At 51.1% G+C, this 264,580-nt stretch overlaps 2 protein-coding genes across 12 annotated transcripts; one reads left to right on the top strand and one right to left on the bottom strand.

The window, feature by feature from the left end:
- The first annotated feature begins 10,574 nt into the window (after positions 1-10,574).
- Positions 10,575-35,606, top strand: SREBF1 (sterol regulatory element binding transcription factor 1). Of its 4 annotated transcripts, none has more exons than XM_074965090.1 (19): positions 10,575-10,879; positions 23,971-24,402; positions 25,125-25,294; positions 25,401-25,541; positions 26,326-26,544; positions 26,954-27,068; positions 27,524-27,720; positions 28,130-28,328; positions 28,978-29,147; positions 29,777-30,038; positions 30,384-30,550; positions 30,982-31,150; positions 31,648-31,756; positions 32,108-32,217; positions 32,544-32,676; positions 32,993-33,155; positions 33,893-34,078; positions 34,283-34,394; positions 35,032-35,606. In XM_074965090.1, exons 1-19 carry the CDS (start codon positions 10,774-10,776, stop codon positions 35,253-35,255), a joined length of 3,384 nt encoding a protein of 1,127 aa, XP_074821191.1. In that variant the 5' UTR covers positions 10,575-10,773; the 3' UTR covers positions 35,256-35,606. The 4 variants fall into 4 exon arrangements, with proteins under 4 accessions (XP_074821191.1, XP_074821190.1, XP_074821193.1 ...); XM_074965089.1 differs by having other exon boundaries at positions 10,577-10,879; positions 25,122-25,294; positions 35,032-35,600; XM_074965092.1 differs by lacking the exon at positions 10,575-10,879 and adding an exon at positions 15,367-15,537 and having other exon boundaries at positions 25,122-25,294; positions 35,032-35,599.
- An 8,014-nt stretch (positions 35,607-43,620) lies between these two features.
- On the bottom strand, positions 43,621-177,079 carry RAI1 (retinoic acid induced 1). Of its 8 annotated transcripts, none has more exons than XM_074965093.1 (6): positions 176,889-177,079; positions 126,516-126,617; positions 51,891-57,474; positions 47,579-47,672; positions 45,443-45,492; positions 43,621-43,769 (listed from the first exon to the last, which is right to left on the bottom strand). In XM_074965093.1, the coding sequence occupies exons 3-6, from the start codon at positions 57,456-57,458 to the stop codon at positions 43,755-43,757; spliced, it is 5,727 nt and encodes a 1,908-aa protein (XP_074821194.1). In that variant the 5' UTR covers positions 57,459-57,474; positions 126,516-126,617; positions 176,889-177,079; the 3' UTR covers positions 43,621-43,754. The 8 variants fall into 8 exon arrangements, with proteins under 8 accessions (XP_074821194.1, XP_074821195.1, XP_074821197.1 ...); XM_074965094.1 differs by lacking the exon at positions 176,889-177,079 and adding an exon at positions 136,160-137,638; XM_074965096.1 differs by lacking the exon at positions 176,889-177,079 and adding an exon at positions 129,782-129,948.
- Positions 177,080-264,580: the final 87,501 nt, after the last annotated feature.

A 264,580-nucleotide genomic window follows, 5' to 3' on the forward strand; every position in this document is an offset into this window, starting at 1 on the left:
CACTCCCCCTTTTTCTCTCTGCCCCTCTCCTTCCATTGCTTCACTCACCCTTGGTTCATTCCTCTTCATTTAGGGGCTGAGATTGTCCTTCCAAACCCCTGCACTGGTCTAATGTTCCTTCCCTGCTTGGATGTGCCTGTTCTCAGCCAGCCCTGTGCTGTGGAGAATGTATGCCTGCCTGCGAGTGGATTCAGAACTGGTGCCAGGACATGGAGATGGCTTGATTGAAGCAGGGGAAATGAAACCACCCTTTGCCTCTTCTCTGCCACCCCCACCCCCAGCTTAAATTCTGTGGCCTGGGGGCAGCTGTGAGGGCTAGATGTGCTGTGCTCAGCTAGAAATCTGGGTCTTGTACAGAACTTGAGTTACCTGAGGAGGGGAGGGCCAGTGGGATGGGATCACTGTGAGGCTTGGAGACAAGCTTGGCATCACGTGGTATTGCCATTGGAGATCTCCTGTGGAGTCCTCTTCCCCTAGAGAAAGACAGGTAATCTGCCTGTAGTTGTCCCTGACCTGCAGGGAAAGAAGGGGTTAAACCCCCTCTCCTCTCTACCATGCATAAACTAGAGTTGCTTCCTTGGAAAGAGACTGGTCCCTTGGGCAAGATCTTGGAGAGCTGCTACTTGGTTGATTGCAGTCTCTGATAGGGGAAAAATAAAATGGAACGAAACCAGTAAGGCTGAGTGGAAATATGCTGCTGGTTGCTGAGAGTCAAAGGGTCTCTGAGCTGTGCTTCTAACCTTACGAACCTCAGTCTCTGTGCGTTCCCCTTTACCAGCTGGTATGATCAGGGAGGCAGACATGACATTGGTTTCAAAGGGTAGCAGGTGTTGTAAGCGAACATCCGTTAGCTAATGGAGTGGGCTAGACATTAGCTAGGAAAACACCCCACCTTGGGAGAAATGAGCGCACGTGCTAGAGGAGATTGTGGCTAGTGAGTTCCGTTAACTTGTCCTCGTGCTCAGTCTTGCTTCTGGTCGGACCTTTGATAGATTATTTATTTAAGAACCACCAGTTCTCTTGTGCACATTCACCCCCCCACCCCCACCCCCTAAGGAGCCCTGCTATCCAGGCAGGTCAGATCTGGAGCCTAAAACGCTGGGGCCCGGCTCAGCATGCTGAGCACTCGTGAGGGCTGTAGAAGTCAAAAGGAGCTGCGAGAGCCCAGAACGTTAGCCCATGGCCTCTGTTGTAAACATCAGAGCTACTGCTGGAGCTTTCCAATGTCCTGCAACAGGATCTCCCATCTTCTCCGCTCTGTTCCTTGTGATTTGCAAGAATGGGAGCAGTTGAATCCCTTTTGAGGAAAGGAATGGCTTGTTCCATTTGTCCTTGGAAGATGGTTACCTCAATTACTCTTCCACCCCTTTATTGTAAATGCTTCCTCTACACGAGTGAGGAGAGAACTGAGACAGCTCTGGTATTCGTGGGTGAAGGGCAAGGATGTGTCAGAGGAGAGCAACATGGCTCAGCAGAAAGCCTTTCTCATCGTGCTTAGATATCACAGCTACGTACTCAGTGACACTAAATTAACATTGGGATCCGTTGCAAGTTCTAATGACACTTTATTCTAGGTTCTAGTATTTATTTTGTCAAGATATGCTTTCCAATGTGTTTAACATCTTCTGTCAACTCCTTGTGTGCTGGGATGTAAAAAATGAATTTTCTATTGAAATATACCTCTTTTGGGTTTTGGTTTTAAATGTTGCGTGTAGATTTCAGGTGCATCTTTGGCGAGTGTAATAGATAACAATGTGCTGTACAGACTTTTGGGATATTTAACATGTATGCAAGGTTCAAGGGAGAAAAAGAGATCATAAAAACTTAGTGTGGTCTCTCTTAAAGGGCAGAGTATATGTATGCTAAGTGGTCCGAGTTGGACCATCATGTAGCCTCCAATGTCCCTTTCTCCTGCCAACTTTACTAACCCTGTCCCCCAAATTACATTGACCAAATCAGCTCGGGTACCAGCATTTCAGGTTTGTTTTTACGCTTCCAGGCAGAGGGAGTTTTTAAGGAATGAAACTAGCTGCTTCCACCTTAAATGGAGGCCTTTACCCAGCCAGACCCAGCGAAGAGACTGGTTTCCTCCAGTGGTGTAGCCGTAGATCTAGACTGGGGCTTCCAAATGCCCAGAGGGAGTTAATTGCCCAACTTCTCTTGGATTTTAATGGGAGTTGTGCACCTCCTCGACTCCTTTGAAAGCCCCAGACAATGTGACCTGTATCTGCTGCCTCCCATTCGCTACTCTTCTGTTTCCACCAGTGAGGATGGTACATATGGTGGTGGAAGATGGGAGCAGATTTGCTCTTGTACCATTTTCTGTCTTTTTTTTTTTTTTTTTTTTTTTTTTGGCCTTGTAAATTCTAGGGCCTCCTGTGTTGCTGGGATGTGCTGTGGGGCAGGCTGACGCTGGTTGGCTCCATCCCTGGGCTGAGCTGATCGAGCTTGGTCTGTATTTGTGTACCTCCTCAATACCAACCCCAAGGCTTGAGGAGGCTGCCCTGGGGGGAAAAACAAAACTCAGGACAGTTTTTTTCAAGGAAATAATGAAGTAGCAATTGGTGGGTAAATCATATTCTTCTTGCAGGTAACCCTTCGACTGCCATAGGCATCCTGTTGGCATCTTCCCACTGCCTTTGTCTGACTGGCCCAGTAGAAGAATGCTGGCAGAAAACCCCTTCCTGCATGCATTTATGAGCACTCCGGTGCTGCTACCATCCACTTAATAACCCTCTCCTGCCCCTTTCTAACTGACCCCTGTAGAATCAGTTTGCCCCCGTGCTCACCATCCACAACTTCCCACACATAGCGGGTTGTCCAGATCACAACATGCCCTTTGACATGGGACTTAAAAACCTCTCCACTCTCATCCCTGCCTCACACAAGCAGCTGCAGCAATTGCCCTATCCATCTGGGCTAAGTGCAAGGCTCTGTTTGACTGCGAGCTGGCTTTGGTCCCAACTGGTGATTTACCCACCCATTGCTCCCTCCTTCTGTCTCCACCTAGTCAGTGGCAAGCATATGCCAAACGCACCCCTCCTCCCCCGCTCTGTGTTTTTATAAGTGTGAGTTCTTCCTCATTCTGTAATGTTGTTATGAGCTACCATTAACACTACAAATGTAACCTGTGTAATAGCATCTCTCTGTATATTAAAGCTGTAGGCTTTCCAGATAAAAGTGGATAATATTTATTTACTGAAGATATTGGGTATTTTTTTGTTTGGGGGAGGGGGTAGGGAAAGGGGACTTAACTGTTTAAAAATATTGACTATGTAAAAACAGAAGAAACACACACTAAATGTGTTGCTGTCTTTATGTAGAAAGCCAGTGCGTTTACGTAAGGATGATCCAAGTGTATTAATCTACCATCAATTAACTTACAGAAATCATCTCTCTAGTTTGGCTCTTGCATGTGCAATACTCCAATAAAAGCACTACTAGTGTGAACTGCACAGTGATGGCTTTGAATCTGTGTCTTAAATACACCTGGTGTCTTGCTTTCCTTGCCTCCTGCTCTTCCTAACCAGAACACTGATACGTTTATTTTTGTCCATAGCTACCTTGAGTTGCTCATCAGCCCACCAAGACTCAACATATTTCCAGTGTTCCTTTCACATGATGCTCGTTATACGAAGCCGTCTTTCAGGTATCTTGAGCACTAAGTCTCAGACTTTACCCACTTTTAAAATTGTCCTCTGGTGGGAGATGTTCTCTGCATTTGTGTTGAGGTGGACCTAGTTCCTGTGGGGTGGTGTTGGATTGACAACCTGGAAACCAAAGGTCCCTGTCCACAGAACTGGTAAAATATGGACGACAGCAATGCAGGCTTCTCCTTGCTGCCCAGCCCCAACCCTGACCTATAGGAGAGCATGAGTAGAATGGAGATTGAAATCCACACATCCTTGGCATCTGAAACTGACTGCAAATTGGTGCCGGTTGTGTTGGTGATGCCTGTCCACCTAGTTCCAAACAACACACTCATTTCATAGGGACCACTGAATGGTCCTCAGATGATCACTCATTGACAATCTGATTTGGTGACCTAGTAGCAAGAGGGCATTATTAATCCCTCATCCATCTGGTTCCTTTTGGGTGCCGTGGATTCTAGGTAGACCCCTTCTTATAATGAGTCTTCTACCTTGGCACCCCAGAACTCACAATGCAAATGCTATCAGACACCTATTCTGGGCACTTCCCCTGCTGGCTGTGCAGGATCAGTAAACTGCTGAAAAAGCTGGCTCCCTAGAGCTGCATCCACTTGTCCCCTCCTGTGGTGGCTGACAGCATACTCGGCACAGGAGTAAATGGAAGAGTAATTACTTTGCTAGTGTAGCACTAGAAATGCCATGAAATACGTCTTCCAAATGCAAACAGGGAAAGAAAGTGTGCTGTCTAGTTCCCAAGAGGAAAGTAAAAACAGGAGTGAGCAGTTTAAAAACCACCTGTTTAAAATTGTTTTTAAAAAAAGTATGGCGGTTGCTAACTTAACCTGTTCTGAGAATTAAAGATTTCCCCTCATAATAGCTGCAGGTTGGCTTTCAAAACAGCTGAATTAAAGTGAAACAGGCAAACTTTGAGATATCACAAATAAAGGTGAAGTGAAGGTCAGGGCTGATTTTTAACCCACATCCTCCACTAGTTAGATCAAGAGTAGGTGAGTGGTGCTAATAACTGACGCCTTTGACAGTAAGCTTGTCCCTACTAAAGAACTGAAATTTCAATGGTTGTTTGACTCATCCATTCTACTGCCAGAAAGGTGTTTAGAGATGATGTGCCCCACACAGCCAATCCACAGTTGGTCCCATCGCCTTTCCAAACGTTGCACTGGTTTGTTTACTGTTAGTCAGATCATGTGCCTGACTCTTTGTGTGTCAAACGCTCTGGCAGGACGTGTAGTGTCCAGTTCTATTCAGGACAAAGGTGCATAGCTACCGTTGGCCTGACAGAGCAGAAATGGCATGAAAGGCACGAAGTTGTAAATTCCCCAAACAACAAATGTTGGACTTGCAGTAGCACGTTTTAGAATGCAAAACAAACATCAGCAGGGCGCTATGCCTGGGTGGAGAATACAGCCCTGTAGGAAGTACAGGGGTGTAACAGACCTTCGTTCTGAAGACCTGGGTTCGAATCCCTATGTGTATTACAGATGGCCATGAGGGGTGCCATCCTATCCCCATCTGACTGCATGGCTAAGTCAAGCATGCTTGATAGTCACTGCTCAGGAGAGGCCCACAGTGGGATGCATGGTGGGAGGGAGGAGGGAGTTGGGAGTACCCATGGTGACTGAGTCAGTTTGCACTACATATTTTGATTGTGTACATTCTCCTGTAAAAGAAAAGGCACCAAGGCTGTTCTAGCAAGGGATACTGTAGATCAGGACTGATGTGCATTAGTAAAGCCCTCTAGGGAGTTCAGGCCTGCAGCATAGGGATGCTGTATATTGAGGAGCTGTATGGGGGCCCATAACGGGAATAGCAGGGTGTGCTCCAGGCCAGAAGCCAGAAGAGTACCCAGAAGTTACCTACTACAGGACAGGCCCAACAAAGAAAACAACAGAACGCCACTAGCCATCACCTTCAGCCCCCAACTAAAACCCCTCCAACGCATCATCAAGGATCTACAACCTATCCTGAAGGATGACCCATCAGTCTCACAGATCTTGGGAGACAGGCCAGTCCTTGCTTACAGACAGCCCCCCAACCTGAAGCAAATACTCACCAGCAACCACGCAACAAAAACACTAACCCAGGAACCTATCCTTGCAACAAATCCCGTTGCCAACTGTGTCCACATATCTATTCAGGGGACACCATCACAGGGCCTAATCGCATCAGCCACACTATCAGAGGCTCGTTCACCTGCACATCCACCAATGTGATATATGCCATCATGTGCCAGCAGTGCTCTTCTGCCATGTACGTTGGTCAAACTGGACAGTGTCTATGTAAAAGAATAAATGGACACAAATCAGACATCAAGAATTATAACATTCAAAAACCAGTCTGAGAACACGTCAATCTCTCTGGTCACTCAATTACAGACCTAAAAGTGGCAATTCTTCAACAAAAAAACTTCAAAAAACAGACTCCAACGAGAGACTGCTGAATTGGAATTAATTTGCAAACTGGACACCATTAACTTAGGCTTGAATAAAGACTGGGAGTGGATGTGTCATTACACAAAGTAAAACTATTTCCCCATGTTTATTCCCCCCCACAACTGTTCCTCGGACGTTCTTGTCAACTGCTGGAAATGGCCCACCTTGATTATCACTACAAAAGGTTGGTGTTGTTTTTTCTCTCCTGCTGGTAATAGCTCACCTTACCTGATCGCTCTGGTTACAGTGTGTATGGTGACACCCTTTGTTTCATGTTCTCTGTGTATATAAAATCTCCCCACTGTATTTTCCACAGCATGCATCCCATGAAGTGAGCTGTAGCTCACGAAAGCTTATGCTCAAATAAATTGGTTAGTCCCTAAGGTGCCACAAGTCCTCCTGTTCTACATAGCGTCTCATACCGCGCTCAGCCCTGGAGCATCTGAGCGCCTTTGGGTTCTGCATTAAGCCACGGGACTGACATCTGGCCCCTGGTGTTTGCTCTCACATCCTGCCTCCCCAGTGCCTGGCTTGGGGGGGGGGGGGTGTCAGTCCTTGATGCCCCTCAAAGTGGCTTCTCTAACCCTGTCAAAGCAAGCGCAGGCCTGACCAGCTGGGCCCTGGGCTGGCTTGTTTCCCCTGCCAGCCCCCTCAGGAACAGGGAGGGTGACTCTGAGCCACGTGCTGCACCGGCTGCTCCAGCCCCCGGGGGATTTGCATGATGTAATCGCAGCCCGACCGGAGCTGTGACGCAAAATCACTCCACTTGGGCCGGGCTCGCCCATTGGCTGCTTCCCACTGGTTCTACAGGCGGGGTTTCCCTGCTTCTCAACCAAACTATAGCTCGGGAGTCCCACCCCTGCTTGTAGCCCATTGGGCGCCTGAAACCTGTCCCCTCCTCTGGAGACTTGTCCTGGTTTAACCCCTTCTTCTCCGCCTGAGTTGGTAATGTTTTACCCTGGACCCTCACAAAGCTTGTGTGGGTCTAAATAATCATGCAATAGGCCGCATCCGCATTAGAAGGGGCTGAGCCCTGCAAGACTCTGCTTCTGCAGAGCAGGGAGCTTTCTGAGGGGCAGGAAAAATAAATACTTTTCGTTGCAATTCCTCATGGTGGAGAACCACTGTATATTTTGTGTGTGGACCAGTAAATGTTCATGACCATCTTTTTTTAAGGCAGAGAACTCCTGGATCTTATTAACAGAACCAGATCTTTCCCCTGTGCTGTGTAAGTCAGAGATCAGCCTGAAAAGCTCTTACTATCCCCGGGCATACATTTCAGGAACAGTAAGAGATTCTCTGAAAGAGAGCATAAGAAGAGCCATACTGGGTCAGCCCAATGGTCCATCTGGCCCAGTGTTCTGTATCCAACAGTGGCCAGCGCCAGAGCTTCAGGTGGAGTGTACAGAACAGAGCGTTTGGAGTACTCCATCCCTGTCTTCCCCTCCTGTAGTCAGGCTTAGGGTCACTCCAATCATGGGGTTGCATTGCTGACTATCTTGGCAAGTACCCATTGATGGACCTTTGCCATAAACTCATCTAGTTTTGGCCTTCCCAACATCCCATGGCAATGAGTTCCACAGGTTGTGAAGTATGTGGAAAAGTACTTACTTTTGTTTGTATTAAACCTGCTGCTTATTAATTTCCTTGGGTGACAATTGGTTTTTGTATTGTGGGAAAGGATACATAACTTTTTTCCCCACACCATTCATGATTTTACAGACCTCCATCATGTCTCCCACCCTTCACTGTCTCATCTAAGCTTACAACCCTCTTTTCTTAGCCTCTCCTCATATGGAAGCGGTTCCATACCCTTGATCATCAGAGAAGCGAAAAGCTATTACGTGATGCTCACTACTGTGCTTTTTGCCCAAGGGGCTGAAGCAGAGGAATTAGTGTGGTCTAGACTTTAGAGCAGAGAGGTGAATTGGAACTCCTGGGTTCTATTCTCATCTCTGCCACGGACCTTTGGCAAATCCCCTAACCGCTCTGTGCTTCAGAGTCAAGCCTCTGCTGAAAGGTGCTGTAGAAATAAAGGGTATTCTGCTAGGTGGAGGCCTCCACTTTCAGTGAGCTACATCCATTCTTTGGCAGGAGTACATCATGTATTGCTTGTGTTTAAAACATGGAACTAACTGAAAGATACTGTCTGGATTGGAGACAGGCCCACACCTGCAAGTTTCTATCTCTGTGCATTAATATCATTAGTTTACCGCTAGCTTTAGACAGTATTCGAGGGCTAGGAGCACCAGCCTAGCTGCTCATTACCAACAGGGAGTGAGGGTGCATGGAGGGATGCGAGCTAGTTACCCGTCTTTCAGAGGCAGGTGGCTGTTCTTGGATACTTTTCACTGAATGACTGATGGTTTGTTTCATAACTGGGAGCAATGGCCCTGCCTGAAAGATACTTCTGAATTCCTTTGCCATGGTTTTGGGTGAAAGCACCTGTTATGTACAGGAAGGTCAGCCTGATTACATGAGCCATATCCAATAGCAGCAATGAGGTAAGTCGCAGAATAGTAAACGCTACCTGATTTCATTCCAGTCATTGAAATAGGCAGAGACTTGTGACACGTGCCTATGAAAAACCTTTCCAGTTCTGCCACCCCCAGACCTTCCTTCAAGGCATGGTGTGAACGCCTAGAGCCCTGCACAGATACAAAATGTGTATCCGCATCCAATCTGCAACCAAGATGTGCGGGTATCTGTGAATTTGCAGGGCTCTAGATATAAAATTTGGATCTTGATCGAACTGCAAACATAGTCCACAGGCATCTGCAGATATAAAGCGGACATCAGTAGATTGGCAAGGTTCTCTGTCACCGGCCTGATATAATCTTATTAGATGATTACACCAGGATAACCACACCTCAGAAACACAGCCCTGGGCCTGTTCAGGAGAGTTCTGCTTTCCCTGTTCACTACCACCTCTTGCTTCAGAACAACTCTCCTTCCCAAGGGTTCTCGCTCGTAGGTGTATCTGAGCGTTAACTTCTGCAGAGTCTCTCAGACAAGCTTTGCGCAGGCTAATTGTGCTGTCTTCCTGGGCTGTTGCCTCCATGAATTCAGACTTCCCTTCGTGATAACACCAGGTATTTCTTTGAGATTGGGGGCCAGCTAGGTGGCACTGTCCCTAATCCTCCTCTTCCAGGCATTTGGAGTCCTGCAGCTCCTCTTTATCCTCCTTGTTAAGCCTGCTAGCTGTCTATGAGCCGGGAGTTGTACCAGCAAATCATGCTGCAGAGCTGTGCAAAAACCCTAGAGTTAGGTTGCCACCCTGCAATCGATCTCTCTTAGGAGAGGGCTGCACATGGCAAAAATAAATAGTCCCTAGAAGGCAGGCATGGCTGGGGAAGGCTTTACTTTCTTCTGGGTCTCTTTCCTCGCAGCAGTTCTATCGAAACCAGACATAAACTTCCTCGAGGGTGAGACGGAAAAGGACAAGCCCTTGCTACAGACTCAACAGTGGGATCATTTCTTCTCCCCAAACGCCAGGCCTCCTGAATGCTTCCCCCCTCCCTGCCTAGCGGTGTGTGTTCTCCCTGCTCTGTGGCAGACAGAAGGGGGTAGCAATTCCAGCGTGGTTTTTTTTTCTAGTAAAAGGCTCCTGCAGCGTACGCGAGGCAGCCTGTGGCTGCCCCCAGCTCACCCCCCGGGGCCGTTTGCTGTGGAAAACGGTGGGTGGGACGGACAGAATAGACCGGGATAGGGAAGCTGCCTGCAGAAGCAGAAGGGCTGCCTGGAATCGTATATTCCCGACGTAGCCTTGCACCTCGGCTCGCTACCACTGGCAGGGGACCGCTGCTTGCATCTTTCCCCCTTTCGGAGCCTCTGCGCTGCAGTCACAGAGATTAGACAAGAATCAGCCACGCGGCGCGGTTTTTTACTGGGAATGCAGCCACACTGCAATGTATATCGGGGGAAGAGTAATTTTACCCCGGTTAAAAGAAAGAAACGCAGCGCCACCCCCCCATGCCATGACATTCCAGGCGTGCTGGGTCCTGCGCCCCGCTCCCACTGCCGCTCCCCGGGACGGGGCGCCCCCGCTGGTCGCCCCGCGGACGCTGCTCGGTGCATGGAGAAGAGGAGGCTCGGGAAGCGCTGCTCCGGCGGGACACGCGGCCGCTCTCCATTGCACGCGGCCGCCAGAAACCCCGCAGCAGCCCTGCCCCTTGCATCCAAAATCCAAACCCCATTCCTCGGCTGCAATGGGCCTCTTCCTCCCGGGGCACCCCCGCGCCTGCTCCCCTCCTGCAACTGCGCCTCGCGGCTGCGGGCTCCCTCTCTGGTCGGCAGCCCGGGGGAGGGGGAAGGGTGCGCCCGCCCCAAAAGGCTGTGGCTGTCAATCAGGCAGCGGAGGCGGAGCCAGAAGCTGCGGCTCCGCCCCCCTGCCCTCCCCAGTAGCAGGTTTGAGCACAGTTCAATTGAGCAACTTTTTCCCCCCCCCCCGTCCCCAGCCCCAGCCATGGAGGTGGGGGCTGCGGGCAGGCTGCGGACGCTGCCCATAAGTTGGGCTGCTCGTGTTTGCTGCTGAGTGGCTTGTTTCCATGGGCTTCTCCGGGGGAAGGATTTGTTAGCAGGAAAGGAAAGGGGGGGAAGCCCCCAGAGCCCAGCAGCACCCGCCAAAGTGACCCCCCCCAGCCAGGGGGGGACACTGCCCTGCAGAGCCGACAATGACCAGCCTCGGCTTTGATGACACTTCTCTGGACAGCCTGGACCCTTCCTTGACTCTCCAGGAATCCAGCGAGATCGCCACCGCCCTGCTGAGCGACATCGACGGTGGGTAGCGGCCGGGCAGAGCTGGGGCCCAGGAGCGGGCATGGCTGGGGGGGCAGCGCCTGGGGCAATGGACAGCTGGGTCCTGACCCAAGTCCCTGCTGAATGGCGGCTCAGCCCAGGTCTGGGGGCAGGGAGGAGCCGGGGGGGGGTGTATGGGGGCTGAAGGCTCCTGTGAACCCCGGGCGCCTGGCTTAGGCAGGGGGCTGGGTTTTCACTTCAGTGCTTTTAACACTTCTGCGTGGTGGGGGTGGGAGGGTTTCTTTGCTCCCCTCCCCCAGTCCCGCATCTTGGCCCCTTCTAGCCCCGTGGCTCTGCGTTTCTAAGCTCCGGGATGAAGCAGCTCACGTCGCACACGTGTGTGTATGCGAGAGGGGCAGCGATCCGCAGGCGGGCACCGCATTTCGGGGGTTCTCTTCTCCCTCGCTTGGGTGGGGGGCTTGGTGCATGGGTGGGGGCGGGGAGTTTCTGTGATTTCCGATCACGCTGGGGGCTCCCCATGTAATTACTCCCTGATAGATTTTGATTTTAGGAGCCTGCTGCTGTCCCCTGCCCATCTGCCCCGGCTGCAATTGGGGTGCACCCTCGGGGGGCTGCGCAGCCGGCTGCAATTGGGGTACACGCTCGGAGAGGGGTGCAGCCGCCTGCAATTGGGGTGCACGCTCGGGGGGCTGCGCAGCCGGCTGCAATTGGGGTGCGTGCTCGGGGAGGGGTGCAGCCGGCTGCAATTGGGGTGCACGCTCGGGGGGCTCTAGCCGGCTGCAATTGGGGTGCACACTCCGGGGGGGGAGGCTGCAGCCGGCTGCGCTGGGCCCGGCTCGGAAGCCAGGCCCGCTAATAATAAACCCAGCGCGGTCCCCAGGGGCGGGGACGCTCCTCGGGTGGCTCCGGGCTCTGGCTCCGCGCCCGCCGCTGTGCGAAGTGGTTGCTCCCCAAGCCCCGCCCCCTTTGCTCCCCGGGGGCGCTGACGTCAGCGGGAGGGTTACTCTCGGTCATTTCCCTCTTGCCGAGGAGAGTTCAGGCGCGAGCGCGCGGCCGGCCTGCAGGCGGCGACGGGGGCGTGGTCCGAGGACTGGGGGGGGCGTGGTCCGAGGGGTGGCCCGTGCCCCCAGGCCGGGCATCCATCGCTGTCTCCTGCCAGGGAGCAGCCCTGCCCCTGAGCCCCTCTCTCTGCCCGCTCTGCACAGTGCCTGCTGGCTTCCCAGAGAGCCCCCCCACCCCGCTGGAGACCGGGGGCACAGTGCAATGGGCAGCCCCCCAGCAGGGCCATGGGGAACCCTGGTGGGTGGTGGGGACCTCGAGCGGGACGTTCGGTCACTGGCCCCTTGGTCCGGGATGCTTTGGGCAGCCTAAAGGCGCCTGGCGGAGCTCAGCGCGGCGGGTTCGAAATGCAGCGTCACCGGTTCGCCCCGCACCCTGCTCCTTTGCGAGCCCAGGTGGGTCCCGCGAAAGGCAGCTTGCAGCCTCCCCGGCCGTCGTGACACCTCAGGAGGCTCTGCTGTGGTTCGGGCTGCCCCAGGGTCTCCGTCAGAGCCTGCGGTTCGTATGGGTCTTGTTTATTTCGGGAGAGCCCAAGAATGTGTCCCATCGTGCTAGGCACTCTTGGGAGCGTTCGCCTCGGGAGCTGCAGCTCTCCAGGCCTGGACTGTGCCTGGATTAGATTTGATGTCATGCCATTTTTTGTGTTCAGGGACAGTGGGGATGAGGGGGCACATTTGGGCGGGGAGAACCCCCAAAGTAATCATGGGTGGGTGGAAGGGCCGGACCCAAAGCCCAGTCTGGTCAATGGGAGGCGTTCCGGTGACTTTGGATCAGGCCCTAAGTGAGCTTGGTTTAACAGAGATGACATTCGTGTGCTTCTGCACGCTCAACCCGTCCTTTCCGACGTTCGTCAGTCCAGGAGTGTTGTCACATTCTGGTTTTGTGAGTGATCTGAAGCACCTGGTTCAGTTCCAGCGGGCACTGCATGTCTAGCTAGTCAGAAGGTGCATTTTGTGGCTCAGAGGGGCACCTGTGGCAAGCTGCTGGAGCTTGTGAGGTGCTTAGGGCAGCTAGCTGTGGAGAAAGGCAGGCATGCGGGTGTTGGACTTGTCAGCTGAGTTTGTCAGTGGTGGAAGGCAATTTCTTTTTCTGCCTCCCCAAATTAAAAGCAAACAAACTGGAAGATAACCTGCCAAGAGGGCGCTTTAATCAAGCAGTCAAAGGCAGGAGGAGATCAATGGCTGGAAGACACTGGACTAATCCAAAGTGCAGATAAGGGGCACCTTTTTAACAGTGAGGGTAAACAGCTGGCCAAGGGAAGTGGTTGCCTCTCTGTCACTTGGCATCTGTGGGTGAAATTCTGCCTCTGTTGGAGTTTTGCCATCGATTTCATGGGGCCTGGGGCTTCACTTTTTAACTCCAGAGTGGATATCTTTCCAGAAGACTCGCTTTTATTCAACCACAAGTTTAACAGGCTTGATGCAGGAATCTCTGCTTGGAATTGTCCGCCCTGCGTTTTGCCAGAGGTCAGGCTAGATGATCACAACGATCCCTCTGGGATTTAAAATTGGTGGAAAAGTGACAGTTAAATGCAATCTGAAGTCTGTGCGATCTGTCACTCAAGTGGAGGATTGCTCACAGCTAAACCTTCTGCCGTGTTGCCTGGCTGGTAGTTTATATTCTCTGAACGAATAACAAAGAGCAATACATTAAGGGTTACATTTAACATTGGAAAGAACGTGGTGAGTGTGTGGCTAATGTGGCAAAGTTTTAAGGTTGCTCTGGCAATATTAAGTCCTACCATCATCGGCCTTCTGGGGGGTTAATTTCACAGCTTAATGATGCAATCATGCTGGCTTTTTACTTTGACTATCCTTGAGAAGAACATTTAGTAAAAGGCAGTTATGTTATATGGTCTATGTACTGCACATCCATGGGGTCCAAGCTGTGGAGCAGAGAGCCAGAGCAGAGGGAGCTTTGGATCTGGCATTTGTGGTCCAAACCCACCTCCAGTTAATTGCATTCTATTAGACAGTAAAACCTGCCTTCATTAACCACGCAAAGGACCTCCTGCCCCCCCATTCCCTGCCGTATAGTCAGAGGTTTGGGGCATGTGCCCTTTTGCAAAAGGTGGAGCAGGTGTACGCTCACTGTGGCCCTGATCCTGCAAGCTGCTGCACCTGGGCAGACCCTGACCTGCTTGCTGAGTCAACGGGGGCTCTGGCTGAGGGTGCACTGCGCTGACCTTTTTTGGAAGGGGTGCTTGCGTGGGTTCCCTGAGCACTGTGAATAGGTCACCCCTGGGACCCCGCTCCTACGGCAAAGCTCCCGCTCCGTGGCGTAGGCTCAGGCAGGTGACCTCCAGCATTCCAAACATCAGACGATTCTCCCCCCCCACCTCCTCCAATCAGTGTGAGAGCTGGGGAAAGGCAGGGGCTGCTCAGTGGGTTCCTTCCCGCCCCCCGGCCCTGTGCACGCCCTGTCACGTATGAAACGGACACTTCTGTATTCGCTCATATGTGAGTCATGTATGCCCAGCACCAGCCTCACCCCATTGATTGAGTGCATTCAAGGGGCCCTGTTGTTCTGGGCACTGCAGTGAAAGGCAGCCCCCGCCCACGGAGCTAGCAGGCTGACTAGGGCCGAGCCATGTTGCTTGGGTGGCATTCATAAATACAACGAACCCTGCCGAGAGGCCACCCGTCCTGCCTGGGCAGCTCCCATGAGGATCCCTTCTCCCCATGATCCGCTCCGGCATCTTCCTTAGGAGAGCCCCCTGCTGTGCACACCCCCTGCCTCAGCCCCTTAAGACTGTCGTTTCTTTCGGCCCCTCCCTGCCCCATGGAAGCTGCTGGCAGGACATCTGACGCAACCATCCTGCAGCGTTGTGCGCTGCTGTGCCAGTCACCTCCGTGCGTCTCCTCACTAGCCAGCCTGTCTTGGGGGTTCTCCCCAAGCTCCAGCAGAGCTGCTCAGAGATGGGGACAGGTTGTTTCTGCCAGTGCCGATAGGAGCTGTGCTCCCCTGCAAGCTTGGCTTGCTCTGAGGTAGCCTGGCGTGGTTCCTCCAAGCAATGAGTAATCCCGATGGGTTGGCTGCTGTGGCTGTGGGCGGGGTAGGCTCCACTGGAATTAGGGGGAGCCCTGCTGAGGGTGTGGAGAGCCCTTGATGTGAAGCTGGAGCAGGCAAGGGCTCTTGCCAGCAACGCAACGGCAGGACTTGGGGACAGAACGGTAGAGGAGCGGGCTGACCTTTGCAAGGACTTGGGCAGCATTGCATTGTGGGGTCAGGAGCCCGGGTTGACTGCCACCGCCTTGCAGTGTGACCGTGGGCTAGTCACTCCTGCTCACCTTTGCAAATCCCCTTGAGACCTGCACGTGGAAAAGCACTCAGGGCCTGGTTTTCAAAGGTGCTGAGCCCCGTAGGAGACCCGGACACTCAGCATCTGTGGAAATCACTGAGTGCCAGGCGGTTACCTCACTTCCAGGGGAAGGATGGGTGCATCAGCAGCCTCTTCCGACGCCGTGAAGAATTGGGAGCTGGCCCAGAGACAGTGAACCCCAGCCTGGCACCCGTGGACCTTGCAGGGGGCTGCATTTGCTCTTTCCCCTGGGGGTGTGATTGGTGGAGCAGAACTCACTCTCCCCTCGTGTCAAGCTGACATTCCGGCATTCACCAAGGTGGGTACGATGCCCAGATCTGTTTTAGATAAGAGATTGACAACAATCTCTGAAAAGAAAACGTGCCCTCCTGCTGCCCGGGGAAGTCAGAAGGTAACTTCCGATCAACTGCAATTCAACCGTGGACTTTGTCCCAGGGTAAAGGGCTTGTCCTGTTTCAGAAATGCTGCACAGCTGGTGCTGTTATCTCCAGGAGCAAAGTGTGACTAAATTCCTGGCAGGGCTTCAGTTTTGATGCAGATGTCGGCGGTGTGCTTTTAGTCCCATGCCATGGGCCAGATCCCCATTAGGTCAGTTGCATTCTGTCTGTTAAATTCCTCCCCTCTTCTGTTTTTAGTGCGCTGCAGTGTCCTTTACTCCCTGTTCTAAACTGTTGCTGTGCGCGGTTAGTAGCTGCCATGTTTTGCTCCAGAGGTGGCTGCATTTTGGCGATGCTAGGGAGAATGCCATTCCTGGTTATAAATAGCTTGTTGGATGCAAGGTGCTTTGGCAGTGTAAGACTATCCCATTTCACATGCTCCCATTCCATGGCTGGCTCGGATGACACACGTTCCCAAGGGGGGACGAAAGACAAGGGGGAATGAGGATAAAAGGGTGGGGAAGAGCTAATGTGTCTGAACTAGGCTATTTTGCCATCCATGCCCTTTACCCCTCATCCTCACAGCACAGCAATGTGGGGGCTGGGGCTCCACCTGGGATCCTGGACAGAGCGGTGTGGTATTTGGTGGGCAGAAATGAGGCATGGTGGGTATCTTCGGAGGAGTCCGGCTGCATTTCTCCTGGATCCTGGTCACCTGTTGAAAGAGGAGTGGGGCATGAGCACACAGGCGGTCGAGATGGGTGGCTCAGGCCAGGGAGCTGAGCAGAGAAGGGCCAGAGCTACCTGAGTACGAGGGAACCCTGCTGAACAAACAGGTTTTATCTGACCCTCGAATGGCGCGAGGACTTGCCCCTTTGGTCCAGTGTCATTCCCTATGGCCTTTGGTTCCACGCAGTCGGTATCGGCATCCTCTGGATTGTGTTTTCCTTGCTGTGATGCAACAATAAAGAATTCCTCTGTTGTGGAGTCAGCCATTCCCCCCGCCTGCTCCCCCCCAGCTGGGGTGACCTAGGCTGTCCTGCCCAGTCAGACGTGCCATGCAGTGCCCTCGCTGGATGTGGAGTGCCCGCCGACAGCACGGAAAGCTTAGGGTGACCATATTTCCCAAAGGGAAAACGGGACACTGCGCGGGGCTGGCCCAAGGCCCCTCCACCCACGGGGCTGGCCCAAGCTGCTCCCCCAAGTAGCCCCCACCAGACTCTCACTGGTCACGCGAACCCTGCCGGCCCCCAACTTGAGGCTGTCGCTGGAACCAGGCCGGCTCCCCATGCACTGGAGAGCAAGAGCAAACGAACAGGACAAATGCCCTCTTTTGCCAAAAAGTCGGGACGGCCGGGACAGGGCTTAAAAAAGGGACTGTCCCGTCCAAAATGGGAGGTATGGTCACCCTAGGACAGCTCCCCCTCACATCTGGAGCAGAGGGCTGTGTGTAACCCTCATGAAGCCACTTAAATCAAGAGGCTGCAGCTTTCTTGCAGATCTGGGAGTTTGCAGTTTGATTTTTCCGTAGCGCGGATCACACCTTAATGGAAGGACCCTCCTTTCCCATGCGCCATCTCCTGGCCGCACCTCGCACACCCCATTCATAACCCCCATGACATCCCTATGGCTACAGCAGTGATTGCTGACTTGGAAAAGCACATCAGGAAAGCATAGGATACAGTTGCACCTGCTTCTAACGCTGTTCAGCATGCGCAGAAGGGGCCGGCCCCATGTGACAGCCTAGCCCAGCAGGCTGCAGATCCCTAGCAAGAGCTCCGCGGGCCCTGGCCTGGGACTCTCCGAGCTAGCACACCCCTTCCGTCTCTGCTGAGTGCTTCTCCTGCACTCCCAGGTCTCTAGATGCTGCTAGACTTCAGAGGGGGGCTCTGTCTCAAAGCACCATGGCAGCGCCAGTTCCAGGGGAGGGGGCAGCTCGAGTTTGCTTTCGCTCCTGTGGGTTTATTGTTGCAAGGGGGGGGGCCTGGAATTGGTGGGTGCTTGCAGTGTCCCTGATGCGCGGCCCTGGCATGAAGGGTGCTGATGGGAGAAGTGGAAGGGGTGGATGGGGACAGAGAGGTTACATGGCCACGTTTTTGTTGTTTATTATCTGTGTTATTGCAGTGTCCAGGACCCCATGCACTAGGCGCTGTACAAACATGTGCATGGTACCCTTTCCTGGAGCAGGCTGCTAGGGTGTCTGGGGGCCAGGGGCTAGCTCCAGAATAGATCCTCAACTTGTTTTTCAGGCCAGATGGGACCATTTTGGTCACAGATAACTGAGGGCCTTGGCTCTGTAGGGCCCAGCAATCTGCCCTGCTGCCTTGGAGCTCAGGGCTTAGAGCCGTAGCATTGCCAATGGTGCCAGCAGCCCAGAGCGCGGTGCACGCTGGCACCAGGGTGAGCAGGGCTGAGAGGCAGGCCCTGGATTCTGCAGCTTGGCAGGGTGGGGATGGAGGAGCTGGTTCATCTGCCCTGTTTTCGACTGGATTTATTTGTGCTATTTCCCCCCCCTCCCCCCCGCCCTGTTGTAACCAAACACAGACTCAGCCCAGCCAGTGCCAGGGACCTGGCCGCAGGCTTTTAGACTCTTACTGCGTGACTTGTCTCCGCTGTTTTTATGCCAGTCCCCCGGCCGCACCGCTGGGCTCCAGCTGTGCTGCGTTTCCCGGGTTCGGTCGGGTTCCACAAACCTCCCTGCTTAGCCAGTGCGGCAATGGGAGAAGGGCCCGTTTGGGAAACGGATGTGGCCACGCGCCCAGGCTATGTCCCCTTGCCCCGCACGGAGATGGGGCACCCAGCTTCTAGCCCTGATGGTTGGCGTTGGCTTGAAAGGCACAGGGCCAAATGCCTTTGTCCCGAGCGGGCAGGGCCTGCCCTCCGCTCTACCCACTGCCTGATCCCCGAGCCATGAGACTGGAGGCAAGATCCTGGGATCCGCCCTCGCTAAGGGGGCTGGGGGGGTGGGGGGTGCCACTGTGTCAGATGGAAGGAGAGAAACAAGGCACTGCAAGGCAGCATGCTTCAAAAGCGCCTGGCTCCCAAGGGGTTAACTGTGAATGACCGAGAGTAACCCCGGCTGGCAGCGCCGGGGTTAAGGCAAACGGCCTGGAGTAACCCAGCGCCATTCACCTTGGAGGCTGCGCGGGGAGGCCCAGGCTGTCTGGGGGCGGTTGGCAGGGCCGGATAGCGAGGCTGGGCAGGCAGGCGCCGATTGGCGGAGAGGGATCACCTCATGCAAGGGCCGTGATTCACAATTCCACCCGCACTCCTTCCCCGACGGCTGGGGAGGCGGGACAGAGCGGGCGGGAGGCTCACAGGTTTGAAATAACCACACACCGCCCCGCTGCCCAGACTCTGCCACCCTTCTCCCTCCGGCCGGCCGGGCTGATCTGGGCTTGTGGGCCACGCGGGCGCCTGGCCTGTCCCTGGGCCACGGCTGGGATGGAGTGCACTTTCGAAGGTATCTTCCCCCCCCCCACGCGCACACACTGCTTATTCAGTGCATATGGATTTCCAGATGTGCAGTCTGCTTCCCCCCCCACCCCTCCCACCAGATGTGCACCCGCCTTGTGGGGAGACTGAGGCAGGGCATGTGGGCAAGTGTCCCCCCCCCCAACCCCCGCAGCGGGCGAGGGTCTCCTCTGTTTGGGGCGGAGGCTGAAATCTCTCCTGCTTGGTTCCCTTGAATGCTGCCCTGTCAGGACAGGAGCCTGGGCCGACCGGAGAGCTGGGGACCCCCTTCTGTGGGGTGCAGCCCATCGTTGGTCTGCAGTGCTTGCTGAGCCCAGCCATCCCGGCAGAACTCCAGAGCTGCTGGCGTGGAGTCACAGCAACGCCTGGCCCTGTCCTTTTGGAAGTTGCATTGAGGAGGGGGAGGGAGGATCGCGCAATTCTACAGGCGGCTGAGTCTGGGGAGTGTGGGGTGAGCGAGTGGTGGGAGAGGTGGGGAACTACTCACCTGTAATGAGAGACAGCCTTCTCATGCAGCATCCACTCACTCAGGGACTTTACTGGGCTGCAGGCTTTTGTATTTTGCCTGAGTCTGTCACTTTCCTTCCAGCAGCCCCCAATCTATGTCCCCTCTGCCCTCACACCTGCTTCCTGAGCTCTCCTGTCTCGCTCTGTTTGGAAAAAGACATTTACAGCGTCCCTATAAAGCGGAATAAACGTGTTTGTAGAAGGGTGGAGTGGGGGGCCGTTACCCGGCAATTCTTCGGTGACCACCTGGAAATGCTCCGTGCAAGACCTCTGAATTATGCCACGAAACCCTGGTGAAGGCCACATTGAAAATAGACAGACTGCATGCTCCATGGTGTGTGTGTGTGTGAGAGAGAGAGAGAGAGAGAGATTGCATTATACGTATCTAATCACACTATGTGATCTCAAATAGACCATAACCCCTACTGTGTGCTTCCTAGCCGTGCATGCTGTGTATTGTGTTATAATTGTATAATGCTGCTCTGTGCAGATATACAGACTCAGAGTGCAGCTGTTTACTATCCGCACTGAGGTTCTGCCCAGCACTATACAGGTATGATCACAGCAGGGACAGAAGTTACCCAGGCAGTGCTAGGCTCTGGCATAGCGTTACAAATCTGGCCTGATTGCACCTGTGGCCTTTTTGTGTAGCAGGGAGATGTGAGCAGCGATCTCATGCAGCGGGGGGGAGCTAACGTAGAGGTCGGAGCAGGGGCCTGGGACCCAGGACATCTGGCTTTTGCTGACATGGATCATAAACTGAGGCAAGTCACCTCAGCCAACATTTCCAGCCTGGTTCTGGGTGTCTCCAATTTTGGGAGCCTCAGACAACAACCACTCCGTGCCTCAGTTTCCCCATGCACATGGTGAGGACAGCGATACCGACCTATCTGGTGGCTGAGCTGGAAGGATCAGTTGGGTAAGAGCCGGCAGAGAGGGCGCCAGGGCAGTGCACGATGTTATTAATGGCTGGTGCTAATTGGAGCAAAGCCTTAGGTGTCGGAAAGCTGGGTTCCGATCGAGATAGGCCACTGGCTCAGCGTGTGACCGGGGACCATCTCCCCGTGCCGCACTCGTAAAACGTGGTGAAACAAACCAGCAGCTACTGTTCCAAGGTGAACAGATGCCACAAGAGAGCCCACGTGGCCTTGCTGGCTGCAGCTTTCTCCTTTCCCTGCTGGCGGCTATGATGCCTGCGCGTCTGGTTTCAAGGAACAGCTTAGACCAGGGGTGGCCAGCCTGAGCGTGAGAAGGAGCCAGAATTTACCAGTGGACATTGTCAAAGAGCCACTGTAATATGTCAGCCGCCCACCGGCAGCCCCACCGAGCAGCCCCTCCCGCTCCCTCCCCGCACCTCCCGATCAGCTGTTTCCTGGGGTGCAGGAGGCTCGGGGTGCAGAGTGAGGGCACTGCAGGCTCAGGGGAGGGGGAGGGAAGGGGTGGAGTGGGGACAGGGCCTGTGGCAGAGCCAGGGGTTGAGCAGCGAGCACCCCCCAGCACACTGGGAAGTTAGCGCCTGTTGCTCCAGCCCCAGAGTCGGTGCTTGTACAAGGAGCCGCATAGTAACTTCTGAAGAGCCGCATGTGGCCCTGGAGCCCCAGGTTGGCCACCCCTGGCTTAGACTCTGCCTCCTGCAGCCAGCAGAGTAGGTTCCAGCCCCCGGCCCCTGTGGCAGCCTTGTCTAGGTGGGGAGGGAGGGGCGGCTCCCAGGGTCTGGGGGAAGAACGTAGCTCTCGAACTCAGGTTTGCTCTGGACATCCAGAGCGTGCGTTTCTCGCACACCTGCCAGAGGCTAGAATAGCATCGTCGTGGATTCTGCCCCTTTTTCACCTGATGGCTGGGCGTGGTGATGGAGTAGCCCCCCCCCGCTCCCCCGAAATGTTGGCCCGGAAACTCAGCCCCAGCAAATGAACGTGAGCACCGAGGGCTGCGTTTACCTGATGGGGAGCCCTGTCCCCTGCTTAGTTGGAGCAGCCTTAGGGCGGTCTAGAAAGGAGGGTTGCTGGCCCTCTCACACTGCAGGTCACGAGCTCATGCTGTGGGCACCAATCCTGGTCCCTGCCCCACACTCCCCCTGCAGAAACCAGGACGCCAGGCTCCATGGATCAGGGAGAACAAGGCAGCCTGCAGGAGACAGCAATACATAATGGGATGGGCCCAGCTGACTGGAGACATCTCCTCTGCTCCGTGCCTGGGCTGTTAGTTTCCTTTCTGGGGGTACAGGATTGACATGGCTCAGATCCAGATTCTCCCCGCCACCTCCTAACCGCCTGCAGCTCCCCAGCTCTGTCTGCAGGTTGGGCCTGGCCCCCAGGTGCTTTGCTCCAGTGTCGGTGTCATCGGGACATTGGATCACAGCTGAATTTACACCAGAGAAATCTGCGACAGGGGCACTGAGCAGCAGTTGTGGGGCTGGGGAAAGGAGTGGGGCGGGGGTTGGGTTTTTTAGTACAGTCGGTCAAAAAAGCCTCTGGAAACCTGAAGCAAAGCCCAGAAGGGGCTGTAAGTAGCAGGAAGCATCGACTCAGCCTTCCATATCCACAGGAGAGGTGGGGTGATGGCTGCTGGGCTGGGACACGTGCGACCTGGGTTCAGTTCCCTGCTTTGCCGTAGACTCCTTGGGCGAGTCACTGAATTGCTCCGTGCCTTGGTTTCCCCTCTGTACACCGGGGCCAGGACGATAATCTTGCTTTTCCCCTTCCCGTTGTTGGTTTGTAAGCTCTGTGGGGCTGGAGAGCAGAGCTGTGTTTCTCGGCGTGTGTACGTAGAGCCCCTCAGCCAATGGGCTGTGTTGACTGTATGTGCTACTGTAATACGGAAAACAATAATAACCCTGCCCCATCTGCAGCCAGCACAGGACTGGGCCCTGCAGCCCCTGCTCCAGCCCACGCAGGGGGGCTGCCCCTCCCTTGGGGGCTTGTCAACAGCCCAGGTCGTCTCACTCCTGTTCATTGTTTTCTTGCCATTCAGCCTGAGGGTCCCCTGTTAGTTCCCCTGCAGGTTGCGATGGGGTAGAAGCCAGGCCCAGCTCCCTTGCTCGTCTGTGTAGCCCCCTTTGAAGCCAGGGCAGCAGCCCACATGAGGAAGGGCTGCAGGAGCGGGCCCTCTGGGATCCGGCTGGTCATGGAGCAGCCGTAAGAGGAGGGGTGAGATTTTAGATCTTCCCCATTGCAGCTCCCTGTGTCTCCCACTTCTTGGCTGTATCCCGAAGGGTCTCCCCGTGGCGGCTGGTCTTCAGGCTCCCCCTACTGGCAGATGCAGTTATCACACCCACAGCTGAGATGCCAAGGACGGTACCTGACTCCCCTGGGCTGGTGCGCTGTGCGTGGGTGGTGTGTACAGGGCTCAGGTGGGCTGGGCTGGGCCCAGCAGGGCTGGAGGCTTTCAGTCCAGCCTGCCATGCTGGGCTGTCGTTTTACCCCCTCGAATTCCACACACACACACACCCACACACACACACACCTCTCCCCCCGCCGCGTTCCTGTGCATGGCACTGATGCTGCAGCTGGGGGCAGTTGATGATGGGGACTTTGGCAGCCGGCCCTGCAGCCACCCATGAGGAGGCACTTGAGGAGCCCGGCCTTCACCCCCACACGCCGTCTCTGAGCGCGGGCGGCTGGGACCCCGTGGGGCAGGCCGGGATGGAGGGAGCTTTAAAGCAAAGATGCCGGAGGCCAAAGGCAGCCTGAAGCCATTGAATACAGAGGGATGACCCACCGGGGCTGTGTGTCCCAGCACGCCCTGCTCTGCCCATCCCAGAGCAGCCTGCTTGCCCTGCTGGGCGTGAGTGTGGGCAACCCCTGGGCGGGAGGGTGGGCATGCCCCTGCTGTCACATTCAATAGCCAGCGGAGGGTGCGAATGGGAACGCTGAGCACGCACTGTAAGACACAGCCTTAGGCCCCAGTTGCTGGTTCGGTCCAGCCCAGCGGGCTGTGACTGGGTCCTTGGGTGGTGGTGCCCCTCCCCCCCACTGAGATGAGTTTGCAGGGGTTCAGCCCAGTTCCTAAATGACAAAACCTACGGCTGGCACAAGCACCAGGTTCAGCGGCGAGGCCCAGGGTCCAGCAGGTCTTGGAGTTAGGTCATCTGTGCCAGCCCTGAGGCTCAGCTGGTGGGGCAGCATGGGGGAGCTGGCCTGGCTGGGGATACAAGGACGCCAGGTTCCCAAGGCCATTTAATCCAGCACCAGCGTCTACCCTGCTGGCAGTCTAATAACCGAGCTGGGTCTGGTTGCAATGTGGGCAGCCCTCACCCCGCAGGGTGTGTGGATCCCCATCCCTGCCAGACAGCAAGTCCTGTAGTCAGGGGGACGTAGATCTCTGTGGTACGTGGGATCCCTCTCACTGCTGGGCTGGCTTGGGGTGTTTTCCAGACATGCTCCAGCTGATCAACACCCAGGACAATGAGTTCCCGGGCCTGTTTGACTCTCCATTCGACGCACCTGCCGCCCCGATGCCAGAGGCCAGCACGCCTGTGGGGTTGCCGTCCACAGCCGGCTCTCTCGACGGCTACCTGGGGCCCAGCCAGGCGCCCCCCTCCGCTCCCATGAGCATGTACCAGGTGCCCCCGCCACTGCAGAGCATTTCACCGCAGCCCCAGCTGAGGGCCAGGCCAGGCCTGACGCTGGCTCCTTCGCCGGCATCGGACATCAAGGAGGAGCCCATGGCGCTGTCTGCCAGCCAGCCCCAGCCTCCGCCCCAGCCGCAGCAGGGGGTGATGACAGCCCAGAGCTTCGTCCCGGCTTCCCAAGGCCAGTTCACTGCACAGCCCTTGCTGGGCTACCAGAATCAGCACGGCTTCACCGGTGAGGCTCAGGATGGGGGGAGGGCCCCTTGAGGTGGGGCTGGGTCCCACTGAGCTCCCCCCGTCTCCAGTGGGACCCCGAACTGGCCCTGAAAGGGCTGTAGTCTAGGGGGCAGCACTGGAGTGGAATCAGCTCCTGTAGATGCTGCACTGTCCCCCCGCGCAGGCCCATAGCTAATGCTGTAAGGGGTTAATTTAAAGGGCCACTGTCAAGTAATTTAGACCTAATCTTTTGGCCTCAATTTTTTTCTACCCTGGGTGGGAATGTCCTTTTGGGTCTTTAAAAACATGAATTTATAAACCAAATTTTTCGTTTTTGTTTTGAAAAAAAGAAGTGGGAGCCAGTGTTTATATAGGACCTATAATATTGTCACCTCTGCTACTGCCAGGGGAGCCAGCACGCAGAGTGCAAGCTGAGCACCGGTAATGGGGCCCTGAGGGGGATATCCCTGTGTGGGGGTCTGTTCAATGGGGAAAGGGCAAAATAGGTGAGAAGTGTGGGCTGTTTTCAAGGGTGTGATCAGCTCTGGCTGGACCCCTGGCAGAGTGTGGGGCGTGATGGGTGATTAAAACGTTCTCTGGAGCATCCCGAGTGAGGAAAGCAGAGGAGCTGGGCCCTTGGTCTGCCTGGCTGATGCAGGATCGCGGGCAGGCTGGGCCCCTGGAGTGTGGGGAGCAAGCTGCACACTGCGTCTAACTCGCTCTCCTTTCTGCTCTCAGCAGTGCAGCCTGGAGGGGCTCCCCAGTCCCCGGCCAGCCTCCCTCACTCCTCTCCGCAGATCCAGCCCGTCACCCTTCAGGCTCACGTCCAGAACATCTCGCCCCAGCAGCTGCTGGCCGCGGCCACCACCGGCACCTCCCAAGCTGTCTCCTCCCAGATCCAGCAAGTCCCGGTAAGCTGGGGCCAGGAGCGTGGACAGGCAGCAGGAGATCCAGGCACTCCTGCTCCCCGAACTGGGGATGTGGGGCTACAGCACTAACCCTCTACCCACCCTACAGGTCCTGCTGCAGCCCCACTTCTTCAAGGCCGAGTCCCTGTTCCTGACAGCTGTGAAGACGGACGTCTCTGGGGCAAAGACTTCCAGCCATGCTTCGGTGGCCACCACGGCGGCCGTCCAGTCTGCCCCGCTGCAGGTCCCGGTAAGTGAAACCCTCAGGGGTCCCTGTGTGTGAGTCTCCCCCACAAACCCACGTCTCCAAGCTGGATCTGCTGCTTGGCCTCAGGCCTGGGGTGAGAGCCAGTCAGCGGGGAGCTGGGAACAGACCCAGGGCTCCTGACTCCTGGACCCTTCCTCCATATCCTCCCTTGGTGCGCAGCCACGGCCTGGGACTGCCAGCCCCTCTGAGACAGAGCCGCTGGGCATGGCTCATGGCACGTCCCCCACCCCGCCATCTGCAGACCCCCGCTAAATGTGGGAACCTTCCCTGGAGACCAGTAGGGGCTCGGCCATTTAAAGCCATAGATAATATCTGGGATGGGGGTCAAGGCATCGGCCAATCGCAAAAGCAAAGCTCAGGTCCCAGCCCAAAGGGGACGAGCTCGGTGGGTCTCAGCAAGCTCCACATCTCAAAACTAAAATGGAGCTGGACACGATCAAATGTCAGCCCCAGAGCGGTTCATGGGTGGGAATGTCAGGAGGGGGCTGCGGGTTGGGATTGGGGGCAGCAGCAGAGCAGGGGGGCAGTGCTGGATTGGCAGGGGCTGCGGGTTGGATTGGGGGCAGCAGCAGAGCTGGTGGGGGTGCAGTGGAGCCCAGGGCTGGAACAGCAGGGCGGGGGCTGCTGTGGGTCAGGAGCGAGGCGTCCTGGCAGAGCTGTGGGGGGAGCTGCCTGGGGTAGGCAGAGGGGCTCTTTCCTCCCCCCACCCTGGCAGGGTGGGCATACTCCTGGCTCCGGCCGTTCCCAACGCCCTGCTCTCTCGCAGACCCTGGTGAGCGGAGGCACCATCCTGGCCACGGTGCCACTGATGGTGGATGCCGACAAGCTGCCCATTAACCGGCTGGTGGCCAGCGGGAAGCCAGCCTTTGTGCAGAACAAAGGCGAGAAGCGCACCGCACACAACGCCATCGAGAAGCGCTACCGCTCTTCCATCAACGACAGGATCATGGAGCTCAAGGACCTGGTGGTGGGCTCGGAGGCCAAGGTACCTGGGCAGCGGTGGGGCCTGTTGCGGCAGGGGGGTGTCTGTCCCAAGACAGAAGCGCTCTGGTTCTCCCCTCCTTCCAGCTGCTGGGTTCTAGGAGGTGCTGCAGGCCGGGAGTGAGGGGCATCAGCAGAGCGGGCTGGAGGTACAGTGGGGCGGGGGCTGAAGGGACTGCTGCCTGTCCCTGCTCTGTCTGGGTCTGGCGGCCATGTCCCCTGGTGCTACCATGACCCAGGCATGGCCGGTGGGTTGAGCTCCTCTGCAGGGACAGCACCTGACAGCGGTCGGCACGGGGGCGGGGGGGAAGGCAGCATTGCCAGGGGCCACTCTAGACCTTCTCCCCGGGGTTGGCTGCGTCTGGCGGCGGGGGGAAGCTGTACCTGAGCGGCCATGTCCCTCTCTCGGGCAGATGAACAAGTCGGCCATTCTGAGGAAGGCGATCGACTACATCCGCTTCCTGCGGCAGAGCAACCAGAAGCTGAAGCAGGAGAACGTGGCCCTCAGGATGGCCGCCCAGAAGAACAGTGAGTGCGGGGTGGCTCTCCCAGCTGGAGGGCTGGGAGGAGGGTTTGGGAGTTGAGGGACTTGGGAGTTGAATCCAGGTTATGCCACAAGTGAAGCAAGTTTGGTGGGTCTGAGCCTGGCCCCAGCAGAGGCCCAGGACTGCAGTAGCAGGTGTGAGGTGTCACGGGAGAGGCCGCTGGGCGGGGGGACTGCGTGAGGGCTGGGCAGCGGGGAGATGAGGTATGGTGGCACTGTAGGGGAGAGGGGCAGTGGAGGGGTGCTGTGGGGCAGGCCAGGCAGAGGGGCAGTGGTGGGGGAGGATGCTGTGGGGAACTGCCCAGCCCGGGGTGATGAATGCCCCAGGAGCCCAAGCCCATTGGAGGGTGGTGCAAGCTCTCCAAAGCCACGGGGCTGGGTCAGCCGCTTGGGAGGAGCTGTAAGCGGCAGCCTCTCCTCATGGCCCCTCTGCTTTCAGAGTCCCTGAAGGACCTGGTGGCTACGTGTCGCGGGAAGCCGGACGTGCCCATGGAGGAGATCAAGCCAGAGATGATGGACGTGCCGACGCCCCCGCCCTCGGATGTGGACTCCCCCTCCCACAGCAGCCCCCTCTCGCTGAGCAGCGGGAGCAGCAGCGACTCGGAGCCCGACAGCCCGCTGTTCGAGGAGACCAAGGTCCCGTGGTGGGGGGCGCTGGGCTGGGCAGGAGGCGGCTCTAGCGGGACCCCTGCCTGGAGCCAGGGGCTGGCGGGTGCCCATGCGGAGCTAGGGATAGTGGGGTCCAACACCTGACCCAGGGGCGAGCCCTAGCCAGGCTGCTTGCAGACAGTTCTTTGGCCTGGTCCATTACCCAGCCGGCAGACGGGGAGGCTCCTGTCGGGTGCCAGGGCGTTTGGGGCAGGCCCAGCTTGGTTTGCCCTGGGTGAGGGGGTGACAGATCTGTGCAGCGCAGCCTGGCTCCCAGCCCCCCAGGCATAGCTGGGTGCCTTTCACCTTCACGCCCTGGCGCGCTCCGTGGGTGCCACCGGAGCAGACCCACCACTGTAGCAAGGACTCACGCCCACCTCTGCACTTGGGCTTTCAGGGGAAGGAGCAGCAGCTGTCCACCGGCAGCCTGGGGATGCTGGATCGCTCGCGCATGGCTCTCTGCGCCTTCGTCTTCCTCTGCCTCTCCTTCAACCCCCTGGCCTCCCTGCTGCGGGGCACCAGCCCCGAGGGCGCCCCAGAGAGCGGGGCCTTCCCAGGCCCTGGCAGGAGCATAATGGGCAAGCCGGATTCCATAGGTAAGTGCTGGGAGCAGCACACGGCCAGCCGCTTGGCCAGGGGATTTAGTGCTAGAGAGTGGCAGTCAGGGCCAGAACCCCCAGGCCAGGTGGCTGGGGCCATCGGGGCCAGGCCGGAGGGCAGCAGGGGGCTGGGGCGATTGGGGCCAGGCTAGAGGGGAGCAGGGGGCTGGGTGGCTGGGGCCATCGGGGCCAGGCTGGAGGGGAGCAGGGGGCTGGGTGGCTGGGGTGATTGGGGCCAGGCCTGGGGATAGAGGGGGCTGAGTGGCTGGGGCCATCGGGGCCAGGCTGGAGGGTAGCAGGTGGCTGGGGCGATTGGGGCCAGGCTAGTGGGGAGCAGGGGGCTGGGTGGCTGGGGCCATCGGGGACAGGCTGGAGGGGAGCAAGGGGCTGGGTGGCTGGTGCGATTGGGGCCTGGCCAGAGGGTAGAGGGACCTGAGTGCAGTCGCGTGTCCAGGGCACTGGGAGGAGCAGCCAGTGCTGGCGGGGGGCCCTGTGTGTGGGGTGTGGCCCAATGGGCTGTGACACTCCCTGCTGAGTGATGCGGCCCGTAGCGTGGGGGGCACTCCGGTCCATTGGTGGGGCCAGAGCTAGCTGTGTCGTGTTGCTAACGCCGGCCACGCCGGCTCTCTCTGTGCCCTGTGCCCAGACGAGGCCTCAGGCTGGCCCACGCTGATCTTCTGGCTGCTCAACGTGCTGGTCGTGCTGGGAGCCTTTGTCCGGCTCTTCATCTATGGTGAGCCTGTCACCCGCCCCCACTCGGAGTCGTCCATTCTCTTCTGGAGGCACCGCAAGCAGGCAGACCTGGACCTGGCCCGGGTAAGGAGCAGCACTGGCTGGCTGCGCCCTGGGAAGGGGGCTCCGGGCTGCCATTGCCCCAGGGCAGGTCCCAGCCCGGAGTCTTATGCATCCACCCCAGGTTGGCCCTGGTTTGATTTCTCCTTCCTACTCACTAGGCGATCAGCAGCTCCTAACAGCCAAAGCCCCGCCCCTCCCTGCCCACCTGGCCCAGCCCCGCCCCCAATTCCTGCCAGACAAAGCCCCGCCCCTCCCTGCCCACCTGGCCCAGCCTCGCCCCCAATTCCTGCCAGACAAAGCCCCGCCCCTCCCTGCCCACCTGGCCCAGCCTCGCCCCCAATTCCTGCCAGACAATGCCCCGCCCCTCCCTGCCCACCTGGCCCAGCCCTGCCCCCAATTCCTGCCAGGAAAAGCCCCGTCCTACCCCTCCCTGCCCACCTGGCAAGGCCCTACCCTCAATTGCTGCAAGGCAAAGCGCTGCCCCTCCCTGTCCACCTGGCATGGCCCTTCCCTGGCCTTGCCCACTTGCCAAGCCCTGCTCCCAACTTCCCAGGAAAAGCCATGCCCTGGCAGAGGCCTGATACTCAGTAGGGGGACTCCCCACCCCACAGGCAGTGCGTTAACACCCTGCCTCCTCTCCGTGTTGCCAGGGGGACTTTGCTCAGGCCTCCCAGCACCTGTGGACGGGCCTGAAGGCCCTGGGCCGCCCGCTCCCCACCTCCAACTTCGACCTGGCCTGCAGCCTCATGTGGAACCTCATCCGCCACCTGCTGCAGCGTCTCTGGGTGGGGCGCTGGCTGGCCGGGCGGGCGGGCGGCTTCCGGCGGGACAGCGAGCTGAAGGCTGACGTGCGCAAGAGCGCCCGCGATGCCGCCCTGGTCTACCACAAGTTGCACCAGCTGCACATGACAGGTAGGGGGCACCTGCGGGCCTTGAGGGGGCTGTGATTACTGGGGGTTGGGTCAGAGGGATCCGGTCCCCCTTGGCGGCTGGAGGGGGGATTTGGGATGAATATGTGGTTGCCCCATCCCTGAGCAGGTGCTGTGCCAGCCTTTCACTCAGCTGTGCCTGTGCCCCTCAGCCCCGCCCCACAGCTCCCCGCCCCACCCCCCGCTATTCCAGCCCATGCCGTGCAGGGGGGAGAGGCACAAGCTCTCCAGCTGCTACCCCCCTTCCTCCCGCTCGCTCTGCGGGTGACCTGAGCCCGGTGTGAGCCCCCCAGTGCCAGGCTGATGTCCCACATCCCCTTGCCCGCAGGGAAGCACGTCGGGGGCCATCTCTCCGGCATCAACATGGCGCTGAGCGCCGTCAACCTGGCCGAGTGTGCCGGCGACACCGTCTCTGTGGCGACGCTGGCCGAGATCTATGTGGCCGCGGCGCTTCGCGTGAAGACCAGCCTTCACCGGCGTGTCCACTTCCTGGCGGTAAGTATGGCTCGGGGGTGGGGCTTGGCTCAGGGGAGGCGGGGCTCCTCCATGCCCCGCCCTCCCAGATTGCAAACACCAGCCCAGACCCACCCGCTGGGCTCCTTCTAGAGGGGACGCTACAGGAAGCATTCCCCGCAGTCAGAAACCCTCCTACTGCTTGGGGCTGCCTGGGGCCCATCTAGCCTGGCACCCCAGCACCACCTGCCAGGAACCTATCCAGCCCGATATCCGCACTGGGCCCGTGCAGCTTGGTATCGCCCCTCCCTACCTTCCTGCTGCCTCAGACCTGCCCCTAGAGCTGGCTGCCAGCTCTGGCCATGGTGCTCTGCCCAGACAGCACCATCCTGCCTGGCTGCCCCTGGGGCCATGCAGCCTGGGCTCGGCCCCATCTCTCCCAGAGGGGCTGAGCCGTGTCTCTGCCCTCGCAGCGCCCCTTCCTGTGCAGCGCCCGGCAGGTGTCCCTGTCGCACAGCGGCACCGTGCCCCCGGCCATGCAGTGGCTCTGCCACCCTGTGGGCCATCGCTTCTTCGTCGATGGAGACTGGTCTCTGAAGGGCACCCCGAGGGACAGTATCTACAGCTCCACCAGCAACCTAGGTACCTGTCTTCCCATGTCTCACTGCCCAGCTCCGTCTCTGCATGGCACCAGACAAGGACTGTGCCCGCATTCCCCATACTCAGCTCTGCCGATGCCCCTCAATCCTGACCCACAGCTGCCCCCGGGGTTCACTTGTGGCTCTGCCGATGCCCCTCGTCCCTGAGGCATAGACGCTGTGGCCTCTGTCTCCAGGAAAAGTGGGTCTCTGTCAGTTGACCTAAAGTGGGCCCTTGCCTGCCCTGCCCTTGGCATCAGGGTTGCTGGGCGCCCTGCCAGGCTCCAGCCTGCCCGTGGCCTTTATTAACGTCGTGGTGCCTGGACCCCTGTGCCAGCTCTGTGCCTGGCAAGGGCTCTGGGGTCTGGAGACCCAGCGTTTGGGCTCCAGTGCCCATGGCGGACACAGGGCCCCTCAGCTGGCTCCTCCCCCCAGCCAGGACGCTCATCCTCCCCCCAACACAACTAACAGGCCTCTCTTGGCGCTTCCCATGGGGCCCAGTGGACCCTCTGGCTCAGGTGGCCCAGCTGTTCCGTGAGCACCTGCTGGAGAAGGCCCTGTGCTGTGTAGCCATGCCGGACCCCAACCCGCCAGCGGCCCACAGAGAAGGGTAAGTACTAGCCGTGGGGCCCAGAGCAGGGATGCACCCAGCCTGCCAGCTCCTGGCTTCCTCCCAGCCTGCAGCACCCTGCCGGCGACCACTCAGTCCCCGTCCTGCAGGGATGTGGCCCAAGCACCCACCTGAGGGTCATGCCTGGTGGTCCCTCCCGCCAATGGCACTGCGCCCCCAGCAGGGCCCTGAGCACCTCGTCCCTGCTGGGGTGAGCCAGTGCCAGCCCTCATCACCCAGGGCCCAGCTGCTCCCCGCAGCACCTCTAATTTCTGGGGAGGGGGCTGGGACCCAGGATGGTTCGCTCTCCTGGCAGCCGTCCCTAACTGCTCCTCTCCCCCTCGGTCCCAGGGAGTTCTCCGATGCCCTGGAGTACTTGCAGCTGCTGAATGGCTGCTCGGACACCGCTGGCACCCCCAGCTGCACCCTCTCCATCAGCTCCGGGATGGCAGCCAGCACAGGTGAGGCCATCGCTGACCGGTGCGGATGGGGGCAGGGGAGAGGGACCCGGAGCCTGGCACGTGCCCTAGGGCCTGCCGCTGAGAGGAAGGGCTATAGCTGCAGTTGGGGCTCTGCATGGGCAACTTCCAGGAGCACGCGGCACCCGGGGTGTCCAGGCCAAAGTGGGCGCAGTGACCCGGGGGGGCTGTGAAAGTTACTGTCTGGAGATCCAAGGTGGGGCAAGTGGGTATGGGATTGGGGTGGGGGTCGGCCAGGGCAGGCGAGTGTCTGTTCCTCGCCGTGATAGGCTGGCTGATGCCATCGGTCCCGTGTGCCCCGCTCACAGGCAGTGACCCCGTTGCCAAGTGGTGGGCATCCATCGTCGCTGTGGCGATTCACTGGCTGCAGGGGGACGATGAGGCGGCCGAACGGCTGTACCCGCTGGTGGAGACCATGCCGAGGGCCCTGCAGGTGTCAGAGTGAGTGTCTGCAGGGGTGAGGGGGGCGCATTGCTGGGATGGGAACGGCAACCCCTTGGCACAGCGCTGAGCTCTGCAAGGGAAATGCGCCAGGGATCTCAGGGTTGGCGGGGGTGACAGTGTCATGTGATCAGCTGGGCAGTCACATGATCTCCAAAAGGGGGTGCCCATTGCATCTCAGGGAGCCAGCTTCGGGGGTGAGGCCAAGAGACGGGGCAGCATTGAACAGGGGTCGGTTATCCCAGCCCCACCCCTCAGTGCTGGGAGACCCTAGCTGGGGGTACCATGATGACCGTCTCCCTCTCCGCTCATGTAGGAAGACCCTGCCCAGGGCTGCGCTGCACTCCTTTAAGGCCGTGCGGGCCCTGCTGGGGAAGCAGGACAGCAGCCAGGCCAGCCTGGGCCAGTGCGAGAAAGCCAGCGGCTACCTGCGGGACAGCCTGGGTCTCAGCTCACCAGCCACTGGCACCCTTGACAAGGTGAGTCCCTGGGCTGTTCCCTGTGGCCTCGGTAGGGGGTGGGTGTGATCACGGACTGTTCTCAGCCGTGTAACCGGACTCTCCCCTAGCATGCACTGCATCCACTAAAAGGCAGCCACCTCTGGGGCGAAGCACACAGCGCTCCAGGAAGCAGGTGTCGTATGCAGCGGAGCCATCTGGCTCCCTCAAGCCATGCATCCAGACGTCCCTGGGGCCCGGCACACCGGACACATACCTCTGCAGGAAGGGACCATCCAGAGGGGCGCAGCGCAATGGCCGCAGCTGTGGTGCATTGTAGTTGCATTGCATGTGTGAGAACAGGTGTGCAATGCCCCTGCAGTGCAGCCCAGATGGGGCTTCTTCTAGCACCGAGCGCCAGCCGGCAGCAAGGGGCCAGGGCAGCGGTGCCCCTGCCGGGCACTGGAGAGGGCTGCTGTCCAGCACCAAGCACCAGCCCTGGCAGACCCCAGGGAGACGCCCCCAAACTGTAATTCCCTCGCACCAGCCATGGCCTCTCAATGGGGCATCACCGTAGCCACCAAGGAATTTGGAAAGGTGGGACCCAGATGGGCCAACCTGCTCCATGGCACCGTGGTGGGAGGGCAGGGGAGGGTCAGGCCCAATCTCCCTGGGCCACGCCTGCTCCCGGCAGTGTCTCTGTGGGCGCAGCCCTGGGTGGCATCTGTGTCACACACAGTCTGTCCCTCCCCCTCACTGGCGCCCCTCTCTCCCCCCAGGCGGTTCAGCTCCTCCTGTGCGATCTGCTCCTGGTGACCCGCACCAACGTGTGGCAGCAGCAGATGAACGTGAGCCAGCACCTGAGCTGTGTCTACCAGGCCTCGGCCCTCGAGCTGCGGGGCTTCCAGCAGGACCTGAGCAGCCTGCGGCGCCTGGCCCAGGCCTTCCGGCCAGCCATGCGCCGGGTGAGCCCTGGGGTGAGGGGGTGGGGGGGGTCTGCTTCCCCACTCTGCTGAGCACATGCTTCCCACCGTGATCTGAGGTCCCGTGGCTGGCACTGTGCCAGAGCATGGGGATAGGGTCAAAGTCCTGGGGTGCAGACTCTCCCTGGGGGCTGGGCGGGTGCTGGGCTGCCCAGAGGCTGACTGTCTATGTGGGCTGCTCCCCAGGTGTTCCTGCATGAAGCCACTGCCAGGCTGATGGCCAGAGCCAGCCCCACCAGGACCCACCAGCTGCTGGACCGCAGCCTGCGCAGGAGAGGGGCTCAGAGCAGCAAAGAAGGTGAAGGGGGAGCCTGTGGCCGAGGTGGCCTGGAGGCAGCAGGGGGAAGGGTGCCCAGATTGCCTTCTGCCCCCCAATCTGGGGGGCTCTGCTGGGCTAGCAGGGACCGGGGCATGTGCCCGGCCCTGCCCTGGGGCTCGGAGGAGGATGCAGCCTCCATGGCCCTGTCTGCCCTGGGACTGCCAACCGGTGCCGGCCGGGGGGCTGTATGGCCGCCCCTTATGAGAGGGGTTGAGACCCAGCAGCTCATGACATGGAGAAGTCCCACCAGGTTAGGGCATGGGTGGGACTGGCGGGCTGGGCTGAGGGCTGTGTGCCCCAGTGGCAGCAGATGGACCCAATTCAGCCTACTTTGTACAGGGCTGCGGAGGGCCAGCCCCAGGCCAGTCCAGGGTGTAGGGATCAGCAAGATTCCCCAGTGTGTGGCTGGCATGGCTAGCGCTGGAACAGGTGCTGGCCCCCCGGGGGCGAGGGGCAGGACCAATCCCCCCGTCTGTCTTTGCACATCCCCCTCTGCAACGGGCGCGTGATCGTGGACTGGGCCTTCCCCTGCACGGCCCTGTCCCTCCCCTGGGGCCCCTCTGTCCGTGCTGGCGGCCAGCACTGAACCAGCTGGGCCCTATGTTTGTTCTTGCAGCCGGCGAGCCGGAGAGCCACCCCACACCACGGGAGCACGCCGAGGCCCTGCTGCTGGCTTGCTGCTACCTCCCGCCCAGCTTCCTCTCTGCGCCAGGCCAGCGTGTGGGCATGCTGGCCGAGGCCGCCCGCACCCTGGAGAAGCTGGGCGACAAACGGACACTCCATGACTGCCAGCAGATGATCATCAAACTGGGCAGCGGCACCACGGTCACCACCGGATAGCGCTGTGGCCAGAGAGCCATGGACAGTGGGGGTGGGAAGGCCACTGCTCCGATGGGACTGATCCAGTAATACCTGGCCCAGCTTGAGCTGCTCCATCAGGGCTGCTGTGCTGTGTCGTGGGCAATGTGTCTCTGCTTAATTGGCAGGAGTGTTAGTCATTACTGCTGGGAGGGGCTGGGAGCCAGGACTCCTGGGTTCTATTCCTGACTCTCTTCTCTGACCCTGGGCAAATCACCCACACGTGCCTCAGTTTCCCCACAGGTGTAATACACTTCCCTACCTCAGGGCGGTGCTGGCTGCCAAGGGGTGACACTGTGGACGAGGGGCTGCCTGGGAGCAGAGATGCTATCTTGGCGGGAGGGAGGGGCGGGTGCTCTGAGGGGGCTTCGTTGGTACGGTTTGACAGGCCGTGGGTGCCATGGGCTGGACCCAAAGAGCCTCCAGCCCCTCCCCTGTGCTAGGGCCTGGAGTCCTAGCGGATCTCCTGCCTCACTCTCCAGCATGGCCCCCCACCCTGCCCCCTGCCCTGCCCCCAGTCTCCCTGCAATGCTGGGCACTGGGGTCCTCTAGTGGCACCTTCTCAGTATTGCCGCATTGGTCCATTTCTCCAGCCCTTCTCCCTGGCCCCCCCGGCAAAGCGTTCTAAGCTGCTGCCCCTGCCTCTCCCCCACTGCCCGCCCTAGAGGTCCCCGGGGGAAGGCCTCTGGCCCCCCTCCAGCAGCAGCTGGCAGTGCCTGCCCCGCTCGTGCACAGTGCTGGTGCTGGGCGTCAACTGCGGGGGCTGCAGGGAAAGAGAAGAGGGCAGGGCTGAGGTGGGGGGTGGTCCTGGCAGCGGTGCCTGCCCGGAGCCTGTGGGTGGCCATATCCCAGGGCTCACAGCGTTGCCCCCCTCCCTGCCCTGGCTCCTTCGCCTGCGTTTCCTTTTTAAAGGTCATTTTCATAGTTGGAGAGTTTTGTACAGACGATTAAAGCTGCTTATTTATAGCTGTGCCTGTACTGGATTGGGGGGGGCTGTACCCGACGCCCCAACCTGGGACGGTCACAGAGTGCAGCCTCGGCAGGGGGTGGCCATGGTATCACTGCCTCTCCCCAGCAGCGTCCCGCTGGGGTGTGGTTCATCCAACCCATCGCCTGAGCATGCAATAAACGAGCATCAGGAGGGTCCAGCTGCAGCTGCTGCACCTCAGGGGAGCCAGGTTCTGCCCTCTGTCTCCCCACTTCCCCCCACCACCACCTCTGGTGACCTAGCCTGGGTGCAAGGATTGTCTGGCCTGGGCCTCTCCTGGAGGGGCAAGAGCATGGACCCCACAGGAAGTCCCTGTGCCCATGGCTCAGGGCAGCAGCTCCCAGGGCTCTAGCCAGCCAGGGCCTGCTCCTGCTGGCTCAGGGCCAAGCACTCGGAGCTGCCCCCCCAGCACTGGAGCATTTGGCCTTTTCACGTTGTCGTGGAAATCTCCGGCCAAATCCCACCGGGTGCCTGGCGGGATGCAGTGTGAGTGTCAATTCCCAAGTGCTGGTTGCCAATATGGCCCCTCTTGCTGCAGAAACTGGGGGACCCCATCTCTGCCCCTACATTTCAGCTGAACAGAGGCCGACCCTGCTCCCTTTGCCTGGCTTCGTAGCTTGCTCCGCACAGCAGCCCCCAGAGCACAGCCTGTCCCAGCTGGCTCCCATCACAGCCTAAGTGGTGCCCTGAGAGCCAGCAGCCTGGGAGGGCCTAGAGGACCTGCTCGGCTTTGGGGGGGTCTCCAGACCCCACAGTTGGTTCTAAGTAGAGTCACCATGGTTCTAGTCCACCCTCCTCCAGCTGGGAAAAGGGTCTTGGGCAGGCCAGGACTCCTGGGTTCTATTGCCTGGCTGCATGACCTATGGGGTATCACTCCCCCTTGCTGGGCCTCAGTTTCCCTGGATAGGGCAGGAGAGATGTGCTGTGGCACAGGGGGGTCTACCTGTGATGCACAGGGGGAGGCCAGGGGCATGGATTCCTCCTGGGCCTGGGCTGTGATGGGGAGAGGGGAGGCCAAGGCATCATTACAGGACGGCCAGGGGCTGGCACCAGCCCAGCACTCGCCCCAAGGCTCAGAGTCCTGTAGGGTGGCTCAGAGTTGGACCTTTTGCTGTGTTCTGGCTGGACCCCTGGGCTCCAGGCTGTCAGCACCCAGCAGAGCAGCCTGGGCCAGGACAGGGGGGCGTGTGGTGCTAGGAGGAGGCCGACCCCAGGCATGGGAAGGGGGGGGGGGGGTGTGGTTATGGTCTGTCCCAGAGCAGGAGGGCTGAGAGGAGCCAGGCCCAGTCTAGCGCTACCCCGTCAGTAGGGAGGGAGCACGCTGGCCCCTCATCCACTCCCCATCAGGGACAGGGTCTCTTCCGGGGGGGCAGGTGAGGGGGGCACATCACCCCCGTGTGAGCCTCATCCATATGAGCTAAGCTGGGGCCCACATGGATGTTTGATACTGGACCCCTCCCCGCTTGCCTGGCTCTACTGCCGCCCTACCCTACCGCCCCCCACAGCCTGGAGCTGAGCGCCCCGAACCGTCACGCCTCCCCCCCACCGCCAAGCGTCCCACGGAGCCTCCAACGCTTGGACCCGCCCCTTGGAGCAGAGACTCGGCCAGCCCTGGCCGCTCCACCAGGGCACGGCCAGGGTGGGCAGAGAAGAGCCGTGCGCCCCACTGCAAGGGCTGCAGCGCCAGGTTTCTGCCAGAGGCCCTGGCACAAATTGGCTGAGCGATGTTAGATGGGGGGGGGGGGGGGGGCGGGGCTGGCGAGGTGGTCCCAGGGCAGCAGCCCTGAGCCGGGGGAGCAGGAGCTTCTTAGACTCCGGGTTCGGGTCCCAGGAAGTGATGGCAGCCCCTTTGTGTGAGCTGTTTAGGGGTGGCTGTGGCCAAGGCCAGGTTAGGGGACACTCCCACAGCGGGCAGGGGGCTGGGCATGGCTAAAAGGGCCTAGTCGGCTCACCCATGCCCCACCCACGAGAGGCCGCTGGTTTGTGTAACTGCAGGAGCACCACGGGCACTGAGTGGCCCCCGCACAGGGCAGCACTGGCCAGTGAGCCAATGCTTTGGCTCAGCCCCATGCGTGTGCACACACAAACACACCCCTTCCCCACCCTGCGTGCCAGCCCAGCACCACAGGGCTGGGGGGGGCTGCCTCTCAGCCTGCAGGCCCCAGGGACTGGGCATGGGGGTGGGCTCCCTGCCTCTATCCAGACAGGAAAGTGGAGCCACGGGCATGGGCCCTGCAGGTGCAGCCAAACATCGTGAGCCTGGCCACCTGCCTGTGGTGTGGGATTACCCCCCCCCGCCCCCAAGCCTATGGCGTGGGGGCTTATGTGACCCTCAGGCCACTGTAGGCAGGCGCCTGCCCCCATATGCCCAGCACAAGGACGGGGGCACCAATGCAGGGCCTATCCTCAGGCTTCAGCTGGGCTGATGCTTTGCGGGAGGGCAGGGGGCAGGACTCTGGCTGGCGCCGTGGTGGAGTGAGCCGGCAGGGCCTGTGTCTGTGCAGCACCTGGTGCAATGGGGCCTCCCTGCTGCTCCCCTAATTCTGTCAGTGCCAAGTGCTCTGGTGTGGCACATAGCTCCCCCCAGCAGGGGGCATCACGCTCCACACTGGCTCTCCAGCCCGTTACTTCCCGCCTGCCCCCAATCCACTTGGCGCCTTGCACCGGCCCGCCTGCCGCATGACCCTGCCCAGTCAGGGCAACCAGGCCCGATCTGGCAGCGCTGGGACCTCAGGGGAGCTGTTTCCAACACCGTGTTAGGCACAGCGGTGGTGCCCACGAGCAGCGGGATACCCCCTGCCAACCCAGCAGCCGGGAGGGGGCAGCGCGGGGAGGAGGCGACCCGGCAGCCCAGGCTCTGACAGTGCCTGGTACGTGGCCAGCTCTGTCGGGCAGCGATGCAGCCGCAAGCAAAGCCGGCAGAGGATGTGGCTCAGCATCTCTGGCCAGTGAGGCTCCGCAGCTGTGAGCAAGGCTGGAGATGGTACGAAAGGCCAGCTTCCCCCAGCCATTAGGCCACGCGAGTTCATGGCAGCAGGTGGCAGAGGGGGTCTGGAGGCCGCCTGCAGGGTGGCTTTGGGGCCCCCCCCGGCACGGAGGGACTACCATGGCAGAGGGCAGGGCAGTGTCTGCTAATGATACCTGGCCAGACGCGGCTGGCAGTGTTGGTGGGAGGAGACCTGAGGGGACACAGGGCCGGGGCAGATGCAAGAAGGGGCTCCAAGCCCAGAAGCTGGACCATGCCAGGCTGAAACAAGGGGAGCCAGTGGAGCGGGGGAGATGACATGGTCAGGCCAGGAGCAAGGCTGGGTTTTGTGGAGGATGGCGAGGCCCCAGGAGGAGGATGCGGCAGTCAAGCGTGGGACGTGGACAGGGAGCTTTGGCTTGCTGGGCCGAAAGAGACAGGCAGCCTTGCAGAAAGCAGAACTGCAACCAGGGCACCAGCCAGCCGCTGGGGTGAGCAAGACCCATCCCCTGCTGGCTGGCCATGCAGCATGAAGACAGGCTACCGGCCTCGCTAGCCAATGGGGCTGAGCCATTCTGGCAGGGCCCCTGAAGGAGGGCCAAGGGGGAGGAAAGGAACTAGTAAGGGCAGGCCAGAACTCGATTTGCTCATGTTATCCTGGGGATGTGTGTGCACAGAGGGGGGGCCTTCCTAAGAATAAACGCTCCCCGCTGGGGATGGGAGGTCAGTGAGAACCACTGCTGGCGCCAAAAGGCCCAGCGGGAAATCACTGTTGCAACCTGCATTCTCTTCCTCAGCTGCTGCCAGGGGAGGAGGGTCGGCAGGAGAAACACAGGCTACGACTGGACGTCCACATACTTCCAAAACAATTGTTGTATCTTTATTGACGTTCTGAATGCAATGACCTGTTTTTTACTCTTAAGGAAAATAAACATCTTTTAGAAACAGCTTGTTACACACAATCTTCAGTGTGAAGCAATATACTAATAAGTACACTAGTCTGAACATTTACAGTCTTCATATATATTATATATATGTATATGTATACATATATATACACTATATAATGAGGCAATATATAATACACACGATTTACCATTTTACAGTCATATGTACAAGATGCCACTAAAAATAGCCAGGATTTCAGGCAATGGTGCCAGGGACACAGTTTTTTTCCCATGGCCCGTGGCAAGCTTCTGAAACAACAGACATTTCTTGGCCAGCAAACATTGAGGGCGAGGTGAGTGGTGGTGAGATGGCGAGCCAAGCATGGCAGCATGAAACGCGCACAGTACTACCACCAGACAGGTTACAATGGGTGAATTGGCTTTGCTTGGGCATGGCCCTGGTTGAGGAGGGGTCCAGATTCTTGTCTGGCGCAATGCAGCAATTGCTTAGGCTGCAGGAGGGGGGTGGCGTTGCTCACATCCAACCACGTGTGATTCCAAGCCGAGTGTGATGTTAAACATCAATAATTTCTATATATATGTAAGTAGAACCTCAGCGTTACAAACGCAGCAGGAACGGAGGGTGTTCATAACTCTGAAATGTTCGTAACTCGGAACAAAACGTTCTGGTTGTTCCTTCCAGTGTTTACAACTGAACAGTGACTGAATAGAGCTTTGAAACTACTATGCAGAAGAAAAATGGCACTTTCCCTTTCGTTTTTGAGTAGTTTACGTTTAACACAGCACTGCACTGGAGTTGCTTTTTTGTTTTGTTTGGTCTCAGCTGCTGCCTGATTGCGTACTTCCGGTTCCAAACGGGGTGGCTGGTTGCCTGGCCAGTTCATTACTCCGACGTTCGTAACTCTGAGGTTCTACGGCAATTCGTTTTCAGACGGGCTCATTCCTTCTGGCGTACGTCAGCATGGCCAAGATGCCATCCAACACACTCGGACAAATACCAACCCAAACTGCCTTTGACCCCTTTAAACTGTGCGTGCGGCTCTAGTTCGTGTCCCTACGTTTCTGACTATCATGGATTTGATTTTGGAAATCTCCCGGTAAGTCGTCTCGTTGGTGTCAATGGGCCAACACACCCAAGGGCTGGGAAGGTCTAGTTCTGCGCTAGTGGGCTGTTTCTGTCCCGTTCAGCCCACTCCATTTACTATCCCTCCAGCCTCTGTGATGGAGACAGCATTCCCGCAAGAACAAAGAATAGGCTGTGACATCATGGAGTGAATCAGCTAAGTGGCAAAGGGGCCAGGTCACGATTACACAAGTGTCTCTGCAACCAGCAATTCTGGGGAACCAAAGATACGGGGCACCTGTATGCCCATTTAATGGGGCGGGGGAGTGTGTGCGCACAGGGGAAGGGGCTGGTAAATTCTTACAGCTCTAAATGGTTGCTGGCTGCTCACCGAGGGCGATTCTAACGAGGGGCGCTCGAAGGTCGCCTGGTTGGGTGTGTGCGAGTTCAGGACTCACTCGTTTTAAAAAAAAAAGGATGGGAGCAAAGCTAGAACTGCTTCCAGCCCCAGCTGCCTCCAGCTGGAGCCCACTTAGCCAGCCCCGGGGGTCCCCAGCCCAGCAACGAGAGAGGGCACTGCAGACCCCATCACCTCTCCCGCCACATGGGACTGTTTCTAAGAGCATGCCAGCGGCTGTTTGGGCCAGCTCAGGCTAGAGCTGCTCAGCGACTGAACTGTCTGCTCTGCTGACAGCTCATCACAGGGCCCTTCACCCGCCAGAACTCCCGCCAGCGCCGGGCCACAAGGGGCGGCTGTTGTGAAAAATGCTGGGGGGGGTCTGAGTGGCCCGGAAGTCCAGTTTTCAGCACATCGGAGAGATGGGAGCTTGGCCCTGGTGTGACCCACAGGGCAGGGTGCTGGGTGGGTGTAGGTGGCCTCTCAGCCACGTACCAAGCCAGGCCAGCCCTGCGGAGAGGGTGAGATCTGACAAATCCCTGCCCAGCAGGGTGACGAGGACTAGCGCCAAAATCCACATCTGCTCCTTAAAACCCAGCTGCCAGCACCTTGGTCACTCTGTGGTTCCTGGTTATGACAAGGACGCACTCTTATCTAGCCCAAGCAGCGGGGAAAGGGCCGCCCTAAAGCTCCGCAGCACACATGGCGGGGGAGGAGGGAGGGACTGGGACTCTTGCATGGCACACAGCAGCTGCAGGCAGCATTGGGTTCAGAGGGAAGGATGGCGTGCCGGGTTGCTGAAGCCAGCAGCCAGGGCAGGGTCCAGACTGGTCTAATGGAGAAGTATTGCTTGTCACTCCCTGCCCGAGCTGCTGCGGGTGCGTACAGGGCTCCCCCTAGAGCGGCACACCCCAGTACGCAAGTCCCGTCCAGAGGCAGCGGGGGCAGGAGGGAGGCGCTGAAGGCCCAGAGACAACGCAGGAAGGTGGGGTTGAGATCATTCTAATGAGCCCCAACTCCCTTTTCCCATCCAGAAACTCAGCCCAGCCTTCAGTGTGGCTGCAGCGGGGGAACCTCCAAGGGCCGAAACCGCGTTTCCGCCTCCCCATGCACACACCAACTTCCGCCCCCCCAGCGTCTCCCGCAGCAGCCTCTGCCAGTCGGCCCCCGCCTGCCCCCGCGCCCCACCCCCGGGGCTCGCGGCAGGGGACCGGGGCTGCAAATGAAAAACCAAACCAAAAGAGCAAAGTGTTGTTTCAAACATCAGGCCATTTTTTTTCTCATGTCGAGCACATATATACAGACAGACACCATGAGGTTTGCTGAAGGCAACATCTCAGATCAGATCAGAGTGAGATATGGAGGACTGGAAAGCTCTCATAGTCCAGCTGTTCCAGAGTAAGACAACATCGTCAGTAACCCTTTTACACTGTACTCCCACCCCGCCCCAGCCCACCCCCACCCCACCCCACCCCTGTGCAGCTAATGTAGTTCTGAAACATAGTCTGTATTTGCCATGGGTTTTGTTATTTGCATCATCTGGGACCGGGTCAGAGAAGCCACCGTCCACGCGCCGCCTTCGTTCTCTGGTCAAGGGAGTCCCACCGCAGCAGGTATACCCAGAATCCACTTCAAGGGGAGGTGCTGAAAATGCTCCAGGCCGGGATTTACCTGGGGCCTTGTCCCAGGTGAAAGATGTTACTATCAGTGTCAGTTACAGGTCCTAAAGGGGAGAGGAGGAAAAACCTGGAACTGGATTTCTTTGCCCACTGGCTCCGGGGTAGAGTTCAGAGGGGGAAGGAGAAAAACGTGGAAATGCTTTTACGTGCCCACCTGGAATGGCTCTGGATAGAGTTCCAAGAAGACCCTGGAGCTAGATCTCCATGCCCATCCGGAATGGCTCTGGTAGCGTGTTGCGGGGAGCAGAAGGGTAGAAGTAGAGCCTGGAACTGGCTTCCCACCTGGCCTGTATTCTGGGTGCTCCCCCGTCCCAGGGAAACACTATTGCACGGGGGAATGGACGCAGATGGGTACATTCTGCACTTTCGGCCTTGCCTTTCCCTGTGGGGTCTTGTCGTTGGCAGCCACCGGTGAGACAAGCACCAAGGAGCCTCTGTGGTGACCTGGGCCTGGCGGCGGGGCGACTTCCCGGCAGATGGATTATAACGGCTGCCTCTGCAAAAGAAGCCAAACAGGTTAATGGATCGGCAGCCGAAAGGTTAACTTGCTGCTCTGGGGGGCCCAGCCCCACAAAGGAGGAGGGGGAATGGTGTCGCCTTCCGGCTGACCTGGCTGAATCCCAAGCCTGGCTTTGCCAGCACGCGGGGAACAGTGTGGCAGGAGGCAGCCGGAGGTGGCTGCTGACAGCTCGAGGACTCCCTGGGTTCACCCTGCCCCTGGCACTACTCACCTGCGCCGGGCACAGGGCAAAATAACAGCACTCTGCAGCCCGTCAGCTCGACAGACAGAACAGCCACCACCGGGGGGCAGCAAGACCCATCTCTCAGCAACCTGCCCTCCTCTGGCTTGTCCCTTTGGATTCAGTGCCACGCTAGCCATCTGCTGGCTTGCGGGTATCCTGCCCTCCCCAACCTCCCTTTCCCTTCAGAGTCTTCCAGAGAAAGGGACACGTGCATCTCCCCCTGCTGCTGTCCTGTCCTTCCCACACTGGGACAGGTGTCCTCTTCGCCACTGGTCCTGAACCAGAGGAACTGCCTTGCACGGCCTGTCCCTCCAGCCTCAGCTATACGCTCTGCAACTTTAGTTTAACAAATCCGCTAGCGGGAGCCCATTCGTCTACGGGGTGCTGTGCATTCCCCCCAGGGCCACAGCCCCTGGCTTCCCTCCCTGGGCATCAGCAAGGCACGTGGGTGCCCAGAGCAGCTACCAGACCCATCTGTACATTTCTTCCTACTCATCAGACCAGCTGGTGATGACTTGCCCGGTCTTGTCCTGACTGGATTACAAATGAGAGCTGGGCCTGGCCCAACCTGCCGCCCCCCGCCCCCCCCCCGATCCAAACACTCAACCCCCAAGCTGTGGGCATGTTCCCAGTCTGGATCCTGGTTGCGCAGCCCTGACCTCCAGTCTAATTGCCTGTAATAAGGTGCACATGCTGTAGCTGGGGAAAGAGAGAGGCAGGAAGTGCTTTTACCGCTGATTACATTACCGGGCCCCTGGTCAGCATTTGGAAACGAGCTCCTGAGGGAAGACAAAGCCCTTTAGTCCCAGCCCGTCTCCTGTTGCTGTGTGGGGAGGTGGTGGCAGCAGCAGTGACACTCCCCCGCCCCCCGCCCCCGCGCCACTGCCCACCTCTTCCCCTCCAATGCTCCCGATTCAACCTCACTTTGTTCCCTGCCTGCTTACGCCAGGCAGAACGCCAACAGGCGCAAACATCTCAGGCCGCCGGCGGAGCAGGAATCTAGAGGCAGCTTGACGCGGTTTCTCTGGGAGCTGGAAGGGAAATCAGGGGGTGCGTTTCCCCAGGAGGGCAACAGACCTCTGGGACGAGTTGCCAGAGGCTGAAGCCAACAGAGCAGGATAAATAGGCGTCAGAGGGAGCTGAGATTTGGGGGCAGAAGAGGATGGTGACACTACCAGAGTGCAGAGGTGGCTTGGAGGCCAGGCGGGATAGGCAGGCCGTTGGGTTTGATTCCTGCTCCATAGGGCTGGCCACGAGCTCAGCCCCTGGGCTGGGAGGGCGGCCGCAGGGCTACCCTAGCCAGCCCCTGCTCCCCTCAGCCTGCTGGGATGGGAGCTGTGCAGGGGAACATACAGAATTGCAGGGGCTGTGGCCAGGGAAGCCAGGAGGAGAGGACAGATTCCTGGGTGGGGGGCTCTGGGCTCACCTTATGTTTGGGACATTTCAGAGAGAAGTTCTCTTCCGTTAATAAGCAACCTGCGAATGGAAAGGAGAGCCCTACTTTAGAGGGTGCGGGTGAGGCAGCCGTGTCTCCCCCCCCAGCCTCCCACAACCACCCACTTCCACCCGCCATTAGCCCTGGGGCTGAGTTCTCTGAGCGGGAGGCAGTGGTGGAGCTGTGAAGCCTTCTCCCTACCCCTGCTGATTTCCCCTTTCTCACAGGCATTGTCCTGCAGTGGAGAGGACCGAATGGGACTCACTCTAGTGTCCATAACTGCTCCTCCTCCAGCAGCCAGAGGGGCCGCTCCTGGCTGATGGGAAGCCCGGCTTACGTCAGCCAAGCCCGGCAGGGGCTGTGCCAGGCCCCCCATGGCTCACCAGGACTCCTCAGCCTGGACCTGCAGCACCCACAGAGCTGTGCCTCAGCTCCTCAGCTTGGACCTACTCTTGAAGCCCTGGAACCGGGCTCTGCTCTGCTCCCCCAGTCCCACCATTGCCCCTCGGCCCCAAGCTTGGGTCTCTCCTGCCAGCCGCACTTCGCTGCGCTAAATGAGCAATGAGGTTTCATGTGGCCACGTTTCTGCCAAAGGGCTGAGCTGAGACTGGCCAAACTTATTCCCCTGGTGGCTTGAGCGGGATTTGACGCAGGCCGTCCAGAGGGTCGAGTCTGGGGAGATCTTGCTCGGTGGAGATGGTCCCGCCCCATCCCAGCCTGGCACACGTGCCTGGGTGACTGCTGGGGGAGCTGGCGCTAGCTGGGAACAAGGCTGGCAGCTCTTCCAGGCCTCTCCTCTCTGCGGGAAAGCTACCAGTACCAGTGGATGTCTCCGAGGCTGACAGTACCGCAGTGCACGCTGTAAAAGAGGCTGGGGCCGCTCACAGCCTCCTCCAGCTCGACAGCTCCCCGGCGAGGCCGCCGGGAGGACGGGACACAGAGAGACAGGGGATGGGGAATAACACTTGTGGCTGCTTTGATTTGAAAGCGCTTTCCCAACACCAGGCCCCACCCTGGGTCTCCTGCAGAGATCTACAGGGCTGACTCTGGCCCCTTTACCTTAACTGCTTACTGCCCACAACATCTCCGTGCGGCGGGGTCCTGACCCCCATGGATAAACTGAGACACCGCATGTGGCCGGGACTCAACCCAGTCCCCCAGGGAGCGGATGGCAGGGATGGAATCAGAAGCGCCCCCCTCAGCCCAGCACCCCACACTGCTCTTTTCCTTTCACTCTCACCCTTCATTCCTTCTTGCCTTTCTCACCCTGCCTTTCTGAGTGAGGCTCCAAGACTGGCCGTGGCAAAGTGCCCGCAGTGCCACGCTGAAATTACTTTTAAGACTGTGTCAGTGTTTTTTGACTGCCACATAAATACTGTCCCATCTCCCTGGCGCCCGTGCATGGCAAACTGACACTTGGTGGTAACAAAATCAATTGCAGGGGCATGCAGACAATAACACACTTGGTCCTGGCCTATTAAAAAGGCTTTTCCCTTCTCTGGAGCCTTCCCGATACAGATCACCAGTAACTCTGGCACCGAGAATGAATGGGAGGTACCATTACACCCTTTCACAAAGGGGGAAGCTAAAACCCGGTGAGACTGAGTAACTTGCCCAAGGACATACAACATATCTACGGCGGAGGCAGGAGGAGAATGCAGGAGACCTGACTCCCAGCCCCCTTGTTCTAACCACATAGTGCCACCCTGTGAATGATCAAGAACATGATATAATACAAACTAACTAGACCAGCTGTGGTTCCTGTGAAGGGGGGACTAGGCCTGGAATAGGAGGCGCGCTGGTCAGAATTGGTGGTGCATTGGCGACCGGCTGAGGGAACTCAGAGGCAGAGGGCCAGGTCTGAAGTGCATTGGGGAGCACACACAAAGCTGGGTGCAATGCGCTCGTGCCTCTCGTTTATGAACCCCCAAATCACATGGAGCATTAACACTCAGAAAGGGCGTCTCCGAGCCAGCCAAAATGGAGGCTTATTCCCCATCTTGTATGACTCTCCGCATGCATGGGACTCGGGAATCGCGCCAGGAGCAACCAAACGCTGGGGAGCAGGAAGTTGAGGTCCTTCAAGCCCTCTTGACCCAAATCCCTCCTCTCCGAAACAAGCCTTACCTGTGTCGATGGCACATGCGTAATGATAGGTTTGGGCACATCCCTTGTGGCAGCACCCAATGGTTGCTCCTGTTTGTTGGCAACTAGCACATCTCTTTAAATCCACCAGTGGGGCAGGGGGAAAAAGAGAGAGAGAATCCAGTGAGGTCCAGCAAAGTAAATCCCAGATACAGCAACTAGCTAGTCCCCTGGCAGCCACGGAACGGCCAGGAAAAGCTGGCAGTTTCACATCCCCACCAGGTTCAGATTTACCCCATTCGTTCCTCAGCCCCACAAAGCCTGGTTGAGCCCTAATAGCTTTACCAAACTCATTCACTTCCCCATGACGGTGAGGTGTAACCCTTACTTCTACTGGGGATTTGGCAACAGAGCATACTTCCGTTGCTCTCACTGTCCCTGGGATAGCACTGCTGCCTCTTTTCCACCCAATCCAGTTCAAGAATTCTGTCCCAGTTACCACAACCACTAACTGGTGAGCCTGTGGAATGGACACAGCCTTTAACCTGTCCTCTCCAAGGCCTACCACTGGGTTTTGTTAACCACCCCATTTCCGTTGACCGTACCCAGAACTGCAGACCAAAGAACACCGTAACCAGACCCAAATTTGAAAGCTCAAATTTCAACCATTTATGTTCTAAAAGGGCATTAGCCCAGTGGGGTGTTGGGATGGGGTGGGGCTAATGCAACCCAACTGTGTGTCAGGGGAGGCAACTCCTCTTATTGCGGTGGGACAAAACACTCTTCCGATGACTGCCCAATGAACTTGCTTGATGTAGAACAACAGTCAAAATACTCTGCCCTCCTGGTGCGTTCCACCAGAGGATCTCAAAGTGGTTCCCAAATATTCATTAATCCTCACAACCCCCTTGTGGGCTAGGTAAGTGTCGTCCTCTCCATTTTACAGAGGCACCCACAGGTGGAGTGACCTGTCCAAGGCTGCCCAGTGAGTCAGGGGCAGAGCTGGGTCTAGAATCCCAGCTCTTCATGTGCTCCAGTCTCCAGCTCGCCCTGTGCTGCGTGCGAAACGTATATGGATTTTGGGTGTCGTCCTCTTTCTGAACCATTCTGGGAACACGAGCTGTCCCTTACAAGGCCTGGTACAACTCGGAGTCTGTGTATGCTGCACAGCATCAAACGGCAGTGCTGGAGAACACCCAGCCAGGGACCTGCAGGTAGAAGGGTCAGGAGAGAGAGGGCACCTTGCACTGTGCAACCTGCAGAGGCCCAGAGGGAAGGGTGCAAGTGGAGCTGAGCCCAGAAGGGGAAGATTAAAACCCTGGAACTGCGGGGAATTGACTGTTTGGATCCACCCTCCTCATGCTAACTGATACCAGTTCCTAGCCATGACATGGGGTTCACTGCATTAGCATATCCTCGGGCCATATCCGCTCACTCACGCCAGCCTGCTCTACAGCAGAGCTTGAGAGCAGAATTGGCCCTTTGCCTCTCCCCCAACCTGGGACTCAGCAGTTCCAAGGTACATCGCTTACAACAGTACAAGTGCGAGGTGCAGGTGAATGAAGGTCCAAGATGAGGAACGGCTGAGCAATTTCTACAGACCCACCCCTTTAGGGACTTTGCAGCTGGGGATAGAGGGCGAATGGATGTTTAAAATGTTCCAACCCTGATTAGTTCATAAAGCTATTTAAATAACAGTAATGACATGCTGTAAAAACACAGCAGAACGCCATATAACATGCCATTATCTGCACCCAGCGATACCTCTCTACTCTCTGAGGGCCAGATCCTGGGCTGTCATCAATCAGGTTAGCTTCGCTGAAGTCAATGGAGCTATGCCGAGTGACACCAGCTGAGGATCTGGCCCTGATTGGCTCTCCTTTGCCCGGCAGGTTCTGATGATGAATTATTACCAGTTCAGTGTCCCCACTGCTGAGCATGGTGCTTCAGAGACACAGAAGAGGACACGGAAGAGATCCCTGCCCGGAGAAGCTAATAATCACTGTGCTTTCGAGCTTGTCTATTCTGCTTGTGAAACGGTGTGTGTACGAATGAGGAGACGCACTTAGGTACAGGTGTAAATGCGCCAGACAGTGTAAATGGCCCAGGCTAAGGGACATTGTAAGAACAGTCCACTGTGGCATATCCACTGACAGCCTCAAACTACTCGGTGTTTTGGTAAAACCATGGATTTACAGACTTTCAGCTGAACAAGGGCCAGTATGATCCTCTAATCTGACCTCCTGCATAGCCCAGACCAGACAACGTCACCCACTATCCCCTGCATCCAATTTTGGCGGAGCTAGAGGGGCGGTTTTTTTTAAAGAAAAACAAGTACTGATTGACGGGCTTGGAGCAGCCATCACATTGGCAATGGAGAAGCCATCACATTCCCTAGGTAAACTGTCCCAGTGGTTAATTACCCCTGCGTCTTATTTGCACTAGATCCTTTCGGCACAGAAAAGGAAAGGGGTAGAAGTGAAGGAAGAAGGGTCCCTTTGCCCTCTACTCTGCCCGTCACTGTGGAATCTGGCCAAGCAGCTTCTGTTTCTTCATTCCATTTCCCCTTCCCCTTCCGTCCCTGTTCCTAGCTAGCGTTGCACCTCTGAGACGCAAGCCAAGCTGGTTGCAGTAAAGGTGGAAGTTTCCTTCCAGCAGATCTCAGAGTCCCCACGGGTGATGGATCTCCACAATTTTATGGGAACATGGAGGGTCACCTTCCCGCACAAAGAAAGTTTAATTTAAGGCCAAAATAGGCATCTTGGGTGGGATTTTCAAAGGAGCACGTGTCTCACCGAAAGTCAATGGGACTTGTGCAAATACATCACTTGGGTGCTTTGGAGAATCTCGCCCCCTGTTTTCAGCTTCTGCCCGGGCCTGAGGCGTGGTTACAGGATACCTGTCACCACACAAACCCCATCTACGCCAGTGCATTATTTTTAATTTCCTGGGAGCAACATTTCTTAAGACAATTGGCAGGTTTTCATTGTTGCTCCTCAGGCTTTTTATTAACGCACGGTTACGCCTTGTTGTCTAACTGTACCTGGGTGCTGCTGCTTACTGTGGGTGCAACACCACAGGAACCGCATGGGGGGCAAGGGATGGGTGGCATGGGACACTGTTCTGCCGCCCATCGCCCATCCACACCTCGCTATGCCCCTGGGGCACAGCGGGTATGTAACCAGAGCTGTGGAGGCTGGTGAGGTGAAGGTGAACATGCTAAGGTGCCATTTGGAGCCAGCCGACAGCAGCACGTAAGGATCACGTGTCTGACTCAAAACGAGGTAGGTATTGGCTCTTCCTAATAAGACTCAGCTGGTGAATGTCTAAATCCCCTTTTCCCTCCATCTTCCTCTTCTATTTATTAACACTGTGGGAAGTCTGGGGACGCCAAGGAAAGCCCAATACGGGGCCAAACCCTGCAGTTGTTACCCAGGCTGACTTCCCACTGGAGTTGGCAGGATGTGGCCCCAAATGAATACTAAAGAGATACGGCTGCTCATTAATTGGCGTTCCGGTTTCCAATGGCTTCCCACCAGAGGGCATGTGGCATTTCGCTGGTGAAAAGGGCCCTGCGTTTCACTGGTGAAAAGGGCCCTATGGGGGTTTTTAATTGCCCTATTTGAAAGTCGGCTGTGTTCTGTTGGGACGGCTAGAGAAAGGGCTCTATTCGGGACGAGCATCAAATGCCCAGAAGAACAGCAACACGTCATGGGGCTCAGTGCAGGGGTAACCGGGTGAAAACGCTCTGGCCTGCGAGATACAGGTGATCTAATGGTCCCGTCTGGCCTTAACGTTCTATGAGCCCCAACAGGGTCCCGCTAGCCTTCAGTCCAATACCAGAAAGGGCATTACCTGTTTGCTCCTGCATTCAAATGGGGGGCACCCAGAGCAGGGGCATTTAGGAGGACGCCCTGCCTAGGCGGGGCGCTAGCTATCCCGAGGGCCTAATCGTGTCAGGTGCAGTGCACCCTTTGCTCCAGCTGAGGGGGCTCGACACCTTGCAGGATACAACTGCGAGGCACCAGGGGTTGGAAATCTGAGCCTGCCTCTCAGGCAGCCCCATGCGCACTGGAATTCCTTTCCTAGGATGGCCTCCGAAAGGGCTACACCTCGACTCCCCCTGCCAGTGACTGCAAAGAATGTGGTTAGACTTGTTTGGAGGATACGATCCTTATGTCTTATGGCAAAGCTCCCCCCCACCCAGCCCCAAACACAATCACAGCTGTGGGGTTGACATGCCCTCTCTGATCTGGGCGATCCCGGACTTTTGCTAACGGGAGGCGGGTGTGTAGGGCTGGTGGGTGGGTGTGCACGTTCCAAATGGCCCTTTAGCCTAAGGAGAGGCTCTTACCACTTCAGCAGCCACCTTTATCGCCTCCTGTAGCCCATACAGCTTCCCTGCAACCAGGTAAACCCCAGCGGTCCATATAGCACAGGCTTCGTGAACCCAGTGCTCCTGCGTGTCTCCCACCGGCTCCTGAGACAGGGACTCGGCTTTGTTGCACTCGTGCCGTCTGGGCTTCTCTGCCGCCTCCTCTCCCTCTGTCCTCTCATCACAGCAGTAACAGCTTTGTAGTTTCCTAAACATCCCCCTGGAACTCGACCGGAGAGCGCTCTGTTTCGCTGAGTCAGCAGCACTGTCCAGCCTTGGCGGCTTCCCACTGATTGTACTCGTTGTACAATTATTATCTGTCGTTTTGAGCGTTCTCTCTGCCGGCGAAGGCACGGGAGCCTCTTCGCTCGGCCCCTCCACTTTAATCTTGTCTTTCAGCCTCGATTTCTTTTTCGGCAGGCAGTGCTCCGGGTAATACGGCCCGCAGAGATCCCCCAGGTCTTTGTAATTGGCTGGGTTCCGGCAGAGGCAGCAGACCAGACAGGCTGCGTTGAGGGCCTTGGACACCACTGGGCCCAGGTGCATTGTGGAAGATAAAGGCAGCGCCGCTTTGGGCTGCAGGGAGGCCCCGCCGGGAAGCAGGGCCTGGGCCGAGGACGAAGGCTGCTGCTCCTTGTGGAGCCTGGCCTCCTCCCCGGCTGAGTTGATGACGGTGCAGGTGGTGGTGAACTCGTTGCGCTTCTCCACCCGTACGTAGGGGGAGAAGGGCGGCGCTCGGCTGTCCGTCCGCAGCCGCTTGCACGAGATGTACTTGAGCCTGATTTCGGGCTCCGTGGGGTTAAGCAGCGGGGCCTGCTGCTGCCGCTTCGCCCTGCTTTTACACCTGGCGGCCACGTTCTTGGCCTTGCTGCGGGTGTGCCGTTTCCTTTGTCTCTTGGAGTAGCCATTGTAGCTGGAGTGGTTCGCTCGCTGCTTCTGCACCCGGGTTTGGGTCTGGGAGCTTCTCCCCTCGGGGGGTTCATTCTTGGCCAAGTCTTTGTCCTCGGTCTTCGGCTTCTTCCCGTCCCGTTGTCCGTCTTCCCCGTTCCCCAGCGCGTCCCCCGCGCCTGCCCGCTCTCTGGCCGTCAGGAGCAGAGCAGGGGCGAGATGCGCCCGCCTGTCCAAGGGGTTTTTGGCCACGCTGAAGGCTGCTGCTTTCCCTTTTCGGTTCCTCTTCTTGGGCAGCAGGCTGATGCTCTTCGCAGCCATGCTGCTGCTGTTGTGCTGCGCTGTCTCGGGAGATGAATAGGCCTCACCCTTGAAACAGTCAGAGGACAGTTTCTTACTGTTCATTAGTTTTCCTTTTAAGGGTCTGTTGTTCGAATTTCTGCATAATTGCTCTGCTACTGAAGCGGCAGGAGCCTTTTGTGCCATGCCCTGGTTTAATGGCCCCGCTTCTCCCACCGCTGGGGTTACACTTGCATTCTTTAAGGCCCGCTCCTTCTCCGCGCCGGCAGGGCTCAGAGGATTACTGTGTGCAGTAGCGGCGGCCGTTTTGCATGCAAACTTCTTTAAATTCGGCGAGGTGATCTTCTGCACAATGGCCTCCAGCTTCAGGCCCCTGCCTTTCCTCGGGGGCAGCACTTTTGTCTTCATGGCCCCCTGAAATGCCGCCCGAGAGGTGATTTTAATACAGACGTTGGGGGGTTCTTTAGCTGGAGGGGGCGTCAAGGCTGCTTCGCAGGAGCTCTTTGTGGGCAGTTTAGCTCTCGCCTTTTTGGTTGACGGCATCCTTTTAAAGAGATTGGGGGAGGCTTCGGGCTTCTCCTCTTTTGCGCTGCTGCTGCTGCTCCTTAAAACTAAATTTCTCTTTTTGGTAGGGATAGGGGACACGAAGGTGGATTTTCTCTTCAGCGAATGCAGCGGCCGCTCAGACAGTTTGCTGCCCGTTCCAGGCCCGGATTTGGAGAGTTTCATTCTTTTGCCCACCTTCCCTTCTTTGTGTGGCCCCCCTGGGGGTGTGATCTTGAAGGTGGGGGGTAGATGGTTGTTTGAAAGGAGCTTCTTGGGTGTTTTACAGTTTTTGAGCCTGACATCTGCAGTCCTCTTCTCCCTTCTCCTTTTCGCGTAGACCTCCTGTGTCTTGGTCCTAGATCGCAGGATCATGGATCTCTGGTCCTTCACCTCTGCGTCTTGGGGCTCTAGGCCTTTAGCCTTTTGGCCAATAAAGTCCTCGTTCTGCACCAAGTTTGGGACCAGGAGAGAAGTGGGTTCACTGGGATTTTGAACAACTTTTGGGGCCGGTCTTCCGGTGCGTTTCCTGGCTTTGAAAGCAACTCTCTGCTTCATGCCACAAACTGGTTTCTTCCCTAACTTTTCTTGATGGGCCAACACCTTCAGTCCTTCCAGTGGGGCTGGCGTCCTGGGCTCACTCAAGGCAGTGAAAGAGCGGGTACACATCCGAGCTGGCAAGCCTTCAGTTGGAAACCTAGGAGTCTGGCCATGGGCATTTTTGCTTGTTGTTTCCATCTGGCCATCTGGCCCTACACGTGTGTTGGCCACCATGCCAGCTGCCTGGATGTCTTTGAACGGGCTTGGTACTGGTTTGCTGGATTCCTCTCCTTCTGACAACCTGGAATGGACCCTCTTGCTGCGAAGAGTCTTGCCCCTCGAGATCGACTCTGATTTTGCCAGCAAATTTTCTGGTAGTATTTGCTTCTTTACCTTAACGGACAAGGTCGTTTCGGTCTCTGTCTTCTCCTGGAGGACGCTTTCACCTACCGTTGTGTCCTCCTCAGGTTTTATGTGAGGCAGAGAAGATTCAAACCAACTTTTCACCTTGGTTTCACTGCCAACTGCCGGGCCCAAGAGGATAACAGACTGTCCAGACAAACGAGAGGAGGGAGCTGAATCTTCTTTCTCCACTGTGCTTACAGTTTCTTCTGCTGATACCGGCACATCCTTGGAGGAGAGCACTGCAGCATTCTCAGGAGGTTTAGGTGGGGATGTATCATAGATCACAGACTTCTGCTCTGAACTAGCCAGCTCACACAGAGATGAATATTCTTCTGGTTCCAAATCAGACTCCTTCAGATCTGGAGATGATATCATGGGGATTTCGCTGAAGTCCCCACCTGAACAGCAGTGCCTGGTATCCTCCAGCCACCTCTCACTATCTGCTTTGGTGGCCTCATCATACGTCAAAGTGTCTTCCTCCCCCATCTGCTGCTGGCTGAAGTCCTCGGCTTGTTCATTCTTGGCTGATTGCTCACCGTCACATATATCTATGCAGCAGACATTTTTTTTCTCTTTGCAAGACCCAGCCAATTTGCTGTGGAACAAACCCTTGGAAAGATCTGATGATTGTAGACATGGCCCAAGCTCCTTCCACCTCAGGCATGATTCACTGATGCTTTCATCTGGCCAGTCAAAATGCTCCATGGTGTTTTCGGAACCCACTGAGTTGGCCGTGGTGTTTGAATAGCAGCTGTAACTGGCGGCCTCAGAACTGGAAGTAGCAGCTGGGATACTGGGTTTGGAATTATACGCCAGGGAACTGGTGACTTTAAGAGCATTCTTTGTTTCAGTTGTTGTAAACTCCACTTGGGCATTCTCATAAACCTCTTCGCTGAAATCCTTACTGTTGTTTCCCCCAGAGGCTTTGTTTAATTTCAGGGGTTCGGGGTGGGTACCCGAATCACCTTGGTTGGACCATGTGCTCTTAACCATTGAGTCCAGACCCGTTCTGTGATTTTCTACATGGAAGGGGGATTTTGCAGGGTCTTTGTTTAAAGCGGGGGAGTTGGCCCAGGCTTTGTCTGCCTTCTCGTTGATAGCGTCCTGTAGCACAATGATTTCGGAAGCCAGCTCCTCCTGAGACAGCGCACTCAGGAGCAGCCTTGGGCACTCCCTTTCATTGGTCATGTACTTGGTGAATGTTTCCAAGGGCAGGTTAGCATGAATACTCTGGAAAGAATCATCGGACTTCGTGGACATGTCGTCTGGAGAAGTCACCGAGCAGGTAGAGACCGACTCGGGCTTGGCCTTGGAGTTGCTGTTGACCCTTGCTGGACTGCGGCTTTGACTGCAATAAAGGAAATTTCTCTCTAGTTGATCTTCAGACCCGCTCAGATAATCGGCATCCTGAGCTTCAGCATGTACTGACTGAGGGGTGCTAAGGGGGTCCGATAGGGGGGTGCCTACCTGCTCGGCAGAGTACGTGCTGCTCTCTGGACTACAGTGTTGGCCTTTGAGCTGTTCTGGGGTCCTAGGAGGGTTTTTGATGCCTTTTTTCTGGGGCACTGCTGATTTTGAAAGGAGAAGCTGCTGGACAGTGTTGGAAATATTCTCGACTTGCGAGGTGAGCGCAGTTAGACTTTGCAAACTGAGATCGGACAGGAGGTTTTCAGGGATCTTCTCCTTCTGCAAGTTTTTGCAGTTCCCGGACTGAGCATCTGGACTCGTCCCATCTGTTGGAGAAGGATTCAATAAAGGCATGAAATGGCTGTGGTCAGTGATGCCGGCAGCGAAAGACCCTGTGCTGAGAGATTGCTGGCTGTATTGGAAGTTCTCCAGGTTTGGCATCAGAGGAGATGGAGTGGAGCTATAGGATGGAGACCTACCAACAGAACGAGCTGGAGAATGACTTGAGCTAGGACTAAATGTCTGGTAATATTGCTCTGGCGTCCTCACAGGAGCATCAGTCTGGCAATAGGTCTGGCCTGGCTGGTTATAATGTTGGTACTTTGCTAGGTTTTGATAGTGAAGCGTTTCCTGGGCATGATGCCTTCCTTGCAAGGGCGGCTGTTGTTGTTGTTGCTGCTGGTCATAGCTAATTCGGTTTGCCTGATAGCCGTGCAGGTTCTGTACTCGCTGCCCAGATGCCAGGTTCGCAGCACCTCCAAGAGGCCGCTCGTGCTGTTGGCTGGAGGGCGCGATGCAGCTTTTATACGAGTGAGCTGCCTGGCTCCCTCCTGGGACGGAGGAGTACGTCGAAGAGGCTGGGAACTGGGACTGGGAGTGCTGGGTGAAGTGGCCGGTCTGGGAAAAGGACATGGGTGAGGAGACGTCATTTTGGATCTTCTGCCTTTGCAGCTTGGGATATGTCAAGGCAGGCGGCTGCGGCTGCTGCGGCAGGTGCAAGGAATGAGTTCGGAACGGTAGCTGAGCCGTTTGCTCGTGGTACTGCCTGCTGCCGGTGGGAGCCGGGCTCTTTTTCATCAAGTTTTCCTCATACTTCGCCACTCCTCCGGCTAAGGATTGCTGCTGAGCTCCCCAGGTCTGCAGGCTCTCCTCCCCAGAATAGCGGGCCGGGTACGGGCTGTTCTCTTGGACTGCATAATTCGAAAAGGCCGGCCGGCCTTGCAGCTGCTGGCCAGGCAATTGCTTATTTCCCCTGTGATATTTCTCCGCGGCGCTGTTCTCGTACCCTGGGTAAGGCAGCTGCTGCTGACTGTAGTACTCCTTCGCCACCAGCCTCTGACGCTCGCAGTTCGGCCCTGCCTGACTTTGATGCCTGTAATTCTCCAGGCGTGATGTATCTTGTGAAGTCTGCTGGTAGTTCTGCTGGTTGCCATGGAAACCACACCTTTCTCGAAAGGACTGCATGGCTGGGGCTTGTTATCTGTGAAGAGAGAGAGAGCGAGAGAGAGGAGAGGATTCAAATGAAGCATTTTCTTTTACCTTGGGTTGGGGAAGGAGGGGTGGGGGCGTTATTTTGTTGTTTGTTTAAAAGCCGGTGCGAGACTTCGGAGATTTGTGCCTGTATTGCGGCTGTTGTTTTGCAATGCAGGCCTCCCGACTGTGCACTACAGTCAAACCTCCCCCCCCCCCCGCCTTTAAAGGAAAACAAAACAACAACAAAACAAAAATCCCAATGACGATTCCTTTCCCCCCTTCTCTTTCCCTTACCAGCTGCAGTCTATTGACACCCTCTGGTTCAGGAACACTGAGCCCATCCTGCCAGCCCCAGCATCCCTGTGGGCTCAGATCTGCCAAGGACGGCAACCAATGCAGGCGGCGTCTGGATGGGGCTTGAATGGTGTGAGGTTGCTCAGTGTTTCACGCACCTGTTTTCCCATCCCTCTCTGCCCCTCGAGTGCTGGCAATCACTTAGCAAAACGATCCTCCCTCCTTTCCCCCCACACCCTCCCTTGGGATTTCAGGATCCTGTAATCCGGTTACAATGCCTCGTTTTTTTAAAAAAATTATTAATCATTATTGTTGTGTTATTATTTGACCTATCAGCACTGAGGACAGAAACACAGGCTCTGCTATGGAAAGTCATTTCAACTTCCTGGTTCTGCTTCTCTGCCCCCCCCAATCAATAACCTCCTCAACTGGTGTGATACCATCTGGAATCTGTCTGCCCCTTGAAGCAGACGTCTATCAGAAGAGCAGTGAGGCACAGCCATCATAAAACATCCCTGGTTCCTATCCCCAATTCTGTTAGGAAAGGGGCAGTGCCTGCCTCATGTCTTCCATCTTCTAGGTAGATAAACGGATAACGTGTGGTAAACAAGACAATGCATGCTAACGAAAGGGTAAAGGTACATCCGCGTGGACATTAAGGGCCCGATCCTGTGAGGTGCACAGAGGGGATGTAGCAAGGAGCAGGCCCCACCAGCGTCTTTCTAGCTTGCTTTCACTGGAGGGGCCCGGGGTGAGGATTTACTGCTGGCTCATCTGCACCTTGCGCAGCACCAGAGTTTACCGAATAGCGCGAGTGGTGCGTGAAATCCCCTTGGTAAGGGATACCACTGCCTCTCCCACCCCAAACCACCCTCACAGCTTCCTCTATTGCCTGTCGCTGGGGCCAGGTGCAGGTATATTCCCACACTGGAAATCACACGATCTATCCACATTAGAGAAGGGTTCTGGTCATGCAGGTTTCCTTCTGACTCCTTCCAGGGGGAGCTAATAAAGGCAGTGGGATGTGACCAGAGAGGTCCCTCTAAGGGGATGCGGTCACAGCACAGTTAACCCAGGCTCTTACCTGGGGTTTTAGCCCCAACCCCTACCATCCACACACCATCTGACCTGGGTTTGGAGGTGCTTTAAAGCCGGGCTGCCTGACATGGCTGGAGGTACAGGGGAGAGCGCAGGCTCTGGTTTAACTCGGGCTGAAACACACCCACTTTACAGCGAGGATGTATGCGAGAGCTTGATAGTCCTCCAATGCCTTCCCACAATTTCCCTCCAAGGAGGGGACCAGTTCTCCCACAACTGACGGCATGGATTGGGAAAGAATCCTGGAGTGTCTCAGCACAAAGAACCGGGAATACGCCCCAGACACACACACGGGCGAGTGCAGAGAAGGTGCAGGGGATGCTCACACCACCCAGGCTAGACGAACCCGGGGCCAATTACCTGGGCTAACTGCGCTGTAAAGACGTTTCCTACAACAGGTGAGAAAGGCCTGCAGAACGAGCTCTGTCCCCAGAGATGAGAGGAGGAGGAGACGGAAAGAATGAGGAATGCCTCAGCTGTGTGAAAATGGGGAGTTCTCCACGTGAGTTAGAAGGGTTGGTCTGACTCCCCTGGGAAGCACAAAAGGGAGGAGACACCTGGGGGGGACCCACTTGATTGCTCTAACAGTGAGGCAGCATCCCCATTCTTGTTGATTGACTGGCCCTAAACACAAGCACCATGAATGCTTGGGGGGGGCCCATATCCTGGCCAGCCAGCCTGCTTTCCCCACCAGGAGTGGTGACAGAAGGGGCCAGTGCCCCATCCTAGGAGCTGGGGTGGGGCACACCGAAAGGCCAGCCCAGGTTGCTCTTCATACCGCTCCCATTCTCTGAGGAGCACTCTCTCTCTCTCCCTTCTGTCCTCTCTCTGTGTTTATTAAGGAAATGACTTTAACACGGGGAACGGCCTCTCGCCCGAGTTCCCCACTTCGATTCCGGCTCTGGTTGGTGCATCTAACACATTACACCAGACACCTGCTGAGAGAGTCAAACCAGAGCTGTGCTCAGAGGCGGGATTTTTTTCTCTCTCTGTTTTTTGACACGGGTGTCTCTCTCTCGGTGCAGATCTGAGCCGTCATCTGCTCCTTTCTCTAAAGACTTCATGCTGGCTGTTAAAAACAAGCCACCCCCACACCGACCCACACGCACCCCCCCCAACACATGCAAAACACATGCACACGCATTAAAACATGTGCATGCATGCACCCCCCCACATGCAGTCAGACATGCATGCATGCACCCAGGCACACAATTTCATTCCAGTCTCATAACAAGCGCGGATACAAATCCCCATCACAACGGCCCCTGCAGCACGTAGCCCATGAAACAAGGTTACCCCCTCCCCTTTGCACCTTCTCCAGCACGACCATAAAATCCCCACATTCCGTGCGGCCCCATCCAGGGAAGGTTGCGCCCCCCTCGTTCTGTTGCATCGGGCGGCATATTTACGAGGCCAGAATGTGCCAAACTCTGCGTAGCTCTAAATGAAGCTGCCTGCACCTTTGTCTGTTGAGCCTTGTCTATCTGCACAAATTACATTTCTGCTTTTATTAGTCCCAGATTGCTCTCATTTCCTGCTGAGTGTCCTGTGGATATCATTAACATTTCAGCACCTTTTATTTATTTATTTTGAAAACCAAAGCCTCTGAAAGACATGACCAAAAAACGCTATTAAAAGCTACTAAGAAAGGTGGCATTGCTAATTTCCCCTTGCCGTCACCCTTCCCCAGCACCCCGTTATTCCACTCCCCCTCCCACTGAATGGAATGCTGGCTCCGCTTAATTGAGCTCTTCTGTATTACAGCTGGATTTCCCAATGTGCACAAGCAGCTGGATGCGGTTAAAGCATATATCTCGGAGAAAAGACAATTCGATTAAAATACTGTGACCCTTGTGCTAAAGTCACCGGACGCAGAAATCGTGGCTTAACATTCCCCTGTCCCACCAAAGGGGCTGGGGGGAAGGAATCGGGGAACAAAAGAACACAAATGAAAGAGAGGCCCTGGGGACACAAGGGGCAGGGAGAAAACGAAAGGGTGGAAAGGGCCCAAAAGCTACACAAGGAAGTTGGTTTGAAAAATGAAAGCAGCTTGAAAAAACACTGGGCTGTTGCTTTAATGGAAGACTCCTTCCTTTCTCTTTGATTATTAATTATTATTACTTTTCCAAAGAGCCCAGGCAACGCCAGGCTGAGATAATGACACCGTTTGGCTGTGGGGGAAAGAGGGACGTGACATAAGCACAGAGAGAGGGGAACGAACCGGGGGAGATGGTGAGGGAAGGATCCAATTAGAATCAAAGTGGGTTTGGGTCACGGTGACATTTCCACTGAACCGATCCTCCGCTGGAAATGCACCAGGCTGCATGAGGACCCTCGTGTGAGGGATGCTACCTCTCCGAATTTGTCCCTTACCCACCAACCTCCAAAAGCAATAGTCTGTGAAGCCCCTGGAGCCAGCGAGGAAAGAGAAGGCCTGAAGCAGCCTAGCAGTGGGAACTGATTAGCAATGGGGAGAATGTGCGACAGCAGCCACCTCCCGACAATAGCTCCTCCAACAATTGATGGCCCTGACTATCTGTGCTTCCCAGACTATAGGCTCCCCTCTCCCAGCCCCACACATTGGCCAACACTGAGCATTAAGGGCCCAATCTATCTCTGATGTAACTCCTTGGATTTCCAGGGGGACCCCTAATTCCGCTGATACTCACACCGTAGTATTAGGCCCTGTTTGGATTATGCAACGCCTTGGTGGCACAACTGGGTTGAAACCCACTTTGGTTCTGCAGTGTAGACAGGGCCGAGTTTTGATACAGATGCTAAGCTAAAACCTGGCTTTCAAAACCTGGTTATAAACTCACCTGGGCCCATCCACTCCGGCTGTGCAAACCACATGATCATGCAGGTCAGCCACACAGCCAAAGTCAGCGAAGCACGGTTGTTTCGCCTGTTAGCCAGGCCCTTCAAGACAGTGCAGCAGCATGCAGCATTCCAGGTCAGCGTGCCCTGCTGCATAACAGCCGGGGAGAGGGTTGTGTCAGGGTGACACAAATACCCTACGGCTTCATGCCATAAAGCGTCTTCCCTCACTCTCCCCTGGACTGAAAGAATCCGAATGCAGAGATAAGCAACAGCAGGGGGGAGAGGCGGATTCAGAGTTATGGGCAAGGGAGAAAGCTGCTTTCAGAGGAGACCTGAAAAGTGAAAGAGTCAATGAGGCCGAGATGATAAAAGGGGGCTATTGCAGAGACTGTGCGAGGGGACAGGGAGGAGGCTGTGCTGTACACTGGCTACAGCAAAACCACAGAGGGTTTTAAAAACAAGGCCGATGAGCTGGTTCAGGTCAATGGGACTTTCGCCCCCACTTCAGCAGGAGCAGGATTTAGCCCAAGGGAAGCAAGGCAAATAAAATCGACAGAAGCCGTGGGCCAAAGCCGTGGGCGGATTTCCTCCTGAGTACATCTTAGGGGGAGCCCATAAGCACAAGGAAAACACCCACACAACCCAGGCTATTCCCCCTGGATCCTCTGCTAGGCTTGTTACACACAAGGCTGCATTCTGCTCTCTGTTACCTGGGACAAATCCAGAATTCCTCCCCCCAAGCCCAATTCTGCTCCCAGTGAGTCCGGTGTAAATCCAGAGGAGCTCTGTTTGAATGAGTTCAGTGCTCTAGATTTATGCAGTACTGAGCACAGAGTTTGGCCCGTTTCCTTTGCTCCCACGTGCTGGGGATCCTGACCTGGGACACTCCAGATCAGATCCATTCCCACAGTCTGCGCTGGCTCCGGCGCGTCAGACATTCCATCCCCCGGCACCTCAGCCCCCACGGCTCCAGAGCAGCGAGACCTTGGCAGTATGCAGTTGCCATGGGGACAACCTCTTATCTGACCAGTGGTTCGGACAATCACACTGTGCAGTGCAGGAGATGCTATTCAGCTGCCTAGAGCCCCTCCCCCACACCGATCTGACCGTGGGAGTCTCACAGAGGGAGAGCCCCCAGAAAGTATATTTCACAGCCATGGGAAAACCGCGACCACTGTGGAGGGGAACATTATTTGCCCGTGATTTTTACCCGACTCCTCTGAAGTCAGTGGAGATGAAAATGCTGGAAAAACCTTTGCAGAAATCAATGTTGTTAAAAATAATATATAAATGTTGCTTTCCTGGAATGATCAAAGAGACCAAAAGTGCATCAATAACGTACAAAAGCTTTGCCCTTCACAACCCCTCTGAGACAGGGGAATGTTGTTACCTCCCATTTTACAGGTGGGGAAACTGAGGCACATATTAGGCTCTGGAGGGGATGTAGGTAGCTTCCTGCAACACTCACCAGCAGGCCCCTTTGATGAGGCAATCTTTCCTCAGCTGCAAGGAGGGATGGTGTGGCAGGGGAGCTTTTGAGGGCAACGCTCACAGAGTAAGCTGGGAAGGATGTTGCGATGGGCAGATAATGGAGGACATGGCTGGAGAACAGAGCCTGTGAAAGTAGCTCTGCTTCATCTTGGAAGGGGTAAGGGAGAGGGGAGAGAGTCAGCTGCTCTAGCAACAATCCCGCTGAAAAAAGGAGATCCATAAATACAATCCGTTTACTACAGCGGCGGACCCTACAGAAACTGTTAACACCGTGAGTCTTACAGACGTTGAAAATGATTACTTGTGCCTCAGAGCTCCTGTACATCTCCCTGTTCTGCCCCGGTCAGATGGCGTCTGCGCTTGTTGGATTGGTCCCAGTCTCTCTCTTTAGAGAGTTGCGTGCAAGGGCAGCTGAATATTCCTGCTCATGAATATTAAGGAGCAGGCAAGACTGGCATGATAAGCAGTGAGGAGGGGAACTCCTCATGTCCACCTGAAGCACCAGTGCCCTGCGTAAGCTGACCAAGAGTGACCCTCAGTGCCCCAGTTAAGATGTGATTTTATTCTTCATGTTAGCTCAAATCAAGGCCTTGCCCTTCCACAGGCTGGCCATCCTGTTACAAAGAGCTACCTGGAGAGACTACATGACTGACACACGGATACAGGAGCCCTACGGAGTCCCCATTGTCATTCTGGAGAACAAACTCCTGGCAGTGTGTATCTCTTCTCTGCGGCCGCTGGAAAGAGAGACCTGGAGACAAGTTTCGGTCAGATCACATGTGAAATGCGTTTACTGTACTCCCTCACTCCCTTTTACCCCCCAAACTGTGTACACAAATTCAGCACTGCTAATGATCCCTGGTCAGGAGGGCTGGCCCAGCAAGCAGAAGGAGCAGAGCTGCAGGTGCTTTTAGGATGGGTTGTCACAGCTTTGCACGGGCTCAGGACTGGGACAGCTGGCCATGCCTCAGGTCGGGCTTGAAGTGCATGGTGGGCAGGCCTGTGCGGGAGTGTCTGGCTGCATCTGCTGGCCAGGCTTGCGGAGCACTGGCAGAGCTGTTTGGGAGAAGAGGGGAAACATGCACAGGACTTGCTCCCCAGCCAGCCGTCCCTCGAACAAACACTAAACAGGAATTCACTTTCCTCACTCCCACCCCACAGAAGGAGGCAGATGAAGGGTCTGACCCTATGAAGCACTGCCATCAGCAGGACTGGAGGGTGCTCAGCCCCACCCAGGAGAGGCACAGCAGCCTGCAGGATTGGTTCTGAAATGCAGTTCCCAGAATCCCTGTTACCCACGACAGAGCCAGCCCCTCCTTCCCTTCCAAGAGGTCTCCTACGTCCCCTTGCTAGCAGATTCCCAGCCTGTGCTGTAAGGTTGGACTTAGCCAGCCTAGGTCTGTCTCTTCTCAGCAGGTGCAGCTTTGACACAGCTCCCTTCCCTCACCTCTTTCCCTCCGGACGGACGCTCTCTCTCTCCTTGTGGCCTGGCTAGCGTGGCACTTAACAGATGCTCCAGCCTGATGCAGGCTGGCCTCAAGTCAAGCTGTCTACAGCAGCAAGGTTTAACATTCTCTCCCGGGCTGACTCCTAGGGGCCCGTCCACCTTCAGGCTCCCAGGTGCTCCCCCCTGGAGACTGCTCAATGCCCTATTCTCCAGGATCCCAGCTTTCAATTAAGAAGAAGTTTCTAGCCCAGCCCCGTGATCACAATCACAAAGGAAATCAATAGGCGGCTGTCTCATTGAGTCTGCAGCCAGACAGACTGAAACAATAGCACTGAGGCGAGGTGGGAACGGCCTCTCAGCTTAACCTCCACAGCCTAGTTCAGACTGTTGAACCAGCAGGCCCAGCTTGCCAGGGTTGTGACTCTGAGTGTATGTCTACACTGAAAAAATAAACCAAAAAAACCCCACCATGGCACCGAGCCTCAGAGCCTGGGTCAATTGACTCGGGCTCATGGGGCCCGGGCTATGGGGCTAAGAACAGCTGTGTAGACATTCCCACTCAGGTGGAGTCTGGCAAGGGAGGAGGGTCTCAGAGCCGAGTGGGGACGCCTACGAGTGGGAAGGCTATTTTTAGCCCAGCAGCCTCTGCCCCAGTGAGCCCAGCTCTGAGACAGGGTGCCACGGGTTTTTCTTTGCAGTGTAGACATACCCAGAAAGCCCATCCAAACAACAACCCCCACGCACCAGCCGTGCACACCCAGGAGTGGTTCCAGGCCACAGCCCGCTCCTGCAGAAGGGGATATTTTCTGAGGGCACAGGGCGGATCACTGGCAGGGGGCATTCGTTTGTCAGAAAAGCAGTAGGAAAGCAGTTCTGATGAGCGTGAGAAGTAGAGGTGGGACCCAGCATATTAGACCCAGCAGCACTGGCCGGCTCCAAAGGGCAATGAGGAGTACTCTTTGGCAAGAATGGTGCACAGGAAGGGAAAGGAGAAAAGCAGGGGCTCCACGGAGGAGCCCCTTAGGCAGAGGGAAAGCTCCAGGTACTGCCCACTATCACCTTTTCATGCAGGCGACAAACAAATGCCGGCGAATGGCAACTTGGTATTTTGGAGGGGCACTTTCTGGAGGGTCCCCACACATTTTCCTGCTGAGTAGGAGATTCCACTCCAACGCCCCTCCAGAGATCAGAGGCACGCTTACTTGTTTGTCAAATATGACACATGAGTGCCGTTGGCCAGCGGGCTAGACATTCCCCACAAGAGAACAATGAACCCCTCCTCTCTCTCTCTCTCTGAGGATCTCAAAGCACTTTACACCACTCCATGACTTATGTCTCACAGCCCTTCCCCCGGCGAGAATGTCAGGCTTGTCCCCATTTTACAGAGGGGGAAATGGAGGCACAGTGCGGGTCAGGGACACGCCCGAGATCCTACAGTCCTATTTTCTAACTAAAAGACCTATTTATACAGCCTGCTGCCCCCCTGTAACTTCACTTCAGTTTTCACCTCTCCATTTTGGAGGGGGATAAGAACATGAACTAGAATTAAAACACCCACTTGATGCAGGGTTGGAAACGTGAAGGATGAAAGTCAGTCACTGGTCAAATACGCTACAATCCTTCACTTCCTTTCACAGTGACCCACCACTTGTCATCAGCAGCACCCTTGCGAGTGGTCCACAGCTGACCCCTCTCTTGTGCTAGGAAAGAGAGGTGGGTCCAGAACTTGGGCTGGAAGGGGGGGCCAAGTGCTTGGATGGAAAAGATCAGAGAGCCTCAGCCGTTCCCAGCAGGTGACCTGCTTAACTCAACGCCCATCTCAAGAGAAACACTGCAAACTCTGTGCATACCAGGCCCTTCAGGTGCCCCAGACAAGGGGTTTATGCTGTCGGGCCGGCCAAGCGAGCTGGAGCCATGTGGTGACGTTGGGGTGTCACAACACAGCTGTGCAGACGCTCGGGGCAGTGAACGCCAGCTGCTCAGAGGCACTGAGCCTTCGGCCGCCGTTTGTGATGGTTTTCTGATGCCCGCTTGGGGAGAAGACAAAGGCACAGGACTCTGCAGACGAAGGCCCTGATCCAAAGCCCTCTGAAGCCAGGGGAACTCTCTGCATGGACGTCAGCATGCTGAATGAGAGAACGGAGGCTCAGGGACTTCAGACTCCGACGTCACTCACTCTGCTCCGGGGAGGGGCGGCTACCGGGAACGGCACACGTTTCCACTGACAATGCCGCCAGCTCCTTTGGACGTTGTCACTCACCCCTCCAGCCACTGCAGTCCTGGGCTGCTCCAATCCTCTGCCAGCTCCCCGCCCCCCTCCAAGCCTGTCTCCTGCTTCCAATTCTCTAAGGGTCTGGTCCTGAGAGAGGCTGAGCGCCTGCAGCTTCCACTGACGTGGGAGTGCTCAGCTCCCCGCAGGCCCAGGCACTCGCTGCTACCCCGCAGCTGCTCCAGCCTGTTCTCTCAGTCTCTGGTTGCTCGCTCTTCGGGTGATGTGACATCAGCAAGGTCTTGCAAACTAAAAATAACCAGTGCTGTTGCGTGGTAATAATCTCGGGAAAGCACTGTCATCACCTCGCTCCCTGACTGCTCCCAAGCCCCCATCCCCAGAGCTCTCCAGATGGAGCGTTACAAAATGCAGCCCCCTTGCTAAGCAGCCACCCTGGGATGCCAGCTGTCAAGGCACCTAGGCAGCAGGCCGCCGACCATCAAGCCTAGATCCTGGGTCTGCCCACCCTCTGCCAGGGTAGCAGGGTCTGCCCAGCCCCACTGGGGAGAGAGCAGCAGCAGAGGGGGGCAGGTTTCACATTGCAGCCCGATCATCCTTTGCACGGGGAGCTGTGAAAAGGCGGCGAAGGCTGGCACTGCGCAGCCCTGCCCCCTGGGCAAAAAGCGCCTGGCAGCCCAGGAGCTGCAGGCTGGAGATGCCAGCGGCACTCCCCGAATCACACTCTGGCAGGCTGCCACACCGCAAACTGCTGCGTGTAATTTGATTATTAAGGCTGGAGGAGAGAGGGGGGCCGGGAGAGATCAGAAATTGCCCAGCCCCCGCCGGCCATCGGGCTATACTGCGCCGTGCTAAGGCGGGGGCCCTGCTCCAGCTGGCAGAGGACAGAGCTAATTGCGCAGGCTCTCTCCGCTCGTGGGCACTGAAATGAAGCCGGGCCCTGCTCCCAGCAATTAGGCTGCGATGCAGGGATGAAGTCTGTTATCAGCCTCCGAGCGAGGGATGCGCTGTGACACACACCCCCACAGCTGTGTGCACCCCCTGGGTGGGAGATCTGGGCGGACGGGTGCTTCCATCCCCAGGGGGGTGGCTTGTGTGTGTGTGTGGTGGTGGGGGGTGCCTCCTGGCACCCATGGGGTTCAGGCACCCGTGGCTGGAATCTGAGCGTGGGGGAGGTGGCAGCCAGGCGGCTGCTTGCGACAGCTGTTCCCTTGGCGTGCTAGACAGGCAGCATGCCCTGAGCTGCCGGCGGGGAGTGGCAGGAAATCTGCAGGACTCCCCCGGGGCCAGGTAAAACTTCCCGGGGCTCATTTCCGCTCTTCACAGCCCGCCCGCCCTCTCGTCTTGCCTGTGCATCGGCACCCAAAGTCCCTCTCCCTGCCTGGGGTAACCTGGTGCAAGGTCACCTAGCAATCTCACCATTGCAGGAACACAGGGTGGGAGAGGAGCAAGGCAGCCCCAGACTCCTGCCTCCCCCCATCAGTATTAATTAGAGCAGAGGGGGAAGGATTCTTAAGCCACCATCAACAAGCCACAGCAACCTAGCCCCTTGGCTCTGCCTTTCCCGACATGTGGGCATACACAGGGACCCAGGGGAAGGGGGGGGGGGCTGGGCTAAGGGGACCCCCTCCCCCCAATGGGGAGGAGGCAAGAGAAAGCAGCTCTCCTCCCCAGCCTCCATCATTCATCTTCCCCGATTCCCTGCTGTACACTCCCTCGGAAATCAGCCGAGTGAAGCAGCTGTTCCTTGCACACTTCACTTGACCACAGATGATGATAAATGAGGCTGGGGCTGTGCCGAGAATGGGCGCGTGGGGGAGGGGGGACTCGCCGCGGCCACTTGCAGCCCCCCTCGCTCCCTCCCATGCGCGCTCCCCCCAGCTAGCGGGGGATGCCCCTAGGCAGGTTCCTCCTAGTTCAGCAAAGGGCGCGGCGTGAGGGGCTGGAGCCTGCCCCACAAGACACCGATGGCACCGGCTGCAAGCCAGCGGCAACACCGAGCCCCGGCATGCTCCGGGGAACTGTGGTGCGAGGGGATCGCGCGGGGCTTGGCCCTGCAGGGCGCAGCGGTGCTGCCTGCAAGGTGCCCTGTGGGGCGACCATACTGGCTCCAGCCCAGCGGTCCGCCTGGCTCCGACCATGCCAGAGCCCTGTGCCTGGGAGCTCCGCACATGGGGCTCCATTGTGCATCACTGCAGGCAGGCAGAGCTACTGCTCTGTCCCCTCCCTCCAGCTCCTCCTCCTCCTCCAGGCTCCACCTTTGAAGCCCCCCCTTCCCACCCTCTTAAAGGCTCTGGGTCGAGCCTCCCCTCCCTGAAAGCGCTAATGCCTGGGTCCCCGCTGAGCCCCTCCTCCCGCTTGCATGCATGCCCCTACCCTTGTTACCTATTAACAATTGTAAATAATGGATCTCTTTCCTCCAGCCGCCTGCAACAAGGAGAGGTGGTGGAGGGGCGGATGGAGATTGCTGAAGGATGCTAATGATCAGGTGGCACTCGGTGGTGGCATGCAGGGCTCTTGGGGCGCTCAACCTCCTAGTTAGCAGCAGGGCTGGCGCTCTCCCCGGGGGGGCTTTGCTGCTGTCAGGTTTTTTAATGCTGGAAGCAGTGCTCTGAATTCAAGGGGGAGGCCTGGGAATGCTCTAAATGCTCAGTAACTTCCCGGCCAGACAATGCCTCCTCCCTTCCCCACTGGGGCATCTTCCTTCCTTTGATGTAATACATTACGCTGTCCACTGCAGCTTCTGCCCACTTCCTGGGTCTAGCTAGTCTTAGAGGCTTGTTGCTCTTGGCATTTATGTTCACGCTCATCCCTGTACCCATGCTGAAACCTCAGCATAGCTTCCCCTTACTCCCTCCCTTTGGTCCTCAGCCTGGAGACTCCACTCCTCCCAATCTAGGAATTTCAAAAGAAAACACGGGCTGGGAATATGGATAATGACTCAACGTTTCTTCCTACCACCCAGGATCTGATCCTCCTCTTCCATGCACCGCTAATGCACCACTGACTTACACCAGACTCCAGCCCCACGTCCGTTTGAATCAGAGCATTCTCACTCTTTTGCTTTTGGAGAACGGCTCAGCTGCTGGCTGTGGGGGTTTTTTTTCCCCTAAAGCAGCTCTGGTGCATTCAGTCTCACACCAGATGTGGAGGAGAAATGGCCTGGGTGTATTAATCCCTGTAACCTCCCCTCCCTCCTTCTGTTTTTGATTCTTTCTTTCTTAATTTTTGCTTTCAATTCTCTACCCTTCCCGAGCAACTTTTAAAAAACAAAACAAAACAACTGGCAGCCCTTAATTATGTCACAGGTCAAAAGGGCAAAGGTCCGTCCTTTTCACCTCCTCTCCAGGCCAAAATAGCCAATGGAATTACAAACCAGTGCGGGGAGGCATGTTACGCTGAACTCCAGCCATGAGACTATTGGGAAGATCCTGGGTTCTAAAACCCTGAGCAAGTCTCCTGACTCCCCAGTGCTTCAGTGAAATGCCAGCTGGCAAGCTCAGTTCAAAAAAAGCCAGGAACCTCTCTGCAAACCAGATGCTCAACCTGAGCTGAGCATTCCCAGGCAAGAGATTGGTACAGCAGGGAAGGATGCACTGTCGCAGAATGCATAGCCCAGACTTAACACGTAGGGAGGAAGAACTCTTGTTTATTACTTCTCCCACCAATCCCCCTTCCCCTGGATTGACATCAACCTTGAGAGGCTTGCAGGGGAACGGCAAACAAGCCGATCGTTATGCAGAAAATGGGACTAAGGTTAACAAGGGACTTGGCACTTCAGCATCTGCACTTAAATCTTTTCAGCGCTCTGCCTGAAGCTTGTGACGCAGGCAGACAAAAGCAAGGACAGCTGAAATGATATACTGACCCTCTGGCCTTCACGTCTCTCACTGTGCCTAGGTATTGCAGCAGGTTCAGGGAACTGATTTCAGATTAGTAGCCACTGGAGGGACAATGCAATGCCTAATGAAAGATAGTGCCTCATATACTCAGTACTGACATGATGACCTTCTCTTAACCGATCGGATGGATTTCGCAAATACTGTCAATCTCTAGTTTGTAAGTGTTCACACTAACAAGACTGACGCGAAACTGTGGCATGGGAAGACTTAAAGACCCAGTGTCATGAGTTGTCTGTTCTCAGCCTGCCCCAAGTGGAGGAAGAGAGATGGTGTATTGCAATTCATTCACAGGGGTGCCCACAACGCACCAGACAAAAGCATTGGCAGTGACTGAATGCAGCCTCCTGTGTAAGTCATATGCACTGAGGACCTTATCGTGGTCCCAATCAAAGAACAGTTCCATAGGTGGACAGAATGGTACACGTCTCTGTGTAAGCTCCAGAGCTTCTCTCTCTCACCAACAGAAGCTGGTCCAATAAAAGATATGACCTCACCCACCTTGTCTCTCTAATATCCTGGGACCAACATGGCTACAACAACACTGCATATGTCCCTACCGTCACATATCTGCTTGGCCAGTCTTGGCCCCTTCTGCGTACATACTGGCTTATGCAGCCTGCACTGCAGCCCACGACACTGCATCAAGATTGCTACCATGAGCGAGCTACTGAGGTTAAATCTAGCACAGGTACGTCTACATGAGCTGTAAATTATACTTCTGGCTACATATCCTTAGGCCCTGGTGGAGCCCTCCATTGCCTCGAAAGAGCACCCGGCCTCTTCTTTCAACACCACCCCTCATGGCCCCATGCTGCATCAACCATGCTTCACAGGAGGATCGGACGGGGTCCCTTCAAAGCCCAGCAGTGCTGATCCTTAAGAAGTCCCTATGGTATTTTTGTTCATCACCATGAAGGACAAAACCTCCACCAGTTTTGTAAAGGACCCCACTAGATATGTTGCCTTTCGTGTGAATTTCACATGGAGTTCTTGGGCTCCTACCAGGTGACATGGGCGTTGAGCACACACTCAACGGAAACTCCTGGGAGCTGAAACGGGGGTCCGTCTCACCACTCTAGATCTGAAAACAGGGAGTCCTAGTGAAAATGCTGACACAACTTTAACAATATATTGCCTGAAAGTCACCCACAGCCATGATAAGCTTTGGATAACCCTCCACTGTTGCTCGGAGCAAAGCGATGGGCCATCCCGATGGAAAGCATTTACCTTTTCTTCTTTTTTTTTTTTTTAAATATATTTTCTGTCTTATAGACTGTGACTTTCCTTCCTTCAAAAGAACTATGAAATTCCAAAGTAGTTTAAATATAAAAGAAAACATTCCAACAACCTTGTGTCTTAAAAGAACCAACTCATTTTCCATGCTTCTTTATAGTATCATTCTGTTTTAAATTACAGACAGTTCATTTGCTCATTTCTAGTTAACCTATACCTCTCTCTCATCCACCATTTTCAAGCCATTACTGGGCAAGACCTTATAAAATTTTAGGTGCACGCAAAATCCACAACATATTTAATCATGGAATTAACTCCTTTGCTTCTGCAATCACAGTAAATGTCCTGTACGTAAACAACACATAAGAGTTATCTGATCACAGCTTGCCAGCAGAAATATTGGTTCGGGCCTAATAGGAGAGAGGAATGGTCTTGTGAAGCACAGGTGTGTTTGTGTGTGCGTGTCTAGATTCTAGTCCCAGCTTTGTCACGGACCTCCTCAGGCAAGTCACTGCCTCTCTGCCTCACTTTTCCCGTCAGTGAAATGGGGATAGTAATACCTACCAAGGAAGGGTGTTGGGAGACCAAATTCACTGCAACTTGTAACAAGCATTAAGTGCTCTTACTATTATTAAAGCTTTTTTATCCGGCCTCTCACTGTAGCGCATATGGTGTATGGATCACAGAGTCTTCTCTGCCTGCTCTGATAATGGTGAATTGCTCTAGGATATTTAGTGCTCTGCTCTCATGCAACTTGTTGGAGAGGCCTCCTCCACCAGAAACAGTGAAGTAGGGTGTGAAATGCCCTTTTACCAGCACTCTAATCGGATAAGCTGCCTCGCTGAAACTATAGAAACAAAAAAGGCTGTTTCATTATCATGAGGCCAGCTTGGAGGAAAGGAACCACCAGAGCTCATGGGCCAAATTCTGCAGTGATGGAAACTGCGTGGTCAGTGTCAATCAGTGTTAGTCAGAACCTCGACGGATTTGGCTTCGAGTGGGCGTGCAAAAAAAGGACAGCTGACCTGCCAAGGGGGCAGATGAGGGTGTGGGGGGAGAGCAAGGAAAGCAGGAGGACTGTGTAGGAGAAGGTGAGCAGCTCTTCGGTTTACAACCTCCTTTGGCCCCTTGTGGCTGTCATGTGCTCTTAGGAGCCAACGTCCCAGTGACTAAGTGCCCACGGTGCTTCTGAAAATGGGATTTAGCCATCTAAGTCACTTAGGCCGTGCAACTCTGAGCGGAGCAATGCCAAGACACCTATAAAAATCTGGGCCACAGTAACTCCATTGACTGATTAGGCTCGAGATTTACATCTGTGTAACTGAGGACAGAATCTGGCTCCTTACTGTGTATATCACCCTCGTTCTGCACACCCACTGAATGTCAAATGCATTTGGTTTTACCCTGCTTCACCATTTCCATCCACCTTCTGACCCACTTACACCCACTGTGTAAGTTGCACCATTGTTTACATTGCTTCTGAAGTCAGCTCTGAGGCCTCCATGGGATATGCTCTTGCTCCGTGCTGACTCTGGGCTCCAAGGGGACCATGCTTGAAATACTGGTTCTGTCTGTCTGACGGAGGAAATTAACCTTTTAGGAGTAAAGATCAAATCACTCCTTTGCTCTGTTTATGGATCACACTGCTTTGTAAGCAGCTTCCTCCTTTTCCGGGCCTAAGCACCTACCAGGGCCTTTAGTTCTGCCTTCATTTGCATTTGAGCGTGTCTTGCGGTTTGCTGGCTAGAGCTTTCAAGTCCTGTCTGAGGAAGCTCTTATGCTCTGTCTACCAATACCCTGGGCTCCACACTGTTGGAAACTCCATGCTCTGTCTGGATGATGTGTTAAATAAAAACCGGAGACAACTGAAATCCCGGTAAAGACTTAGGCAGAGAGGAGAGGGTTAACCCTTGGGGTGCCAGCCCTCGGGGTTTGCTGATTCGAAGCACTGTTTCCTAACTCCCAGGGGCGGGATTAAAAGCATTCTGTGATCCCACCAGATCATATAAACAAACAGGGTTGCGCCAGGTCATTATTTGCCTTGAGGCCTATGGCAGGAAGCGGCAGTGGTGATTCAGCAAGTGGTGTTCTTTCCACTGAACCAATGCCCAGGCTGTGCAGTTGGAGGTGGTCTCAGATAAGGTTCTGGCCACTTGCGGTGACTGGAGAGCCTAGGGCATTTTTCATAAGTGTGGGTGTCTCGGTGTCTGACCAAACTCCACCTCCAGTCGTTGTGAAATGCCTGTTTCAATTCTACCAGCTGTTAACTGGACACTTCCTCTCCTAAACTGATGTGGAGCGTTGCTGGGAATTGGAGAACAGCTGCTGAGTAACCCCCTTGTGGGTGAAATGTTACCTATGTGCTGGATTCCCTCCCTGTTGCTCCAGGGTGTGGAGTCCAGTCCTAAGCCGTCAATGTCTGTAAAGCACTGCAAGATCCCAGTGCTGTAGAAAGTCTAAGAGTTCACGCTGACCCTAAAGGAACTGCTCCAGTTGCACATCTCCACCAACTTCTCAGCAAGAGAAACACCTTGTAAAAATCTAGAATTAGGGGCTACGATGACGACGCTACCTACACGGGGCACCAGAAGATAAATGGATATGGCGTAAACAACACGAGCTTGTTGGCACTCTTCCAGGGGAGAGAGACCTCCCATTGGTGTCACTGGGAGCAAGACTGGGCACCAAGGGTTCAATTCTGACCCCTCCACCATCTCCAATCCCAAGGTTTGCCAAAGCAACTCCCGCATACAAAACCGAGAAGCCACGGGACTGCCCGTCTTCCCACCCCAATGTGCCCCCTACTTGGAGAAGTGGGGAGACAGAGATGGATTCATGTTTCTGGGAGATTCCCCAACAACAGAAGAATCTCCAGCTGCTGTTTTATACCACCAGAGGAGCACAAAGGGGCCTTACTCTAGGCGGAGGATCAAGTCTCCACATGGGTCCAATGAGGACATAGAGCCAGAGGGGAGATTCTCCCACACTTTGCATGTAACTTAGCTAACATCTGTAGAGGTTGGAGGTATTTTCAGACGGAATGAGGCAAGGAGCCTAAATAAACCTACTCTTCCCTTGTCTGTGTTAGACAAATATTTGTCCAGAAATCAAAGGACGATTCCTTTAAAAAGACAGAGGAGGCTCTGTTCATTGCTGCCCTCCCTGAACCTTGCTTAGGTCAAGTCTGTGCCCAGTTGTTGTTCTGCTCAACACTAGCCCAAACAGACACGCCTTATCTCTCCTCTCTAACCCCTGCAGAAATGTTTACACCTCAACAAGGTCACCCCTTAGCCACTCCTTTTCCAAGAAAGAGAGACCAGCGGCCTGATTCTGCTCTCATGCTGCCATTCCCCGATGGACCTCAGTGGGGTTACATCCTCACTTACACCACCGCAAGATCAGAATATCTTAGCATGCTGGCAGCTCTGTGCCATGTCTCTGGTCCTTCTATTATATCATTTATTTGGATGGTGCAACCCCCATGCAGAGCATCATAGAACAATTGCGACAGGGAGCAAGCCCCCTAATCAGTGACTGGCGAGAGAAGGCTGTTAAACTGCATTTATAGTTTAAGGCTTAATCACCAATTATGGCCCTAGCATTATTTCAATAAGGACCCCAAAAAAAGTCAATAAGGGAAGTCTTAGGGTGAGATTTACCCCTATCAGCGTTAGGCTGATGGGGACAATAGCCTCCCATCCCCACCCCACCCCCGACGCTGAGATCTTGGGATATTCCAGGGCCAATTTCTTTTCTTTCCGGGCTTCTCTGCACTGAAAATGTTACAGCGGCACAGCTGTGCGGCTGTAGCATTTCAATGTAGACACTACCTACACTGACAGGATGGGCTGTCCTGTTGGCGTAGGTAATTCATCTCCCCGAGAGGTGGTAGCTAGGTTGACAGAAGAATTCTTCCATCGACCTAGTGCTGCCTACACGGGGTGGTAGGTTGTATAGCTGTGTCTCATAGGAGTGTGGATTTTTCTCACCCTGAGAGATGTTGCTATTATACCAATGTAAAATTCCAGTGTGGACCAAACCTCTGTTTCTCTAATGTCTGGAGCAGATTCAACAGACATGGCTCCAGTCCCCAGTCTTGTACCTACCTCTGCTGCCTTCACTCCCATCTCTGCTTCCATCCTTGCAAATCCCTGAGCGGGAATCCTGGCCCCACAAAGTCAGTGGCAAAACTCCCACGGACTTTGATGGGGCCAGGACTTCACCCCATGCCATCTCCATTCCCTTCCTCGATCACTGGGTGTATCTACTGCTGCTTTTCCTTCTAGTCCCCTATGTAGCCATTGCAAACCAGGGAAAGATGGCAGCCTCTCCCCGCAAACTGAGATATGAACCAGTCAGGAGTAGGAGGTGACCTAGGAAAGGAGGGTTCTACCGGAGCATGGCTCAGGGGTGGGATTCTTTCAGGGGAGAGGGGCAAAGCACTGGTAATTACGTTAAACTTGGAAAGATCCTGGGAGGGTGCAGTGGTGGATGACGTCGACGATACAGCGGACAAGGAGAGAAAGGTGTGGGGCAGGCAGCTATTGAACTGGAAGGGGGCTGATGGCAGAGGAGATGGTGGGAGGTGGAAATGGGACACGGAGTTACAGGTGAATTAATGGAGAATGAAGAGTCAGAGAGCAAGGCAGAAGTGGGAGTCCTGTATCTGTCTGATCTTTATTCCATTGATAACCCAAAGATCAGAAGGGCACCCAGTGCTCCAAACAGGGCCTCACAGATCCCTTAGTCAGAGCTAGAACGATTTCCTCCAAATAATATTGGATGGGTCTCTCCGTGTATCCCCGTAGTATGCTAGCTTTCTAGTGTTGCTGCTGCTAAGCACTACACAAAGGGCTCAGACTTTTTAGTCAAGGGCAGTGTGATTGAGTGGTTAGAGCAGGGAATTGACATTCAGGACTCCTGGCTTCTAGTCCCAGCTGTGAAACTGACACCATGTGACCTTATGCAAATCAACCTCACTGTGCCTCCATTTCCGCACCTGTAAAATGGGAGTTAATACTACCCATGCCAGAGGGCTACTCTCTGGCTTAATGAACTAAAGTTGTAAAGTGCTTTGAGATCCTGGGATGAAAGTTGCTACGGAAGGGCAAAGAATTACTATGATTCCTCTCTTTGCAGCATACGGCCAGGCTGGATAGAGCCCTCTTCCACATGCACCATCTCCACCCTCCTCACTGCCAACCCGTTTCAGTGGCCTGACTGTGCAAGGTACTGATCCTCATAGAACATTTCTAGTGCGCTCACCTCCCTTCTTAGGAGCTCCTGCTTGCAAAGCGCTCACTGTCTTTCGGAGGCGTGCCAGTTCTGTTTCCACGCAAGCAACTTCCCACTTCTGATGTTCGTCTCCCTGAACTTTTGGAAGAATCTTGCATGGTATCAGAGTACTTGCATGAAAAATAAGCTCTTTGAGGAATAGGCCATGGTCTGTCTGTTCTGTGTTTATATAGTGCCCAGCACAACAGGACCCCAGTCCATGACTGGGCTCTCAGGTGCTGTCACAATACAACTCACCACTAATAGTGGAAAATTATAGAGATGGGCCAGGACCCAACCCCTGGGCCCAGATGGCGCAGTTTGGATCTATCGCCAGTCAATTGTACCCAGAGCTTTCTCCTTATCCATAATTGGATCTTAGATCAATGGGATTCAGGAATGACATTCTCCCAGGGACGTACTGGAAACTGCTCCCACTCTTTGAGACATTCAGAACTAGGTTGAACACAGAGCACTGCCTGAGAGGCCTTTCCCCATCTAACTTCTATGGGTCAAATTCTGCTCTTGTTTTCAGCAGTGGAAATCCAAAGTAACATTACTGAGTTCCAACAGGCATGCTCCAGACTTATGCCGCTGTAGCTGAAGCCAGAATGTAGCCTTTGGACTCCATGAGGAGCATTCCCCAGATCTGCCCCGACACATGCCTGTATCACTTTCCTCATGAAGACCATGCACCTGATTCCTCTCACTGTGGATTTCAGAGTAGCCAGGTCTGCGTTATATTGATGTAAGTGAAATCAGTCCCCAGGCCCAGCTCTGTAGTTTCCTGGTCCTTCTCTCAATCACTCCTTGGTTACAGTCTCTTTACATTAACTTCTCCCATTTCCAAAGAGGTTTTAATCGGATGGAAGTCTGGGACTGCACATGGTATTTTGTCATTCTTCAGGCATCCTCATTTTTGCTCACCTATACAAGCCCTGGCCTGATTTTCTTCAATATTTCTTCTCCTTCCCCAGGGAAATTTCTCTCTCCCATTCCAGGATCCATCCTTTTTCTCTCCTTTGTGAACATGGAGGCGAAGAATTCATTTAATTTTTTTTTTTTAAGCAACGATTACCTCTTTTTGCCAATAAATTACCCTTTCCAACTCGTAGGGGCCCCTGCTGTCTCCTTCTCTGACCTCTTGTTTCTTGTGTACTTGGAAAAGGTCTCATTATTTATCTCAACCTTTTGTGCAATTCTCCCTTCAATCTGCACATTTGCTTTTCTTATCATTATTTCACTCTCTTAATTTCTGTCAGTAACCTCCTCTGTTACCTCATGTCTCACATCACACACGGCCCCCTGTCTGAAACTTGATTGCTTTTTGCTCTCCCTGGCTCAATCCATACTGGATTTTTCAAAACACAACCACACACACACAACCTGTTCTGGGATTTTTTCTCCCTCCCCACTGATGTGCAGCAGGATTTATGTCCACAATTCCCAATAGTATTATTAAGTATTACCCACATAACCTCCTCCACCCTCTCCCACGTATCAATGTGAGACCAGACCACCCCAGAGTGTATTTATTGCTTTATGTTATACCATAACCCTTTGGGCATAAACGGATTTACCTTTGAACACTCTCCATTTCCCCTCTGTGTCCTTTTCGCTTTATTTCAATCAATTTCACCTGAGCGTTCTTTCAAAATGGCTCTGCTGAAATTCAAGGGCTCAAATCCTGCTCTCGGTTACATCACTGTAATTTCAGAGTAACATATGGAAATCAATGGAGTTACTCCTGATTTACACCAGTGGAACTAAGAGCAGGATTTGGTCCAAGGTCTTCATTCCTTCCCTGACCTCCCTTTCTTTTCTGTGCATTAAAATGGACCAGAACCAAAATCCAAGAACTTTGTATCTCCCAGGCCTCCCTCTCTTAAAAGTCTAATGAGTTCATAATCACATCCCCCATCGGTCCCCTCACAGCCCTCTAGTCACATTGCTAGGATACGTAAAATCAAGGAGAGAGTTATTCCCTGCCTCACTTTCCTGTTTAGTTTTGGGTTTTTTAAACATATTGTGCCCAGTTTTCAACAGCCTTCTGAAAATGCCGCCCCCCAGCCTCTGCACGTGCAGGCAGTTAACAGGGCCTCCGTGCGTCGAGATCAGGCAGACACACGTCCAGATTTTCACATGCTGTTCTTTGTGGGCACAGGGGAGCGCTCCTGCACATTTCAGCGGCAATTGCTTTTGGTACCTTTCACAATCAGGCACCCGACTCCCGTTTGGACCATTGAAAAGGTCCCCTTTAGCGAGTGCATTTTCAGAGGGTCTCTTCAAATGTTGTGTAAGGGAGCTGCCTTGCACTGTATCCACAAAATGAATTTGAGGCCAAGTCAAGCAAATCTGGAGCCCCCAGCAAAGCCATTTGATTTATGTTCCTTATATAGTCCCTCCCGAGGCATCAAATGTTTGGATTCCCCTACACCTCCATCTGGCTCACCCTTGACCTGAGCCCCCCGCCACAGTGGGAGGTTTGGCAGCCTGTCTCAGCCAGGTCTGCTGATCAGAGTAAATGCATCCTAAGTGAAGTGTGTTGTAGACCCGGATGCTTTCCCCTGACTACACAGTCCTTCAAAACAGTCTCCTGGCTCCTGCAGAATAGAGATCATCTCTAGAAACAAAAAGAGGCAAATGCCCCTCTGAACAACCCGTGTGACGCATGGTCTTCTGCAAATCATGCTGCGTTCGCTGCATTTCCTTCTCCCAGAGTTTGGAAATTGCGGATACTATCCTTCACCGACTAAGGAAAACCGCCCCCCCCCCCGCCTTTCTTTCTCCTCCTCTCACCCGTTGGAGGCTGAGCTTTGGCGTCTGCTGGCAGACAGGTCTGTACGCCAGAGATGTATTCAGCTGTACTGCTGCCAGGAGAGCCCTCTAAGTCATCTCCCTGAGAGGAGCAGACAGCTCTGTAATGAAGCGTAATGCTCTGACGCTCCCATGAATGACACTGGCCAACACCAGCGGAGTCTCAGCAGCTTATCAAAGCCTCATTTTTCTTTTTCCCTGTTAGGAAAAAAAAAATTAACATAAACCCCCCTTTAGAGCAGTTATCGCGCGTGTAACAAAAGAGGCATTTCTTTAATAGAGCCCCCCGCCCCGCCCGATGCTACACGCAGCCCTTCCTGTGTGCAGCCAGGCCAACGTCTGGCTCACTGACTCCGAGCCTTTGGCCATGGGGAGGGGGAAGCTGGGGCAGAGAAGACAGGAAAACTAAAGGAGGCAGAGAGTGGGGAGGGGTGAAGGTGGGTGATCAGAGGAAGAAGGCAAAGGAGAAGGGAGATAGAGAAGAGGGTCAGAGCTGCCTGCACCGCCGGCCATGGTGGCAATGAAAGGAGGTGGTTCTAGGAAGCAATTTCCTCCCCTTGCCCAGAGAGGGAGGGGATGGAGGACAGCTCTTGGCAGTGCTTGGCAGGCCATTGGAAGGAGTAGGCGGCTGCCTCGCAGGGAAATATTCCCCCCCCCCCCCCCCCCGCATCTCTCTCTCACTGACAGGCTCAGCGGTGGAGTCAGTTACTCTCCAACTCTCCAGTCCTAGCCGGTGCTTCCCCAGCCCCTCTGCAGCCAGACGCAATCCTCACTGTGCATGCTCCCCTTGGGCGTGCTGCTCCCCCAAACCGTTCTGCTCCCCCCTTTCCCTGGAGGCAGTGTAATGAAAAGACCAGGCATGGATGGGCGGGGGGAAGGATTCAGTGGGGGAGCTCAGGGGAAATGTTACCACAGGCTTAACCTATTTCACAGCGCGCCAAGCAGGAATCCCAGGGAAGGAAATTAAGGTCTGATATGTGGTCAATTATTTCGGTATTATACATTCCCTCTCTGAATCCTGAAGACAAATACTCCTGCAGGTTAACTAGGAGAGCAGGTTTCCAAAAGGCCGTCTTCTCTTGCCCTTTTATTGACTCTGTCAATCATCCCAACCAAGGACCCTAACCTCTACCTGCCTGTAAAATCTCGGCTGTTCCTTTTGTTCCAGCTGGGGGAAAAAAGGGGGGAGCGTGAGGGGGAATTTGGGGCAGGGAACTTCCAAAAGGGATGATTAAGGAGTTAATCTGCCTGAGATAGATAACGAGCTTAGAGCCGCTGGTATTTTACTGTCCAAGTTTGGATTCAGTGCGTCTTAAACACTGGCTGGAATGTACTTAGATATGACCAAAGTACATGTCCCCCTGGGGAATTACTAGGCTGCCAATTAGATTTGCTTCCTAGATTCACTCATCCCCTCACAAGCTTCTTCAGAGGAAGAAAATTGCTGCCCGTCCCCAGAGATGAACGGAGGAGGAGGTGGCGAGAAAGAGGAATGGCTTAGCCCGCTGCTATACATACGCACAATCAGCTACGCTGCTTTCCTTATGAATGAATAAATCAAGGCTACTCGGATGCAACTTGCGGGACTGAACAGCTGAGTGGTGCTCTGGATGCCGTGGGCAGGCTGGGAAAGCTAGACCTGGGGCTTTTCGGGGCCTACGTCCCTTTTCCTGTGCTTGAAAGGGAGAGAACAATTATGGAATTGAAGCAGAGCCGGCTGACCTTTTGACTTTGACAGGTATTAGATACGCTGTGGTCAAAGTGTAGTCGCTGCAGGAGGGGGAGGGAGGGAGGTGACGGGGGACGTCTGGTGCCAGGCAGACTTGCTCAAAAGACAAGCCGCTGTGACACGGAAGTGGCTGATTCCCAGGAGTAAAGGAATCCTAACAGTGAGTCACTCTGAGAGGCCTGTTTCTATGTGCTTTGATTTCCTGCCTATTACAGAGAGCTCTAAGTGCACACGAGCTCTGCCGCTCAGCTGTAGGAAAGTCAGCATTAATAATAATTATACATGTGCAGGACAATAGACAGACAGACAAAATAGATCCAAACCTCTGGAGGCTTCACAAGCTAGCCCTGGATCCAAATCAGAATGCGATTGCTGGTTCCTCTGTGATTGCTAGACAGGGCTAGTTTCCTCCCAAAGGAAGGAAGAGAGCCACAGAGTCATAATGGGAATCTGGTCTCGTCTCTAATACAGACTTAACCCAATGTGCTCATGGCTGTGGTTCTTGGCGCCCAGAAAAATCCAAGTGCTTCCAAATACAATGCAAATTAACCAAAAGAGACTCCCCACCTGAACTGGAGCAGTCTACCCCTCTCTATAGGCCCTCACACTGGAGCATAAGGTTGTATAGTACGCAGATGCAGACCCATGGACACTGCTAATTAAAGTCTCCGGTGGAGAGTGCATGGGTAACGCCGACAGACCCCGGTCGTCGGTGGGCAGGATTGAACTGGGGACCTCTAGAACTTAGTGCATGAGCCTCTACCGCATGAGCTAAAAGGCAACTTCCTGTTAGCTAAGGCTGTAGAGCAGACTCATTTAACTCTCTCTAAGTGGTCTCGGTGCCACTAGAGAGGACAGAACCCCACACCCAGAAGGCGAGTGGGTTACACACACGCACCCTGCAGTGAAGCACCCACCGCGACACTAACTCAAAGAAAACCAGAAGATAAAGCCAGCCCCTTCGGGCAAAACCTGACCAAAGAGAGGCGCTATACTCCATGCTCTGAAGGCTGACGAATTCTGGCCAAGTGACGGGGAAAGCGAATGTCAGAGTGAAGGGCCCAATGCTGAAAAAGCCCAGCCATTTAAATGGGGGGAACCTCTACTGAGAATACACCAGCTGACATCAGTTGCCACGGCAGTGCAGAAGGAAGAAGCAAGGACCCAAACCATAATATACCAGAAGATATACATATATGCAGCAGGACCTCAGTAATTGGTACTCATGGCTAGGAGACTTACTGCAAATGACTAGGATTTGCGAGTTGGCAAGTAAGTGGAGAAATACAATCTAAAAAGGAAAATTCAAATAAGCAATAAGAAAAATAAGCAATAAAAAGCAAAGATTTTCCATCACAAAAGATCATTTGTTCATTTATTTTCACTACTATAGTCTAGTTTTCATTATTTATGATACTCCGTGGTGAACTGGCAATGTGCTGGAGTCTATTTAGTAAAAGTAATGAAGTTTGGGGATTATGAGACCTCATTACAGCGCTGGCTTGGCCATTAAATCTTTTCTGAGCAGTGGAGAGACAGATATTTTGGGGTAAAAACAAGAGAGCACGTGCATCAGCCTTACAGAAAGCAATATTCACACACACAGACAGCCAACGCAAAGAGACGCTGAACAACATAATCTGAGCCGTTTATGCAATTGGCCCTATGTGATGTAAGCCAAGCTACTCAAAGTATGGTACGTATGTTATAAAACTCTTCGAGCTAGCGAGATGCTCTCTGTCTCTTGGAACATCTGTCTTCCCTAGTCTAGTTCTCTGCCCTTCTCTTTGCTATCAAGACATGATCTTCCCACTGACTTCAAAGTGGGCAAGATCAGCCCGAATTCAGCACCCCGAAGGCTGGCGCCAGCAGCCGCTGCAACAGCGAGCAGACTTAAGGCTAAGTGACTGGTATTATATGTAGCACCTCGAGGAGCCGATCAGGGATCATGGCCCCTCTGTGCTAGGCACTACACAAATGTACAACAAAAGGACAGACCCTGCGCCCCAGGGCTTTCAGCGTAAGATGAGAGATGACAGGTGGATACAACAAACTGACGAGGGTATACTGACGATGCAGACGAGCCCAAGGTAACAGTGAGCTTATGATGATTAGTGGAACAAGCCGTAGTCTCAGCACATCAGCAATCTCAGACTATGTTCGCTGGAGTCCCGCAGAGCTCAGCATATGGCCGCTCTAGGCAGGTCAGCTCAGCTCTGTCCATTTGGTCACACACTTTCACCACGCTTTTTTGCCCCTCCCTTGTTCCAGTTCTAATTGTTGCTGGGCCCAATCCTGAAAGTCCCGAGTTAAGCTCTGATCCAACAGGGCAACTCACGTGCTTAAAGCGACACACAGGCTTAGGCTCGGTCCACAGTATGAGTTAGGGGCTACTTCCCCTGCTCGTGTCTGTGGTCACCCAGGTAGTGGCAGCAGAGACACGGCTGAGCTGCGCCGAGGACAAACCCACCTGACAACAGCGGGTATGTACTCAGCACAGCTACACTGCTATTTATACTCACTCTCTCTTCCATTCAGCTACCGTGAGCATGTGTGCACGAGCCGGGGACTCGCCCCCCAGGTCGGAGTGCAGGCAGCCAAAGAGAGGCTTTCACAGATAGTTGCATAGATCAAATCTGCAACCACAAAACAGGTGGACTTTTAAGTATGCAGACAGCTCACAGCTATCTACTTATCCTGGCCTCATCGCCATAGCAACTGAGTGCTGCACAGTCATTAATGGATTTTATCCTCCCAGTGCCCCGGTGAGGTAGGGAAGTGCTACCCCTATTGTACAGATGGGAAACTGAGGCACAGGGAGATTAAGCAATTTGCCCTGTCATATAGGGAACCTGTGGGTGAGCCAGGAATTGGTCCCCAGTGCCATTAGACCATCCTTCCTGCCAAAACTTTAGTCATGTAAAAGGGGTCAGGAAAGGAAAGAGCGGTGGTATTGTAGTTTAAGGCACTAGACTGGGACTCAGGAGATCTGGGTTCATTTCTTAGCTCTACTACAGACTTCCTGGGTGACCTTGGGCAAATCACTAAGATTATGTCTACAATACGGAGGTTAGGCCGACACAGTGCAGACACAACGTACACAAACAGGAGTATTTCTGCTGGCACTCTTCTGTTGGCATAACTGTGCCTACCCGAGGGGTTTTGTCAGTGTAGCTATGGCAGCTGGAGGGTGGCTTTCCCACACCTCTGACCGACACAGCCATGGTAATTTAATCATTAATCTCTATGTACCTCTGTTTCCCATCTGTAAAATGGAGATAGTTATCCTACCTTTTGTCAATCTTGTGTATATAGATTACGAACTTTTTGTGACAAGTACTGTCTCTTAGTACAGATAAGTACAGTCCCCGGGAACAACGGCACTTTCATCACAAATGGGGCCTCTAGCTGCCACTGTCATACAAAACGAAAATGATCTAGCCGTCAAAGCAAGGAATCTGAAGACAAGCTTCTAATCCAGACTCCGCCACTGACTTGCTGTGTGGCCTTGAGCATGTCACGTAACCTCTCTGTGCCTAATCTTATCCCTCTGTAAAATGAGTATAACAATACATCCCTCCCTCATGGGTATGTTGTAAAGCTTCTTTCATTACAGCCCCTTGAAGCTCTCAGATTAAAGGAAATACGTAAATGCGAAATATTACCATTGTATTATACACTCACAACGATATCCACAGTAGCGGGTGGCAATAAAATGTCATGTCTCCAGGATCCGTACGATATACTCCCCATGTATATAAATACACGTATATAATTTACTACAGAGAGAGCTTGTATGGGCTGCATTTGCTAACTCTCTGATTAGTTTCTCTGATTGTTTTCCAATCAAGTGAACATGTACCAGGAACACCAGCATGTGTCTTGCTGGGCCTGTCTAGTCGTCGTCATTCACTGCTGGAATACGCTGTTGTGATTTAAAGTTGTTGGAACATCAGCTTAAGATGCAGAGTGTCTTGGTAACAGTTGCTATGTAAAACATTCTGAGGTAGAATTTACTGTCACAGTTAATAATAGATGAAGGTTTTAGAATTTTTGATGCTTTACATTTTAAGCCGTTTGATTTTTAATGTTTCAGAAAAGGGGGGGGGGGAGAAAGGAAAAAAAGGCAGAAGTGGAACCGCAGCATGCGGTAAACACACTGAATCTTAAGACAACAATTGTAGGGGTCCATTTCTCCACAGCTACACACGTCTCACTCACATTAATGCTGGCGAGCATCACCTGTGCTCAGTAGCTGGAGAACAGATTAGCGGGCCAAATCCTGCCTCTGGATGCTCCCACAGAAAAAGCCCCATTCAGGTACTGTAGGGCAGAATTTGGCTCAAAGGGTCAAATTCATCCCTGGTGTAACTGCAGCGAGGTCTTCAGGGCTTGATTCTGATTTCATTTACCCCAGCATGAATCAGTGGAGTTACTAAACCAGTGTAAAACTGGTGAGCGAGGAGAATCAAGCCTGTAAGTGTTTAAATCGCTCACAAGGCAAAACTTTCTTTCCCCTATGACATCTTTTATCTTTGCGCCTCTAATTCTGTAGGCACCCTCGTGGGTGTTTTTCGGTGGGAGGACTGCTTCTGTCATTTATTTACGTGGTGCTTTTAGGTTCTCTCCCCTCTTGCAGGTGTATTTCAAGTAGCCTCCTGAAACAGAACGGGTCTGTGCGCCCGTGGTGGCGTGCTGTTGTGCTCTGTTGATTAGAAACACTGTGCCAAAGAAAAGAAGATAAGGTTTTATTTTGCCTTTCGAGATGCTGCTGTGTGTCTTACAAGATCCACTGACACCTCTTCAAGGGAGAGTGCTGTGCTGGGGGGGCAGGTTCTGATCTCAGCTACCCTGGTGCAAACCGGGTGTAGCTCCACGGAGTCCAGCGAAGTTACTCCAGATTTACACCTGTGAAACTGAGATGCAAAACTAGCCCTGATCAGGAAACAATACAAAGTCCATATTACTGGTCAAAGGCTGAAATCTTTACTCGGTTTTTACTCTCTCCCTTCTCAGGCAAAAGTCTCATTTAGATCAGTGAAAGAAATCCTGAAATCCTTACTTAGTTCTCACTCAGGATAAAACGCCTTTTGGGCTAAATCCTACAGTCTTTATCTGTTTTTTCTTGGTCCTCATTCAGGCTAATTGCCATTGACTTCAATGGCAGTTTGGCCTGAGAAAGCATTCAATAAAACCTGAGTAAAGACCTCAGGATTTGGCATCAAACATATTTCTCAATTTTCTTTCCTTTTTAAAAAAGCAAACAAAACAAACACACCGGTTAATATTCAGGCTGAATCTTGGGGGCAAATTAACTCCTGGAGTCACTTAGTCGATTGACTGAAGTGAAGTTACACCAGGGATACATTTGGCTCTTTGTTTTTAAGAGTCTGTGGCGCTTCTTGCTCACCTGGAGCTATAAATCCTGGTGCATCGCAACTGGCTGCTGCGAAACCCTTTATGTGACCACAAATATTAAATCCTTGAAGGATCAGAATGGCTTCAGGAACGGAATAATTAGTGGGAGCGGAGGAACTCTAATGACATACTCTTGCTGCTTTGGCACAGATCTCATTGGTAATTAGAGCGAGGCAGGAAATTTAGAAAACTTTTGATAAAACCTAGGGAACAAATTATGAAAAACGTTTTCTGTTTTCCAACCAGCCCTACCAGTAATAATGAGCGAAGGTAATACAAGGATTGGCCCAAGTGAAGGCAGGGGCAAAGCTCCCTGGAGTTCAGTGGCACCAGAATTTGCCAATTGTGACATACAAAACAAAGGGAAATGATGATGCGGGCTAAAGCACTAGTTTGGGAATCAAGACAGCTACGTTATATTCGTGGTTCTATTACAGACTTCCCGAGTGACCGTTGGGAAGTCTCTTAACTCGCCTAAGCCTCAATCTCTCCCTCTGTACAATACGTATAATATTTCCACTCCACATTGAGACTTGCATCATTAATGTTTGTGAAGCACATTGAGAGCCTTGGATTTCAGGTGCTACCACGTGCAAAGGCAAAGTAGGATTGTTCTACAAACCACAGTTGTTTGCAGTTTTCCATGAGGCCTCAGCAGTGTAGGAGGACCTGTGCCAATGCATGTTCTGCCATGGCTGAATACTGATGTGGGATGCACTGTTGCAGGCAGCTCTTACAGACACCCTGGTGAGTTCTTTGGCTGCTTCTCCAGAGCTTGTGATCTTACATTATCTACAGGAGATGGATTTTCAACTGAAAGGGCCAAGCTCCACCCTTGACTGAACCAGGTGTATTACTCCCATTGAAGTCAACCTGGAGGACTGGTCAACATCATCATCTGCAGGAGATCATCACCTGGAAAATGAGGCTCTCACAGGTACATTTCCACCTGGATGGTGCACTGCAACCAGCCGTGAGTCAGCTGGAAATGCCTGGTGGCTCATTCGAACACGTATCCGTCTACAGTTAACGGGAGCCTCCTTGAGCATCCAAGGGCACAAAGTTGGCTTTACACGTTTGCATTCAACTTACTGGCAACGCCACGTTACCGGTCATCACTGACAGCAACATTAAAGCCAAGTGAGAACTGACTTGCAGTCTTTGCCACTGCGTGCCACATTTGCAGAGGTCACCACCAGCAAGATGGCGAATGTGCAGCAGGTTCACATAAGCCAGCTTTTGGTCCTAATTTTCTGTCACGGTATCCAATGTTACATGCACAACTGGCTGCCCCTCCAGAAGTACTTATGGATTTGTTTGGGACATTTATAAAGGGAGGTGGAGCATTTGGCCACTAAACAGGTGGGTGCAAATGTAGACTCTGTATGCACAAAACAGGTGCTCACCCAGTTTTCTGGATGCAATCAATTGCCTGAGCAAAATCAGAAGCTGGCTGAAAATTTGGCCCTGTTATTTATTTACAGTTTACGAATTTGGACACAAGTGCAACTTCCAGGACTGTCTGGGAGCAAAACAGGCGCTGCTTTTGCTTTTTGCCCTTTCAGAAAGTGGCCCGACATTTTCAGCTATGAATAATATGTATGTCCTCCACCCTCGGTTACTCTTACCTAATTGCGGTATTTGGAATTCCTGTGAGCACCAAGCTGAATATGTACCCACTGATGTCTCAATTAAGGATGGCATACTGCATACAGCACGATTTGCATATACACAGCCTATACAAGGTATAGTTTCTTTATAAAACTTCTTTGACAGATAAGGTATCTTGCCTTAATGAGGAGAATATTCTACAAAGATCCATTACTAATGGGCTTTAGTACGGTTAGGAACTGGAAGCAAACTCCGACCACAAATGATCAGCCAAAACCAACTTTATAATTTGTCTGGTTCCCACCAATCTCTTGAATTCAATTAAAGATCTTGCCTCCACTCTATTTCCTTTTTGGTCATCCTGTGACTGGTTTTTTTTTTTTTTTTTTTAGGATTTCTTGACATTCAGAGCTCACATATTACATTATCCTCTTCCCTCCATTTCTCAACTGCATATTAATAGCACATCTTCTAGCTTCTCTTTATAACCATCTCAAGTATCATCCCTCCATTGTCTCAGAATCCGGCTTTCCAGCACAGGATCCCTCCCATTAGCTTTGTATCTGTTGTTGCATATTAACCTCTGCTGCATGCAGTTCACTACCGTACCCGCCGCGCCAAAGCTTCCATTCTCTCATGTCCCCCAAAGTCTCAGGTTCCCAGGTTCTCCTCCCTTCTTGTTTTGTTTTCTAGCTGAACAACAGACCCCACACTCAAGGCTTTATTTGGGAACCTTTTCGAGAATACACCGTGGTGTAAGCAGATTGCGGTCTTTGCAGGAAAAGTATTTCCAAGCCCCAAGGAGACTTCGAAACATAACGCTTTGTCAGTAAGGGTATGCAATTCCACCAAGTGCAACTGAAACCTCATGAGTAAACTCGAGAGGGACAATTCCACCAACGCTCCAAACAGGACATCAGGCTACAAACATTACATCATCACAACAAACCCACCATGCGGTCACCCTCGAAAAGCCCAGCTCACATAGCAGCTGGTTCCTTTGAATGTCCTGCTTTCATAGGAGCCCAACACTTCCCAGGACAGGGACTAATTGGCTGACTCTCTCCTCAGTGGGAACAGGAGTCAAGTGTATCTCCCATGGTCTCATGCTGGGGAGACAAACTAAGTAACTATAGCTGATGTCTCTAGCCCAAGAGGAGCGTTCCTCTTGGATGGCTGATATCAGGGTGGTCTGCCAGTCTGAGCTATTTTGTAAGTCCTTCTCTCCATGAGGACTTCAGTGCCTAAAGCTTTCCACATGGAATCACAGGTGTTGAGGTCTTTAGGGGCATAACCCCCAAAGGGTCAATGGATCACTGTTGTAAGCCACTGCTCTCTGACAGAGAACACTGGCTGTAGACGCTACTGTAGCCTTAGGCCTGTGGAAGGGGCCGTTGAGCAGTTCTGCTACCACTCCATAAAATGTGTGTGTGGAAAATCCACAATCCCAACCGCACTGGGCCCTTTGCATCTAGCCAGCCAAGGTGCAGGAGGAGAGGATTTGCTCTTACAGATGTAACACGTGTGAATGTATGTGCATTCGTGTCACATGTAGCATGTCTTTTCCAGCTCACTGCTATTACACAGCAATGCTGGTACAAACGGAAAGGACTGAGCATTGCCCCTGGGTGCCTTCCACTCTGCTCTGCAAGCCAGAAACAGAGCGAGCTTTCCTCTTTTCTAGCCTCCAGCCCTTTCTTGCAGGCACTGTATATGTACAGCTGTCAGGTGGGTATTACAAAGGGAACAGTGCAACGGGCTGGTGACGGATCAGATCATGCCAGACGCAGGTAAAACTGCTGCAGAGGTGAGAGCGTTCCACCTGTTACCAAACACACACACCCCCCCCCCGGGCTTGAAGATATTTGACCCCACATCGGATCCTAAGCATATGGCGCTCCGGTAAACAGTATGTATTTAGGTATCTATATATAGCTCTCTCTAGTCCCTGAGGGTACCTCTGTCTGCAGAGGGTGCCTCATTAGCCTTTCTGATTCAGGAGATTTGGTGATGCTAATTTACAGAGCTCAGTGGCTCTGCCCTAGACAACCTATAATACAAATATAGGTGCACGGAGTCCCAGGGCACTGTCAAAATGTATTAATAGAAAAAAATAAGCAACAAAAATAAACTACACAAACGACTACAGGCCTACTCAAGCAAAACTCCCACCAACTTCAATAGGGGTTTTGCCTGGGCACAGACTGAGTTACGGCTGAAGAATTTTGACCTAGTTCATTGAAATTACACACATTTTCCTTCCCTCCTTCCCCATCTCCACGTGACCTGAAGATGGAAAAGGCTGGTGGTTACAGTCGGTCCGTCCATGAGCAATTAGTTCCAGAAGCATGAGGTACTCTTCTCTCTACGTGCAATTCTACGGTTAGGAATGTGGAGTCAGGTCAAAGTGAATGACTTGGGGGTGAAATCTTGCCCTGCTGATGGCGATGGGAGTCTTGCCCCTGTTTCTTGTTTTCACAGATAAACAGCTGTGTTCTGTATTGCTGCAGGTGACAGTGCTACCAAGAGATTCCAGGGGACATCCTGAATCAAGAGAGGAGCCCGAGCAGCTTCTTAGCCAAGCCCCAACCAGCAGCTGTCCCTAGCATTACGAGATTTGAAATTGCTGAGGCACTGGGGGAATGGTCTAAGCAAAAGAAAGACTACCAGTCAGGAACTGCTCCGCTCTCGTCCCACCTCTGCTGGGCACCCCGTCTGTGGTCTTGAGCAAGTCACTGCCTCAGTTTACCCATCTGTAACAGGAAGATAACAATACTTTGCTCCCTAACAGGTTCGGTGGGCATTTAAGAGCTCTGCACACACTGAAAATGGAGAGCCCATGTAAGAGCTAAAGATGATGTTCCAGGCCAGGTTTAGTTCTGGTTGCCCTCAGAGGAAGGCAGCTTCCTTTCCCCTATTGAACCAGCCTGCTCTCCTTGGCCATACAGATAGGTCAGCCCAAAATACAGGGGTGCCTGAGAGGATACAGAATAAAAGAGAAAGTGTAGCGAATCCCAGAGAAGACACTTCCCCAAAAACCGTCCGGCTGTTTCTATCTGGGAGGTGTGATGTGGGCACAGGGGTGTGAGTCAGGAACTCCGGCACGCTAGTTCCCATCACTCCCTTGCTCTGTGCCTCAGTTTCCCCACCGGCAAAATGGAAAAGATAATACGTCCCTCCTGTGCGGGTTTCATGTCTATAAAGCACACTGAGACTCACTGATGGGAGGTGCTAGAGACATGTAACATCTTATCATGTGTTTTAAAAAAAAAACCCATCAGTTATAGCGTCTGCCTTACCGTGGGTGTAGAGCAAGCATCAGCGTTGAGAAACCGTGGGGAGGGGAGGCTTCTCCCGAACAGAGAAGGAGATTGATACGCCGCCTCCCCCCCCGAGAAATAAAATGATTGCTCCTTCCATGGGAACCTCTCTCTATCCATCCAAATACATGCATTAGCCCTGGCGCTTGCAGGGTGGCTGGAATGAATGCACGTACATACCTCTGCCTCAGCATGCGTGTTTGCTCTTCTCTTCCTCGGCTGTGATTGATTAAAGGATCAGGGACATCTGAGAATGGAGGCAGCCACGGCAGCAGCGGCTCCCTTTAGACTTGAAGAGCTTCCTTGCCTGCTGCTTGCTGCTGCCGTTGGCTGTCAGGCAGCTTTTAATCAAGGTTTGCTTATATCTGCAAAGGCCTTTCCCAGAGGGATGAAGGGGTGGGGGGAGGAGGGGAAGAGTGCATTAACATGCCAGCCACCCTTCCTCCCCCTCTCCTTTGTTTATCGAGAGGGTCAGTGTTTGGAAATACCTAATAGAGATGGGGAAAGGGGTTGCAGTGAGGTGATGGGGGGAACTGGCTAGGGGAGAGGAGCATCTAGCTAAACGGTGGCATATCCCTGCTCTCTGCCCCCACTGAGCTTGGGGGATAAATAGGCTAGTTAGGGTATTGGACGGAAGGGCGACGCATTTATCTGATGAGGAAACAAGAGCCCAGATCCTGTTGGCCCTTACTCAGGGAATCAGACTACTCCTCCACTTCAACATGGGCTGTGCCTGATAGGGGAACTGAGGAAGGACCTAAAGGTTTGGCTCAGTGAGGGCTGGAAAAAATCCAGATTGTGGTTACACCATATGGAAGGAGCATGGTCTAGTGGTTAGAGCAGGGAGCTGGGACGCCTGGGTTCTAGTCCGAAGACTTGCTGTGCGATGGTGGGCAAGACAGACTCTGGGCCTCGGTTTACCATCCTGTAGAATGAGAATAATGCTAGCCTGCCTTGAAGGGGTGCTGGTGAGAATCGAGACCGCGGGAAGAAAGGGCCTCTATTACAAAGCAGCAGTCTTGCTCTATAGTTAGAGCTGGCAGCTCAGGACACCACAGGGGAAACGGGCCACAGAAGGCAAATTACTCTTCCGTTCAGACTCCTTAGATGAGTATCCCTTAGCACCCCTCCATAGGTAGAGGGAGGGGCCTTTTCAAAGTGCTCAACAGGCTCTTTCTAATTGGCGCTCCCAACCCCTGTTTACTGATGGGGAAACTGAGGCAGGGCTGTGCAGCAACATGCTCCAGTTCCCAGAGGGAGTTAGTGGCAGAGCCAGGATTAGAACACAGATGCTCAGCCCTGCGCCCGCTCTCCATGGAGACACCTCAGACAGGTTTTTCCCAATAAAAGCAGGGGACTCAGGACTGCCATGTCTCTTTACACAGAGCGGAAGCAACCTACTCAGGAACAAACCTGGGGGGGCAGCACGTTTTCCAGGAATGGCAGCGTGGTTGTGACCCCCCTGCCCTGGCAGGGAAGCCATTTCCAGCTGGAGGTCAATGGAGCGGGGTGCTCCCACCCAAGATAGGGCCTGCTAAGTCTAGTGGCATCATCACATGCTTTGGGGGGGGCCCATTTAGAACAAGCCCTTGCAGTAAGTGCTGGGATCTAAGGCTAAACTGGCAGTGGGGAGATGGCAGAACACTGTCCGGATGGGAGGGGCACGAAGGCAGAATGCCACCTGCTGAAGGAACCATCCCATTGCTAACGTGAGTGGGGCCGTCGGTGCCGGAGTCTGTCCCCGGAGCTGGGCTGTGCGGGTTAGCACAGCTAGGGGCCAGCCTGCCGCTTCGTGGAGTTGCTACGGCCTCTCCACGGGATTATTGTGGGACGTGGCACCCCCTCTGATCCCTCCTCCCATATAACTGCAGAGCTGGGGCCCAACCCAGGCCTTCTCCTTCCTCCAGCGCAGCTGTGAGGGAGGGCCAGACAGGGCTATCTCACCTGAAGCTGTGAAGTGGGTTGGCAGACTCACCGTTAATTTGCAGTGGGTTCTAGCTCCTCAAAAGGCTCACACGGAGCAGGGGAGCTGAACCCACATGGGTGATGGGGACAGGGTCTGCTGGTTCCACCTGGCCAGCAGAAGCTTCAAGGGCAGAGCAGCAGGGAGCAAACCAGGAGGCCCCTCGAAAGTCAGGAGCAGGTGAGCTGGGCTGGAAATAGGAGCATTTCCATGTGTGGCTCATCCATGTTTAGCCCTAATGCAATCTCATTTCGCCCTCCCTGGCGAGAACTGGCATAAGGAGTGAGCTAGATCTCAGGGATGATAGAATGTGCCCGGCCAAATCTTTTCCTGGTGTAGCTCCTGACTGTGCTGTAGCTCCCCAAGGGATGACTTGGGCCCATTATCCCACATAATATCCCGCACCGTACAAAGGATCCCTGCACACCAGCTAAAACAACCACCTCACACCTCTTCCTCCTGATTCCAAGCCCTGGAGGCAGGCCCCAGATCACCCCGGACCCCTTCCCATCCTGTAATCTCAGGGCAAGCCAGGCATCTTTCTACGGGTTGCCAATTCCCCTTCCCCTGCCTCATCTCACCAGCTATGAGCCCCTCCTCCCCCTTTCCCTCCGGCAGTGCCCAAAGCAGCATGGACTGGCATATTCATCAAGCCGTCTTAAGCTGCTCATTCTGAAGCAAGCCTCTGCCGTCTGCTCTGTGCCACCCCTTTCCACAGCAGCATCCCTCTCCGCCCCTCCCATGTCAGCTGCTGTAACTATGCAGCAGGCTGACACCCGGGAGGCTCCTGGAATCAGGTAGCAAGGATGCGCTAAAACCAGCTTCTGCCTCTGTGGGTGGATTGTGTCAGAATCCATGATGCTCTCAGCAAGGAGCCAGGGAATCTGTCACTCCTCAGCCCACTCCTCTCTCTCTCACCCCCCCCCCCAAACTCGCTGCTTTGGTTTCTTGCTGTTTATCTGCGGATTTGAAAAGCTCCCGTCACATACACAGCCCCGGCTCATGCTCGTTTTCTGCTTGCGCTTGCATTAATAACCCTCTGTGATTTATTTGTTGGGGAAATCCAGCATCACCTCCCTCTCAACTATCTGTTCCCTGGCTCTACACAGCCAATAACTCCCCTGCCTGGGAATTTATTCTCTTCCCTCTCAGCTTGTCTGGGGGACTGATCCTGCAGCTGCTGGCGTCAATGGGAGCAGGATCTGCCCCTGTAATTGTCTGGGGCTGGCACTGTCACGTATTCGCAACGGGCCAGAGCCTGCAAACATGGGCACGCAGGAATGGTCCTGACACAAGCGAGCCATCCCGGGAGAGTCAGTGAATAAGGAATGCCGACTCAGGCTCAAAGCACCACCCCCCTTTTTACCTCAGCCTGCAGCTCTGAGACCTTTGCCAGACGTCCATCCCACCCATCCAGGAATTTCACATGTAAATCATTGATAACCCCATTCCTGCAACAAGACAGCAACAAGGTTCCTCAGCCCCTGAGTTCATACCTTTGACTATCTTCCATGACCCTCTAGGGTACTTTCTACGCTTCCTTTAACACACTGCACAACAGCAGTCTTAACTCTCTCTCTCTCTCTCTCACACACACACACACACACACTCACACACACACACACCACGTGGTTCTTATTAATTCCTACTCATTTTGGTTTTTTAACTGCCAGGTCTGGAGGAACGGCTCGGCCCCCAAAGGGAACGTCTGTCAGCCTGCATCGCTCTCACCTCTGCTTCTCCGAGGAGCCCGCGGGCTGGCAGTGGGGCTGACAAAAACAACAACAGGACCGAAACCAAAGGAAGTCATGCACGGAAGCTAAAACAAGGGGGCAGATTAGCTGCTCACCCAGCCTGCTGCTTTCCCGGGCTTGCGTTTGAGACAGAAACGAACCCAAATAATCTGGCGACGAAGAAACTCCCCCCAAAGCGTTCAAACACCAAACCCGTGACCGAAACCCTCCAGCCCATTTCTTTTCTTCTGCCTGGTTTATCCTGACAAACGGCTCCAGAAGGGCAGGTTATCATCCACTCTACCCCACATGCCCAAATGAACACACAGGAATTTTTCTCAGCTGCTGTTCTAGCGCATCACTTCAGTTCTCCATGTTGTCCTATTGCTTGGCTAATGACCTGCTAAAAGTATTATGCAAAAAACCCCACTCTTAGCCAGCCATTAAACTGGTTAGGACCAGCAGGTCATGCTTTATTGCCTTAATAACTGAGTTTATGAAAGGTCGCCTCATAACTGATAACATGCATAATTTTTGTAACTTAATTAATGCTGCTAATATAGTGAAGTCTCCATCAGTAGCTGTTGCAGCAGCTGTACCGTTTGCATACAGATCGCAGATTGTTAACGTTACCCAAACCAGATTGCAGCCTGCCTTTCTCACCAATGGAAGGCATACAAAACCTTGGCCTGACTCGAAACTGACCTAATCTCAGCACTTACAGCAAAGCTGCCATGTAACTTCTCACTTCAGCTGCCCCCTTACCAACTGGTCCTTTCAAAAGGACCACGGGGCAATTTGGGTCTGGCAAGTGGCTTCTGTCTTTTTCTTTCATTCATGCAAGCAAACCTTCCAAATGTAAATCAAATCTCAGGGCCTGATTCTATCCTCCTTGTTCCTGCTAAGCAGCATCTTCCTCACAAGTGCCCCAATGAGTAATAACAGGACTTCTTGTGAGTAAGGTACTATTCCAACGTGAGTGTGGGTGTCAGAAGCAGGTCCTTTATGTTTGACACCTCTTGGGCCAAATACTGCTTTAAATCAGGAGTAACTCCACTGACTTCAGCAGAGTTTTAACCAGTGACTTCAGGAAGCATTTTGCCTGAGTAAGGACCGAGGGCCTGATTCTCCTCTTATGCTGGTGTAAATGAGAAGTAATTCCATTAAGGCAATGAAATGTCATGGGTGCGCAAGTGACATAAGAGGCAAATCAGGTCCTGAGTAAAAATGAGTAAGCCCTGAGCAAGGACTCTAGGGTTCAATCATATGGCAGTTTTGCCTGACTAAGGGCTGCAGGATCTGGTCTCTAGTTTACTTTTAATTTCTCTTGGTTGCTCAATAAAATCAAGATCCTGGGGGCCAGATCCAGGTGGTGTAGATAGGTGTAGCTCTAGTGTAGTAAATGGAGCTATACTGGTTTACACTAGTGGGGGATCTGACTTGCTATCTTTCTCCTTAGTGCTTCACACTGGTAAGTACCAGAATGCATTTTTCTCATTTAAAAAAAAAAAATCAACTTTTCCTCATCAGCTCCTAGCGCCTGTACACCTGGAGACCTGGAACCCACGTTAGGAAGAGTCTGACTGCCGGAAGCTGGAACTGGACGACTGGGGATGGATCACTTGACAATTTCCCTGTTCTGTTCATTCCCTCCGAAGCATCTGGCATTGGCCACTGTCAGAGCCAGGATACTGGGCTAGCTGGACCATTGGTCTGACTCAGCATGGCCATTTTTACGTTCTGATGTTAATACGCTGGCAATTCTAGGCACTTTCCACTGAGCATGTAACTGTGCCCAGCCTTTGCAAAAGAATGTAAATAGAAAACCAGGTGCAACCAATGTGCAATTCACTGATATGCAGCAATGGGCAAATATGGTGATCTGCAAATCTGAGGCACTACAGCTAGTACATCTAAGCCGGCAAGTGCTAGCTTCTTTAATGCGTCTGCTTAGTTTTGCAAATTATTTCATGCTGGCTGAAAAAAGCCAATATGTCTGCTGCTACAGTTACACTGCAATAATTGTTCTGAGCCGGTTGTCACACTGTCAGAAAGGCACCAGCTACTGCAGAGAAACTCGGCTTGCTTTAAAGCCGTCCGTATTATTTCGTAGCAAATTAAGTTTTCCAAGGAAGCTGGAGGAATCCTCAAGCCTTTCTGCTTTTGTTTTTTAAAAAGAGGTGCACAAGAATCTGTTATTGTACAATCGCCTCTGCTCCGAAACACCCGCACACACATGCGGAGTCGTCCCCCAGGGAGCAGAAGCTTTGCCCATATTCTATGCAATGATCCTGCAGAATGAGGCTATGATCTTTCATCAATCATTGCCTGAGCAGTCATGCGCACGCTCACACACACACACACACACACACGCCCACCAGAGTGTGCACATTGCAAGTACAAATTTTGCAGCCCTTTTTTTCCCAAAGGGACAAAGCCACCTGGTGTAATTTCCCTGGTTCTGGTGAGAAACGTAGTTAGAGATATGTACAGGCACCGGCGGTGGGGAAAGCAAATGAACCCAGATCCTCAAATTCAACTCAAAGGGTACCTGGGATTGGTTGATTGCTGCAGGCTTCTCATCGTACTGTCCAAAGTATTTTCTGTCTGAGCTACCGTATCTCCAATCACACACAGCATGCACTGTGCAAATCGGGGAGATGCAAAGGCTGCATATCAATCATAGCGAACACTCACATGAATACCATTATCTGCTCCAAAGTTACAGCACCTCCTCCCATCGCTGATCCTCATTAGAAACATCATCTCCCCCACCCTGCTCTCTCCCCGCCTCCCCTCCATCACCCCTAAGTCACAAGCCACTTGCTCGCTTCTCAAGAAGCCTCGCAAAGAAGGTTGAGCGCTAGCGTTTAAGCAGAGTTAAATTGTGGCTCTGTACTTACACAGCTGACGTGGCCATCTAGGACTGCCGCTGGGGGAGGCAATTAGACAGGGCTGAGGCCCGCCCCGCGCTCCCCCAGTGTGGGAAGCGGAACCTCGCTGCGTAGGATTCCTAGCACCATCCTTGCTCACCTAGCGGGCTGAAAGCAGGATCCAGGTCCACAGTCTTTGAGAGTGCAGTGCAGTCTGCGTCGGCGAGAGCGCGAACAGGCGAGTTCTGTGACTCTCAAACGCCTGGGTTATCACTTTCCTCTAATAACCAATAAAAGGCACTAGCCTCAGAATAGAAACGGGAGTGCAAAGCAACAGCAAGAACACAACTTCTCTCTCGGAAAAAACCCCAACCCCAACAGCTATTTGCTCATTCCATCACCTCCCATGTATTGACGGGTGTCTGCGCGGAGATCCTCGCTCTCTATTCTGTTCTCTTTCGGTTCTGGCACCACTCTAATCATGCTGCTAGCTGAGTGCCTGCTGTCTCGGGGTGTGCATGTCTGTGTATATTCCAAGGGGAAAGCTCAGTTTTAATAGCTGATCCAGGATCTTTCCTGTCAGGCTGCTAATTATTATAGCAAGAAGGAGGGAGAAAAAGAGAGAGGAAGACAAGGAACCTGGTTCTAATCTTACTCGCACTGGTTTTACAGCAGAGTAACTCTGTTGACACTAGGGGAGTTACTCCTGATTTATTCTGGTGTGAGTGAGATCAGGATCCGACCTACGGTTGGAGAGGAGGGAGAGAGCTGGTTCCCCATTTTAGAGAAGGAAAACGATTTCAGTCTAGGAGACTCCCAATACTTGGGGAAACCTGGCACCCTGACATCCCTCCATCTCTCCCATTCCCCTTTATTTGTTGATCTGTCTGCATCCATATATCCGCGAATACCAATTATGGTTTGGGAGAATGTATATCTGAGATGTGCAAACACAAAAGGCAGGAAATAAAAGTAATCTCTTACTGAAGAGGAGAGGTAACCATGACTACCTGGGACCTCATTTAAAACTGTGCCGGCCGCAGGCTAAGAGGCAACACTTCCTATTGTCATACGCATTTACGGAAAGCTTTGAAAATGCTAAAACCCCTGGAAACCATCTGGGAAGTAAGAATAAAAATGAGAAAGAGGGAAAAAATAGAAAAGAGATTGATTTCTGTTGGGTTCTTATTTCCCTACCCAGGAAAGCAAGCAAGCTTGAGGTTCAAATGAAAAATTTTGGAGGAAAACAGGAGCTGATCATTAGGTTTCTTCCCTCCATCCCCAAGGTGGGGAGGGACCAGGATAATACACATGTTCAGAAAAATAAGCTTATGCTAAAGAAGGGCTTGAGGGTTTAAGGTACTGGGAATAAATTCTCTGACAATTTAGCCCTCTTTTCCTGTTTGTGACGGGATCCTGATGGCCACAAATGCATTCATTGTTTGTATTTGCCAAATGGTTTCGATGAACAATTTTCCGCCTATGGGGTGGTTTGCAAACTGTTTGCTAGCTGTTATTCGTGGCGTCCAATTGGTCACCTTCATCACGTTGCATGGTTTCTGCTCCCCAATAGGGCAACCGACAGTTTTGGAACAGGAGAATAACAAATGGCGAACAGTGAGTAATGACTACTCTTCTTCGCTCATGTGAATGGGGCATTCATACGAGATGAAACTCATTCCTGTGCAGAGGGCCTGCAGAGAGACCAGGCATGACTGAAGTCCTTCGGAAGCCCTCAAAATAGGCAGGGCCTCTAGACTGGGGTGAATTTCACCCAGGGAGAACAGCCCTTTCCCAAACTAATCCATCTGATCAGTGCTCACAAACAGGTCCCTGATCCTGTGCGGTGCTGAGCTCTTTGGCCGCAAACAAGCAAAGCAATCATCATTGCTGCCAGCTCTTGTGATTTTATCACAAGTCTTGTGATACTTGATGGTTCTCCGATAGCCCCAGCTCCAGGAGCGCAGGGGACAAGGCAGAATCTTGGCTTTCATTTAAAACAATCAAACATACAAAAAACAAATAAAAGGTAAGTTTCTAGCTCTCATGGTTGTGGAGTTAAAGCTGGAAAACGTGAAGCCCAAAGGCTCAAAAACCAGAAGGCAAATAAAAGGACCTTGAAGTCTCTCTCTCTCTCTCTTTTTTTTTTAAGCTTCTGATTTTTAAGGCAAATTCATTATTTTGGAAGCCTGGCTCATGATTTCTGCATGCTTGAGGCTGGCAGTACTGACGTGTGTGCTTAAGTTTAAGCAGTGGCACTGAACTCAGTGGGACCACTCACTTGGAGTTAAACATGAGCTTAAGCGCTTTGCTGGATTCAGGTCCAAGTGCTCGGCACCTTGCAGGATTGAGCAGATAGCAGGGGAAACAGAAAGGGGACCACAAACATGGGGAGAATAATTAATTCAGAATTTGAATGAATGTTCACGATCTGGCAGCGTTCGACCGGCTCTAGTTTAAAGTTTCCCATTGCCCGCAGGCTACAGACACAGTGCCTTGCTCTGTGCAGGGGAAAATCCATGGCAGTCTTCATTTATCCCTAGCCCCTACACTTCTACAGGCCTCAAGATACGGCGCCCCTTATGGCCTCATCCAGTGCCCACTCACGTGAATGGATGGACTCCCATTGGCTCCAATCGGCCTCAGCAAAACCTAGTGGGAAGAGCATTCACAGGTCTAAACGCCTTCTGCCATTTCTGATCCCAGACGGGACAATATCATCTAGTATCCCTTGGAAAGGAAGGAGCTCTGAGGATGGGCCCAGTGCTTCAGCACTGCTACGAGAATTTCCCCACAACTGTGTGTTCCCCCTTCTTCTAATATAACCTTGCTGTTCTTTTAAAACCTCAGGGAACTGCAGACCTCTTGAAAGTGAGCACCAGCAGAGAGCAATCAGGTTTCTCCTACACAGCTCTGCTAATGGATCTTAGCACCCACCCCAACACACACACACACAGACGCTTCTAGATTTTGGGAAGCCTTGGAGCAAACGAGCCACTGGGCCAAAGTTTGGGATGCTTTTGTGATCTGGATGAATGTCCCCTGGAAACAACAGGCCTCATCCTCATTTACACTAATAGCACTTTAGCGTAAATAAGAATCAGGCTCTAGTGAGAAATACCAAGTTTCCACGGATCCATGATAAGGGTTAAGAGGATGAACACAGAGGATGAACACAGAGTGGCCATATGTAGACTAGGAAAATACAGGAGATCTTTTTTAAAATGTTAGCTCACACCTTTAAACTAACGTATTTTAAATGCTAGTGTAGACAGGACAAGTTGTGTTTGAACATGTGTTAGCTGCTGCTGGGCAACCTTGAGGGGCGCCTAGGTCACCCATGACTTCTAATGTGTATTTACACAAGACCTGCCCTGTCTACACATGGGTTTGCTAACATGTCTTTAAAAACAACCTCCTTTCCTAGTCTAGACAGACCTTGTGACACAACACGCACTGCCCCTCAGACATCTTACTTTCATAGATATTTAGGTCAGAAGGGACCATTATGATCATCTAGTCTGACCTCCTGCACAACGCAGGCCACAGAATTTCACCCACCACTCCTACAAAAAAAAAACAACCTCACACCTATATCTGTGCTATTGAAGTCCTCAAATTGTAGTTTAAAGACTTCAAGGAGCAGAGAATCCTCCAGCAAGTGACCCATGCCCCATGCTACAGAGGAAGGCGAAAAACCTCCAGGGCCTCTTCCAATCTGCCCTGGAGGAAAATTCCTTCCCGACCCCAAATATGGCAATCAGCTAAACCCTGAGCATATGGGCAAGATTCATCAGCCAGATACTACAGAAAAACTTCAGGTAGTTATCAACTGACTGATTCACCTACTTTCCCACTTCACTCTGACAGAAGAAACTCTCAGCTGTCACATAACAGGGATGCCATTCACCAACATCCTTAGGCCTAAACACAGTGCAAAGTGCCCTGTGATCGAGGCTCTTGTATGCCAGGAACTGGGTTTTTAGCCAAGCCCGTGCACACAGTGAAAGTTGCTAGTTTTCGTTGCCCAAGTGGGCATTTGTAGCGCCTGGCCTGGTAGTCAAAAATGTTCTTCCCTGAGGGAAACGGTCAGAATTTCCTGCTCCACCAAGCCTGAGTCCAGCCACTTCTCTCAGAGATGAATCTCCCGATCCAGTCACTAATGTAGATATTATTTTTTAAAAACTTCCCACCTTTGTTCCCTTCATCTTTCTCAAAAATCGTTTGACGCATGTGTCATTCATTGCCTTCCTGAAGAGTCCCGAGCTGGTCCTGTAGCTCGGCTGCACGGTTCAGGCCATGCTGTGAATGCTATCAGAGCAGGCTGCCTGGACTGGTTTCCTCTTTACCTGAAACAATCAGCGCACTGGTAGGGTTGTCACCTTGGAGAGGATAAACGAACAGATGTTTCTGTGAACCTGGAAAATACTGGAGGTGCCCAGAAGTCTCCATCCGGATAATAAAGATCACAGCACTGACCCTATTCCTTACAGTATTTTATATATTGTGTGTGAGACACAGATTTGCCTGTATACATGGAAATGTAATATCACACATGCAAAGAGGATATCAACATTAGCCTGTGTCAAGAGACACCAGATAGGAATAAAAGGAACAGTCCCTTAAAAATCTATAATGAGCCAACGTGGTCTAGTGGTTACTATAAAAGCATGAAGGATGACATAGCTAGAGAAGTGTAATCCTCATGCAGCCATTTATTCACTGTTTGGCAACAAAGAAAATTATTGATCATCTTGTTTCAAAAACAACCTATGTGTAAAACTGGACAGGAAAGTGATTCCAATGGCCAGAGCAGGGAACCGGGGATCAGGACACCTGGGTTCTATTTGAGACTCCGCTACCAACTGGATGTGGGGAAAGACACTTTGATCGCTTCATGCCTCAGTTTCCCCAGCCCATAGAATACTTACTGATCAGGGGACTGAGAGACCTAATCCACAGATATCAGCAAAATGCTCTAAGATGTGGGGTGAAAAGGGTTAGAGAGAATGGCAAAGCTCTTTGGGGCAAGGGCTGCATTTTTGTTCTGTGTCTGTACAGTGCCAAGCGCAGTGAGGCCCTGGTTCAGGACTGGGGCTCCTAGGCACTACTGCAATACAAATAAATAATTAATAATAAATAGACACTCATTTAAAGAGCAGGAATGTCACCGAGAACCAGCCACTGCTTTTCAAGTGAGCTGTTTTGGTAACAAGGATAACAGAGAAGATGGGGGTCTTGGATTCTGGGTTGCTGGCTGCAGGGGTGGGCATGGCAGCAGAAGAGACTCAGAGATTCCAAGGCCAGAAGGGATCACTGTGATCATCTAGTCCGAAACTCCTACATATCATAGGCCAGAGAGCACCCTCAAAATAATTCCTAGAGCAGAGCTTTTACAAAAACATCCCATCTGGATTGAAACACGGTCAGTGATGAAGAATCCACCATGACCCTTGGTAAATTGTTCCAAGGGTTAATTACTCTCAGTGTTAATAATTTACGCCTTATTTCCTGTCTGAATTTGTCCATTTTCAACTCCCAGCCATTGGCTCATGCTATACCTTTCTCTGCCAGATTGAAGAGCCCATTATCAAATATTTGTTCCCATGCAGGTACTTACAGACGGTAATCAAGTCACCCCTTAACATTCTCTGGTATCCGTTCCAATTCGCTTGGGATTGCACAAGGGAAAACCCCAAGAGAGCATACTTGCTAGTGAGAGGAGGATAAAGATACCTTGTAACTTCTTAGGGCACCAAGACGAAGGGCCATCTCTGTGACGGAGGTGTAAATCCAGAGAAACCCATTGACTCCAGTGGATTTCCTTGTGGTTAGTCTGATGTAACAGAGCAGAATTTAGCTCAAAGCATTTACTGAAGGAAGTTTAGCTTTTTCTGCTGCCTAAACCTAGCTTCTGCCAACAGCAACCTTATTCTACCCAGGGGTCTATTACTGTCTTTTGAGGGGATGGTCTTGCAAGGTTTCAAACTGACTAGTCAACTTGCTTTTATCCCTTAGGTCGGCACCCCTTGGTCAGCCATCCCACCCACCCGACCCGCTTTGCTGAGGGTTTCCTGGAGAGATTTCACCTAGGACCACACAAACTGGATTCTTCCCCTCCAGGCAGGCACCCAAGACAGGAATTATGGTCTGTACAAAAGACAATGACAGTGAATCTTGTTACTGGCTTTTCAGCAAACGTAATTCCTTTTTATTAGAAAATTAAAGGGTATGAAAAGCTTTCCAAAGCTGAAGAGCTGAAATGTGCTTTCATAAAATATGCGGGGTCTGATCAAACGGATTTGCTTGTCTGATTTTCTCCCCCCCCTCCTTATTTTTATTCTAACAAAAAAGGTGATGCTTTTTGCCAAAATATTGACTCCTTGTTTGGCCAGCTAACACGTCACCACTCTGTTAAAAAGGAAACCGACCGCGACTAGAGAATGAGGAAGATAGCAAGGCAGAGTGGAAATTCTTTTATCTAGCAGCTTTAGGGTAAATGTTGGTCCACCTTAGCTCCCTGAATTTCTGCTCTGGGATAACTACACAGGTCGGATTTTTTAAGCTAAATAAAATTCCGAAGGACAATTTCCCCTCTTCATCTTGATAATCCAAGGTTTCAGGTGAAGGCTGACAACAGCTACTCCAAACCCAAGCAACAAGGAGGCAGGCAATTACAGAGAGAAAGATAGGTAAAGAGAGGCAATTACAGTGAGAAAGATCTAGATTACCCCCTAGCCATCTCACAAAAAGCAACTATTAATAACCTCCTAGGCAGTCCTCTCCCACAGAGAACTCCTTGATCCCCTCCCATTCCTTGGCAGAAATCATGAACAAGGGTCTCACTCTTGTTAATGGGGCGACCCAGAGCTCTCTGGAGAATCTTTATATACAAAAGGTGATGAGTGCCTGGAAGCTGGAGTCATTAGAAACTGGGTAACTAAGGTAACCCGAGGAATCTAATTTTCTTTTCTTTAATGTTTTTCTCTCCTGGTCTCTCCTTTTTCCAATGGTCAGATTCACGCTTCCAGGTTTGGAAGTTTAAAGATTTCTTCTTCCTCGCTCTCTTTGTTTGGGTGTCTGTGTAACTCCCATTAATAACACTGCCCTGCTTTTGTACAGGCTAATGGGAATGGCATGCAAGTGCTGTCCATGTGTCTGATAAGTGGATATTATAAACAGACGATGGTTCATACGCAGTGCTCCAGTCTCTCACCTTTCAAGGGCAATACATTACTCACCATCCTTCCATAAACAACAACAACACTGGATCTTTTTCCCCCTCCCTTTCACAGGAACAGGCTAGTTTTGCCTAACTTTGCTCTGTACATTTCCCCAAAGCAACCCAGGGACTGTAGCATAACCAATGCAGGACAAACACAACCATGGCAAAGGGAGGGTTTAAACTGAATTGGTACTGACTGCAATCATCATGAACAAAAACACCATGAAAGGATCTTCATATTTGCTCGGATTCTAAAAATGCAGCTACTTGGCCTTCCTCCGTGCCTGCCACCCAGCGGTAACAAATTAAGCCTCACAAAATCCCGCCCGTTACAGATGGGGAAAGTGAGGCAGGACGAGGTGATGTGACTTCCCCAAGATCGTGACAGAGCTGATGGCGGAATCGGAGATTTGAACCCAGGAGTCCTGAGTCCTAGGCCCTCGTTCTAACCATTAGACAAGGATTGCAGAGAAGCAGCTCATTTGGGGGAAAGGGTTGGGGGGGGGGGAGGAGTCAGTGCGACCAGAGAAAAGCGGGTATGGCATCTGCCCGCACGGGTGGGCTGTTGTAATGAGTGATGCCCCGAGCTCACGGGCAGGGTAGGGTGGAGGGTGAGGCTGCTCTCCCTTTGTCTGGACTGAAGGTGAGTGGGTCGGTCTGTGTGGTAAGCTGGCTGGCTGCCTGCCACCAGTGCCTGAGAAACAGCACTAGCTGCCGTGGCATGCATCCCAAAGACAGTCTGTAGGTCAAGCAGAGCCAATGACAATTTCCCTTCTGATGGAGGCTCTCCCGGACACTCCTTCTCCCCATCACTGCAATAAACAGGCCCCTGGCCCCAGGGCTCTCCTCTCAGCCCCCCACAGCCACTGGCACCCACAAGTGAAGCAGCATTCAGAGGAGGCGAGGACGGGCTAGTCTGGCATGGAATGCAACACAGGGACTGGAATAAAAGACAGCAGGAAACTAACCTAACCTAGGGAGCTGATTTGATCCTGCAGCAGGGAGAGCTGGGGAGGGAGGAAGGAAGGAAGTGGGGGTGGAGGGACCACAGCATGCACTAGAGAGACAGAGGGTCACTTCCCAGCCAGAGAGGTTTTATCCCCAAGCCCTGCAGACCCTCCCTTTTGGTGCATAATACCCATGTCATTGTCCTGAGCGACCACCGACACAGCCACTGGGGCGGCAGGGGGACAAACCCTCCCCCCGTGCTCTGCGATGTCCCCCTCGGCCTGGCTGGAGAATTAATGCACACTCACTCCTGGGTGCCCTCAACTTTTTTATTTGTATGCGGTGGCACCACTGTGGCTTGCTAAGCAAACGTACCACAAATGAGAGATTGGATTTTCATTTACACCCGGGATTCATTTCCCCTGCTTCCCCGGAGCTGACCTGTCCGGTCCCCCTCCCTTTCCCCTTCTCTTTCTCAAGCAGGGGTGTGCATGTGACTCCTTCTCGCTCACCATTACTACAGGAAGAGCGGTAACGTTACAGCCTCAGCGTTCAGCCCTGCTACAAATCAGGGTCAGCCAGCAGCGCTGTTAGACAGAGTCTCACCGTACGTGCTTCTGATCTTAATGTCTTCCTGAGCACACTTAATGGGGACAGGGAGGAGAGATCGGTGCAGCCATGGAGAGACTCATTCCAGCTGCTAATCCAGGGGTTGCTGCCCTCCACTCAGTCTCCATCACAACCACTCCAGCTCGGGGCCACACGCGCATTTTCCACATTAGCTGTGTCTTGCCAGAGCCTTCAACTCACATCGCGATCACCACTGCATCACGGCAGAAAGGCTCTGAGCCATGGTCCCCGGGAGGCTGGGTGCACGAGCAGCGGGTTAGCGCGGTAACCTCTCGCCGCTGGCAAACCCTGAGTTCTACTCTGGGCTATGTCCTGACCTAGTCCCCCATTTTCACACATGACGCTTTCCCCTACATCCTGCAGAGGGTTAAAGCTGGCGGTGCTGGGGAGGGAGAGAGGGGAAACTTCTGAAGGGCTCTGGGATTATTTTTCAGCTTCAGTGCCTACGGGGTTGGTCTGACTTTACCTTCACATCTGCAAATGTGGTTAAAAGTTTGTTGATCCTATTTTTAGAGCCTTTCACCACATGCAATTTCTCCACCGTGAGACAGGAAATGCTGATGAGGTCGTTCAAAATGTAGCTTATTTCTCCTCTCCAAATGGTCTCTGAACTGGTTCGATCGGTTCATTATTGCAACATTCTCTTGGCCTCCCTCCCGTCGCTAGCACCCCTCGTCCCGCCCCCGCCCTTTTAAAAATTTTTTTGTTTTAATTCAAAAACGTGGTGCCGGCGGCGGTGAAGGGACTGTGCCCGGCCCGCCCTGGTAAGGTGTGAGCTCAGCGAGGTACGGTGTAAAGTTTCACACTGCCAGAATCTGTCCGCCGTGAATAACGGAGCCAACGTTAGGGAGCCGCGTCGTGGCGCAGACAAAAAAACGTGCTCGGAACAGGAGCGCGAGATCACACTAGGAGCTAAGCTGAGACCACCCAACCCAGTTCAAAGGACTCCAGCCAAGTGTCTAAAGGTGGAGAGATCCTGCCTCCCGGACGCCGTTTAAGGTCTTGCCCACTCTGGGAGCTGCAGTCCTACTTAAACACAGTGGCTGCGAGCAGGGCCCTAGCATGGTTTCCCTGACCACTGCAGACAGGAACTTCTTTTTATTGGAGAATCTGTCTAGCCAACCCACACGCCAGATGATCTGCCATGGTTCTAACACTGTTCTCAGGCCAAAACTCCCTGTCCATGGTGGTCAAGGAAACCGTCATGGAACTGTGTTAACCAAGCATGAGGCTGCTCTGAGTGTGCAGATGGAGGTAGCGTAACCTACAGCAGAGGTTCTCTGCTTTTTCCAAGTTACAAAGGGAAAAGTGGCAGGATTCCCATCCCAGCTAGCCACACAGGAAGGCTAGACCTCCAGGTTGAGAACCCATCTACTGGCTAAAGCAGAGGACTTGGAGTCATAGGTGCCAACTCCGTGGGTGCTCCGGGGCTGGAGAACCCACGGGGAAAAATTGGTGGGTGCTCTGCACCCACTGGCCGCCAAGCTCCCCGCCCCGCATCACCTCACCTCCGCCTCCTCCCCTGAGTGTGCCGCGTCCCCGCTTCTCCTCCCAGTGCTTGCCACTGCGAAACAGCTGTTTTGCGGCATAACAAGCTCTGGGAGGGAGTGGGGAGGAGTGGGAACGCGGCACGCTCAGGAGAGGAGGCGGGGAAGAGGCGGGGCCGGGGTGGAGATTTGGGAAAGGGGTTGGAATGGGGGCGGGGCAGGAGGGGGTGGGACAGGGGTGGAGTCGGGGCGGGGGGGGGTCGAGCACCCACCGGCGCCAGCAGAAGTCGGCACCTATGCTTGGAGTCAGGTGTCTATCAATGACTACGGCGCTGGCTCACAGTATAACATTATGCAAATCACTTAACCTCCCCGTGCCTCAGTTTACCTATCTGTAACATGAAGAGACTACTAATTTACCTTTGTCTAGCTCTTTGAGATCCTCCGATGCGAGGTGCTAGCTGGGCCAGATCCTGCAAGGCACTCAGGTCCAGGTCCTCCCAGTTATTTAGGCTTTTTAGCTTCTATAGAAATCAGTGGGAGCTGGGCTCCTAAGTCCCTTTGTGGGTCTGGCCCTCAGTGCCTCTTGAAAGGAGCTGAGCGTGCTCAGCTTACATGGAATGACTGGGCTCTAGAAGGGCAAAGGCCAAGTTCTGCAGCCTTCCATCGGCCCAAGCTCATGCTGGCATCAGTGGGCAATTGACTTGATTAAGGATTGCATAATTCGGCCCTGCTTTCATAGTACTACTGTCGTTAATAATAAATGATTCCCCGTAGAAACCGAGAGCCCGCCTGCCGTCCGTACTCCCTTCTGCTGCCTTTCACAGCCCTGTCTCCCCCATGCCTGGCTCTGCACCATCTCGACAGATAGCAAACAAGGCTCATGCTATATGGTACAGTACCTGCTGTTTGAATGTCAACACCTCATTTGTACGTCTTGATTGGCCCTTATCAGCCATGCTGTGCTACACCTGATTGCTGGCTGTCATCAAGGGGTGTCGTGGCAGCCTTCAGATGATAATTTTATTTAATTGGCCCTCTATTCAAAGGAAAAAAAAAAACCCAACAAAAACAAAAGAAAAAACCCAACCCTTTGTTTTGAAACATTAAAAGACAGCACGTTAATAATAATAATGCTAATACATAGGCTGGTATGTCGGGAACCCATCAGTGCGGCTGGGGTAGGAAATCCTTTTCCGCAGCCTCGTTAGGGAATGGCTGGCTAACAGCAATGGCTGTACCCTCCCATGAGTTATGAGATCGTTTGCCCACCTGTGAATTCAATAAATTCCCTCTCCCTCCCGGACCATTACGCAGCTCTCCGTTTATGTCATGCTTGCCTGTGCCTCTTCCCTCGCACGTTCTAGCAAGTCACTGAGGCTGAAATTTCAATTAAGGAAGAGAAATAATTACCCACCGCTCCATATTTTGCTCTAAAATGGTAGCCAATGCCAGTAAACCAAGTCATCACTTCCTGTTGCATCCTGGCATGTAAGAAGGGGCTGGTACGCGTGACATTTACAGGGAGATTTCCAGTCTACAGGCTCCTTGCCAGCGGTGACCATTTAAAAAATAAAGGAAACAAGAGGGAGCAGAGCTATCTGGCTATGGGAGGCACTTGGAAAAAGAAGGACGTTTACTCTCTTTGAAAGAGCAGGAACAGCCTGAGCCAGAGTCCCTGTCTTCCTGCCATTCCCACCACTTAAACTCGCCTTCTTCCCCGTTCCTGCCGCCTACGCCATAAGTTACCCTTTTGGTCCCCTTGTCACAATCTCCCCAACTGCAGACTCCCACTGTTCTCACTGTTGTGGACCCTTTGTTCTGTGTCAGAGGCTCTCCGCTCATCTGAATGGCACTGCACATGGAGTTTTCTATAGCCCCATGGCAGAATTACTCAAAGACACAGTCCCCAGGAGGCCGGGAGCATGGGCAATGGGTTAGCACCCTGGCCTTTCCCGTCTGAACACCCTGAGTTCTATGCCTGGGCTAGGTCACAAGTGATAACGAGTTGGCTGTTCTGATCTTAGTCCCTATTTATTCACATCAGGGAATCTTCACACTATTTCTGCTCATGAAAACGGGAATTGTAGGGGGGTTGCTGAAGATGCACTGGCAGAGCCCACTGTGGCTTTCAGGATTAGAGGCTCAGGGATGCTGCAGATTAGGATTGAGTCAGAGTGGCAGCACGTTGTGGGGGATGCAGGGTCAGATTAACAAGGGCTGTCACAGGTCAGGACGGAAGTGCACTGGCCAAGGTGGGAGACGTATGTGAGGGGGAGACTCAGGCCAATGTGATTATCTGAAGAACTTTGTATTCACTCACCAACGTGTGTTCCCTGGAACGTGTTATACTGCAGAATGTTTTGCAGGAGCAAGAAATGAAGGACACCAAGAACAGGACAATGCGGGCCTCGGGGAAGCTCCTCAGATCTTTTCTAATGGGTGCAAACCCCATCAGTCAGGATGGCTCATATCCCAGAATTTCTTTTAACATTTCCCCACAGTTGAGACCTTGTAACATACAAATGTACTTGTTGTACTTTAGAAACAGACTGCACACAGCTTCAGTCTCCCACATAACAAGCATTGTGGTAGGACCACACAACCATCTACCGAAGCGAAATGTTCCTCTAGGAACTGAGCGGCTGAACATGAGCTCCCAGTGTGATCCTTGGATGCATAAACAGGGACTCTCAAGTAGGGACTGGTTATTTTACCTCTGTATTTAGCACTGGGGAAACCACTGCTGGAATACTGTGTCCAGTTCTGACATCCACCATTCAAGAAGGATGTTGAAAAACTGGAGAGGGTTCAGCGAAGCGCCACAAGAATGATTAGAGGATTAGAAAACCTGCCTTATAGTGGTAGACCTAAGGAGCTCAATCTATAGCTTAATGAAGAGAAGGTTTATGGGCGACCTGATCACAGTCTTTGGTTAAACAATCGCAAAAAAAATGGTTACTAACCTTTTCATAACTGTTGTTCTTCGGGATGTGTCGGACATGTCCATTCCAGTGTAGGTGTGCGCACCCCAAGCACAGTTGCCAGGATTTTTCCCCCTAGTGGCATTCATTGTGTCAGCTCCAGCACCCTCTGATGCCGCGCACTCATAGCGCCAATATAAAGGGCCCTGCCAACCCTGCTCCCCTTCAGTCTCTTCTTGCCAACTGCCTCTGAAAAGAGGAGACAGAGGGTGGGTTTTGGAATGGACATGTCGTGTGCAACACATCTCGAAGAACAACAGTTATGGAAAGGCTAGTGACCGTCTTCTTCGAGTGCTTGCACTTGTCCAGTCCAATGGAGGTGACTCACAAGCAGTGGTCCAGGAAGTGGGTTCAGAGTTCAAGGACATGCTGACAGCAAGGCTGTGCAGCCGAAACTGGCCTTGTCTCTACCCTGCTGTGTAATGGCATAGCGAGTTGTGGATGGGCGAATCGACGACCAAGTTGCTGCTCTGCAGATGTCCTGAATCAGGACTTGTGCTAGGAAAGCAGCAGAGGAGGAGGCCTGAGACCTGGCGGAGTGAGCCGTTAGATTAGCTGGGATGCTCGCAGGTTTGTAACATGCCCGGATACAAGAAGTAAGCCATGATGAGATTCTTTGTGCCGAGCTGGGGAGACCTTTCATTCTTTCCACTATTGCTAGGAACAGCTGAGTGGATCTGCAGGAAGGTCTGGTTCTTTATCAGTAGAAAGCCAGGGCCTGCCTAACATCCAACGAATGGAGGCGCTGCTCCTCTCTAGCTGCATGCGGTTTAGGGTAGAATACCTGGCAGCGAGACTGCTTGGCAGCAGTGGAATTGTGAGACCACCTTTGGGAGGAATGACGGGTGAGGTGGTAACTGGACTTTGCCCTTGAAGAACACCATATGTGGGGGCTGGCCGAAGCGAAGACTACCAGGAAGGCCACTTTCCAGGAAAGGCGTAACAGTGAACACGTTGCTAGTGGCTCGACCAGGGACCCCGTACGCTTTGCCAGGACAAGGTTCAGGTGGGGGAATGGGATCTCTAACTTGCTGGTACACTCTCTCCAGTCCTTTGAGGAAAAAAACACTTGGAGAAAGGTTTCAGAGTAGCAGCCGTGTTAGTCTATATTCGCAAAAAGGAAAGGAGGACTTGTGGCACCTTAGAGATTAACACATTTATTTGAGCATAAGCTTTCGTGAGCTACAGCTCACTTCATCGGATGCATTCAGTGGAGAAAGACTGCCTGAGCAATGAGGGATTCCAGCAACCGTCACAGGAGGTAAGAAGGAACTGAAGGGGAGCGGCCCTTTATACTGGCTCTATGAGTGTGCGGCCCCACAGGGGGCGCTGGAGGTGACCCAGCTGATACCACTAGGGAAAAAAAAATCCTGGCAACTGTGCTCGGGATGCACACAGACCTACACTGGAATGGACATGTGCAAGCACTCGAAGAAGAACAATAAGTAACTATTAACGGAATGCTGTCGGACTGGAGGGAGGCCTCAGGTGGGGTTCCACAGGGATCTGTTCTGGGTCCGGTGTCATTTAACATCTTTATTGATGACCTGGATATAGGAAGAGAGAGCATCCTGAACAAATCTGCAGATGACACAAAGCTGGGGGGGGGGGGGGAAGGGAGCATTACCAACACTTTGGAGGATAGAGATAAAATTCAGGGGGATCTTGATAAATTGAAGAACTGGGCTATAAACAACAAAATGAAATTCAACAAAGACAAATGGAAGGAGCTACACTTAGGGAAGAAAAACCAAAGGCACAAATACAGAAGGGGGGGGAAACTGGCTTGGCAGCAGCACTGCTGAGAAGGATCTGGGAGTTGTAGTGGATCACAACCTTAACATGAGTCAGCAACGTGATGCTGTTGCAAAAAAAAAAAAAGAAAGAAAGAAAAAGAAAAGAAAAAAAGAGCAAATACAATTTTGGGTTGCATTAACAGAGGCATGGCATACAAGTCAGGGGAGGCAATAGTACCGTTCTACTCAGCATTGGTTAGGCCTCAGCTGGAGGACTTTGTCCAATTTTGGTCACCAATGTATAAAAAGGATATAGAAAAACTGGAAAGGATCCAGAGGCGAGCAACAAAGAGGATGGAAGGGATGGAATGCAAGCCATACAAGCAAAAGCTGAAGGAACTGGGTATGTTTAGTTTGGAAAAGAGGAGATTAAGGGGAGGGAAGACATGATAGCAGTCTTCCAATACTTGAAAGGCTGCCATAACAAAGATGGAGTAAAGCTGTTCTCTCTTGCCACAGAAGGCAGGGCAAGAGGCAATGGGTTCAAACTACAGCATGGCAGATTTAGATGAAAGCTCAGGAAAAACGTCCTAACTAAGAACACTAGGACAATGGAACAGACTGCCTAGGGAGGGTGTGGATGCTCCTTCACTGCAGGTTTTCAGAAAGAGGCTGGAGCCATCTGTCTTTGATGGTTTAGACGCAACAAATCCTGCATCCTGGCAGGGGATTAGACTAGATGACTTTTGGGTCCCTTCTAACCCTATGATTCCAAGTATCTACCTGAGGAACAAATATTTCCTAATGGGCTCTTCCATCTAGCAGAGAAAGGGAGCTGGAAGATGAAGCTAGACCAAGTCAGACCGGAAAAAATGTGTCAAGTTTTCACAGTGAGAGTAATTAACTATTGGAACAATTTACCAAGGGTCATGGTAGCTTCTCCATCACTGGCAACTCTTAAATCAAGATGGGATCTGCTCTAAGAATTATTTTGGGGAAGTTTTATGGCCTGCGTTATGCAGCAGGTCAGACTGGATGGTCTCTTCTGGCTTTGGAATCTATGAATCTATAACAAAACCCCGCAAAACTCTCCCCTATGGAAAACTATTGCCACGGTGGAGGAATACTGGAAACAGCTGTAATTGGCCCCACCATACATTCTTTTTTTCTCTTCTAAACTACTACATGTCCCTACACCAAAAGACCTACCGCCGCCAAAGAAAGAACTACACACACAGGTAACCTAAGCTGTACAGTGCGTGAACAGAAGAGGACTAGAAAGAAGCCCCGTAAGACGATCTTTATTTTTAATCACACAGAGAGTCACACGGAACCGTTGTTCCAGCAACACTGGCCCTGATTCTCATCACGCTGACATCAAAACTGCAACGGCAGAGGACCCAGCACTGAAAAAGCAATTAACACGAACTGGCTTAGCCCACATACTGTGATGACGCTCTAGACACACGACAGACAGATCGATATAGATATGTTAGTGCCTGGCAACGTCACTGAAATCTGCCTGTGACATCCTGTACTACAGTAGCTGTTACCCGAGTGAATAATAATCACGCTTTGCACTTCTACATCTGAGGATCTCAACATGATTTGCAAATATTCACGTTGCCACACTATCATCTCAGTATCGCCAACCCCAAGCCTTCAAAAATCATGAGTCAGTCCCAAAGCCAAAGGACAAGATTGGCTCAAAAATCGTGAGATTTTATTAAACTATAATACATGTTGTGTTCTTTTTATTTGTCTTCTGTTTTTTCCAGCTCTTGGGGTTTTCCACCTTTTTCCTGCAACCTTAAAGGCTAGAAAAATTTTTTTAAATGAAAGCTGAGATGCTAATGTAATCACCCGACTCCAGAAGCTGGGGATTTAATAAAAATATTGTGAGATATCATAAGACAGCAATAAAATCATGACAGTTGGCAACACTTTTAAGGACTATGATGCAGATTATCCCCCATTTTACAGCCAGGAAAACTGAAGCACAGAACGGTTAAGTAATTTGCCCAAGACCACCCAAAAAATTTCTGCGGGAAAGTCAGGCACAGTACGTAGGGCTCCTGGCTGCTCTAAACCACATCATCATCCTTCTTCCCTGGGAAGAGAGAGCAAGGAGAGACCACAAGTCTCTAAGGAATTCCTGCAATGTTAGACCCCAGCATGGGACTTCATGGCTCACAGTCGCCAGAGTTATTTTGCAACCGATTCCGTGTGCATTATGTGTACTGCATATGCATTCAAAATTATAATACAGTGGCTTTTAAAACCCCATCTAAATGCAAATCTAATTAAGTTTTCCCTTGTCTGTTTGGCCAGCCAAACTGCAGAAACTAGTTTAACCAAAACACTGTTTGACTGAGTTTAAATACGATTCCTTAACACCAGTTAAAACGTGTAGGAGACCTAAATTACATGGCAGCCGCAGCGCACAGCCATTCACGTCCCTACAAATAGATACGTTCCTTTCCTTACCACTGCAGCTAAGTGGAGCACAGTCTTTACGCCCCCCCCTTCAAATGATAATTTATGACCCCTGACCCACTTACCCCTTCTAAATCAACCTGATCAATAGAGAAATCAGACAATCCTTTTAAGAAACGAGCCCATCTGATCCTTCCAGCTAATGATCTCTGCTCTTCTTACGGCTGTTTGCAGATATGTGGCATAGGCTGCTGAGGAGGGGGAAAAGGAAACGGTTCTGAAAGCCATGGGGCCAAATGCGCCTCTCATTTACACCCAGAGTAAACTGGAAATGACGCCACTGAAATCAATTGAATCATTTCTGATTTACATGGGTGTAACTGAGAGGAGAAACTAGCCGGTTCCTTCATGAAAATGAGCACATAAGCTCCTCTCCCTGATCTATGAGGTGATGTTCTGAACACTCCTGCAAACCTTATCTCAAATGCCAACTGCTGAGCTGCAGATTGCCTGAAAACGTTTGCTCCTAAAATCTGCCTCCTAATCAATCTCTCAGTCCCTCCTGCAAACAGTTGTGAACTTTCCCTTCCAGGACCCACAAATGTCTCTTATCTTGGGCTCATTCAACCCTGCTCCTCCTGCAAATTGAAATCTCTCCTGATGGCTTTGCATCATGTCCCCTTGCAAAGAAAACCCAGCAAAACAAAAACAAACCAACATCAACAGAATCCCGTCACCAGCTGGGCTTCAGCTCTTGGTGTCTACAGCTGCACCTTAAAGACCTCCCAGAGGGCCTGGCACTACGACTTTCTGCTTTGGATTTTATACAGGGAGATCTAACAGGAGAGCATCTCTTTCAAAGTAAGACCATTGGTATGCTATGTCCTCACAGCCCAAGTGACAGTGCCTGCAAACCCTGTTCCCTCCTGGGACCCTTTTATATCTCTTTGTCTCTTTACCAAAAGGTTACAAGAACATCTACATTCTGCCCACATATTAACTAAGGCAGTTTGTTAAAGGGGAAAAAAAATGTACAGTGCAATACATCCACTTCAGAACATTAAAAAAAAAAAAGGAAAATTATACAACAGAGCCTCCGTATGGCTTCACTGTCCACCCTGATGTTTATATTTAAGGAGTAAGGTTAACCAGCTAATATGGAAGCATCACAGAACCCTTTACATCTTCACAGTAAATCAGCTCCTGAAACGACTGCACTGGGTATGGCCCCTACTTCTTTACATGCATGGGGTTTTTTTACATTTATTGCACCGCTAGAAAACCAGCCAGAGGAATTTCCCCCCCCCCCGCCCCCTTTCTATTGAATACATACTCCATCCATTTCTCTGCTCGAGGTGTTCGGGTAGGGATTTCACTTATAATGCAGGCAATATATGCAACCACAGGAGAGCCCAGTTAATCTGTGAACCTCCTATAATTCATCTCTCAAATGCTGGAAATGGAGCTCGAACCTGGTGGGTGCTGGGTACTCATTCAGCGTTTGATTCGGCACCATTGAAGTCAGTGGGGGTTTGCCATGCACTTAAATGGGAACTTGTCCCTATCCCCCCCAAGAATCACTCCTGCAAGGTGCTAAAGGCTCTCAGTCCTTACTGAAATCAGCTGGAGTTGAGGGAGTGATGCAGCATTCGGTATCTCTCATGACTGAGCTCAGAATGTACATTCAGAGCCCCAGCCACTACTGACTTGACCTAAATCCTGCCCCTAGTTTCAATGGGGTATACAGCTCTTCACTTCCTGTTTTGTTTAGCAGTGTTGTCATGAGCTTTTAAACGGTGTCTGTTTCCACTCAAGAAGCAGATGCATTTAAGCAGTGGGGTAACTGTCTCTTGCACGTGAAAAGTTTCTGAAGTGGGTGGCTTTTTGGTGTGAAAGGCGCTGTATAAAAGTTACAGCAGCATTCAGCCAAAGGAAACAGGCACGTTCACAAAATCCTACAGGGTATCACTTTGCTGTACTATATCCTGCGTGCCCAAGGAGCAAAGATAAAGGGAGGGAAGATATTTCTACAGTATTATTACAGGACTAGCTTAATTTTCATATGGAACATCAATAAAACCGCTTAAATGCCTCACTTTGGCCTCTATTGCGATGAATCTATGATTCCTTAGTCCTCTGCTTTGCTGCTTAGATTGTAACCTCTCTGGGTCAGGGCACTTTGTATGTGTTTGTACAGTACCTGGCACAATGCGGCCCCCATCCTCACTGGGGCCTCACAGCACTGCTGTAATAGAAGAACAACAACAAACGGCCCCAACGCACAGATAAGGTATCTACAACGACCCGTATCGAACTGCAGCGATTATACCCTTTCTCTGGCTTTAGAAGGGAGATGACTCCATCGGGCCATGTTATTAACATCGCAGGGGAAATTTTTTTCCTCACTACCGAGTAGGTGCCCAGATTGATTTCAAGTAGATCTATCGCTACACTCCTACTGAAGCCTCCTCACTTAAATCTAATTTACACCCCGACCTCCAAAATCCAGCGTCATCGTATCTGAGCTGGACCAGACTGGGTCCCTTCATGGGCATCAGTTCTGCAAGGCCTTCATTTCTCTTTTCCTTCTCTTTCAGTGATTGCTTTATTTCTCCCTACTTTCTTTCATCTTCTCTTGGTCTTCTCCCTTTGCCTGTATCTTCGCTTATTTCTTGTCCCATTTTCTCTTCATCTCCTTGCTTGGTTTCACTCCCCCCCCCGTGGCATTAGTCCTTGCTCAGAAGCCAGACAACAGACAGAGAGGGTGCTAACGCCAAACAGTCTTAAAATCTGACACAACATAATACAGGGCAGGACTGTTCTGTGGATATCACAATAGTCACAGTGAATTACAAGGTATTAGAGGACTCTACTGTTGTGTATCTCATCTAACAATAGTCATGGTGAAGGACATGGAATTATAGGACTATACGTTTCTCAGGTGCATACAGCAACAGTCCTGGTGACGGGCCATAGTATTACAGACTATACTGTTCTAGAGATCATCTAGCAATAGTCATGGTGAAGGACATGGTTTTATAGGACTATGCAGTTCTGTAACTTATATCGTAACAGCCATGGTGAAGGTCACACTCTTTGGTGAATACAGTTTCCTGCGGCCCATATCTCAACAGTCATGGGGAGGGATACAGTATTACAGGATTAAATCATGACCCTCCCCCCATCACAGCAATAAGCCAGGTATTAGAACTTTAGCGATGCATTAATTTTAGCAGTCAATAGGCAGAACCATTTTTAAAACAATTGTTCTTGTCTGCTGAATGTAGCATTAAATTTTCATTTGCATGAATGCCTTGTCTACACGGGGACCTGGACTGGAATAACTCTTTCAGATCAGCTCCCCATTCTGGACAGAAGTGACTTTTATTCTGGAATAGAGTCCACATGCGGCCCTACAGGGAGCTATTCCGGAATAGCTTATTCCGCCATAGGGATTCTGGCCAATTTCCCTTTGTAGATAAGGCCTAAGGGCACTGCCCTGCCAGTGGAATTTACACTCACTTTAAGACCCCTTTACACTACCAGAGTGATGGAAAGGGGCTGTTGTTTAAAATACATGACAATTGTGTGTATATAAATCTCCTCACTGTATTTTCCACTGAATGCATCCAATGAAGTGAGCTGTAGCTCATAAAAGCTTATGCTCAAATAAATTTGAGAGTCTCTGAGGTGCCACAAGTCCTCCTTTTCTTTTTGCGAATACAGACTAACACGGCTGCTACTCTGAAACCTGACAATTGGGCGCACAATATTTAAACTTTTCCCAATATCCAATAGCTGGGACTACACAAACACAGGTAGTGAGAGCAACAGCAAGTTCTAGCCATTACCATAAATGCAGCAAAAAAAGGTATCCCCTGGTGAGACATCAAGCAGTGACTAACAATGGAAATGCAATTAAAGGGAAGGAAACAAAGTCTGACTCTAAGAAAGTAAAAAATAACCCCCAAAACTTAAGGGGTTTTCTTGAAGATGATATTCCAAATTAAAATGAAACCAGTCCTGTTTCAGCTCAGGTTTTATGTGAGCGTAAAACCTAGGGCTAACCAGAGTTTAGCCTCTTTGCACCAGAACTGAATTTGAGCCACATTTAAAAGGCATGCCCCCACACTCCTGAAAAAAACAAAGCTCCCATTGAATTCAATGGGAGTTCTTTTTGCATCAGGACTGCAGGGTTAGGTCCAGGTCCCTTAATATAACACTAACACACACACACACAATTTTTGCTTTGCCCTGCCACTTGGGTATAATGCAGCCACCACAAATGGATCTGAATAACTCTTGTTTCAAATAAGGCAGTGCTTCAGCATATTCCCTACATACCAAACCCTACACAGTAAGCCAAATTAATCTCCAATGCATCTCCACTGACTTCAACAGAAGGATTGGCTCGTTCTTTAAATATAACTATGTATAATCTTTTTATATATAACCAAATGCAACTAAAGGATAAATCTATAGATATCTATCTTTTGATAGTATTTTAATATGGCACCATGCGCTTTTTATTTCTTTTATGCTTGTGATTAGATTAAATAGATAGATTATCTATCTATTTTCTATATCCATCCATCTAGGTATATGATAAGAATTTGTCCACTCCCGAACTTCTTGTAGGCAAGTGGGATATAAGCAAGAATGTCTCAATCAAGACATAATCATTTTAATTAGTGGGTGGATCATTTTCTGGGCTGATCTCCTTGGGGACAACAAAAAGGAAAGAATTTCCTTTAAGATTTCCATTTGCCTTGCTGCTCTGGTCCTCCTCTTTCCACTAGGGTATCTTCAATCTCGAACGCTGCATAAAAGGAAAAACTCCTTGATATTTTGCCTTGACTTTTGCTAAGACTGGGCCACATCAGAGGGACTTGAGGTTTTGGGTTTTTTTTTAAACGTTCAAGATTACCTTTTCCACGGGGCAGGGGGGTGGAGAGAGCAGAAAGGAGAAACATTTTTTCCCCAGCTGTGATGCAAAGGCTGTTGACACCTTCCTTGCAGCCTGGCTGTTCCCCAAGGGCAGGTAGTTGAAAGGTTCACCTACATCAAGTCATAAGTAATGCAGCAGGAAGCTCAAGCATATTGCAGGCAGGGAGCACACATAGCTAGGGTCCAGCATCACATCCTTCACAATTGCTGCTTATCCTGCATCCTCCTCCTATTCCACGGGTCCGGAGTATAAGACAACATCTCTCTCTCTCTAAGTGAAAGTGTGATGCGGGAACTTCACAGGCACGGACTGACTGTAATTACTGCCTGCCTGCTGCAAAGGCTCTCTCTTCCCTTCCCACTCTTCTCACTTGTTTTCTTCTGTGCAGCAGAGTGCAAGCCTTCAGAGAGTACTGCTGCTGTAAAAGATTGGGACTGACAGAACATCAAGATTCCCACTGCCCGTGGCTTTTAGTGATCATTTTCATGGGGGTGGGGGGGAAGGCAGGGAGAGCAGTGTGTGTCCTGGTCCAGTGCCAGAAGCTTGGCTACCTCCAACACCCCTCTCCCTGTTTCAACCAGGGAGATGCACTTAAACCACAAGAAGCCTTCTCCTCTCGGCCTCAGCCTGCTTGTGCTTTTCTGACGCGCTCAAGATGCTAGGGGAGGCAAGCGAGTGGAAAGTAGCAAAAGGGGAAATGATTCTTCTTGTCCAAATAGTCCACCCTTCTGTGGGATTTTCCTCAAAAGTTCTCAAAGGGTTTGACAAACATGTATTGCCGACCTCAGGCCAAATTAGGTGCTACAATGCCCATTTGACAGATGGGGAAACTGAGATACAGAGCGACCAAACGAGTGGCTCAAGATCACCCAGAGAGTCAGTAGCCAGGCCAGGAACAGAAGGCATGAGTTTAGACGCCTCCTCTCCCTGCATTAACCACAAGAGACACTGGAGCCAAACTCTGGACTCATTAAAGTCAACAGGAGTTTAGCCATTGACTCAAATTTAGCCTTAATCAGAAGACAATCAAAAGCTGAAGAGCTGTTGAAGGACAAGTTCTCGTAGCTCACGTGCCTACACAATCCCCCCAGACGACATCAGGCAGGTGCCCAACGAGAGGTTTTCCTATACTGGAGATCAATAGGGATGACACAAAAGTGGACTTCCTGCTTACGTGTCAAAGGCCGATCAAATGCTCTGCTAGCCTCTTCCCCTCCAGGACAGAACCTGCACCTTCCCTCTTTATCTTACGTTCTAACAGCGAGAGGTTACAGCAGAGGATTGGGAGCCAGGACTCCTGGGTTCTCCTCGTGGCTCTGTCACTGGTTCAGTATGTGACCTTGGGCAAGTTTTTAACCCCTCTGAGCCTCAGCAAACCCCCACCTATACAATGAGTAGAACTCTAATAGGGAGGCTGAGAGACTCAGGGAATGTGTGCACATACAGCGCTGCAGTACATCTGGTGGAGATGCTCTCGGCTTACGGGAGACAGCTCTCCTGTCGGCATCATAAAAGCTCCTCCGCGAGAGGCGGTAGCTACGTTGGTGGGGGAAGTGCTGTCCACACCGGCGTTTATATCGGTGTAACTTGTCTCTCTCGGGGGGGTGGTTTATTCACACCCCTGAGCAACATAAGTTAAGCCGACATAAGCTGCAGTGTAGACATAGCTTTAGTCTTTGCCAAATGCTTTGAGATTGTCACATGACAGGCGCTAAGTGGTATTATTTTGTACAGCACTGCCTGAATTAAACCCAACTCCACAACTGTGACACCCTGTAATGGAAGGACAGGAACCAATGATATAGAATCTGCAGCTTCTGATGCATCACTGTCCATGTCAATACGCAATTTTTTAAGTGAGCTGAAGTCTAGGTTAACTGCTTTCCCTTCATTCTAAACCTACTTATCAATGGTATTTCTAAGGCAGCATTTAAGGATCAACCTTTCCCCTTCTCCCTGTATTATGTAAGTCTGCAGCCTTGCAAATTGCAAATACCACAGAGCAAGAGCCCACTGCTCTCCTGATTTTTAAATCTACATCTTAATTGTAGCTGCAAAAGGTTTCTAGCCGTGGGAGAGGAACAAAAGCGGAGTGAGCCAGTGGGGCTTAAGAATTGGCACACCTAGGAGCCTTATCAGGCAAGCCCCTCTGCCACACAAAACCCGACCAGCCTAGTAATTGCGTTCTGCATTGCTGCTCAGGAGATGCCAGTTCAGCTCCCAGACCTGACCTCGTTTTTACCCAGAGTGGCAAAGGGGATGCAAATGCTACGGAGACTCAGTAGCAACCTCTGGCTGATTAAGGAGCAGCATTACAAGGCATCTTAGGGGATCCCGTTGTACACTCCTCGTTGGCCAAGTTGGCTGCCAAGCAGTGCCTGGGTGAGGGACACCAGGAGCATGGGGGGAAAGGACAGAATCACACTGGTGTGACAAGGATAACTCTCAGAAGACCCCTTAAATTAATCCAAACAAATGTATGACCACTCAGCAAAAGAGATCCTGCATGTGCTCACAGCAGGGACAGGAGTGGTGGCTATGGTTCTTCAAGGGGCCCTCCAATTCCCTACAGACAACTCCCCCAAAAAGGGGCAGATATTATTATATGGGAGGAAGAGATCACAGTGAGAAAGGAAACAGTGAACTGAGTCCTACATTATGGGCTAGCTCCTCTCTCTCCTCCCCTCCCACCCCCGCTCCAGCTGTGACTGAGCTCTGCTCAGTGCAGAACCTGAGAAGGGGGCAAAGGTGGCTGTACCCCAACTTTTTGCTCCCCCTTCCAATCCTGGGGCTGGCCCAGGGCCAGTTTGGCTGTTGACACAACTTTAGAGCAGTCTCAGGGCTGCTACAGTTTGCTTGCAGCTGGAATAGCCCCCGGGACGGCGGCCCAACTCCAGCCTCACTCCCATTCCCCAGTCACACCCCTGACATGCCTCCCACGCTGGCAGTTGGCCATGCCAGCTCTAAGCCACTGGTGAATTCCAGGGGAATCCTCAGCTGGCTTAGGAGAATTTTAAGTCTGCTTTGCACTGCTCCCCTGGGGAAAAGCAGACTTGGTGAGGCTGCGGATCCGACCCTATGTGCCCAATAGAAGCTTTGCTCCTACTTGGGTCCCAGCTCCTACAGTCGCCTCTACTGCTGAGCCTCGGGAAGGGTGTGGGCATATAGCTGGGGTACGTGTCAATTTCCCTCTTGAGTCGCATCATAGTTACCCTGACCTCCGTGATGATACTCTGTATTTACACCACTATAACTGAGATCAGAACCTGGCCCTAAGTGTCCCACGCAGCCCGAAGGATACTCAGACACGGGGGGGGGAGAGGGAGAGAGAGCCTGTTTTTAACCCTTTGAATCCCAGAGGTATTTTACCAGGGGGGTCTCTTAGCTGAACGTGGTGCGTCAATCAGAAAACACCAAGCCTATCCAGACTGCAGATCGCCTGCATGCTTGGGCCACTTACACTGCGGAGATGCCCTGGCTGTGTACAGGGGCACCTAGCCTGCCAGGGGCCAAAGTGGGGGGGGTTTAAAAATAGCACGTCTCTCTCACACACCAAAAAAAACCCCAACCCAGACTGAGGCAGGAACAACAAAAGCAGTGATCAGTAAAGACTATCCCAAGAGGCTGTAAGTTCTTCAATTAGAGCTCTCGTTATAGGCCTGGAAACTCCACTCTCTTCTGTACAGCTAACACACTTTTATTTTCTCCTTTTAAAGAAAAAAAGGGGGGAGGCGAAAGAGGAGGAACGCTGCATCTTTAATGCAGCAGACAGGTCTGCTGAGATTCACTTGGGCTCTTATTTTGACTTTCATCTAAAAGAGCTGCCCTGGGAATCCATTAAGTCCAATTTAAATCGACTCTCCGCCCCCCTGCTTTCTCCCCGCCCTGCTCACCCCCCCCCCCCCGCCCGCAGACTCTGCTCCCCTTGGAAACAAACAAACAAAACAAGCAAGGGGGGGGCCAGGCAGAGCCTTGCAGGAATGGTTTTTTTTTATTTTGAAAGATGTGCTCCAAGGAGGTCACCCCTCCCAAGGCACTTAACAGATCTTTATTGCTGCACAAAAATAAAATCCAGGAGAACGGTGGCCACACTTGGATAACGTCTCAGTATCTCAACCACCACCTTTCTCTGCCTGATAAGGTTTCAAAGTCCATGGGCTCATGCTATACTTTTGCTTCCTAATTTTCACATATGATTTTTTTCTCTTCTGGATTTTATTTATTTATTTATAATTACCGTGAGCTGGCTTTGTTACAATATCAGCTGGTAAAGTTTGAATGGATATGATTTCATGTACCACTTCAGTTCGGTTTTCCTCTGCTAGCTGGATAGTTGCAAAAATCATTCTTCACATTCCAAAAATCAAATTCCATTCCACGCAAACGCAAGCCCCTGTGAGCTGCTCAGTAATGATAGAGAATGGACAGCCCCCCTTGGCTGTCATGTACTACCCGGTCATTCAAGCACTGCTTCTATAGTATAAGCACTTTTCCAACCCCCCGCGCCATACGCACACATTCTGCATTGCATCCTATTCATGTGTTTTCAATCATTGCCATTTCTTTATTTAAAACAAAAGCTCGCTCGCTCCGTCTCTCCCTCACCCACATTCTGAAAAGTGAAATCTCTATAAGGGGGCTGTGAGTTGGTTGTTTGGGTTGTTTTTTTAATGACAATGGACGGTTTTTGTATAAATTTGCCATGGGAAAGGAGGAGCAGGAGAGCATGTGAAAGTCTCACGGAGGGGGTTTCCGAACACCCGGCCAGATGTGCAAATCCTGGGATTACTCATATCTCGGCTAGAACAATTTTTTCTGGCAGGCGCGCCTGATACACACCAAATCAATGAAAGACAACAAATCAAATCAGGGTTTGCACACAAAGACAACAGCAATGATTGTGGGACACTGGGGCTCATCAGTGTTGGAACTTTTTAAAGTAGAAAAACATGCACATGAATAACTCCAACACTAAACAAACCCTCCTTGACAGACCTCGCTCCCATATTCATCTATAAACCCCAGCTTTTATTATTATTTCAACTTCCAAAAAGTGGGGGTTGAGACTAGCGAACTGAAGAAATCTCTGTCGTACACACACACACACACAAATATTCGTATCTTTGTTCAGACGCCCGTTACCAATAAAGCCACTTGAAATTTGCAACAAATTCAACCCCCTTTTTTAATTATAGAAAAAAACAAACAAACCAAACCCCAAACACTGCAAGCAGGACACAGACAAACTCTGCGACGCCAGAAACGTACGGTGTAGCCTCAATTGGAAAGGGCAGCAAGTTGCACGAGAGAAAAATAAATCAGGGAAAAGCGCTGCAAATTCCCAAAGAACGTTCTGCAGACCCTCCAGTAAAGAAAGGCACAAAGATATAGCTTGTAACAATACCTGCAATGTTTCTTGTGCTCCTCTGTCTCTCTCTCTTTCACTCTCTCGTGCTGTCTCTCTCTCTCCTCCTCCTCTTCCAGAACACAGTAGCCAGATTAGATCCTTAGGAAAAAAAAAGTGAGAAATAGCACAATTCTTTATTTATTTATTTATTTTTGCTTTCCTTCTCAGCAACCCTTCTAAGCTCCTTCAGTAGCCATTATTCATGGACCACTAGGGGATATAAGGTAATTAGAAACGGCCCTATAGCATCCAGCCTGAAAATTTAATGCCAGTGGTAGGAGTGGTTGGGGGGTTTGGCTGCAGGCTGCTACACCAGACAGGAGGGTGCTTTGGTGGAGCTAGGGAAGAGGTGAGGGTTGGGGGTGGAGGGGAAGGAAACAGGGGGAGGGCAGTTTGTCCGATCTCTCGATAGAGGCGTCCAGTCGTTGGGCAGGATGGCCAGAGCTGCAGAGGGGCTAGTGACAGTGTGTGTCTTTTTATTATTATTATGATTGCTGAGTGGGTAGCAGGCTTGCCTTGCCTTGCCTGTGTGATCTATGTGAGGTTTGTGTGTGTGTGTGTGTGTGTGTGCGTGCGTGTGTTTGTGCCAGGAATAGCAATCAGCAGCAGAAGCACCACACAGAGCACAAAAATGCCATCATGCAGGGTCAACAGAAAGCTGCAGACATTATTATTTTTCTTTTTTTTGGCTTAATCCTCTAGAGGGGGGAGAGAGGGAAGGAGGAAGGAGGTTGCTGGTTCCTTTATAGTTTTTCATTTTTCTTTCCTCAGTCTCAAGTGGTCACATTAACAACAAAAAAACAAAAACACCCACCCACCAAAACATCCCAGTTCTGAACTAAGCCTGCATCAGAGAGATACAGAACAGTCTTGGGGTCTGAGGCTGTGTTTCATTTTTGAATGCAATGATCAGATAGGTGGACGTGGAAGGTAGCTGGGAAAAGAAAGAGCGAGGCAGAGAGGGGGGCGGAGAAATGAGAACAAATCACACCTGCAGCTGTCTCTGTTCTGCGTAGCCAGCTGCAGCCAAGGCAGTGACTGACAGGAAAAATACAGAAGCTCGGACTCCAAGCTTTGTGCATCTGTTGGGATTTAGGTGGACGGTGGCTGGCAAATTAGATCTGACGGCAGCTAATCTCCTTGCATGGTTGTTTTAGGTTTTGTGTTTGGAACGAGGGAAGGGGAACATTAACAAAGAGCAATCCCTCCCTATGCACCTCTTCTAAATGAAAAATCATGAGAAAAACAAGGACATTAGGCACTGCCAGGTTGAAGGAAATCAAAGAGCCCTACCCCTCGCCTAGAGGAAGCTCAGCGGCCCTATGAAAAGTTTCAAAACCAGAGGAATCACCATGACACTGCAGACCACTGGTCCGCAAAGCCAGGTGTTCTGCTTCCAAGTGCCCCATGCTCGATGCTCCCGGAGGAAGTTGTAAAACCCTCTTAATACAGTTCTTTGGGTAATACTTGCCCATGGGGAGAGTGGGAACTTCTGCCTGACTCCAGCTGGTGATCAGACTATGCCCTGAAGTATGAGGATTGATATCCCCTTCTGCAAAAGCTACTCTTATTTTTTTAACCTTACTAAGTTACTCGCCTCAATGATCTCCCATGGCAGCAAGTTTCCTGGGTTAATCGTACATTATGAAAAAGAGTATTCACTGGGATCCATTTCCAGTCTGTTGGCTTTTAATTTCACATGGAACCCCCTGTTGTTGAATTATGGGGTAGAGTACATAGGAGCCTTCTTTTCACTATTAATTTTTGTATATATTCAGAGGTCAAACAATAAATAAAGATCAAGTCTCATAAGAAAACCAAGGTTTGACTATTCGTCTTCCATGAAGTCCACTGTCATTCAAAATATCTCCTCCTTCACCCAGTTTGGAACTGTTCTTCTCCCAGCTGTCTTCTCCTCCTCCAAGCACTCTCCTAGCTCCAGACCCAGTTTGGCTGGTGTATTCCCTAACATAATATACTATAACAAATCTGTGGTCACTTAGGACTTCACAAGTGTCACACTGCTGTACACCCCAGCCAGTCAGAACTTCAAGGCAGTAGCGGGGCTAGCACTCAGATCCTCTTAATCGAAAAAACACAAATCCCTTCCTACCACTGGACCTGAAAGAAAATCTCCTTTAGCACTTAGCAGCAGAGGGGCTAGGACCCATAGCTGAACAGTTTTGATTCCACTTGATTCATTTCTTATCATTTCTCTTTAAATCATAGGCTCTGTTCTGCACATTTCCTCTTCAACGCCGGTTTACACCTAACCTCACAAAGTTTACGTTCTGTTCTGTTATCATTACTCAGTCTGGATTTCTATTTTCTGAGGGATACTTGGTTTGAATCAACCCTTGTACCTTGCCATCTTGCTGTACTGTTTACTTCTTGTCCTTTTGATTCCTTATTTGTAGGGAATATTCAGCCCTTCTCTGCCTCCAATCAAGTATCTTATGCAGTCTCCAAGCTAAGCCTATGGATTTTCATTTCCTAACTTTGTCCTACAGGCTGTTTTCCTCTAGCTTCCTCATTTTGAAAAAAATCCTCACAGCATTAATTCTTGGTATGATTGCATCTGCAAGGATGTTGGAACTTAATTATCTGTGGTCACTGTTATCTGTGGCCCAGTCACACCTTAGTTCTTGGCCCAACTCCTGTGCATGACTCAGAATTAGGTCAAGAATCATCTCTCCTCTTCCAGAACAAGCTGTTCCATGAACCAATAGCTCATTATCTTGAGAAACTGTTTCTCCAAATCATGTCCTCATGTGACATTCAGTTTATATTCAGTTAGCTAAAGGCACCCATTTTTACTGTTTTGACTGGAGTTTGTTCACTCCGTGACTTCTCACAGCACTCGGTTTTCACCACCCATGTTCTGATCCAGAGGCTGACGGCACAATTCACTATTTTCGTGACCTGCAAATTATACCTACAGGGATTCAGCCTCATGACTACACATCCCCCCCCCCCCCCCCCCAATCCTCCAACAGACTACATGGCCTCATTTGTGTAGCTCTAATACACACACCTCTGTGTCCAAACTTAGCTTTCCTGGAGAGCTAGGAATTACATCAGCCCAAGGGTTATTCTCATCACAGATTTCAGAAATGCCAGATAGCGTCCAAGTCTTCTTCCCGTGCAGGCTGGTACAACTTCCCCTTTTGCATTTAAGCCTCTCACACTGCTCTATCACCCTTTGTCATCTTTATTTGTAACAATCTGCCCATTTCCCACAACTCTTTTTGCCAAACCGTTACCTTATTGGATGGCTCCTCCTGGACACCGTCCTCCAACCGTAGTCACTGCCTTATTTCTCTGCCATCCATAGCAGATTTCCTTGTCCAGCATGAGTACGCCTCAGCACCTGCTTCTCATTTAAATAACTTTAACTTTCTTCATTTGTCAGCAGTCAAGCTCTCATCGGATTCCAGTGGAGACTTTCTGCGCAACCTGTCCCTTCCTCAAAGACGTTCCCCTATGTCTAATCAACTCAGATCCTGCACTTCAGCTTCAGCCTAGCTGGGGCTACATGGAACCAGAAGCGCATCAGAGGAAGCCACTGTAGAGGCTTTGGACTTCAACAGTCCTCACCAGCATGATCTAAATTTAGTTTCCAGGACTTCCCTTCTGCAGTTCCTTATGCCACTGCTGTTGACATACACTGTGATCACTGGCTCCTCCCCAGTCCTAAGGGATAGAGCCTGCACCTACACACGTCAGCAGGAATTTTGTCATTCACCTGAGAGTGCGTAGGATGGGATGTAAAAGGCTACAGGCCTGACGCTCCTCTCACTTACGCCAGTTGTAGACCACTGACTTGAATGGGGTTACTCCGGATTTACACCATGATAAGTGAGTGGCGCATCAGGCCGTATCTATACACCTTGGGAGAGCAGACACCCTTACATATGGTAATCAGCTGTCTTTATAAGCCTTACAATCATTGTCACACACTCAGCTAATGATCCAACCTCCTGTGACCACAGCCTGTCCACTTAGCACAACCAGGTCCCCTTCTCCCAGAAGGGCTGCATTGGTGGGGGAGGAGTGATTATTTGTCTCAAAGGGTCTGTTATAATGGAAACCATCTCTCCATTCCTCCTTGGTCTCCTTCTGCCTTGACCCAGGCTTCCTTGAGTGGAGTTCTGTTCTGAGTCAGTACCTCGTTTCCATGGAAAGACTGAATAGCAGAGTTCTCCCAGTGGTTTATTAGAATTCCTTTTACTTCAATGGAGAGTCTAGAGTGGAGTAAAAGGCTTTAATGTGGGGCTAATGGAGCCCCTGGGAAGTCCAGGAAGGAAATCTCCCCTGGAAAAGAAGAGGCATGAGGGGAGGGAGGGGAACTTTCCAGATAAATTCCTGGACAGGTTGAAATTTTTGCAGAACCCATCTCAGGCAGCAAGAAATGGAAATGAATGTTTGTTTTATTTTTAACAGATGTTACAAAAGACCTGCCAGTAATTCAGCGAACGATGCAAAACCTAGATCCCACTCACTTTTCCCTGCATGCCTCCCATCTCCTCCCTCTCCCTAGTCTTCTTATTTGCATTTAGCAGATTTTTTTGTTTTTTAAAGGTAAGCAATAAAATAACAATCTTAAGCCATTTCATTTCCCCTCTCCCCAAGGTTTTGGTTTAGATCCTTGGTCCAAGCAGCTATTAATTGTTTTTAATAAATTTCACTGTCTCCTCACATTTTACGAAACCACGTACTTCCCCACTTTGGCAGTTCACTTCTTTTCCTTTTCCCTCGTTTGTTTCTATGTGCCATGTTCTCAGCGCTGCAGCTTTCGGCTCGGTAAAGCGTTATGATGATAATCACACCTACACTGCTACCTGAGGATCTCAAAGCATTTCACAAACACTGGCAAAGTAAGACTCACAAAACTCCTATGGAGTGGGGGGAGGGGGGAGGGATAAGGATTATTTGCCCCATTTAAAGACAGGAGAAGATGAAGCACAGGGAGATTATACCTAAGATAATACAGCAAGTCAGTGGCACAGCCATGATTTGAAACTAGGGAGGAGCCTGTTCTAGCCTCTTTACACCTCATAAAAGGGTCTGAGAGGCATAAAGGGCCCCTAAAAGACCCGTCTCCTGCCACAGGAGGATTCACTGTGCAATACAGCCATAAGGCCCCCTGAAGACCCCACCCCACCCCCATAAGCCTTGGCATAAGGGTACCTTGAGGGCAGGGCCGCAGCCCACAGTGCTGTGGAGATTCTGGGCAGCCTCCTACAACTTCGACAGGCCCCTAGCGCTGTCTAAGTTGCGCTGGCAACCTCTCCAGCCACCTTGTTCCTCTCTCCCCCAGCTGCAGCACAGAATGTCAGCCCAAGGCTCCTGCCTCCCATTCCTGGGCTCTAACCACAAGACCATCCTCTCCCCTAACTCTCCTTACAAAGCACTGGGTAAGGGAGTACTTTAGAGGGAAGGTTCTCTCTCCCTCTCATGGGTACATATTAAAACACAAAGCACTTTGTTAGTACAGCGTTTAGGGGTTGCAGGTTCCTCTGCACTGAGCTCCTGAACACAAGAGTTTAATACCCAACACTTGCACACTGGAAAACCATGATGCAAAGTTAAGGCTCTCCGCTCCTCATCATATTTAGTGTCATCAACAAGTTTGCAGATGGCACTAAATTAGGAGGAGTGATAGATACGCTGGAGGGTAGGGATATGATACAGAGGGACCTAGACAAATTAGAGGATTGGGCCAAAAGAAATCTGATGAGGTTCAACAAGGTCAAGTGCAGAGTCCTGCACTTAGGACGGAAGAATCCCATGCACTGGTACAGACTAAGGACCGAGTGGCTAGGCAGCAGTTCTGCAGAAAAGGACCTAGGGGTTACAGTGGATGAGAAGCTCGATATGAGTCAACAGTGTGCCCTTGTTGCCAAGAAGGCCAATGGCATTTTGGGATGTATAAGTAGGGGCATTGCCAGCAGATTGAGGGACGTGATCATTCCCCTCTGTTCTGCATTGGTGAGGCCTCATCTGGAGTACTGTGTCCAGTTTTGGGCCCCACACTACAAGGAGGATGTGGAAAAATTGGAAAGAGTCCAGCAGAGGGCAACAAAAATGATTAGGGGGCTGGAACACATGACTTATGAGGAGAGGCTGAGGGAACTGGGATTGTTTAGTCTGCAGAAGGGAAGAGTGAGGGGGGATTTGATAGCTGCTTTCAACTACCTGAAAGGGGGTTCCAAAGAGGATGGCTCTAGACTGTTCTCAGTGGGGGCAGATGAGAGAACAAGGAGTAATGGTCTCAAGTTGAAGTGGGGGAGGTTTAGGTTGGATATTAGGAAAAGCTTTTTCATTAGGAAGGTGGTGAAGCACTGGAATGGGTTACCTAGGAAGGTGGTGGAATCTCCTTCCTTAGAGGTTTTTAAGGTCAGACTTGACAAAGCCCGGGCTGGGATGATTTAGTTGAGGACTGGTCCTGCTTTGAGCATGAGGTTGGACTAAGGTCCCTTCCAACCCTAATCTTCTATGATATTCCTTACCGGAACATTACTGGAGAGAACAAACACACAGAAAACCTGCCGCACAACTAACTCTGCCCCTACAAGTATAGGTCTACACTACGAGTTTATGTCGGATTTAGCAGCGTTAAATCGAATTAACCCTGCACCCGTCCACACAACAAAGCCATTTTTTCGACATAAAGGGCTCTTAAAACCGATTTCTGTACTCCTCCCCAACGAGGGGATTAGCGCTGAAATCCACATTGCCGTTTCGAATTAGGGTTAGTGTGGATGCAACTCGAAGGTATTGGCCTCCGGGAGCTATCCCACAGTGCACCATTGTGACCGCTCTGGACAGCACTCTGAACTCGAATGCACTGGCCAGGTGTACAGGAAAAGCACTGGGAGCTTTAGAATCTCATTTCCTGTTTGGCCAGGCGAGCTCATCAGCACAGGTGACCGTGCAGTCCCAGAATCAAAAAAGAGCTCCAGCATGGACCGAACGGGAGGTACTGGATCTGATCGCTGTACGGGGAGAGGAATCCGTGCTATCAGAACTACGTTCCAAAAGACAAAATGCCAAAACATTTCAAAAAATCTCTGAGGCCATGAGGGACAGAGGGTACAGACAGATGCAACACAGTGCCGTGTGAAACTTAAGGAGCTCAGACAAGCGTACCAGAAAACCAAAGAATCAAACGGACACTCCAGGACAAAGCCCCAGACATGCTGCTTCTACGCTGATCTGCATGCAACTCTAGGGGGGGGGCCGCCACCACTACCTGACTCCTGTCCGTGGACTCCGATGATGGGGTACTCTTTGCCATGCCTGAGGATTTTGTGGACGGGGAAGATGAGGAGGACGACGACGAGCTTGAGGAGAACACACAGCATACTGTTCTCCCCGACAGCCAGGATCTTTTTATCACCCTGACTGAAATAACCTCCCAACCCAATGAAGCAGGAGAAGGGACTTCTGGTGAGTGTACCTTTTAAAATATAATACATGTTCTAAAAGCAAGTGTTTTTTTAATGATTAAGTAGCCCTGAGGACTTGGGATGCATTCTTGGCCAGTACAGGTACTGGAAAAGTCTGTTAACGTGTCTGGGGATGGAGAGGAAATCCTCCAGGGACATCTCCATGAAGCTCTCCTGGAGGTACTCAAAAAGCCTTTGCAGAAGATTTCTGGGGAGAGCAGCTTTATTCCGTCCTCCATGGTAGGACACTTTACCACGCTATGCTAGTAGCAAGTAACCTGGTATCATTACATGGCAGCGTATGGTCCCAGTGTTTGCTGGCATTCAAGCAACATCCATTCTTTATCTTTCTGTGTTATCCTCAGGAGAGTGATATCGTTCATGGTAACATGGTTGAAATAGGGGAATTTAATTAAGGGGACATTCAGAGGTGGCCATTCCTACTGGGCTGTTTGCCTGTGGCTGAAAAGAAATTCTCCCCGCAGTTAGCCACATGGTGGGGGGTGGGGGGAAGGGCATTGGCACTGAGCTGTTTGCGTTTGGCTAGCAGGGATCTTCCCTGATACCAGCCATGCGGTGGGGTGTGGGGTAAAGCAATCATCCCAGAGAATTGAATGGGGGGGGGGGGAGGATTAGTTTGGTTTCTGCTGTTGCACGTTAACAGGAAAACCATAGCACTAAATGGCCAACTCAACGTGCTTTGCTTGGTATGGGAGAGGAGGGCGCTGCTGTTATGAAGGTTACAGAAGACGAAAGACTATGGCTTACCATGGCCGCCTGCAAGCCGAATTCTGTTGCCCGGCACTGCATGTGTGATCTCTAACACCAAAGCCTCAGGCACTCAACATAAGATGCAAAATGCGACCTTGTATCAAAATCACATGTGCTATGTAATGTGAATAGTGTTGTTCACCGTGAAAGAGTATAGCCATTGTTCTGTAAAAATGTATCTTTTTAAATACTTCACTCCCTTTTTTTCCCTCTAGCAGCTGCAAATGTTTCAGGCCTCCCTCCTCCGTCCCAAAGGCTCTCTCAGATAAGGCGGCGAAAAAAACGCACGCGCGATGAAATGTTCTCTGAGCTCATGCAGTCGTCCAGCACTGACAGAGCTCAGCAGAATGTGTGGAGGGACACAGTAGCACAGTACAGGAAAGTGGCCGATGAACGTGAGGACAGGAGGGACAATCGAGATGAGAGGTGACGGCAAGAAGATCAGAGGAGGCAGGAGGCAACGCTGGGGCTTCTGCGGGATCAAACGGACATGCTCCGGCGTCTGGTGGAGGTTCATGAACGGCAGCAGGATCACGGACTGCCGCTGCAGCCTCTGTGTAACCGCCCTCCCTCCTCCCCAAGTTCCATCGCCTCCTCACCCAGACGCCCAAGAACGCGGGTGGGGGGGGAGGGTCCGGGCACCCAACCACTCCACCCCAGTGGACAACCCAAACAACAGAAGGCTGGCATTCAAGAAGTTTTGAAGTGGCCTTTTCCTTCCCTCCTACCTTCCTCCCACACCCTACCCAGGCTACCTTGTGAGTTATCTCCCTATTTTTATAATCAATTAATAAAGAATACATGGCTTTTAAAAGATAGTGACTTTATTTCCTTTGCAAGCAAGCTGTGATCGAAGGGGGGAGGGCGGGTGGCTTACAGGGAATTTAGAGGCAACCAAGGGGGCAGGGTTTCATCGAGGAGAAACAAACAGAAGTGTCACACAGTACCCTGGCCAGTCACGAAACTGGCTTTCAAAGCTTCTCTGATGCGCAGCGTGCCCAGCTTTGCTCTTCTAACTGCCCTGGTGTCTAGCTGCACGTATTCAGCAGCCACGCGATTTGCATCAACCTCCCACCCCACCATAAACGTCTCCCCCTTACTCTCACAAGAGATTGTGGAGCACACAGCAAGCAGCAATAACAATGGGAATATGGGTTTCGCTGAGGTCTGAGTGAGTCAGTAAACTGCGCCAGTGACCCTTTAAACGTCCAAATGCACACTCTACCACCATTCTGCACTTGCTCAGCCTGTAGTTGAACAGCTCCTGACTACTGTCCAGGGTGCCTGTGTACGGCTTCATGAGCCATGGCATTAAGGGGTAGGCTGGGTCCCCAAGGGTAACTATAGGCATTTCAACATCCCCAACAGTTATTTTCTGGTCTGGGAAGTAAATCCCTTCCTGCAGCCATTTAAACTGACCAGAGTTCCTGAAGACGCAAGCGTCATGAACCTTTCCCTGCCATCCCATGTTGATGTTGGTGAAATGTCCCTTGTGATCCATCAGTGCTTGCATTGAAAAGTACCCCTTGCGGTTTATGTACTGGCTGCCCTGGTGGTCCGGTCCCAACACAGGGATATGCGTTCCGTCGATAGCCCCACCACAGTTAGGGAATCCCATTGCAGCAAAGCCATCCAGTATGACCTGCACATTTCTCAGAGTCACTACCTTTGACAGCAGCAGCTCAATGATTGCTTTGGCTACTTGCATCACAGCAACCCCCACAGTAGGTTTGCCCACTCCAAATTGATTCCCGACTGACCGGTAGCTGTCTGGCGTTGCAAGCTTCCACAGGGCTATTGCCACTCCCTTGTGAACTGCGAGGGCTGCTCTTATCTTGGCATTCTTGCACTTCAGGGCAGGGAAAAGCAAGTCACAATGTTCCATGAAAGTGCCCTTATGCATGCAAAAGTTTCGGAGCCACTGGGAATCATCCCAAACCTGCAACACTATGCAGTCCCACCACTCTGTGCTTGTTTCCCGGGCCCAGAATCAGCGTTCCACAGCATGAGCCTGCCCCAGTAACACCCTGATCTCCAAATTGCTGGGGATGGCCGTTTTAGAGAAATCTGTGTTCATGTCCTCATCACCATGCTGCCGTCGCCTCCTCGGCTGGTTTTTCAGGTGCTGGTTCTGCATAAACCGCATGATAATGTGCGAGGTGTTTACAACAGTCAAAACTGCTGCGGTGAGCTGAACGGGCTCCATGCTTGCCGTGCTATGGCGTCTGCTCGGGCAATCCAGGGAAAAGGGCGTGAAATGATTGTCTGCTGTTGCTTTCACAGGGGGAGGGAGCGTTGACTGATGACATTTACCCATAACCACCCGCGACAAATTTTTGGCCCCATCAGGTGTTGGGAGCTCAGCGCAGAATTCCAATGGGTAGCGGGGACTGCGGGAACTGTGGGATAGTTACCCACAGTGCACCACTTGGAATGTCGACGCTTGCCACGGTACTGTGGACGCACACCCCCGAATTAATGTGCTTAGTGTGGACGCATGCACTCGACTTTATACAGTCTGTTCCCAAAAATTGACTTCTGTAAAATCGGAGTACTTTTGTAGTGTAGACATGGCCCAAGAGGAGCTGGGAACATCAGTGTATCTTACCCCCCAAAGCCTTTTGCCGATTGCGATCTCTACCACACAGCAAGAATTACTCCCCAAAGCAACGGCGTGATGTACACTAAGAGTTGCATTGCAGTGTATGAGTAAGGCCCTGATTTGGAGCTGTGGTGGACACCGAGAAAATAGCTTCAGACTTTCCAAATGTGTACAGCCTTAAACCTGTCACTGTGTCACTGATGCAGCACTGAATATTGCCCATTCTGGTCCTTGGGCCAGGTTAATTTTCTGGGGAGGCAATTTTGAACCTGATTGTCAACTGAACAGAGTCCCGGTAGAGGCATTTGAGAATAGGCGTGATACAGTCATGACTTTTGCTGCACGTGAGATGGCAAGAAACAGCATTCTGCACTCAATGGAGTCTGGAGTTCTGAGATCTAGAGAGGTTATGGAAGAGGGACCTCCAGAAATCATGGTCGGATGAGATGAAGGCCTAGATAGGAAAACAAGTTCTAATTGTGCTGTTATTTACATGGGTGCAGGTTCCTAGAAGTTTGGCAGCTAGCACTGAAACTATTTGTTAAAATTTGAAATAAATAAGAAACCAGAATGCCAGTTTTTTGGTTAACGTTTGGAGGGAAAAAAAGAAAGAAAAAGAAAAAAAAAACCCGCTATGACCCCTGTCCTCCCTTCATGAATCCAGTCTTTAGCAAAGCAGGTTCTGAAATGACACTATGTACACCTACCAAGTTCTTTCCACCAAAAGTTGATAAACCCCATATCAACTTCACATATCCAGTGCATATATGGATAATGGATTTCAGCATTTCTCAGCATGTGGTAAACTCCCACATAGTGCTGGGAAAAGCTCTGAGGTCTTCTACAGATTTTAGTCACAGGGGGGTGGGGGCTTGCTTTTCAAAGCAAGACTCGGTACACAGAAGGGCAGAAAACCCAGAGGACAGCTCTGTCTAACTCATTTCTCCTGAGTTTTAATGCAGAAGTTGCACTGGTGTCCCATTGAATGTCTGGGTTCAGTATCTTCATTTGGGAACGGAGGGTCATCATAAAGCTTAGCAATGAAAGGACCAACATTCTCCATTTCCAGCTAATTATAAAACCTCCGTATGCTGGATTTCTAGATTGAAAACAGAAACGATGTACATTCCCCAGGTGACTTAGGGAAATTTGCTGCTACCTTTGTGCCTTCTCTCTGTCACCAACTTGGGCCATCCAGGTAGTGATCCCGCAAAGGCTAATTGTAGCCAAGGTTTATATGTTCTCTAAGTTTGACCCTCGTTACATTGCAGTGGGACACGTGTCCATATTTTGTATGTACTGTAGCGGCTTCAGGTTTGTGTGGATCACAAGAGTCTGAGTTTATAAAAACAAAAATAAAAAAGACAACCACCACAAGGGAGCACATTCATTTCACAAGCCGGGTCAGCTCCACGTGTGAAACATGAATTTGGGGCATCGCACATGTGGCTTACTGTTAAAGGGAAATCCATTCATGGGATGTTGGTACAGCTGTCCTTTCACGGAAAGTGCATTTAAGGGGTTAGGATTTTCTAGCTGGTTTGCTTTTAATGCATGGTAGAAGGCACCATCACTAAATCTCGTTTGTATAGGGACTGATCTTCAGAGGCATCGAACGCCCACCTCCAGCTGGGTGTAAAGATCACTCAGCACCGCACAGGATCAGGCCCTAACAGAGTAAGGGGTTGAAACTAGCACTCAGCTACCTCCTTTTGTTGTCGTTGATTTCAAACCAGAACAAAACCTGTCCTACAGCTTCTATTTCTGGACCCCTCCTGGGACGATCACCCTCCGTTCTCAGCCCGCCTCAGAATATAAATGGTTTTGCAAGATGCTTGAGTCCTTCTGAGGCGATGCAGCTGGCGCTGTGCAGGCTTGAGGGCTGCTGCTTCCACAAAACCAGCAGCTTTCATCGGGGCAGAGAGAGGCAATTGTTGTTTTCCTTCACTTCTCCCTACAAAATGGAGAGGAATTGATTCTAGAAGGAAATCTCTTTTGTTCTAACCCCCTCACTGTAACCAGATCTCCTCACATTTCGGCACGGGAGCCTGAGCTGATCACAGAGTGTTTATTTCTCCTCTTGGTGCCAGATTGTCATATGCTTACAATGCTCAAAGAGGGAAAAGGAGGAGAGGGAAAGGGAGGTATTTCATATAAAGCTTGTTTACCTTGGAGCCAACCATGAGGGGCGTACCTTGTTAATGAGGAAAAGCTGTGAGGAACAGCTTTCAAATTCGCAGCATCATACCACCCCCCCACAACCTGCCCCTCATCATCAAGGTGCCCCCATGTTACACCTCATTTACCTCACTCTGGCACAGTCTTGCCATTATGGGTGTATCAGTTTGTTTGCAGAAATGCTGATTCATGAGCACAACTGGTAACAGCCTGGAAGCAAAGGACGCCACACAACCCCACTAGGTGCAGTCGTCTACCTGATCAGCGTCTGAACCCGAGTAATCCCTGCTGAATCCCTTTCTCCCAACCACCCCAGCCTTCTCCAGGTGCCTTCACACTGGTGTCCGGCCACGATACTTGTGTGTGAAGTTACTGCAGATTAATCCACTTTGTGCTTATGTAACACCTTTTAATCCAGGGGCTCATCATTCTTAGAAAGGTTTATTACATCTCACAACCCCCCAGAGGGGTAGCTCAATAATTCTGACCCCATTTTTAGAAAGGAAAAACTGAAGTGCAAAGATTTGCCCAAGATCACACAGCACAGGTCAGTTGCAAATCTAGGACTAGAACCCAGCTGTCTCCGTTTCCCAGCTCTAGCCACGAGCCCATACTCCCTCCATCCTTGTCTCTTTCTTCTGGTGCAGATGAAGTTCTATCAGGGGCCCTACCCTGGCTTGACATGTATAAACTGCAAAAACATGCCACGATCAATGAAATGTGATAGGAGTGGCTGTGACAACATGATACGACTCTTATCAGCTTCTTAATTCCACCACACCTACTTTAAGGTTTGCCTGGAGCCCAATTCACCTTGCACTGTGCTCCTGTCAGATCTCACAGGTTAAATGGATGGGAGGTTGGTGCAGGAAGTGGGCCTGGTGTTTCCATACAGCGGGTGGCTCTCTGCCCTCTGAGGATACAGTGAATCAGTGGTACGAGCTGCTGCCTTTCTGGAAGGCCCAAGGACCTTGCTATCAAAGATCCGATGACAATTTTCCTAAGAGGAGGAGTGTTAACCTCAAGTCGTGGGGTACGTTCCAATTCAAGTATGTACATTCTACCCGCTTAAATTCACCCTGCATTGCCAATTTCATGCAGTGTCATTCCGCCCTTCCTCCCCTTGGGGCCACACTTCACCCCAGAGTTGGCTGCATTTCAGTGACGGATGCAGTGACCCATATACATAAGCTGTAAAATGCTGTAGGACCTTGTGGGTTGAACGGCACTACGTAAATACAAGATATTACACACTCAGCCGTGCAACTTCTATATTGCACAAGTGCAGCCCTCTAAGCAGGGCTCTATTCAGGCTTGATCCTGCACACCGCAGGGGACACAGTAATGCACCTCTGAGCAGAAGGCAAACAGGGATGAGCAGGGCAGTGAACACGGGGCACCGGATCCTGTTTTGGTGAAATTGCTGCTCTGTAGCAGCCTAGCTACTCCTGCCTGATAACAGGCAGGGGGCTATAAAGGGAAGTGCATAATAATTATTGGACAGGCCCCCAAGACAGCCTCCATTCTACAGGCATATTCTTGCGTTCCCATGATCATGCATCAGTGCGGGAATTCATGCATGCATGCATGCGCCACAGTGCACCCGCTCAGTAACATATCCAGCTGTGCGCATGCCAATGATCACACACCTGGCCACGCACCTCCGCAGGCACTCACCCATTTAAGTCCCATTTATCCTGCAGCAAGAAGGAATCTGCTGCCTCCGCTCTCCAGTTTCAGCCCCCCACCCCCATTCGGCTCCCTGCACTGAAGAGGAGGAACCTGCAGGTGAGGGTGCAGAGAGAGGAGACCCTGGCTGACCACTCAGCAGCAGGCCCTGGTATAGGAGGGAATGGGAGCAGCAGCAGTGGCTGGAGCTGATTAGCTGTCAGCAGGCCTGCCTGCCCTGGCTCAGCCAAAACCCAGAATAAATTTTGAATAAATTTACATGTGCAAGTGTAAAATCCCCAAATGGGCACCCCAGTGCCACCAGTGACCCACACACAAATGAATTCCTACCAATATGCCGTCAATTCTCCATCCTCCCTCTGCCATTATTCCTGCTCCGTTTGGTCAGTACACCTGTCTCCTTGCACTCCTTCAGTCCTACCCCGAGTTCTCCCCTTTCGCCCACCGGTGCTCCTCGTCCTCCTCCACTCACCCCAACCCCTCACACACCTGCTAGGCTGGCAGCTTTCTTTCCTACCCTCCCTCTCTGATTACCCTGCAGGCTGCTAGTGCTCCCTTGCCCCGTCTCTGCTTCTCTGGTGGGACTTCAGGGCAGGGGTCTCCCTGGCTGACTGGCAGGGGAAGGAGGAAAGGGAGTTTCAGCCACTGGCGGCACCCGTCCTGGCACCCAGTCAAGAGCCAGAGTCGCAGCAGGGGGAACAGGGAAAGGAACCCACAAGAGCTGGAGGTTAGGCAGGTCTAGATGCCAGAGCACGGCTGCCGGGCATTGTGGCTGGAGGCCCTGGCACTCCAGTGCTTCATAAACTTTAAGCCTGATCGCAAGCCCCCTCTGACATACCCACTGTCTGCCCACACCCCATCCCATCTTCACCCGTCGCCGAGCAGAGGAGCGGGCTGGCAGAGCACTTGAGATTTATGCCTAGTGCTTAGCCCAGTCCCCGCAGGCATCCTCCACTTACAAGGGCCATGCACGACCAAGGCCATGGTGTTCTTCCACGACGGCATCTCTAAAGAAAAGAGCCCTGCTAAAAACAACGTGCAAAGGGCACTCCAGCAGCAGCAGACGCGGAGACAGAAAACGGAGCTGAAGGCTTTGCATTAATCCTATCAAATACCATCCTTTTTCATCCATTTCGAGTCAGGGCAAGATGAGGTTCTTACACTCTCCTAGCAAACCGCAGAGGATGACACGGGGGCCTGTCTCTTGCATTGCAAGCCGAGTGTGTCAAGCAATTAGCAAGTAATCAGGAATTCAGACACAGTGGACAGGACTGGGTCCCTCAAAAGACAGAAGGCAGCAGCAGGAGCAAGCCCCATCAGGGAGTTTTCAGGTCAGGCAGGGAAGGCAGCAGAGAGAGCAGGAGCTGTTGGTGAGACATCTGCAGTGAGAGCAGACAGCTACAGTGGCAGCAGAGTCTGCTAGCATAAACCATCTCATGTTTAGCTTGTGCTGTAGCTAAGAGGCCCCAGGCATTCAAGCATAGAATTTCCCTCACTCATTTCCAACGTCAACGAGGAGCTAGGCCAACTGCAAAGCGTAGGTCCTAAGGCTTTCTCCCAGACGTTGCATTCTGGGACACCGGAGATTCCCTGGATATTACCTCTCTCCACCCCTTAGCTATACCCTTCACCTTTACACCAAAAACCAGTGTTACTGCCCGAGGCTCCCTACCCCAAACACACAGTGGATTTCACTCAAAATCCTCACTCAGGGCCAAATCCGGCTCTCCTGGACGTCGGCTGCAAAACGTCGACTCACTTCCGTGGGACCAAGAGCAGGCTCTAACCAGTGATGAAAACAGGACGATCCTCACTTCATGAAAATGATCCCATTTCAAACCTCATGTTTCCCTGGTTGATTCTCCTTATTTAGGCATAGTAAAATCTGGCCAAACAAACATTGGTACAGTGAGTAAATGCTGCCATTTTATGGTAATCTAGGGCTGGGCCCAATCTTACCCCTTCGCTGGATTGGTAGAGCAGTCGTTCCTGACCACCTGGCCAGCGGGGGCAGGAGCGGGCTAGACCCACCCAAGAGAGGAGATGAGGGGATGGAAGAAAGGTCAGTCTGATGCAAGACCTTTCGTTGTAGTTGAGAATTTGGGGATCACAGTGGATCATCCTGGAGCGGCCAGGGGAGACCATGAATGTTGTTTCCAATTGTACCTTCCCCAGCCCCAAAGAGTGTGGCACCCCTAGTCCCTGTGAACACACCCTGCAGCGGGGATGATGGGACACAGGCACAGATAGGGTAAGCGTCTTGGTTCAAGACCACACCAAGAGCGAGTGGCAAATCTGGGAACAGAACTCACCGCAGTCTCCAGCGAGACTGCAATGCCACTAATGGTCATGGAGTGTCACATCATGCAAGGAAAGCAGCTGGCCCTGTTGCTGACTTTCAGAAGGGATGTCTAGTCTTCCACCCTTCCTTCCTCCACGAGTCGACGGTTATCAGCATCCGGAGCCCCACCCCGTCCAATGAAGGAGTGCGCTGAGGTTGCATCACGCAAGTAGCATCCTATAAAGCCATCTACTGGGTAGTCAGCCTGCCTCATTCCCTTCTTCCCCTTTCCCTTCCCATCTGTCTCCACATGGGGAGTTTTACCACTCCAGTCAAACTGATTCAAAAATGGAACAACAATGCTTTGTTAACAAAACAATTTTTGCGTGTCGAGCCCTTCTCCTTGTGGTTTTTCTGAGTCCCCAGTGGGTCAGCTTTGTGTGGTGTCCTACATTTTTTTTGTTTCTTTCACACTTTCAAGGCTCCATATTCTGGTACAAAAGGGGCCTGTGCAGCAGCTTTTAGCTGGGAGGCATGATCTGACACATGCACATACCACAATTGCAGCAGAAGCTTTGTGATGCGGCGGTGAAGGCTGGTGTCAGGACCTGACGAATGATTACGCATTATTTTCAGAGGTTTGTGCCTCTGGGATAAATATTAGGCTGGGCTGATTCTGTATATTACGTATCTATGGGCTGCAATCATGAAAGGGATAGTATAGGTATGGCAAAAAAAAGTTTGAGGACGGGACGGCTTCTCTTCCGCCCTGAGACATTAAAGCCTTGCAATGGTGTTTGCCTCCCTTTGTAAAGACCTTTGAGATCCACTGATGAACAGCGCCACACAAGAGCTAGGTATTATCATCACTACTCAGGTAAGGGCAGCTGTGAGCCATTCCCCACATCGGAGGCTTGAGCCCCTACATGAGGAGCAGATGTCCCAGCAGGTATATAAGGGGGAGGGGTTTAAAACAGGAAAACCAGATCTAAGGCTCTTACTCTGGGCGGCCAAGGAGACCCTGTGACCTAAACCACAAACCTTTCTTTTTGTACGGTGAGAGCCCAATGGCGGCCTGGAAGCCTGAGCCTCAGTCCTGTAGAGTACGTCTACACAGCATTTTGGAGCGAGCCTCCCAGCCCAGGATGACAGACTCTGAAGTTGCAGCTTAGGCTCTGAAGCCTAGGTATGGCTTACATACTGTCCCAGGTGACTTCCCCCCAGTGCAAAGCCCTGCTCACCTCTCTCAGGTGAGAGGCAGCTGAGATAGGGAGCCCTCGGTGAGTTCTAAACAAGGGCTGGCCTGCTGTGGGAATAAGAACTTTGCTTTTGTGTCTATCACTTTTGTTCCCTCATTCTGCTCTGTCCCAGTCTCCTGGGACTGGCCCCTGGCTGAGCCTCTGCCTCAGAAATCAAGAGAGAAGAGGCCCAGATGTCAGTCATGTCCTCTTCACTCCAGCTAGGGCTCAGCTCCATCTGTGGCTCCCTCCAAAGCGACTTCCTGCTGTTCTTATACAGCTTTGTGCTGCCCCTTCCATGGCCTATCTCCGAGACTGCTTTCCACAGCTGCTTCTTGCGGGTTCCCCTCTCCCCTACAAAGCTGGGGTTGTGCCCTTATCCTAGGGGCAGCATGGAACCCATTTCCACAAAACCATGCTCAAACAGCGCTCCTCCCATTGGGTCCCTTTGAACTTGGCCACTCCTAGGAACATCTGAATTGCCACATGGGATCAGACCTGAGGTCCTTCTAGCCCCATATCCTGTCTCCAATATTTCCAGCACCTGATACTCAGAGGAAGGCTCACAAACCCCATGCGCTAGGCAGATGTAGGATAATCTTCCTCCTTGAATGTCACATCTTAATCCCATTCAGTTCGAGATTGACTTGAACCCTGAAGCATGAGATTTTATATCCCTTCCAAAGTTTTTGTTAGCACTAACTATTATAACTCTGGATATTCTTGTTATCCATGTAAATATCTGATCCTTCTTTGACCCCTGCTAGGTTCTTGGCCTCAGCTATTTCCTGTGAGTGCCACTGTTTAATTGCACGTTGTACAAAAAAGTATTTCCTTTTGTCGGTTTTGAATGTTGCCACCTGTTTATTTCATTGAATGTCCCCTTGTTCTTGTGGTATGAGACAGGGAGAACAGTAACTCTTGAGCCACCTTCTCCAGACCTTCATTATTACAGGCAAGACCGGTAGTGCTGTCTATTATTAAAGTTGCCCAACACTTCCCATTTTAAGACCTGGACTTCAGTTGTGCATAACTTTGCCAAACTGTAACCATCCGGATTGAAATTTTCAAGGTCAGATGTCTGCCTCGGGGTGAATTATTTTTGGAAAATTTCAGCCAAAACAGTTCAGCCATTTCCAAGAACAAGGGCAGGAAAAAATAGGTTTTGTGCATATAAAAAAAATTGGGGTGGCCTTTTCTTTGAACAGCTGTAGCACTCCCATGCTTTGGAGCAGGGACTTTGTGTCAAGGTTGTGCCTTTTGTTGTCCCTGGGAAAATCCACCCAAGTGTGGCCAAGTTATAAGCCTTTGAGGAGAAAAATACATCACAGTTTGCACACGCTAGGTAGAGGATAATTCAACTGTAGCAGTGAAAATGGCTCAAGAAAATGGCTGAGTATGGTCCATCCCCTCACAGATCCTACGGCTGACCAGACTGAGTCTGCCATCCCCACAGGGACGTGGGGCGGAGGGGGGTGCTGAAGGAATATGTTTAACTCTATTACATTCACCCTTTTTCCTTGCACCTCATCCTAATCCTTTGCTGAACCACAGGCCAGAGCTCTCTCTTTTCAGGACTTTTCAGAAAGCATTACCCACAGCTAAACCTCAGGGCTATTTATGCAAAACCCTGAATGCAGCTGCTCCAGCCAGTTGAATGTCTTCGTACCACATATGATTTGTTAGTAAACAATCATTTACTACACACAAAAACACGGTTAATGGCATTTGGCCTATTTCGGAATACTTTTTAAACATAAGCTATTAGGCAGTAAATCTACTGGTTCTTCTCCAGGTTTCCCTACTTTGCTGCTGTTACATATATTTAAATGCCAGGTTTCGACCGAACAGTTACGCTTCTGTACTTTAGTACACACTCTCCCCTGTCATCTTCTCTCAGAGATGAATGCTCGGTCTCTGTAGTGTGGCCGTAACAGGTCGTGTGTGACCTGGATTCTTCAGTGCTTGAGAATAACGGCAGCATCTGTGTTCTCCTCCCAACATTTCAGAGTCTCGGCAGCAAACAGAAGTCTGGGGATCTTTGCAGCCCTTAGGTTAGTAGCTGACTGGTTTCCTTCTCTGCTGAGCCCAAGTGGGATCGGCATATAAAGTATCCATCCCTGGATTTCTATAAGGCTTTCACTTGAAGGGCCACTATCTTTTCCCCATAAGCCCAGCTAAGTCAGGTAAGACTTTACATACCTTCACCTCACTGAGCTCTACCCTGTTCTCTCTTTAACTTGGACAAAATCCTAGTTTAAAGCCATTAAATGCACATTCTTTAGGCTCTGTAGCCTTGAGGAGTGAAAAACGCTCCCTTCCCAGCTCTCCGTCTATAAACACATCACGCTAGCCCACACACTGTCTAAATGGAAGCTTTCCCTAGTAAGTAGATCTGGAATAGCACTCACCTGGATCCAAATGATACAGGTATTGTCCCTCCCTGCAACAGACATCTCTTGATACCACCTCCATCAGCAGCTGAGTCCACAGGACCGTCTTTAATTAACTCTGACATTTATAACCTTTTCCCCGAGCTCTAATAGGCTCTGCTCTCAGATGGTGAATATATGTGGGGCCTGGAAGACTGCATGTCCGAAATGAAAACTTTTTATACAGCATCGGAAACAGGTACTGAGTACGTCTACTGACACCTGCACCCTAGCTCTGGGAATTGCTGGGCCTCTCTAGGCAAGTTGCCCTCCCCTGCACTCTGCATATGCACAGAGACACAGAGTATTCCAGCAAAGATCCGTGCCCACTGCTTCGCTCCCTTTCTCGGGGTCAAAGAAATCAACTGCTGCAGTATAATGCATGTGGGTTACACACAGAATCATAGGGTCAGAAGGGACCACAAGGGTTGTCTAGTTTAACCCCACATCTGCCATCCCCACAACTAAGCATGTTCCAGTCCAGGGCGACAGGAGCAAAGCCGGGCTTTGCCTGTAATGGCTGATCCCAGCTGGGGTGGGCCTGTGCAACAGAACTGAGAGCAGGGAGCCTGTCGGTCCTGTGCTCTCAGTGATCCTCCCTCCCACCACGCGCTGGCACCTGGGCAGAGTAGAAGAGGATTCAGAGTGGCCAGACGCCAGAACAAGGGGAGGGAAAGGAGTAGATTGGGACAAGGAGCCTGCTGAGACTAGGCCTGGAGGGATGGAGGGGGAGTGAAAGTGGGATGGGTGGCACATGGAGATTGGGACTGGAGGTTGGAGGGGAGAGGAGGCCAAGAAAGGAGACTGGGACGGAGAGCCATGGTGTGGGGAGACTGGGAGTGGAACTGGCGAGGGAAATGGGCAAGGGGACCTGTTGGCTATGGGGGAAACACTCAGATTGGACGAGGAGCTTGGGGGATGGAGCGGAGACTGGAACTTGCTGAGCAAGGTGACTGGGAGGAAGAACCAGTGACAGGCATAAAGGAGGGGAGGCAGATCTGACAAGAAGGTGCAGCAAGAGAACTGGGACTGGCTGGATAGAGAGATGGGAAAAGGAGCCAGGGAGCGGGAAAACCGGGACAAGGAACTGGAGAGGGAGGACCAGGGAGATTAAGAGGGGATAAGGAGCCTGGGGAGAAAGACTAGGGCTGGGATCCGGTGGGGGTGGGAGGCCAGAGACAGATCTGACAAGGAGCCAAGAGGAGGGGACCCGGGCTGACTTGGGACGAGATGTGGCAGGAGCAAGGAGCTGGAACTGGAACTGGATGTGGGGAGGGGGAGAGACTGGGCCTGCCAGAGAGAGATTAGGACTCGGAGTGAATCTGAGGACTGGCTGTGCACGGAGACTGGGACTGGGATGGGCAGGCTAGCAGAATGGAACTGGGCCAAGGGTGGGGAAGTGACAGGACTGGGACAAGGACAGGTTGGGAGGGGGTGGAGCAGAACAGGTCAAGCTTGGGGGAAACAGGCAGAGAAGTCTGTGCGTGTTAGCATGCTCCCCTCCTGAGTCTCACCATTCCTCTGCTGTCAGTAAATATCTATTAAATTCACTGGCAAAGGGTGTGCCTTATCCCCTTCTAGTGAAGGTCCACGTAGAAGATGACAACCTACTACTGCGAAAAGTTACTCCAGCAGCACAAGTTGCAAAGGTCTGTGTGGTGGATCTAAAGGTTCCAACCCTGCTGATGACCCATGTGGGTGTCAATATGATGCCACATGCTTGGATTTCTGTCTTTTTCCCCAGTTTGCTTTTTTTAAAGCCTAGGAAATTATACACACACACAAACATTAAATGAACATTATTAGGGTTGCAAAGTCAAAAACTCAAAAGTTAGGAAATGCCAAAATTAAGGGTGCCTTTGCAACCTTAATTTGGCACCCTTGTAAGCATGCACCATCTTTAATTACATGATCATATATTATTTTTTCCAGAGGACTTCTTCATTCAATGCCCAGGACGGATCTGCCCCGGGGATGAGTCAGGGCTGTGTAATGAAGGAGGCTGTTGTCCGTTGAATCCTGATTTATTTGCTGCAGAAGTGAAAAGGTCTGTAAAAGACCCAGGCAGGGGACTGCAGGAAGAGAAAGGAGGATCTCACGGTTAAGGCGGTTGAAAGCTGTCTTGGAGAACTGGATTCTATCCCTGCCTCTGCCACAGAATTTATTTGTGATTCTGGGCAAGTCCCTTAAACCAAACTTTTCAGAGGTTGTCACTGGTTGTGTGTGCTTCATTTTCTGGGTGCCCAACTTGATACCCTGGGGTCTGATTTGCAGATGTGCTGTGCGATAACAACTGCGACTGAAGTCACTGGGAGCTGGGCTTTGAACACACAGAGCTAAGGACTCTGAAAAACCAGGGCTGAAGTGTCTCAAATTGGGCACCCAAAGTTAGTGGAAATTTTTTACCTTAATCTCTCTGTGCCTCAATTCTCCAGCTGTAAAATGGGGATAATACCATCCCCACATCACAGGGATATTGTGAAGATAAATCCACTAACGTCTGCAACGCAATCAGATACTACAGTGATGAGTGCCAGAGAAAAGCCCACGAGGAAATGAATAATTCTGTCTTCAGAGCTGGGTTTGGACAGCATGCAGCAGCTAAGGCCTGGGGCCAGACACTGAACAATAAGGAGAAAACCAAGTATTGATCAGCTGCTTATTAAGTGAGCACTGTCCATTCCGTGCACCGAATGTGGCAGGGGTCCTGTGGAAAAAATAGTAGGTTATCACATAATTGAAGACCGATTCATACTGCATACCCATAAAGGGGCTGAATTAAGATTGCACAAACAACCTGAATACTGGCATTTCCTTACTTTTGAGCGCTAGACTTTGCAACCTCAATAATGATTAACAACAAACAATCCCAGTCTTTTCAATCTCTCTTCAGAGGAGAGTTTTTCCATGTCCCTAATCCTTCTCTGAACACCTTCTAACTCTGTCATATCCTTATGAAGATGGGGTAACCAGTACTGCACCCAGACGAGGCCCTACCAACTTCCGCTTTGGTGCTCTCTTAAGAATCCCCTAAAAGGCCTCTTATTGGCCCAGCCTCTTGGTGGTCTTTCCTTCATGTCTTTTATGCAAATCAGCCTCTGACAACAATTGTATTATGCAAATAAATCCCCTTGCACATAGGAGAGGGAACGGGGGAGCAGGGAAGGTTTGTAGAGTGGCAGTTAAACTGTCATAACGGATTCTCTTGCTTACTATTAACCCAAGGAAAATCACTACGGGGAAAGGACAGGGGGGGCATTTGAAGGGATTTGAGATCTGCCACTCATCTGAGCCCCACTCAGCCACCCTATCATACCACGCGATTCTTTTTGTTTCTAAAAACAGTCCTAGTGAGTTATGCCCATGTCTTTATCGCTATTAGTTAATGTTTGTAAAGCCTTAGATAAGTGCTCAGATACCGTTGTAATATGTGTGGGATGGATGGATGGTTAGGCCAAGTCAGCAGTTCTCAGAAAGTGGTCCACAGAACAGTTAGCCGTGAAACTGTGGAGAGCTGATTTCACTGCCTAACCTTCCAGTTGGTTCTTTGAGCCTTCAGGCTCTTCCTTGCAAAGAGCAGCCTTGGTATCTATAGAAGCTTCTGGAAACAAAAGAAGAGCAGACAGCTTTGCAGCCTCCACTAGGGGCAGGTCTACACTTAAAATACTCCAGCTGCGCCCCGCAGCGCCTTAGTGAAGACACTACCTACCCCGACAAGAGGGGTTCTCCCATAGGTGTAGGTAATCCACCTCCCCAAGAGGCAGTAGCTATGTCGACAGGAGAATTCTCCCATCAACTTAGCGCTGTCTACACCGGAGGGGGGGGGGGGGGTTAGGTTGATTTAACTGTGTTGCTCAGGGCAGTGGATTTTTCACACCCCCAAGCAGCATAGTTATAACCAACCTAATTTCCTAGTGTGGACCTGGCCTAGAAGTCGCCTCTACATAAAAACGAGGAGGAGAGAAAACAGGAACCACCTTAAGGGACCAGAGCCACCAGCTGAACAGTTAAAGATGACGACGACATACTTTCCCGACATATATTATTTTTCCATGTAAGCAATTGCTGTTATTGCCCCTGGGATCATTGGGAGGGGAGGTTGTTCAGAGGATTGTAAATGAGGGAGGATGTGTCCATGTCACACTGAAAAGAAGGTGAGGTGTCCAAAAAAAGTCCCTGCCTCTAGTAAAATGAGGTCCACTCTGTGAAAACACTTGAGAACCCTGTCGTGAGTATTAGGAATATTCCCACCCGGCTATGCTTTCCACTTCCCTTCCTCCAGATGGAGGACGGAATGGGAATCCCTTTAGGACCCATCCACCCCACACGCCAGAGGAATGACAAGTGCACTCTCTCCCCAACCCCTCGGGCTAGGGCTAAGCAGGTTACCTCCACAACTCTTCTAGCATCTGCTGCCTCAGGGAGCAAGAGAGTGAAACTAGGAACTGAACCCAGGTTATGCTTCATGGCAACAAAGATGTAAAGGCTGCCATTCAGTCTCTCTCGCTCTCTGGAAGTCTCATGCAGAGCAGCTGGTCTTTGATGCAGCGGGAGCGTCACACGGAAGACCGGGTGGTTAAATTCCCGAGCGCTTTTATCACTGACGCTCAGACAGGGGCATCAGACTCAACCCCTGAGTCATTTTTAATGTGATGATCGATGGCGGGACACAAAACAATGCAGGAATAACATAGATCCTATTGTGCTTTCTATACCAGTGCAATGAAATTGTGGGTAAAACACTGGCCACTACAGACACCAGCTAATCTGCAAATGTGCTGGATCCAGGCTAGATCTTCAAAACCTTTAGCCTGCTGCTGCTTCAGCTAAAAAAGAATCTATGTTAGATGTAGTGGCAGGTCTTAAAGCTTCTGCAGGCCATTAGACGGCAGTGCTAGTCATATAGTGAGTAGGCATCCAGCAGAGAACAGTGCTGACGCATATGCACCTAGCCGGTATATAGCCATTCGTTAGCATTACCTAAATATAATACCATGCAAAGAGCAGCCCCCCTTTAGCAACAGACCTCCTTCCCACCACACGCTGCCCATAGAAGAATGACTTCAGCTCTTTTGCAGTCTAACAGTGCTTACATTTATTCAAGGCGCATTGATGGCACACGATGTTGGTAGGCGTAATTATATGCAGTATCTGGGACGTGTTCCTGTACTTTTGGGTGGCCCATCTTCATCGGGCCTCATGAATTCATAAGGCAACCTCTGCCCATAGCTGCTTCTACAACCACAATACAATTCCCCAGCTCTCCTAACAGATCATAGGTAAAGAACAATGTACTGGGGTGGTTCACACTGATATCACTCTTAAATCTCTTTCAGACAACTTATTTCATGCCTTGGGATGAAAGGGGACACATACAAAATGCCTTGTGCACCAGTGATCACCAGCTGTGTAATGGTCCCAGGGGTCCTTACCAGCCAGTGTGTATTAGAGCAGCCCCTAAGGCTGGTTGGGCGTACTCTAAGGACTGAATTTTAAACCACTTTTGCCCTGCCCTCGTGGGCCAGACCCAAGGATCTGGGCCAGAGAGATGAGGGACACACATCTGGCACAATCCCCTAGTGCCACGGCTTTTTTTATGCTCACACAGCACAGACAAGGACTTGGTTTTTTAAGGCATCACCCGAAAGACCTGCACACACAATAAACTTCCTGGAACTCACTTGATCTGTTTCAAAAAGTTGGAAGGGTTCAGTTGATCCTCCTGGGATTCCAACCTATGATTCCTGGGAATCCAGGTGTCTGATAGCTCCACTGAAGTCAATGGAGGGTATTTCCAATGAGCACCACTGTATTGAGAGAAGAATCGTGCTCTCCTAGGTATGCAATTGTAAGCCTTTGACCACTAAGCCTTCCCTCCAGCGATGTCCATTCTTTTATCTCCTTTCAGTCCCCGCCAGTCTGTCACTATTCCCTCCTTTCCCACACCAGCTTTATCTCGTTCCCCTTTCCACAACGATAGGGTCTTTGATTGCATGATCACACAACTATAATGAGACAAATATTTATTTTGCAGCTATCGCTTAATCAGGCTGAAGGTATAGAAATATTTCTTATACTAATCAGAGTATCTTCAGTAATCAGTATAGTAAATAACTCCGGTAAATTAACAAAGGAGAACTTCCCTATCAGGTTTTCACCTTACAAATATGAACATTAAGGACCAATTTCCCCCCAGATTTGGGCCTGATCCTAAAAGGTGCCGAGTCCTAACTCCCACTGATGTTGATGAGACCTGCGAGTACTCAGCCCCGCTCAGGATCAGACGCTGGCGAGGCGTATTTAGTCATGCAGCTGTTATGCTTTGTTTTCTGTGTACAGCACCTTTACATTTCCAAGCACCATGCTGTTTGCCTTCTTTTCATCGCAGACTGTCACTGAAGACACACAGGGGCAGGTTCTGTCCCCTGGTCTGGTCTCCATATGCCACTCTGGCAGCCAACAGGGACTATATAGGAAACTAGCCAGAGGAAAATTCCTGCTGCACTAGTACAGTGCAGGGCAGCCGTATACAGCCCTACGCTGCACTCCTTGTAACCCTGGTGGAGGGGCCACGCTGGAGCTGGGGTTTGGAGGGGACAGGTCCATAGCACATGGCGCTAAGGGGATTCTGGGCTGTGGTGCAGCCAATAGCCACTCGGGATGGGTTGACATAAGTTAGAGCCATGGAGTCTCTCCGCATTGAATCCTTCAAGTGAGACCTGAAGCTGACAACCTGCTGGCTCCGCATGGATATTAATGATCCCAAATGACACTTTCTGTAAGTTTAGGGGCTACCCAGGTCTCACTGGCCAAAATGCACCACCCCCAAAGTGTGCAGTTTGCTGTGAACAGACTGAAGCCTTTTAAACCAGAAGGGGCCGCAGTCCTGAAGCGATTCCTATAACTACAGAGGGCTGTATTCTGCTGTTCTCACTCAGTCACAACTCCCACAGAGCACAAACCAGGCCAGGCCTTCAGGATTTTGCCCCTCGTCTGTGAAATGTTTTGGGATCTTTGTGAATAAACAGTACTAGATGAATGGGGGATATTAGGATAATGATGATTATAAATGTAATTAGTGCAGGAAGCTCCTGAGTGGATTTCAAACGACGTCGCAAATCCTTGTGTGAAAACAAGCCTCTGCATTGTGGTCTGGTCTTTTTGGTCAACGCGTGAGTCCCCACTGAGCTATCTGACCAAAATCCACCCGTGCATTCTTTAGTGTGCCTCCTTTTTCCCTAATTTTCCCACACACTGTCACATTCCCACTGTCTGGAAAAACCTAACCATAGAGCTACAGATGTGCAACCGTCTGTCCAGAGTGTCATTCAAAAGAACCCTTCACTACAGCCCAGACATGCTATCCCACAATCTTAACTAATACATCGTGGGGCCCTCAAGGAGTTGATAGATGTATACAGTTCCTCTTCCCTACAGCTGCAGTCCTTTAGAGAGGGTATCTAGACTCAACAATAGACCTGCTGTTGCTTTCAAGAAAGAACCTCTTCAGACAGACTGAGCTAAATTCTGCCCTCAGTTACACCCGTGTGATTCTATGAAAGTTCAAGAGGGTTGCCAGGGTAGAACTGAAAGCAGAATCTGGCCCTTTGGAGACAGTGTCTGTAGTTTCACCTTGTGCTACAGCCTCAGAGAAATCTGGGAAACTGGTTGGAATTTAACCACCTTGGGGACAAGGCAAGCAGAGAGGGAACAGGTAATAAGATTTCTAACTGGTGCTGGTAGAAAGAAGGAAGTAATATAACAGTTTAATTAATCTGTGCCTATTAGCGTTATTAAAGAAAACAGGGAGCGATTGGAGATTTACCTCCGAGAATATCATCAAATGGGGAAACATCTGCAGGGAATTATGTGTCTCAGTGCCCAATTTAAATACCAGCATGGAAGTGTGGTGTTACTGACAGGTAGTGCTCAAATGCCACAGTGCTTAGAAGTCATTAGCTGGGGAAACAGGGAGAGAGAGAATGGAGGAGGGAGGCGAGGGAGAAACAGGGAAGGAAGGAAAAGAATTAATTTAATAATTTAATTAAAAACTATCTTTAGAGTCTGCTTCTTGATTTGTGTGGTTTTGGGGCTTGGTGGAGCTGTGGAGAATGGTATGGAAGAAAAATCAAGGTTGCTGGGGCTTTTCGAAGCTGTTAAAAAAAATAAGCACACTTTTCATGTTCAGGAAGATAAATCCCCATTTTCTCAGTCTCAAGACAATCCAGTTATTTACTGACAGTTTTACTGTGAAATAAAAAGGGCTTTAAGCTTCTTTCTACTTGATGTCTCCATAGCCTGAATATTATTAGATCCCACCCTGGTGCAGCGGGAGTTTTGGTTAATAAATTTAACGTCATTAGACAGGAAAGCCTTCTACTGAATGCTGCAATTTTTTTTTTCTTCTGTTGTTGCAATCAGGCTGTAAGTAGGTGGCAAGAATCAAAAGAAAGGAAGTGTGCTTGGCAAACGGGGAACTCAAAGAAAACATTTCAGTTGGGCTAGGATTCAGCACGTGGAGGATTGTTTTGCCAGTAAAAAGAAAAAAGAAAAGGAGGACTTGTGGCACCTTAGAGACTAACCAGTTTATTTGAGCATGAGCTTTCGTGAGCTACAGCTCACTTCATCGGATGCATAGCATATCGTGGAAACTGCAGAAGACATTATATACACACAGAGACCATGAAACAAAACTTCCTCCCACTCTGTGTGTATATAATGTCTTCTGCAGTTTCCACGATATGCTATGCATCCGATGAAGTGAGCTGTAGCTCACGAAAGCTCATGCTCAAATAAACTGGTTAGTCTCTAAGGTGCCACAAGTCCTCCTTTTCTTTTTTCTTTTTACGAATACAGACTAACACGGCTGTTACTCTGAAACCTGTTTTGCCAGTGTGATACTCAGTTGAATCACAATCTGGACAGACTGAGCTCCTCTCCCATCCAATATTGTCCCCCAACGCTGGGAGCTGGACCCGACTCTCTCTAAAAGTTGGGCATTTGTAGAGCTGATGTAAAATTGTGGATCCCTCACTTAAAGCATCTTTCTATAAATGCTCCTGCTTTTCTCAGAACCTAAAATCAAAATAGAGCTTTCTTCTGTTGCAAAGGTAACATATAATCGCCAGTGCACTGCTGCCTTAGGAACCCAGCCTAAACCACACCCAGCAACAACTGACAGCAGTAGTAACAGTGGGACTATTAACCTAATTACTGCACTAAAGGTTTCAGAGCAGCAGCCGTGTTAGTCTGTATTCGCAAAAAGAAAAGGAGGACTTGTGGCACCTTAGAGACTAACCAATTTATTTGAGCATAAGCTTTCGTGAGCTACAGCTCACAAGGTGTGACACAGCTGGGAAAAGAATGGTCTTTATTGCCTGGTGCTAGTCACATGACAAGGGACAGGGTTACCCACCGGACATCAATATCTATTGGCTCCAGAGGCAAAGGCACAGTTGGGGCCGATCACGTCCCTTCTTACTGGCAGTCACTTAAACCAAGGCCCTGACCCTCGATAGTGAGATACGTAACTATGATCTTTACTGATCGCGTGTGCACTGCTTGGGCATCCACAATATAGTCTCTCTTCCTGGCAGGTCCAGGCTTGGTGTACAAAATGGGATGGATTTTCTGGGGGAAAAAGTCTCCTCTTTAGCTGATCCAAAGTCTTCATCAGGAATGTTGAGGGATTGCACCCCGGACCTTATAGAGTGGGCCATTTAATATTAAGGATTTAAAAAACAAACACTCAGCTTGCGTGTATGGACCTGATTCTTGGATCCATGACAGCCCTTTGGGGCTGCAAAACTAGTGAATCTGGCCAGCCCTGCCATGGCTTTTCTCCTTAAACTGAGGTTTCATCTCGCACAACTGCAACACTGGGTCTGCACGCAGGAAATGAATCAGCTGGTAGGCAGTACCGAAGGAGTCAGTACAACCCTCTTCCCCCTTGCCCCTCCGGAGGCAAAACCCACTTCTTCCACAGTCTCTCTCATCTCCAGAAGCTGAGGAGAGCACTGCTGCTTCCCTCAAGAATCCAGGTCTCCCATGTGGCCTTCCCTGTCACTGACTCGCGTACTTTTATAGTCTGGCCACTGTGCGTTTGTATTATAGTGGACAATCACGCAAGTGAACTAGAGGAGGTGAAATGCATCAAACCACTCAAAGTTAATTCAGGCAAGGGAGCTGGCCAAGAGCAGTATCAGCTGTTTGGGAGAAAGTGATTGGTCAGTTATTGGGGGCATTCTCCTACCTGCTGCAGGAAAAAACAACTGGCAACAATACACACAGACCTCTAATTCTGGGCCAAACCCTGATGCAACAGAAACAAATGTGTAAAAGAAACCAAATCCCACAAATTTAGGGATTAAGGCAAGATCTTTAGATCTTTGGGATCTGGGCTCAGCTGTCTGAGCGGGGCAGCGAGTCCGGAAGAAACCAAGAATCAAATCCTGCCCTGATCTACACCCATGACTGTGATTTTCACTTGTGTAAAAAGCGTAAGAGCCTCGGGAACGGCTTTTTAAAAATAAATACTTAAAGCTGGAGGATGGGGAGAGGGATAGGAGAGGAAGATCAGCAGTGACTAGGGGATAGAAGTGGAAAGGAGAGTCTGCTCAGTGAACAGAACTTGGGGAGGAAGTGAAAGGAGCCCATAGGTTAGGGGACTGGGAGGAAGTGACTGTCAGGAGTTGGGAACAGTCTGTTTTGGGACACTGGGGGAGAGATCAGGGAGGCCAACAGGAAGCCGAACTGGGTGGGAGGAAGTGTTCAGGGAGTAGGATTGAGAGGAAGGCTCTTTTTGGGGGTGGGGAGAAAGAGTGCATGAGGAGCGGGGGACTGGAAGAAGAGACTGTGCTAGGAGCTAGGAGTTTTTGGATGGACCCTGCAATACTGCTGGGTTTGGGCCCTGTGTGTTCTCTGCTCAAAAAAGTGCTAGGTTTCCAAAAGTGCTTTTTCTCTGGTGAATAAAAGCAAAACAAATAATTGCACAAAGCGAGTAGCGTTAATTAGCAGCAGATGGCTTGCAATGACAGGTACCTTCATACCTGTGCACCCCTACTTAACAGCCTTGCACTTGGAGGTGCTCCCAGATTCTGCTGCTTTCACCAGCTGAACAATTGCAGATCTGCAAGAAGCCCAGATACTGTAGCAGACAGCAGCTCTGCGAGCTGCTTTAGGGAAATCCAGTTTACAGCCAAGGCAAGGCATGCGGAGTCATTAATCTAGGTCTTCTGCCAACAGGGATGGCTTTGCATTAGCGCTGGGCCCCTTTGTAGTTCAGACAATCAGCCGTATTCAAACGGCGCGAGAAAACACTGCAGAAAGCTGAGACCACTGCAGCTCATTCCTCCTGTAACTGTGGGGAGAGGATTTACAGGCGAAATAGCATTGCATTAATGGGACTGCTCAGTATTCTGCACAGACGCTGGCGGATAATGTCTTTGCAAACTAACGGCAATAAATTAATTAAATTAATCTACTATGCTGTGCTTTTCCCCACCCAACAGGAAATTCAAGGATGATCGGGGCTTGCCTTATCCTCCATAGCCTATGAAAGAATCTGATCTTACTTTCTCTGAGTTTCTGAGGCACTGAATTGCAAAGTACCACCTGCCTCACTAAACTAATCACCAGCCTGGTGGTTTAGATCACATCAGTTTTACATGTAATTAAGACTGTCCAGGAGGGCATGCAGCTGCTTACATGGTTGTTCCCTCTATACACCAACGTGCCTCCTGCTCAGATAGGTGCAATTAAACAAGCCTGTTCACAGTCATTAAGCATTAATGCACCTCATTAGCATAAGAACTGGAAGAAGCTTTGATGCAGGGAACCCCGCAGGAGAAAGCCATAGAGAGAGACGTACACAGAGACAGAAAGGTAAAGAGCTGGCCCAGTATTTCCTTGTGGCACCGATCAGCCATTCCGAGTCCATTTCTCCAAAGCACTGAGCCATACCATGGCTCCCTCCCCAGAAACGCGACTGGGTTTTCTTCTCCCTTCCCCCTTTCTAAATTATGCTGGTGGGGAAAAAAAACTGTTGGAATATTAACGGAGTGAATCCATTAATAAGCTGAACTCTCAGTTGGCTTTGACACTACATACTAAAGCTTTAAAGAGACAGTGCCCCAGACATTGGAGACGGGTCAGGGACAACGGCTCTAACAAAGAAGCACTGTTGCCATCAGGGAGTACAATCCCTGGCAGGTCCGGTTGTCTTTGGAGTTATGTTTTTCATACACAAAGAGCAGCTCTATATTTTCAGTCTGAATGACTTTTATTTGATGTTAAGGAAAATGAGAGGAAAGAAAGAACCAAAGCAAAGTTTTCACTGGAGAGAGCACAGAGTGCGCGCGCGCGCTCCGTAACAAGCTGCGGCAATTCCGAGGGCACAATGGCTGCTGTCTCTGCCACACAGGCAGCGTGCTCAGAAATTTACAGCAGTGACGGTATCACAGTGTGAGAGTAACAGACACCTCTGAGAGTAAGGTACTGTTGGTGAGTGGGGACTTAGATTTACGTAGCTTACTTAAAACTGCAAGTTCTTCTTATTATGTGGGTCTAGCACAACGGGGCTCTGCTCTGTTCTCTAGGCACTACTATGATACAATAATAAACAACCACCATCTGCATAAGTAGATTGGAATCTTCTCAAGGTAGCGACCATGTCTTCTTTTGCGTTTCTACAACACCTGGCACCAACGGAGCTGCTCTGGACACAGGCGCTGACTCCGTGGGTGCTCCAGGGCTGGGGCATGGGGGGAAAATGGTGGGTGCTGGGCACCCACCAGCAGCCAGCTCTCCCCCACCAGCACCTCCCGCCCACTGGTGGCCCTGCCGATGAGCTCCTCCCCCTCCCTCCCAGCGCTTCCTGCCCGCTGTGGATCAGCTGTTCTACGGCGTGCAGGAGGCGCTGGGGGAGGGAGGAGCAAGGGTGGGACGTGCTATGGGGAGGAACAGGGTGGGAAGAGGCAGGGCAGGATGGAGGCTTGGGGGAAGAGGTGGAGTGGGGGCGCGGGGACTGAGCACCCCCCAGGAGATAAGAAAGTTGTTGTTCCTGGCTCTGGGCACCAGCACAATCCCAGTAAATAATAACTACTCAGCCTTGGCAGTCCCCACTGGCCACAGACACAGAGATTCCCAGGACAACTATAGATGGGCTTGAACCAGAATGCCAAACTCAGTCTGGGAGGGACTGATCTCTCTACAGTGGTCGTAACTGGAAACCAAAACTGAACACTGGCACAGGGCCATGCAAAATCTAGACGCACAATTCAAATGTCACACTCAGTGCCTTGATCCATCAAGGGATGAGTCCAATACGTGGGCAGGGATGTAAATTAGAGATCCAAATACCATGCTTTCCTCCGTTCTGAATCTCTATCATGGGCCAAACCAGGACCCCACCTTTAGGTAGGGCTTGAAATCCAGGTCTGAAATGTCCAGCCGCCGCGCCTATATTACAATTGCACAGAACTGAATCATAGAAATTGAAGATGAAACCTGTGAAATCACATCTAGAGAACAGGGCAGGCGTGTTCCCTACAGTATATTCTCTGGCTCTTCGTCCAGTCCAGCTTTAAATGACCCAAATGTCCACACATTCACCTCCTCCCTGAGAAGAGCTTACCCAGATCTCACCAGTGGACAATATTTCCTAAGAATCACCCTGTACTTTTCCTTTCCTATTCCTCATTCCATTGCTGCTCGTCATGTTCCCGTGTACCAGTCTCTCCCTCCTTATACACTCCGACTATAGACAGTTATCATATTTCCCTTAGTCATCCGGCCAAGCTAGGCACATGGATAACAGCACTTTCCCTTCTCTTGCACCTCCTGTCTTGGGGTCTCCAAGCATTTTACAAACATTAACTGAATCAGTCTCGCAACACCCTCGTGCAGTAGGTTAGTATTTCATCATCCCCACGTTAGACGCTCAGGCATGGCCTGGTCACAGGCCGGATCCTGCAAAGTTCTGGGTCATCTCAACTCCCACGGAAGACAATGAGAACTGAGGGCGCTTTGCATTTTATAGGATCTGCTCTTAAGTGACCTGAGATCATACTAGGAGTAAGTGGCCGAGCCAGGTCTGCACCTGAATCACAAAACCATCTCTCCTCCTTAAGAACCTGACCCAAAGCCCACCAAAATCAATGGCAAGGCTCCCAGTGACCCCAATGGACCAGATCAGGCCCTGACTTGGGTTAATGCAGCTTTTTGGGGACTGATCGACCAGCAAGCTGGGCTTTTAACCAGCAGCGGGCTGGGAGAAGGACTGATGCTGAGGGTGAACCTTGGTGAGCCCAGCATAGCATTCCTCCCCATTTGCCTTTTCTTATTACACCTGGAAAATCACCCTCCCCGCCATTGTCTGGAGTGAGGCTGGCTAGCATCTGAGCACTCCAGCGCCCGGCCCGCTGTACTGCTGAGAACGGGATAGGAGATGCTTTCATAGAATATCGGGTTGGAGGGGACCTCAGGAGGTCATCTAGCCCAGCTTTGGGGCAATGGGTTTTATTGAAGGCAACTTCAATGGCACATGGAGGAAAAAGCCCTGAAAATCCACACCCCTCCTCTCCCCGCACCCCCCCAAAAGTGGAGACGGCCTTTGTTATTAAATCAATGCCTCCTTCCTGTAGCTCTGCCTGTTGTGAGGAAATTTCTCGCCAGTAGCAGCCGTCCCAGGGCTGTGACATTGCTGTAATGCTTGGCGCTCAGCTCTCTCTCTCTCTGGCAGCAGCTGCGTCTTTTTGTCATTATTGGCTGTGATTGCAGGGGGTGCAAGCCAGCTCTCCGAGCGCTGACACATAGCTGCCTCCTCCTCTCCCCTCCCTCTGGACGACCTGCCCTTGGAGAGGAGGGGCGCGAGCGAGGGGGTCCGTCTGCCGCTCCCTCCCCTCTGTGAAGTCCACAAGCCCAAGCCCACACGGAGAGGTAGGAGTCCCAAAGGGGCAGCTGGGATGCTCATTAGGAAAGTAGTGACAGATGCATTCGCTATTATAAGGTGGGAGGGGGGAAGCTATCACAGAACTAAAAGAAAAAATAAAAAAGCCTCACAGTTTTAACACTGTCAGATCCTTTTTTAAAGGGTGTTGTAAAGCAGGAGAGGTTGGAGGAAGTCTCTCTCGTGCACACACTTCCTCCGTCTAACCTAACTTGCAATCCAGACCAGCATTTAGCCTGTGCCCATCAGCAGCGTATCCGGCATTGACCATCCCACTGTGGAATACCACCAGCCTTCACTGCTTGAGTTAGGTTTTTGAATGGGACTGTGTTGGGTCCCCATCCCCTCCCCCACATTGCCCCAGGTGCATCCAAGTGTCACCCAAGCAAGGTCATTGGCAGTTTGCTGGGAGCCCAAAGACCAGCCATAAAAACAGAGATACCGAGGTGCAGCTCAGAGAGAGGACAGGCCCCAGCATGAGACGCACCTTCTGGATCTCAGCAGAGGCCGCTGGGATTGTACCGGAGCATCGCGTGCTGAGACCTGTCGGCCGTACAGGCTCCAGCAATGCGTTATATAAGAGGATGGTCACAGGTCACATTGTGTAACTTCAGCGTCTGCGCTCGGCCCGCCGCTGTGCTCTGGCCACCTCTGCATTGCCCGGAGCACGACTGAGAGGGAAGAGCCAGATCAGCCCCACCTAATGCTGTTAAGAGACCAGCTCTAGTGGTAACCAGAGAACAACAGATGCTGCACCTGAAGACAACTCCAGCACAACCCAAGGGTCAGCATTCAGATAGCAACCACAACAGCAAAGACCCTTCTACAAACAGCAGCCGGAAGCTGGGCTCAAAACGCTGCTTCCCAAAACTCTCTCCCGGCACATCTATTGCTTTCACAGATTTTGTTTTTAATTATTATTCTACGACACAAAGCGCTGCTAATACCTAGTACAAGAGGGGCTATTTACAGCGCAGTCATGTTTCCTGATCTTCTCTGCTCCTGCTTTTTAAAATAGACTGAGATTTTCAAACCCAACTGGGGGTACTTTGCCCCCCAACTCCCAATAGGAGCTGCGGGGCTAAATGCCCTAGTTGCCTTCAAATTGCAATCAGAATCTATAAACCTAGGTACAAAAAGCAAAAACCTCCCCACTGGTGAAATTCTAGCTGGCCCTCAGCTGCCTTCCAACAACCCCAAATGAGCCAGTCCTATTGTGTGCATAAATCTTCGCACAGGGCCCACATGCCTCCACGCTATTGATAAAGTGAAACGAGTCTTAAATATTTAATGAGCGAATAAACCTGTTAAGAGGATATGATTAACTGCATGCCACAGCTCTGCATTTAAGATATCCCCACCGTGCCTTTTCAGGGGTTTTATTTTTAAGGGAAATCAGCAGCAGCAGCTGTTGGAAGCACGAGGCCATGGAGTGTGTGTGCTGTACCAACAAGAATGCTAACACAATGCTCCACTTTGGAGGCATAAATATGCCATGCCAGTGTGTGGTTATTAAATGGGGGGAAGGGTGGGGCCTTTCTGACTCACACTGATACCAAAAAAGAAAAAAAAAACCCTAGAACTGAAGAGATTCTACAAGAGGTGGCAGGAGCCAGCCTGCCAGTTAGAGAAAATGTCTGAACTCTGTGCACCATTTAGTTTTGATCTCTAAATGGGAGAAAGGCTGCGCTTGTGGTCAAAGCAGCAGAGCAAGAATCAAGAGACCTTGGCTCCATTTCCAGCTGTATCACAGATCTTCTGCGTGACCACAGGCAAGTCACTTGGGTCATAAACTGCCCTGACTCCAACTCTGTGTGAGACGGCTGGAGTCTCATTTGCATGAGGTGTAAATCAGGGAAATATTTAGTCCTTGATCTCTCTCTGCTTGGCGTTCATTGCAGAATAGGATGAAAGTAAAGGATCAGAATCTACAGTATAAAATGGGATAACAACACAGACCAAACTCACAGAGGGCTTTGGCTCAACTAACCAGTGTTTGTAAAGCACAATAAGATCATGAGATGGAAGGATTTATAAGCAAAATATGGTTATTATCAATGTCTTTTTACAACATTATTTTTCCATATTAAGATTATTTTGATTATTATTATTACTGGAGCTAGGGAATTTTGCAAAAAAGTCTCCATAAACCTTCACGCAAATTTTTACATAAATGAAATTCAGTTGCACTTGTGCCACTCTTGTGTTTACATTCTCCGAATATTGTGGCCAAGGCGTTTATCAGAAGGAATATTTGCCAGAACAGTTCATTTTTGAGCAGCGATTGCAGGATATTTGGAGAAAGTGGATTTAAAATTCTTATTTGCAAGCGCTCGCACCAAAATCCTGACTCTAAGAGTTACACTCATCCAATCAGGAAGCAGAAACATATCATGTGACCTAAGAGGCCAATAAAAGCACCTCTAATTTCTGAAATTACATATTCATAATGAACACCTCCCAAAAGAGTGAGCATCAAGAATTATTTGCAGAAATTATCTGGAGAATAATTTTGAATAACGAATACAACTGGGGGAACGGAAAGTCATTTTGAATCATTAATGCAGCTGAAGGAAAACACAAACGACTTGTGAACAGAAAAGAAGTGAAATTCATTGAATAATTGTTACGAATTATTCACACATCATTAATTATTATATGATACCAGTGCCCAGATGCTAAGATAGCTCGATCGATCCCACAACATTCTTGGTACTGTACAAAACACAGACGAGTACACTACAGAACAGCTTCAAGATGTATAGTATTTTTCATGCAAACTCTAATCCAAAACGCTTTCCAGAATTAACAGTAACAGAAAGATAAATTACGTATTCCAGGCAAGGGGGAGATTATTTGCAACCAGTGGCAAGTTAATGAAGCAACGAGCTATAGGAAGGCTGCTCCAGGTGACAGATGCTCTTGCACCAAAAGTAATTTGGTTGCGTGTAGGGACCAAATGTAGAGAAGCAGAGTGAAGCTGAGGTCCCTGAGACAGGCTGGGCTGAGAGGCTTTAAAAACAAGGCAGGCATTTTGGGACTGGGTCTTGAAATGAACAGGGGAGCCAATGCTGGCATTTGAGATTGGGGTGATCTGATAGTGTCCTGGTTTTGCTTGAGAGAGCGGGCTACACCTTTCTGCATGTCCTGGAGGCTGGACAGTTGGAACTCAGGGCAGCCTCAGAATGCAGATTTCAGAGTAACAGCCGTGTTAGTCTGTATTCGCAAAAAGAAAAGGAGGACTTGTGGCACCTTAGAGACTATCCAATTTATTTGAGCATGAGCTTTCGTGAGCTACAGCTCACTTCATCGGATGCATACTGTGGAAACTGCAGAAGACATTATATACACAGAGACCATGAAACAATACCTCCTCCCACCCCACTCTCCTGCTGGTAATAGCTTATCTAAAGTGATCATCAAGTGGGGCCATTTCCAGCACAAATCCAGGTTTTCTCACCCTCCGCCCCCTCACACACAAACTCACTCTCCTGCTGGTAATAGCCCATCCAAAGTGACCACTCTCTTCACAATGTGTATGATAATCAAGGTGGGCCATTTCCTGCACAAATCCAGGTTCTCTCACCCCCTCACCCTCACACAGAACACAGAGTTGGACGAGTAAGAGGAGAGAAAGGTAAAAAGCAGAAGGCCGGTGTGACAGATTTAGCAATTTCCTGCAGTATCCTGGACAAACCTTATTGAATTAAGTTAAACCTTATCAAATTATGTTTAAGCATTTTAGGAGTGTACTGCATTAAAAATGCAAATATTTATGTACTATTGTGAAATTATCTAGAAAGTCTCTGGGGGGGGGAGACATGACTAACGTAAACCCTGGGAAGTGTTCCGAGTCTTTTAAACAATGGTGCCAGACAAGAACAAAATGTTCGCTGAGTGGGGTTCCTAGGAAATACATGGGATGGGGGGAATACAGATTCTCACCTCCAGACCAGACATGCCAAACTCATTTAAAAAAAAAATGCAGAAATTGGGCTTGGTTTTGGCTTAATTGGCTTGTGAGTTGCTTGTTAGCTAGTTTTTGGCTTGTAGCTTGTTGCTTCTTTTTTTTGATCGGCTCCTGGCAAGCAAGGGCAAGGGAGGGCAAGGAGGGGGGAAGGGAGTCAGAGGTGTACAGCGGGCCCACCACAGTCCCAGACTGCACGCTGTGGGGATCGAGTCACATAGAGTGTTGGGATTCTTAGGGACTGGCTTGTTTTGAAATGAGATTAGCTTGATTTTTGGCTTATTGTGAAAGTTGGGGTGCTTATTTGCCGTGTGAAAGTTGGCAACTGTGCTCAGACCCAACCTTTTGAAGCTATGCCCTGAGGAGTAACCCATTGTCTGTTCCCAGGGTCCCAAGATCAAAGGTCCAAGCTGTATAAAGCAGTGACTCTCAGATTCATAGGGGGGTATGTTCTGAGCAAAAGGTGTTGAACTTGTAACCACGGAAAAACCTCTGGGTGGAGTTTGAAGGACTGATCACCTGCCAGAGCCCACGTCAGAGTTGGGATGATCTCTGGTAAGCTTATTAGCATGCGTGCAGGTTCTTGTATTGGTTTTAATAGGTTTTCTCTGTAATGCTTTCACCTGAAGAATACATGTGCTTGCTTAGAGAGAACTAAGTGGTAACTTTTAACTGTGGGCAATTACGCTGTTTATAGCCTCTGGGGAGAAAGCGAAGCAGGCCTGTGTAGACTGTCCGGCTCGCTGGGGACCTCAGTGTAGGCAGGGAGCTGTGCAGCCTGGAAAAACCCATCAGGAGGGAAGAGAGACGCAAGTCTCCACACAAGAGAGGTGACAGCTTAGGAGCCGGGAGCCTAAAGTGGGTGTCATTGCCGGACTATGGATGGGGAGTACAGGTGCAATTGCCCTGACCTGTGACAGATGGCCAAGTGGGTCAGGCTTCAGCCTGGGACTTGGAAAACCTGGGTTCAACCTCCTGCTCTGCTACAGACTCCCTATGTGACCTTGGACAAGTCACCTAGGCCTAGAGCCTCAAAGCCTAGACCTAGGCCTAGAGCCTGACCTGTCCTTTTCGCTAGCAGTCAAACTCTAGGGGCTTAGTCTGATTTTATTATACTGTGGTTTTTGTACTGCCTTCACCCTGCTCGGCTGGTGACTCCCCAAGGGGGCTGGTCTTGCACTGATGGGGAGGTAAGTCTGAAATAGGGAGCAGGCTGGGAGAGGGGTCATGTAAAGGCAGATGGAACTGTGAGGAGAAGGAAGGCGTTTCAGGGAGGCAGCTGAGGAAGGAAGGTGGGACTGGAGCTTGCATTTGGGGGCCAGCTGAGAGGAGAAGCATGGGGCACAAAGGGGCCCAGGGCAGGAGAGTCGGGGCTGCACTCGGGAGGGGGGTACACTGTCACAACAGCCATGCCAAAGCTAGTCGGCTGCAACAGCTGATTGGCACCAGTGCATCGCTAGGCCGATTGGAGAAACAACATCTGTCAGTCACCAGCCAAGTGGATCCGTTAATTTGCACTGCTGCCGCTCATCTCTCCTTCTCTTGGTTTCTTTTATCACCGCTAGAACCACTGTAATGGGCCTTTCATTCCTTTAGGTCTTCCTTTCTTGTTTGCCCCTTCTTCTGCATGGCTTTACTGGAAAAAAGGACCAATGAGGGGTCCCAGCTTTAGACCAAAGGGCTGGTACAGCCTCACTCGGAGCAGTGAATTGGAGAACAGCGGCCGAAGCTGACAAGGCTTGTCCATCCTGAAAAGGATGAAAGGTCTTTTAAAGGTCTCCGTGGACCTCCCCAGCGGGTGGCAATGAACACCACTGAGCCTCACAAAGGCTGACAGGTCCTGTGGTGCCCATTTTGCATGTGGCTTGGTTAACTGCCATCGATAATAGAGCTGGTGGCCTGTTTCCCTGGCCGGCAAAGTGAACCAAGAGCAGCCAAGATGGCAAGAAGTGACCAAAGTGCAGCCCGACAAGGCCCAGGCCTTGCTTACATTTAACATGGACGTCTTGCCCTTGCAGACTACATGTTCCTGCATGCAATGCTCCAACTGGATCCAAGTGAAGGTCCCCTGGCTCAAGATGGAGCACTGAATGCTGGGAACCCCACTCTCTCTATAGGAACCCCATTGCTGTGTCAAAGATGGGAATTCTGCAGTTGGCTCTCTATTTTTGCAAAGCTCTTTGCTAGCGGTTCACTTTCCCTCCGCGGGCAAAATGCATTGGTACAAGGAGGATCACGGGTAACACCGTCTGAAGATACGGACAGGTTACTGCTGTAATCAAAGGCTGGGCTGATAGGAGACTGGTTTTATTTCCTGGCCCAAGTGACACGAATGTCTCGCACCCAGTCACATGACAGGGGTTAGCTACCACTGCACCTTCCCTTTCTTGTGAAAAATCGAGTGCAACGAAATAAAGTCAACCAAAACCACCCACCTTTAACTAACGCTGGCAGTCACCAAGGCACACAAATAGAGACAGCCAGGGTGGAGGCCAGGCTATTAGACTTCCGTCAAGAACTACTGCACCATCTCTGAATCTCAGGGGTTTTCTGATCACACAGACACTTCTTGACAGCCAAACAATTCCTTTGGCTGTGACCTGTCTGGCTGCAGAGGCAGGTCTGCCACCTGGGGCCTACCTTTACTGTTTTTGTCATTGTCAGCAAACTAGAAGGGCAAGTGTTACTCTGGTGAGTACATGGGCACCCGCAGTACCATTCTGAACGTCCTAAAGAGAGCCAGCTTTTTTTGGTTTGCTTCAACTCTCTTTGGTTCCTCCAGCAGCACTGACTCTCGGGGTGGGTTATGATGTATGACACGGATGTGGACAGTATAGTTGTTAGCTTGGCCGCTCGCTAGCCATTCTCTTCCACTTGCAAAAGGGGTAACTCCTCAGCATTTTGTCCTAGTAATTCTCCTTCTCTAATTTCCTGGTGTACCACTCTTTTGTAGCTACTTCAGGGTACATGCTCATTGGCTCTAGAAGCTTGCTACAGCAGATGCAGGCATTAATGGTTTTTGTCCTTCAACTCATAAGTCTCTGAACTGGAGATCCCAATAAAGCATTGGGAGATGCGCTTTCATTGGAACTGGTCCAAATATCTTCTATTTGTACCAACTTTGTACAAGTGTACACAGATGAGTGTGTACAGAAAGGGCTTGGCATAACATGCTTGGGCTGATGCATCAAAAAGAACTGTTGAAATTCGCCATTCATGAATTGCGGGCCACTCATCCTGAATCCCATGGTGAGCAAACGACATTTTTATAATGTGGTGTTGCTTTGCTACTTGATGTGTACCGCAACAGACCAAATTTTTAAAAAGTTGAGTAGCCCACTAATAAGAGGTAATCTTTCTTATTTAGTTCCCACTGACACCAACCTTGGACTAAGGGCAATTAGGAATCTCACTGTGGCTTCAATGGCTCTTTTTGCATTCTTTACACTTTGTTTATTGCCTTTTCACATTTGGATACATTATCTAGTCACAGTAGGCCATCTCAGACTCTGTTCTTACACTTCTCCATGCACAAGTAGGCACTGGGGATGACACTTGTATTTTCAGATTCCCTTTTCACCTCTTTTGACAGAGCCAAACAGTGTCCCCAGAAGCGCCATATTAGACAGGAAAGTGATACTGCACCCAATCAAAGCTCACAGAAGATGCAGCATGGGGAAGGGAAAAAAAAAATCCAGCTTCTTTTCCTTTCCTTTTAAAAGGAAAAAATCAATGGAAACGCTTCCAAAGATGGGAAATCATGGTGGGGAGACAGAGAGCATCTCAAACTCAATGGGCTCTCCTGATGTCTCCCGCGATAGGAATGCCCAAATGGATTCTCAGCAACACCTTGGTGGCTATGGTGTTTGCATAATAAAACAATGTTATGCTTCAAATAGTGCCTTTAATCCAAGGCTCTCAAAGCCTTACACTGGTGGGTAGCTATCATCATCCTTGGTTTGCTGAAGGGGAAGCTGAGGCATAGCACTGTTAACTGAGAGGTCCAAAGTCACAGCGTGAGTCAGCAGGAAAACCAGGGAGCAGAACCCTGGTGTCCTGATGCTGTAACCATCAGACAAGGCTGCCCATGCTTTGAGATCTCAGCAGATGACTGGCAATCTGGCTGAATTTCCCCTCTGGAAATCCAGCTCAGCTCCTCACAAAGCCCCATCTTTGGTCAGTCTCTCTCTAGACTGAGTCCTCACTCTGCTACCACATGGGCCCGCTTCCTCTCCGCCACTGCGTAGTGCCCCTCCTCTGCCCCAGCCTTGCACCAGAGCCAGTCAGCTGGGGAGGGCAGACGGTCACCAAGGCTGCCAAATTTCCCCCCGCATCCCCCAGAACCCTTCTCCGTTGTGACACGAGCGGCTTGCGTCAGCGCCGCCGTGGCTGGAAACAGCAGGGCTGACAATGACATTTGCTGCCGAGCCCCTGACATTGAACTCAGCCAGTTAGAACATCGGGTGTCTCGCTGGCAGAAGCAACCGCTCGGCTTCGACACCGCCAGCCAGCACGGGGACAGGGGAGGGAGGGGAATGAAAAAGCAGAAGCAGCAGCCAGACAGCTGCCGCCTCCTCCTCCTTTTGTGCAGAAATGTGTTTTTGTTTGTCAGTCAAACAGATTGTTTCCCCCTTCTTCACAGGCCAATTGTTTCTGCTGCCACGAGATAAGGGATTGAAAAGGGCTATATTTTGATGGTTCTGAATCTGGGACCTCAGAATTGGAGGGTAGACACCGAGGGGGAGGAGATTCATGTTCAAATTGTCCCTTTTTTTCCCTTTCTCCCGCCTGGAAGCTGCTTCTGCCTCCCAGCTCTCCTGCTATTTAATCTCCGCGTCTCTGGTGCACTCCGGAGGTTTATGCAATTTCGTCCTCTTTGCACCAGCTGCCGAGAAGAGTCCTTCTGTCACCTCGCTGGTCTCTCGCCACGGCTCCTCCCTCCGTCCTCCCACTGAAAAATACCAGCAGAGCGTAGCTGGACCCACTGCAGACGTACATCAAAGGGTGAGGCCATGGTGAGGTTGTCCCCCTGTGATGAAGATTTTGTGCAGGAAGCTCCTAGGAGGGTCATTGCCCTCAATGGGCTTGGACAGTAAATGGAGACGTGGAAAGAAACTAGTTCGTAGGAACAAGACTTCATCCCAAGAAGATCAGGACTAGCAAAAGGCCAGCCTAGGACAGGCCACCAAAACAGTTTGTTGACGTCCAAGTTCAGCTGGAGGGAGCATCTTCTGCAATAACTCATCTTGGCTGCTTCCCCAAAAATTAATACTGGTGATATTTAGGCCCATTACTCCGAGTTTCTGGGACTGTGGAGAGATGAGAGGCTGGGGCTGAGACCCACCAAACTCTGTATTATTAGGATAAGTAAATTATTTATGTTATGGGAGCACCCAAAAGACCCAAACAGGACCAGGGCTTGTGGTGCTGGACTCTGAACAGATACAGATAAATAGAGTACCTGCCCTAGAGGACTTCCATCTAAGATATTGGGTCGCACTGAAACTTGTGGGGATCAGTCACTGATGTGAAGGCCCAGAGCGAGAGTCCCTTTGCTCCTGTATACTGGTCACATCTTGTTTAATTATCCAGTGCTCAGGAGCAGAGGGAGGGCTTTGCCTCTCATCCTCTGGGGATCACAGCCTGGAAAGGGCCAGCGCGGTTCATATCCAGCTCATAAGCCTCTCAGAGCTGAGGCTTGAGGAGTGAGATTCACTCAATTAATTTTGCTTTGGCAAAAAGTCCATTTTTATTGCTATTTCATGCCTTCAGTATAGATTTTCTCTGCTCGTCTCAAAGGGATAATAAAACCCGACTCGTTCTTTTTATAAGAAGTCTCACCCTCTTGCATTGGGCTGTCGTGTTCCCCACCTATACATGCAAATTTAAAGGCAAAGAGTTGTCATTTAAAGACAAAAAATGACTCAGAAAGCCAATCTGTGAGCAAAACCCGTCGTACCCAGGCACTCAAACTAGGGCACCCAAACTTGGTGACATCAAGAGCTGCCCTGTCAACGTCTAACTGACCTAGAATGGAGCAGCCTGGAGCTGGCCATCCTATTTATTAGGGTGGCGTGGCCTGGGAGACAAGTCCTAGCAGGCCATGCTCCATCTTGCTTCAAAACCGCTAAGATCAAGATGGCCGAGGGCCTATAGTATTCATGGGCCGCACTCCCACATTACAGGTGATGGCCACTTGGGCTGCATTCAGCTCCTTGTCCACACTTTGGCTGTCCTTGCTGTAAAAAGTTCCACCTGGATGTGCTAGGCCTGATTGCCTTCTACCTTACGCGTCGGGCCCTATTGATCATTGCTGGGCAGTGCTGACAAAAAGGGGTCACAGGGCAGGTGTCATGGTTTCCCCGGGGGAAGATCCCTGGTGCATGTGTCCCTTATGCCAGGAACAGAGCTGGCTCCAGGAACAAGGAGTGTTGCAGCGTGGGCTGGGGACAGGGCGTGTGTGGGCTGAAGGAGAGGGGACAGGAGCTCCCCCCAGCTATTCTATCCCCCTGCAAAACCCTATTGGGGCCACTGCAGCAGGACTGTAATTTAAGGGTGTCCCTCAGAGTTGCCCTAGCCTGCATTAGGGGTCACAATGAATAAGGGAGGTGCAAACTGTCTCTCCTCTGCTGCTGCCAGCACATGGGTGGTTCCTGGTGTTGTCACGTACATGAATGGAAAGTGGGTGTAGGACGGCACCATTTTCACACTCAGGGTAAATGACAGCCCAAGGTGCAGGGCAGTGGGGAGTCGGGTGTCAGCAGCTGATATTAATAAGGAGAAGACTTCAGCTGAAACAAAGTCACAAAGTCTGTGTTTCCCAGCTGTAATTGTATGTTTGATATAGCAACCTGCATCTATGGGCGTAACCATGCGGCAGGACCTACCTGAAAACACTGGGCCCGATTCTCCTGTCACTTACGCTGGCGTAAATCAGGAGTAAATGCGAGTGGAGTTAATGGGGCAACATCTGTACAAAACCAGGCAAGGCCATGACTACAGGGTGGTGTTTTGCACAAATGTAGCTATATCAGCATAGCTGCATCAATGCAAACTGTTAGCACAGATAGCCTGCACTGGTTTGAAATGGGGCTTCTCTCTGCATAGTCCAGGCTAAAGTGAGTGGCAAATCAAGCCCAGCTGCTGAGGATCTGACTATTTACAGTAGATTATAAATGTGAAAGTTTGAGAGGAATAATTTTTTTGGTCTTTTTGGCCCCCGCACCTCCTTTTCCAACCCAGCCTGTCAGCTGTTCTGTCGGGTCACTTTTCCACTTCGTTCTGTGAATGCAAAGCCTGTGGTGCAGGCATGCCGCACCCGCAGCGAGAGGAAACCCACAGATGGGTCTGCTCCTGCAGGTGTGGCTGCAACTGACAAAAGTTTTAAAGGTGGCCTGTGCTGGAATGGGGGAAAACGATAAGAGCGAGGAAACCTGTGAGAATAAAACCCTGGTTAACTGAAACTCTCGGGGTCCGGAGGTCGGTTACTGGCACGTCGCCTAGGGCTCAGTTTCACAGTGCTTTCAGGAGTTCATGCATCTGAAGCTGCAGCCTGTTCTACCAGTTAAACAAACCCTCTAGTATCCCAAAAGTTCCGGTGTTTTCACTGACCAGTGCGTGAGCAGGATTCACAGCTCACCTTCCCTTGTCTTTAACAGCTTAGCACTAGGTGGTTACAAAGATGTAATTAAACTAGGGATGGTCCTGAATGTAAAGCCTAGATCTAAACAGGCCTGTATTTTGGAGAAGTTTGGCTGTGGATCCAAACTTCATTGGTGAGCGCTATATGGACTGGAACCAAAACCCAGATCTGAATATCCCCAGATAAGAACCTAATGTTTGCAGCTCAGAAGGAGGTTTAATGCAGGAGAAAAGATTGGTTTTTCAGGGCTCTCAAAGAAATAACACGTGAGGTCCCATCTACAAGGATAAGCCTCTAGGCTGCCTTCTTCCAACCTGTGGTTCCCCTCACTTGGGTTCTGGCACCAGTTTGTGGAGGAAATCAAAATGGACCCAGTTACTCAATCTACAGAGTAGCAGTAGAGTGGCTCAGAGATAATGGGTGGTGGGGACTTTTGGGAGAGGCAAACCATTTACCTGAGTGCGTGGTGTGTGTGTGACAGCAGGGCCCCTTAAAATACACGTTTAGGAGCAGTTGACCTGCCTAGATGAACTCAGAAACTATTTCCTGATAGCTGTGGATTCTGAACAGGAACACTGTGTGGATTTCCAACTATACCGGGAGATACATCTTATGGGGGAGACATTGGACACAGGTCCCCAGCATGGGTGGTCTCTTCATGAGACAAGGATGGTATCTGTAGTTGTCTTGTAATTAAATTCCCAATTTAGATCTATTCTACTTCTCTAAATTTCCCCATGTAGCTTCAAGCGGGTGTAGTATTCTTCCTCATTTCCTGTTCGAAACAACTCATGTCGCGCCCCAGAGGAAGCTGCATTTCAGTGGTTGTTGAAGTGACCCCAGTGCAGCCTGCAAAGCACTTTGCAGGCCTCCTGGACAAAAGGCAGTAGAGAAACATTAAGTCATTGTCATTATATCACACGGCCATTTTTAAAGCCCTGTCTTAACGTAGTTGGAGACCTGGGTCATCCTTATGTCAGTGGGAGATTCAGTGGGGTCGGAGAGAGACCTACCATAAAACAGGTTCTTTTCTCCATTTTTACCGGCTGCTTAATATCCTTTTCTAACCCATCCCCCAACATAGCTCAAGCTGCATTTTCATCAGCCATTGGTGCAATGGCTGAACGGTTAAGGCATAACTACAGTCCTGAAGGTTTACATTTGAGTCTCGCTCGATCTCACACTGAAAGGTCACCTCCAGTTCACCCAGCTGCAAAACGGGTACCCAAACCATCAGTTTAGGGCAGCCAAAGGCAGTGGGACGTGATGCAGTCCACATTGCTTCCTCCTGTCCCTTGGCTGTGAAACAGACATGCTTCAGCCACATCAGCTCAATGAGCCAATGGCTCAGGGGAACTTTGATTGGTATAAACTAGGGAAGTGCAGCGGTTAGGACTGGGAAATCAAAACTTCTGGGTTTTAGACCTATCTCTGCAACTGACCCATGGTGAGACCCTGGGCATAACTGCTCCTGTCCCTCTGCTTTCCAGTCTTTGCAAATGGGGATAAAAATGTCATTTTCCCCATTTTAAAGTGTTTTTAGGAACAATAAATGAGAATGAAAATCCTTCCTGTTACGGTGCCCTTGGCACTGATCATTACGTGACCCAAGACCCACAGAGCCGAACACGACTCACAGACCATCCCCTCCATCACAACAGCAAGGACGATGTCTCGAGTTCTAGCACTACATTGGTTCTGTTCAGATGTTATCGGGGGGGGGGGGGAGGCAGAGCTGTATCCCTGGGGTGGGTAGGATCCTGTTCCTCACAATGTGCTGTCAGGGAGGCACTTTTACCCGTAGCGCCAAAGACACAGACCTGCAGCGGGAGGCAGCTGCTGGGCGCTGAAGGGTCTTTACAGCTGGCTGTAGGCAGGAGCAATTGGATCTGCCCTGTGAGAGGCCCTGCACCTTTGGGGGCCCCAATGCGATTACACACCATGGCCATATGAACCCAGCCTCCGCCAGGCCTCTGGGGCACTCCCCTAGCTGGAAACCCCATCTCTGTTTCAGGCTGAGTACAGGGCTCCATTCTGAGCAGTCAGAAGAGGCCAGCTGGAGGGGCAGGTTGCTTGGGAGCCGCCACAAAGGGGGCAGAGGTAGGGCCCACTGGCCGCCGCAGGCTTTTGCAAAGAAGGGATTGATCGTGTCTCGGGGGCGGCTTGGCCGTTCCTGTCCAGGCAGCAAGGAGCAAACACACACCCCAGCAGTTCCCCTCCTCTGACGTCAATTAAAGGCTCCGACAGGTCCGCGACGTCAGCCAAGATGTATTGCAAACAGATGGAAAGCCCTTGAAAAGTCTATTCCTCGCGGAAGGGAAATAATATACAGTGTCTCCTTCAGGCTGACACTCGGGCCGCCTGGTGCAGGGGGGCTGTCTACTCGCTATGGAGCGGCCTCGGGGCTCCCACTACCTTTTCTGTCTGCGGATTTCTCTGCAATAGCCAGCGCTGCACAAAAAGCAGGTCTGCGGCTGAAAAATCTGCTCCAGCAGAAGAGGTAGACGGGGGATGCCCGGGCTCCCAGGCCGGAGGTCCTCAAACTTTACTGTCAAAATGCAAACTTCTGTCTCGGTCCTCGGGGGTTTGGTTCAGAGTCTCCCTGCGCTGGCCCCGGCCTGGGAACTGCAGCAGGAGGAAAAGACCCGCTGCAGGGCTTGTCTTGTTCCTCTCCCCGGGAGCCAGGCACGGGCAGACGCCGGGTTAGGCTCGTGAGGGTGGGTGGAAGGGAGAGAAGCGCAGCTCGGGGGCTCCCTGGAAAGTTGGCAGCAGGGCCCGGGCCGGGCCGGGGCCGGGCCGCCCCCCCACAGCCTGGGAATCACGGGGGGCCCAGAGCACAGACCCCGCGCGCCCAGCGGCTGGGCTGCAGCCGGCCGGCCCGCTGCGACGTGGAGTCACTTGCAGCCAGGGGCTCTCGCCTCCCCGCGGGGCCCCGGATCGGTCTCCGGAGCCGGGCAGCAGCGGAGGCAGCCGGAGCCAGAGTAGCTGTCCCCGACCCCCCCACACACCCCCACACCCCCGCTGGCTGCTCCCCGGCGCCTTCTCCGCCAGCCCGGCCCGGAGCCCCAGGGCACGCTCGGGCCTCGCCTCCCCGGGGAGCCGCTGCCGCAGCCGCAGCCCCGTGCGCTCCGCTCCACTCCCCCTGAGCCGGGCGAGGCTCCGCCGCTCTTACCTCGCTCCGCCGCCGCTCACCGCAGGCGCCTAGCGGGGCAGTCGGGCCAGGGACGCGGGGCGCGGAGGCTCCTCCGGTGCCCATCCATGGGAGCGCCCCCCGCGGCCGGATTTCCTCCCCGCCTAGCCCCGCTCCGCTCCCCCGGCGAGTCCCGCGGGCAAGTCAGGGACTGCGCCCCCCGGGCTTGGCCCCGCTCCGCCGCCGCTCCGCCTGCAGCCGAGCGCGCTCCGGCGCGGGTGTCGATGGCAGCCCGATCCCACTTCGCACAGGAAGGGCGAGCGGGCGAGGAGGGGGGGAGAAGAAAGTTAGAGGCATGGCTGGATGCTGTCGGAAGTGCACGCTCATGTTTCCCTCCGGGGAAATCCAGGTGTTCTGCCCGGGCCGACAGCCCCATCTGCCGGCCGGCCGGCTTGCCCACGTGGCCCTGCCCGCGGGTGCGTCCTGGTGGGTCTGCAAAGCTGCCTCGCCGTGGGGCCGGACCTCCCAGCCGCGGCCGTGCCAGCCCGCCGGGGGTACCGCGCCCGCAGCCTCCCGCAGGACGCTTGGAGCCACGAGCGACCAACTCAAGGCGGGGGTTGGCTTAGGAAAGCTGGACTTTTAGCTGGAGACAGGACACTGAGGCGGCTTATTGCAGCTTTTTGGGAAGCTGCCTCTCAGTGGCAGTTTTGCTGTTAGAATTGAATAGGGCTTTCAGAGTTCAGCCTAGGGGAAGGAGGGATGTATTTGGATCTGAAAGCTCATGTATGGGTAGATGAACCTCTCCTCAGATGGAAGTGCTTTGAGAGGTGATACATCCACAGCTAGATGGGGTCACCATGCTGCACCCTCTGGCCACTTGGGGGGGATTTTATATACTCCGGCTCCAATCCTCCTTCCAAAAGAATGGTGAAGTGAAGGAGAATCTCCATTAGCAGGGCAGGGGCCTAGAAAATCCAGACCAATAAAGAACAGGCTTCTGTCGGAGTGGTAGGACTACCATGTACACCAGGGATCAGCAACCTTTGGCATGCGGCCCACCAGGGTAAGCCCCCTGGCGGGCCAGGCCGGTTTGTTTACCTGCTGCGTCTGCAGGTTCAGCCGATCGCAGCTCCCACTGGCCATGGTTTGTCGTTCCAGACCAATGGGGGCTGCGGGAAGCGGTGCGGGCTGAGGGATGTGCTGGCCACCGCTTTCTGCAGCCCCCATTGGCCTGGAACGGCGAACTGCGGCCAGTGGGAGCTGCGATCGGCCAAACCTGCAGACGCAGCAGGTAAACAAACCGGCCTGGCCCGCCAGGGGGCTTACCTTGGCGGGCCGCAGGTCAAAGTTTTCCAATCCCTGATCAACACTTTACCTTGAGTTCCAGAATTATAAACTCATAACTGAGTGGCAAGACAAAATGGTATTTGTCTAGGTTGGCCTGGCATCTTGACAGTTGTATCTTTGCATGGAGTCAGCTTGAAGGAAGTGGGGTGCAGTGGGGAGGCAGGACAGAGGAAGCATATTATGTGATGAAAATTGGCTGTAGGCAGCTGCACTGTCTAATGCTTATTTTGTATTTTCCTTATCATGGAGTACTTTGTTAGCATCATAAGATCTTTATGTTTAGTGTCTGCAGCTAGTTAACTGTTTGCATGCCGGAGTGGGTGTAGCAATGTTCACTGAAAATACCTTATTTCTTTACATTAAGGCCCATAGTACACATCTGTTCTCTATTAGGACTTCTCTATTAACACCCCATGTTTGCATTGACCCTAATGGAAATTCCAGTAGGCCTCCGCAGACTGCTCCCTCCCTAGCCTTGGCCAAAGAAGGCTGTAGCAAGGGAAACTGTGGCTCTCTGCTGCAGGGATGGTGTGTCTCTGTTTGTAGATCACAACACTCTGGGCCTCAGTCTTGACAGGCCTTTTGGTGCTACAGTAACTTCAAGGTTTGATAATAATCATAACTGAGACACTGAAAGGGACTCCAAAAGGAATTAATAGGCCTTTGGGTGCTATCCCTTCTCCCCAGCCCAGCTGCTACTTGTGCTTTTAAAATCACATTTTCCCATTTAAACAGATATTTTTCTCTCCCACGTTTTTTGCAAAAGCCCCAAACAAAAGAGGGCAAAGTGCCTGTGCTCAGAGTGCTGTGAAATGTGAAGAGGAAACAAAGTGAAACACAGAGGCTGTTTTTCCTCTATTTCCTTAGTGACAGCCATTGTAGCCTTGGCTAGTAGCAATAGTGCGGGGGGAAACCATTTGTAGACAGATGTATGATTTTTAAGTTAATAATGTCCATTTAATCACAGAGCTGGCCATCATATAATCCCCCGTGCCTGCCAAAGCAAGTAACAGTGAGCAGGTGGTGTAGGGGTCCTGCAGGCCAAGGCATTTGGCATGGATGTCCTGGCTGACTCACCTGTGCTCTCTGGCACTAGTCTGACAAGGAGAGGTTGTTTCTTTGGTTTGAGTTTTAACAGATCTTAGCAGCTGTGTGCATTTTGGGTTCAGCACGTCCCTTTTGAAACCAGCCAGACATGCAGATGGAGGCCAATAGCAGGAAATACCTGCAGCTTTGCTGCTTCCCATTGCTAAAATCAAACAACAGCGAAAGTGTTAACAGGGCTTCTGCCCTTTTCTATGCCGCAGAATAGCAATCCCAGGAAGAAGGGGTCTCCAAACGAACAACACAAGCCATTGTTTCTTAAACTCTTGGGATACTAATTGAGGTCAGCCTGTCATTTGACTCCAATCACTATTTAGACTGGTCTAATCCCAGGCTTTTAATAGGAACCGAGCAATTGCTATACAGGGATCCATCTAGTATAGTATCCTGTCTATGACAGTAGCCCAGAACCAGTTATGGGATATCCTGCCCCCAGGGAAATTTTTCTGCCAGCCCCCAATAGTTAGAGCTTGGCTTATGCCTCAGGGCTTATATCTTTTCCAAAGCTCTTGTTTATATTTTTGGTGGTTACTATTATAGCTCTGACAGGTTTCAGAGTAACAGCCGTGTTAGTCTGTATTCGCAAAAAGAAAAGGAGTACTTGTGGCACCTTAGAGACTAACCAATTTATTTGAGCATAAGCTCAAATAGCTTATAGCTCTGGATAGTCTTGTTATCTATACACAGATCCAATCCTTTTCTGAATCCTACCTAGCTCTTGGCCTCAGTGATCACAGAATCATAGAATATCAGGGTTGGAAGGGACCTCAGGAGGTCATCTAGTCCAACCCCCTGCTCAAAGCAGGACCAATCCCCAATTAAATCATCCCAGCCAGGGCTTTGTCAAGCCTGACCTTAAAAACTTCCAAGGAAGGAGATTCTACCACCTCCCTAGGTAACGCATTCCAGTGTTTCACCACCCTCCTAGTGAAAAAGTTTTTCCTAATATCCAACCTAAACCTCCCCCACTGCAACTTGAGACCATTACTCCTTGTCCTGTCATCTTCTACCACTGAGAATAGTCTAGAACCATCCTCTTTGGAACCACCTCTCAGGTAGTTGAAAGCAGCTATCAAATCCCCCCTCATTCTTCTCTTCTGCAGACTAAACAATCCCAGTTCCCTCAGCCTCTCCTCATAAGTCATGTGTTCCAGACCCCTAATCATTTTTGTTGCCCTTCGCTGGACTCTCTCCAATTTTTCCACATCCTTCTTGTAGTGTGGGGCCCAAAACTGGACACAGTACTCCAGATGAGGCCTCACCAATGTCGAATAGAGGGGAACGATCACGTCCCTCGATCTGCTCGCTATGCCCCTACTTATACATCCCAAAATGCCATTGGCCTTCTTGGCAACAAGGGCACACTGCTGACTCATATCCAGCTTCTCGTCCACTGTAACCCCTAGGTCCTTTTCCGCAGAACTGCTGCCTAGCCATTCGGTCCCTAGTCTGTAGCTGTGCATTGGGTTCTTCCGTCCTAAGTGCAGGACCCTGCACTTATCCTTATTGAACCTCATCAGGTTTCTTTTGGCCCAATCCTCCAATTTGTCTAGGTCCCTCTGTATCCTATCTCTGCCCTCCAACGTATCTACCACTCCTCCCAGTTTAGTAACATCCGCAAATTTGCTGAGAGTGCAATCCACACCATCCTCCAGATCATTTATGAAGATATTGAACAAAGCCGGCCCCAGGACCGACCCCTGGGGCACTCCACTTGACACCAGCTGCCAACTAGACATGGAGCCATTGATCACTACCCGTTGAGCCCGACAATCTAGCCAACTTTCTACCCACCTTATAGTACATTCATCCAGCCCATACTTCTTTAACTTGCTGACAAGAATACTGTGGGAGACCGTGTCAAAAGCTTTGCTAAAGTCAAGAAACAATACATCCACTGCTTTCCCTTCATCCACAGAATCAGTAATCTCATCATAGAAGGCGATTAGATTAGTCAGGCATGACCTTCCCTTGGTGAATCCATGCTGACTGTTCCTGATCACTTTACTCTCGTGTAAGTGCTTCAGGATTGATTCCTTGAGGACCTGCTCCATGATTTTTCCGGGGACTGAGGTGAGGCTGACTGGCCTGTAGTTCCCAGGATCCTCCTTCTTCCCTTTTTTAAAGATTGGCACTACATTAGCCTTTTTCCAGTCATCTGGGACTTCCCCCGTTCGCCACGAGTTTTCAGAGATAATGGCCAATGGCTCTGCAATCACATCCGCCAATTCCTTTAGCACTCTCGGATGCAACTCGTCCGGCCCCATGGACTTGTGCACGTCCAGCTTTTCTAAATAGTCCCTAACCACCTCTTTCTCCACAGATGCCATGTGGCAATGAGTTCCAGTGGCTGGTTGTGGATTGCGTGAAAAAGTATTTCCTTTGATCAGTGTAAACTCTGCCACCTCTCAATTTCCTCAAATAGCTCCTTGCATATATACCTTACATTTACATCACACCTGTTAGCCCCAAAGATTCAATAATTCTTTTTTTTTTTTTTAAAGCACCAGGCATGTGATTTTGCAAACCATTTTGTACTCAAGTATTTCCGTAGAAGTCAATGGGCTTACTTGTGTGAAAAAGTTTTATTCCTGTGAGCAAGGGTTTCCAAGCTCTGCCCTATATGTATTCCAGAAACAACAAAAATTATTTAAAGAAACAATCAAGGCTGCCAAGTGGTAACAGTGTATTTCCCTATCACATCATCTATAAGAGCAAGGAAATTAAAATCTAAGGACTTTGTCAATCTTAAATTGCCCACATAATAATAGTGCCTATCTTCTCTTAGTTCTGTGTTTTTACAGTGCCTAGCACAATGTGTCCCTGGTCCAGACTGGGTAACCCTGGGCCCTATTACAATGCAACATAAATAAGAATAAACAATACTACATTATTCTGATCAAGTACAAAGCAATGCATATTTCATCACAGCACAATAAACTGAACTCCAACCCATTGTTTTCTTTTTCTCCTGATTATGAATCTTTCCTATCTTAATTTCTATATCTTACTTATTTTCCTTCCAGGGAAACTGTTGAATGGGAGATATAAGATAACATATTTTTGCCCCCCTTTCCCTGAGCGTTTAGCCAATTTTTGGGGCCTCGCTGGGTTTTTCTATTTGGAGGAAAAATTGATGAGATGAGTATTTATAAATTGAAAATAGTTGTTTTTGGCTGACATAACTGCTGTTTCTTTAGAATAACATTGAATATGTACAATATAACTCTCTGGTATTTTTGTGGATATGTTCTGTATGGGCTTGTATTTGAAGTTGATCAATATGTGTTATTAATATGTACATACAAAATTTTGTATTTTGAGATTGCTGATGAAGGAATCATTTTTATTTTGGGTCAGAGATAAGGTTGTTGTATGTATATATGTATGTATATGCAATTCTAAGCCAGAACAACGTGTTTCTATTTATCATTTATGCCATGGTGGATTCATGGTGTCCTTGGCTGTTCCTTTCCTTGCTTTTAAGAGCTTCTGCTTTTACAAATGATGTGAAAGTAAATACATTTCTGTCGCTTAGTGACCTTAACTGGGGTTCTTTAAACAAAGTTTTTTTGTTTTTGGAATTTCCCAGGTTTTTTATTTTTAAACATCTCTCATTTTTTCTTTTGTGTCGCTAAAGCTGAAGATATCGTTTATAAATGTTAACTAACTGGAATGGAAGGGTCAGATAGCTAAATGAAAGAAGTGAGCAGAGCTGTCCAAGCTAATGAGGGCTGCCAACCTACCTCTAAAATCCCCTAGCAGCTTTGAAATTGGAATGAAATGACTATCCGTGAAAATGCCCTGTCCACAAGCAACTCACTACCCCAGTAGCTTTGCTTTGGGCACTGGAAGACCTTGTTTTTAATAGGGGCCATCATCAAATATATTCTGTATTCTTTCTTTTTCCCGACTGCTTCAGAGGCAGAGAGCCTTGTCTAATCTTCCAGCACTAGCCATTTCTAAGACATTTTCCTACTCGTGCCCTTGGAAACGGCCTCTTTCACCAACCAGTATCAAAGTCTACCTCTGGCTCAAATGTGGCCTAATGTGACCTTGTTAGGCAGATAGAGGGGTAGAGTGTTAGGGTCTGTCTTCACCGCAGAGTTAGCCTAGACACTTACTCAGGTGTTGCCTGCAACCCGTCTCCTTTCCACACACCAAACCTTCTCACCTGACTTCAGTGATGCTTTCAACCCAGGTGCCTGGCCCAGCTGGGGTGATAGACTTGAGCTTGGGTGCTGCTTTCACTTCTGCTGGTAACTGGCAGTGTGGATGCCAGCTAAGGTGCTGATAGTCCCCCGGTGCCTTCCCACAGTTCCCTGCATATGCCTCACAGGACAGACAAGAGCTCCTACAATTTCCTGGGAAAAAATCCTAGATCAGCCCAGCGTACTGCAGCGCAGAGAGCACCCCAACTCCTAGCGGCACACATGGTGAAAGAGCGCAGCCCCAGTGTGGACACAGTAACTCGGGTCTGCCTGTGCCATGGGGCTGCCTACCTGACAGCTAGGCTAACCCTGGTGCTGATCACCTGGGCTAACTCAGCAGTGAAGACACCCCCTCAGGTGCTTGGCCAAGACTTGGTCGAGGAGCTGAGCGCCGTGTTTTGGGCCATTGCGGTCGTTTTTAAGAGAGGCTTTCCCAGCAAGATGCAAGTCAGAGCTGGACCCTGGCAGCCGCAGAACGCTAGCTAACCTCTCTCTACAGCGATTGCTGTGGCCACTTGTAGGAAGAGAATCACTTCCAGATGGAAGCCCCTGGGCTGGTTTTGTTCAGAGTGTGAGGGATGGAAGTGTCACTCGCAAAGGGGCATCATCACCGACTTGGGGGCTGGAGGAATGAGGAGAGAGAAAGGCATAGAAATGAGAGCAGCAGCAAATCTGGTAGATCCGATAGGAAAACAACCATCTCATGCAGAGAGCTGGGGTCTAACACACAATGGGGGGGGGGGGGGTGTATGTGCGTGTGTCGCATATATTGTGTGGTGGAGACACCAAGTCAAAGCCCTGGAGTCCCTCCTCCTTTGATCCGTGTCCCAGGGCCAGCTTTGCAATTTGCAAGTCTCCACGCCCTAGTACGGTCACAAGCTGCCAGAGGGGGTGGGTTTGGACCCTGAGCTCCCTCCTCCTTCTTCAAGGAGAGGGACAGAGCAACAAAATAAGTCAAGGCTCCGGAGGGACCCAAGCCTGCACTTGTGTTTTAGGCGGTCCCTGCTGTGTAGCCAAGGGGATTTTCCCAGGCTTGGGAGGTTGAGCTCAGAGGGGAGGGAGACAGGAATCTGACAAGATTAGAGGGGGTGAAGGCCCCAGCTGAGCCAGCCTGCATTTGAGTCTCAATAGATTTCAGAGGCTTCAAATATGTTTTCAGATGAAAGCTGCTCTGAGCCCCTCCTCCGCAAAGGCAGGTCAGTGCAGGAAGCTCCATGCATGGAGAGATGCTGCAGGCACCAGATTTGTTTGACTTTCTTGTTATTTTGCTTAAAAAAACCCCAACCAAACCCACCACCACACCAAGAAAGGAAAGAGCTTTAATAAGCCCAGAAGATGTCACCATAGTAACAGAAATCAGAGCCACTCCAAGGATTCTGCCGCCTGGGAAGGAGATAAAATGTTTTCTATCGATCGCTGTCGGGAAAGTCACTGTTGATAAGCCATCCAAGGCGAAATGGGAGCAGACATAGGAAAACAGGAGCTCTTCAAATGAGTCTCCAGATGCTCCCACAATCTCCCCCGCTTTGCAGTTTGGGGTCAGAGGGAATCAATTGCTCCTTTGTAGCGAGAAGATTTCCAGTTCTTCCACTTTGCTGTGTGTGTTTCTGTGTCCCTGGGTGGGTGTTTGTGTTTGTCTCTCTTGGGGTGAGGTTGAGAGGAGAGCTGGGGTGGGGGGAAGTGGGGGAGCTTGGGTGCAGATGTTTTATGGGTGTCTGTGCATGAGCCGTAATTAACACACAGTAGAAAGCCCTATATAATTCTCCCATTTAGCAGCTTTTCAGTATGAAAAAGTGGCTAAACTATCTGTTTTAGGACTATCCTAAATAAAGAGGCTGCAGGTGACTTTTCACCCACGCTTCCCCCACTGCTGTTATCAGGCATGTCACTGCAGCGTGGGAGGAGAGAGAGAGAGAACCTGGCTGTGTTCACATGGAGGATATGACCAAAATTACCCCACTCAGACCTCCTTTTACCACTGGAGCTAACAGCAGGGCAGCTGAATTGGTGCTAGCACTAGTGGGGAATTTTTGTTTGGTAAATTTCCCCTTTGCGGGCAAACCATGCATGTCTCAGGCCTGTATCTATCTCCTCCATATCACCCTCTCCTAGGTGTTTGGCTGTGGTGGGGGGGAGTTTGGGGGGGTTCAATCCAGCTTTATCTCTATCACAAAACCCATCCCTACGGCTAGTACTAACTGTTCCCCTCCTTGCCGACCATCTCAGCCGAGAAGCCAAGGATGGAACGGGTCACTGAGACTGACATAGCCTCTCGCCTTTGGAGTGGATCAGTTCAGGTTAGGTTTGAGGCACATCAGCGGGGCAGGTCTGGTGATAGATCCAAGATGTTGGTGTCCAGGCCTGCCATCCTGGTCTCTTTCCATTCCTCTTGGCTGTGGTCACCCCTTTGATATCCATCCAATATGCCCATCACTGTCACTTGGGCTGGGCTGTTCTGTAGCTGTCTCATAAATACCAATATTTGACCGTCCCCTTCCCGTGGCAATGCCTGGGAAGCCAGCTAGCTGTCTGGTGGCTGTTTTTCAAAGCTCTGCTCAGCAATGGGGGCTGGCCTGCATGCCCTTTGAAGAAATGGGAAATCCTATTATCTGCTCATTCTTTTCACAGCATGAGACCTCAGAGCATTCACCAGGAATGGAGTGTGGTCTGCAGCTCAAAGCCCCGCACCGCTTGGGCTCGGCTCCCACTGAGATGTGAAGGTCCCCGGGTCAGCACCTGAGGATGGGCAGCCTCTCAGCTCTGCTATCCATATTCATGTAGCTGGAGTGGGAGCACTGGGAGAGGGCAGGGAGACAGATGGGGGCGCAGACCAGGAGAGAGCAGCTGAACCTGGGAGCAGAGAGCAGTCAACCATTCCTTAACATCGCAGCGCAGAGTTTGTAGGTGTTGGGCCTTGCACATTCCTGATCATCACCCTTCATTGGGTGGCAGCCACTGCCTATGGGGACCCAAGGGAGCTTGTGTATGTGTGTGGGGCTGGGTCATTTCTTTAACCCCTTGAGCACCACAGCTGAGCACATGCTGCCCAGGTAGCAATGTGAGAAACCTGAAATACCTGTAAGGCAGCAGACATCAGTAGGGCAGGGAAGGAGTTAACCCATGTTACATTCTCTGCTGCTGGCAATTGGCAGCAATAAAATGGGCAGTGAATTCGGGTCTGCGTGGAATCAAGGCACATTCAGGTCTGCAATGAAAGCTGCACTGGCAACAGGGGGCATTGGAGGAGTGTGCTCCCAGACATGATTTGCAGCCCTTAAGTGCTGGGCAGATGCCACAGAAGGCACTTGCTAGGCATTGTGTTAATGATGCAGGCACAGGCCTTATGACCTGGCCTGTGCTAAAACCCTGGCTCGCAGAAGCTAAACCGATTTGGCTTGATCTTATACCAGGTGTTTTTCTCTGGCTCGTAGAATACTTGTCTGTTATTGGGGTGGCTCCATCTCTGAGATAAATAAAGAGCTGCTTTGTGGGTGATTTAATTTGTTTTTAAACCAATACAGGGCACTTACCTTAGTCACTTACTTTTGATTGTTAACAACGAAGCCCAGTGAAAATGACTGGATTTCTGTAACTATAGGAACATGATATTTTGATAAATAGTGACATGTGCCATTCACCAAATACACTGATTGCCTAGAGCAAGCCAGATCTGGTGACTCAGAACCATTGGTTGGAGTTGGAAAGTAGATGAATAAGGAGTTAGGAAGGTCAGCTAAATTCCACTTCTGCGTTTCTTGGATTATTAAAAACAAAAGGATTTATTTAAATTATCCAAGCAGCAGTGTTTCCTTTTCCATACTTGGCTCAGCATGGACAGTGCAAAGGCCCTGGTCAGTGTTAATTTTGCTTTTCGTCAGCTTCACTTCCTGGTTCTCGGCCTCCGTCACAACAGTAATGTGCGTGTCATACGGATGGTCTTGTTGGTGAGACACTGGTCTGGGACCCAGGAGATCTAGGTTAGATTCCCAGCCCTGCCCCAGCCTCCCTGTGCAACGTTGGGAAACTCACTTAATTTCTCTGTACCCCGATGGGGAGAATAACCCTTCCTTTCTCACGCATTTGTTTGTCTTGTCTATTTAGATTGTAAACTCTTTGGGGCAAGGACTCTCTTACCCCGTTTATGTATGAAGGTCCCAGCTGGGACCTTTAAGTGTTATCTTCAAGCAGCGGTATTTGCTGTTAGTTGTAGGCCAGTGTAGGCCTCTCTTAGCAACACCAGAGGCTTTTTTGATCAACTACTAGACCAACAAATAAAGAGCCAGGTGTCCAATTACTCCCTGAGTGGCTGATTCATGTTTTTCTGTGCCAGGTGTTTCTTTGGTGCAAATACAACAGGGATCAGATTAGAAGACTGTGCCAAAACCAGAGAGGTAGCCAGCCAATGCCCAAGGGGCTGAACCAAACTGCCAGTCAGAGCAGTGAGAGTTGGGGAAGTGGAGGTGGGGGAGGGAAGGGAGGCTACTAGCAAGAGTTGCATTAACCCTTGTTTCACCAGTTTTACGAAAAGCTGAGTGCAGTCCTGTACTCAGAAAAGGGACTAGCCAGCACAGGCAGACAACGGGCAGAGGGGTTGTTCCTAGAGCTCTGTGTCTTTTGCAAATCTGAAGTAACACGAAATAAAAAACTGCAGCAGCGGCTTCTGTCCCATGGGGCTGGACCCAGCAACGCCTTTTGGGCGTTGTGACCTGGCACCACCGGATCACAGAACTGCTCCGGTTAGACCAGGCCACCCTTTGGTCATGGAGGGGGAGGGGAGGCCAAATTTGAATGAGTGGCTTTGCAACCTGGTGCACAGAGTCACAGCACCATTCACTCAACTTTGGCCCCACCATCCCTCCGTCATCATCACTCTGCAACGCCCCCAATCCATGGGGCTCCCATCCTGGGGGCAGGACCTACCTCCCCCTCCAAAGTCTCCCACCCCTCAAGGGCAGGACCTGACCCCCCCCAACCCACATGATAAAGTGAACTAACACAAAATTCCAACCGCCCCCTCCCCCCAAGTATAAAAATAAAAAGAATTTGACAGGGCACTAGTGGTTTCCAACCAGCCCTTAAAGCAGGTTTGTTTTCATCTTTCATTCCCAGCAGAGAACCTCTGATCATATTTTGAACAGCTGCACAAGCCACTGGACTGGAGTCACATGTTGGTGTCCCAAGTAGGTGGGGCCTAGCAAGTGGGCGGAGCCTGGCCATGAACCGCTAGTCCTGACTCTACGATTCAAGCCCTCTGAATTCTACTAGGACTTTTTTTTTTATAACCAACCACATTTATTGCTTCAGGGAAGATGTGGGGGCGGCTGGATTGAGACAAGAGGTGCCTAGATTCACTGGTGATGGGCAGAGATAGATAAAACAAGTGTCTGTAATGGTGTGTTTCTATAAAATTACTGCAGTATTGTCACCCCAGTTGCTCCAGCTCTGGTGAAAGTTAATCTAGTCCACAAGCCGTTTGAGTGTGGAGCAGATGCTTGGGGCTCTGCAATGTAAGGGTGGACAGTCTTAAAGGGTCAGTGACAGAATATTCTACCAGCATCTTGGGAAATTTTTCTGCCCTTCCTTTTCCTAACCTTGTTGGTGACCAAAATATTCTTGTGTAAATAGAAACCTCTCTGGGATGATAATCCCTGTCCTTCCATCTGCCCTGACCCACTCATTAACCCCACCATTCCGTGTCTATGGCATCATAAAGGGTTCTATGATGGTTGCTTTCAAGGTCTCAGACACAGGATTCCAGTATCAAGCACCTGAACTGGGGTGGGGGAACTGGTTATGAATGAGAACACATCTGTTCCAGGCAAAAGCTTTCTGGAATCAGCTACATGAGGACAAGGAGAGAGGGTAAGAGAAAAAAAAGAGAGCGTGAGGAAACAAAGTGTTCCAGGATTCTGGAGACAATACAGTTGTAGGTTGGTGGATCCAGGCAGCTGCGTGCACCTCCCAGTGTGATCTAATCTATTTATAAAGGTGACTACTACAGGATAAATAAGGGGGTTGTGTCCCCTTTTGATGTACACAAAGGAGGCCTGGAAGTTTTTTTAATCAAACTGCTTGGCTTTTTTGCATTAGAAATTCAGGTCTCATTGACTCCCAGAGACTCTATGGATGACTGGAGAACTAGCATGTTGATGACATCACAGATCCCAATGAAGTGAAACCACATTCGCTGAGAGGGGAAATTGGTTTTATTCGGCCTGTTTAACCCTGTCTCCGATTTGGTTTTTGTATCGCCCGTTTAACTCAAACACCCAGCAAAACGACAGAAGAGACAACGTTTTGTTAAAGAGTAATATTCCCCTGACCCTTCCATTAAAGACTAAGAAAATGGCCAACACACATCTGAGACCCTGCCCCCCAGAAGGGTAAAGATGCAGTGCACAGGAGTAGCATCACCACTTCAAGCTGTATACACAGTAAAGGGCTGACAATTATTCCCTCATGGTGGTGGAAACACTGCTCCCCCAGGAGATCGAAAGGAGCTGTGAAGTGTATCCCAGATGCCCTGTTTGCATCCTCTGTCCCCAACATAGAAGTGTTGACCTGCAGGCTCCCAGGAGCTGGAGCGGGTTGATGGCCATCTTATGCTAATGTAACTTCCCAGCTAGTGGACTTACTGTTCCTGGCCCAAACTGAATGGAGCCTTAAGCCTTTTATACAATCTACCACTCAGTTGCTGATAAATAAAAAAGACTCTGGGCTTTCTATTGTCATTTACAACAGTGCAAAGTGAGTGTATAATGCCACCAAATCTCGGATGAGATTTTCAGAGCCCCCAAAGAACATCTATTTCCCATTCACGCAATTTAATGGAAACTGGCTGTTCAAATCCCTTCGGTGCCTTGGAGACTGTCAGTCCTACTCTCTCTCAGAAGGCAAATGAAAAGAACCCATTATTATTATTATTTTACTCTCGTCATTTTAAAGACAAACTGAAGATTTTGACCCCTTGAGCTTGGAAATACCTCAGTACAGTGCTCGTGAAAGGGTTTCCTGCCACGTGAACACCCACCAACTGGGAGTGTTCATGTGATCTGTCAATGTCCAGTGCTATCAGATTATTACTGTTTTTGGGCTCCCCAATTTCAGATAAAGTTGGTTTCCTTATTAGGCTGTCAGTGCATCATTTGAACCTGGATTAATTTCAGTGCAAGGGTGGAGTTAGCATCCTGGTGTAGTTCAGTGGGGGCGGAGTTAGAACCTGGGTGTGTTTCAGTGGCAGGGGGGCAGTGTTACCCCCGGACTGATAAAGATTTTTCATGGCATTTGGGAGTGCAAAAGACCATTGTACTGCCAACATAGTTCAAAAGCGTAGGCAGAATTTCCAGACAGAATGTTTGTTGTTTATGTTAGAGATGGGCAAAGCTCTGTGGGAGGAGTGGGCTTGGATCTGGTTCCTGTATTTAGATGAAACATTAGCCCCCTCTCACTCCAGAACCTTAGGAAAGTGGAAGCGTTCAGAGAGATGGTTCAGGTGTTGTTCCAGCTGGTTTATTTATACATGGCTATATCCCCATCTGTGCTGAATTACCAGTCCTTTGCATTGATTTATTTGTGTCCTTATTGCCTCATTCTCAATCAGGCTCATTCTTGCTTTCCTTTATTTTTCCAATCCTTCCTTCTGAGCTGCTGTGTTAATCACCTGAGATGAGAGAAGCTGTCTGTTGTCATGGCGACTCCATCTCTGCTCTGTGCTTCCTGGTAAGTCACCTGCGGACGTTTGATTTGTGCTGAGTCCGCTTGGAGGCCAAAGTGCTAGGAAGTTTTTCTCTGTTAGAAAAGTTCAGTTGTTTAACTACATCTTTTCCCAGCCATCAGCAGAAGCTCCAGAGAGCTATTTAAATGGGTCCAATCAAGAAAGCCAAGAGGCCACTGGCATGGCCTCTGTGCTCCTGGTTGGGACATGGGGGTTAATGGCATTATTACTCTCATTTTATTTTAAAATGTGGATTTTTGACCCAGGAAAGTGAGGGGTTAGGTCTGGAAGCAGGCCAGGTGCAGACAGACACTGCAAGCCTCCTGCACACAGCTCTGCCAATGCCCCTCAATCCCAAGCCCCCACCACAGCTCTGCCTATACGCTTCCATCCCAACCTGCAGCCCCCACCCTCCCACAGAGCTCTGCCAATGCCCCTGAACCCCAACCGACAGTCCTCCTGCTATTCCAGTCCTGCATTCTCCTCACAGCTCTGCTAATGCCTGTCAAGCCTGACCCACGGCTCCCCTGTTGTTCCAAACCTGGGCCTTTTTGTGGTGTGGGCAAATATCTGCTTGAGATTAGGCTGACATTGATAAGATCTGCCTAAAGTGCCCATCACCGTGGTATCTGAGCTCTTACCACCTGTGACCTAAGAGAGGATCTCTCCCTGGATGAAAGACTAGAGCCTGAGTCCATTATACCACCTTGGTCTCTAGCAAACGAATTTAGAGTAGAAATGGCAGAATTCGGATTTGGGTCCACATTCTGAACACCCCCAAGTTTGCTTTGGACCTGGGCTGAGGGCTCAGTCCACTCCACGGAGGAGGAGCTCCTGCAAGGTGTTTCCTGGACTCTGGGGGTGACCAAATCATATGTAGTAAGAACGAAAGAGCGGGATCCAGAGCCAAGCAAGTGCATCCCCATCCAAGTTCACCGTGGAGGATAATGAGCCTTAATGAGCAGGCCACACTAATTGGTAAGTGACCCCAGAGCCCCCTGTGCATGAGGAGAGCGGGAAGATTAAGAGCCGAGGGGAAAAGCAGTGGCTCTGCGGCAGGCTCTGGGTGAGTGGATGAGGCCCACTGTGCCAGTGAACCCCAGGTGGAGTGGGGGTGCAGCCATCAGCTCAGCATCCAGCTAAGATCCAGTGGTGGAATTAGCTGCGAGGGGAAGAGATGAATTTCATTTAACTCTTTCACACCAGCAGGTGCAGGGGTGTGAATGCTAGAAAGGAAGCAGGCTTTCCTGCATGGACGCCGGGGGTCTCCTTCTCCACCCCAGCTGAGCCAAGTGCAGCACAGAAACAAGGGTGGAAGGCAGGGAGAAGTTGCTTTATGGCCTCTCCCCCCGCAGGAGCCTAGCTCACCCCTGCTGTCAATCAGAGCAGCTCTGGGGCTGAGGCTAGCCAGAGAAGAGCAGCTTTCTGGCCACATGCCCTACCCCAGGGCATGCAAGGGGCTTGTCGCAACTATATCAGCTGGGAAAGGCCTTATGCTGGTGTATTGCCCAGGTGGCTGATCTGTTGCCTGTATGGCCCCTTTGTGCACCAGAGCAGCATAAAGAGGCTGTTGGGCCATGGAGAATTGGGCCCTATAGCCTCCACCCCGGCTTTCCAGCTCCGCTCTGGGCTGCTGCTCTGATAGGTTAAAAAGAAAAATAAGGGTGCCCAAGAGATGCAGATCACACGATTGCTACAACCACTCTTCCTTCCCAACTCCACTGTGCCTGCCCCACAGTGCAAGACCTGGATTAGACCCTGATGTAAGGCCCAAGCTGGTGGTCACCTCCCTACTGCACCTGCTGAGACCCCAGCGCAATGACTGGCCTTTGCCCAGGAGAGTCACAATGCTGGTAGAGCCAAGGTGCATTGAGAGAGCTTGGGCAGCCCCCAGTTGCACTGAGCCTGGGAAAAGGTGATGTTCCCTGCTCCCCCTTCCCAATGAAATCTACTCATGGCGTCCCCTTCTTTACATTGACATCTAACTGGAGGAGATGAAGGAGGAATTGAAAGCCTTGGCGTCCTCTTCCCAAGTGGGCTGTTACTCTTGCAGTGATTTTAGTATGGTGTCAGCCCAGTGATCGCTGCAGTGCTCGATGGGGGAAGTGCTGCACCGGCAGAAGTGGGGTCCTTCCAATGAGACTTTGCACTGAGATTGCTACAGTCTGTATCTGGGAGATGCTCAGGGGCAAGTTACAGCTCTTGCTACGCCATTCCCAGAAAGCGGGGGCTAACCCCCGCTCTCAGCCAGCGGGCCAGCTCTCATGAAGTCAGGTTCGAATGTCCAAACCTGTGCATTATTACTGAGCCCATCAAAACTTATTGCAATGTGCTGCATTGGCAAGTTGCATTGCCATTATTCACCAGACTGCACGGTGTTGAGTGGCCGCATTGCAATGCCTTTTGGGCTGAGTGAAGTAGCAAAGAGGCCATAAAATAAAAATTTCTGTTCTATTGTAAAAACTGAAGCAAATCTGAAAGCATCAGTCACCTAAGCTCAGGCAGCTGAAGGCCAAGCTGTGTGCCAGCTTGTCATTTCCACAGTGGTCTAATGTAAAGGAGCCCAGGTCCTCAGGAAATATGGTCACCTGCAACATTAATCTGGGCAGTGCAAACTGCGGTATAGTGTAATGGCTCATGCTGCCACCTGCTGACAGAATCTGGAATAAGTCTGTTTTCCCCAGGGCATTCCTTCGGCCTATTGCTTCCATGTGCAGTTTCTCTGGCCACTGTTACAGTTGTTCTTGAACGTCATGCAAACAAAGCAGAGGTGGTGCGATTTCTGTTGCTCGGTATTTCTGCTTGGTGAATCCAGCTTGTATGGCAGGAAGCAGGGAGGGCTGACAAACAGAGCTGGCATTTTCGGTTGGGCTACTCTCCTGCCTAAGGATATGGCTCGGGCCACTGGAGGTGGTTACATCTGCTTTTCACTGCTTGCAGTTTCGAGCCCTGTACCCCCCCCCCCCCCCCCCGGCCTGCATTGGACAGCGAGAACAGTCAGAACTCACCATTTGCAATGCAGACTGCAGGTACAATTACCAGATGCCTAGCAAACAAAGCAATCCTTTGGAAAGGGGTGTGTTGGTAAAGTGCATTACTCAGACTCCCCTAAAACTCAGACGGGGGTCTGCTGGGTATCCCAGGACAGTGCTGAGCCCTGGGCTGCAAAGCCTCCAATTCACCTAGCCCAGCCTCAGCACCCTGTACAGCACAGCCTAGCCCAGTCCCATGATCAAACAAGGGACAAGTATCCAATGAGGACTGAAAGTAACGCTGTGTCCTTCTGTATCCCTTCCATGTAGGGGTCCAAGAGCACTTAAACAATAATTAGTTAGACCCTCCAGCTCCCAGAGAAGGAGATACAAATGGGAAACTGAGGCACAGGGAGAGGCTGTCACCTGCCCACGCCCATGGTCTTGTAGAGTCTCTTTAGCAGAGATGTTATTAGGACCCAGGAGTGCGGTCTCCGCATCCTGTCAAGATGTTTTTTTTCCAATGTTTGCATGGGGGCACCCCCTCTTCTGCCCCCAGGGATGTGTCTGGAGCCCTCTCAGAGACAAGAGGTCAAAGAATCAGTGAAGAAATCTGTCCATTTATAAGGTGCCGATCACTCTAGCACCTTGATGCCAAGACGGTAATGGAGAAATAAGGCTCAGCCAGAGAGGCCTTTCATTAACAGCTACATGCAAGATTTGCAAAGAGATTTCTCGCTGGATTAGCTCAGGCCGGCTCCTACCTGTCCTGCCCATGGGAGTCTTGGTGCTGACAGACTCCTGGAGGTCCCTTGTTTTAGGCAGCTGGGGGACTAGTTTTTTCCCAGTTGTCAAATGGGGCTAATTGTATGGGTTAAGAGCTGCCGAGCGGATGCCTCCTCCTGCCACCTGAAAGACAACATCCCTGGATGGGTTGATGGCCGTGGGAATTGAACCTTGGACCTTAATGCCTGAGCCTGCACTGTCTGAGCTAAAACACCCAACTCCATCAGTCAAAGCTGCAGAAGGCTCATTGACCTGTATATATGGCCCAGCCACATCTAGAGGGGGGCAAAGCGCCCCACAGAGTGGGTGTGGCGTACAAGTGCACAACAAGGAACATTGGTCCTTCAAAATCCAGGCTCTTCGCCTTGCTCTCGAGCGCTGTCTATCGGCACCTAATCTATTAGCTAATAAACTACATATACACGGACCTCTCTTTATGGAGCACTGTTGTAATAATATTTATCTCCCCAGGGCTGGGAGGAGCAGTCACTGTTTGCATGGTGCTTTGAACACGCACTGTCAGTGTTGAGCGCTGGCCAGATCTAAAGGTAACAAACAGAGGCCACATAGGCAAAGACACCCTGATTGCTAACAGGGACCATCAGTCCCTGAAACTAAGTCACTTGAGCTGATGGAGACCTTTTTAAACCATGAGCTAGTAGAAAGTTGTTTCTGCTACTGAGGCCAGCCACTAGGGGGAGACAAGATCACCATCACTCAGCCAGCGTATTACACCGACCGCCCTGAACGTTGGCGGCTCCCAATACAGAGCCGAACCCGAATGTTGTTGCTGGATGCTTCCCAAAGGAAGAAACAGTCCCTGGCATTCCCTCACCGACCAGGGTGGCACTGCCCCGCATGGGGAACTCTTGGGCTTTGGCGAGTTAATTGGCTTTAATGTCTTTTCTTCCTCGGAGCCCAGAGGCCTGCTGTCTTTTGTGAGCTGTCGGAGAGAGATGGGTCAGCAGAGAAAACAGAGCTGCCACAAATTAGACAGCCGTTGTTGTTCCGAAGCTCGTTAGCTGCTGATAAATGGAGCGGAGGCTGCAAGTGACTCCAGAGGAGCCAGTGAGGCTTTCAGAGCGGGCCTGTGTGTTGTGATTAGCAGATGGTGGGACGAAACCGGGTTTCATTTGTGTCCTCAGCCCTCAAGCTCGCTGCGAAACAGACAGGAAGGGGTGAGACTGACTGACTGGCAAGATCAGGCAGAGATGTGCAGCAGTGATGAGGAGATCTTAATCAGAGATCATTGTAAATTCTCCTCTCAAATGGACTGGAATAAAGCTATTAAGCTGATATAACATCATGCAGGAAGGACGTGCTGTTGATGCAGTCTCCAGGGAATCTCAGCCGGAATGAGGGGAAGAGGCCAAAGGTGATGAAGATCTAGCAATAGAACATGTCAGACAGCACATTTTGGAGGGGTTGGGAGGGGAGGATGGCAGCACACTGTGAGGTGATGGAAGGACTGGGGGAAACGGCTAAGGACACCGGGGTTCCATTCCCAGCTCTGCCACTGACTCACTGCACAACCCTGAGCAAGTCCCTTAACTTTCTTTTCCTGCCTCAGTTTCTCCATCTCACACAGGGCGGGTTAGTTCACGAGTATTTTTAAAGCACTTGGAGAGCCTCAGAGCTGGGGTGACCAGACAGCAAGTGTGAAAAATCGGGACGGGGGTGGGGGGTAATAGGAGCCTATACAAGACAAAGCCCCAAATATCGGGACTGTCCCTATAAAATCGGGACATCTGGTCACCCTACTCAGAGCTGCTTTTCCTCTCCCCCCATCCGCTGATTTGCCCGGTCCATGGAGAAGCTGCTTAGGAGCAGGGCCAGATTTAGGGGCAGCTGGGCTTGGCTGGGTGGGGAGGGGGCAGCGCTGGGCTTGGGATGCTGTTTTTGTTGTTAGCGACAAAAGGGAAAAGAGAATGTTTGAAGTAACATGTTTCAGGTGTGCAGTAGGTGGATTAATTTTTCACTAATCTCCTAGAATGTTCCAGGCCTTTGTAGAATCTCGTGGAACCTTCCAGACTTTGAGAACTACATTTTCCTCGCACCTTCTAGAATGTTGTCAGCCATGCCCTTGTGGGTATATAAGGGACGGGGCATCGCCAGTCAGTCTTCTATGACAGGGATAAATCACGCATACAAATCATGCATCTAAGTCGTGAAATGGGCTACAAATGCAATAAAAAATAAGGCATTCAAAAGTTTAACAGATGGGATGGGGGGGGCGCCATTTGGTCTTGGGTCGGCCTTCCTTGGGACAGTCAGGAAGACAGCTCGGCTTCCCCCGACCTGGTTATGGGGGAGCTCCAAACCAATTCCCTTCTCCCACCGCCCCCTCTGCTGTGCTGTCGAAGCCACCCTAGGGTGAGCCAGTCCCTGCCCAATGGCTGCTGGGAGTTCCCCCGCGGCTAGGGGGTTACAGCCTGGAGATGGCGGAGGAAGGGTTGGCGGCGTTCATGTTCCAAATGTCCCTTGGGCTGGGCCCCCTGCCCGCCTCTTGTTTGCCAATCACCAACATTCACACAGATGGGGCTTTGTTCGCGTTAACGTCTGGGGGATGGTCTGCTTTGAAGGCTGGGCTGGTGATTCAGCCACAAGCCTGGGCCGTAGGAGGCCTGCGCTCAATTCCCAGCTTTGTGTGACTGTGGGCAAGTGTCCCCAAGCTTAGGTTCCCCACTGCCCTCCCTCATGCTGGGCTGTGAGAGTAAAAGTACAGCTTGTGAGGCCCCCAGACATTATGATTCATTATTTGCATTAGCCTAGAAGCCCCAGGCACAGAGCAGGGCCCCATTCTGGTAGGCACACTACCAGCTCTAGTGTTGGGGGCCAGATAAGGCCTACGGTAGGTAGATTTGTGCAATGATGCATCTTGCAATGGAAAGAAGAGCTTTTGAGTGCCAAAAGAGGGATCCTAGCCTCCTGCTTAAAGAATTTGTTATCAAACCCAGTAAGCCTTTTGGGGAGAGACTGTCTCTTTGTTCTGTTTGTACAGCTCCAAGCACAATAGGGTCCTGGCTCGTGACTGGAGCGCCTATGGACTTCTGCAATATAAATAATCCACTCCAGGAACAGAAACACTTCTGGGTCACGTAGGTGACCAAACAACATGGATCGTTTGAGGTGATCAACCACAAAGGCTAACTTTGGTTGATACAAATCCCCCCCAGCTACAAAGGGCAAATAAATCCCTAAGAGACATGCCCATGTGCTGAAGAAATGGGCTCCGTTTATCAGGTAGCTGATTTGCAGCAAGCAATTTCTGGTGTTATCCATGATGGGGAAGAGGATATTTGCCAGGTCAGTGCTGCTTCTGGTTCCGTGACTTCACCATGAGTTCGCAGATCAGCTGCCAGCATTTCAGAGCTGATTTTGCCAGTTCCTTTCATGCTCTGGGGGTTGCGGTCCTGGTCAGAGCTGGGCAAGTAAAGGATTGTTTTGGTTCACTGGCAATTTTGAACAGTAAACAAACAAAAAAATGGTTTGGGGGCAGACTGAAATTGAAAATTTTTAATACTTTGGGCAAATCAAAAAGTAAAATAAAAATCATTCTGGGTGCAATCAAATGCTTCATTACGAGAAACCAGCAACATTTCGTTGACTATTTTTCAAAATGGTTGAATTTTTAAAAAAGAAAATGAATGAAATTTTGAAACCAAAAGTTGTTTCAAACCAAATATTCTCAGGGTTTCCTTTTGAAAATGTTGAAACAAAAATGGTGCGTTTTTTTCCTGAAGTTTTTCTTTTTAAACAAACAATTCAGTGAAATCAACAAATATTCATAGAATATTTTGGTGTCAGCAAATCTGTTGCTGTTACACAAACATACTCACATCCTATCGAGTTTGTGCTTTTCCTTTGTATCAGCCTTTTCTATTTCCTACTTCTTCTTTCCCCCTGACTGCAGTGCTGTCTGGCATCATGTGACAAGAGTTATAGATCCCAGAAAGGATCTCTTTCTTCTAACACTGAACAAAGGAACTTTATTAGAACAGTGTTATCCGTAAAGTTACTCTGCCTTTCCCTCTGCTTCTCTTTAGAGTTTCTTGCCTAGAACTATCTCAGCAGTTTGCTACACTTTTAAAGGAACACTACCACACATCCTCATGCAAAGAGGGGACTTTTGGTGGATCCACTGTGATCCCTGAGTATTTCAGGAGTAACTGAGCTCTAGTGACTAATTTAAAATCACAGTGCTTTCCCTTTACACTCATAAACTAAAATATATACCAATCACTGAAATGCAACTACTTCTGGGGTGGAACATGGCAGCTGCTTAGGACCAACACTACACAATAGTTTAGGACAGGAAATGAAGGTTACTGCATCCAACTGAAGTCCCAAGGGTAATTTTAGGTAGGCAGAACTAACCTCAAGCAGTCAGGACCTTTATTTGACGCAGAGATACGGGGCCAAACTCAGAGCTAGTGTAAATGCAAGTGCAGCTCTACCAAAAACAGTAGATTTGCACCCATTTAAACTCGATCCACATTTGTCTTATTGTCACAACTGTGTTTCCAAAGCCAGTGAAGGCTGTGGGCGCCCAGGGTTAAAGTAGGAGCTCTCACTGTCAACATTTATACTGCTGCAGTGCATAGAGGCCTCACTCTGAGAATAAATGGCAGGGTCCCAAAGAGCGTATAGGGTTCTCCATCTGGCTGTGGTTCTATCCTCACCCCCCATTTCTTTCCCTTACCACCACTGAGTCTCGGTGGCTGTTCTTTTTTTTCAGCCCTCTGCTCATTTATGCACGCATTAAAAGCCCAACTCACAGGTTCCCTTTGGGCTGGTAACGATGCGGTACTCATTAGCGTCACTTAGGCAGCGTCTCAAGGGGAGATCACAGAGAGAGGCCTGCAGTTGCTTCATTTCTGGGCTGTCCTGTCCCTCCGGTTTGCTATTTACTACACCCTGCGAGACACTTTCCCTCTTTCCCTCAGAAATGAATCGCCTTCAAGAAAACCACAGAGCTGTCCTGATGTTTGACTGGTGAGTCAAGCTCTGAAGTACACATCTGGGAAGTGGCAAATCCGGAGCGGGTCAGGTCGTAAAAGAACATTGCAGTGATGCCTAGATAGCTCAATACAGTTGTTTGGCCCAGGAGAAGTGGAAAGGGGTCACGTGCAGTGAAAAGCTAGCGGTGAGAGCTGCTGTTGTACTGCCAAGAGGACATGATGAATCAGGGAGGTGCTTAAATTAGCTCTATGATAGTGGAAGAACAAGCAGCCAGGGTCAGAAATAGCAGCTCCTCTCACCTCCTGTGGCATGAGCCTTTGAAAACGGCAAGAAGCCCACACCGTGATGTGCATGCAAATGAGCGTGCAAATCCCTGTGCACCGTCCTCGTGCACATGAGCGCGGGCAAACAAAAGGCTGGGGCCACATGGCAAAAGTAGGACCCCCAGCTGATCGGGGCACAGCTCCATCGGTGGCAGTGAGGATGGAAGCTGTAATGAATGCAGGCCTTATCCCCATGGTCTTGCCTAAGCTTCTCTGAGCGGGCTGGCTCACGGATCTCAGAAGGAACAAACCCGGAGGGACCTCTTCAAACTGGCTTTCTGTTAAAGCTTCAGGAAAGGTGGGGAGGGGGCTGTAGCTGTCGTGTTCCACAGCAGACCTAAGCAGTCTGCTCCCCCTCACTCAGGGCAAGCGGCACCGGACACCTCGAGTAGCTCTATAGACGGTGGTGGACCTCAGCCCTGCACTGGCTGAAACCTCCCACCAAATTCTGCGCCCAGCGGCCGATAGCTCAGCCCCGCTGAACTCATAGAGTCTTAGGGTTGGACGGGACCTCAGGAGGTCATCTAGTCCCACCCCCTGCTCAACCAATCCCCAATTTTTGCCCCCAATCCCTAAATGGCCCCCTCAAGGATTGAACTCACAACCCTGGGTTTAGCAGGCCAATGCTCAAACCACTGAGCTATCCCTCCCCCACAAGTCAGCGGTGTCGCTGTGAGGGGAGCCGTATTTGGCTGACACCGTGCAGGGCATTAACCAGCTGGCTTCTGTGTCGTGCTTGGACGATGCCAACTGCACTTTAATGCTGCTGTTACGTGACGACCGTACCTGCAAAGCTCCGCAGTCAGCATGTCAATGGACAAGCTTGGGCTCTGTAGTCAGCAGCTGTAGCTCAAGACTGCTGGGCTCGGCTTAGAGCCAACCCTTTGCAGATTGTAACAGCATTCAGCGTGATGTGGGGATGCTTATTCACGAAGGGACAAGACGCCCATGTTCCATCATGTGTTGGGGAGGGAGCAACTGACCTCCAGGGCCTTCCTGCCACGCTGCCGACAGCCTTGGCTGTTCCTCTCCTGATGCACAACCAGCCAGGCCCCAGCAGCCACGGTAGGTCTTTTCTGTCTATGGCCCCCGTCACTGGAGCACCTGACGGGTGGGTCACACAAGTCACGGACATGATACCATTTGTGGCAGGTCTCTGGAGAGCCGGCTGCAGGATTCCTGCTTCCCAGCACAGGCTGCCTCAGGCAGCTCCTGGTTGCAGCTGGGATTTCCTACCTGCCACTGGAGACTCAGCTGCACCCAGCTAGGGCCCTGAGCCCTGGGGGCTCTAGTCTGCCCCTCAAGGTTAGCGTCTCCTCTCCATGTGTGTGCATTAGCACTAATGGGATGTAGGCACACACAGCAAGAGGAGGATGAGCAGAGACAGAAGACCTTTACTAGGAGCAGGAGAAGATACAGCTCCTGACACTAGCTGCGAGGCACATTCTCTGTAAACAGACCCTGGTCATTTCTGAATAATCTCTCCCTGCTGAGCTCCTGCCATTCTACACACAGGGCATTTTGTCAGCAAACTCTTCAGTCCTGTTAAAAACTACTGTCATCCATGGAACGTTCACGAGCAACCCTACAATAACAAACCAGCACACACCAGCCCAATGCTCACCAGCAACCCTACAGCAGTACACGACTTCATCATAAGCTTCCCTAAGCTACTGCCCATTGGGTGGGTTCTAGTCCAGTTCTGCCGCTGACTTGGTACATGACCTTGGACAAGTTTCTTCACTCCTCTGTGCCTCAGTTTCCCTTCCCCACTCTGTTGACTGTCCTTTCTACTTAGATTATAAACTCTTCATGGCAGGGACTGTCTCTCACTTTGTGTGTTCAGCTCCTAGCCCCAATTTCAGTTAAGGCCTGTACGGAATACAAACAATTAATTGTAACTCACACGACCCGATTGTGACCCTACAATAACAATCTAGCAGTGCTGTGTGCTGTATTTGTGGCAGTGGGAGTCCACTTTCTAGCTTCCATTAGAAGCAGCAGCCTTCCGTGGTGCTTTTCGTTTTTCAAAGGCCTTTGCAGCCGCTGATGTGTTAAAAGTAGATTTCTCGTCATCTTGTTTCAAATCTTTCAAACCTGGTGCCCTTTCAAGTCATCCGTGGCTATTCCACAAAGGGCCCAGAACCCCATGCTCTTCCAGCAGGAAAGATGTTCATCATCTTCATTAATGATCTGGATGATGGGATGGATTGCACCCTCTGTAAATTTGCAGATGATACTAAACTGCGGGGAGAGGTAGATACGCTGGAGGGTCGGGATAGGGTCCAGAGCGACCTAGACAAATTGGAGGACTGGGCCAAAAGAAATCTGATGAGGTTCAGCAAGGACAAGTGCAGAGTCGTGCACTTCAGATGGAAGAATCCCATGCGCCGCTACAGGCTGGGTACTGGCTGACTAAGCGGCAGTTCTGCAGAAACGGACCTGGGGATTACAGTGAACAAGAAGCTGCATGAGTCGACAGTGTGCCCTTGTTGCCAAGAAGGCTAACGGCAAATTGGGCTGCATTAGTAGGAGCACTGCCAGCAGATCAAGGGAAGTGATTATTCCCCTCTATTTGGCACTGGTGAGGCCATATCTGGAGTATTGCGTCCAGTTTTGGGCCCCCCCACTGCAGAAAGGATGTGAACAAATTGGAGAGAGTCCACTGGAGGGCAATGAAAATGATTAGGGGGCTGGAGCACATGACTTATGAGGAGAGACTGAGGGAACTGGGCTTATTTAGTCTGCAGAAGAGAAGAGTGAGGGGGGGATTTGATAGCAGCCATCAACTATCTGAAGGGGGGTTCCAAAGAGGACGGAGCTCGGCTGGTCTCAGTGGTGGCAGATGACCGAACAAGGAGCAATGGTCTCAAGTTGCAGTGGGGAAGGTCTAGGCTGGATATTAGGAAACACTGTTTCACTAGGAGGGTGGTGAAGCACTGGAATGGGTTACCTAGGGAGGTGGTGGAATCTCCATCCTTGGAGGTTTTTAAGGCCCGGCTTGACAAATCCCTGGGTGGGATGATTCAGTTGGGCTTAGTCCTTCTTTGAGCAGGGGATGGGACTAGATGACCTCCTGAGGTCTCTGCCAACCCTAATCTTCTCTGATTCTATGAGCTGCAAGACGCAGCACCTTGAAAATGGGGGGGGGGGGAAGGGGGTCCATTTTAAACTAAGGTGGGTTCAAGCTACAAAATTAGGTGCCTCTGAAGACGCTGGGAAAGGCAGGATGGGACGAGAGTCAGGGTTGAAAAGTCGGTGTCACATTTTCTGTCTCCCTGCAGCAGGGCTGTGACCCAGCTGGTGCAGAAACAGCTCACACCCCAAAATGCAGCTTCGCCCTACCCTCGCCCGGTGTCATTACCCCAGGTGGGCTCTCCACGGGCTGGGCCGGCAGATGAGCTCCTGCTGCTATCTATAGCACCCAGCTAACACCGTCCTTGCCAGAGCCAGGGGGACGGGAGCAGGGCGGCTGGGTCTGGTCAGCAGCAGCTGGGGCTGCTCGTTAGGCAGGAGGGTTTAATGAGTCGCGCTTGAGGCTGGGTTGATTAATGTCGGAAAATGAGATGATGGCTGATGCAGCGTGCCCCGAGGGGAGGGGGATGGTAACCGGCTGGCGTCAGGGGATGCGAAGGTGTCGTGGTGTGACTAAATGTCACATAGGGCAGGCACGGCCCTGTGCTCCAGCGAGCCCCATGGAGCTCACAGGGGGACAGGAGGGAGGGGGTCAGGACCAAACCCGGCCATGGAAGGGAGGAGTATGAACCCCATCGGTAAAAATCAACACTCCACCACCTGCAGGTTCTGCCGTACAGCTGATCGCCTGGCGCTCCGTGTATTCGCGTGGATGCCATGCGCTTTGAGAGAGGCTGGGTCGATGGCAAGCGAGAGGGAGGGTTTTGGGGTGGGGGGTGCTGCTGGTTGCCACGTCTAGGGGAGGTGGGTCTGGCAGGGCGAGGGCTGCACTAGTGAATTGTAGGGTCGAGAGACAATTTGGATGACCCCATATGAAGGGAACACCGGAATAAGAGGGCCGGCAGGCTGCTGGCCCTACTTCTTGCCCTTTGGACCAAAAGGGCTAGATTTCCTGTCGCTTAGGATGGGCTGGAGTTTATGGAAACCCCTGAATAATTCTCTATTATTGGAGGAGCCCTGGTTAGCAGCCCTCCTCCTGGTCCTTTGGTGTCCCAGACAAGGTCAGAGAGGGGGCACACAGCTGGGTACACCTCTTCTGGGGATCCGCTCGCCCCCAGAGCAACAGCCAAAGCTGGGCAAACATGGAGCATGTTCCTTTGCTTCTGGACCCAGCTGTTGGAAGGGAGACGTGCAGAGACGTCTGGCTCCCTCCAACTTCTTCCCACACCAGGTGAGAACAAACCCTGGTTAGGAAATTCTCAAAAGCCCCCATTCTTGAAAACCCGCAGGCTTCTGCTGTGCAAAAGAGCCAGGCGCACGGGACTCTGGCATCAAGATGAGCTAGTCCTGGGCTGAAGGGACGGTCATTGAGCAAATACAGAAGATGTCTGATCAGAGCTTTCCTCTACAGGCCTGACCCCTAACGCTAATGAGAAGCAGGAGCAGTGCCATGGAAGTAGGTGGAAGTGATGGCTGACATCACACACGCCAGAGAAAAAACAACATTCAGTCTCTCTCTGCCAGCATCTGCTTCCGAATCCCTCCCTTGGCAGCGGGGCCGAAAACTAGCTCCTCAGAACAACCCCTTCACATCTGTCCCTGAGTTGTAGTATGAGTTCCCGACACTAAGTGGCAGTGTTTGCCACGTTTTGGGGGGCAGAGTATGCGGCGCAGTATAAACAGGGAAAAGGCCAAACTTGCTGATGGCACCAGATTACTTTGGGGAGTCAAGACGAAGGAAGGATCTACGGGTACATCTACCCAGCAAAGAAACCCACGTGGCAGCGAGTCTCAGGGCCCAGCGCAAACATTATCTCTTGGCACGGAGCTCTGACTCTGAAACCCAGTGGGGGGTGGATCTCAGAGCCTGAGTCGGGGCGTCTACACTGCTAGTTTTACCACCATAGCGCAGGCCTGAGTTGGTAGATCCGGACTCAGACTCGCTGCCTCAGGTTTTGTGGGTTTTTTTTTTTTGCAGTGTAGACGTACCCTGGCATACTTTGGAGGGGCCAAGGGAAGGCAGGCGAACAGGCAACACAGTGGCCGATGAAATCCAATGTTGGCAAATGCGAGAAAAATGTGACTTGGAAGTGGCATTTGAACTATACTCCTACAGATTACCGGGTTCTAAACGGCCTGGCCGCTCTCAGAATAGAGACCTGGATGATCACTCTGCGCAGCTCAGTAGAAAACTTCTGTCCACTGTGCAGCACCAGTCACAGAAGCAAGCCCAGCATGAGGTGGGATGCATAAAGAATGCAACAGAGACCATTACATAGTCATCACGTCAATGCTTGGTATTGGAGTATTGCATTCATTTCTGGTCGACATATTAAGATACAGCAGAAACAGGAGAGCTCAAAGATTGGAGGCAAAAATGATTAGAGGCCTGGAAAAACTTCGGTCTGAAAGGAGATGGAGACAATCAGGACTTTTTAGAGAGGCGCTGAAGCGGGAGCATGACAGAGGTAAAATAATGAATGGTACTGAGAAGGTCAAGCAGGCACTTGTATTTATCCTCCTATATTACTGAACAAGGGGACAGCCAATGAAATTAAACAGCAGCAGATTTAAAACTAATGAGGAATTTTTTTTTACACAACACACAATTAACCTGTGGAACTCACTGCTACAAGATCATTGAGCCCAAGAGTCAAGTAGGATTCAAACTGTATATGGGTAATGAGACTCCACAGTTGTGTTTGAGAGGGAACAAAAAGGATCAGAATGATAAATCCTCATGCTTCATGGTAATAAGCCAACCACTAACTGTTGGGGTCAGGAGGGAAATTCCTCCGTGGCAGATCATTTAATAACTGTCTGCTACAGCGATTCTTGCACATTCCACTGAAACATGTGTTATTAGCCGTGCTGGAGACAGGATAGTAGACTAGATGGACCACAAGTCTCATTGGGCACAGCAATTCTGATGTGGTATCTTTCAAGTTATAATCACAATAAAATAATTAATATCTAGGCTATTAGTGGGAAAAGTATGCTGCTTGTGCTAGGTGTTTGATTTTATTTTGTTGGTTACTAGTACTGGAAAAATCCACCCATCTAACATTACTTGGAGTTACGGAAATCCCCACAGAGATTTACAATATCATATTGATTTCCCAATATTAATTTATATGCTACATAATTAAATCCCGAGTACATAACATAGACATGCATATATATGTGGACAACAACTCAACCTCAGTAATGGAGCTGCAACCAGCACCTCCATAATAAAGATTTAATCACCTTCTGTAGAATATGTTTGCTCATTTCTGCTGTATAGATTGGGCAGGGAGGAGTCAAAGCACCTAAAAGGGGGCTGGGTTTTTAGTTGTTGGAAGAGTCACCAGTCAAGCACAATGCACATGATTTAAAGGAACTCTAATATTAAAGAAACACTAGCAGCCTTCCTCTCCAGGCAAGGTGACTGGCAGGACACAAGGTTTTATTCTCCAGAATTGTTTAGAAGCCAGCAGGATGTTAATGTCCCAAAAAAGCAGTCCAGGAAATCCTTTCTCTGCCCTCTCCCCTCCTCCTATCTGGAGTGGTGTCACCCCAGTGATCACTCAGTGGCACTGACCCCGAGTCTTTTCTTCTGGGAATCAGAATCCTTCAATGAAGACCCTGGGTAGATCTACGGATGTCCTCCCCTGAGAGCTGCTGGGAGGTTAGCTGTCATGTGATGAAGTGCTGCCCAACATCTGGGGCAACAGGGATCTCCCCGAGCCACTCCCACCGGACAGGAGAGTCAGAGAGAGGTTATCAATTGTCTGTACACTGCATTAAGGACCATTTCACCCCCTAGGGTTATAGATGGATATAGGCCAGCCCTCTGCTGGAGACCTCAGAACAATGGGAGGTGAGACATCGCAGTCTCTAATCAGAGGTATGCACGCACAATACTGACAGACACACGTATGCACACACAAATATACAGTCCATGCATGCTAGCGTCAGTCAAAAGTGTTGCATCAATTTTTTGTGTTGAAAAGTGACCTTTTTTGTAAAAGAAACTTTTACAGAAAATGTTCACTTTGAAATTTTTCAGTTTGGTTCTTGGTTGAAAATCCAGAACATTTCTATGAAGATTTTTTATTTCTTTTCAATTATTTTACAGTACCATTTTCTGATCAACACAAATAATATAATTATATATTCTATCATGTAACTATATAACAAATATCATATAAATGTTATATATAATATTAGAATTATAATGTATAATCTAATAATATTCTGCCTCTATAAGTGGAGAAGTTATATACACCCTGTTATTATAGCAATTATTATACCTAGACAGTGTAGGTATATACATGTTATATAATAACTTGTGGAACTCATTGCCATGGGATGTTGTGATGGCCAAAAGTACAACTGGGTTCAGAAAAGAAACAGATAAGTTCATGGAGGATCAGTCCATCAATGGCTATTAGCCAGGATGGTCAGCGATGCAACCCTAAGCTCTGCGTGACCCTAAACCTCTAACTGCCAGAAGCCAGAAGGGGAAGACAGGGTGGATCTCTCCAACTGCCCTGTTCTGTGTACTCCCTTGAATCTCTGTTACTGGCCACTGTCAGACACAGGATACTGGGCTAGATGGACCCATATGGCAGCTCCTATGTTCTTAATATATTTCTATGTACTTACATATATAAAGGATTTTATATAGCAAGGACGTTACTCTGTATATATTTTCACATACATGGCATATGATATAGATACTTTCATTTGTTTTCGTCTCCTTTATTGTACTATTTAGTTTGTAAAACCTGAACAGTTTATAAGGTGGGAGGTGCTCAGGGAACATCAGATTCCTATCTGTGAGTTATAGCTTTTCCCATGCAGTCTAATGACAATTTCAAGGTGTATGCATGCCCTAGACAGGGCAGAGTTTGTCCTGGCGGACGGCTGGGTGACTGTTCAACTCAGGGGCAGGTGTTTGCCGTTTTGGAAGGAGATGGGAACCTCAGGTTGGCACATTGCTTTATTGTAACCAATTCGGATCGTACTACCCTGAGATATGACAGCGTGCACCGTGCACAGAGTACATCTGCAAAACGCACGTCGTAATTTTCCATTCAAACAGAAGTTCAGGTCCTGGACAAAACGTTCCTCGTCAATTAACAAAAATGCTGCTCAGCGAAGAGCCCACCCCAGATTAACGCAAGGGACAAACCGCAGAGCCTGAGACATCTCTGTGCCTTCCAGCTGCGGGACAAGGGGCAGTGCCTTCTGTACAGCTCTATACCTCCCGCCTAGATGGAGGAGCTTGTGTCTTAGCATTGCCTCCTGGCTGGGTAGGGGGAACCCATCTGACCAAGGCACCGCTGCGGGTAGCAGCTGCCGATCTGAGAAGTCCAGGGCAATCGGCGCTGAAGGGTAAATCAGTAACGACATGAGAGGCTTGGAAGCAGGGTGTGCAGGACTCGGATGAAAGAGCCAGCCGCGGCAGGAGAATGCACCCAGTGAACTCATGGACCCGCTGTACTTAGTGTCCCCTGAACTCATTGCACCTGCAGCTGACAGGAGCTGAGTTCCTCAGGGCCAAGACCATGTCACATGGCTCTGCACTGCGGCTTGGAATGGTCAGAGGCAGCCAAAGGTTCTTGCATTATGGGGCCCTAGTTCTAAGGGGACTGCAGTGTAGTGTGGTGGTGTCCTGGGCCCTCGTAGAAATGAGTCAGGCAGCCAATATCTGCAGATATGGCAGGGCTGCCTTCCTTCCCTGCTAATGGACATTTGCAGAGGGATTTCACCAGCACCTCCCACTGCCCACCTGTACTGACCCACACGCAGACACACGTTTGCTCCATTTTTGAGCACTGTCCCATGGGTGCCAACGGTAGTATTTACCCATATTATCCTTCTGCCAGGGGCCCTCAGCAGCAACAGGGGCTGGGTTCAAATGTCTAGGGCGTTCCTCTTGAAATGAACACACACCACCGACTCGAGACACCACCCGGAAACCTGGGAAAAACTAAACACTTTCCCTAGGCATCCTTAACAAGCGATACAGCTCCCCTCGCCCACACCAAGTCTGGGTATGAAACAAGGAAAGACTATTAGGAGACAGAGCATCGACTCGGGAAAACACAGCAACAATGGGATAAGTAACATCCCCACCCCAATGGTTTCTGCTCAAATGACCAGCAGTGAAAGCGTTAACAGTGTTGATACTCAAAGTGCTATAATTATGCTCCAGAGTCAACGACCCCAATTGGGGCAGAGCATGTCTTTCTGTAGTCTCAGGCTGTCTCTTTGCAGCCTCCATGCTGTCCTGGCTCGCACGGAAGGTGCTGCTCACAAGCTAAGAAACTCAAACTCTACAGGAACGGACAGGGCGCTGGGAGAAAAGACAGGCTGGGTAGAATGGGCTCAGCCAGCTCTCTACTGAGGAGGGCTGGAGAAGAGTTACCGCAGCAGCCCCAGAACATGTGGCAGAGAGTGGCCTTGTGTATTGCAAAGCAGCTCTGTCTCTGAGGGCAGCTGGGTAAGCTCAGGGTGCGTCACTGAGCCTGCCCAAGGAATGTGAAAGAAAAGCAAGTGATGAGAGATGCGTGGAAAGGGAAGCAGTACAAACTGAAGATCAGCCTGGAAAATGCATACCCACTACAGCTACATATGGCCCCAGTCAGAGCCAGATTAGGAGTTTGGGGGACCCTGGGCCAGAACAAGTGGGGGCCCCTCCCCACTTCTTCCACCTGCAGTCCCCTCCCCCCCGTGCTCCTGCTGGGGAGCAGGGTCGGGGCACAGGGGCATCCATTTTTCCAGGGCCCCCTGGGCATGGGCCCCATTGGCCCAGTGGCTAATCCATCACTGGTACCAGCTCCATAAAATCTGGGTATCTCATGCACTGTGATGGAGCTAGACTCACAACACCTCTCTGAGATATTTTCCCTCTTGGCAGATGAGCTGAAATAGGGTGATTAAGGGCCACAGACCCAGCAGGTATACATCAGATACTTCCGATGTGATCGGGGGCATTCAATGGAGCTTTGCCAACTGCCACCAGCTGAGGATCTGGCCATAACTGCGTGATCTCTCAAGGCCGACATTTCTGTGATTCTGACCGACTTGCCGGAAGATGACGTAGGAATTCTGTGGGGCCGTGGGGACTTGAACCCAGAATGCCATGCCCATGCTTTAAGCTACACAGCATATGGGCTTGCCTGGAAAAAGCACATTACAAACAGCCTTCAAAGACGTCTATTGGGAAGGGAAACAAAGACGCCCCCGAGTGTTCTTTAACCAGACGCGGGGCTGCAGGTGCTTCGGGAAATATGGCTAAATGCTGACTCCAGATATAGTAAAACCCCAGAGACAGGCACGCTCTGCACATCAGATTTCTTTATTTCATTTCAGACTGACTCTGCCGTTTACAGACATTAGCCCTTCTAAAAATAGCCCTGAAGCTTCATCTGAACATTGGAAGAGGATATTAATTGCTCCCCGAGCAGTGTTCAGCTTTTGCTTTTCGGAGCCCAGTGCCAGCTTCGTTTATGTCTAATGAGCCCCGCATAGCACGGCGGTGCTATTTACGGCTCTGTTTATGAGCACGGCGCAAATGGTCATCTCCCAGCTGGGCCCTCACTAAAGTAAGGTTAATAGGGGGTTGCATGTATGATGCGGCAGCTGGAAGGTAGCTCTACAAACTATATTGATGATAAGTGTCGAAAGAAAGGATGGCACTGGGACAAACTATACCTGGGTTCAGTTCCCACAGACCTGGGGTGAGTGAATCTCTCAGTGCCTCAAGTTTTCCCCCATGTAAAATGGGCATAATGCTTTCTTTGGCTGTCTTGCCTATTTGGATTGTAAGTTTTTTGGGGCAGGGACTCTTACTCAATTTATGTACTGAGCCCAGCACCAGAGGGCCCCGATCTCTGTTGGGTTTTTCTGGGTGCTACAACAAATATATTTTCCATGGAGTCTTTTATCCTGAAGGATCCCAAAGCCCTTTGCAAATTGCCTCCGATGCTCACTCCCTCACCACTGAAATGCAACCAGTTCTGGGGTGGAACACCGCAACCGCTCGACCCTAGCAACGCTACCCAGCAGGGTGGTTTAGGAATGGAAGTGAAGACACATGGATTTGCTCAGGAAACTAAGGCCTTATTGCAGCAGATGCAGGGACTGGAACCAGGGTTCAATCAGTTTTTGTTTGTGAGTGACTACAATCATCTCACACAATCGAGCCTGGCCGGCCAGCGAGAACAAAGGTCTCCTCAGGCCTCCAGACACAAGTCAATCCCCTACCCAAATGGGAAGGTGCCCAGCATGTCCTAACCTGGGAACAAACCCAGCCATAGCATCTTCCATGCAGCCCCAGCACCAAACAAGGCAGGGGGTCAGAGCTCACCAGCCACTGGTCCTTTTGCTGCTTACGGTGCCGTTAGTCTGGTGGGGGAGAGCAGCCCCTTTCTCCTGCTGCTCTGACACCAGTAAAGCAAGTGGCGAAGTCTCATTTAGCTGCGGGTCACAGTGGCTCTTTGCTGAGCCATTTCCCACCTCTTCCCAAAGAGGCTATTTGTGTTTCATCAGGGAAAGGTCAAAGGGTGTGGACACAAAGTTAAAGCGTCCTCTCCATTCAGCCCCCCCACCCACCCAAGGGGACCCACGAAGGAATCATAATAACTCTCTGCAAATAAATTCCCCCAATAATTCACCAGGAGACCCAACGCAGGGCACAGCACGACCGGTTTCCTAGCACAAGGGCTCCACTGGGACACGCTGACCTCATCTGCTGGGTCCAAATCAGACAATTACAGAATTCACCTCTTGCCAGTCGATATCTACTGCAGGACAATGGAGTCTCAAGGCAGATGCAGGCACCAAATAAGACTGTTTCCTGGAAAACTGCAGCTTCAGGAGGGCCAGATCTTCAATGCACCCAGCCTGGGTTGAATTGATTTTAAATTAACCCACAAACTAGTGGAGCAGTGAGTATTCCAGGAGTCTAAGAATTTGTATCTTCCAGTTAGCTCTCCCTTGTCTAAGGCTGCTTATTCTATTATTTTTACGTTTGATTGCTGTTTTAAGGTGGAGAAATAGGGTATTGTACTAACAGTGAGAACCTGGCAAATCCTCTGCTGGTGTAAACCAGTGGTGCTGTGCTGATTTACATCAGCACCACTCAAGAGTGCCTTTAGGACTTAGTCACTTGCTCTAAAACATGGAACAGAGGCAACTGGTCCATATGTTTTAGCATACTCTTTGAAAGAAAGATGCAGCAATTAGCTATCACACTCTTGACAGTGAAATATTTACTAAGGGCCACTAACCATCCCATGATACTCATATGTAACCCCCACTGGCTCCTACAGGAACTGCATGTGTAGGTCTGAATCCAAGAACAATTAATAGGTTCATAGATTCCAAGGCCAGAAGGGACCACTGCGATCATCCACTCTGACCGCCTGCATAATACAGGCCATTGAACTTCCCCACAATAATTCCTGGAGCAGAGCTTTTGGAACAAAGATCCAGTCTTGATTCTAAAATGGTCAGTGATGGAGAATCCACCACGACTGTTGGTAAGTTGTCCTGACGGTTAATTACTCTCCGTGCTAAAAATTTATACTTTATTTTCAGCCTGAATTTGTCTGGATTGCTTCATAACGTGGGCATAAAAGCATTACTTGTGATTTAGAACAGAAAAAGGTGCTCCTCTTCTGCTCTGGGGACCTGTTTACTGAAAGTAATTCAACAAACCCAAAGCCAGCAGAATGTATGACGAGAACTCCAGAAAAACCCCACTCCTGTAGCACCTTTCCTTGGAGGATCAGACCCAGATTAACCAACGTGCACCTGGTAAACTTGCGGCAGTCCCCCATCTCCCAGAACACACACACACACACACAATCCCCACCTCTCCCTCTCTCCAGGCCAGCTGAGCTCAGTGCACCAGGACCAGCAGCAGTTCTGCAGAAAAGGACCTGGGGATTACAGTGGATGAGAAGCTGGATATGAGTCAACAGTGTGCCCTTGTTGCCAAGAAGGCTAACGGCAAATTGGGCTACATTAGTAGAAGCATTGCCAGCAGATTGAGGGAAGTGATTATTCCCCTCTATTCGGCACTGGGGAAGCCACATCTGGAGTACTGCATCCAGTTTTGGGGCCCCCACTACAGAAAGGATGTGGACAAATTGGAGAGAGTCCAGCGGAGGGCAACAAAAATGATTAGTGGGCTGGGGCACATAACTTATGAGGAGAGGCTGAGGGAACTGGGCTTATTTAGTCTGCAGAAGAGAAGAGTGAGGGGGGACTTGATAGCAGCCTTCCACTACCTGAAGGTGGGTTCCAAAGAGGATGGAGCTTGGATGGAGCTCAGTGGTAGCAAATGACAGGAGCAATGGTCTCAAGTTGCAGTGGGGGAGGTCTAGGTTGGATATTAGGAAAAACTATTTCACTAGGAGGGTGGTGAAGCACTGGAATGGGTTATCTAAAGAGGCGGTAGAATCTCCTTCCTTAGAGGTTTTTAAGGCCCGGCTTGACAAAGCACTGGCTGGGATGATTTAGTTCGGGTTGGTCCTGCTTTGAGCAGGGGGTTGGACTAGATGACCTCCTGAGGTCTCTGCCAACCCTAATCTTCTATGATTCAGGTGGGGCAGGGCAGGGCCCTGTCTGCACCCTGTGGTGAGAGGAGCCAGCCGACAGGCCAGAGCAGTGGGGCTGGGCCAGTCCCACAGGATAGGACCTGCTGTGGGCTCACTCTACCAACCCCTCCTCCCCCAGGGCCTCCCATTCTGCTGTACGTGGAGGACTCCCCTATCTCCATAGTGCACAGGGTCCCAGAATTCTTGACTCCAACGCTGCTGAGGATCTCAAAGCACCCTCGCTGGTATCGATGACTTAACTCTCACAAAACCTTTGGGGAGATGGGGGTTGTGAGCCCCATTTTACAGTGGAAGAAGCTAAACTAGAGAGATTAAATAAATGACTTAGCCAAGGCCATATGGTAAGTTATTGGCAGAGCCGGGACTGGTACATAGTTTTCCTGCCTACCAATCCTGTGGCTTTAACTAGCCCATACTATCCCTCCCCCCCTATTATGCAGAATGCATTTTGGACCCCAAACTGTTTTGGAGATTTCTGCTAGAGCTTCAAGATCACCATTCAGTGAATGGCATGGGGGTCACTACCATTGTAGAGCAGGGAGCCCATCTCAGGGTGGAGTATGAGATGCAGAAGAAAGGCAAAAACAAGACTTTCCAAGCTGCAGCCAAGTGCCGTACAGTCTCACCCCACTAGCCTGGCTTGCACAGTGTAGTTTTCTGCTAATTCCCTTTACTGATCTATACCATGTCCTTTTAAATGTAATCCTACAATAATATATTTCTGAGATTGCATCAGCCCCTCTGGATTGAGACAAAAACAGCGTAAAGGAGGAAGGACTAGGTAACCTATAGCATACAGATACAATATGGTCCCTGTAAGGCTGCAGTGGTTTCTCTCTCCCAGATTTAAAGGGCAAGCAATCAGCCAGGCATGCTGGGAAATTAGCTTATAAAAGGGTGAAACCAAAGTGATGGGATTAGTGTTGATCAGATAATTGTGTGGGAGGCTGCTTTTAGGGAAGAAGCTGTGAGTTCAATAGGCAGTCTGATCTCATACTGGTAGAAATGTAGGGGGGACTGGGTAGGCTAGATGATAGAAAGTAAATCTTATGAGTAAATAAGGAGACTCTCCTGGAACAGAACTGGTGTAAAGATATGAATCTGCGCTAATAGCTAACTCAAGGTTTAATCATGAGATTTTTTACTTACCTGAGCATGATAAAAAGCACCTGGAAAGTGTCTTAATGGTTGGAAATTGCTGTCTGATAACTCTAGCCAAGAAAAATGTTGCTAAGCTTCCCACACACATAATTCTGGCTCAGAATAAGTAGGGGATAGTCCCAGCCAAGGGACAATGTTTTATTTTCAAGTCACAAGTACCTGCAATCTTGCTTGTTTTGAGCCTCCTCAACCTTTACCTGACCAGCTTATTTGGATGCTACGACTGTGTTTTGTGAATGGAATGCTTTGGCCAAAATCCAACAGGAAAATAACATCCCCTGAGTATAACTCTGTAGCAAAGGTCTCCTATCCTACTGACCCAGCTTGTTCCCCTGAAATGTGTGCTGAAGATGGTACCAGGCCTAGTGGACCTGTGTTAATGGCAGGTGGTTATCCTAGGGTACATACCCCAAATCCCTCAATCTGGAGTCTCAGTCTGACCTGTTGATTCCAGAGGGGCTGCTTTTTGAAGCCCTGAACCCATTTTTCTCATGGGATTTCTCTTTATGCGGCACTGTTTGCACATGGTGATGTCTCTGGTGAAAAGACATCTGAGTTGTCTCCCTGGATAGACAAGCAGAGCACAATTGATACGTAGAGCCCTCCGTGCATCAGTCCTGTGTGCTGTGAATCATCCCCATGTGATCTAAGCAGCTACGTAGTCAGGCCTATTTGCACTGAGTCCAATGGCTACAATCACACAAATTCTTTCAGTGCTTTGACTCGGGGATAATTTGTGTTTGTGTCCAAGACCAGAGGAGAGAGAAACTCTGGCTGCCAGTAAATGTGTTCCTCCCAGGATAAACACAAAGGAAAATTCCAGCATTCTCTAGCATCCCACATCTTGTGTTCCTGCCTTATATATGGTAGAGAGGATGCATATCCACCTCCGGAGCTGAGCCCAAAGTGGTGAGCTCTGTGTCCGAGATCTGATATTTTGGGGCCCCTGTATGACCCAGAGGGTTAGAATAGAGCCTTTCACAGGAAAGTGACTTCTGACAGATGTGAATTCGCCCAACATAAACTGGTAACACCTGCCTGGGGGAACCTTCGCACATTTCCCAGGACTCTTCACAAAGCCCAGTGCATGCTGGGATAGGACATATGCCAGGTATAGCCAATAAATCTGCTTAGTTCTTTGCCTTTATGGCGAGTCACAATGCTGCAGTTCCAGGCTCCTCTAGTCAAATAACCCTTATGGATGGTCCCGTGGTTAGGTCAGTGGCTTGAGACTCTAGAGACAAGGGGTTGAATTCCTGGTTCTGCCACAGGCTCCCTTTGTGAGCTTGAGCAAGACACTTGTATGTGGGCCTTGTTCTCCCACCTTCACAAGGGAGATAATGTTACGCTACCTCACAGCAGGGGCGTTGTGGGGTAGTCAGGTGTGGTTTTGAGCCATTCAGAGGCTACAGCAATGAGTGCAGCTGTCTGAGCAGCTAGATTGGCAGGCTGTTTCCCCTGAGATTCAATTTACACATTCCTCTCTTCAGTCTAATCCCATTGCTGCTAAATTTAGGCTCACCCCAGCCTAAAAAATGCCCCCTGCTGCTGGATGAAACCAGTTACTGTTGCAGTTTATCATGTGTGCCGTTTTTGAGTACGGACACAGACTAAAACCAGCTACCGTTTTTATGGCCTTACCTTTTAATAGCACCCTTCCCCCCAAGGACTTCAAACTGCTTTATAAACATGGAGAAAGGAAGTCTCCCACCACACCTCTGTCCCCCTTGTATAGGAAGGGAAACCGAGGCATGGGGAAGTGACATGACTTGCCCCAGGCCACTCAGCAGTGTTGGGAATAGAACCCTGGGACCTTGGATCCCATCTGCTCTGGTGCCACCTCCTAGTCCCTTTCCTGGATGATTATTTGCTGGCGATTTCTTGGCCATGCTGGGTGACAGAGCTGCCCGAGACAGCTGCCTCCACGGCTTTATGGCTTTGCCACGCCTCGGTGACGTTGCGTGATGTTTGCCACATCTCAGGTCTCCGGAGAAAATGCAGAAAGTTCCTTATGAAGATGAGAAGAGAAAGCCAGAGTGAAATGAAACACCAGGGGCCTCCAGGGCATATGAAAGTCTCATTGCTGAGCTACCTGGGGAGTGAACGCTGCCTTGTTCTGTTCTTTGGGCTCATGGAAAATAATATCTACTGGGCTGTGAGGTCATGTGGCAATACTCAAGGTATAGGTGTGTGGGGTCCTGGGGCCATAAAGATCTAAGGACCACTAACACCATGGGGATTATCTGTTGCAGGTTAGGATGTATATACCTAATATTAGCCAGGGCCCTCTACAGCTCTGCTGGGCCACGGCTTCATGGGACCTGGCCCTGGACAAAATTAATTACTACATAGAAAGAAGCAGCCTGGGAAATCTTGAAGACCCAGAGGAAGAAGATCCTGTAGATATGGAGAACATGCTGCATCCAAATGGCAGCACAATTCTAGATGGAAAAGACCTGTTGGGTCATCAGGGCCTTCCCTGACCAATGAAGGATTGTCCCTTCACCATTCTTTGTGCTTTGTCTATTCTTGGTGTAAGAGCTCTCCCTTGGCAGACTTCCACAGCCAGATCAATCTCACTTTCCCTAATATTCATCCCTCATTTTCTGTCTCCGATTTTATCCCTTGAAGGCTAGCTAAAGCCTCTGGTGCCCTAAATGATCTCCTTCCTTCTCATATCTATAGACTGTTACCATGTCCCCCAAACACAAGCATTGCTCACTAGCCTCCAGGTTTCCCTATTTTAACCTGGCCACAGACATCATCCCTCCCAAACCTTCTCATTTTTCTTACTGATCTTTTTTGAAATTCCTACTATTCCCCTCCATATTTCTGCTAACGAGGCACCCAGGATGGTGCAAAGGCTGATGAATAGAGGGGTGTGTGAAAGGATGCTGTTCATTCCTTGGGAAGCAATTAATCCCAATAATGCCACCTGCTTTTGCTCACTGGGCTCAAAGGGGAGTCTACATGCCTAGCCATCGGCGGACCATTGATGTGCTGCATTTTATAACCTCCAGTGTTGAAGAATCAGACCCATGAGTCAAATGGCTTTTGGAGACAAGGAGGGCGAGCTCAGGACTTGCCTGCAACAGTGTGTGGCTGGTTGGCGAGAGAGGTTTCCTAATGGAGGTGGAACTAGCCCTGTTACTCTGAGCTCAAGGGAGAGAGCTCTGCAGTGAGTGGGGAGATGAGAGAAAAGTGGGGTGACTGGTGGGGAAGGGAAGGTGGCAAGGCTGCTCTTTACATTCATGAAACTTGTGTCCGCCCTCCCCCGTCACTTGTAGGAGTGTCAAAAACTTTGCTAGAATTTGCCACGTTTATGCAGGAATCGAGTGGGTCCTGCTCCCAGCAAGCAGGTGTCCACAGCACTGACGTCCCCATCACTGCTGTTCCCAATCAGTCCCCCTGTTGGCAGCTCTACCAGAGAGGCCGAGGAGAGAGTGGGCTTGGGAGACTGAACCAAGTTCTCCTTCTTGAAGATGGTCCCTCCAAGCCAGGGTTAGAGCACCTTGGTGGGGGCTGTGGAAGTGGTGAGTTTGCCCTGAGGCCACCAGGGCTGGCAATGGATACAGGAGCCCAGCCCCCAGGGCTGTCAGAAGTGCACTAAGGGTCTCATCTGAAGCCCAAGTTCATGGGAGTCGGAGGAGAAATCCTGAAAGCTAGCTGAGAAGTTGTGTGGCAGGTGCCCCCTTGGACCGGCTGCCTGCTGCAGGGCTCATGGGCTATGCACAGTTGCCCAGAGCGGTGGTGGCATTGCACAAATAACCATGAAGGGCCAATGGACTTTGGAACCTCGGATGCAGCCCTCGGGATAGCACTGAGTTATTGTATAACCTGCTTGGCTCACGCCGGCCAGGCTCTTACGATAATCCTACACCCCTGGTAGCTGTTTTGCTCTGTCCTCATCTGGCAAGGCAGGGAGCGAGCAGGAAACCCCATGCCCTTCATTCCTGGCAGTAGATACAGTGCTCGGGCCTGTCGTCAGAGGGTGACACAGCTAGAAATCAAGAGCTGGAAGGAGGGCAGAGGTTGGAATCTAAAGCCACACAGAGGCTGATGCTGCCAAATGGGACATGGGGCATTTCTCCTCCCTGTTTGCGAGGAAGGGAAGGCTGCTTTGGAGCTGTTTATCTGGGCTGGGAAGTGCCCCAAGGTTGGTGAAACGTTGCAGGTTAATAGCCATGTCCTCTCAATTCCCCTCAACGTGTAGAATGCAGGGATTTGCTGGCAATGAAGCAGGAAGCCCTGGCACCAGGCACTGGTGGCATCTTGCTGTGTTTGTCGCTAGGGGAACAAGGCCTTGTTTTTCCTCTACGCCGCACTGCTTGGTTACAGGAGTTTGGTTTGGACTCACTTCGTCTTTCTGTTTTTCACTTTCCCTGAGTTTTATGAAGCATTTGATGTCACAAGCTGCATCGGGCTTTTGTTCCCTTTTCCCATGAACGTTGGTTATGACAGGCGCTTGGACCATTTTGTAAACGCTCAGCCGCTTCTCCAGCTGGTCTCACAACTGGGGCAGGCCGACTAGGCCCAATTCTCACTGCAGGGGCCAGGTTGTCAGCTGGTGTAAATGAGCATGGCTTACATGAACTGAACATGGCTACGCCCTTTTACACTAGCTTCCGGGCTCTGGCCCTGGGACTTGTTGAACTGCCTCTTACTTCCAGACACTGAGCTTTCAAGCAGCTGGCTCATCATTTGCCAGCACTCGAGAGTAAGAGACAATTCACCTTTCAGCAAGCGTGCGGCCAAGGCCTCTGGTTCACCACTCTGCAGAGAGGAGTGTGTTTGGTTTGATTTCCTTGGTACTTTAGACATGCTCTGACTCCATCTTGTCCACTTAAGCCAAGACCACATCTCTTAGCCACCATCTCTATCATCTTACTCTTTGTTTAACCTGGTTTCATGCGTGAATGGCAATGATCTCACATTCAGATGATTCACCATTGATTGGTTAACTGTCAACAGTAACCCTTGCACCATAGAGAATACAAAAATACAGGCAAGGTCCCCGCTTCCAAGAGCTTTCAGGCTGACAAACAGCTTTCATCCAGAAAGATCCAAAAGGCACCTTGCAGAAGGAGGAGAGATGGATCACTTCCTCCACCTTTCAAATGCAGCCACCTCTGGAGTGGAACGTGGCAGCTTGTTAGCAGGACACAGCAATGTTGCACAAATAAGGTTAAGATGGGAGGTGAGAGAGAATTTCATACATAACTTAGTCAATCATTTGGTCTGGATGCTAGAGAGGAGACAACATTGCTATGCTTGGGGCACATGTTATGAGATCTTTAATAATCACAAGGGGACAGACTTGGTTTTCTGTCTTGTCAAAAAGTGCAATACTTGCACACGTTTCCCCATTGATGGTGCTTGTTTCCTTTGTCTTTCACTGGAGTAAGACACACTAGATTGGTCAGTTTCACATTCTAGGGATCTAGCACACCCTGCTTGGTTACTCCCCGAACCGTAAAAGATGTTGGGATCTTGCTCCTTGATTCCCTGTTGGAGCAGAAATCAGTGATGTGGAGTCTAGGGATTTTCTTAGTGCAGCTTGCTGATTTACATTACATATGCCAATCCTGGAACAGAGGTGGTCACAATCAGCACACAGGGGCTTTCACAAACATCAGGCAGGAAATCCCTTCGTTCAGCAATCTCAGTTCAAACACCAATGCCCATTCCCCAGGAAGCAACTCTGTCTCAAGTATTGACTGTAGTTAAGATTAAACTCTCATTTGCCACAGCCTCCTTCCCCCTCCCACTGAAAGTGTACATCACGAAACTAATAACACTGCATTTCTTCAGAAATTAACAGTGCCACCTGGTGGCTTCTGCCATTGGTCAACATGTTTCTATCAGGAGAAGACACACCGTGACCTGCTAGAAGGGAAAATTCCAGCAGTGGATAACCTAAACCTACCCCACCCAGCTAGCATTCCCTAGGGTTCTGAATAGCTGCACAGTGTAACTAACCCAAGCCAGACAGCCATAGGGCTAGAACTCACAACCTGCTAGACCAAAAATAGATACCCTTCTCCCCTGTGCTTCAGAAGAAGCTCTGATAGCTGTAACATTAGGGCTTATATTTGCCCTAACCTGACACCACTAGAGGGTGACTTGATTACATAGACTTCAGTAGGTGGATCATTCCATCAACTAGAGGGCAGTCATGCCCCAGTCACAGTTGGTGTATCACAACCCTTCCAGCAAAATAAGAGTGCTGTCTGACAGAGAAACAATGACTTACCGTCAGAAAAGTTGTGGGTAAAGAGCTTCCCAGAGAAAGCATTAGCTGAGATTAATTACAACACGGGGAATTATCTGCGCACATCAAATCAATCACACGAGGCTCTATCACCATCAATAAATTCCATTTATCTCCTGCCTGACATAAATCCAGACGACACAGCCTGGCAGGTTATTGATGATGCTTATATCTCTGGAAGCACCACGCCTAGAAATGCAGATGAGGAAAAGGAAAGAGATGCATCTTTCTGTGTGTCATTGACTTCCCTAAAAATCGCCCTCCGTCTCATCACAACTCACTCCTGACTTCCCCTGCCAGTGATGTCCACCACAGATATCTGGGTATGATCATAAACAAAGTTATCTGCAGGCTGTTGTGTGACATGACCGGTGTGTGTTCCAGGCCAGAGGTGGATGCATGTCAGTGCTGGGTGAGGACTCCCGGCCCATGTGCAGTGAAATTCATTCCTGGTCAGGAGGGCAGCACGTGTTCTGTGCAAAGCAGTGACTGTTCTTCCCAGCTCCCGTCCCTTCTTCCTTCCCTGTTCTGTGGAACTGTTTGCTTGTTTTGAACAATCAGGTGTGGCACACATCTCTGAAGGCCCCAGCAAACCATCCTACCACTCACCCCGTCTCTTTTCAGTGTGTGCAGAGGAAAATGTTGAATTACCTGCGGAGCTTGTCAAACTGCTTGGAATGGCCAGGACTGTGAACAGAAATAAAGCACGCACTACCCAGCCCTCGGCTCTTCAAACAGCCACTCGGGAGCAGCAGCAAGCTATGGGCCCGCAGACCTGACGCATCTGCTGGCAAACCTTCCCTGTTTTGAGCCAGAGGGCAGCGTTCTCCCTGTTGAACAACAGCAAACTCTGGGCCAGAGTCCGAACAAAGGCGAATCCAGAGTAACGCCCTTGACTTTGCTGGAGTCACCCCAGGGGTAAACCTTGTGTGAGAGGAGAACTGAGTCCCACGTACCTAATCTGGAGGTAAGGCAGGACCGGTCAAAATTCTCCCACCAGCTCGCGGAAGGGTCATAGGGTGCTCTGCAGAAAACCAATATCTCCTTAAATTTGGGCATCCGCATTCTTGAGAGCAGATCGGTGTCACCTGCCCAGGCCCAGTGGAGAGTTGGAGACAGCAGCCGCTTTGTTTGCCATCATTGGGGAAAAAAAACTTCCCTTCACAGCTCCATGAAACACAAGACATGCCCTCAGGTCTCTGGGGAGCCGCGGCATTTCTGGTGGTTTCTCACGTCTGCTTGGGGTGTTGCAATGGTTTCAGTCAGTTCTGTGCGGAGGTCCCCAAGCAGCCCTGCCAGGCTGGGCACGGCTGTAGTTCTTGGACTCTCTTGAGTGTTCTCTTTTGATTCGGCGTTTCAGTGCAACACGGAAGAAGCCCGTTAACCCACCACACACAATGGCTCTTTGACTTGAGGCGCCTCTTTTCGCTGCACATGGCACCTCCAGCGCCAACTTTGCCAGCAGATATTGTCCTACTCCCCAGAACTGGCAGTCCCTCTTGGTGCAATTCACCCTCTGACATTTGGCAAACAAAGAATCCCTCACATGCTTGAGTGTTCCTCTCTCCTTACTACCATCCCCCCTGCCTCCAGGCTACCCAACAGCGGGGTGGGGGAAATGGGCAAACGCCAACAGCGCTTCACTGGGACCCTGTTCTCTAGGGCCAGGCTCGTGCTGCCGAGTTTCCCCTCATTCCTGTTGGCCAGCTCCTTCCCGGCGTGAGCGGGGAGCTCGGTCTCCATGGCCCATTCACGCCTGAGCCTCTCCGATGAAGCTGCTGCCGAAGAGCTGGTGCTGAGCTGTCGAGGAGCAAAATGTTGTCAGGCACTTGAGGCGGACTCCTCCCTGTGACCAGCCGGGCACTGGCCTTCCGCGCGTGCTCTGCACTTGTTCCGTGGGTGGACGTTGTGTCTGAGATTGGGGGGAGCGAGTGGAAAGAAGGGGGGTTTCCCCCCGTAGAGCCATTGCTGCTGAATGCTGCTTCAGGCCTTAAAAGGAGTCCTAGATGGTATATGATGCCAGTGCGCATATAGTGTGGGGGGAGCGGGGTGTAGCAGGTGGGTGCAGACCAAACTCCCAGATCCAACCCTTCCCTGCATATTTGGGTGTTCCAAATTCAAACGTGCATCCAAATTTTGCAGCTGACCCAAGCTCACCCCTGGTACCACAGTCTCCGTTGACTTCAATGGAAGTACCCCCGGGATGAATTTGCACCCCTGCCTCCCTCTTCAGCTGTATAATGGACCTTACCAAGCCCCTGCATCCAAACCCTCCTGCCCTGACCTGTGGGGAAGTTCGGATCCAGATCAGAACTTTGTGGCTTAGGCTCAACTCTAGTTTTTCTCAGTTACTCACCCACCTCTTATCCCCTCCTGATGCTGCATGCTTAAAACTCTGGCCTCTTGCTGCCAGGTGGATATGCCCCAGGCTGTGGGTGCAAAAAAATACCTCAGGTCGGCAAGGCAACCTGACGCTGCTGGCTTGCTCCAGGTCCATGGTTTTCTTTCTGTATTTGTGGTTTGCAACCAGCACTGGTAGGAAGGCCGGCTAACAGATCTGCACTTCATCTCCTGCCCCATCCAGGGGGTCGAATTTCAGACTTTGAAAGGGCTTATGTGGTGTCAAAGCCTTGTGCAAGTGAATTTCACTGGGTGCATTAGTGGTGGCCACACGTTCTCCTAGTTGTGGAACTTGCTTTGTGATCCACCGGCATCCGGACCTGGTGACGTTCAAGCAACAGTGCAGTCTTTTCCAACCAGCTAATGGCCTGCCTAGTGTTACAACTCGAGAGCCTTAGGGAGTGGATTTCTCCCTGTCCATGTACCTGGGGAAGCCGGTTCTTGTATGTTAATGGACTTATAACTTTGTCCAGTGCTCAAATGCTGCAGCAGGAGCTGCCAAATACACTTTCTGATCAAATAAATAACACTAACCACTGTTCGTTCATTTCTGATGGGGTCTTATGAGAGCCTCGACCCCCTGTGCAGCTCTGCCTCCTGGCGAAGGCCTGTGGGAAAGGATTGCTCAGAGGCTACGTGTACGTGACAGATTCTTCAGGTGGGCTCTTCATGACGGCAGTGCAGAGAGATACAGGATTCGTGTGTCCTTTTTTTAGCACTGACAGCCCAGGATAATGAAGATGCTTGCAAGAGCCCTGAGCGCACGGTTGGTGGAGCAGAGCAGTGAGAACACGTTCTACAGGAATGCTTCCTAACGTGACCCTGGACTTGCTTCTTCCATGTTAAAGGATTAATTGTGCAAGGCACCGGTAAGCCTTCATCAGGAATATTGTGTCCAATTGTGGTCACCCATGTTCGAGAGAGATGGACTCAAACTGGCGTCCCTGGCTCGGGACCCCCGGGGTTAGCACCATCAGCTGCGTCTTAGCTGCCTTGGAATGTTGGTTCTTTGAACTGATTCCATCCCTGTGCCTAGAAAGTGGCTCTGTCACGGAGTGCATCCTGCTGCTGAAAACGGTGCCTCTTTTGGCCCTGGCACTACGGGAACTGTGGTTGCTCTTATTTTCGAGGATGCCACACAGCCTTGGCACAGACCCTCCTTCCCTTCCATCGGCCCTGCAAGCCAAGTGACAGGAAATCCTAGCCAAACCGGCTTTTTTGAGCGAAATAATCTCAAACGCAAACAAAACCGGTGAAGACAAAAGCGTCAACATCAGCCTGTCAGAACATGCCATTCCCAGAGCCAAGGAGAGGCCCGGAAGGCAGCCGGCTCTGGATACAGGCTTAGAACTTTAGGTGACATGACCCTTGCGGATCCCACTGGTTCCCAGGACAGCACCTACATCTCTGGGAGGATGCTGTTCCTATGAGCAATGGCAAGAGACACTAACTCAGACACAGAAGGGTCCTTCCCCTCCATTCCTCACAGTGCACGTTGCCTCCTGGCTTCCTTCTCTTGTGGTGTCTCTGTTCTTCATTCTTCTTTCCTCTAGAAACAGCACTGCCTAGCATGGTTTCAGAGTAACAGCCGTGTTAGTCTGTATTCGCAAAAAGAAAAGGAGTATTTGTGGCACCTTAGAGACTAACCAATTTATCTGAGCATAAGCTTTCGTGAGCTACAGCTCACTTCATCGGATGCATACTGTGGAAAATACAGAAGATGTTTGTTTTTATACACACAAATCATGAAAAAATGGGTGTTTATCACTACAAAAGGTTTTCTCTCCCCCCACCCCACTCTCCTGCTGGTAATAGCTTATCTAAAGTGATCACTCTCCTTACAATGTGTATGATAATCACTCTGCCTAGCTGGGTACAAAGGTGCAAGCCGTGAGCAATGGCCACTCCCACATGTGATCTAGAGGGAATATTGACCAGGACTAGGTGGGAGGGAGAAGTCATTGGGGAGGCTGGCAGTGAATGGGTTCTGCCTCCTCCCTGGGCAGCTCTGAGGGCATCCCCGGAAACAGGGCAGCCCATCAGCAGATTGACACTGACAGGACCGCCCATTGGAAGATGGAGGATGGACAGATGGCCATCCCAGCAGGTCGCATTGGCAAGCCGATAACTGTAGCTGCTCCTTCGAGGTGGGCATCCCTATGCAGCCCATCGCTATACACATATCCTCCCTTGAAATCCCCGAGGGGTGCCCAGATAAGCCGGCTGGAAAAGGACCAAAGCTATTGCCATTGCTAAGGAGTGATGTTTGCCGAGGTGGGGTCATTGCTCCGTCAGTGCACGTCTGCCTTCTTGAGCTCTGTTTCCATCACCATAATGGGCAGCAGCTGTGGACATGGTACAATCACGTGACAAGGTCGCAGCTGCCTGGGGGCCAGCCGTTCCACTGGTGCAAATCAGCAGAGCTCATCCAAAGTCTCTGGCATTATTCCCATTCACACCCACCCCCCGCCACCCCAACTTCCCCAGGCTCTGGCCTGCAATATTTAGCTAACATTTAGCGAACTGCCAGCCAGGACTGGGCTGTTTCCCCAGCCAGGCGTCTCAGTTATGGGGAAAGCTCCTGTCTGCATGCTAGGGAGAGTGGAGAGTGTTTGCTCTTCCCCTTTGAGTCTGACAGCGCTGGGGCTGCGTGCAGAACGGCTGGGAGGGAGGGATCAGCTGGGGGCAGACCCTGATCTGAAAGGCCAGAAGAACGAGGCTTGCTGCCAACCATGCTGGGGGATTGAGCCCCTAATGGGGGACCCTTGATTGCTTCTAGGTATAAGGGGCATCTCTTCACATGGGCCGGATCTTCCAACTGTTACTCAGATGAGCAATTTTATTTGCAAGAGTCGTCCCGTCCCGTCCCGTGGCACTGACTGCAGGGTCAGGCCCTCTGACCCCACGCTCAGTGCCGGGTCTGAGGGAATGGAGGCAGCTCACTTTTCATCACCATTCAGGGATGACTGACACTGCTCCGTTGTGGCAGGAAGGGAGGAGAGGAGCTGGGTGGCGTTCGTCCCTAGGCAGAGGATCAGCACAAGTCTTGTGCACTTGCAAAGTTCCCGTCTTGCATAGGCCTCATAGAGGGGTGATCTTCACAGATCAGCCTTTCCCGTGTTTTCCTCTCCAGTTGTTTTGCTCTCCATTTGCTCTCTCAGCAAGGGCACACACTAAAGGCAGCAGCAGGCAAGTGATCAAGGCTGCACCCCTCTGTGCATCTCTGTGATGAGCTAGGAGGGATGCACAGAGTGAGTGGGAATAACCTGGCACCACAGCGTGGTCACCGTGACCTCCCATATATTACCGCTCCATGTGTTTTCTTTTCCAAGTCTCTCTAAAGTTGGCTCTGGTGTCTCTGCTGGATTTGTGTTTGCAGAGCAGATCAGTGTATGGTACCGAACTTTATGCAAGCCTCAGAGCTCCTCTGTGAGCATTGTAGTGTTTGACACACCTTACAGCTGGGGAAACTGAAGCACAGAAAGATTACATTTTTTAACCCAGCAAGTCAGTGGTAGGTGAGGATTCTGGAAATAGAATCCAGGAGTCCCGATGCCCGGCCCTGTACAATGGCTGCTAGTCCACGGGGTCTTCAAGCCTTCGCACTTACACTGGTGTGACTAGCTAACCACAGGAGAGCAGGGACAAAGTCACTGGCAGATCACAGCCTTCCACACAGACGCAAATGGTTGAGTCCAGACAGGTGCTGAAAAACATGTATCCTCGTGCAAGGCATAAATCGCTACACTGGCACCTCAACAGACAGTTAACTGCATTCCATTTTCCTGCGGGAGGGGGCAGCTCTGTGTTGCTGGCTTGCTGGACAATTGGCCCTGCTCTCACTTTGCCTTTACTGGTTGTGTTGTCATATTTGTGCACCATAAAATTTGCCTAGGAGGCAGAGTTCACCCCAGCTATTGATCATGCCATGCAGGAAAGCATCCACCCTTGGGGAGAGAGGAAACGCACCATGTCCGGATGGGAGATCCCTGAGCAAAGACATGGCTGAGATAAACTTGGGAGCACCATCAGTTTACTCCCACCTGCCCCCGTAAAACTGCCCAGGACAGTAAATCTCTGCAGCTCAGCGTAGACAAAAGGCAGCTGCTCTGTGCGCAGCATTAGCCGCGGAGATGTTATGTTGAGAGGCGCAGCCTTGAGAGAGCCTGGAACAGACTGTCCATTCAGGCGGCGGTAATAAGGAAATTCTTTAAAAACGCCATGCTGCAAGGCCGGCAGGCACAGGAACAATGTGGATTGGAAGGATTTGTGGCAGCGTGACCTGGCAGGAGCACACAGCATTCAGGGAAAGAATGCGTAGGGAGAGGAGGCGTGTGGGTGGATGGGGATTCCCTGCTCATTGTTGTCTCGCTTGAGTTTTCCAGCTCACGTCTGGCGTGAGCTCCCGGGCGCCCCATGCATTGAACGTGCTTGACCCACTGACCCAAGAGGGGCAGGAGCAGAGAGATCTGGTTGGAGACACCCACGGGACCAGGCGCACCGAGCGTCAGCTCGAAACAATGTGCAGAAGGGAGAGAGTGGGCCAAACCCCAAAGTCCTCACTCAGTTCCCCGGGTGAGGAAAACCTTCTCCTTGTAATCCAAGCTAGTGAAGCTGCAGATACGTAGAGTGACGTCCTGACCCCACTGAAGTCAATGGCAAAAACTCCTACTGACTTCGATAGGGGCGGGATTTCACCCTTGTGCGTCCACACTGCAATCAGAGGTGGGCCTGCAGGAGACCTAGACGTTCTGCTAACTTTGGCCTAGTGAGCTCCAGCAACAGCAGCAGCGAAGCCATGGCAGCATGGGTCGTATCACCCGGACCCTGGCTATGGACTTGAGCAGCTGGCCTTTGTCTGCTGCAGAGACGCACATCCCCACTCACTGGGAACCAGCAGTGCCAGCTGCTGTATAAGCTTTGCTGTTGAGAGGCAAGGCATTTGGTCGCTGGTGAGGTACTTGTTGTAGCCACCTGCTCAGAGAGCCCATACTGGCCATATGCCTATGTAACACCCACGCGCCCAGCTGCCGCCCGGCCAGATGGATGCCAGCATCTGCAGTTTTGCCTTCATCCCCGCCCCCTTCCCACAAGCGGTCGGTCCGCACTGAAAGTTTGAATTCAACAAAGGGAGCGTCTCCCTTTGTTTCTCCCTCCCTGGAGCCCTGGCCTTCATTTGGCATATGAATAATAGTCAAAGCATTAAATAGAAGCGTTTGACTCGCCCAGCTCAAAGCTGCTTGCTTGCTGCTAATGAGCTTGACTAATTTGCCTTATACAGGATCCAGAGAGTACTTATTCCAGGCTGAGTTAATAACACTGACTTTCTCCCCTTTCTTTTCCTCCTCTGTTTGTTTCTTTAACCCATCAGGTAATGAGGTCTCACCGGCTATTTCCAGATCCCAGTGACTCACTGGCCATCACTGTAGTAGCTAATCATTCCCAAATCCTGGCTCTGAGGGCGCCAAACGGAATGAGTTAATGTTCGCTGAGAGGGGTCTGATGCTATTGCCAGGCTGGGTCAGAAGGGGGCGCTACTTACAAGGAGGCAGCAGTCTGGGGAGACTTTAATGAAGCCCCAGTTGGATGGAGTCTGCCCTTCCTCCTCCTCCTCCTCCTCCTCTTCCTCTTCTTATCAGGGCCCCATTGTGCTATGCTTCTTACGTATACATAGTAAGACAGTCCCTGCTCCAAAGAGGTTGTAATTGAAATGGACAAAAGAAAGGAGAGGAAACAAACTAGTCTAAGGTCAGTGATGAAGTCAGGAATAAAACCCAGCTACACCATGCTGCCCTATTGTGTAGTGGTGAAGAGGATTTGTGTTTAGAAGACGTGCTGTTTGTTACATGCTGGCTCTCATGGCCTGTGCCTGCCCCTGTGAGTCAGTAGCGCCCCACAGCAGTGTGCATGGGCCCTGAGGGAGCAGACTATGGGGCTGTGCCAGTGATCAACTACTCCACACCAACACCGGACGATTTCTGAAACCATCCCTAACTAGTTTTCTCCTACAGAAGAAATTGCCCAGAAGCCCAAGTCAAGAAGGGCCCAGGCTGGACCCATGCTTTGGTGGCTCAGATAAAGCCAGCTGGGATATGAATTGTCCAGAATTCCTTTTTTCCTAAATCCAAAACCGGGGCTGTTGTGGGGACATAACCAAACCCGCTAAGAGGGACCCCCGAGCTCTGGTGGCTCAGGTGCGCTGGAACCAGGACCGGATCCAGCTTTGAACCGGTTCTAGTTCTAGGGCTTGGTATCATTGAAGGCAGCAATTGGCAAGGCACCTGGGGCCAAATGCACCTTTCATGTAACTCCACTGAAGTCAATGTAGCTACACCGGGGATGCACTTGGCCCAAGGAAGATGACGGACCCTTCCTCCCCCCCCCCCCCCCCGACAGTGCTGACGGCCGCCCCCCTGACCCAACACACACAATAGCCTCTTCTGAGCTGCTGTCTGCATGGAAAAGGTCTGGTTCAGTCAGGCGAGCCTTCGGGTGCTTGTGCTTCCTAACAGAGTTAAGGGCCCCTAACAGGTCAAAGGGTCACTTACAGTCCTGATGGACTCAGCACCAAGGCACAATGGACAGTTCCAGAAAAGCCCAGGTGGGTCTGATTAGCTCCAGTCATCCAGGAACTGGCAGAGTGACAGTGGGCTCGCTTGCCTTTGCTATCGAGAGTCTCAAAATGGCCCGGGTGTAAGAGCTTTCAGATCCTGCAGCGGTGCAGGGGGGATCCCTCTCCGTGGATTCTACTGCAACTCTGATAGTGCTGTGCCCTTGGCCCCTTCATGGACTCTAATTCCCTGTGTGCACCGGAGCTTTCTCTGGCATTGACATGGGGTCCCACTCACTCTCCCCAGCTAGCCAGGGGCTGTCTTCCCAGAGCTGGGCTCATCAGAAACACACAACAGTGAGGAGCTTTTCCACTCAGACAGGTGACTCATCGATGTCAGAGGACATATTGTATGTTTACCCAAAAAAATAGGGTCTTACCTGTGTTACAAACACCACCAGAGACAATTAAACCCGACAGAGCTTCAAAGGTCTCATTTACTTTTCACTCTCTCTGCTTTTGCATGATGCCGAGCATGGACACTAGATTAGTTACACTAGAGGTTTCTAGTCAGTTTTCTGCTCCCAGGTCACCGCAACCCACACAACAGCCAGCAGCTGGAGCTAGCCACAGCTGGCCTTGGAGGAGCAGGGGATGAAAGTCATTCCAGCCACAGGGGCAGCCCGATTGTCCTGGGGGAAGCTTTGAAGTGCAGGCCTGAGCAATGCTGCTGAGTTACATGGACATCCAGTAGAGGATTAATGTTTCCTGCTGACACAGCCCTCAGCCTTTACTGGTGTGCGAGGCTCTCGGGTTCCTCGGTGGGAGGCACTGCAATGGGCTGGGAGCGGGGGAGTGAGTCTGTCTGCAGTGCTAGCCAGGATGACAGGTACATTGCAAACTCAGCTGGCTGGTTTTGCTAGGGATCAGCAGTGGGAGGATGGTGAATAAAGGCAGCTGGGGCTGAGTGGGACAGGATAAACTGGTAAAGGGGGTTACGCTGGGTGAAGGGAGGCCCAGAAAGTCCTGATTTGGTAGAGAGCTCAGCATGGCGATGGATGTTCCAGCCAAGCCTTTACGGACAATCCCCTTGTGAGTCCAGTCTCTTCCTTTTAACCAGAGAGCCCCATCTTGGTGCCGGGAGATAGCTGAGCAGGAGCAGGGATGGAGAGGGCACCGTAGAAGAGGAGTGACCTCCAGAGGCCAAGGTAGCAGGGGGCTCAGTGAGTTTATTAACTGAGTTCTCCCCTTCATGTGTGCCGGAGCGTGACTAAACACACACACACACACACACACACTCTCACCCCCCCCCCCCACGCCACGAGACATGAGCCCTGATCTGGACCTGGATGGAACCCCAAAGGATGATGAGAGCTTTGACCAGGTGTCCCAAACACACCTCCCATCCTGGTTACATTATCCCTATCTGCACCACACTCTCTGCATCTCTCCACTACGAACCCCCGATCTTCCTTTGCATCCTCCACTTGGCTTTGCCATCCCAAAACTGAGACCCGCCCTTTGGTCCCATCCACAATAGCATGACAGTCCTGAGCCACTGCCCCTCACATCATTTACCTCCCAGGCCTTCCCCTTTTGATCCATCCCCACCAGCACTCCAATGCCAATAGCTGTGCTGGTGATTGAAATTTGGGACCGCCAAGCACCAGAAAATATAGGGAACAAACATCTGGGATGGGCCATTTATTTTGTCTCATTGTCCACACTCCTCAAGGCAGCATCCTTGTCTTCATACTCGCTTTTAATGCACAGAGCATGCGGCTGGTGTTATAGAAATCTCCCAGCAGCCCCCTTGAGTATTAATCACCTGGGTCCTTCTTAGTGGTTAGTGCTTCAGATGAGTCTTACATCCTGCCAGACGGTGTTTATCAGCTGGGGCAGACGCTGATCTGAAAGGCAAGAGGAATGAGGCTCGCTTGCAACCATGTTGGGGGATTGAGCCCCTAATGGGGGGCCTTTGACTGCTTCTAGGTATAAGGGGCATCTCTCCATAGGGCAGCACTTGGTACCTCACAGGATCAGGCCCTTATACCTTACTGTGTAGGGATAATAATATGGTCCTTACAGCTAATCCGGTCTTGGGTCATTAGCCGCTACAGGCTCTGTATCCCTACGTGATGCACTGGACTCCTGCAGCATGTGCCTGGCACATCCACTCTCCTTTTTAAGCATCCCCTAAAGGCCCTTTTCTAAGGTACCTCACCAAGTACCTATAGCATTTGAATAGGACTTAAAAGACACAACTTTCCTCAAGCCAGCATAGCATGTGCTCATAGGGCCCAATCCCTGATCTCAGCAGCACCAGGGGACAGATTTTTAAAGGTGTTCAGTTTCCTAAAGATGCAGATAGGTGTCTTTCTGCATCGCCAGCTGCCCTAAATACCTTTAACAGTCTGGCTCCAGGATCTTATAGATTCTAGTTGCTAGTAATTACATACATCTACAATGTAATTAACACCACTGCATCCCAGCCCCCAAACAAACATGGATGTGGTCATTAAGAACATAGAGCAAAAGATGCTTCAGAGGGAATGAACAGAACAGGGCAATTTGAATGATCCATCCCCTGTTGTCCAGTCCCAGCTTCTGGCACTTGGAGGTTTAGGGGCAGCTGGAGCATGGGGTTGCTTCCTGACCATCCTGGCTAACAGTCATTGATGGATCCATCTTCCATGAACTTACCTAACTCATTTCTGAACCCAGTTATAATTTTGGCCATCACAACATCCTGGCAATGAGTTCTGAGCTTATAACCAGCAAACATCACTTCCCCACCCCGCACTATATAACAAAGGGGTGAGATGGATTTGTTCCTTTTCCTGGAAGTGTCAAGGGATCCCAGTTTAACCCATAATGAAATGTTACCACATAGTGTAGTAATGGGCACCCTAAAAATCCACATAGCAATAACAATAACTACTAGGAGATCTAAGGTTGTCACAGGTCATGTAAATATCTGGCCACAAATTTACCCTTTAACTTGAGCTTTATCAGTCAGACTCAAATGAGTTACCTGAGGTCCATTGGAAACAGAGCAGTGCTGAAGCTGATGGGACTTTCAGATACTCAATACCTCTGCAAAGCAGGCACTTGGTGTCCCAGGATGGGCGCTTGAAATGGGAGTCACCCAAAATTAGAGGCCCCTTTTGAACGTTTGGTGCCTGCTGCACTGAGAAGAGCTGGGAAGAATTGGCATGATCTAAATGTTCACTGGAAAAGGGGTCTCCTGCCTGTCGAGAACCCATCTCAAACCAGAAAGAAAGAATCCAGTATGTGACTCTCCTGCTCCATTTGTAATATTTTGGTTACAAATGGGTTAAGATATTTTAGTACTGGGCCTTTAAGAAGGGGCTGGCTTAGATAAACTGTCAAAGTTATGGCTTTCAGTTGGAGAGAACAAAACTTGGGCTAGATGAACTCTGGGTGCTTGGCAGAGCAGGTTTGTGTCCCCACTATAATACCAAGCACAAAGAAATGATTTATTTGAGATTGCAGAGAGGGTGAAGTTGATGTCGATCTGGCTGGTATATTAAGCCACCACGTTATTTAAAATGTCCATGGCTGCATATGTACAGACACCAAGAGGGACAGCACCCATGATGTTCCGAACAAGCTCCTATCCCCTTGAGCTAAAGGACCAACCCCATTACTTGGAGTAAGTAGAAGGCTGTTTGCCGCAATGTGGACCAGCCACTTGAGGGCAACATAATCACACATAGTCTGATGCGCCAGCAGGAGAGAGTGTTTTCCACCCTGCTACTGCCTCACTGTGTGATCTTGGTCAAACCACTTAACACCTCTGCACCTGGATTTCCCTGTTTGTAAAACGGGGCTAATGACCTTTACCCCCCTTTGAGACCTATGGATGAAAATATGAATCTCTGAAAGGCTTAAGTGCCATGCTAACTTCTACGCTGCACCAAGACTACTGCTCTCATTGCATTCATAAGGACTGCAAACACAGACCACTGCCTCTCCTTTGTGCACTTTAGGATTACGTGAATAATACCTGGAAATAACAGGATGGAAAATGTGCCCCCTGTGAGCTCTAAAAGCCAAGCCTCAAGGTTAAGTGTTTGCCATACAAGAACAGTTTCCAGGCTCTGCAGTGGCTTAATTAGTGTCACTCTGGCCAAGAAAAGAGTGCCAGGTCTATATGGTACCACATGCCCTCAAGCCTATTTTCTTCTCCCCGGGTCCCTTGGAGAGTTGATGGATTGCAGTCTGATTGCCTCTGTAAGGGCAAATTCTGCTCAGCAAGCAGCTGCTGAATTGGAGACATTCACACGGTTGCCAAGGAAACTAGCAGATTCTCCCAGCCGGTTTTGCAGGTGCGCAAGCAAAGCAGCCTAAATGATGCGGCCCCCGCACTGCCTCTTCTGTGCATCAGGTTTCTAGGAATGTAGCAGGTGCCTTTCAATCCGATCGGGGTGCCCTGAATGGAGAAGGATGACGAAGAGAAGAACGCATCCAGATGAGAACGTGCGGAGTCTGAACTGGAAACAGCCTCCGTGGGGAAGAACAATTGGTAGCTTCTAAGAAAAGGGATGGTACAAAGGCCAGCAGCTGGCTGAGGATCTCGCTGCCGAAAATGCATTTGAGACGTATTTCCAGAACCCCGCTGGGCTTATGTAACCAAAGGGTTCCACTGACAAGTCACCTTGGGACTCAATGTGCTCTGTGGGTATTCGCAGGCTCAGCAGCTGGCTTTCCTGCCATGCTGTTCTTTACTCCAGGGGGTCAGAGTCTATCATTTCTTGGGCCTCCAACAGGCCTTACACCGGGGTGGGCAAATTTTTTGGGCTGAGGGCCACATTGGGATTCCGAAACTGTATGGAGGGCCGGATAGGGAAGGCTGTGCCTCCACAAACCAGCCTGGCCCCTATCTGTCCCCTCCCACTTCCCGCCCCCTGACTGCCCCCCTCAGAACCCCCGACCCATCCAATCCCCCCTACTCCTTGTCCCCTGACCGCCCCCTCCTAGGACCCCCCACCCCTAACCGCCCCCCGGGACCCCACCCCCTATCCAACCTCCCTGCTCCCTGTGACCAGACACCCCTTCCTCCCAGATGTGGAGCAGAGCTAAAAAGACATCCAGAAAGCACCCTAGAAAGTCCCTATGCTTGGCGACAGGGAAGGGTGATATAGGAATGCGACAGACGGACAGATGGTGCTTATTGACTTCACATTCGCGGCCTGAAAATGAAACTCACTGCAGGATTCAGAGTAGCAGCCGTGTTAGTCTGTATTCGCAAAAAGAAAAGGAGTACTTGTGGCATCTTAGAGACTGAATAAATTGGTTAGTCTCTAAGGTGCCTCAAGTACTCCTTTTCTTTTCACTGCAGGATGTTTGCAGTGGGCACTGTCTCACTCGGTATTTGTACAGCACCCGGCACCAAAGGGGCCTCTCTCCTGGTTATACGATTAGCTTTTTGCCCGTAAAGAAATGACAAGCCCAGACTCGTGGGATGAGGATGAAGATGATGAAGGGGTTGGGGCACTGAATTCTGAAGCGTGTCCAGCTGGTAGTGCAGCCATGTGACCCCCTCCATTGGCACGTGATGTTCCCTGAGCCTGGTTCTGATTCATGCCCCCAACGGCTGGCTGCGGGAGCCCATGCATGTGGCATCATGGTTTCCATCAGTTACAGGGTTTACAGCAGGGATAGTCAATTATTTTTGTGAAGGTCCAAATTTCTTGGTCAAAGTACAGTCAAGGTCCAGACTCCAAAGAAAATAATAAAAATAAAAAATCATAAGTAAATAAAGATTTTGGGGTCTGTTCAAAAGTGTCTGGTGGTCTGGATTTGGCCTGTGGTCTGCCTATTGACTACCCTTTGTTTACAGTTTGGTTCAGTGACTCTTGTCACCCCCACTATACAAAGTGTTCCAGTACCCCTGATCATGGATAAGGGGGTTCCAGTGCCCTGAGACACAAGGCACCGTCCCTGGTGCTTAGTTTTAATGCGATGCCAAGGAAAAGGATGTAGCATCTCTTTCCCATTTAGGAAGACAGAGCATTGTCCTAGTACAGTGGTTTCCAACCTTTTCTCCTCTGCGGACCCCGTTGGAAATCTTAGACCTAGTCTGTGGCCTTCCAGGGGTCCACGGACCACAGGTTGAAAACCACTGTCCTAGTAGCTTGCAAAGAGGAAAAGGTGGGCAGTCACCATTCATCAGAGCAGCCACATCCTGGTTCCCACTGTGGTGCTGTGTCCTCAGAGCTAATCGTAGCCGTGTTTACCAACAGGAGTGCAGCTTCAATGACGGTGCTTCAGTCTTTGTTTTTCACACGCCGCTTGCCTGGAAAGGAGCTGCCGGGCTGGCTCTGGACAGTGTCCCTGTCTCTTCCCTGGTCTGGTTCTAGCGGGCGCATTGGAGGGTTCCCTGAGTTCCGGGTAGAGATTTGTGAAGTTCCCAGCACAATTCAGAAGGCTCAGATGCCAAGGGCTTGGCATTTCCGTCCGGGTTCCCCGGTGCAATCTCATCTCTCACACACGGAAAGTCCTGCAGGGGGCTGCGGGTTCTGGGCCTGGAGCAAGTCAGTCCAGTGTGGCCAGTGCTACTGTCCAGGGATGCTCGGATGGCCTGTTGACAGAGGATTATGGGTAAAATTCACCCCTTTGAAGTGGGCCCGTATAAGGCCCATGTGCACTACTTATATCCCACTTAAGCCATATTTGGAGGGCTTATGTGGTGCAGGGGGAGAATTTGTGCACGGGGGAGAATTTCACCCACCCTGTGTAACCCACACCCAACTCCATGTGGTACTCTGTCCTCCTCTAGTGGTGGCTGCCCATGATGTTACCTCTGCTCTGCTCCGCCCAACACAATCCTGTTCTAGAGACTCCTGATCACTCCACGTCTGCACACTGGTAGCTGAGTTCATGAGTACCCTGGCGGGGATTGCTTCAGCAACCATTTTGTAGTTAATTTCAGAGAGTACTCAGGGTTAAGGCAAATTGGGTGTGGGGGGGTTGGCTTTGCATGGCACACCTTCACCCCCCGTGCAGCATCTCTGGGTTACAGTGTGTGGTTATAAGAAGCCCTTGGGTCATGGTTACCACTATATTTGCATTCCTGCAATTGTCCCAAACTATTCCCCATTTGCTGAGTGCACCTTCCAGCCACCCCCACCAGCCAGCCCTGGGCCTGAGGAGGAGCATTGCTCTCCAGGCTGTTGAGACCAGGCTATGCTCCAGAATACAGTATACCTGTTGCTGACAACAGGGGAAGCCAGAGTGGTGCTGCAGGTGTAGGCAAGGTCAAATGGCTACGAGCGATGCTTTGGAAACCATGGTTCAAACGCCCTCCAGGGGCATGGAGGTTTTGGCCTTCACCCTTCACCACCTGCCAGGCTGCAACAAGGGCTGGGGTAAAATGTCTAGGGATTTCGCTAAAAATTAACAAACATCTGGGCTCGAGCCCCTACCTGGGAAAAACTAAATACCTTCCCTGCCGTCCCTAAACAGCCAACACTTTCCTGCCTGCAAGCAAAGAGGCTACGTATGCAACAAGGTCACTAGTGGGAGGGGGAGGGAAATGGAGCACAGCATTAATTTGAGAAAACACAACAATAAATCAGCAGTATGTTTACATGAATAGTAAGTAACCACTGCCCTCCTTCCCGCTGCGCGCACACGTACGTCGTGGGCAGTAGTTCTTTGACTCAGTTTCCCCATCTGCCAGGATGAAAGTCCTAAGGACAAATGTCCCTTGATGCCTCACTTTCCTGGTTCCCAAGTAGATGGCAGCAGAGAGCTCCTTCCCCTATGATGCTTGGATCACAGGGTTATACCTGCAAACTGGTGTAGGATATGAGCAGCCAGGCAGCCCCTACAGCTATGTGACACGGTATCAGCCCTTCTTAATCCATAGCCATCGTGAGCTGCTTGTGACCCAGGGTGTCCTACGTAGTGGAGCAGAGACAGGACTCCATCATACTGAGTATAATGGGGATTCTTTATTGAGGCAGACCCTGTGTTCTGTCTGGCTGCCTAGCACCCAGCCTGGTGTCACCATGGAGGGGTGCCCTAAATCCTGATGTGGACTTAGCAGACGTAGAAAGGGCTGATGACTTCACTACACTCAGCAGCCTCCTCCGAGCGTCTGCCCTTCCATCTCAGGATCATGCTGAGACATGGTATGACACGGCCAGTGTATGAATGTAGCCCCCATAACCCATACTCTGGCTCGGCAGGATGTGTTGGCATGGCTTGTCACTGACATTTAATTACCAGAGCCCCTGATGTAAAGGCTCAAGGATCTGCAGGGACGTTCTTCTTATCGAGAGGCTGGTGTGATCTGCAAGAGCTGGGTGATTCCCGCCTCGGAAGGGCAGGTGCTGCTGGCGGAGTGTGAATGGGGCCCCTGACGGACGCCCCCTTTCATCAGCAGGTCAGGAGGAGGTTTGGTTAGCGTGGTCACATTTGGTTGTCCCAGGCAACTCCATGGGAGAACATGAGCCAATGACATTGCATTGTTTTCCATCCGCTTGGCCTCTAACTAGCCACATCTCCACTTACACAGGGGAGGGGAGGGGAAGTACATGGAATCCAAACTCCTAGGCACTATTTTTGTTGCCCCTTTAAGCAGCCTTGGTTCGTTTCCTTTGCAGGAAGTGAGGGGAAAGGGCTTCCAGCTCTTCCTGCATTCTGAAAGGGCATTTGGCAGGTGCCCTGGAAATAAATAAGGACCACAAGAACTACAGTTGCCCCAAAGATGCTCACTAATAAAGGACCAAATCCTGGCCCCGTGCGAAAGCCAAAGTAAGTGTGCTGGGGATTGCTGGGGCAATGAAATCCTCCCCCTAAGCTGGCCAGTGCCAATGGGCTTGTTACTACAGGAGATAAGCTGTAGCAGCTGCTGGGCCTGTATTCCCCCTGCACAGTATGTTTTGGCCACTGGATGGTCATAGCCACTAGTCCACAGCTTGCCTGCCCCTCACACAACACCTATGCAAACTCCTGCAGAGGGGGAGCTACCATGCAGCAGCCGAGCTGTCAGGCCCCTGGTGCCACCTCTCCAAAGCTTCCCTCTTCCATTCAGTGGGATTGTGGGATTTCGACCATATCTTGGACCATTTGCAGTCAGGTGTGTGTGTGTGTGTGTGTGTGTGTGAGGAATGAAACTGAACTAATTACTCGGGGGGAGGAGGGGAATCTAGTGGTTTTACAGCTGGGTCTGAATTCCACTGGCGTGGGGGTGTTGGATGCAGGAGATTTTGCTAGCACACTGAGTTCTGGCGATGCCAATGGCTGACGTATGCAGCTGCAGGGATTTTGCTCAATAAGGCAGAAATAGTTGTATTCCCATTCCACTAGTAGCTCACACCATAGTGGCTGGCTGTGTACTTTCACTGTCTGACAGCTGGGAGCCAGCAAATGCAGATCAACAGCTACAAAGGCCCATGCATGTGACACGTGCCTATGATGCCCCAGTATGGGCCATGCAGGCAAAACCCATGATTGTCATCAGCTCACACACCAGGTGTAGTACACACAAACAACCACACCTTGAGATGCTGGGGAAATGCATATGATCACCTCGGCTGCCCTGATTGCTGCAGCCAACGTGTGTGCGTGGAGGGGTGGAACATTCAACCTCCCCCCCCCCCAGCGACATACTGGATTGGTCTGAAAGGGGGATATCCAGGAACCCATGCCAGACAAGGGTTTGCCTGCTGTGGATGCCCCATGGAGACAGACACCATGGTCATCAGCAAACCTTTACAGGGGGAGTATCACCCAGGACCTCAGCTTTTTGTAGTTTAAAGAGGAATCTCTGGTAGCTGTAGTAAGACTGTTAGCCTTGTGGGCTGCAGCCCCTAGGGGGCGACGTATCGCATCCACACAAGCAGCTCTGACATTCCATCCAGGAGACGGCAGTGGTGACTCGGGCACATGGCACTGCCTCCCGCCATAACAAAGAGGCTCAAACCCACAGGAAATTCGCAAGGGCTCCCCTAAAAAAGGCGGCCTCTCACCCAGGGAGTACCTAGCACCTCCATCTCCTCCCTTTCCGGAGACCGTCCCCAGCAGCGCTCACTGAGCTGCTGCCGAAATGGCAGCTGGTGCTCACTGAGCTCTGGTGGGTCGGTGTGGGGCCCGAGCGGGGAGGCTTATGCAGTCAGAACTGCTATTCATGCTTGTACGTTCCAGAGGTGCGCTCTAAGCCCAAACTCCGGGAGGGTCCGAATGCGAACCAGGCTCCTGATCTGGATCTTGTTGGAGGCCCCTATGGTATGTACGGTGGGAACGGTGGGGAAGGCCCTACTCAAAGCCAAACACGGCGACCTGCGCACGCTATGCAGTGCTGTAGCGCGGAGTCATAGCAAGGAAGGCTGAGCTCGCAACTGTCAGTTTCTCAGGCCAGTGTCCCTCCTCGTGTGGGTCACATGCCATCGGCCGGAAATGTTACAAACAACAAAGGCAGAAAGCTGTGCAAGTAATGTCTCCGTGCCTCAGCCAACTCATCTGAGAAATGGGAGTAATACGTGGCCTACTTCCAGCGGGTTGTGAGGTTAAATTCATTAATATCTGCAAAGTGCGCTCTCGGCCTTTAATCATAGGTGTCCCGTAGAGTTGCAAGTAATGATCCATCTATCCTGCCACCCTTAACCAACTTAGATTTATCATATAGCGTCTGTCACTGTTGAGTCTAAATGGTTCACAAAATTAAAGAGCAAAACATCCCAGAAGGATTGATTTAATAAGTCATTATTCTAGTAAATAGCCAGGCAGTAGAAGATACCCACTCCTGGGGCAAAATGCTGAGGAATCTCCTCTTCTAAGTTGCTGGTCAGTTAGTGACCTTCGCAGGGAAAATATCTGTCCTGGAGAGCTGCTTGTCTGCTGTTTACCTTGTATTTGTTCCTAGGCTAATGCAAAGTATTTGTAATATGATGCAAGAACTGGCCACATGAGATAAAAGAAGCATCGGTTTCAAGTGGAGGACAAAATGGTGTGAACTGACCAACCCCCGCCAGCCTGTCCTTCCCAGGCAGTGGCTCAGATCTGCTCAGCTCTTGTAGGTGATAAAAATTCCTAGCAGCATCTGCTGGACCCTCTCTAGGATCAGCCTGGGAGTTGCGAGGGCCCCACCTAATTTCGCTGTCCCCATTTGGGATCGGAGGCTGTTGGCCCCCAGCGACCCCAGCTGATGGGCGAGGGCTATTGAAAAGAAAGCATTTGGGGTTTCCCTGTGCTTGACGGAGAGGAGGCGGGCATGGAGATAGTGTTATGGACCGGCAGGTGTGGGAAGCTCACAGCCCCACCTCTGGGCCTTTGGTGGCTATGCTAAGTTTGGGGGTCATGGTCATGAGCAGTGATGTTTTGGTTTGGGGAGAGCACCTGTGAGCCGCCCCTTCCAACTTGGTGCCCTCACACCTGGCCCTGAAGCTTCCACTGTCCCTAAGTGACACTAAGGGCCATGTTCACTGCCGCATTGCAGACACAGTGTGCTGGCTGTAAAGACACTATAGGGGAATTCCCCTGTCTCTGGAAGTCCCTGGTTGCTGTAGCGTCAACATAGCTGGACCTACAGTATCCCCTTGCAGGATCCCCAGTGCGGGGGGGCATTCCATGGGGAAAGGCATGTGTCTAGAGTGCTCTGGCTGTTCTCAGCTGCCAGCCCAGCCCAGAGGAGATGTTGAACACTGGCTCCGAGTTAGGGAAGAACAGAAGGTCTCTGTTGCACCGGGGGCTGCACGAGTTCCTGGCAAGCTCAAACAGACCCGAGGTACAAAATGGCTTCAAGCCACTTTGTTCTGCTCAGATGCACTGACGGATTGGGGCCACAGCGTCTCTTCTCCAGCATCCCAAGGCCATACAATGGAACGAAGGGTGGCTGTTTACTCATCTGGTGTTCTGAGCTTGGGCGTGACCCTGTAAAGTGACTGGAAACGGCACAGTGGGGTTCCACGTTTATGGCCGCAGCAGATTTCATAGGAAGTTCGCTCAGTTTCCAAGCCAAAATAAACTCAGCCTAGGAGCTGAGAGTCAAGCTGCCTAGCTGTGACTCGTGCATCGTTGTGATCACCAAAAAAAAAAAAAGGGCCACAGGTCAGGTTATCACTGTGCAACCCCAGCACCTTCAGATTCTGCTTCACTTGCACCTAGCTGGGTTGTACAAGAGAAGGCTGAATGTAGCAGTGCAACCAGAAAGGGGCTTATCGTAGGTGAGCCAGAGCAGAATCCATCTCTCTCCCCCTTAACTGCTGCCCTGGCATCACTTAGAACCTCCTTGGGTCACTGAAGCGAGCAGATGCAATTCTGAGCACATTCTGGGAGCAGCTTGAAGAAAGCGCCGTTTTGACGCAGTCCCTTTCCAGAATAGAGCGGCACTTCGCTCGATTGACCTCAATGGATATTTGCCTTCAATGGATCTACACCTCCGAGGAGCTGACTTTAAGTTTGTCATTGAAGGGTTAAAAAAAAGTCAAGTAAAAAAACCAGCTCTTTTACTAGGGAGAGGGTGGAGAAATGTCCTACTGCGTTTCTAGACTGGTTACACTTTAAAATCACAGCCTGGCTCTCATTCATTCTCTGGCGTTTATTAGAATCTCATGAAGCCAGATGAAATCCTGGTGCATTAGTGTGGGCATTAGAAGTCCACCAGTATCAAGAGGCCACTTACGGTAGCTTTATTTTGTAAGTGTTACCCATTTTCCCCTGGCTGCAGAGAGCTGATGGCAAAGGGAAAAGGAATGATAGATATGGGTTTATATAGCTCCCTTGACACAGAAGGAATCAGAAAGCACACTGCAACTAGAGCCAGGTAATTACTGCTAAACATTTCTATGACTGTCCATTCAGCTTTGTAATTAAATTCTCTTTGTGCATGTTCCTGCCCCTTCTTTACCACTAAAGTTCTAGGGAACAAGCTGGCAGGAATGTTCAGGCAACCAGCAAATCTTCTCGCACATTAACCTACAACTAGTTTTGAATTTGCAATTGTGACTATTCGCACCAGCAACCTGATTCTACGAGTTCCGCTCCATCTCACTTCTCCAGTCAGGGAACAGAAACAGGATCATGTGATCGGTGTGTCCAATCAGAGCTAACCGACATGCTCAAATTTCGAAGCTTTGCAACAAAGGAGTTACAGGCCGGGAATCATTCACAGAAATTGTTTGCACAAATAAATACAGACAAAAAGTGCCTCAAACAAACTTTTTGTAAAGCTATTCGGGGACCCATTTGAGAGCAGAGAAAGAGGAGAAATTCTTCCCACAGATGTTTTGCTATGAGCTGTTCACCGGGCTGCTTTTACAGAAGCGAGCAAGACAGTCGAGTGGCAGCTGTGAATTGTGCTTTAGACTTTACAGTGGATTTGGCCAAGAGTAAATACCGGCCCAGTCGCTGAAGTCAATGTGCAGCGGTTGTGTAACCCACAGGTGAGTGTGTTACGGGTTCTCCTCTGATGCACAGAGGATGCGAGTCGGTTACAGACCCAGCTGAGGAGCCTTGGCTCTTTCTCTCAACCTCTGGCAGCTGGTGCCTTTAGCACTGGAGGTCCCTGGCATTGGTCAGGATGGTGGTACCCAAGCAGCTTTCTTAAAGAGAGAGAGAGAGAACGTGAGCCAGGACAGACATCAGGGTTTTCTCCCACCCCTTTCAAAAAATGCAGTTTGCTGCCCCTATTCTGCCCCGCCAGCAGCTTCCTGTCTCATCTGAAGGCTGATGCCTCTGTCTATGCTACAAACCCTTAATCCCTCTCTAGGACTCGAACGCAACATCCCCGTTGGTCAGAGCAGCCACCGCAATGACATGATGCCACCAGTTCAGCAAGAGACTGCCATGAAAATTCTCTCCCGTTGCCTCCCACAATCCGGGGAGCCATGCTGGCACCATCACTAAGGAGGCAGGCAGCAACACTGGGCAAAGCAATGCGGCCAGCTGCGCTTTGTTGGAAATCTTTGTGCTTGAAAGTCAAAGGGCCAGATCTTCCGCTGGTAGACATGGGTGTAGCTCCATTGAGATTGAATGGAACTAAGCCAATTGACATCCGCTGAGGATCTGGCCTGCCGTGTAAACAGCCAGCATGGCACAGCTAAGATGTCCAAGTAGGGTGATTTAGATTGTGAAGCTCCTCAGTGCAGGGCCTGTGTCTTCCTACCAGTATGTGACCCCAATACAGGAGAGCATCCCTATTGGGCACGGCCCTTAAGCACATGCTTACATCCCATTTAATCACGTGCTACGTTTGCATAGCCCCTAGCAAAACGGTCTGAACTGGAGAGTCCCAGATTGTGGGCACTATTGCAATACAAATAAATAATAGTAATAAGTGAGTGTGCCAGACTGGAACTCCAGGTCCAGACGGGTTCGTGGCTCAGGTCCATTGCTAGTTATTGACCCACTAGCCCCCGAGGGGCCTGTGGGAAACACACCTGATGGGGGACTGGCAAGCTCTTGCCTTTCCTGTACTCCCATTAATTAGAAGCCTCTAACTCTCTAGCAACGACAGCCAGGAACTGGTTTCCTCTAGCGGTTCGGCGTCCCACAGTAGCACTGACGAGGATTCAGCATCACCCTTTGCCCTGGTTTCGTTTTTCTGCCATGTGTGTTGATAGAGAGCAGGAATGAGAGAGCTGGCCAAGAGGAGCAGTTACTGAAGAACAAGCTCTGGGGATCCTCCCACTGAGAGACCAAAGCAAATCAGCACCCTGCAGAAGGAACACACGTGCCTGTGTGGGGTTTAGTGTTATACGTTATTTATAAAGCACAAACAACTTGAAAGACAGAGACAACACGGTCTAGTGGGTAAGACAGTGGACTGGGACTTAGATCTACATTCTAGTGCTGCCTCTGATACTGAGCTGTTGTGTGACCTTCGCCAAGTTACTTAGCATCTCTGTTTCCCTCTCCCCCTCCTTTGTCAACTTAGATCGTGCGCTCTTTGGGGCAGGGACTGTCTCTTGCTATGTTACTGTACATCAGCTGGCACAGTGGAATCCTGGTATTGCTTGGGATCTCTAGGTCCTACTGCAGGAGAAATAATTATAGCTTAGCAGCAGCTCTGATCTAGTTAAAGCTGATTAATAGCAATCAAGGTTCCTGGCCTGATGAGATTAGTCTAAACAGAAAACACTGGGATCAAGAATAGGATACAACAGAGCACAAACAGTGGAGCAGTGAAATCCCCTGTGTGGTTTGGTCCTATGCTGTACAGGGTTCAGAAAGTTGGTGCAGGGAGTTGACGTTACCTTGATGCGTACGCCTGGCAACAGGGCCCTAAGGGAGGAATACCCACATGGGCCCAGTGGCCAGTGTAACACAGATCAACATGTGGTGCTTCACTGTGAGGCAACCTCTAAGAACTGAAAGTCTTTGGAGCAGGTCCATTCTCCAACTATATATATGTACAGCGCCTAGCACAATGGAGCCATGGTCTTCACAGGGGTCACTAGATACTATCCCAATACAATGAACAAATAATAAATAAAGAAATAAAAGTTTAAAATAACATGCAGCCGAGTGAATTAAAGGTAAACTAATAATAAATAGGAAGGAAAGGGTTACGGATCTGGTGTGTGCGAGGGAGAGCAGATATTTACAGCAAGCTCTTAAAGTTCCCCACAATAAACCCATATGGCTCTATTAAATCGCTTCCTATGCTCCCCAGTGTCATGCAGTATTACGTACTGCAGTTCACAAAGCTGTCTTTTCCCAGGGTTTTTCTCTTCGGGGTGACTTGGGTGGGAGGGGTAGCTGATTGGGGCAAACCTTTTTACTGCAGAGGCCCTGGGAAGTTAGCTTCATGTGGTTTTTAGACACCACTTTAAAATGCAGAATCTATTTCGGAAAGCTGAGCCCAGATCTCTGGCTAGCTGGATTTTATTGTATAACTGCAAAAGAAAAACAAACAAACCAAGGGCTGGATCCTCAGCTGGTGTAAATCAGTGTAACATGCCATTGAAAGTAATAGGGCTATGGTGACTTACACCAACTGGGGACTTACTCCCCTCCCCCAATATTATCACTGCTGTCACCGTGGGTCTGTGCCACTCACAGGCCCGCAGGGTCAGCAATTATTTTTCAGAGCCCTTTGCAAACATGTCTCTTCCCAAGTCATTTTGCAACGCTCTCGCTTGCCACAGCTGGAAACAGACTGGGATTCCTGGAAACAGGAACACACGAGAAAGCCAAGGCGATGAGTGGCGTGGTGGCTGCTGTACAGTATCTTCTGGGTGCCATGACTCATCCCCCCCCCCCCCCTTCATATCCCTGTGGGTCAAGTGCAGGATGTTTGTCTGAAGCATTAGCCAAACTCTTCCACTCCAGGGACAGTGATATGAAAAGGGGCACGCAGTTCATTTGGGGAACTGGCTGAGCATCAGGCTGCAGATAACGCAGGGCTTTGTAGTCAAAGACCTTGCTCCTTTGGCTTAAGAGGCCGGTGCTGGGCGATGCGATTCTCGGCTTTGGTGTTGCTGGCACACTCTTTGTATGGGCACCGCCTGCAGAGTCTTTCCCTCTCTTCCTTGCTGTAATCTCTTTTGAGTGGCCACGTTCGCTGGGCAGCTTGGCTGGGCAGTTCCATGTGGCAATGGCCATTGTTAGTCATGTGCCGGGAGAGGGCGTCGACACTGCGCTCGGGAAGAAAGACCCCGGGGATGGGAGGGTGCTGAGCGTGAGTTGGAAGCTGCAGCTACATACGCACCGGGCCTGACCCTCCATTACGCCGAGACCCCTTTGTGCAGCTCTGGCAGGGAACATGGGGCTGAACATGGGTGCACGTGGACCACTAGGTATACTCTCTATGCAGGGGGCATCTTCAGCCAGTGTAGACTGAGGTAAAGGCCATATCCCAACCCTGCTCTGAACCCTGGGTGCAGGGGGTGTGGTAGGGCAGAGCCAGAATACACTGTGGCTATTCTGCGCTTCCCAGGGGAAGCACATCATGCATTAAAGCACCCTTGAAACTGCTCTAACTTACACCAGGCCCTGGCTAGACCCCGAATAAGGGGGCTTGGTGTTATCTTTGCCCCCTCTCCTGTCCCTGCCCCAAGTGCAGCATCAAGGTAACTGAAAGCCAGGGCCACTGTTTTCAACTGGACACCAACAGAGGGAAAGGCACCCAGTCTGCTCTCTGCATGGGGTGGGAGGAAGATCCCTGCTTTCCAGTGGCTTCTTGGGCTCCCCTCCCTTTGGGTCCATATATTAGTACACCTACAAATCTTCACTACTGCCCTGATCCACAGGGGCACAGGGATCTGCCCCGGATCATCTTATGGGATTGGGGCCTACGAGGGGAGATCTAGGAGAAAAGGGCTTGCTTAGCCCAGTACCTCTCCTCGCTAGCATGCTGGAAGTAGCACCAGTGTCTCTCCTAACTCCCCGCATCAGGCACTGGCACTGGGTGACCATGTCTTTACCCACAGCCAGGTGCTGCTGGAGCAAGACAGACTCACCTTCAGTCCTTGCTGGGAGCAGCAGGGATCCTTCCTTAGCTGCTGGTGTGGGAAGCTTCCCCTGCTTTGCCATGGACAGTAGCCAGAGAGCAGGCTTACCCCGCCGCTTCCTGCTGTCCCTCTCCTGAATCCCCCTCGCCTTCTCTTACTGCCCCTCCGTCCTGGCCAGAGCAGGGCAAAAGTTTTCGGATGAAACTTTTTTGCTGAAAAATGCAGATGGGGGTTGAGCGAAAGATTTAGCAAATTCATGGTGAATTTGCCGAATTGCTTCAGTCTAAAAAAACCAAAAACAAACAAACAACCTCCCCCCCAACAACGTGCGGAATAAATTGAAGTGTTTCATTCCAATTTTTCAATTTCTAAATGACTTTTCAGTCTGAATTTTACTTCCCTTTTATGTAATAAAAGGTTTTAGAAAAAAACCCTCAAGCAGATAGAAACATTTTGTTTTGGTTTGAACTGAATGTTTTATTCAACCCAAAAGTATTTTGTTTTTCTACTTTTTGGGTTCAATGGGAAATGTTCAAAGTTTCATTGTGTTAGCCCCAAACATTTTTTTGTAACATTTCAGTTCCATTTTTTACCCCAAAACTCAGTTATCTGCACAGCTCTTATCCTGACCTGCCTTGTTGTAGCAGTCCTGAGCCCCCAAACAGAGCTGCCCTTGATTTATCCCCGGGGATCCTTCCTGCCCCCCTCCATTACACCTCCCCTGTTGTTTAGGCTCCCTACTATTGTGCTGTGTGTGTTTGCGATCTTGGGACAGCACACTTACTGTGCGGCTATAAACCCATATGGGGCCTGGATCAATCTCAGGTAACACTAATGCTGCAGGCTGGTTTTGGAGCACACGCCGACTAGAGATGGTCCTTCCGGTAAGGGGCACTGATGGGGAAATCTCACACTGCACTGCCCATGAGGGACCGTGGATAACAGAGAATGTCAGTCTGCAGGGGTCTAAAACCCAGCCCTGATTTTTCCCTTCACGACAAAGCCCTACTGTGCAAAGGATTAACTTACTTCCCCCGGCCCCTCCATCCTGAGAGCATAATGTTTGGTGTCAACAGGGTGATGATGAATGGGCTGGTTTTATTTTAGCCTCCCAGATTGTTTAGCGTTAGGATAAAAAAAGGCCACCAGCCAGAAGGGACTAGACTTTGCCTTAGTCATCTGAGTCGAAGAGGATTTACAATTCCGTCTCCACGGCCACCTGCGTGTATAGTGTCACCAGACCCTAACCGGAGTGAGAGCAAGGCAATGACTTAACAGAACTGGGCACCCTGACCTTCCGAGAGGCAGCCGGGGGGAATGGCTGCCTGGCGTAAAGAACACTTTGTCCTTCTATGTCTGTCTGTCTATGATGCGTCAATAGCCCTTATCCGTCCTAGTATGTGAGTGCCTCACAGTCATTCATGGACAAATCACGCACCAACCCTGGGCGGTAGGGAAGTGCTGTGGATGTTGACAAACTGGAAGGGGTTCAGAAAATGATTTGAGGGCTGGAAAACTGGCCTTACAGTGAAAGACTAAAGGAGCTCAGGCTTTTTGACGTAGGTGAAGAGGTGATGTGATCGCACTCCAGAAGTACCTGCGCAGGGAGAAGATGTCTGATAGGAGAGGGCTATTGGATTTATCAGACAGAGGCACAACAAGCTTGAGGCTGAACCTAGACAAATTCAGATTAGAAATAAGGGGCATGTTTTTCAAAGTGTGGGTAATTAACCATTGGAACAGTTGACCTCGGGACGGGGTGGTGCCAGCCTCTTCCTGGGGGGGTGGGGAGGGCTGAGGTGGGCTAGACAGAAAACTGGGGGAGGGGGGGCTGTGCCCTCCTTGCCACAAAGCCAGGGCTGCAGCTGCTCCTCAGGTCCCCAATGCCCTTCAACTGCTTGCAGCTGGTAACAGCCAGCAGGACAGGGGGATCCGGCTCTGGGGCTGGCAGAGCCCTCGGGGAGCAGCGACAGCAGGGGCAGGACCCTGGGGCCCAGGCCAGAGCAGGTCAGTGTAGGCAGCTGTGGCAAGCCCTGGATCCTCCACCTGCCCTGGGTGGTGTGCCGGGACATGGGTAGGGAGCTGTTCTCGGGGGGGCCCCTGCCTCCTGCCCAGGTTTACTCCTATGCTGCTGCTGATCAGCAGCCACCACTTTCTCTGCTCTGCCTTCAGAGCTGGCAAGGCCAGAGAGTGGCAGCTGCTACGGGGGGAGGGCTAAGGCAAATTTGGGGATGGCTACAGCCCCCGCTAGTCCCCCCAGCTCCGCCCCTGCCTGGGGAGGTGGTGGATTCGCAATCATTTGATGTTCCTAAATCAAGATTGCATAGCTTTCTAAAAGTTACGCTCTAGTTGGATGTGATATTATGGGCTCGACGTGGGAACCACTTGGTGAAATGCTGTGGCGTGCAAGAGGTCAGACTACATGATCACAACGATCCCTTCTGGCCATAAAATTAGTTATCCCCATTTCACAGATGGGGAGCAGAGTAGATTTAGTGACATACCCAAAGCCATACAGAAACCTGTGTTAGGGCTAGGAATTGATCTTCTCAGTCCCTAGCCAGTGCACTATCTTCCCCACTCCAAGGCACCATTCATCCTAGCAGTTTAGTATCTGCACAGACATTAATGAAATGAGCCTCCCAGCATTAGAGTGGAGACACTGTTGTCCCATTTTACGGTTGGGGACAGTGAAGTGCACAGTGGTTGAGTGACTTGGCCAAGCCAGGAAGAGAACCCAGAATGTCTGATTCTCATTCTCCTGCTGCAACCAGTGTCTGCTGCTCCCATCAGTATATAAATAGCCCAGTGAGCAAGAAGGGGAGGATAAAGGAGTGGAGGACTTTAAACTAACATGCAGCCACAGAAGGGAATTTTTCATGGATCTGGCTTTTTCCTGAGTGGATATGATTTATTTATATTTTCAAATTAGTATGTTTTTGCCCTCTGGCACACATATGTTTAATATATTCAGAGTAATTTCTCTGAATCCCTGGGGGGGAGAGAGTGTCATCTGTTGACAAGGACTTTTTCATTTCCATCCAGATCTGGTAACCTCAGGCTCCTCAAGCCCTGAGTTTATAATCTCCCCTGAGATGAATTATTAATGATGGTGCAATGAAAGCAACCCACCGCCAAGACTGTGAGGGAGCATGCCTTAAAGTAGACCTGATGAGCCAGAAAGAGGTAATATAGCAACTTGCATGGAACTTAAAGGGAGAAGCACAGGTTGCAGGAGGGAAGAGTTTGAAGGAGCCACCAGGAAGTCAGTCTGTGTGCACATGGCTGGAATGCTGGCTGCAGTTGCAGCATCTCTGTAAGTAGGTCTCATAATAAAGACCAGTTTAGTTTTACAAGCATGGAGTCCTCATGTTATTACCCAGCATGCGGTGCATGAAACATAATGGCAGTAATAGGTATTTTAGGCTCTGCTTATGGGCAAACAGTGTCACATGGCAGATTAGCTACACAAATTGTCACAGAAAGGATGGGGAGGAGAAGAGGCCACTGCGGAAACTGGCCAACCTGAAGGCTCTCAGGCACTGTTAAAGGTGATACATGCCTGTGGGGTGTAGGGTTTAAACTGGCTTTATGCTGTTTGGCTTGTCTTCCAAAAAGAACATTGTTTATATTTAAAAAAAACAAAAGGAATTTTTGTAATGTTCAGTAATGATTCCTGATGTCTGTACGTACGTGTACACACACACACACACACACACACACACAAAATCAATGAGCAGTGGTGCCAACCCTGAGCATTCAAAAATCATGACTCAGCTCCCCCCCCCGTCATGAGATTAAACTAAATTTAAAAAAATGTAGATCGTGTTATTTACCATCTGGATTTGAACTTTTAGGCTGCAGTCGGGTCGTGGTTTTAAACTTTTCTCCCAGTGACGAGGGCTAAAAATGTATTTTTTAACCAGATGAAAACTGAGTCTCATGTATTCACAAGACTCGGGCAGCTGGGGATTTAAGAAAGATATCGTGACTTGCGATAAAATGGATAATAACTCAAAGCTGGTGGAATTTCTTCCCTGTCAAAGCCCTGAAGAATCCTCCCTTTTTACAACCCATTGTAAACCTCTCTGGAAGGGCCTGAGTTGAAGCCAGTGTTCTCCCAGGCTGCAAAATTTTTGTAGCAAAGACTTCCTCTGCATGCTGTCAGTGCTGCTCCTTAATCAACCACAGGGGACTGAAGTGAAGCAATGCACAGTACCCCAGGAGCTGAGTGCACTGTTTGAGCCCAACTCACGCCAGCCAGGGGAGTGAGAGACCTGATTTCCCACTTGGCATATAGATCAGGAGCAGCAGGCTCAGTGATCACTTAGAGTAATCCCCTCCGTTTTATTAGAGGGCTGAATCTAGCCCTTGGGACTAGTTTTAAATCCACCACAAATCCTTGCTCAAACTTTTGCAGGAGCTAAGAACTTTGGCTGGCTCAGAGCACGGATGCTGCAAAGGCCCTTAAAACTCAACAGTGCTCATTTTGAAGCTTGTTCCCCTTGGAAGAGGCTGAAGCTCGGGCAGCAAAGGCCTCAGTTTCAGCTTGTTGTGAAACCCGGGGCGGGTGGGGCAGAGGGGAATGTGCTGTGGGCAGAAAGATGCTCATTAGTGACATTGCCTGAGTTCCAATGCTGATTCTTGTGTGCAGACTCTTGTGTGGAAACTATTGTGGGAATGGAGGCTAAAAGGTTTTGGAAGGCTTGTGTTGAGCCTGGTTTTATTTCTGCCCGACCCTTGATTAAATCGATACATATCCCAGCCACTTTCCTGAATAAAGCAGTGAAGCGAGATCAGTGCGGCTAATTCACCAGCTCCAAGCAACTGTAATCCGAAGGGATATTTTGATGTTGTCTGTGACTGGTTTAGAATCCTTGAGGGCCATGCACCCATTGCCACAGCAACCGCAGGGCGCCATGAGGAGCAGTGGGCATCACTGAATAACAATCATTGGTTTTTTAGGAGCTGCCATCACATGTGGAGCTGTGTAGAGCCAAATTGATGTGAGTCCCAGTGAAACAGACAAGTGGCCAGGGGCCCTGTGGTGAAATCAGCGACAATGCAGACAAAACAGCATAGCTGACATTTGGGGAGACCGGAGAGGATTTAACAGGGCGAAGGCGAGTGAAGATGATCAAAGCTGACACGTTACAACATGGCTTCAGAAAATCGCTGCCTCGGACAGTCACTTAAAAATTCAGTGTTATGTCACCTGAGAATGCAGCAGGGCTGGGAATATCAGGGAGTTGCTTAATATGTGCTCTGTGCAGCCTGGAAAAGTAAGTGCACCGTTTTAAACGTCACCGTACAAAGGCGGGTCACTTCATGGTTATAGGCCCTAGGGCATAATGGAGCCCACAGGTCCAATTCCCCATTGCCCTAGGGCCCCTCCAAGCTGCTGCAGTGGTGTAAAGAGTTCTTAAAAGCAGCAGATGTCCTCTCCCAGAAATACACCTCATGTCAAGGGCTCCCAGACCTGAAGAGTGCCAGTGAAATGGCCTAGTGCTGGTCCCACGCATAGCAACCGGTGCAGGGAGCTTGCACGGGGTGGGACTAGAGGGCTGCTGCTGCTTGTTAATTCTCAGCCACCCACAGCCCCTAGGACTGTGTTCTAGGAAGAATGAACAGACAGCGATTTCTCAATCTGTTTTATGTGCATTTCTAAGGCTGTGTCTAAACGTTCAGTGCAGCATGTCTGGTGAGGATGCTCTGTGCTGAGGGGCGAGAGCTCTCCCATTGCATAATAAAACCATCTCCACGAACGGCAGAAGCTTCTCCTGCCAACATAGCGCTGTGCACACGAGCATCTAGGTCGGTGTAGCTTATATAGCTTAGGGGGGTGATTTATTCACACCCCTGAGCGATATAAGTTATGCTGACATAAGCTGTAGTGTAGACATAGCCTAAGGCCCTCACCAACGTAGCCTCCTGCCCTGGCCCAGTCAGAGGCCAGATAACTTCTATGACTGTGTCCTCCTTGGTACTGCTCATGGAGGGCCCAGTCCTGCTCCCACAGGAGTCAATGGTAAAACCCACAATGACTTCAGTTGGGGCTGTGTCAGGCTCCTATGAAATCCATCCAAATTCTCATCCATTATTCTCGCTGTCAAGGAACCACTATGATGATGCATGCATTAAAATAGCATTTTGAATGGCTGAGGGGCGGATATTTCCTTCTGTGCAGGAGGCACAGCGTCCACTGTTCCCTGGTATATTTCTGATTTCCCCTCTCTGATTAGCACCTCCTATTGTGAGGTTTCCATTCATAGGCATGCAGCCTTCAGACAAGACCTGTTGGATACAGCTTCTCATTGCCCCGCAATGCTGCTCCTTGAGTCACCGGTAGAGGGTGACATTGAGCACTACAGGACATCTTATTTTGTGCCCAGCACCAGTCCCTCTGCTGCCTACTTAGGATTACTCTGTTAGGCTAGGATGATTACTGTGAAACCTTTTCTCAGGCTGAGTTGTACGTACTCATGCAAGTAGTCCATTTATGTCAACAGTTCCCATTTAAGCCAGCGGAATTGGTCCCTCACACAGTAAGGAGCTGGGAGGAGCTGAAAGTCAGATGTGGGTTTTGGAGATGAGAAAACAGGATGCTACTTTGAGATCACAATCCACCATGTTTTCTGTAAGGCAGCCGGGAGTACAGATACAGTGGCGATGGCATTATTGTGAAACACGGGCTAGGGAAACATGATGTGTTCTTAGGCTGAAGCAGGGATCCACTAACCATGCATATTGAACACCTTCTTCTTGCCACCTTTGTTAATTAGCAAAGTGTTTTGCGTTTGAGGTTAGGGTCCTGTCAAGGCTGGGCCATAGGCATGTGCACTTGTCAGCTGCTAAGTTGCCGTCAGGAGATGAGTAAAGGCATCAGGAGTGAGCCAGGTCAGAATGTCAGGTAGCCAGGGTCAGGCATCAAGATGGCAGGCAAATAGCAGAGTTGGGGTTGAGCCAGGTGAGGATATTAGGAAGTCAGTGGCAGGCACCAGGTTATAGACAGCAAGCAAATAGCAAAGTCAAGGACAAACCAGTGTCAGAAGCTGGAGTCTAGGGTCTACAGTTAGCAGGGCCTGGAGTGGAAGCAGATGGACAGTCTGTATTCTTGCTCAGACAGTGCCCCATGCCATCTTCCTGCTTTAAATACATCAGCCAATCAGTGGGGTGTGAGGGGCCCTGCTGGTCACAGAGTCATCCAGCAGAAACCCAGCCTAAGCTGCCAATGGCAATGCAGAAGTGTTACCAGCCCAGAACCTCCCAGGTTCTAATCCCACAGGTTCTTACAGGTCTGCTACCTGGGAGCCCATCTTCACATGGAAGTAACAATGTTTCCAGCATCATACCAGGCACCTACCAGGTAGAAAAGCTGGGCCCTGGGAGGAAGTGTGGATGCAAACACAAATGTCTCCAGTAGTTACTGAGACATGGCTTTCACAGGAACTAGCCGTCTGCATGTGATGCATAGAGCCCTTTGTGAAAGTCCCACTTTAGCCCCAGCTGTGTTGTGTTTGAGGGTTGCTGTTTCGTTTAGAGCTGGGCTCAAGCCATGAAAGCCAGACCTCTAACTCCCCAAAGTCGAGGGGTGTTTGGATCTGGGTTTCGATTCAGCCCAGTATAACGCCTGCAGACATGAACAAAATACGTTCACTCAGGCCCAGTTTCAGAACTTGAACATCATAAGCTTTTAGGGAATTCAGAAACAGAGTTTTTGTCCAGGCTAATCTCTGTGTCAATGGCTATACATGGTGGATAATACACAGATAATGGATAATACACGTCGCTGTACCTTTAAAGAAACGGAGGGCAGGTGGCAGTGAAGGGATGAGGAGGAGGAGCTGTTACACCAGATTTACACTAGTATAACTGAGATCTGCATCTGCCCTGATGCAGATACTCCAGATTTACACAGATAAGTGTGAACAGAAGCTCACCCATGCATTCTATGTTCCAAATTGCCAAGTACTATCAAGCCCAATAAAACTGATAAGGGAGCACTGAAAACCTGGTAATTAATTCTTAATGACCCTGTACAAGTGGAGCAGTCCGCCAATTACCCTGGTAAATCCTTCATTGTATAAACAGAGCTGTCAAGGTTCCTTCCCCACTCTGAACTCTAGGGTACAGATGTGGGGACCTGCATGAAAACCCCCTAAGCTTATTTTTACCAGCTTAGGTTAAAAGTTCCCCAAGGTACAAACTATTTTACCTTTTGCCCTTGGACTTTATCGCTGCCATCACCAAGCATCTAACAAATATATAACAGGGAAAGAGCCCGCTTGGAAACGTCTTTTCACCCAAAATCCTCTCAAACCCTACACCCCCTTTCCTGGGGACGGCTTGATAAAAATCCTCACCAATTTGCATAGGTGAACACAGACCCAAACCCTTGGATCTTAAGAACAATGAAAAAGCAATCAGGTTCTTAAAAGAAGAATTTTAATAGAAGTAAAAGAATCACCTCTGTAAAATCAGGATGGTAAATACCTTACAGGGTAATCAGATTCAAAACATAGAGAATCCCTCTAGGCAAAACCTTAAGTTACAAAAAGACACAAAAACAGGAACATACATTCATAGAATATCAGGGTTGGAAGGGACCTCAGGAGGTCATCTAGTCCAACCCCCTGCTCAAAGCAGGACCGATCCCCAATTAAATCATCCCAGCCAGGGCTTTGTCAAGCCTGACCTTAAAAACTTCTAAGGAAGGAGATTCCACCACCTCCCTAGGTAACGCCACCACCTCCCAGTGTTTCACCACCCTCCTAGTGAAAAAGTTTATCCTAATATCCAACCTAAATCTCCCCCACTGCAACTTGAGACCATTACTCCTTGTTCTGTCATCTGCTATTACTGAGAACAGTCTAGATCCATCCTCTTTGGAACCTCCTTTCCGGTAGTTGAAAGCAGCTATCAAATCCCCCCTCATTCTTCTCTTCCATAGACTAAACATCCCCAGTTCCCTCAGCCTCTCCTCATAACTCATGTGTTGCAGTCCCCTAATCATTTTTGTTGCCCTCCGCTGGACTCTTTCCAATTTTTCCACATCCTTCTTGTAGTGTGGGGCCCAAAACTGGACACAGTACTCCAGATGAGGCCTCACCAGTGTCGAATAGAGGGGAACGATCACGTCCCTCGATCTGCTGGCAGTGCCCCTACTTATACATCCCAAAATGCCATTGGCCTTCTTGGCAACAAGGGCACGCTGTTGACTCATTTAGCTTCTCATCCACTGTAACCCCTAGGTCCTTTTCTGCAGAACTGCTACCGAGCCATTCGGTCCCCAGTCTGTAGCAGTGCATTGGATTCTTCCGTCCTCAGTGCAGGACTCTGCACTTGTCCTTGCTGAACCTCATCAGATTTCTTTTGGCCCAATCCTCCAATTTGTCTAGGTCCCTCTGTATTCTATCCCTACCCTCCAGCGTATCTACCTCTCCTCCTAGTTTAGTGTCATCTGCAGACTTGCTAACGGTGCAATCCACACCATCCTCCAGATCATTTATGAAGATATTGAAAAAACCCGGCCCCAGGACTGACCCTTGGGGCACTCCACTTGACACTGGCTGCCAACTAGACATGGAGCCATTGATCACTACCCGTTGAGCCTGACAATCTAGCCAACTTTCTATCCACTTTATAGTCCATTCATCCAGCCCATACTTCTTTAACTTGCTGGCAAGAATACTGTGGGAGACCGTGTCAAAAGCTTTGCTAAAGTCAAGGAACACGTCCACTGCTTTCCCTTCATCCACAGAGCCAGTTATCTCGTCATAGAAAGCAATTAGATTAGTCAAGCATGACTTGCCCTTGGTGAATCCATGCTGACTGTTCCTGATCACTTTCCTCTCCTCTAAGTGCTTCAGGATTGATTCCTTGAGGACCTGCTCCATGATTTTTCCAGGGACTGAGGTGAGGCTGACTGGCCTGTAGTTCCCAGGATCATCCTCCTTCCCTTTTTTAAAGATGGGCACTACATTAGCCTTTTTCCAGTTGTCCGGGACTTCCCCCGATCGCCATGAGTTTTCAAAGATAATGGCCAATGGCTCTGCAATTACATCCGCCAACTCCTTTAGCACTCTCGGATGCAACGCATCCGGCTCCATGGACTTGTGCACATCCAGCTTTTCTAAATAGTCCCGAACCACTTCTTTCTCCACAGAGGGCTGGTCACCTCCTCCCTATGCTGTGCTGCCCAGTGCAGCAGTCTGGGAGCTGACCTTGTTCGTGAAGACAGAGGCAAAAAAAGCATTGAGCACATTAGCTTTTTCCACATCCTCTGTCACTAGGTTGCCTCCCTCATTCAGTAAGGGGCCCACACTTTCCTTGACTTTCTTCTTGTTGCTAACATACCTGAAGAAACCCTTCTTGTTACTCTTAACATCTCTTGCTAGCTGCAACTCCAGGTGTGATTTGGCCTTCCTGATTTCACTCCTGCATGCCCGAGCAATATTTTTATACTCATTCCTGGTCATTTGTCCAATCTTCCACTTCTTGTAAGCTTCTTTTTTGTATTTAAGATCAGCAAGGATTTCACTGTTAAGCCAAGCTGGTCACCTGCCATATTTACTATTCTTTCTACACATCGGGATGGTTTGTCCCTGTAACCTCAATAACGATTCTTTAAAATACAGCCAGCTCTCCTGGACTCCTTTCCCCCTCATGTTATTCTCCCAGGGGATCTTGCCCATCAGTTCCCTGAGGGAGTCAAAGTCTGCTTTTCTGAAGTCCACGGTCCGTATTCTGCTGCTTTCCTTTCTTCCTTGTGTCAGGATCCTGAACTCGACCATCTCATGGTCACTGCCTCCCAGGTTCCCATCCACTTTTGCTTCCCCTACTAATTCTTCCCGGTTTGTGAGCAGCAGGTCAAGAAGAACTCTGCCCCTAGTTGGTTCCTCCAGCACTTGCACCAGGAAATTGTCCCCTACATTTTCCAAGAACTTCCTGGATTGTCTGTGCACCGCTGTATTGCTCTCCCAGCAGATATCAGGGTGACTGAAGTCTCCCATGAGAACCAGGGCATGCGATCTAGTAACTTCTGTGAGTTGCCAGAAGAAAGCCTCGTCCACCTCATCCCCCTGGTCCGGTGGTCTATAGTAGACTCCCACCACGACATCACCCTTGTTGCTCACACTTCTAAACTTAATCCAGAGACTCTCAGGTTTTTCTGCAGTTTCATACCTGAGCTCTGAGCAGTCATACTGCTCTCTTACATATAGTGCAACTCCCCCACCTTTTCTGCCTTGCCTGTCCTTCCTGAACAGTTTATATCCATTCCATTCAGCACAGCTTATTTTATCAGCCATTTAAACAAAACAGAATCTAACGCATCTCTAGCTAGATTACTTACTAAGTTCTAAGACTCCATTCCTGTTCTGTTCCTGGCAAAACACACAGACAGAGAGAACCTTTGTTTCTCCCCCCTCCAGCTTTGAAAGTATCTTGTCTCCTCACTGGTCATTTTGGTCAGGTGCCAGCGAGGTTATCCTAGCTTCTTAACCCTTTACAGGTGAAAGGGTTTTTCCTCTGGCCAGGAGGGATTTTAAAGGTGTTTACCTTTCCCTTTATATTTATGACAAGAGCGTAACTGGGAGCACAGGCGCTGTAGACCTTGTGAGGAACCCTCTGGGTCTGGCATTACTCCACAGCAAGTTTGCCTTTTGGGGCCAGGGCATGCAGTCACCTAGGGAAGGAGATGGTGTCTCAGAAGCGGACTGGAGCGAGTGAAGATGGCCCTGCTGCTGCCTCTGGATTTTGGGCCTGAAGGCAGAGTTCTATGAATAGGGCAGGTTGGGGAACTCCTCTTCCCCTCAGTAGTTATGGACAAAGCTGGCTCAGGGTAGTTCCCAGCTGGTCTAAGATCCAGGAAAGCAGGCTTGCTGGGAAATGTAGTCCTTCCTGGCAGCCTTTTTGTAGTCCTAGCCTGGGGCAAAGCATGTTGGGAAATCAGGGACGGGTATAAACCCTGATCTGCTCTAAGTTTAGAGAGACCTGAAAGGAAGTAGGTTACGTTGATGGGGCTTGCCCAGTATCATAGAATATCAGGGTTGGAAGCGACCTCAGGAGATCATCTAGTCCAACCCCCTGCTCAAAGCAGGACCAATCCCCAATTTTTGCACCAGATCCCTAAATGGCCCCCTCAAGGATTGAACTCACAACCCTGGGGTTAGCAGGCCAATGCTCAAACCACTGAGCTATCAGTGCTTGATTTGTTCCAGGGCTGAGCCCCAGCACCTCTGGGCTTGCCGGTTCATAGCCCTGGCACCTCTGGGCTTGCTGTGTCAGTTATGAAAATAAAAAAATTGCTCCAGCCCCGGCACCTCTTTCATTACAAATTAAGCCCTGTGCTCTCTGAATGCTTTCGGTAAATGAAGTGACTTGACTTTGCTTTGTAAATGTTTAGAGTGCAGCTCTGAGGATTCTGTTTTGTGGAGGATCTGGAAGTTTGGGTTCTGATTCGGAATGGAAAGCAAAACACTTTGAAATTCTCTGTGAAACAGAGCCCACTTAGTGGGCTACCCTGGGGTTACTCAGATTCCAGGTACCTGACGAGCCATGAGCTTGGGAACGGGTTTTCTGGCTCCTGGTCAGCTGACCAAAGGCAGGTGGCTGAGCTGGTAGGAAAGCAGGCAGGCTTGGAAACCTGCCTGGATTCTGGGGGGGATTTCCTTGAAATTGAGCCACCTCTGTGAAATGTGTCGACTTTTGTGAATTGGAAAATTCTGGTGAAACTGTCTCTTGTCAGCCAGCTCTACTTTGAAGCACGCTTCTGTGAGGAGGGTCAAGGCCACGAGTTCTTTATACTGCAAGCTGAAACAAAGCCCCTGGGCCAGGATCTTCCTCTTCTGTCAGCAGCGTGGGCCTGCCAGTCTGTCCAGGGCTTGCCCTGCTACATAGTCTTTATCAGCAAAGGGGCATCTTTCTAGTGCGGACAGGCCCGTTGTGCTCCATTGCCATGACTGAGATCCACCCGGTAGTTGTTGCAGTCAACCCCAGGATTTCTTTACCTGTGGCTGGGAAGAAGGGCCTTCAGTCAAGGGCTCCTGCCTTTGCACTGCCTTCCCCCCCCCGCCCACCCGCAAACACACACACCTGTTCACTAGACCCTGGGTTCAGGGCAGCCAGCAAGGACACTTTTGGCAGTCGAGCTGTTTAGTTCTGGCTGGCTGGTAATGACAAGTGGTTGTGAGACAGATGCCTGGCCAAGTCCACCTTTCAGCTTATGCCTACTGTACTGACAGCCATTAGCTACAGAGGCCAATTAACAAACTTAAACAAAGGGAGCGGCTTATTTCTCTTGACATTATAGCAGCAAAACATCACTTTGTGTTTGCTGTCTTCCCTCTGCCAGGCCAGTTCAGCAGTGCTGCTAATGGCCGCATAATTTTGTCACCCACGTGAGCACCTGCAATTCCATTCCGTTCTCATCAATGACCTCTCAGGGGCCGTAATGGGAATTTAAATGGTGCGTTGAGTGTTCAAACTGTAGAGAGATTCAGAGGGGCTGGAGGAGGAAGGGGCTGAGCTTTCAGCCTCTGCTCTTGGGGAAGGAGAGCTGAAAAAACAGAAGAAAACATGACTGGCAATAGACAAGGAAGGATCAGACTAAGTAAGAAGAGCCTCTTTCTTTCGTTACCAGCTGTCTGGGTATGTCAGAGAATCAGGATAAAAAGTCTAAGCTGGCTGAGGTGGGTAGGGGCCCGGCTTTGGATACACCATTCCCTTGCTATGTGGTAAAAGCTCTGCTAACAAAGGACTAGACAGTGCGCTGGGATTAAGGGAAATCCCAGGAGAGCTCACTCCTGACACATTTCCTTGCCCCTGCTTCTTCACAACCCAGTCGGCCCGGTGGCAAGACTGCGTTTCAGCCAGTTCCAGCACAGCTGAAGTTCTTGCAGCTGCCTGTTTGGTTCCTAATCCAGGCTTTTGGGTTGTCTCTGTCACCATGCCACATCCCTGCCAGTGGGGAAGTGGCCTTCCAACCATAACACAAGTATTAGCCTCCTCTGCACTTGCTGGTTGGCTGAGGAACCGCAGGGCTTCCTGGCTGAGGTCTTGTGGTTAAAGCAGGGAGCTGGGGGCCTGGGTTTGATTCCTGACTCTGCCACAGAGGACCCTGGCATGTCACTGAGGGCCTGGTTTTCAGAGATGGTGGGTGCCTGCAGGTCCCATTGATTTCGTGCCCTTCTTGAAAATCAGGCTACTGACCTGCTAAGGCTTCAGAAGGGTGACAAGGCAGAATCCAGTGGGCTTTGAGAGCCTCACATGGAGGGTGCTAGCGAAGTACTAAATTTTAGGACAGGAAAACGTAGCTGAGGTGACCGGACTGGAACTGGCTTCAGGGCAGAGCCAAGTCTAATGGGATTTGCCCCACTTTGCCCATCTGGTCACCCTCGTGCTGCCTGCATCCACCTCTGCCTCCCAAAACAGAAACGGAGCAGATCGCTGAGTGGGGAAAGGGGGGCTCCCCTCTCTGCATGCAAACCTGGAACACTCTACAGTCCAGGGGCAGGAGGGAGAATCACTGCTTATCTCTGTCACTCCTTCATTGCTCTCTCCCGGCTTCAGCTGCTTCTTCCTCTCTCTACCTCCAGCCTGGCTGATACCTTCCCCCTTCTCCTCCGAGGTTCCTTCCTGTCCTACGAGTCTATTCTATTCCCTTCCCCACTCCCCCCTGCATACCACCAATTCACCATGCCCTCCCTTACCCAGACTGAACCCTGTCAGTTCAGCTCCCCACCCACTGGCTCAGGATGGGGTGGGCATACACATCTCCAGAACCAGCACTTATTTCCTGCCTGTCAGCCAGGCAGGCCAAGACTGAAGGACATTCAGAGGTCAGGGACATGCTGCATTTGTTGCAGGGGTTTCTGCTTCAAAAAAACTCCATTCCAGTAAAGGAGGGAATAGGGTTACAATCAGCCTTCCCCACTGGTTCTGTTGACTCTCATTTCATTTTCCCCCACCATCACAAGGACCCAGGTGCTGGGACTGCAAAATAAACAACATCCTCTCATCTGCTCTCACATCTCTGCTTCAGAAATTATAGGGGTGCTAATTATATACTCAGCACAAGCATCACTGCCATTCGCTGTGAGGAATTATCCAACTAGCGGGATTAAAGGCCTGAACCTGCTGGAGATGATCCATTTGGGTGGACATCTATCCCAGCCCACACCTCTCTCCTACAGCCTGCTCTATAGCCCATTGAAATCAGTGAGAGTCTCCCTGACTGTAATGAGCTTTGGATCAGGCCCATCATTATTATTTGTATTCTAGTAGTGTCTAAAGGGCCCCAAGCAAGATCAGGTCCCCCATTGTGCTAGGTGCTGTACATGTGCACACACACAGCCACTAGGCAGTTCCTACATGAAGATCTTTCTATCTAAACAGACTGTGAAACCTTATGTGGTGTTAAAACCTCATTGAGATTGGGTGCGAACACACCCTTCAATTAACATAACTTTCCAGATGAGTTAATCAGAAGCTCCCCATCCCATCACCACCTGACCCCAAGAAAAAAAGAGCTTTTGAACCCACCCAGATGTTTGGACTGAGTGGGCAGAAGGCTTAAGTTTTTGCTGAGTATTGTGTGAGTTCTCTGTGTGTGAAAAGGCAGAAGTTAGGAACTGAGAGGGAGGCAGAGGAAAAAGGCCCGAAAGCCAAGCAATACCCTGTGACTACCGTGCGACCCTGGAAAAAGCTAGAGACACCATTTGGGTTGTTGGCTAAAGAGACTTGGGGCTGTAAGCTAGGAAACTGGTCCTTTGGTTCCTGGTTCCTCCTGCGGGCGGAGAAGCAGGACTTTAAACAAGATGGCATTAAAGAAAAAAACAGATGTCATCAATTTCTACACCCAGCTGGAACATCCCAGGGCCCTGAACTTTGACTAGCCGCCCAGGTCCAAAAGGAGCAACTTGGACAAAACGAGATGGGGAAACAGAAGTGAAGTGACTTGCCCAAGGTCACAGAAGAGGTCAGTGGCAGAGCTAGGACTAAATCTCAGGTCTCCTGACTTCCAGTATTGTGCCCCACACACTGGATCCCATTTCCTCTCCAGGAATCTGGGCTACTAAAAGGACTACTGCAGGGATCTCCCCCTATGGTGTCCTTTCACCTCTCCCTGTACCTAGCACTGAATGCCCATGTGAGCCATGAGGGCTCTGGCTGGTTGGCACAGGGCAGCAAAGTGGTGCTAAGTGGTTCTATCACCTACTAGAACTTGAGAACCTCATACCTCTTGGGGCAGAGTCCGACTGGCAGCATACACGTGAGCAGTACTAGATGAGCAGTGAGGTTATTCTGTTCAGGTTCTTATTCTTATGTTGCATCCACATCACCATAGTGTCCAGGCATTGGATCCTCATGTGTATCCTTGGATGAAGCCAATGCCTCATCCCCATCCATGGCATCCTGATATCATGTAGAACTATTGACTTGGCCAATGTGTCCCACTGTAGTCAGATGTGCCCAAGTGTTTGTGTCTACGTTGCCTGCTAGTGCCCAGAAGTGGTACAAGTCAGAATGTTTCTATAGCTATTGGAGAACCATACTGATCCAAGCAAGAGGGTCTGTGTTTTCAGAGCCGAAGGTCGCGGGTGCTGTCTCTTGTGATGACTGTGGTGGCGGTAACTGTGGGTTCCTGACAGTGTCACTGTTTTATAAAATATTTTTCATCACTCTTGTGTCAGTAGCGGCTAAGGAGTCTGATGTGACAGCACAAGTTGCAGTCAGGCTCCTCATCAGCTAG

The sequence above is a fragment of the Natator depressus genome, chromosome 10 (genome assembly GCF_965152275.1).
Source record: "Natator depressus isolate rNatDep1 chromosome 10, rNatDep2.hap1, whole genome shotgun sequence".
NCBI lineage: Eukaryota > Metazoa > Chordata > Testudines > Cheloniidae > Natator > Natator depressus.

What these genes read in the sequence shown, in the direction of transcription:
- SREBF1 (XM_074965089.1), top strand. Translation starts at nt 10,774, where the DNA reads ATGACCAGCCTCGGCTTTGATGACACTTCTCTGGACAGCCTGGACCCT. An exon ending in GCACCAGCTGCACATGACAG is followed by an intron (nt 30,039 to 30,383) that starts GTAGGGGGCACC and finishes CCTTGCCCGCAG; the next exon opens with GGAAGCACGTCGGGGGCCAT. An exon ending in CAGCTCCACCAGCAACCTAG is followed by an intron (nt 31,151 to 31,647) that starts GTACCTGTCTTC and finishes CATGGGGCCCAG; the next exon opens with TGGACCCTCTGGCTCAGGTG.
- RAI1 (XM_074965100.1), bottom strand. Translation starts at nt 57,458, where the DNA reads ATGCAGTCCTTTCGAGAAAGGTGTGGTTTCCATGGCAACCAGCAGAAC. An exon ending in TAAAGGTGGCTGCTGAAGTG is followed by an intron (nt 47,673 to 51,890) that starts GTAAGAGCCTCT and finishes GTGGATTTAAAG; the next exon opens with AGATGTGCTAGTTGCCAACA. An exon ending in CGCATGTGCCATCGACACAG is followed by an intron (nt 45,493 to 47,578) that starts GTAAGGCTTGTT and finishes TTCCATTCGCAG; the next exon opens with GTTGCTTATTAACGGAAGAG.